Here is a 288,358-nt window from a genome sequence, read left to right on the forward strand (position 1 = left end):
CTAAGAAATGCTAGCTGGCAGACATAGCAGTAACATGTCTCCAGCAGCTGAAGACAGAAAATTGATAAAATCCCTTCTCAGAAAGGCCATATAAACTATCTTACAATCATAAGTAAACACTGATGAAACGTTGTCAAAAAGAACAAGTAATTTTAGACTAATGGCCAGAGGAAAGGAATGCACTGCAAATCTTGTGCAAATAGAAAGACTAGAATGAACAATAGATTACAATGACTTGTTTTGTAAAGTACTTCCAGTTCTTAAAGAGGGCCTACAGGACAGATGGGGAGGGACTCTATCAGGGAGCACAGCAAAAGGACAAGGGGTAATGGTTTTAAACTGGAAGAGGGGAGGTTTAGATCAGATATCAGGAAGAAATTCTTTACTGTCAGGGTGGTGAGACACTGGAACAGGTTGCCCAGAGAAGCTGTGGATGCTCCATCCATGGGGGTGTTCAAGGCCAGGTCAGATCGGGCTTTAAGCAATGTGGTTTAGTGGAAGGTATCCCTGCCCAGGGCAGGGGGCTTGGAACTAGATGGTCTTTAAGGTCCCTTCCAACCCCAAACCATTCTATGATTCTATATTATAGCTCTCCCCTTGTCTCACTGTGAGAAGTTGTTTTACCTTTGGAGTAGAGATAATCAAAGTAAAGCAGTTTGGTCTGCAATACAAGAAAGCTGAGCACAGTCCCCCTGCATAGTCTTGTGTGATATTAGTCAAATTAATTTCTTTTGTCACAGGTCTCTGTGCGTAAAATAAGAGTTCAAGAGCCTCCCTGATTTAAAAAAGACAGGAAAAAGTAAAGGATATATGAGACAGTCAAGACACAAGACAAAGAAATCTATGATTTTGTACCGCATCAAGACAGTAAACTGTCCCCACCGTATGTGCAAATACTCGGCATCTATAGCATGCAGTATAATGGCATCAATAAGAACTCAGAATGTTACTATGAAAATAATTTGTATGTTACTCTACTAGAGTATTTTAATTAGCATAAGAAATGAAAAGGGTTCATTTCGGACTCATAGTTGTCAGGCACTTGCGCATCACCCCACCTCAAAAGCAGTAATTATGGGTATGGAATGATGTATGCAAAGAAAAGCAGTATAGAGAATAACAAGAAAGCAATCTTCAATATATACAGTTGTTAAATATTACAGCTACAGATTAGCTGCAAGAAAACCTCAGTGGGCAAGGCAGACATTTCTTTATTACTAATGAGACAGTGCAATTCTTTATAGTGCTTTTGCTTCAAAGAAAATCTCTAGTTTGGTTTTAATTAGTCTCAAAAGGAGGTTTTCATTGAATAGAAAATTCTCAAATGACAACAGAAAATAGAACTCAGCATAAGTGAAGTGAACTAGAACCAGAGGAAGATGAGCTGAGTGTCTACTGGACAGGTTTGCCAATATCCCAGCAATTCAATGTCACTTAAAGCAGAAGCATGCAGCAAGTGTCTCATTATATTAAAGCACTTGCCATCTCTGAAAAAGTTGCTGACATTGGGTTTGTGTGTGAAGCAAAAGTTTTAGCAAATGCTGAAGGGTTTTTTTTGTTTGTTTTTAACAACCAAATTAGGATTCACACCATAACGGGTGAAGTTAAAAAATACCACAATCCATTAAGCAAAGAACGAGACCCACAGCAGCAGCAGCTCCTTGGGTTTTTGGCATTTTGAGGGAAAGGTAACTGTAAAGAGAAATTATTTTCCTACTGTTTAAGTTGAATTAACTACAGCAGTTCTGTCCCTTACAAATAAAATCCATGGCTCACCAAAAAAAACAGACAGTCAGCTAAGGGCTTTTACCAAGAGGAAAGAGTAAAAGCAATGCCTTCTATTTAGAGGACCTTCTGTAGCTTTGCTATTTCTGTGGTAACATGTTTCTCATGTTGGATGAGAATTTCTAATAATTTACACAATCATAACTTGAAGCGGACACACCACCATAGCCCGTTTTGCATCCACCATTGCCCATTTTCAGCAGATTAGCTATTGATTCTTAAGGTCGTTGTAGCCCAGGTGTCAGATCATCTCAACACAAAGGTGTTGGGCCAAAAGAAGGATATTCTAGCAGTCATTGTAATTCTGAAGTATGAATCCTACCATTCAAAAACCCCAACACAACTGTTTAGTCTTTCTGTCCAGAACCATGATATGTCACCTAAAGGAAACCACGAGTTCTAATGCTTTTCATGTTCTCTTGTCATAGGCTCCCATTGATAATCCGGGGGGTTAATCCAAGAGACCACACTGAAGAATTAAAGTCTGACTACATGTTGCTACCCTTGCATAATTAAAAGGTAATGAAGCTGTAGTCAGTAAATTCCATATATGTATACACACGAGTTTTTAATAACATATTAAGTTTTATTACTGATCTTACTCAGACAAGATTCCTACTATCTTAATGTAGGCTTGTGAAACAGATACTTCATCATTCTATGCGATTTTTAGTCTCTCATATATCAGCTAAAATTAAAAAAAATGATCAATTTAATTATCATATAGTCAAGTCCATGTAAGCAAAAAGACCACTATAATTGTTAACGTGCTCTATTGCATACAGTGCTGCTTGAAAAAAAATAAAATCCAAGTTACAGCTGGCAGACATTTGGGAGAAAAAACCCAACCTTTTTCTTCCAACTAACTGTATGATATATTATTTTAAGCAAACAATCCCTATTTCGAATGAGAAACAGAAATATAGACAAGATGAGAGCAAGAAGATTCACTAACTATCCAGCATTAAAACAGTTTTAAAACCACTTTAAATTTGTTTTTTTTTTTTTTTTAAAAGAGGTCTGACTCAGCGCAAGTACTTGACTTCTGTTGCTTATATCCTGACACATGAAGTTTGGCAAAACAATTTTGCCATTTCAACTGGATACATCACATCTAATACAGACATACTGCGAGAACTGATATGAGGCACTCTGTGAAAGGCTTTTCGTTTTGGAATCCCTTCCCCTCTTGTGTCCGAACAGAGCTCAACATTGTTAGTGTTGTAGTTGCACCACAAATCTTAATTATCTTTCTTTCCTGCTTTTAAAAACAATTGGGATGTACGGTTAAGACTCATGTATGCATTTTTGGGATAACCACTAACCATGCCTTAGTTAGATGGAATTCAGCAAATTATAGGAATAAATGGATTAGCAAAATAAGCTTTAAAGGTGTAGAAAAAGATATCCTAAAATTTATTTTCATAAGGAGGAGTGTTTTAGATTGACTCCGAATTCTAGAGCAGAAATTGGTAGTAATGCTGACTACTAATAACTGGTAAAATAAGCCTTGTTTAAACTTTAGGCTATTTTGTCAAATTTTGAATGAACTAAGGAAGTTAAATAGAAAACAGGTCAGACTAGGAAGAACAAGGTCTACCAAAAACTTAAACTAGAGCAAGAGATGCACAAGGACAGGATGGAAGATAACTGCATACAGTTATGGATTTTTCAGAGCCTTTTGCCCTCCTAATAAGGATAGCTGAGCTGTCAAGTTTACCTCCACAGAGAAAAGAAATTAATGACGCAGATTCAAACAACTAGCTATCACAGAACTATTGTTTGACACTGTCTGCAGGGCTCTTTGTAGCAATCAGCGAAGCTTATCTTTTCTATCTTCATTTTCAGAAGATTCAACCCTTTTCTGAAAACCTCAAGGTGTTAATGCCGCTAATGATAGCATAGCTCTTTTTACTTTACAACAAACATATTTTACTTGTCTTAAGAGTCTTCTGTTCTGCTCTTCCTCCTGGAATACCATGAGAAAGGTTTTGTGCAGTTAAGAGATTTTGGAAAACATCTAAAGAAGGAATACACAGTATGCAAATACAGATGCCAGCAATCAATATCTAGACCTCAAAGAAGCAATGATAAATACTGTCCTGAGTAAAACAGTTGTCACTAATAATACTCAAGACCAAAAATTCAATATCCTTTATATGTATGCTTGTATGTATCTTGCTATACACCAATATAAGCCAGTTAAATTTACAAACTCAGTATTTCAGAAAAAAATTTGGTTTCAGACATTAACTACTGTGAGCACCAGTTCTTTTCACTTTTTTGCTCCTTAGATCAAAGCCATTTCCACTACTTACAATTTGTACAATATATTAGAAAGAACGATACTTTCTAAGACTCAGCACATTTTCAGAAGAAAACATCCAGAATAGAAGAATAAGGTGACATGGGGATTTGAGAGGAGAGATCAACTGGTTTTAACATCCTTTTTTTGTTTCCAACAATGAAGAAAGAGGGAACATCCTACAATTCAACAACAACAATGCTTGCAGACAGATAACCACCACTAGCAAGTTATGTATGTATTTTCTTCACCCATTTCCTTTTACTTTCCAGAAGCAAAAAGGTCATTGTGGTATATTCCATTAAGTGATCTTGGACAGTTTGCTGCATTTAGTTATGTCTCATATGCTGTATCAATTGGGTTTGGATTTTGACACAAAGGGAACTTTTATGCCCAGTACAATAGAGAAAGTTAATGTCAGTTTCTTGTTTCAGTCAAGAAACTACTTACCACCTAGAAACGCTCTTAGCATTTGGACACTGCAAGGCACACTGTAGCAGGCAAAGATTTGTGATATATGTAATTTTTTTATAATCAGTGTAAATCTAAACACATGCAAATCTATATTTGCTTTGCCAATATTCAAACCTCTAAACTGAGAATGCTAGTATTCTTATAAACACTCACGTAAGTTACGAAAATAACTCAGATGATCTAGTGAATACTCAGGCTCTTCAAAATACTTATGAAGAGATAGACCAGTTCAAAACCAGATGTGCCTTGTACCACCTAAAGCATTAAAAGTCTCTTTTTTGTAAGTAACTTCTATTCTGGCTTTAAAAATCCATATTAGATTTCTATTCTAATCATTGTACCATTTGGTAGTTGAACTGATGTTTTGCTGTGGTATGTAGGTCACTTGCATTTGCTTTGAAGTACTTTATTAGCACAGTAACTAGCTAAAGCTTTTATAAATGTTCTCATTCATCTTTGCGGTATTACAGTCCATTTGAGGGGGCTTTACAACCAGTGTGCTCATAACATTTAAATTAAAAAAGAATGAAGTTTGATTTAGACTGATAAAATATTCATATTGGGTCATACCTTATAAATCTCCAGAAGCTAAAGACAGTGTGGTTGCCGAGATAACAGCTGTATCCACCTACGAAATATTAAAAATAAAAGATAGAAATGATACAATTTGAAACTAATTTATCAGTCAAACCTACTGTTCTATTTGCCCTACTAGGGAAAAAACCCATACACAGTCTAGTTCAATAGTAAACACTTAATTCATGAGTAAAATACCATTCATTTGTCTATTGATTTTATGATTGCTATTCCAAAAAACATTGATTATTTTGACACTAGAAATAACATCAGTTGTCTTCAATTATCTCACATAAAACAGTTTAACTTTCAGCAAAATTGGAATATTTTCCTACCATATACCCTTACTTAGTCTAAGGGCCCTAGAAGTTTTTGTAAAAAGATTCAGAGACATTAATACATTTTTTATTTCCAACAGCACTATTTATTTCTGAACACCAGCAGCATTCAGAATGCAAAAGCCATTAGATGCCTTCCCCACATACTTCTTATTAACAGTAACCTCTGAATCTTGAAAATCACAAGTCCATAGATCTTGGTCATAGTAAGAACGAACTCCAGTGTAAACAGGCTCTACTGATAAACAGGCTTCATTTCCCCCCCTTCCCCCAATCAAATGTACACTATTAGCAAATTGAGTTTAGTTTTCTGTTTTCAAACTTGGCATTTTGAAACCTAGCCATTTGGCAATACGCTCCATTTTTTAGAAAACTGTTGCTAACTTCTTTTTCCTTACTAATGAACTTACAAAATAGAAAAACATTTTTGCTTGAAAACAGATGAAACAGCTAGAAAGAAAATGCTGAAGTAACAATCACTAACCAGACTTTTTCATTTTCTTTCCTGTTCTGTTATAAAGAAAAAGTCCTTACCTGCTAAATTACTACCCTCCTACAAACTAACCCTTACTCTAAGGGTTGCCACTTAATTCTTTTCGTATAAATTAAAACAATTGCTGGACCAATTGCACTTTGAACATAATTAGTTTTCATTTATTATCTCTCACACTTTCAGCTGTGTCACTTACCAAACCCAGAACCTTCTACTTAGCTCAATTGCCATGTTCTCATTGGTCCTGACTCTTGCAGGGAGAGGAATCAGCCTGTATCTTAGAAACAGGATTTAAGACAGGACTTACGCAAAATATGGGCACTAAGTCCAACACTGCAATCCACAAGGGCCCATACAGCTGCTCCTCAACACTAGAGCTGTAACACGTCCCTTTATGACAGTAAAGCTTCTTATGAGCCTTTTATTGCACATTGAGCAAAGTATGGTTGCTGTTTATTGCAACTGTTTGACATCTAGCTCACACATGCCAGAGCAGGAGAGACTTACTTTTGGCAGTTTTCCTCCACCTCAGGTGCTTGTAGTTGCATTCAGTCCTAATTTAAATGCCGAATCTCCACGCTAAATACTGCCCCAAACTTAATCAAAACTTTTCCCATGATTTAGGAACTTTGTTGAGGTTGAGTCTAACCTTCAAAGCAGGCCTGTGGGGATAACTTTTTCTGCCATGCTCCTGATTTACCATAGCGTTAGAGAAAGAACATGGCAGAAGAGACTGAGAACGAACATACTCTGAAATGTCATGTTTTCATTTGATAAGAAAAAGCAACTAACAGCTGAAGATGACTTTAATTGCAATATCATGTAGCAGCCAAGATGATAATCTTTCATATTCACAATTTAACGCTGTAGCACTGGTTTGACACAGAGGTCCACAGCAAAGTTCATTTAATATAAATGACTGAACATCTCAGGGTCAGGAAGACAAACAAGGAAAGAGATTTTTTTTAAAGTATCTAGCTTGAATTAATTCTTCAATGAGAAACTAGTGAAGGTTTTTCTTCACACTTTAGACACAATGAGATTCTTCCAATGCTCATAAAAGGATTTAAATAGCCTTAGCTTTTACAAAGTGAAGTCTAATGTAAAGGTACACATTGGATTTCAAAACCATGCTCATGCTTTCCTTTGTAATTGTCACATAGCTATGAAAATTAGACAGATGTAATAAACAGCATAGGATACTAATGGGTTACCTGAGACTTTGATTGCACTCTCCCTCTGCTACAGGCAACATTGTAATATAACAATTTTTTAACTTTATAACATAATTCCTGTCAGTATGTACTGGGCGGCGTTCCCAGGTACTGGCAGTGGGGGCCGCAGGGGCCTGTGTGAGGAGAAGCCGGGGCGGCCTCGTGCCTCCCGCCGCCGGTTCCAGCCAGATCCGGCCGGTTCCAGCCGGTTCCACAACGGCCCCGCCGCAGGGCGCGGCTGGGCCAATCGGCCGAGCTGGTGGCGCGCTGTGAAGGCCTCTTCGGAAAGAGCGAAACGCCGCATGGCTGTGAAGAGTGAGGAAAAAAGTGTGAGAGTCGGCCCTGAGAGCACCGAGGTGAGGAGGAGGAGGGGCAGGAGGTGCTCCAGGCGCCGCAGCAGCGACTGCCCTGCGGCGTGTGGAGGGGCCGCGCTGGAGCGGGCGGGTTTGCCCTGAGGGAGCTGTGGAGAGCCCCGCCGGGAGCAGGGAGAAGCCTGAGGAGGAGGGAGCGGCAGCGAGGGGCCGTTATGGACTGACCCAGCCCCTTGTTCCCTTTCCCCGTGCCCTGCTCCGGGAGAGGGGTATAGGAGTTGGGAATGGATTGAAGTTGAACCTGGGAAAAAGGCAAGGGAAGGCTGTTGTTTTAATTTTACCTTTGTTTTTTGCTGTTCAACTGTATTACAGATTAAATTAATTTTCCCCAAATCAAGTCTGTTTTCCTGTGATGCCAATTGGCGAGTGATCTCCCTGTCTTTTGTCTTTGACCCACAAACTTTTTCATTTTGCTTTCTCCCCACGTCATATTGAGAAGGGGGAGCGAGAGAGTGGCTGGGTGAGCAGCTAGCAAAGGTCACCTCGCTACCGTCGTTTATTTGGCACCCGGTACCAGCCCCAACCCGCAACCCTGAAATTATCAAGAGTTTTATGCTCTACAACCAAACTAGCTGGCCATTCTCAGGGTGGAGAGCCCACAGGCCAAGCTTAACCCACCACACAGTAAAAACAAACTGTACTGAACCTGTTGTTTTACCAGTAAGGGAAAATACATCCATATTTTTAAATGAGGGTCCATTGGACTGAGTTCTGGCCATGTGTAAAGAGCTTTACAGGAGATGTGCCATGTTGTATGACTGTCTAGACCTGAACACTGAGAAGAAAAAGACAAACAACGAACTTCAGTATTTGCACGCCTTTACTAAATGTAGAGGACAACAACTTATTTATCAAGGTACTTAATATATATGGATCACATGGGAAAAAACATTCAGCCGCCACTGTACCTAGTGATATTAATCTAAACTGGTATGTATGTATAACATAGATTTTACGCAAATATGAGCAGAAGATCTGGCAAAATTGTAACATTTTCTTGGCAGCCAACTTGTAGGAGAAATACTGTAAAAGAAAAATTGTTAATTTCTGGCACAGTGATAACACTGATAGAGTACATTGCAGGTAAGATAGGCTTGCTTCTCCTGTGCTTGGCCTAGATACGAAAATAAATAAAAGTTTCACTTAGGCATATACATATAAAAATGCTCCAATTGCTCTTCTCCCATTTGGTGCTGCTCTGCAAAGCTGTACAGTTCCCAGCATTGAGATGGAGACTGCATTCTGCTAAATTGCTCACACATTAAGATTATTGTACGTGCCCAGGCACCTGCTACTTGTGAAGTTAGTTGAGGCTGTGAAAGTTTTCCTGCAGGAAAGTTTAGAGGAGAGGGCCAAGAAAATCATTGCATTTGCTTTGTAAGCTCTGAAATCTTCACATTTTTTTCTGATCAAACACATATCTTCAGTTCTTCTCAGTCCCATCATTTTCTCAGACTTTTGGCACTGAAAAATCTTCCTGAGTGATGAAGAGTACTGCAACCAAGATACCACGTATACATATGCTGCATCTGCAAAATGCAAAAAGTAAAATAATCATTTGCCTGGTTTTCCTCACAGATGTTGGTATTTTGGGATAAAATGTTCTGGAGTTGTTAATGATCTTTTCATACCTCAGCTCCATCTGGAGTGAATTAAAGGTAAGGACACTTCCTTAGCAGTGAACTGAAGCCATGACAGTGAGTACAGAATACTTGTAGGGTTGGTTTTTTTTTTCTTTTACTTGGAAATGGCGCTATTTAAATGTGATTACTCAATAATCATTGTGTTGTATATGTGGTTACATTAAGGGTAATGATCTAGAAAAGCAGTGTTCATAACTAGGTTTTCCCAACAAGGAGCTTTTGCTGCAAAATAGGCAATTAATCTTCAAATAGACCATGTAAAAAACAGGTGTTCAATGACATACAGATTGGTGGCATCAGTATTGAAACATCTTGTTTCATAGCATGTTAGTATTAGTATAGAGAAAAGATAATGCATTTGAAGTTTTCCATCCAAAGCAAACCAACATCTTTATAAATAACTTGCTTCTCAAGACAACTCTTTGTGTATCTTGAAGATTCTAACATTAGAATCTGTTAATCTGAATGGAAAATGCAGCCTAAAATTAGTTACAAACCATCTGCATCTGTCAGCTAAGTCATACACAACTTTGAAATCTGTATTCCTACTTTTTGTGTCTGAAATAGAACGAAATAAAGGAACAACATCTTTATGAAATCTGTGTTAAATGATTCAAGAAGGTAACTTGCTGTTTAAGCTGTGTTCTGCTCTCTAAAGACTATTATCTCTGGGTAGTTGTGTCCTCCACTTAATCAGTTATTTTCACATATTTGGATGAAAATCAAACATACCATACAAATACAAAAAAAAAATGTTTCAGCCTGAAGAATTAGATTATCACATTGGTAAATGCATAACTACTGCTCTCAGGCAGAGACAGTTGAGGTAGTTAGAAGTTTTGAAGTGGTCTTAGTCTAGTGGCTTAACAATTTAAGTGCAAAGCATGACAGTCGATTTCAACATCATTTAGCCTTACTCAGCATTCTCTCAGTCCAATCTGACTATGTCATGGATTCATGGATACAGAGATAAAGCCTATTACAATTCAAAGGAAAAATAACCCGGTTGCCCAAGAAGGGAGCCCTGAATGTGAACCTGAATACAAACTACTGTTTAGGTGTGTATAGTGAGGGAAATCTCTGTATATTTAGGCATTTTAAGGAATCTCCCTACGTTGATTGCAGAGCCTTGAATTGATTCATTGTATTCCATCGCCAAGCCAGCTTCTCAGATGGTAGAAAGCTGGCATTGCGCTATCCAAGTTGATAAAGCTTTGTCAGTACACAGCAACAAGGAGAAGGCTTGCTACCTTCTAGTAAGAAAATTATCTTAATTTTCCTTTACTATTACTTTCAGTTATGCTAAAAGATTTGCTTTGATTTCTTTTAGGGAGAAAGTGCAGAAGTTGGCTCTTTTTTAGAATAGTAAACTCGTCCACTTAAATTATTTAATGTTCTGTCTTCTTTTTTGTAACCAAAGTGCATTTTCCTCTGTCAGAAGGGGTCAGCAGAGGTCAACAGAGCAGGTGCAGGGTCTGATGGCCTTCTGCAAATTTCAGAATGTTATTAAAATTTATTTTTAAAAGGTTAAGATTTTTCTTCTTCCCCTGTCTAAATAATGGAATAAGCTGAAATGCCACTCTCTGCTAGAGATGTTGCCAGGCTCATAGCACTGGAGAAGAAACTGTCCAAGCTTTGACATCTAATCAACATCACTAATATACTTAAATACAAAGAAGAAACAAATGATTTTAAGAATTCAGCTCTTCTCTGTGTGTATGTGCAGATTACACTGTGTCAAATAAGGAATATCAATCTTGGAAGTTATCTTTGTGATAAAAAGGACTAGCTATAGTTCTTAATATATTTGACACTGGCTGGAGGCATTTAAAAAAATGCATATTCATCATCAGTCCTGCTTTCTAAAATCATTTCTGACCTGGTCACTATTTAACACAAGAACAGCTTCATAGAAATTAAATTTATGCTGATCCTTTACATGATGGATGTTGAAAGAGATTTGCACAGTGCAGTAACTGTTCACACAAACTCTCTATCAGTTCAAGACTCAGTCTGAGTGATTTCCAGTGCAGTCTGTTCCAGGCTAAGGAGTTCAAGAACACAAGCAAATGTCTCTTAAATTTCAGCTGATTAATGTTGTTTTCCAAAGTACTTGTCACCTGTACAGATATCCACATGCTTGACTTGTAGGCAGACTTTTTCTGCAGTGCATTTGAAATGGAGTTAGGCAAATAAAGCCTTTTTCAATGCATGCTGTTAGACGTTAATAACGCTGCTATTTAGTAAGTGTTTCTCTGAATTTAAATATCAAAATTCACAACTAGCCTTATGGTCCAAATTAAGATTCAAAACACTAGGATATATATATTAGGTAGAATTTCGCAGCCAAAATTTACATTTTTCATTGTAATGAGGTATCAGTAAGCTTTGCTTCCAATGTTTACTATATTTTTTCACAATCACTTTACAAAGCTTAGAAATAAATAAAAATTCTGCCCTTTATATTTATTGGGTTAACATTCAAAGATTGTAGTGCAGGAATTTTTGTAACAACCGAAAGCAAACTCATCCATCTACAGTTTGATTTCCCAAAAACCTGTGATAAAAAATAGTTTATGTCTCTAAAAGTATTTAATATTACAAAATAAAGTAACAATACTCCTCAATACCACAAGAAAACCCACTGTTCCAACAGGCATTCACAAGAACAGTTCATTTAGAAAGAACAACCAAACCTACTAATGCCAAAAAATCAAGGTTGTAATTAAGAGAAATAATTAGAGAAAGAGGGCGGGAATATTAATCTTATATGCATATTATATATATATAATTACATTGACCTACATAAAAATCAGTATGGAAACTACACACTATTTTTCTCAGTAATAAGTATTGTTCAATTATCATCTTGGATTCTGGATACTAAAACCCCACACTTTTAATTTCCTTATACAGGTATTTCTCTAACATTGCCCCACCTTAAAAATTGGAGAATACTTGTATGCATAAGAGACATCCCATAAGGAAAAACACTTTTAAAAGTCATCCATGTCACTATCCTATCAAGAGGTCAGACACTGACCAGAGAATATCCTGGAAAAAATAGTTCCCAACAGAATAATAACCAGGACAAGCAATCTGTTGTGAGCATCCACAGACTCAGGGCTAGGACTGAGTATTTCCCTTTACAAGGTAAATTCCAGGTCTCTGAAGCCTGACCATGCCCCTTTAAGAACCCAGACCTGCTCCAATGACCAAAATGTCGAGTAACTTAAATGGAAAGAGGATCAGGCTCTAAATGTTCATAGACTTATGATTCTTTCAAGTGATTAGCATTGCAGACTTCCATCTGGAAGGTTTACAGGTGATTTATACAATGTGACTGTTGTGAGACAGAATAGCTGGCATCATCCCTCTAGAGGGAAAGTATGGGATGGTGGTCTTGGAGTCCAGAGCTCTCAATGCTGGAGGGCATTCCAGGCAGGACTTTCAGAAAAGAAAAATCACTTTTCACTGCTCATGTAAATTGATTATACCTATTGGCCTCTGGAATTGGAGGATGAAGTTTTTTTCACTTTTTTAGCTCAAGAGCTGTTGATCATTGTAGGAGTCAGATTTTCTTGAGCCTGTTAGCCACTGTAACCTGCATCAATTGCAGAACCTAGCAATGCAGACTGCATGGCTGACCATATTGAAAATTAACAAAACTCAAAGCATATAGTTAACATTGCACAAATTCCCTTGCTCTTGTTGGCGTCTGGAGAAAATCAGTACATCTGCTATGTTTTTATGATATGTCAGGGTGTTTAGAGTTTAATCATTGGAATCTATCTCAGTACATGCCAAATCCAAGGGACTATTTTACATCAAAGCCTGGACTTCAGGCCCAGAAGAAGTTCTAAGATAAGTTTTATGTCACTGCAAACTCCATCTCCTCCTTTATTCCTCTCAAGAGCCAGTAAAATATTCAGCCTAACTTCAGCATGTGGCCCAGAGGGTCTACTTGAAGTGAAACTGTTGTCCCTACACCACTTAGGTTATAAGGGACCCCTGAAGGTCTCTAGTCCAATCTCCTGCCTGAGGCAGGCCCAGCTAGCTCAGGTTCCTCAGGGCCACGTCCAGTCGAGCTATGAATATATCCCAGGACGGAGATTCCACAATTTCTGTCAGCTCCTGTTCCAGTATTTGACCACCATTATAGTAAAGAAAGTATTTTCTCACATTTGTTTGCTGTTTACAATTTTTCAACATATGTCCATTATTCTTGTCCCGTCCCTGGATCCCCTTTAAGAAAAGTCTGTCTCCATCTTTTGTCTACCCTCCTATTAGGTAGTTGTGTATATCTCAATTGTCAGAAACATAACAATCCAAAGAAGGTTTCACAGTAAATCTTTTGGAGTGTCAGAGTTTTAATAAAGTCATAATCTTTATAACAGTGTCACAGAGAACTCATTTCTGAAGTTAGTGGGTGAGTGCAAAGTTTGAAAAGAACTGTAAATAAAAAAAGAACAGCATTGGTCTCCCTTCCCATAACATTTTGGATTTAGAGTGGGTGTCCTTCTGCCACCTGCTTATCACTCTGCCAAGGTCCAATGCGCTACTTGTTTCAAAAATACACAGAATTCTGTCTTGAGTGCCAGCCCCGTGCCTATTTCTGGAAAATTAAAATACAATCTCTCAGGCTGCCTTTGCAAGTGTCTCTTCCCCACTCACTGGAACTTAAAGAATTTAGAAACATTTATCTTTCCATTTGCTCAAAAGATAAAATTAAGCATAAGAAACAAGAATTAACCTGGATATTAAAATTTAAAAAAAAAAAAAAAGAAAGAGAGATGCACTTGACTTCTTTAGGGCTAGAAAATGTCTTATCCTGTAAGGTTACCCAGATATTTAGAGTCAGTCAAAGGGCATGCAATGGTGGACTTGCTCTAGAACAAATAAAATCACTGTGGTAGTTCTACTGTTTTACATAACCACTTGACCCACTTCAGGGGTTGTAATGGTCTGATAGGACAAGGCTCGGAAATAGTTTAGCAATCCCTTTATTTTGTCAAGTCACTCTGCAGCCAGCTGCTTGTATCGCTTCGAACATGCTCTATGGTATCTAATGAGAGAGAAGAATTGAAGACCCTTAAAAAAATGTCCTATTTCTTGAAACTGATTATCTCAGTATGGAGTAAAATCTTTCCTCTCTGCCTTTAATACTGAATTTAATAAAATCTATGTCCACATCTACACAAACGTGCTCATTCCAAGGAACACCATGATCATTTGTTAGTACAGCAACCGGTTATCTTTTAAATAATTAAAATAATTTCTATTTGAAGAGACACAGGTTAAAAGGGGGAACTACAGGGAAGAGACAGCAGAAATGATTGGGCCGGGTCCTCCCTTTTTTGCAGAAAGAGCATTTATTTTCTCCTAGAGATTTGCTAAGATCCCTGAAGTCATACATTAAAGACTACATTTTTTAAAGTACTGGGCATTTATATATGCAGATAAATGCTACATAAGCACATCTGAAAATCACACTGAAAGTCTATCTGCAAATTCAGGTGCTTAAGTTCTTTCACTATAATGAAAGAGGCCCTTATAATTTTTAAGCACATACATAGAAGTACATGATTTTCAAATATGTTGATCAATTACGAGTCCTGCTGATCATAGTTGAGTATTTAAAATAATGTGTTGATAATACAAATGCTGCTCTTTATTGGCCTGTATCGATCCCGTTTATATCTCTGCAGACTTGAGTGGAATTACACTTTTTGACTTGGTACTGAAAGTGTATAATACTCATACAAGTACTGTACTCTAGCACAACAAACTCATCTACTGACTCTGCTTTCATGTGTCTATGGAAAACAGACTGAAGGAAGGTACAGTGACTTGCAAAAAACAATTTTGTTTTATTTTCTGTTATGTTTTTAAACTGAAAGTAGAATTCTCAATGGGATTCTCAGTATCTTACCAGGATCTCATGGTGCTAAGATATATACAAGGAGAAGACTAGTGTTTTTTCTAATGAAACATAAGCATACCAGATTTTCAACAAGATAAGCTTTTATGAATAGGGCTTACGCTCTGGAAACCCCGCTCTTTCAAGATAAAAAAACTCAAGCACCCAACCAGTAAATTCCATTCTGAAATATCTAAAAGTTTTGAACTAAAAGCCAACACTTTTCAATTCAGCATTTCCATTCTGGCAGTCAGTTATGCTGTTCAATAAAACTGCAGTGACACAGCTCTTTGTGCCTCTTCTCTTCTGAGGCCAGAGTTTTGAGTTTAGAAGTCATAAGGAGGTGCTCTGCTTGCAAGGAGATTAAATTACATGGGTATTCTGGTACACTGGACATTTAACTACAATAACATCTATTTGCAATAAAATGATGGTAAAACAACAATTAGGTTTAAAGTATCTTAAAATAACTGGATGAAATGACTCGAAGATGTGTTTTTCTTGAGTCCTGTTTTTCTTTAAAAAAGGGAAATTTTAGTGTTGTCAATAATACATTTGATGGGGGAGGGGGAGAATCAATAGTAAAAAAAGGCTTTCAGGTGAAAAAAACCCCAAAACTGTATTCTTTTAGTGCTGTCCCTCTCTGTTTTAAACTTCTATTTTGCAATCACCAGCGTATGCTATAGGAATGTATGCATGTGTACATTCAAGGTTCCTATTACTTTTTGTATAGTAACTTTAAAGGACAACAAACTCCAGTATTTGATAATGAGAGGACTGTCTCAAAAGAGACACTCTCCCCAGAAAGCATTGCCCAGATCTTGCTCAGTGCTGCGTGAAGCAAAGCTGATACTGTAAGAAAGAGAACAATTTCAGTTGTTTTAATCTCGCAGAGTTCTATGCCTTTTGATCTTCTCTTTGTTCCTTCTTTGCAAGCATAACTTACACTGGCTGCAATTTATTTAGTTCACAGTTTACTTATCTCTGATGAACAGTAACATATCATAGTGTAAAGTTCCCCTGCAACTATGGGACTATGATTTTTCTTGTTTCTAAAGATGGCATCTGCATTTCTTTCTATTGTACGGTCTGAACGTCACATCACCTGTTTGGTGTCTTTTTTTTAAAAAGTCAACATCTAAACCTCTAATTGCAGAGTGTTTGTTTAGTGACTAGAACACACTTTCCACCTAACCTCCGATTCATTTCCCCTCAGACTTTGTTTAGAGGCTGCAAAAGACAGTTCCACAGCATATGCTATGGCTTTTAATGTGGATTATCATACAGTTTACACACTAATTAATTAAGAAATAGGCAATTCTTATAGAAACTGTTCATTACCAAAACTCCCAGTGGCATTTATTTTCTTATAAAAGCAGACGTATTCTTGCATTGAGCAATTTTCTCATCTTTGTAATTTAGTTTTCTGTTAAAAAGCTGCATATTTAAGAGAAAGACTGACACTGTGCTTGGTATCCAGCTACTTGCAAAGCAGACTCTTGTCTGTGAAGACACTTGTTATAGTATATTTGACTCCTGCCAGTGCCACACTGGAGTGAGAAAAAGGATTGTGATGCATTACAAACCTGGTATTTTCCACAGCTTTGAGAAATGGAGTAATTAATACCATCATTGGTTTATACTCTCAGAAAAGGAGCAGAAACGGACAGAGGCCCTGCTGCAAGCAATGAGCAAAGAACTGGCAGGACCAGAGTGTTTGAAAAGCAACTGGGACAGAGGCTTCTTTCTTCGGAGGGCAGACAAAGCAGTGGAAAACATTAGTGGCACCTGATGGGGTGGACCTGATGAGCTGAGCCGTTTTTCACAAAAAGGTAACTGACAATATTTAGCCAGCAGCCTAACATCTTAGAAACCTGCTTCAGGGTGGAGAAGGTCAGTACACTGACAATAAAGCCTGTTTGGTCAGATATGGCATGGAGAAAGGGGTGGACACAGCCAGCATCCACTTACAACACGGGAGGACGGCTAATAATGCTTTTGCTTTTCTAGGTCTATAGCCAGTCCTCCAGGAAGCTTGTCTAAAGGCTTCAAAAGCCTCATGTAATTCTTGAACCTGCCATTTTCTGGGGAAGCTGAGTACCCTTCAGTAACCTATCAAATCATGTATTGCCTAATTTGAGCTCACAAAAATACTGTCAGATGTGGCTAGCTGATAATTCCGTGGGTGGTCAAAATGCTCAGTTGATAGAGAATTGGCCTTAACAGGCTTCTACCAGCCTTGGCTCAGTATGTAAGTTGTTATGAAAAAAGTTTCAGAGACATTACTTCAGAACTGACTACAGAGAACATGCTACAAAGTGGTGCAAGTGAGACAGCAGGTTACGCTAACCTGCACTAGAGACAATACAGATGAGATCAGAGCATTCAGCTACCCCATACTACCTCAAATCCCCAGTTTCAGTGCCAAGCAAATCTCATGAGAAGCGCAATGCTGAGCGGGAATCTGTATATCATTTTAAATACAGCTATTCATTTTATAGCTTTATTTAAACATAATTAATCATAACTAAATCTCTTGAGATCATAATAATTAAGTCAAAATCCAAACTTTTGAACAGTAACTGATAGCTTTACGTGTAACATGCAAATAAAAAGATGGTTGGATATATTCAAATGCATCCATGCAAGTAGTATTGCCTAAAAATGGTCTCTCTGAAAGATATCCTCCATACACATTGCTTGCATGGCCAGTTTTTCGAAGTCAGGATAAAGCAGCCTCACAAAGACCAGGCTTATGGTATAAACCTTAAGACAACCCAATACATTTATCTTCATTTATGCATATACATGTTTAGAATTTTTGCTTTGAATTTTCTCGTTAAAATTCTAGTTGTACTTTTGATCCGAGAACACCTTTGCTATCTGACTAAATCTATTTTTGATCTTGTCACAGATTTGATGCTGGGAAAAGGTAGAATTATACAGGGGACACATGGAGGTTAAGCAAAAAGAGAATCAGAACAACAGTGTTAGCCTCTCACAATTCAGAGAATTCTCCATCTGGATTCTGGTGAGTACCAAAAGCGTTTGGAAATTCAACAGCAGTGATAGGGAAGGACACCAGTGAAATCAAAATACATTCCTGCTAGTTCATAAAGTCTTCTAGTCATGTATCAAGGGTGAAAAGACTAATCCATTTTGTTAGTCATTCATTTAGAGACGGGTAATAGGAAAACATCCTCAGGGACTAGCAGACATTTTCTAATAAGTGACTTGCTACTCTTTACTAAGTTCAGTCCTATAGGACACACGTTTCTGAAGTCTCAACACATTTTCCCAAGTGCCAAAAAATGCAATAACAAAAAAGTCCTATATCATTCCTGCCCCAAAGCTTAAAAAGAGCAATTTAAATCCTTGCAGCCATGAAAGAACAAAACATGTAAAAACGAAGTGTTTCTAACCAAGGTATAAAAGGTTAAATTGCAGGTTTTATTTAAAGATACATTACAATTTACAGGTCAGACTATAAAGAATTAAGTTTTTATTATGCCACAAGGCCAAAATTTGAGATCATATGACCTTCTTCAGATTTGGCATTCTGCCTCTTTGTGGAGAAGGCATAATGAGAACTAATAAATGAACACTTTGCAATTACATAGTAGTAATCACCCAAGAATGTACAATATTTAGTTGGTTTTCATTTGTAGTGATTTACAATTCTGTGGGAATTTTTAAATTGAAGAACTATTTGAATGTCATGTGGACAGCTATGAAAAGCTGAATTAGAAGTGATGATAGAAGAATATAACAGAAAGACAAAGATTTCAGATTAGTATTACTTCAAATCCTAGTATCAAATCCTAAATTTTAGGAACCTAAAGAAATGTTAGAGTCTATTCATATACTTTGTGGAATCAACTCTGCCTGACTTCTAGGTTTAGCCTGGAATCAGCTTGCTCTTTCAAAAATTTTTTGGCAATTTCAAAAAAAACAATGCAAGCAATTTTGCATAATGCAAAAATTAATGCAAAATAATTTGTAAAGGAGCAAAAATACTCTTTATATTTGTTTGTCCCACTGAAGTTCATAAAGATAATTTGACTTATGGGCTGAGTTGATTCAGCTGAAGATCTGGTTTCATATGAACGTGTTCTTTAATTATTAGTTTCTGTCAGAGCTAGCCTACTCTGAGGGCAATTTGTATAACTTCCTAGACTTTCTGTAAACTTATATAATTGCCAGGGCTAAATCTTTTTTTGAAAGGCATCTGTAACTATTCCAAATTATTTTCTTTCATTGAAGTTAGTGTGACTGAGTATGTTGTGCAAGGTTTAAGTTGTTTGAACTTAATCACATCATCTGCACTGCTACTCTGGTCTTCTCTACAGCCGTTTGTAAACTATACTTCCCAAAGGTTTTATACTGAAATCCACTGATTTGGACATTAACAAACCCTGCTCATTGCAGGGGAGATGGACTATATGACCTTTAAAGGTCCCTTACAACCCAAACTATTCTGTGATTCTATGATAAAAGATAATAGACCTCAGAATCTAGTCAAATTACATCCTTTTGAGCTACCTAACTAGGACAATTCCAGACTTAAAAATTTCAGCCAGCACATTCAGAAATAAAACATATGGAAAAAGCAAAATAAGATGAATCTTCATGAGAATTTTTGGTTTTCTAGTAAATTCTTAATGAACTTGTAAAATCATCATCAACCTCTCTAATTCAGAGGACCATTTCCAACAAGTGCAGCTTTTCTCTTTCTATATATCACATATTTACCATTCAACTTGAACCAGCTATTGGTACATTTATAGTGAATAACAGCTCTCTAGAACTACAGAGGATGCTTTCTGCATATAAGGGTTACATCTTTCTATTATTCCCAGCCCAGTGGTACCTCAGATTGCATCCAGCCTAATAAATCAATGTTTCCTTTACAGAATTGAATTCTGTCAACAAAAAAGGACAGGTTTGGTTAGTTGGTTGGTTGGTTGGTTGATTGGTTGGTTTTTAATCCCTTGTGGTACAAAGATATTTATTGGCTAGAATAAGTGAGTATCCTACTGTATTTTCATGTCAATGTTTTATGCATGGCCAGAAAGTGCTGATAAAGCGTTTCTATGCATAAAAACTGCCAAGCAAGCCAATGTGTATCATAGCTTTGTGAAGTACAAACTTTTGGACCCAACATTGTCTTATTCCTGAAGGACCCAGTTTTCCTTACCTGTGCCTTTTAACAAATTAGATCTCATAAAAGACAATGCAATAAATAGATTTTCAAGATGCCTTTTATGCATTATAACTTCGATGTTCTAATAAAATCAGATCCTTCCAAAGGACATAGCACTGTCAAATTCGTATTTTCAAGCATTTGTTAATTTATATCTTATACCTAAATGCTCGGTTTCTGGCTTATTTATTAATTTGTGTGTTTTGATTGCAACAAGAAGCATGATAAAGGAGGATAACGCTGCAAATGTGTAAATATGCTTGAATAACAATTTGATTTAGAGCCAGATCTGTCTTCTTCACACATAACAACTCTTAGGTAGTGGGTTGAAAGACAGTGGTGAGTAGTCTGCACTGGGTTGTGAAACTCAGTTTGAACTGATGGGTAAACAGAGAATACAGAAACCCATTTGAGAGGAAAATGGTAGCAAGTTAGACGTCTTCCTGTAGTTCCACGTGAGTAGCAGCTTAAGCCTTCAAAGCAGAACAGTTGTGTTGACTGATGTTATGAACAGCATCCATGCTAATTATAGCTATGAGATGTAGACTAGATCTGTGCTACTGATCTGAACCATTGTCTGTACACCTAGTTTGTGAAGCAAATTTAAAATAGGACTAAATTTAGCTAGGATGCATGCTAATTTCAGAGCCAAGTTATCGCAGACTCCCTCTGTTGTCACCGGAGACAACTAGTTCCCCAAGAGGAAAAGCCCATCTGAGACCTGAATGTGGAAGTGATTTTCACTTTTCAGTGATGACAGAGAAAACATGGAGAGTGGTTTCCTAAATTATAGACCTTCTAAGTATTAGTTACTAAGAATCCTAAACTGAAGAGGCTGGGGTTCAGAATCTAAACTCCCCCTCTATATCTTGAGTTGATTTTTAATGAAAAATAGAGGCTGTCTCCCGTGAATGCATGTACATTTGCAAACATCCCATGTTTTGTCTTTTGGACATTTTTTGCTCCCTGTTATAGGGAAGGCAGAAAGATGTTATGCACTCTCCTTACACTGATGAATTTTAGCACGGTGCATCTATTTGTGTTTTTCTACGTCAGATACAAGATACTTTCTGTCCTGCATGTCCATTCATCTGTATCTGGCTAGACCTACTGTAAATATAGTATTGTGCGTACATCATTTATGAGAAAGAATACTGAGTGCATAAAGGTCACAAGGCTATCATAGAAAAAAAATGTGTAAGAGGTGGGAAAAAAGGGGAGAAAAAATTAAACAAAAACTTGAGGTTATTCTTGGGAGTTAGAGTAGACTGTTCTCGGGAGAAACATTACAGCAAATAAATATTTCATGAAAGATGCTAAAAAGACAAAACATCGTACTGTGTTGAATGAATGCTATGAATAATGCTATTACCGTGCCTGCTCTGCCTGAACATCTCTCTATTGTCTGTTCAGTGGTTCAGCGTTGCCTTCTGCAGTGAACAGCTTTGTAGCACCACTTTTTCTACCTAAGGCAAAGATTCAGAGACACTTCCCAAATAAAAGATTAAGTATCAAAGTCTGCATTGACCAGTCAATATCTTTATACATATATAGGCAGCTATAATTAGCTTTATTAGATTTACCATGTCATTTAGAAACTGATCTTTTCATCACTCAATTATATTTCAGCTTACTTATCTTTTTTTTCCAGGCAGAAGACATCCATTAATGTTTCGAAGTTAATGAAAAAACAAATGTGCATGATCTCTCTGAAGCATGTATGAAGAAAACTAAATAGGACAATCATGATTAAATAGAAAAGAACTGGTTATATGAAGACTAGTACAGAAAGATTTAGTTTGATGAGGGCTAGAAGCATTGTATAAGATCTTTCTATAGGTAAGTCATTTGTATTCTTATTCTTGATATCTCTTTCTTTTTAAACTAAGTAATACAAAATTCTGGTACTCTTCAAACCACCCTTTCTTTGTATATATATCAAGGCAATTTACAACAGAGATCTTGGTCATTTTGGTTTTTTGACAAATGGGGGAACAGAGGCAGAAGGGGAAGATTATCTGCTATCATAAAAATACTGTATTGATTCTCTCCAAAATCCTATCCAACCCAGTATATCCTGTGTCTGCAAGAAGAGAATAGTCAATAGAAAGTGTATAAGTGCATGTTTCTCTGGCATTCAATAATTTCAATGAAACTTGAAGGCTGGTGAAAGAAACAGAAGTAGAAATTAGGTTTCCTTAATTCAGGTCCAGCCTATTAAGACAATATACAGTTTATAAAAGAAGGAGCTAAAACAAATTTGTTCCAGGTCGGGTAAGAAACCACTTTTAAAGAAGGCATACATAGATTCTCTCTGGAAGTAGGATACCCAGGCTGTAAGCTCTTACACTATCAATATGTTTTGAAAATTATTTATTTAAAAGAAATATGTAGAAAAGCTCTTACGTTTACTTTTGGTTTTAGTAGTCCTGTCAGATATTTGGATTTTAATGTTCACTTTTATTAAGCATTAGCAATCATTTAGAATTCTAATTGCCCAAGTTACTGCATCAAACAGAATTAATTATTGTTAACTTTGGAAAGCAACAAGGTTTTTGTCAATGTCTCAACAAAATCCAAGAGCAGTTGCCTGCTCTAAGTTCAGACTAAGTGATAAATATAAGAGGATATGGAAGAGCTCAGTCTTTAGAAATCTGACATCAAGAATAAGAAATAGACTGTACGTTTATCAGATTTTAAGCAAAGAATGTATAATTTCTTCTTATATATAGAAAAATGGGGGTTTTCTCTTAGGTAACTGAATGAACTGGACTAACGTTTCCTAAATGGATTCTATAGCTTTAAAAAAGTTGTAGTTGGACTCAGGGTTTGTTCTGACTCCTGATACTTTTGCAAATGATACCATGGACTTCTGATCAACATTTGGGAGAAAAAGTAAACAAAAGCAACACACTGTTTTCCTTTTTTGAGGAAACACACACACTAACCAAATTCAAGCAACAGGCCATGTATGAGAAATGGTCGCTAAGTTGCCACTGGAAAACACGTACAAGTCCCATTGCTTCTTGGGGGCCAGTGTGGTTCTGGCTGTAGCAGTGCTCCTGACGCCCTGTGTAACAGTTTGCTGTGAGGGGACGTGGTGATATGGGTCTGATTACTTTCAAGTCATTCATTGCTGGGCATCTCTCCACGGTGCTTTAGCTGAAGCATATGAACCAGATTTAGGCTTAAAACTGATTAGTGCATTTCTCTACCTGAACTGATAAATCTTGACTCCCTGATGGAGTCTCTGGCACAGGTACAGCCCCCAGCTAGTGCAGTTGGAGCAGCTGATTTTACTGAGTATGGATAATAGAATGAGTCCCCAAACCAAACTCATTTTTTGAAAAGCAACATATACAGTTTATGGCATCCAATCATAGAACTGAAACAACAGAAGTGGAACAATGTGACTCAGGTGACCCATTACAACAGCTTGAGTATAAGGTCACACATAATGAATATGCTGAATTTGTGAGTAACCCACTGGCTCAGTCTGTCTCATGCGGAATTTTTCATTGAAGAAATATAAACAGTGTGAGAGCAAATAAAGCAAGCCAAGCATTGCCTAATAAATTATTAATTTTGAATTATTTGGCTTCTCTAGCACTAAACATTTGTAAGCAAGAAAAGGACTCTGTCATAGCTTGACAGAAGAAAAAAATATATTCTGCACATGGTGGAAAAAAAAAATCAAACAATAAAAGCCCTGAGACAACATCCTCCTCCCCATTTCGATTCATAAGGAATCTTGAAAAGGCCTCTAAGAAAAAGCTTGAATTAAAACAGAGTACTATGGTTCTATAACACACAGTAAGAAATTAGCAGTTATGCAGCAACTGTCAAGTCCATGATGAGTTTTGTACCTCTGAGAGCACTGTGTTAAAACTGCAGAGAGGAAATACGTATCTGGCCCATTTCTTCCTGCTCAGACTTTGGTTCCAGAATCTTTCTGACTTCTCAAAACTGAAAATTTAAATCACTCCCCTGTCTTTGGGCTCCGCACACCCCCATAATATGAATAGTATCTATAGAGCATATTAGATTCAGAGCTGATATTCAAGATTTATGTTTCTGCCCCATAAATGCTGAGCTTTTGGTCTTCCAAAGATTTTTCACAAGAATTCTCATCTTTTATTCTTTGAGACACACATACATTGTAGATCCACAGATGTGGTCTCTGGAGTTGCTCTTAAAAGACCATTACTCTTTGCAGCATAAAAAATACTCATCTAGACAGAAGAATGATCCCAAATTTTGGATTTATTGCTTTACTTGCATATGGTAGTGGTACGTGGACAGCTGAGGCGTAGCATCTTTATCTATGTTAACTACTTTCCACAACAACCCATCTTTTAATATTTATTTTTTCATGATGTTATGTAACATTACAGAAAAAACATTTACAATAAGTATTTATTTAAACATTAATATTTTATGTGAGAATTTATGAGAGAATTTATGAGAAATACTGATATTTTCATATATTCTGACTTTCGGACCAAATATGAGCTTCAAAGAAGTTTAAACCTGCAGACCCTAATCTTTATGATCTTCAACAAAAGTTGCAGAAAACATTAAAAGAATCTCTTAGCTGAAATGCAGTCACATCCTAACCAGTTTTCTTTAATCTAAGTAGGTACTTCAATATTTCTTTAAAAGTCCGTACACTCTTGGCTATGTGAAGGAACTGACTTTGCCATTATTACTCTGTAGCTATTCTGCCGTTTTTCTGAAATTCCTGAATAGTTCCCTTGGAGGACAGATCAGACACACGACTAGAATAACATTTTAGGAAAATAATCAGGGATCTAGAACTACAGATAAGGGAAGACACAGTTTCCTTTGGATTGAATTTCTGTTGTGGAGAAAACCCACTGATAGAAAATTGGGTTTAAAAAAATGACACACTATTAACTTTTGTATCTCTACAGGGGAGGACAATGAAGGATTTACCTTTTACTTCTTTCCTACTTAAAGCGACTCCCAAAGGCCTCAAAGAAAATGTCCCCAACTCTAACTTGTGCTGAAAGGAAGTCATTCACCTACCAAAACAGCCAACTAAATATAATGCAGCTGCTCAGACTTATCTAGAATAGTTTATATTCAAAACCTAAAAAAATACTAACTTCACTGCAATTTTCCAATAAATTACGTTATTTGTGGTTTTTTTCACAGCTAGACTTTATACCATTGAGTTACAAAGAAATTGTTCCAAACATGGAGGTTACTTTGAGATTATAAGAATGGGACGGTTATTTCCATACTATTTTATAATTTGTCCTAGCAAAATCTTTATAGTACAGCTGGAATATTAATCTTAGAGCTTCACATTTTCTACTACAGGCAGTTCTCAGAAAAAGACATACAACTGTGCAATAAAAATAAACATGCTAGCTAAAGGGTTGTTTATCCTATTGATTTTCTATTTAATCCCATCAAATGTCTCCCTTCCGACACTAGCAGCCTCTCAAAAGAAAGCTCAAACTGATATTATCTAGTCTAAGGATACTTTGGCATAGGGCAGCAACAACTCCAAAGGTTAACATTTGAGGAAATGTTAGTAATCTTGCTGCCTGTCACAGCTGAAACATTTAAGAAGAAAAGATCAACAATGCAGGGATGTAGCAAATGGGCTGGGAGATGACATGAGGAAAAGAAGAAACACATGCAAGTTTTTAAATTAGCAGAACTGGTTGCAAAAGTTTAATTAAGTTACAGAGAAAATGCATCATGGGTATGTATTGATTTCAAATAAAGGTTTTCATGGGAAGAGATTATCTAACGTTCTCCAGCCTGACATTTAGGGTATTAGAAAAAAATTTCAAAGGTCTCCTCAGGACAGAACTAGCATCTGGTAATCATCTTCCCTATAATACTTGGAAGTCAACTCCTCTTCCAAGTTCTTCTCTTCATACTCCATCCAGCTTGTCAGTGATTCATACTTCAGGGGTCAAAATGAAAGGAAATCACTGAATACACAGGGTAAACCCCTTTTAGAAAAAAATTTTTTTTTTTTTAAAAGGGGCAATATGATAACAAAACGAAAAGGAGTTTTAAACAATTGCTTGGATCTCCCAGTTCACTGTTGTTTGGAGAACTGACTCTAGTATAATGGAACTGCCTTGAGGATGTAAGCTGTAATGCGTGGCCTTACGGAGCATACGGTTTCCTGTCCGAGCAGCTCGGGGAGAGCAAAAGCCTGCGTTGCCGTGTCAAGGCCGTATGCCTAACTGTACCAAGGTCTTGCTCTCTATACTGGACATTTATGGGTTATCAACACTTAAGTCAAATAGGATTCAAGTCAACACAGAGAAATATTTATTGTATAAGTATTTGGATTCTGGAAATAATAGTGAAATTAGTGTACTACCATTGAAGTAAGTATGAGGAAAAGGTAGTTGCTTTTGTAATGGCATGTGTGTGTGTTACATTTTAGATCCTAGAACTTTGTAATCCAGGCAAAAGGTTGTTTTTGCAACAATGTTTCTTTTATGTTTTCAGTGAAGTTAAGCAGTATTTTTAAGACCCTTCAAAGTCAAGAGTTTGAAGAAGTGTTAGGGGGGGTGACTACAGTCTGTGAGCAATGCATCTAATGGTAACCGATGGAGTAAGGTGTATCAAGTGTTTTGTAAGACACATAGTCAATGGATACAGGCTATAAATGTATTATGATTTCAGGATAGAAACAATAAGCCTAAGAGTTTAGTTACAGAATTTGTCTTTCTGAGAAGAGGTCTCTGGTTTGCATTGTATATGTGAGTATAACAAACTATTAGCTGTAAGAATTCTTGTACTGTATTTGAACTAAAGTGTGTTAAATTGATATCTTAACTCTCGCTGCACAGGTACTAACTTTTACAACTTATACCCGACAGATTAGAAAAAAAAATAAATCATTACAGAATAAGTATTCAGTTGGCGTGTCTTTATCTTCACCTAATAGTAGCGTAATTGCATGAAAATACACTCATGAGCTGCTGATATTACTAGCACACATCCATATGCTAGGTAAAATTGCCTTAGGAAAAATAAGGTTGGCTTTTTAGCCAGAAGAGAAGGACCAGATTCAGTGGTAATCAATATATTCAGGGATTTGATAGTGGGGAAATTGCAAATCTCTCCTGAGTGAAAATGTACTGAGAGCAACTTTCCTGCTCTGTGCAAATGAAATCTAAAATACATATGCTTTTGATGTATAAGCTTTTGAAGGTCGGATCCAAAATTAATCTCTAAACAGTGAGAAAGTAAAGAAAGGGAAAAATCACTTTCATTTCTCTTTCTTCATGTGCAGTCAAGTTGTTTTCACCAGCAGTTCTCAGTCATGTCAGCGGGCACTGAGCGCACCAGCTGGTGTAACACAGCTTCAGAGATCTTTGACTAGTGAGGGTGGGAAAGTATGTTCACACTGCAGCAGTGGTACTGAAATATAATACGCCAGAAAAGATGCATCTCATTCTGAGTTGTTCCTGCAAGTGGAATCTGAAAACAACATATTGGGCTGAAGATCTAAGACTGCCATGTAGTAGCTGCTACAGTACTGAGCGGTTCATGATGGATCTTCCTCTAATTTAACACAAGGTATATTTTCTTCAAGTGTGATGCAAACAAAAGCTTCTTATTTTAAGTAACGGATATATTAAAGATCCCTATGATTAGAGAACTGAATATTATGCTTTTCTTAGCGTTTCTTAGTATTTTTCTTGGCCTATATCAATTCCAAAAGATCTCTTTGTTATCTCATGAAATTTTGAATCTTCCAACCAGGCTATAAATGTTATATTCATGCATGTTAAAAATATTAAATTCCTGTAATTCCTGCATGTCTTTACCCCTTCCATCAGTTCTCTGGATTTGCTCAGTTCATAGGAAGTCTGGCAGTTTTTCTCACAATTGCTCATTATCATAAAAAAAAGGATTATCCCTCCTTGGGACTATGGAATAATCTTTTGCCATTCTGGCTTCTCTATGGGTAAAATATCAATTTATTTTTCTGACTGACAAACACCGATACTGTAGGTAATAGCGCTGAATCAACTGTGAAATACTTTTTAACTTTAGGAGACGTTCAAAAGACTTTGTTTTCTAAAAACTAAGATAATTTATTCTTTAGGCATAAATCAAATTTGAATTTGGAGGAAGTAAAGAAACAATACCTTCGTGGCATAGTAGATAATTAATATATAACTATCTACTCTAAATTGATATATGCCAAAATGTTTAATACAGACAGCAGCTGAGGCATGAGTCCCAAGATAAAAAAATAGGAGAGCATTGAGATCATTGAAAAGTACATGAAATGAAACAGAAAGACGAAGAATCCCAAGCCAACAAGCACATGGTTCGAACTAATTGTATTTAAAGGGACCATCAGCCAGATCTTGACAATTCTATTGATTGAAAATACTAAATTAAATGCTGCATGCAAATCTGCCTGGAAATGATTCGGATCTCTCTGCAAGTCTGTCAGACTACTGCCAGCAAAACAAATGGAAAACAACCTCATCCAATAGGGTTTTAAAAAGAAATGAAAAGACATCTATTTCAGAAGAAGAGAGGACTGAGTAATCTACAATTAGTCCACGTTTTGGTTTTTTTTTCCTCTTAGGGCACTTCTTGGTAAGTATGTGTTCAACAGTATTCCCAATAAAAACAGGTTTTATTTATATAGAGGGTTGAATGCAGATGAGCCTCTCAGGCTGCAGAGAATGCCGAGTTAACAGCAGCAGCAAGTTCTGATCAATCATTTTTCCAGCATCAGATGAAAACCGATGACTTTTTTAGAACAGTGTTATTTAAAGACTTTTATTTGCAGGAGAGTTTCTGTAACATGAAGATCTACAGCTGTAACTTTCATTTAGCTACCTGAAAATTTTGCATGATTTGGGTAGACAGGTTGTTCATTTTGCTTTCCCAGACCAGCTGTTTTCCCATGACGTGTGGGAGGTACACTGCATGTTGTTTCAGATGTGAACAGTAGAGTACTACCAGATTTTACTTTTAAAAAACCCACTTATTTATGAACCTTGATAGCAGACAATGTAGTTTTCAAGATTTTAATGATTTCAGTAAGAACTAACCATCAGCTCGCAAAACAGATGGCAGTATTACTGCCCACCAGATTTAAAAATATCCCAAGAGAATTTAAAACCCACAGCAAGTCCTCTGTAATTAATCCAGGAACTTCTGTAATTAATCCAGATTGTACTCTGGGTGTTAATTAACAGCCTCACTTTTAAATTAGCTGAGAGACAGAGAGAGGAGAAAATATAAGTTTGTTATTTCTTTTTTTTTCCCGTTGTTAATATGGAACTTAGCATGAAGAGTCCAAAAGAAACCTGTGGACTTCTTTTCATCTTCTTATCCTGCTAAGTATTTGTAATTATTAATGAGCTCTATAAATCCTCACCATTACTTTCTGTTGTGACTTTTGTGGGCATTAAGCAAAGGTTTAGCTCTAACATAGATACAGTAAGCCTATCAGAAACTACTTTACAAATTTAAAGGTATATTCCAACAAATGTTTCCCCCAAAATGCGTAAGGAACAATTTTTCCTGGATCATTATATTGACTTAAGTGTATCCACTCCTAATTTATATGCAGTAAATGAGATCAGTATTTGGTTCATTAGTTTTATTCAATTGTAAATTGATGATTAAATATAAATAGCATGTTATTCTTCTTTATACTAGTAAATTACTTCTATAATAGAGAATACTTTCTTCAAAATATTCTTAAAAACAAATAAAAATTGCTCTCCTCTTCTGCTTAATTAATATCTAAGCATGTGTTGGAAAAAATAGTACCAGCTCTACAGTGGTCCATCAATCTTTCAAAGACTTCAGTGAAGTCAAAGGAAAAATCCACCATTCTCGTGATCGGCTTAGAGTTTTGGATCAGGCTTATGAAGCAACTTGAAGGCTTAAACGTTATCATTATACTACATTAGTTTCACAATTTTTTAATCTAATGAAAAATGAATGGATCCAAAGGTAAAAGAGAAGTGGATTTGTTCAGAATGCTGTATTTATAATAATTAAGTATAGTGCTCTTCAATGAAAAACTCTGAAATCTTCCACAAATGCATTCAGTGTTCGTGGCTATTAGCAGTATGGGCAGATAGCATCCTGCTGAGTGCTCCCCACGCTACCAAATGGGCTAACAAGAATTGAGAGAGATAATGAAAGATACAGAGGCTTACAGGCACAGTCAGATCTGAAATGCTTTTGTAATTCTCTTTGGAATTTTGAATGCCTTTAACATGTTTGAAGAAATCTGTAGAAGCTGGTTCTTCATTTAGTTTTGTTATCTCAAGAAACTACAGGGTTCAGTTCAGCGTGTTATCTGCATCCTTTGTCGGACTTTAATACCAGGTTTATTTTACGAGATTCTAGATGGACAGTATGAACTGTCATTCTTAGCTGGATCAAATTCCATTAAATTTAATGTAAGATACATTTATCCTCACCTAAAAAGCCAGAAAAATCACAACTGTAAAATTAAGGGTGTAAAGTAAAAAGATTTTTGAACATCAGCAAGCTGAGCAGGAAAGAGAGCTCCATGTTATCATTTGATTTTGTGGTTTTTTGCCTTAGAATCATGCTAAGTATAAGTCAAATTGAAGCACTTCTAAGGTTTTTGCAATGAGAAGTTAACATCCAATGACTTTCAAGTACTGAACTTGAAAAAATCTTAATTTATACCTTACATGAACAGGCTACAAGTATTCTTAATAATGTACTTATTATTGTACATTATTGTACTTATGTCAGAGCACTTAAACATATGTTTAAGACATTGTATTAAAAAGAGCTGAGATTATAAGAAAACAGCACCAAGAAGTATCCAAGAAACATCTATAATGTACTGAGACTGCGTAAGAAGAACAGATGGAGCGGATGGAGATTTCCCGCTGTAGTACACTTTGGAATCTGAGACATATATTTGAAGCCTATCTGTGTAAGCGGATGCAATATTTAGTGTAGTTGTCATAGCCACAGTCAGTGCTATGAAATGATAAAACAAGCATGAGGTGACATTCTTTGATGCCATGAAGGATTCTATGAATGATATCGGGATAATTAATCTACTGCCTCAATATGAAGCGATACTGATCACACAAAGTCCTATTTTGTATTTACAAATCCCTTTTTTCCTTTAAAACCTCTCACAGTCTTGTATAGGTCCAGATTCTAAAATTGTGTTTTTCTAATTTCTAAAATTCATGTTTTTATTCTAACTATACATGCATTTGGGAAAAAAGCACCTAAGTTCAAACATTTCTCCAAATTCTGAAATATATGGCATAAATTAACTTTCTACCTGTTTTTACATCCTTCTAATCTTTCACAATTTATAGATCTGAAAGATTTGAGTAAATATATAAGCATGTGGGAGACTACCTGAAAAATGAATAGCTTTCTACAAAGCTTCATAAATCACAGTTTACTCAGTTTGAAGGCAATCATAAAAAAGGGACTGGAAGGTACCTCAGGAGGCTGTGTCACCCACCCTCCCACTGAAAAGCTTGCTAACTCTAATTTGTGCACCCCTCCAAGTTATTTCAACAGATGAATTAATTTCAACAGGTTTAGGTCTTTTAAATCTTGGCTCCTTTCCCCAAGTATTGAAACTGTTAAGGAAACAGTCAGACAGAATACATTTGCTGCTACACGGATAGCTTTGAAAGTCTGTCCAGATTCGGAAAACTTGTGACTCCTTCCCCCTAAGCAGCTGCAAGATGAGGCAGGTTATGACATATCAGTTTTATGTGGGACAAGCAGAGCGCAAATTTAGCAATTCAAGTTGATTTAAACCTTCCAAGAATAAATCAGCATTGTAACACAGGCAGTCACACCTTGAGAGATAAAGCATCAAATGCAACCTTGGCTATTCTCCTAAGATCTATGCAGGGAAAAAAAATTTTAAGGAAGGAAAGGTACATTGCCCTTATACAGAACTTCACAGATTTTTGCTTGGCTGTGAAAAATGCATCTCCCTGTTCGATATCTTTTAAAGCTCTTGGTAAGACTATAATATGCTTTTGTTCATCTCAACTAATTCCTAATCCGGTTCTTGAAAGCAAAGATAATCAATCTGCTTTTCTCAGCCACCAACAGGAGACAGCACTCTTTAGTCACAGCATGTGTCTTCTCCTCCAGAGACTTTGAGCTGACTGTCTTTAATTATTGGGGTCCAGTGAAGGCAATGACCTATGATAATTTACATCAACTGAATACTGTCCTTTTATTTTATATTATAATACAGCAGTGAACCAGAGAACAGTCTAGCTGTGCTGGGTGGATAAGTACCTAGAAGCAAACATGAGTTGAAAGACAAATGTCATAGCCTTGATGTACATGTTCTTGGTTAATGAAGAACCATTACGTATTTACCATGTAAACAGAGGAATATGAGAAAAGGATCGATATGACAGACAGAAGGGAGAGGATGGGAACTTTTTACTGACTACTGCACAGTGAAATTCAGCTATTTGCAAAACTTTTAGCTAAGGATGCCCATTTAGATATCTAACTCCAGGATACTAATCCCACAAAGTCCAGCAATATCATTATTGCAGTATATAGTCCAAGCGTGTGCTTCTAAGAATTGTAGAACTCCACTCCGTAGGCTTGAGAAAGTCACCAAAAATGGCAAGAGCGGATAATTATCCAAGACTGTGCAAGAACAGAGTTCCTTGTGATGATTAGCCAGTAGGAATGATAACCAGGGGCAATCATATGACAGAAAGTACTGATCAGATCATTGCAGGCCTGCACAAAAGAAAAAAAATCACTGCTGATTGAACATCAGAAGCAGCAGACAATAGAGATGATTAAACGGATGGTTGTAGACATGAGGCTGCAGGAATAGCAACTCGCACATCAGAATCTTTGACTAGCAGAAGCTGTGAAAGTAAAAATAGATGCTAAAGAGCAGCTGATAAGAAATCAGAAAGGAAAGAGGAATTAGTTGGATAAATGGAGTGTGATCAAGGCACACTGAAATTAAACATGAGAAAGGCAAGAAAGGAGAGAGAGGAAGATACTCAGTTATTTGGAACAACCTCAAAATAAAGTATTAACTAGATGATATATGAAATATATAATTACACAACCAGAAGATCTGTGCAAAAAGAACTGATCCTACAGCTACTGAGCCAGACAATAGGATTAGACCACGGAAAGGATAACTGCAAAAACAGCTGATCAGACAGCTGGAACTGAGAAACAGGAGGCCATGCAGCTGTTTGCTTAGACAGTAAGTCTCAGCAAGCATAACTACGGGACAGCTGCAGCATTAGACAACATCAAAATTAGGCAGCAAGAAATGATATGAGAGCCCCAGGACCAGGCAATACAAATAGCGTACCATAAACAGAATGGAGAAGTAAGCAATTGATTATAAAAACAACAGGATCTGACAGCAGCAGGGCTGGGCAGTGTGCGATCAGACAGCGAGAGCAGCTGACTGGACAGGGCTGGGATCAGACAGCATATGCAGCCCATCAGGCAGGAAAAGGATCCAAAACCAGGAACAATTCCTTGGCAGGAAGCACAGTAACCCAAGAGAAGCAATTCATCAGATTTGACAAGATGAGTGGAGTCTCCTGAACTAAAAATGGTCTGGAAATGCATGGCACGATGGAGCAGAGCAAGCATTTAGTGTTAAGCAACACTCGTACAGACCCCTATCTGGAACCTGTTGCACCTTCCTCTGTCGTGGTACAGGGTCCCCTCCTCCTGCAGGTTAACAGGAATGTGAAGGGAAGGGGCTGGATCTGTGGGTGCACACACTACAATGTGATGACTATAATCCTTTACCAAGGTAAGGTCTCTGTCATTTTCTTTCACTGCTGTTTTGAGCTCCACTGGTTTGAGGGGATTATGAGTAATGATTAAATCCAGCAGCCTCTTTTTCTCTGTACAAAGCATCAGAGATGGTCTTTTGTATCTTTTTCCTGCAGTCGGCAAAGTTCTGTTTTAAGCTGCAGCATAGTCAAACCTTCAGTAAAATATTAGCAAGACATTGAGGGAACAAGAGCAGATTATAGGTCATTGTCTTTAGATATCATCTGGCCTACTGCACTAGCGCAGCATGTGACATTGAAAAAGAAATAGCACCAATACATCATTGACCCCTTAAGCATATACGACTGCTATTAATTTCGTCTTTCATCAGCTTATTCTCCCTGTACTCTTGCCAATTTCTGATGACTGTTGCTGTTTCTATAAATCACTGGAATGCCAGGAAACATTACAAAAACCATAGAGAAGTGAAGTAACATTTTTCATTCTCTCCTCCACTCTCTTCTCTTCCCCCACAAAAACCACGGAGTTATGCCTGTATGGAGGTATTATTTAATCTTTCAAGGTCTTCGAAAACATAACTAGTTGAATCCTGCAAAATAATGGTTAGCAAAATTTATAGACCAGTTCTTTTACCAAAAGCTGGTGTAGCTAGCACTATTGCTGCAGCTCAGCACTGTTTATCTACTGCAGACAAGAACAGAAGGATGTCAAAACCAGCACTGATCTATATTGGTCTCTATAGCAGTAGCTATATTGATCTATGTCAGTGCTGGAGCTCCTGGTCACAATTTTCTTTACAGTGAATTTGATGCATTTCTTGATCATCCCTCAGTGACTTGAAATCACATTAACCCATCATATCTGCTCACTAACCCTTAACACTGATTTTCCCCCTCCTGCAGATCAGCAGGTGAAAGCCCATGGGATCAACTGCACTAAATTTTTCATGAGGTTTCTCAGCCCTCTGCCTCTTAGTCCTTTTGACAATTTAAAGCACTAATTTGCCTGGCAAACAGAGTTTTCCCTGGCCTCTCTTCTTGCCCCATGAATAAAGAAAGAAGTGAGTCTGCGAGATCTTCAGCTTCCTCCATCTATGGACACATCCTGAAGTCAGAGATAAGTCAGGATCTCATTCAGGTCTGACACTCTCTCATCAGCTGTTCTCACCTGATGCCTCTGATCTGAACATAATCCCGCCATTGACCTGGGTTGCTGGAGGGTGCTGGAGGTTATAGGCAAAAGCCCAGGAGCAGCTTTTAGTCACACTGATAACCTGCCCTCTTTGCCGTGTGACTGGAGAATAAATAACAGAGGCACTGCTGGTTCTCAGATATCTTCCCATATCTGCCGCTGTGGCATATGCATGTATGGTCTCCGCCGCCTTCTGTTCTGCACTGAAATAATTCAAGGCTTATCTGTGCTAATCAAGCGTACTTATGCCTTGATCACATTTCCCATCCTCCCTGAAATCACACAGCACGACCAGCTACCTGACTGCGTAACCTGTCAGATGGGTTTGAGTGGGGTACCTAGGCCAGCCCTCTGACAGAAGTAGCACTGTTTGGGTATGAATGCTCTCAGTACTGGTAGAAGACATATAATTACAGTCTGAGGTAGAGGAATGGCTTTTTGTCTTAATTATATGGTTCTATGCGCCATCTAGGTCCTAGGGCGCACAATGCAGATCTGTGAAGTTGCTTCTCTTTGTCTGAAAGAAACTTTACACCTTGGATCAGATGTGTGGGAGGAATGTAAATTTTCGTGATGTTCCTTTAGTTAGAATTATGTCTGCTAAGTGGCAAGTCACCAGCTGCAGCACGTTATCGCTTTTTCAACTTCATTCACAGACCAGCCTGACCACATGGTCTGCAATGTTTATTTGGAGCAGGAAAGAAGTCATGATACAGGTCTATAAACGTGAGAAAGCACTGCTGAGTGTGTGATGGAAGCCAGTGTATGGTGTCTGATTTGAGAGACTTGCTGTCACATTTTTAAGGCCAGCCCTGCAGTATACAGCTATACTATGAGTATGGAAGTACTGTGGGGAGAAAAGAAGCATATAAATGTACTGGAGATCTGTGGCACAAAAGCAATTTATTCTGCCATCATTACTGTAAAGAAAGTAGGTGCCTGAATCCATCAAGTCTGAGTTCTTCCTAACCTACGTGTCACTATACTCTGCTGCTTTAATAATGTCAAAAGTAAATTAAGGATAACTGTAACATCCTGGATATAGGATATTCTCTGAGAAAGATCTGAATCTACACTCAATATAGATACAGAGGAAGGACGTGATTCCCAATATTGCCTCCTGATAAATGCTATGGAGAGGAGGACTAGCTCCCCAAAGCTCCCTTTTCAAGCCTTATTTAAAAGACAACACTGGGCTTTGTTTTGTTTTGGAAAAAGGTGAAGTTAAATGAAAGACAATGGCCAACACTTGTCATTTGCAAGCTCGTTTCACAGCCTCTCCCCAGTCACACTCACCAGCCTCCAAAGTCCAGAATGACAGAGCAGCCCAAAACAAAAGGGTAATTTCCCCTTGCAGTAAGGTATTCATGACAGGGGGAGGATTGGATATGAGCTCTACCTTTGAACCCAGCCTTTTCCTCTGGCTGGCTGTGAGGGGAACTGAAGGAGCCAGAGCCTTGATGGGGAGCTTACAAGGCCTCCTCTTTGTAATTAGCTCCCCCAAACCCTTTAAACTTTTCTGCATGCTGGTTTTCAATCAATGTTGGGGTTTGAGTTTAGCAGTCAAGGGCACGTATCACGTTTCCCACCCACTGCGTAGGGCAACAGGAATGTGCGCACGTGAAGCCAGGATTTAGCCCTACTGCAAAACTCAGTCACAGTGTCCAGGGCCCCTTTTTCAGATTGTGCCTAAATTTCTCTTCCAACGTACGAAGAGAAATATAGAAAAGTCTTCTTTGAGCTTATTTATATCGCTAGTTTATCTGATTGCTCATAATTTCTAAATATGCAAACAATCCATATAGGAAAACAGTTGTCCATTTCCAGGTTTACAAAAACATTTGCCAGTTGTGCAGCAACCTCAGGGTCATGGCCCTCAACACTTGGCTTCCCAAACATTTAAAAGTACTTCTGGGAAAATAAGATGATTTGCTCCAAATGTGTCAGGTTCAGGGAGCTGAAGGGGGGGAGTTTTTCTGCATTTGAGCCAGAAGGACAGGGCTGCAGGCTCTGGTAGGTCTAGGCCGGGGGTCAGGGCTCAGCCCTGCCACCTCCCAGCAGCACCAGCAGCAGCAATGGCATCCACTGCACTGTCCCGGCTCATGGTCTGGCAGCTGAGCAGAAGCCCATCAGCAATGCATTGTATCAGCTGATCTGAGCACACAGGATTTTTTCTGTCATCTTTTTCTTCAGCATAATTTGGCTATATAAAAGCATCTTAAAAAAAATTTAAAAAAGAACAAAAAAGTGCGGTGGGGCTGGAGGGAATACACTAACTGCTGATACTGCAAAAAGTCTCTTCTAAAATACCAGCCGAATTAGGGAGCTGAGCAGCAATCCATTCCCATGACTTAAGATAAGGCAAAATCTTAAATCCTCTTTAATTTTACTGCCACTAATAATGCATCCTTCACATTGTGTTTAACAAATAAACTAATGTGTGTACATAAAGAAGAAAGCTATTTTCTGCTAAATAAGTAGATTTTGGTTTCCAAGCTAATAGGTAATTATAAACAGCAGCTGTCTAGATATCATCCTTTATAGCATGAATAGAACCATCAGCATAGTGAAACTAGTGGGAAAAAGAGTATTTGTTTCAACTGTGTACTGCCTTGTAGTTCTTTGCAGAAAAAAAAAATCCTTTTGCATTATGTAGCTACAAAGCAGCTATTTAACAAAAAAAGGTCTCATTTTCTACAGCTAAAGGAAAAAGGGGAGAGAGCTAACAGCTACAATAATAGGATGTGATGTATTATAAATTCCAGGAAGAATTAATCTCTCAAAGAAGGAGAGAATGGTTGTGTTATAAAAGGTCTTGGTTCCATAGAAAAAGTAAAGATTCCTTTGGATATACCTCCTAGACCATTATATTTTCTTTAAAATTAACTTTTCTGTGTCCTGAGTTTTATTTGTTTTGAGGGGATATTTTCATTGTTCACAACATTCTAATCTTCAACAAAAGCTTGCATTTTATTGATTGAGACCACAGGTCTTGTTTCTCATTCTGAATTTGTCAGAGTCAGGTATTGATGTAGCTACATTAGTGAAAACGCCAAGGAAAAGCCACCATTTATATTTCACAGAATCACAGAATGGCAGGGGTTGGAAGGGACCTCTGGAGATCACCTAGTCCAACCCCCCTGCCACAGCAGGGTCACCCAGAGCAGGTTGCACAGGAACGCGTCCAGGTGGGTTTGGAATGTCTCCAGAGACGGAGACTCCACCACCCCTCTGGGCAGCCTGTGCCAGGGCTCTGCCACCCTCAAAGTAAAGAACTTCCTTCTCATGTTTAGGTGGAACTTCCTATGCTCAAGTTTGTGCCCGTTACCTCTTGTCCTGTCGCCAGGCATATTTGTGGAGCACACACTCACTCAAACCTGAGGTCAGTTCTCTTGGTACGAACTCAAATCATCCCTCTCTACACTTGAATTTGTCCCGATATAACTGCCTTTTGATAGGTCATTGTTCCTCAAACTGGGACAAAGTCACAGTGTATGTCCTAGGTTACTGTAGGAAAAACATGTGAATATGGTTATCACCAAAGAGAAGAGTAAATGGGTTTTAATACCTGTAATATAAAACAGCTATGAAATGCTACTTTTTTTTTTCTTTTCTCTTTGTCTATCTCTCTTTCTGTTTGCCAACAAAGGTATGCAGGTAAAATAACTTCAGAAGGTTTATCCTTACTAAGAAACAAAAACTGCTGCATTGTTCTGTAGATAATCAGTTCTGAAGTTACGTAAAATTAATTTCAGCCTCAGTAACAGTAAAATAGCTATTCCTGATTTGCACTGGTGTAAATCAGAGAACAACCAGTTTTACAATTTTCCCAATTCCAAGGTTTTGCCAGTTTTAAGCTATTGATTTTGTCTTTGTTGGTATTGTAATTGTTGGGGAGAAGAGCAAATACTTTGAAAAGATGTCAGCAGTCATGCAATACAGAAATGGAAAAGACTGTTTCCCACAGTAGCCTTTTTCTTGGATAGAACTTTTTAGGACAATTTCAAAGGACTTTCTTATTAACTACCCATGTCATTGGTATTAATATATTGTTGGTTTATATGTCAGTAGTATTCCCGTGATAAACAGATGTGACTTCCATGAAGTTACCATTCACACCATTAGTGTGAATTTAGCATTTCTGTATCAGTGGTTGAAACTGTTTTAGAAATTCAGTTTGACCTCTGTGAGATTTTAAACTCACTGAACTTGCTGAAATGTATTTATGTCATTTTTAGGTATCTGTCTCCTATATATGAAGAAAATATATTGTGGAATACATTTAATATGGTTTACACCCCTGACATTCGAAGTGATTATAGTTCTTATCTTAGTACTTATAAACATCTGCTCCTTGACCCTAATAACTAAAACCACTTAGTGTAGGAAAGAAGTTATGCCTCGGAAAGAAGTTGTATTTGTCTCTAATGCAGACATTATTGCATTAGCTCTGCATGACATACAAGATCAGGGTATGTATATTTATCGGATACGTTAATAACTTGTACCTTAGCTGATGGAAAATTTGGAGTATTATAATATAAAGGAGGCTTGCCTACAACACTTACAGAAAGGGATAAAGAAACTCATCTTCAAGCTGCTGTGTGCCCTCATTATACTTGTTAAAATAATAACATTTATCATCTGAAAATTTTTCCCTCTAAAAGGAAAAAATTGTAATTAACTTACACGAAATAAAATCTCTATAAATTAATTAAATGAAAAGAGAAATTAATTTGAAGGGGAAAAGGAATCAGGAACAAACTTTATTAAACACAGTAGAACCATTAATATTCATTTCACTGAAATGAATCCAGTTAGAAATGGCTAACAAGCAAGATGGCAGAAATCTGTTCTCTCTACACAATGGAGGAATCGTCCCATGATACTCTCTGCAAAACATGGCTTCATACATTTCATTGCAAAGAGCTTTCTCATACCGACTGTATTATAGATTTTAGTTTCAAAATTGATGCTACTAGTTCTTCAGATAAGAGATTCCAATTCCAGCCTCAGTTTTATCTCAAGAAAATCGTTCCATACAAGATTTAAATAAAATATGATCAGCTATCATTAACAGCCCTGCACAAAGTGTTCTGCTTTATAGACTGCTCTGTGATAGCCAGTCCCCTGGAGTAAATGTTTTCTATTTTAAGTAAGGTGGGAGAAAGCAGAAACTGAGTTCTGTGATAATATTCAATCTTTACTCCCAAACGTAACATCTCTGGAATAAATCTGTATGAAATAACTCAGGTGGCTCTGCTGCCATAAAGACAGTGATCAGAAAATTTAGCAGTCATGGAAAACAAAGTAAGATGCAACCCACAGGTCTACGATTCCACTTAATGACAACATCACGTGACTGATTTTGACTGAAAGAGAGCACTAGAGACTTTCCTGAGGGTAGTTCACCTCCCTGGCTATGACTTCACATGCAATATACGGGCAGTTTGAACACACCCAGTCCTGCAAGGAGTGGGACATCAGGGCTTCACGGTGGCACTGCTCCCCCCAGCACGTGGAAGCAGGGGTATAACCAGTTGCCCTTCAGTATTAAGCACCTGTTCATGCACCAGTGCCTATGGGATTGAGCCAAGTCCCCTGCTTATGTTGTAGTGTGCATACTATAATTTGAATATACTTACTGTGATTTATTTGTTGGTATGCATTAGTTTGTATTTGCTTTCCTTTTTGGTCTATGAACACTGTCTTCAATAGACTAAAGCACATTAATAAACACTATGGATAGAAGTAGGAAACATTTCCTTACATGATGCCTTATGTAACATTCCAACCATCATTTGTCTTTATCTCCATCTCAGAAGATTTTATAGCTGTCAAGGCTGGCTCAATGAATAACATTCCCCAACTAAGATGAAGGGAGTCCCTTCTGCCGTCCCCTCTCCTCTGCTCACACTTTAGCAGACTAGTAGATCAAGCTGTAAGTGCAAATAACATGAACATAGCCTATAGTAAAGGCTGCCCATGTTAAACAGATCCCACAAGTTCTCAAAGCCTTGCACTGGCCCCAGTGTAAGCGACTCTATTGATTTCTGTCACATTCAGAGAAAACTATAAAAACACAACCAGTTATGCCCAGTTTTGCCAGTTTCAAAATGGCCTAAATTCTCTTTGGAAATATATTCACAAAAGACTTCGTCTAATTATAGTAAATTATATGTACTTAAATGAACTATTTGGTGAATCTATGCTTTCCTAAAACATAGGAAGAGATGGTAGTATTTAAAATCCTACTATGGATATGAGATCAATAAATTATGAGGTTTAACAGAATTCTCCCATATTTTTCCTGAATAAAGGAATTAATCAAATGATGCTATTAGATGCTATTTAATTTTGTATAGCATGACCGGTAGAGTATATCTCACATTACAGTGTCACAATTGACAAGAAAAGCAAGAAGAGACAAGAATATTCTGCAATATTGCCAGACTACCACAGCTACCGAAGCCTTGACTTGTTTACTTCCTGATTGGATTTGAGACATGCCAAGATTGTCATAATGTTGACAATTACAAGAAAAGTTATCTCTCGTTCACATTCTTCTGCTTTTAAAAAAGAACAGTTGGTTTTTTTTAAAGTAAAGTAAATAGAATTTTCTGAAGTGTGGAGCATATTAAAGCAAGAAGAAGTCGTGAACTTTCAAACCACTCTGTATATTCATGGTAAAAAAGTACTTACAGATAAACCACCTAAAATCCTTCACAGTATAAAGCTTCAAAGCAGTGTGAATTCTTCAGGCAGAATACGCATATATTTTTGTGTGACCTAGGGCCAAATCTTCAGCCAATCCCACTCACAGCAGATTCATTATCTTCAATGAAATGCTGCTGATGCACACTTAGAGTACCGACCCATAATCTTTTAAGACACTTTAGCTGATTAGTGCTGATTCTGCTTTCTATAACTATTTTCATGGTCTTATTCCATTTACTTTTCTGGAACACATTTGTTCAAATGTGAGAGAGATCCAAATCTGGGCCTTAATGCAGCCTAAGCACTTAAGCCACCCTAGAGTATATACCATGTAGTAGCTGTAAGATACATTAAAGAGTACATACTTGAAAGCAAAGGGGCAAAAACTCCAATCAAACAAAACAATGACAGCTGCACAAACGAATAAATCCTGGTACTGCACCTTGGTAAAGGACAATCTGCCGACACCACACATTTATTCCAGCAGACACAAGTCTTGTGTCTTGTAAATTCACAATTACCGTCACATTCTCAACAACAGCTGCCTGTTGCGGCTGTAAAAAAAAAGCCTGGTGTGTGTGTTCATATTGGCATCCTTTGTTCCATTGTGGTGCAGCCCATATAGAGCTCCCATCTCATTTATCAAAGAAAATTAAGATCTTCCTGTGGCCCTGACTAGCCTGTATTTCTCATCCAAGATCTCCCTCCATCACCTGCATGACCTATGAGCCCTAAGGGGATGGTAGAAATTCCCTATATTGTTCTTAAAACTGATTCTTGATCATGATACCTATATTGAAAAGTGCAGACTTAATATGTGCCCATGAAAAAAAGAAGTAGAGCCTCAACAAACTTGCATTTCAAAGGCACTGGATGTTCTCAGAGGCAAACTTGCTTTCTTGGAAACATCCAGAGCATGTGTAGAGTCAATTATAAGTACTCCCAGCCTTATCCAGTCAATGGTTGGACCAGCCATTCATGGAAATTGAAGCATTCAGGAGTCATCTAAGTAAAAGAGAAAAAAGTGTGAAAGCATCTTCTAAAGAAAGAAAATATCTTTTAACCTTCACGGAACTCAAAAATAGCTAAAGAAGTCTGATCAAAGTATTCCAAAAGACTCAACATCAAACAAAAACAAAAAAACAACCCAGAAAAAAACCCTTTAGGCCAGAATACATTTTGTGCTCACTAAAAATATGTGAAACCTGAATTCTAACAGTCTATGCCAAAATTTCTTAAAATATTAGACCAGAAAATAGTTGTAAAAAAATCTCTCTAATCTACAAATTCTAAATTAGTGTTCTAGGTAAACAAAACAAAACAGCAATGATGAATGATGTTCTAGGTTCACTTATTCTCTTTATGACACTGATGACATTTGTGTTCAACTAATATGTGGAAAGACCCATTTTCTTCTCTTTTTGGCATTGTTGAGACAGTAAAATTCATAGAAAATAATCTGTCTTCCTAAACACTTCATACATCAACACCAAAATAGACTGCATTGCAGAAAACAAATCTGTAGAAAAAATATGCCTGCTAAATGTCTGTTACGCTAAGGAGTCAGCGTTCAGAGTTTTTTATGTCTTGGAAAATGCATAAATTGTCAGAAAATGTATGCAAAATGCCTTGAGAAATCTCAAGACATAGCTACTGTGAATAGCATACAAACTCCTAATTGTAGGAGACAGCTCTTGGAGATATATAAATGGTACTTTTTTCCTTTTAATTGCACATCATCAATATAACCTCTTCCCTCTGCCTTTTTGAGTTGTTCACCAGCAATAGTTTGTAACAGAAGTTGTCAACTGTAAGTCACACACAAAGAGGGCAGGAAAAGCAGTAGTATATGCATATGAACGTCACCATGCCAAGACATAACAATTGCTGCTCTCTAAATAACAGATCATTTAAAATTCACCAAATGTTTAACTAAACTAAAATTTTAAGTACAAAGGATCATGTAAATCACAGAACCTAGGCCTAGAAACTTTGTATCAACTAGAGAACACAGACCCCTCAGTAATACTCGAATGTTTTCATACCTTAAACTTTATCTGTCAGTGCAGTGTAGCACATAAAGGGCACCTACATGGTGTTCACTGATCTGAGATGTGAAAGTGATTTTAGAATCATAGAATCATGGAATTGTCTAGGTTGGAAGGGACCTTTCAGATCATCAAGTCCAACCATCAACCTCACTCTGACAAAAAATGTCATTAAACCGTATCTCTAAGCGCTATGTCTACCCATCTTTTAAATACCTCCAGGGATGACGATTCCACCACTTCCCTGGGCAGCCTGTTCCAATGCTTGATAACCCTTTCAGTGTAAAAATTTTTCCTAATACCTGGTCTAAACCTCCCCTGGCGCAACTTGAGGCCGTTTCCTCTTGTCCTATTGCCTGTCACTTGGGAGAAGAGACCGACCCCCACATCTCTGACCATTACTCATCATGCGGAAATCTTTTGTCAATTAGTTCTTCTAATACAATTTTTGTCAAACTGGTTAGGTCTGAATATTTATGGAACAAGGTCTTATACGCCAAACTTTGACTGCTGCAGATGAAGACACACATGCCAATGTGCATTAATCCATTTTGTAATAGAGTATGTTTTTATTTATTTTACACACTTTATGCACAGATATAAAGCATTTTATATCTTGTGTGCACTTCTAAAAAATAAGGGTGGGTTTTTATCTACCAGCCCACTAATTCATAACATAAAAGATGTTTCATTTCTCTGTTCACGCAGTTAACTTGTAGTTGAAGAGACCAAGGTAACTTGAGTTTTAAGAGAAGAAACAGAGGAATTTTTCAGCAATATGGAACATGCAGGCACTGGTTATTCTTCTACTGTTCTGAGGACCTCAAAACACTTACCAGAAATGGAAAAGAAAACATTTTGAGCAACCTAGTCTTGTGGGAGGTGTCCCTTGCCCATGGCAGGGGGTTTGGAACCAGATGATCTTTAAGGTCCCTTCCAACCCAAACCATTCTATGATTCTATTATTCTATGATTCTTACTGCTTTTTTTCTGCCTATTTGTTGGAGGAACTGACAAGGTAGGGTAGAGAAAGGACCCTGAACACAGACACCTCTACCAATGTCCGAGTTTTGACTTGCTAGAAACAGTTTGGATGAAGGAGCAATGACCAAGAGAATGATCTTGAGTCAGAGTTGTACCGTCAGGAACACACTAATGACGAATTTAACAGGCTGGCCAGGCAGCCCTGGGTGCCTCTTGATGAGTTGAAAAACGCAAAGGAAAAGTACAAAAATGGAAAGCAAACTCACAATTAAAGACAAATGTAAGAAACCAGCACCCAGATGTATGCCAGCATCAGTCACTTTAAGATGCAAAATGAGTACCAATTACCCAGGGACAGAAAGTAGCAAGGCTAAGCCCTACAATGCATTTTAAGGAAAGGTCAAAAAAAAAGTGTAGACGTTATCCAATAGAGAAGCAGAGGAAATCATGGATCACATAGGAAAAGCTGATATAATCTATGCCTTATTGACTTCAGTTTTCCCAAAAACCTAATTAGTGATCATAAATACAACCCAATTTAACAAGACATTAGCTAAAACAGGGGAAGAACCTGTTATTTATAAAATGTAGAAATATTCACCTCAGCAGCATGGCGCAATTTCAGTATAGACGACGTCAGGTATTAGCAAAACAATCTCTGTACCATCCAAGAGGATATATATGGAATGTGGGATGGCCCAGGAGGCCACAGGATGTCAGATATAATGTTTATCCTGAAAAGAAAAATAGAGGCCCCTGGAAATTAGTGATTGGTTCCTCCAGCTGCAATGTATGACATGTACTAACAAATATAGTGATCATTTCTGAGGCAAAGAGAAATCATGAAGGAATAAAAAATGCAGCTGACATGAATTTGACAAGGACAAACTATATCAAATAGATTTAGTTGTCTTTGGGGTAAGTTGTCTACTGGAAGAGGGAAATGTTAGAAGTTTTATATGTTGATGTGATAATAAGCGCAGTCTAATACATCTAATAAGCACAGTAGTTAAATAAGGCTAGAAGAACTCACTACAATACAGATGCTCAACTGGACGCAAAGCAGCACTTCAAGAACAGAGTTAGCAATGATTTGCTAACAAACTGGACATTTCAGGTAGAGTCCCACAGTGTCTGTCCCAAGACCAATTCTGTTGAACACTCCCTCTCAAATTTTGATGCAGATACATTTATAAAAGAGCACGCATAAAAAATGTGCAGGTTATATATACCAATATGAGAGGGATTGAAAGTACTTTGGAAGACAGGATGAGATTTCAAAATGATATTAATATGTAGTTCTGAATTAGCAACATGAAATTCAATAGCAAAAGGTACGAAGTACATTTAGAGTGAAGACTTAGAACATACTCATTAAGGATCACGAAAGGTTCATTATATATTTTAGCCTAGATTGTGGAGATTTTTAAACCGGATTACAAGTTATGATCTAGGTATTTTCACTCAGAGCCTGGCTCAGGACTGGGTGTTCTTTTTGAGACGGCTACTAGACCTATATTGTTCTAGTATTTTGTACAGAGGCCATAATTTAATACAAACAATGCAATCACTTTAGATTTTATGGCAACGAATTAAACATCGCAAAATGTAGTTTTAAGACCACACCACTACTATGCCCAGAACTAGCAGCAAAGGGATTAAATGCATGTGTAACACATTTTCAAAATGCAGGCCAAAGCACAACCTCTTCCTTCAGGAATTGTTTACGCCCTCATTGCAAAGCAGCAGCTTTGGGACTGAGACTCAGAGCTGCCTCTGCAGGGAGGTGCTGTCTGTGCCTCCCTCCCAATAGCCTGTCGCTTTGTACAGGAGTGAAAGGGCAAAGGAAAGGGCCTATGTCTATTACTGACACTGTTCTACCCGCTGCTAGAGTATTTTGAAAACCAGGAACATTCTATAAATAATATTTGTGTCTAATTCTTGTGCTCACAAAGGTCTTTAAATGGGCAGAAGTCTAGAGCCCTGACTTCCACAGGGGCTGGGATGCAAGGTTCTGGCTGTTAGTCGCAACAAGCTTTAAAAAGTCACCGACCTTCTACAAAACTAAAATTCAGGGTCTAAACATGGGGGGAAAGAGAAATAATGGGTCGTTTTATAAGTCAATTTTAATGGAACATTTTCCACTAATCAATTTGCAGATGCTGCAATAGACAGGAATACAAAGTGATTTTTTGAAACAGTTAAAGAAACCCATGGGGGTTTGTTCTCCGCTCAGCCAACACTACGAGTCTCCAAAGCAGCAGGTTACATTGCCAGTTAATATCTAAGTCTAAAATTGTCCACTAAGCTTCCACACCCAGGGGGAAAAAATTAATAACACAAGTTAGTGAATGATTACTTCTGCAAATGAAGGTCATCCAGAATCTGAACACACACATATTGTGAGCTCATTTTGTACTGTCAGGCTCCATGTTATCTCCCATAAATTAATGTCACCAGGAAGAGCAATGCGTACTCAGTTTTCTAAGGATTTCCTTGAACTAAATAAAACTTTGCCTACAGTGGAGTAAGTGTGTATCATCATTGTAGAAATATGGTGCATAATGCCAGTGCTATGCTCCACTTTAGAAAATTTTAGTGACATAGTAGCATGGCGAAAAATGACCTGATGTTCCTACTTGAGTCACCAGAATTCTGCTATCAATAATTCTGCCACCAGAATTCCTGCTATTAATGTTTCTGTAGTTCTTCTCCAGCACAAGCCCTTTTGCTAATTTAACTTAGTCAGCTTGAACAGTTACTGTCAGTTTTCTTATCAAAAGAACGTTCTGCCAACAGAGAACTGTAATTTTGCTAAGACAGTTTTTCAATATAATATGGATATAGTGGTAAACTCATCTAAGTACTGGCAAGACTGTGATACTAAGTGCAAAACTTTACTACACCATTTTTAATAATCTCCCAGGACTGGTCATCTCTTATAGTGGAAGGTGCAATTAGCAGACATTAAACAGTGTAGTTGACAAAAGGCAAATAGGAGTGCTGTTGAAGTGCAGGGTGAATCCCACTCTCTCAGATTCAGGTGACGGATTAAGTGAAATTGTTTATGGAGCCATGAGAGCAGTGCACAAGAAAGCAGCTGCTCAAGGCAAACAGGAAATTAACATTGAGAGATGGCCTACGAGCTTTCCACACTGCAAAAGTATGCTGGAAGCAGGAAGCAAACAGGAAACAGAAATATTTGTAACCAAATGCTGTATTATTGAAAAATGCCTGCCACTGCTTTCAGCTGTTTGCTGAGCACTGCTTTACTCCAAAGGTTGCCAGTGCAGGGGCATTTTGCTGAGCCTGACAGGGAGTCCTGCATTGCTGGGACTTTGTTGGAGGCCACTGGAGCTAAGCTGAGAAGGATATTGCAACAACAGGCTGAGAGAGGTTGCCATTTTTTTTAGGCTAAAACCAAATTTAGCATATATATCACTAATGAATTAAAACCTCTGGTATTTTTGGCAAGCACTAGTTGCTTTGTAGCTATATAGCTCTTTTTGTTTTGCAGGACTTGGCTTTATACATGATTAAGTAAAGACAGTAAAAGAAATTATGTCTAATACATGTAGCCTACATTATCCCACTGTTGTCAAGTTGCAGAAATTCATAAATTAATTCATAAACTCAAGAGGAGTTTATAATGAAATTAATACTGACACTAGTAAGCTGTTTATCAAACAGTGCAACTCAAAGTTCTGCCAGACTACAAAATAATTCTGAGTCCTCTAACAGCTGAGAAGCAGCTCTTAAATGAAATAACAGGTGAACGGTCATCTTCTGTCCTTGATTACTAGGAGAATAATAAACTTCAGACTTCACAGAGCCTGCTTCACTCATTGCAGGATCACTACCAACAAAACTCTCATATTTTGAGAGCTGACAAAGGACTTATAAAACATTTTCTTTCATTTTATGTCTGTCAAATTCTTAAGAGATCATTCCCCCAGGTGGTCAAACTTCCAGTGCAATGAGAATTAAATGCTGGTTAATGCTTTCTAGCATTTTTCTCCCTAAATGTCATATCCTACTACATATTTCTTTTATCTTAAAAGAAGACTTAAAGTCCCCTCAAAACTTTTTTGTTACTTAACACATTTTGAGAATAGCGAGTATCTTACGTATAGCTTTTCTTTAAATAAAACCCTCCCAAAGCTAAACAGATGAATCTTTTTGTTAAATTTCTCACCTTTATTAAAAAATTAAACATCTGCATCAAACATCTCCTAGTTTAGAAAATTTCTCCTTGGGAGGGAAACCATCTTCCAGTTACATTTGACTGATGTTACTTATTCTAGTCTATCTGCATCTCGTAGTTAATGACCCCATACCTTCAGACATGGATGAAAAATGCATGTGCAAAAGAGTAAAGCTGAGAAAAAGTGCAAAACCCAGCGTAGCCACTATCCACAAGAGTAATCTCTACAAAAGACTACATGTTCTGTTGAAGTGAAGTTCCTTTCAAGGATGAGGCTGCCATTTTCTGAACAACTCTTTTTTCCCCCCTGGAGTCATTCCTCTTTCTCATCGCTTTCTTTTTACAGTTTAAAGCTGCTTTCAAAAACACATCTTAATGTTCTGGGTGACCTTTGCTGCCATCTCTTTATCTAGCTGCACAAATCCACTTTCATGCGTGAGCTCCAAGATGTCCAAAAAACCAAACTGATGAATTCTTAAAAGCATACCCAGACTAACAGCCCTCAGCAATGCTTTTTTAGCCCCTAAACAGGATTACTATACGCTTTGGTTTCCCTAACAGCCATGTTCAACAGGCAAAGAAGCCACATCTGCCTCTGAGCATGCCAACATACACACTTATATTTAAATCCAGGGTTTCTCAGTGACATCAGCTAGACGTTTGTGGAGTTTTAAAATACAAACAAAGTTGTTCTATGGCTTAAAGACTAATGTTACAATACCTGGAAATCAACCTTAAAAGTAAGTACTATTAAATTTTCAGAACGTGTTAGAAGTCTCCAGATCTTTCGTTAGGAAAGTACATTAATCCTTTTCAAGAGTAAATGCTAAACATTGATTTCCAATATTAAGAGTATGATGACCTGAATTCACTGTATGGTTAAAACCCCATAATCTGTGTATTTTAACCTTTTATTCTAGTCTACTTCTATATGTGCTGTTCTCAAGTAAGAACTGCAAAGCTCTGAAATCATCTGCAAAGTTTGCTAATGAATAAATGGTTTCTAAATTTCAAAATATATACCAGACAAAAATCAAGCCAACCTCATCAGACCCAAAATGGTATAGCAAATGAATATAAATAACCTCAACAGATACAACAAGATATGTCAGACTGGCATTTTGATGTAAAAAAACAGCATTAGTGAGTACAAGCACATACAGAAAGCATTACTGCTGGAAATCGAACTGAAGTCTGATAAGATTAGCTAAAATATGTGAGGTGAAGATAGAGGAATAACTATGAACTTGCTTCTCAGTTTTCAGCTCAATGGGCTACGTTTTACATAGGATGCTGCACAGGATAGGCTCTGTATTCTAAACCCCTTAGTTAAGTTACATATTAAAATTGAACATACAGCCTCAGAACTTCAACATGGGAAATATATCTGAGTTTTCTATGTTTGAACGGAATGACAGGTGGATCTGCCCCAGGTGGTATAAATTAGAGAAGAATGAACTGGGAGAGGAAAAAGAAAAAAGTGTCTGGTGCTAGAAAATTCAAGAAATCAGAAATTAACTAGGAGCTCCTAGGAGATTAATTGACTTCACCAATACCCTTATGGCATTAATTTACTTCAGACATGAACATGTAATTATTTTATTCATACACACATTGGTGTGGAACCAGAATAAAGCCCCAATTCTAAAACAGCATCACTAAGGGCTTTAAAACACAGAAAGGAAAATCTTACCTGGTTACTATATGCCATCTGATTATGCACGCGGTGCAGTTGTAGTTCTTATTTCAATTACTTCTGTTTAACTTAACCAGTCTCTTTCACTTATTCTCCTCCTCATTCTTTGTCTCCTCCTCTCTTTTGTTCTGGTTGATATCAAACTCAGCACTAAGCAACACTAAATTACTCTCTTGTATATGTTGACTTAAAGCAAAACCAGAAAGCTGATAAATTTGCCTATGCATCAAAACACATGGGACAGAGAGGATGAATGAAAATCTGCTCTGAAACCAGAGACGTTTTTGAGTCGAATGGATTTTTATATTCATATTTAGATTGTTAACAACATATTTTTTCTGTCATAGAGTAATACTCATCTATTCTGGCTGATAAAGTTTTCCAGGATAAGTAACATACAAATATGGACATCTAACATTTTACAGTCATCTCTAACTTTTCTAATTACTCCTGCCTGATTGTTTAAAAGTACTGGAGTATCCGGTAGTTACATCTCTTTGTTTAATTTATTACAGGACTAAACAAAACCCCATTTAGTATGAAATTGTTCAAAGCAATCAAGTGTCTATTGCGTTCACAGATGGTGAAATGAAATAACATGTTTCAACCTTGTATCTAGTAGAGTAGGTAAAAGTCAGGTCGTGCTTGCTGTGTGTGAAATTCCAGGCAGGCATCTTATGGGCTGGCAACGCCTGATATGCATGAACCATCACCAAACTTCAGGACACCACTCCTCCTTGTTCTAGCTCAATTACAAACAGAAACATTACAGTTCCCACACTGATACCCGAAGAACTCCAGGAGCTCAGCCTTGGGTTTTCCTTTTGACACAGCGTTTGGTCAAGCTAGCACTGTATCCGTTCCACAAATCCTGCTGTTAATCCCCACAGTCTCTGGTTCATCTAATGCAGATGCCCAGCTAAATCTGATCTATCTTATTGTCTAGATAATTAATTCTATGAAGAGACAAGTGTATGAGATTAGTCTAGAATTATCTGTCAGGGTAGACTCTCCAAACATGGTATAGAGAAACAGTGGCTGAATTAAACGGCACACTGATTGCAGCTAACAAGAAGAATTGTTAATGAATGGTTTGCTGTTAACATTTATTTGGGTTCCTAGTATCTTTGTCTTGCTATTTCAGTGTTATGCTTGATCCTGCCTGTCACATATTATCATTCCGGTGAAGTGTGAAGGAGCTTATAATTTAGTTCTATTTTCTTTGGAAATATACTTTAGCGTTAATGTTAGATTGTTTTACCCTTCCCCAGGAGCTAGAACCATATCCCATTCCTATGTGAGAGGGGGATCCACTCTATGACTGCATGATTTGAAATTATCAGGAAACTGCCTAATTTTCTACAAAAAAATATTCGAGAATAGAAATATGTTTTCTTCAGTGAACTAGCATACAATATTTTCAAAGGTAAGGCACCTAACAGTCACAAACGTATAAATCAACAGCAGAAGGAAAAGGGCTGGTTATTCTGTTTTGCAAGGATCTTCTTCCAGATAGCATAAAGGTCTAAAGGCAGGACACCGTCATGTCTCTATGTAAGTCACGTAGGCATTCATCACTCTCAGTAATGCAGGATCCTTATCAAGCGTTTATCTTTCAATTGTTAATAACTGTTAACACTCAGTACACTACCCTGACCCACTGGCTGTAATTAATTCCTATAATGGTGTAAAGAGAGGTCCAGCGGAGTAATGAGTATCTTTATGTGTGGAAGGGAAGGGGAGCTGATGGGATGGACAGAGCAGCGTAAAGCTGCCTGGAGGTGAAATTTCCGTCATAGCACTGAGCTGCTGGACTGTCTCCTAATATGCACAAAAAACCATGAAAGTTGCTCAGGAGTACATAACTTCATTACAAATTAACACAGGACAACTGACATAAAATAAAAGTTGCTCTTGGATAGCTTTTCAGGGATTTTGATTAACTTAGACATGAAAATGGAGAATTCGAAGGTGGGTGGGTGAGGTCACTTGACAAATAGAAATCACCATAGCGTATATACATTCTCTGTATTTTCATATTATTTTATCATTGTACAGTAAAGGCAGTTCCTCTCAGGATTCACACTCCTGGCTTTGAGACACTTCCTTTGTTTCCCCTACTGTTTATATTACTCACTGTTCAAGTTGCATCTGATTTTAGGACAAGATCCCTCAGCAGCAGTAGCTTCTTGTATTTGCCTGGGAAGTTTTACATTTATTTCTGGTGCGGATACAGTAGCTGCTGATACAGTAGCCTTGAACAGCACAAAACGCTGGGGTGGAAAGGCCCTCAGGCCTTACTGACACCGAGTTAAAAAGAACATATGGTTCCCTCCTTACTGGAATAATGTAGCTAAGTTTGAAATGCTTTGTAAGCGGATGGGTTAGACATCTGCTGGGTTTAGTTGGATAGAAGGAAGTCTTGAGACATTGCATCCTTGAGCAGAATAGATAGGGAGAGATGTTAGAATAAGCTAGTTTTGTGAGAACAGGAGTTGCAAACTAAGCCAAAAGACGAACTGAGTATGCGTGAAGATCGAGTTCAACCAGCAGACACGGTGAGGAAGACTATCAACGACCACCAGAGGACCCTGAAAGACCACCAATGGAGATGCATGGGCATGTGTCAAGGGCATTTGCATATATTAATGAGTTCTAGGTAATAATATGAATACGTTAATCATTTCTGGGAAATGTAATGAATGTGTATATTCTAACTGCTTATAACCTTTGTAGTTGAGCAACTCGGCACGCACACTAGGTGGAGTGATCCCCTGCGCACCCAGTGCTGCAATAAAGAGTGCCTGCTTTCTAACACTCCAAAATTGAGTCTTAGAGAGTCCTTAATCGCTGGCTTACGGTATCAGTGCCATAGGTATAAATTAATAATGAACAACAATGAAAGCCATGAGAAGTAACAGCAAAAATGATCAAGGCTTTACAGAGAATAGAAATGGCCTCAGAGCAGGACCTGGAGGAACAACAGCAACTGGCTGACCACATAGTGTTGAGAATGACATGGCACATAAAGGGCTGCAGATTATGTCTTGGAAGTATATAATGAAACAAAGAGAAAGTGCAGGCAGAATTTGTTCATTCAGAACCAAAATAGCTAGTTAAATCTATCTATCTATGTTCGCCACATAAACACGAAAACAAAACATCTTGTATTTACTTCATATGCTTCTTCTTTCTTAGTGTGAATCCAAGAAGATTCCAGTAGTTAAATGTTTTTTTTTAAAAAAAAGCCTATATTCTATCTCACACAAACAAATCTTTCCTTTTAAGGTGTTTTCTATATCAAACACTTTCAGCAATAGCTAGCAATGACTGGTGAATCATCCTTCTAGTACCTTTATTTTTAGCTGCTAATAAGCCTATCCCCAGCTATCTGATTTCACCTTGTGACTAAAGAAGCTCAGCTCTGCAGAGGTGGTTCAGAGGTGCCACATGCAACAGAGACTTTTCATGCCAGAACTGGCAGAAAGGACGTGTCTCCTGGGAGGGAGTCTCACAGGGGTCAGGAGCCGTTTTCAGTGCCAGCAGTGCCTGCCACAAACACCGTTTCAGGTGCACTGTCTCTGGGACAGTGACACTTGATTCTGGGCTATTATGGGGCCACATTGTTGTTTCACATTATTTTGTATTATTTGCTTTTCCACTGAGAATTTTTTAATAGGCTGAAAATAGAAGCCAACTTGCTCCCTTTGGGAACATTAAAATTTGAAAGGAAATACATCTTATCAAAAGGTTAAAACAATGGTAGAATTAGGATACTCAAATATGGAGAAAAAAACGGAGAGAAACAATGCAAACTGGTCTGTTTTACAATTTTAAAATGTTTATGCCTATATACAGAAGGCAACTAATGGAAGTCTTGAAAAAGACCATATTGCTAAATGCCACGTGATAGAGGAGGTCTATGACAGAAGAAAGTGCTACCTTCCTTTAACACTAGCAACTAAATACAACCATGGCATCTTGCTTTTCAAAAAATTCTTTCTGCTCCCAGAGAGTGAGATTCCAGATGCAAATTGTGGCCCTGTAGCATCTAGGACTATGATTACATATAACTCTGCACACCCTCTAACATAAACCAAAAGGTACTCCCAAGCACCTCCAAAGCATGGGTGATGCTGTGACTATTTCCATTCATATCATGGAGTGAATCAAGCAAGCTGCCAAGTGCAATAGGTTTCTCGTGAAGAGACTGCTAAAAACTGAGCACACGCTTAATGGTAAACGTGGAAGATTTATGTCTGTTTTTCCTCATGCTGACCCCTGCAATATGTCACCAGGCTGCAAAACAACAGACTACTAGAAACACAACTAAAATATGCCTACTGGCCAAATGGGAAGAGTTATTTCACTTGGCTGCAGTGGTGTCTAACAGACAGTGCAAGTGTTCTTAGCTAGAATTATTGGAGAAAAAGACTATCAGCAGTGGAGATGCTGGCTAGAAAAGGTTACATCTCTGCCAGAGATCCTTGGAGGGATTTTGTGAAAAGTACAGTCATTCAGCTACATTTGAAAGCAAAGGAGGAAAACCTACTAAATTATTCTCATTTTTGAATATTCAACTGTGCACTATATGTATTACAGAGTTAATGCATTACTGAGGGCGTGAAAGGCAGCTATCAAACCAGGCAGAGGGAAGCTCTTCTACCTCAGGTCAATGGGAGGCTCTGCGAGGAGTAACCACAAAATTCCAGCAAGCTTGATGCTGCTTTACTTTAAGCTACAATTCCTATTAGCCATAAGGACCTGAGCCCATTTCCCATGTGTTTCACATCTTCCTTCGTCTTCCACTCTCTGCCCATCATTGCCTCTGTCTGGCCCTTTTGTGGTGGATTTTCCCAGGGCTACTGAGGTCTCTAAACAATGTAAAGCAGCCATTAACACAACCAAATAAACTCTCCACTTTTACATTGGTTTTTAGGAAGATGGCTCTTTGAACCTTGTTGGGAGGCAGTGGTGTTTTCACTGACCACACTAGCAATTCAAAGTTTTCATTCTTAAAACGTCCTGGGTGCACGTTATCTTCCATTTTACTGACTGATGCAGTTTAGTAAATTCTGCCTCGGTGCCTGCAAAGGTTGGCTATAGATGACTAAAAGAATGTGAGTTTACCTTAATTTGAGCAAGCTCTGGAGTTAACAAAGGTCACGGACACAAGTCTGGGGAATTGCTAGAGGTTCACTCCGGGTTAGCAAGATGCAATGTTGGGACAGGTTATAAGGGTATTTTTGGATTCAGCAGCTTTTCCGTCCCACGCAAAGAACCTCCTCCATCTCCAATAGTCAACAGTTCGTTCAGTTTAAGCTTTATAAAAAACAGTTCTAAATAGCCAACATCCCCCACATTTAACAGAAAACAACTGCATACTGAGTGTAAGCAGCCTGGGTTTGTCGGTGGTTTTCTGAATGTTGGTACAATTCATTATATTTTATCTGTTTTTCATGAATGCTATCTTCTGTTTTCTCCAAAATAATCTGAGGCAGAATAGTGGTTACTGGGTATGACAACAGCTGTGTAAACAGAAATTGTTTTCATGTGGGTCTGGAATGTACACAGCATAAAACTCAAGAACACTAATGGTTACTAGAACTACAAACTCATTCACCTGCTATCCCTTATTTTTAAAAATTAAAACACAGTACTCCAAGGATTGAGTTATCTACTAACTAATTTTGAGTATTTCCTCTTCCACTTACAACTGGATCAATTAACAACATTTTATAACTACTCATGAATTATTTAAGGATTGAAAAGTCCCTCATGAATGCTTAGCTGAATTAAATCCGAAATACTTAAAAACCAAGTAAACTTGGAATTGTTCTAGAGCCTCAAAGGTATTAGCAAAGGATTACTTAGGCTTTTTATTTAAAAAAACCACAGACCAGAAAATGTTCTGTAGTTGTGATTATTTGGTTCGCAGAGCTGATACCATGGAATAGCAGGCCGTCTCCTGCTTTCATGCTGTTACCATAATTGTTTTTTTGTTGTTCCCTCTGTAAAGTCCCTAACTTTCTAGTAATATGTCTTTTGCCTGTTCCTTAGGACGTTATGACTAATTCATTCCTTGAGTATTTTTAATGGTCTTAAAGGCCGCTTCTGGAACTCAATAGTACTAGTGCGAAAAAGTTTTAAATATAATTTTAGTAGCATTAATTGGAGACAGTGAAAAGTGACAATGAGAAAACAGACTGAGGAACAAAAGAGTAAATAGGCAGTGCTTGCTCTAAAACTGTAATGATTGTTTTATCATGACATTTGCATTCTTGATAGAGGGAGGCAATACATGACGGAAGTCGTTCTTAGGACAGAAAGGGAACTTGATGCACATGAAAAGCAGCTACTCTAGAGAAGCATGGTAGTATTCTCACTTAGAACATTTAGGATTTTATTGAGAAAAAAGTGTCTGGGTTCTCTTACTGTCAAATATCTGTCTTTGATTTCAGACTAATCCCTTCTAAAAGTCTTCAAATTACAGCTAAATTTAAAACATGTGCCTCTCTTCATCATTTGTCTTCCTACATATGGTAGTCAGATACTGTGTGGATAAAAATAGCTACTGGATAGGCCATTAGATAAGAAATCAGATCTTTGTTTTATCCCCAGCTCTGTTGTTTTACTCTAGAACACAGTTTTTCTGTCTTAAAATGCAAATAACAATATTTATTCCACCTGAGAAAACTACTTGAAAGGCAGACATGCAAGAGAAGTCTAGGTTTTTAGAGACAAACTTCTGTGCAGTATTCCCTTGCTTTTTTCCCTTTTTTGCTTTCTTTCTGTGGAAAGGAAAGGCTACTTCTCGGAGATCCCCAAAGCTTCCTAAGGATTTAAACCAGCCTTCAGACCTTTTCAGAACCAAAACTAAGTCCAGAAGCACTCCAGATGCACCCATTTCTATGTACAAACATTTATATAGAGCTCATATACATTTCTCTCTTCAAAGCAATTCCTTTTTCCTATAAAGCACTTTCAGAAGTACTGATCTGTAAAAATCACTGCACTATGAGACTCCTAAAAACTTGATCTCCTAGGATTCCTGCTCACAGACTTCTCTAGGTCCACCCACACAACACATACGGCTCCAAAGAACTTCAATATGTAAAATCGTAGTTTTAAAGATTTGCTGCCACTTCTCAACTAAATATTTTATTATAATTCTTCTCTTTTCCCCTTTAGCTGGTATTAACAGTAGTACATGGATAAATTCTCTGTTGATGGCCGAGAGACCAGGCATTACAAATTTTTCTCCCTCTGAAAAAACATTTCTTACCTACTTTTCTAAGACAACAAGGCTTCTGTCATCATATTGTCTCTATTTGTCTCTATTAGATGCCCCCTTATGATCCTGCTAGCTGTTTTCGATTGAATTTAATATAGCAATATAAGTCCTAAAGCTAGTAACTTCCTTATGATTTATTAAAAGTGGTAGCCAGGCAGAGGAGAGGAAATGCTAGAACTCTCTTTTCAAAGGCTGAAACTCAAGAACACTCTTTCCTAAGCACAAAAGGATCTGCACTGAAAATAGACATTAGGATTGCCTGATGCAGAGAAAAGTTTCAATAGAAGCTTTGATTTTATTAGACATTAGAGAATGTGGCTGTAAGATACAAAGGCTGGGTCACAAAGGCATTGAAAAACAGATTTCAATTCACAGAACAACTTGTTTTTGAAAAAGAATGTGAAAAATCAAAGATTTTCCTTAAACAAGGTTGAAACAAAGTGTTTGTGCTTCCCCAAGGAAGTGTGTCATTCAATCAACCTGTGTTGTACAATACACTGAAGGGAAACAGAGCTTCCATCATTCGAGTGAATCAAGAATGGGATAAATTCATTGCTTCAGCAAAAACTCAGCTTAGCATGGAAATAAGGCAGAAATGAAGCAACAGAGCCACAAAGAAAAGTGAAAATGAGGAAGCCACCGGGAACTGATACCAATAAAGTTCTGACACTTTACAGACATTAAAAACAGCGGTAGGTAAGCTGTCCCTGAAATTAAAAAGAAATTGAGCAATACCAAATACCTCCAGGACCTCCTGGAGATGCCTTTGTATTTTCAACATTTCCATCCTGTGTTTTAAGTGAATGATTGCTAAACATTTTCACATTCTTCCATGAAAGGGATAGGCTGCAGGTTTTCTACTGAGATAGGTCCAATTCTTAAGCAATGTGCAAAAAATCTCAACAAAATTTTGACAAATTCTTTGGTTTTAAATGTGTCATTTTAGGGCAGGCGGACAGACTGAAAATGACAATCCTACAAAAGAGAGCAGCTGCAGCCCTGCTCTCTCCTTTCCAAAATCATCAGCGCTGGAGCAACATGTCACTTTCAGCATCTCAGGCTGCGTTTTTTGTTAACTGCCTTCTAAAACATAACCCTTACTGAGAAAGAAAGGGTTCAGAAAAGTATACCAAAGCCTGCGAGGCCAGAGAGGAGCACGTGGAGAATCTTTGATTATTTGTGTTAGAAATGAAACCCGTTTAAAGGATTAGATACAGTAACGCTTCTAATTGCTTATTGTACAAGAATGAGTAAAAAAGAAAATTATTGGAATAACTAAAGCACCTGACTTTGCAGTAATGAGAGGTACAGTAGCAATCTTTTGGAAATCTACTTTTCGAAATAAAAACATCGCTATAATTTTCTTATTGATGCATTCCAATATTGACAGTGACAAGGACTCCAGTATGCCACTGGCATTGTTATGCCAAAGAGCACTGTTTCAATGTCCGTTTTTGATTTTTGAGGCCTTTGTCATCTATCTGAAAATCCATACAAGTCCAGTTAATTAGAAGACAACAGAATTTGTACAGTTTCCTACTGACCACAACTTTTGCTTCAGAACATGGGCTAAGTGCTGGGCTACTGCAACGAGAAGTTACCCAGGCGTAACTCATTAGCATGATTTCTGGCATTATGCAAGTTAGAAAAGGTATGAAATTGAGATGAAGAGATTGATCATTTTTCACTTATTTTAATCTCCCATTTTCTATACGAAGTTTGTGAACATGAAGCTCTTACAGTGAGCTATACGAAGCGGAAGCATGGGAAGAAAGAAAGCAGAGAAGAAATTAAAGGCCCCATGCTCTTGTCATGTCTGACCTGACGCACTGGGATGCCACCGGAGTGAAATGAGCAGGAAGAACACTGCAAAGAAGCATTTTCTACAAATAAGCACTCTTGATACCAGTGTAAGACTGCAGTCATCTGAGCACTTGGTTAAGGTTCATGTTTACAAAATATATATTTAGAAATAGGCAGAAAAAATATAAGTATCTAGATTGAGGTACAAATTGCTCTTTTGTAGTACTGAAGCCCACAGTATATTCCAGTATATTTTATCCTGAAACTTCAAACATACTTACGACTGACTATTATTCTTAGTTTCTATCAGTTGAATAATTTCCTTGACTTCAAAAAGATGACTCAAGTAAGAACTGAGAAGTATGGGATTTTTAAATCAATAGGTCTTAATTTTCTATTTATGCTTTAAAGAGACATACAAGCAATAATGCTGTAAAAAATCTAAATACACATTATAAATAAAATCATAACATTTTCTTCTCTATGACCTTTTTTAACAACAAAGCTTGAAACATTTTCCAGGAAATTCCTGACATAGGAAAATTATCTTTTATAAGAATGTTGGGTTTTGAGATTAAGGTAACAAAATAACTTCCAGTAAATCTAAGATTTTACAAGAATTCTCTGATTCAAATCATCAACTTAAGTTCCAACAACATTTTATAAGGTGTAAGCGCACTCTCCATCAAAACTGCTATGCGTATCTGGGAGATGCACCATGTTTTCCTTGTTTGAATGCTGATATTGTCAAGATGGGGCTCACAACAAAATCTGAGTTCTGCAGTGATTACCTTTGTTATGCAATGAGGAATATCCTGCCCTCGCACTACACAGGGAGTGAACGCGCTCGGTGGGACAGGGGGTGAAGGGAACAGCTGAACGCAAGCCAGAGGTTCAAACACAGGTACTCTGCTGCTGATGACGACGCATGTCTGGATGAGATGAGCCTTAAATCAAGGGAGCTGGAAACAGCTTGTCATGTATGACAGGAGAATAACTCTACAGGAGAAACCGAGAGAGAGGACCTACTTTAGAAAGAAAAGAGGTGTTTCACTATCCAGAAATATTGCAGCAAAAGGACAGAAAAGACAGATGTATACATCATGCTTCAAGAAGGGTGTTATTTGTCTAGATCCCACGTTTGCCTGTAAGGAAGCTGGATCCTGTTTATACATAGAAACCTCTGGTTTTACACAAATGACACTCTGCAATGTGATCCCATTTTCCCTTCCTCTCCACCGATGATAATAAAAATGAGAATGACAGAAATATGAGGAAAGGTTTGTGTGCTAAGAAGCTCGAGCTGATCTAATGAAAACTTTACAAGACTGACATAAGCAATAAATCTGTTATTAGAACAGCACAAACAACAAAACAGCCAGCGGAACAATCATACTAAATTATTAGGTTTCTTTGGGCAGTGTATAAAAAAGAAAGACTCAGACTGACTTCTGCTAGTAGCACAGAATATGGGAAAGGGAAATATTTTGATGACTCTAAAGAGAGCATACTTGTAGCATCTATAAAAGAAGGAGCTTCTAATTGTATCTAGGGAGCTGAATCCACATCTCTAAAACATTACTGGAAATATGCTTGATGAGCAGTGAAATCTGGTAGTGACCCATTTATCTAGATAGTTTAGTCTTCACTGAAGCCATTCAGTAGGACAGAAGATGGTGCAGTCGTCTACTGCCAAACCTGAACAAGCAATAACTTCCAATACTTGTCAGCAAGTCTGGATTTTTGTCATCTGTTTTACTTCTGTCACTTGCACGTACAGTCTTTCGTGCCTGCCTTCGCTGATACTTACAACCCTGCCCGCTGTTCCCAATGACCCCTACCCCTGCTGCTTTTTGGCTGCTGTGGCCAAATTTCCTCAAATTCTCTTTGCAACAGGGGGATTCCTAGGTTTAGTAGGCTTTTAAGGACTAGAAGTTGCTTTGCTCAGGGACTCCATTAGTGTCACATTCCCCAGTGAGAACTGCATGCATTTAAAAAGTGGGTTCAAGATGTAAACAGGGAGAGAATGACAATGTAAAGTTTGGAATTCCTGCACATTGTTTTTTCAACTGAAAAGCAAAAAAAAAAAATCTGTCTGGAAGAGATCACTTGAGAGTTTGCATATTTTTTTGTTTTTCTTAAATGACTCTCATTCACCATACTTTTTTATGTGGACTACACTGCCCCCTATACAAATAAGCTTATTATCTTTGCTTCAACATTGTAAGATTATAGTATGCTTTAGAAGATGCAGTAAGAAAATATTTTCATAATGTGTTCCGTCACTTACCTAAGAAGGATCTTGACAGATATTTATTGATTCTCGCTTCAGTTTTATGCTTATTATTCTGTCCTGCTACCTTTCATTGGAAACATCTTATGTCCCGTTCCCATATCCATATTCATCTATATTCCCTGTCCCATTATATTAGAATATGTGCGTGCATCAGTTAAACTTGTAAATGGTTTATGTGCTTATGCCTGAAGAAATTCTAGGATGTTGCTCATATATACAATATTGAAAGCGGTTCACAAACAGTGGTAATAGCACACACAGAGGTATACATTTCAATGGGAATGCAGGCAAGCAAAGACCCATATACACATATAGCAGAGACAAAATCAAGAAATTAAACATTATCTCTTTTTAAGAAAGAACAACAGCTGCAAAGACTTCTCTGCTGCAAGGAGGGGAAAGAAGGGCTGAGCTGAGGTTCCCCTGCTGCCTCCCTGTGCTTGCTGAGCTGCTCTGGGGCTGCTGCTGGGGCAGCCTCTCTCCTCCTCTGCAGCCCTGCTCTTCTGAACGCCCCTGGTTGTGAAAACTGTCTGCAGAGCACATGCCTATGTACGAACATCAGTTACCACTGCAGAATTCCAGCTGGGAAGGCACTTTGGGAAACTCTGAAGAGAAATTATTTTCTGGGTGTGCTAGCAATCCACAGCTTAAAAAAAAAAAAAAAAGACAATACCGTCACTAAACTAGAAGATGAAAACAGAAGTATTTTCTTGGATTCCTCCCCCTCCATGTCTGAGCCTACAGGAGTGGTGTAATGTCCTTTCATTAGTTAATCTGCAGCAGTATGTCCTGCACTTTAAAGATGACTCATTTTCCCTAGGTCACAAGAAGTCTGGAATTTCTCTGTTTATTACAATGTGGCAACTAGAAAAGAAACACAATAATGTATTATGTTCAGAAGGCTTTAAATAGATAGAAGGGTACTCGATGATTTTTTAGAAAAAGTACCATAAATCCTTATTCCATAAAAGTATATTTAGCAGATTCATAAATAGTGCTTGAAAAATCTCAGCCTTTCTCAGTAATAATTATTCATTCCTTTACACAACAACAATTACCACAAATAAGCAAATAAATGAGTGATATGACCTTCAAGTGAATGGCAAGTTCTCAATTGCCAGAGATTTTCTAGGAAATACCGCACCTGTCTTACACACCAAGATATAACACTGCTTCTATTAGTACTAATACTGATATATCCTGAACAATTTACTATCTATATTAAATAAAGATGCTAACATTTGTGCTCATATTAACACTAATATGCTGCTTCTTCAAAGCAAGTATGGACTTTGCTAACTGTTAACTGATAGCAAAGTGCACTGGATTGGTTCAGTGGTCATAAACTTCCAAGGTCCACATTTAAATGTCAGATGATCACAGGTTCACAGCCTACAGTCTGAAAATCACTGGGCTACTTAGCTTAATGATATTTTCTCTCACAAAAGTGTTCTAAACCACGGATGATTTCTACAGTTGGGTGGTGCTGAATATGAAGATTTATGGTTCGCTGCGGTTGGGATTAAATAGCTCCAAGGAGGCCCCATCAAGATTTGGAGAAACCGTGAACTTGTTAGTTCTTCTTACTTGGAAATGTTGGGGATAGTTGATGCATAAACCCACATGCTATGTGGCTCGATATGCCAGTTGTCCAGTATCTAAAATGTCACTTTCGTAATGGTCTTGGCCAGGTGGTAATATTGCTTCCTGGGAAGTAATCTCTCAACAAACACAGGTATGCTTAAAAGGGAACACTGCCAAAACATCTGCTATTCACATTATTCAAATACTCTTTATCCCAAGTACATTATCTTTCATTAGAAAAATCATCCCCTTTGCACTCACACGGTTAGTGCATCTGTCTCTCTATATTTCTGGCTCATTGAGAAAAAACATCCTGGTGCCTTGCCAAATAAAGGAAAAAAAAAAGGAAAAAAAATTAGGCAAAAGGATTAATGAAACCAAGAAAATAAATCCCTGTTGGCATTAGAAGTGCAAGGACATTAACTTTTGTAAGAGTTCACCGTGTTTCATAGTATGTGGTATGAGGTTTGAAATGGAAGGAATGGCTTTTTCAAGAGATGAACATTATTTGTGTAATTATTATTTTTTTCAAAACTGAGAGACCAGAAAGCAGAGACACAACATGGGGGTATAATCATCTGCAATACTGAATCTTACAACGTGTAGGCTTTTAATTTACACTGAATTTCACTTTGTTCAATGGATCCACCTGCAGGCCATATTCAATATATGCAAACATTCACCAGCATTGAGGCTTTAGATCATGACACTAAAGCAGAACTGAACTCAAATCCTGCCTTTCAGATAGATTTCCTAAATACTATGAGAAAAATAACCACTCAATTGCAAATGCTGGAAAGTACATACGTAATAACATGTCCTTTTTAATAGATTGAGACTGGAACCTCTTCACAGCAGGGTCTTCTTGCAAGTCTGTGTTTGTATGATGTTTAATGTAATGCCTGCCCTGACTCAGGGAAACCCCCTGGGCTGTAATGTAAGTAATAGCAGCAACACTTAGAATTCTCCTCTTTTTCAGTTTGGAAAGTACTATTATGGAACCACAGATGAGAAAATTTGGAAAAGGTATTGACTGCAGTTGTCATGTCTTCTCTAAACCATTTGGATGTGCTCAGCAGCATTCCCAAGGCATATGCCAAGTTAAATATATAGAAGCACATTATGAAATCCACATGACGGTGCTTGAACGGACTCATTGGCAATTAACTTAGAGCTGCACTTGCTTTTCATGGAATCTACAACATGAGCTCCCGAAACCAGTGAACACTTTGCAAACCAGACTGAAGGGCATTATGGGGTCACATTTTAATAACTGACTAATCTTCAGTGGGAAAAATTTCCTTCCACTCATTTTGCAGCACCCTGGTATTGGCACTAAAGCGTCCTTGGCCTCACACATGAGCTGAAGCTTGATGCTGCACGAGCTTTGTGCATTCAGTTGTTATTTCGGCAGATCACAATACATGAATGAGAGGACACCAGTGGCCATCAGTTCACAGCTTAGCAAAATCTGACTGACATTTCATTCGCTATCATCAAAAAAATTTTTAGCCTAAAGATGACAGCTATCCCTGGTCCCAGCGGCCCTCTCTCTTCAAATATGGGTGGCCAAGGCTTACCCAGGAAAGGCCACAAATTACAGTGACACATTCGGTGCCAGCTCCCCTGAAAGGGGACGTGGTTTTACCCTTCTTAGCCTATTCTAAATACAGAGTCTAAGGAGGGATCTTTTCAGTTTCCAAGTTCTTGAAAGCAAATCAAAGCTGCATGTTTTTACACCTATTTCACCTTTTTCTAGCATCTCTGATTTATTACATTTTTGCTTACTTTTCACGAGGGAAACATCCTAATCTTTCCCTTGCCTCTTTTCCTCAAGGAAAAGGCTCCACTTCCTCATTAATTTGATAAATAAATTAATTTCCTGTGCCAAGAAGTTAGTCTTGCAAACATACTACAGACATTTCTGTACAATCACAAGGCTGAAAAACCAACCTACTTGAGAAACATCATTTTGCATCATCAAATATTAAGTTAATGAAAATTTTGACAAACAGCCATATGACGGCATGAGATTAACTGCCATGTGTGTTTTTACCAGATATTTTTCCTTTGTAATTAAAAATGAGTTTATATGTCACAGAAAATTATATGAAGAAATGAAGTGGAATTAAGTTAATTTTATATTACAGTTGTAAATGCAAATGATACTCTTTCAATATAAATTATAGTATTTTTCCAGGACCACCCTTGGTAATTCAGAAGCAAAATTAAGTTGGAATTTTACAGGGAATTCTAATAGACGAATTATTATTATTATTTATTAAGACAGTAGCTGTAGTGCTACACAAAAATTGAGTCTCTTCTGTGCTTCAGAAAATCTTTCTAATATTGTCTATATGTGCTCAGATCAAGAAGATTTTAGAAACATCCAAAACAAACGGTCATGAAACTGCACAGACAGTATTCATAAAAACAATACTGTAACAACGAGAAATGTGCTTAAACTAAATTTCTTTTTCCCCTTTTCTCAAAAGTTGCAACTCTTACAAGAAACTATGAGGAGTTACATGCTGAATAAAAACATAAATTCACTGTAAAATTCCAGCAAAGAAAAGACTAGGTCCTAACAGTTTGTAGGCAATAATCTACCAGGTACGTCTGCAAATCAAGGGGCTGAGAGCAGCTAAGGGAAAGGGGAGAAATGCACTTTTGCATGGTCTAGTTTCAGGCATATTGCCATGGGAAGTCATGGCCTTCTAAAACATTTTCTAATACTTGTTCTGCAACATACGGTTTGTGAGCATTCAGAAGAAAACAGTATGACCTGTAATAAACGTCATTTTTAAGGACCACGTGTGCAAGTAGGAGATTCCCAAAAGAGCCAAGTGGGGTTTAAAAGCTACTCCAGTGCCTTTGCGCTAGGAATCTTGGCACAGATTGAACCAGAAAAAGACAATCTTGATTAACAGTGCCTCAGAGGCAGAGATAGAGAGAAAGCGCTGGTGATGCTCGGGAGCACTGCTGCGAGGCATACTGGACAAAGCCGAACAGGAGGGTAAGCTACACTCGCTTTTTAGGTGTGACGGGTATTTCTCCCTAAAACACTCTTTTGGGATTATTATAAAGACTTCAGTCCTGACTGCCCTCAGTAAGGCTCCTAGTGCCATTGGCAGAATACTCTGGGGACAGCACGGTATATAAAAGACACCATAACGACTACAGGAATTTAGGAAACTTCTACCTGTGCAGCGTCCCCCATCATTTCCACCTCCAAAGCACAATATCATTACTTGGACTACTGGACAATTAAAAACAGCGGAGGAGAAAAAACACATACAGTCATTCTCAATAGAAATAGGATGATACTATCTAGAGAACAATAAAACCCTTTATAACTTCTTCTAATCCAATGTAAAATTGATGTTATTCATTGATTTAGTCTTATTACAAGACAGAAAATAGTCCAAACATGGTAACTACTTGTTTCTATTCAACATAGGCTCTTACTTCTTTGCTGTAAGATTCAAATACCTCCCAGGAGTGCTTACCCACCTACGACTAGCTTTTTTTCATCTTACTCCCAAAGAGAGAGGAAAAAAACCTGGATTCAGTCCGGAGCTGAGTTTCACTGGTTTACACGGTATCTCTGCCTCCTCCAATGGGTGGCTCCTCAAGGAGACATATCAACCTCAGCCTTCATCAGCTTAGGTCATGTGGTGCTGTTTGCTGTGTACTGTGCCCCCTTTCCTCATGTAACTCATCTAATCTGTTTTTCAGAGTGTATTTACAGCCAATGGGAACAACTCTGCAAACTGTTTATCCTGAGACTGGTTTCAGCATACCTGAAGTATAACCTGTAACTAACACCTTTTCAGATGAAAGAACATTTCATTCTGCATTTCTATTCATTTTTTTTCCCTGTGCAGTGAAACTGTCATATGACTAGCAATTACTCGTTAGTGCCGATAATTGCCGTGGTGGCTATTTGTCCACTGAAACTAGATTAAATCACTTATTTACAAAGTGTATCAAAGAGGCATCAATATTCTGAAGAATCCTAGTCAACACTGACTTGGGCTGGCACTGAATCAGTGGCCAGACGTGACAGCTCCATATTCACTGCAATGAACTTATTTTTGAGTAGTATTATATCCCTCTTTTTGAATGTCTTCATGTATCTCAGTGAATACTTATATCCAGGGAAATGACATTCAAGCTTTCAAAAAGGCTTATTTTACTCTGAAATAGACTTTGTGAACACGTCACTGGAGATACGCATTTCTTCTCATTCCCTGATTCAGTTATCGAATTTACCCAATGAGAGCTGAAATAAATGCTTTTGCCTTTTCCTCTAAATGCCGGTCAGGAGATGACAGATTGTACTCACAATTTGAATTATTTGTGAGTGCGATTTTGTAAAGACTGCTGGTGTATGGGCAGTTTATAGGCCTGATTTTGAAAAGAACCTTCTTTTTTGAAAAGAATCAGAGTAGCACTTCAGCATATGTCTAATTTGAAAGCTATTCTCCTCTCTCCTTAATTCAGTCAGGTTTAAGCACGTGACTCAGGTTAGCTCTTGCTGAAGTGTTTTCTTGATCTTCTTTAAAGAAATATTTACAAATCCAAAACCTACTATTTGTTGTTCTAGGCTATGTTGAAATCTTATTTCCTATTACCACTTCATTATTAAATTAATCAAATATTGCCATGGTGTTATACTGGAAATATTAGGGACCCTTCTCAACTTTAGATAAAGGTAAAGAAGCCATCACCACATAGGCTTTCATATAAATCAAATTTAAAACAAAATCCCAAAATTCTCAGTGAATTTTCCAAAAGTGGTTTTCTTCATTTCTCCAATAATACTGTGTTGAGTTTTTTTATAATCCAGACAGGAACACCGCTCTAGATGAATGTGGCCAGTCTGTATTAAATAAACTTTTTTATACTTTCTACAGCACTTCATTGTCAGCATTATCTAGGCAAAGAACTACCACTTCTGTTTCATCTTGCAGCTTCAGTGCATAAAGCCATTCCCCTAACACCGTCTCACACACCCACATAGTACTCCCTGAAAGCTCACCTCCTACCTTCTTGCAGCTGCTGCCCTTATCACTGAGTCACTGACAAGTTGTATCACGGTAAATTGAGTTTTTATCATATTTAATTTAATTCTGGAGTAATTTCTTTTGAGGCAAACGTTTCTCACGTCTTGATAAAGCATACCTTCTGCTGAGCAGAACTTCTGTATTGAAGCACAAATTGAATGTATCTGAGAGCAATGGACTTGTTCAGAATATCACATTTAAAGCACATAGCATTATTTCACTCTCACCCTAGCAAAATTTCATACTCTGCATTATAATAATTGCCACTTTTATACAAAGTAAACTATTAGCCACATACAGATTAAAGTAATCTTAAGCCTTCCACAGGAAAAAAAAATATTTTGGTGTACAGGTGGTGACAGTATTTTTTCTAAACTGGACTATTATGATGGTCTTGTACATGCTGCACAGCTTTCCTTCTGATTTGCTCTACTACCATCACCAGGTGAAGAACAAATGTGTCAGCTCTATCTGTCTCAATTACTGCCTTTTTGAGGGTAGCAGGTAAGATTTATTAAGCCCATGACATTACTAGAAGTAGACAAGAAGAAAGAAACAGAATTTTCTCTCATTATGGTATATCAGGAATACGTCCACACTTTAGTCAGGTGCAAAATAGCAGGAAATATGCATTGCTCTGAACAGAAACCTGTTCTTCAGCAAAATGTGATAAAACCGATCAATGCCTTTATTTTCCTTTGGTAATTACAAAGTCCTAACCCTTAAGCAGACCCCCACCCCTTTTCAGTGCATGAAAATGGTTTTTGGAGAATAGCTACAGTTGAGTGGTTCTTAGCATGGAAAAATGGCAGCGATCATCTCGAGTCAAATGGAAATGCAGGAAGATGGGTATATGCACGCAAGGCACTCATCTGCTTGAATGGCAAGGTGAAAGAGCACCTTCTTATGCTTTAGGTGAGGCATAATGGCTTAGAAAATGGGTAAGGGTTTACAAAGTACCCATAACTGATAGGATTTGCCCGGAAACTAGAATCCTGGTTTGCAAAATTCAGGATTACTCCAAACAAACTTCTAACACTGGAGGAAGGTGGAGAGAACTGCGTATGTGAAAAAAGGAGATGCTACCACACAGTTAGGAGCCTTCCTGAACGTAGCTTACCAGTTTTCAAACCCTCAACACAAAATAGTCCAAGTATCCGGAATCTGCTGATTAACAATTTTTTGCAGGTATCTTTGTCCATGCAGACAAGGATCACAGAAGCTTTTTCTCAGAACTAAAATTTCACTTCTGAAGGAAAAGACAACTTCCATGGAAAAAGCATGCAAAAAAATTTCAGTGAGGTCTCACAACTACAGCTGGATCTTACATCTTGATCTAAAGTTAAAGTCCTCTGAGAGGAACCCAAGCTGACAAAAACATGATTTAAAAACAGAATCAAAAAACAGCTGAGGTTGGCAGTGGCTCTAGAGATCCCCTACAGCAGCTGCTCAAGCAGGAACAGACCAGACACCAGGGGGATGTCCAGTTGGGTTCTGAATATCTCCACTGATCGAGGCACTGCAACCTCTCCAGGCCAACCCACTCCCAAATTGCTCAGAGCTCCCACTGTCCTCAGTTATATGATGCATTAGAAAACAGAATTACAGAAACAAAGAGAGCATTTATAGCATGAAGAAGACTAATTGAACTTATTATGATTAGCAAACTGAGAGAACTTGGTATGGAAATGATAGAGGGAGAGTACACACACACCATCAAGTTATTGTTTTGACAAAGTGACTTTTCTCTCCATGGGAACGTTTTATATATTCATGCAATCAGAGAAGAGTCTGCCTGGGACTTGTTGTAGAAACAGAGACTTTCGTACACGGGGAAGGAAATCAGACTTTTCTCTCACTGAAATGCAATTACACAGCAATGAAATAAACATGACCATTTTTAAAGAAAGTGACGTGACATAACATAAAATGTGTAGTCTGTACCTTTGCCTATTCTCTAACACACAATCCCCACACAAGTCAGATCATTCCCATTATCTCAGCGCCCTGGATGCAGGGCTGTGAAGACAGGGACAGGTGACTGGGCTTTATTTCTGATACTAGCTCCTAAATTACTGTCAGTGTGCTACGGAAAATTATATATGTGACATTACTGAGTTTAGTGACAGGTCACTACAGAATTTATTCCCCACACATTCAGTATTTGCCCATGAAGGCACCTTTACTTCTCTTTGCCAAGTCCATTAACGTGAAGGGTTAGTGTCCTGATACATTGCAATGATACGGCATGAGTTTTAAGTTAAATTAAATGTTACGGTGCATTACATCAGCTGAAATGACATGTCCTGCTTATGTCTTAAAAAGTGACTTATTTTGTAAAGTATGGCTCTGCTGAGAAGTTACTTTATAAAACTAATACCAGGTTTCTACATGACATTGTGATGACTGACTTGCATCATATTTGCTCAAGTTACAGATAATTTCTTTTCCCTCAACTTCCACCTTCATTTTAACTGACAGTCAAGGAAATTTTTCTTGAAAGCCGAGATTCATGCAGGGATCCGCCCAGGCCGCACCCCACCATCCCCACCATCCCCACCGCCCCGCAGCTCATCTGCGTTTCCACAGCTGCAGCTGGGAATAACATGGGGCTGAACAAGAGCAATTTTACGGGAGTTCAGAAACAGATCTGTAAACATTAACTGTAGCCTAGTGAGGCTCTATCTATAGTCTTGCCTTGTAATCAACCAAGTGCCCTAATAACCCTCACACCATGACTCAGTAAAGGCTTCTGCTCTCACTCACAGCCCCACAGAAGACAATTCCTCCTCTTTGGTCAATGAGGAAGCTGGAGGCAATTTGACAAAGCTGCTTTCGTAACTGCTACACCGCTGCTGTTGGGAATGCCCTAGTCAGGAAACAGCATCCCTTTGAAGCTTGCACGCATTCAGAGCTTTTCAATATGTACGTGAGAATCTTTCATTAAATGTTGTTAATTAGAATATTTCTACAGATTAAGGTGAAACGCTAGTTCAGCTAGTGAGTGTAGCAGTACATCAACAGCAGCATTACATTCAGATTCTGTTCTCATCACATAAATAAATTGGATCAGTATTTTCACCAGTAAAACGATAGCTCTGCTGCAGTTTCCTCTCTGCCCTGACTCAAAAATGGATCACAGCCTGACAATGCAATTCTCTAAAAAGATACAGGTTAGCATTTGTATGCCATTTTAAAATTTTTGGAAATCCACTTTATTAATGATGTCTTCCTCAGAACTCACTAATATCTGTGTAAATCAATGCAACTCACAACCACCACAACTCCACTTCCGTTTTGCTAGTCTACCATAAATACATTCCCATGTTAATACTGTAAATAACTATTTGACCTTGTCAAGTCCCACAACTAAATAAGTCTAGGCTATACATTAATTGATGTATACAACTGATTTTCTACACAAGCTTCTGCGTTTCTTTTGCACAGAGGAGGGGAGATTATCACTGATTAAACAGTAACACCAGAAAAGGCTTGACAGGACCAACAGAATTTAGACAATCCAATAGGCTGTGGATGGATTTCTAAAAAAGCCTACTGAAAACCATGAGCTGAATGTCAAATTAACACACCTTTAATTTAATTTCTCACCTGAAAAAATCAAAGAAAGAAGGACAGCACCAGTAAATTAATATTGTTGTTGTTGCTGGGGTTTTATACTTCTGGGTTTTTTAATAAGGTTGGTAATTTAGTACTTTGGGGTTTTATATGGTTGGCTTTTTAATGGTTCAATTTAGGTACAGTTGGGGTTTATATGTTTTTAAAATACTGTTTTATATGGTTGGCTTTTATATGTTGGGGTTTTTATATGTTTGGGGTTTTATACTTTGGATTTTTTCCTACAGTTGCTATTTTATACTCTGGTTTTGTATATGGCTTTTTAAACTTTTTTATATAGCTGGTTTTTATGTGGTTGGTTCTTTACATGGTGGGGTTGAATCTTGTTTGGCTTTTATACTTTTTTACGTGGCTTATTTTTAAACTTTTGTTTATGAATATAATTGTTTTTAATTTGGTGGGGTTTTTATATGGTTGGTTTTTCTATAAATTCTTTTTTTACATTGGTTTTTATTACAGTTGGTATGGTTGGGTTTAATGTGGTTGGGTTTTTAAACATTTTGTTTATTATACTTTAGCTCTCGAATATGGTTGGGCCTTTATACCTTGATTGTTTAATACAGTTAGTGTTTACACTGTTTGGTTTTATACATTTGCTTTTTAATATGGTAGGCTTTTTGGACAGTTTTTCAGATTTTTATTTTGTTAATACGGTTCTTTTTTTCTATATTTTTTTGTATTATTGTGTTCTTCTATGGTTGGGTTGCATGTGGTTGATTTTGATTTTTTTTTTATTTTGTTTTTTTTATATCTTCGGGTTTTTCTATTATTCTTTTTAATATGGTTGGGTTTTTACACTTTGGTTGTTTAATATAATTAATATTTATATTGGGGTTTTTTATTTTTTTTTAAATCCAACTGGATTTTAATGCACTTGATTGTTTTTATACAGTCATTTGTTTATTTGGTTGGGGTTTGATGCAGTCAGTTTTCAATATAGTTAGGTTTTTTTATAAGATTTCTTTTGGTATCCAGTTTGTATTTCATTGGTTGGTGTTCTGTACTTTTGGGCTTTAAGCGATTGGTCTTTAATATAATTGGGCTGCTTTATACAGTTAGACTCATAGAATCATAGAAATAATAATAAATCAGTTGGTTTATTATACTTCCGTTGTTCAATATAGTAGGTTATTTATACCTTCATTTCATAATACAGTTAGTTTTTATACTGTTAGTTTTTCATACAGTTGCTTTTTCATATGGTTGGGGTTTTGTGTGGTTAGGTTTTTATATGTTTGTGTTCTACACAATTGTTTTTTACACATTTGGTTTTAATACAGTTGGTTTTCTACACAGTTGATTTTTGCAGATTAGGTTTAAAGAAGGCTGGGTTTTACAAGCTTTTTACACGGCTGATTTGAATACGGTTGGGGTTTGGTATAGTTGTTTTTTTATACAGTTGGTTTATTATACTTTGGTTGTTTAATACGGTTGTTTTTTTATGCCTTGCTTTTGTAATATGGGCAGTTTTTATACTTTTTCATACTGATGGGTTTTTATACGGTTGGGTTTTAGACAATTGTTTTTTTCCATGGTTATTTTTTGCACATTTGGTTTTTGAAACTATTGGCTTTTGCATGGTTGGTTAAAATATGGTTGGTTCTAAAACAGTTGGGTTTTGTGGGGTTGTTTTTACTACGGTTAGGTCTATATGGTTGGGTTTTATATAGCTTTTTTTTACATAATTGGGTTTTATAAGGTTGTTTTTCACTGGATTGGGTTTTGGTATGGTTGGTTTGAATATGTTTTTTTTAATATGAGTTGTTTTAATTGCAGATGTTAATGTACGTTTTTCCCCCCAAGGTTGGTTTTTAATATGGTGGGGGTTTTATACAGTTGTTTTATATAGTTGTTTTTTATATGGTTTTAATACAGTTGCTATTTGCTATGGTTAGTTTTCTAGATAGTTGATTTGTTATACTTTGGTTGTTTAATACAGTTGGACTTTTATGCCTTGGTTTTGTAATACCGTTAGTTTTTATACTGCTGGATGTTCATACCATTTGGTTTTACAGGGTTGGGGTTTTATACGGTTGGTCTTTACACAATGTGGTTTTTATATGGTTGGGTTTATATAACTTTTTTTTAAAACTCTGGTTTACATTACAGTTGGTGGTTTTTTATGGTTAGTTTTTATATGGTTGATTCTCAGTGCCATGAGTTTTTAATGTGGTTGTTTTAAGTGTGGTTAATTTTGATAACGGTTGGTTGTTTATACAGTTGGGTTTTTTTACTTTTTTAAAATATTTTTGCTTTTTGGGTTTTTATATATGTATCTATTTCAGATGGTTTATGTTCGGTATTTATACTGTTGGCTTTAATACATTTTTTCAAAATAAAGTTGGTCTTTATACAGTTTGTTTCTAATGAGGTTTGGGTTTTAGATGGTTGGGTTAATTTTTATTTTTTTTTAGAAGGTTAGAAGGTCAGGTTTGTTAGGCTATTGTGGGTTTATGCTGTGCTTTTTAATGTGGTTGCTTTTTAAACAGCTTTTTTTTTTAACAAGGTTGGGATTTTAAATGGTTGGGTTTTTAGACAGTTTGTTGTTTTCATACTGGTGGGGTTATTTCCTTTTTTATATATATATACTGCTGGGATTTTTTCTGTTCTGTTTTTTAACACAATTGGGTTTTTACCATTTTGGTCTTAATACGGTTGGTTTTTCATAACTTTTTGTTTTAAATGTCGTTGAAGCTTCAATTACAGCAACAAAAGCTGAAAGAGTTCATTTCTATACACTGTGCATTTTGACAGCAAATGCCATAAGCTCCTCTAAAAACTTTTCCCCTTATTATTTAGAAACATAAAAATGAGTTAATTACGTAACAGAACTTAACAGCTATGTTTATCTACTGGAACAAAGTAATTTCCATAAAATAGGCATTTCATACATTAAACAAATTATACGCACATACAGAGACACATCCAATACAACAGACACATTACAGAAGACTGTGCTGTCATTAAGAATACAGCGACTGCAAAAACATCAATGCTATTGACGGTTACATTATTCCATTATTTCAACGTTAGCGTTGCGGAGAGACACCAGGCCTGTGCAACCCTAGTAGAGTAGGCTCCTGTTTCCCTTTGGAGAGGGACTGAAGGGTACCTGGTACTAACCCACTACTCATGCTCAGAAATGTGTAGTCTCCTCTCATCTTGAAAGTACATTTTGACCCACCTAGTAGGGATGGGTATTTTACGGCCAAACTCAGGCAGCTTAAACCTAATCAGTGTTTCAGCCTTCAAGACATAATGAGAAACTTAATGAGAATACTCTGACCTTTCCATTTACTCTTTTCTTCTTCTTCAGGCTCACACGCATACTCAAATTTTCTTGTCAAAATCACGGAGTACCTTCTAATTAAAAGTTGGGATAATATAGGGATCAATTCATTAGGAATCAAAGAGCAGCATTACATTTGCAGTACAGCTTATTAAATAATTTAAATGGAAAAAAAATTCATGCATTCTGCTCATAGGAAGTGAGAAGAGCAACAATTTTTAAAATGTAGATTTTTGATTACTGAATTAAATGATCTAGAACAGAAAATTGTCATGTTTAAAGAACAGGGAACTTTGTTTTAAAATACAGTCTTCATTTTAAATTGTTATTTGCACATCTGAGACCCACTGAAAACTGTTGCTATACACCTAATTAATGATCCATATGTATTTGAACATCTGTATTTCACTCTTCATTTATTTTCTTGCTCATCCACTTGGAGAAAAAACACTCAAAATATTTAAATGAATATGCAGTCTGTAGATAAAACAGCAGTTGTCTGGTAAAGGATCACTTATTGTATGTATAGTTTGCAGCTGAATGACCTTCTGACAACACCTACTTTCTGTCTTCCACACCACCAGCTCATAAATACGGTATGTTGTATATCCGAAGGTATGTAAAATTCAATTCAACTGCCTCCGAGTGGAACGCCATTGACTTTGTTCAAATGCTACACTAGGAGATGCTCTGGATAAACTGATAAACTAAATATTGGTGAAACTATACATTGTGTGAAACAGTTATCACTTACTGCTATTAAATAGGAGATATCAGTAAGCTTCCTTACCATTATAGACCACAGACTCTTTTAAGAAAGAGATGTAGGTTTTAACTATAATGCACACAGTGGCATTCAAGTTGGGGTTTTTTGTTGTGTTTTTTCTTTTTTCTATTTTCCCCTTTAAGCACAATTACTGCACCCTTTTTACATAGTTACTGAGTATAGACAACAGTTTGCAATCTTGATGGAAACAAATCCTGACACTGGCAACTTAACAGTCACATTGCCATCCTCAGCAGGAGCCTCTTACTGACCTGCCTCATTGATACTTATAATGCTATAATCAAGGGATAAATGTTTGGCAAGTATCTCCCCAAAATATTAGAAACGTTAACAGATAATGAAATAATATTAGCCATCATGATAGTATCGAACAGGAGAAGATCAAAGTGGTTTTACTGATATTAAACAGAACTGTAATGCTCGTGGTGCCCAAAACAAAAGTGCATTAAGAGAGAAGAAATTTAACAAACAAAATGAGTCACATTTTACAAGTATATATTCCCAAAGTCTATGTTTAACAGTGTGTATGACAGTCTATCATAAACTCAATGACATACATGAATGTACTTAAGGACCATTGAAACAAACATCAAAACATGCTATTTCAGTTTGACTTGGTTAAATTTGCATTCTTACTAAATTCAGTAGGCACATGCATATTTCACATGTTCCAATGAAAGCCTGACATCTCTCATTTAATTTCTTCTGAGCCTACAGTAATGAAATGAGTCCACTGCCAGAATTTTTCAGTCACTGAGTGACTGAATTGTAATACCACAAAAGTTTGGAAAATATCTACCAAGGGAATTTACTCAGTTACCTAACAGCTAACAGGAAACAAACACACTAATCAAATGGCTTCCTGCAAGCAGCAATCCAAGAGAGATTATTTTTTCTTTCTGCACTGGAAAATAAAATGTTACCGAGCACTAGAGAGAGGGTTGAATGTTCTGGGCACCAACTCCAACCATTTTGTAACACCGCATCCCAGGGTGTCAGCTGTTTGTTCTAGTTTCCCTGCTAGAGGCATTACAGGCATGTCAACTTAAAGGAGCCATTTCAATCCTTCTCTACAATCCAAAGTACATTTTGAAATATTTACTCATGCAAATTTATATTTAAAGTTTTAATTTGCTCAATGAACAGAGAAAAGTTAAAGAAGAATCATGTAATTTTCAACCCAGAAGATGACTCCAAAGAATTACTTAGTACTAAACATAATGTTATAGTCCTCTTCCAGCCTTATTACTTCTAAATGTTTTTGTTGTTCAATGAACACCAGTCAAAAATATGAAAAATAATCATATTTTAAAAATCTCACTATGGAGGCTTTCCTAAGCATATGTTCAAGAGACACTAAGGCTTTCATTAAAACACAAGCATCAAGAAATTAAGATTAGGGACATAATTTAACAGTTTGACCTAAGCAGACTTAATCCATCTCATTATATCTGCGCTGCAGTGACGTATTAAATACCTGAGCAATGTACCATTGTGGCTACACTTTTGCCAGTATTGAGTTAAACAGTTTGAAATTAATTGAAAAATGTTATCACATTCTAGTCCCCTTACGGGGTAATTTAGCTACCCGTCTAAAATGCTTACATGTTTTGAGGTTAAGAGGCCAAAGACTGGGCACGCAGCAATATGACAGGCCTACTGCTGCATGTCTGATCTGAGCATCTTCTGTGATATGTGTGGAAAAGCATAATTGTTTGACATGCTATAAAATAACTTTTATGGAAGAAATGCTGACCTTATTAAAATTAATGTTTCACAGGAATGTATTAAATCTATTGATATTTTTACAGTAAAAAAAAACAACACAAAAATCATTCTGTTATGGTTGAAATGTTTTGTTCCAGCTTTACAATTTTGATTATAAATTACAGGAACAATTATATTGCAATAAAGAGTTGCAACAATAAAATTCAAGACAACCATACAATAAGAATTCCTCTAATGGCTATATTCACATTTCTGAAGGTTGGGGTTTTTTTTTCATTCTCATTTAACGCGAAACAAATTTTTGCTCTCTGTCATCCATCAAGTGAAAAGAGAGAGCAAAATGTACAGAGTCTAAGTTATGATCAGGTCATGAAAGAGTAAGCTTTTACACACAGACCATCTGTTCATTCCCTATTTGTACATAATTTAGTTCCATTACAGCCAGTTTGTTTATATGTTATTAGGCAGTATAGAAGCAAGTCCAGTCAGAAATTTACTGTGATACACTAACTGGTGAAATTCTTAAGTAACATATTCAAATAAACTTGTCCAAAGCTGTAGGATATACAGACATGTATTGAGAAATAGCTTCTCCTTTTAATTAAGTCACTTGATCTATTTGGGTCCAAACCTCTGTCCAGCCCCTCAACAGTTTCACATGTTTTCACTAAAATAGGCATTTTGTTTAACTTATTTACCTAATACTTGGGTGTTTATTTTAAAGCTTTTTTGTTTGTTTGTTTGTTTCCAGGATAATGTTTTTGCTGGAATACATTTTCTTTCAATTAACAAATAACACTAATATGCAGAAAAGCCACTATTACTGAGTCCTAGTATCTCATATAGGAAAAATTAAAGAGTAGTGCCATCAGTAAATAATATATGTTTTCTTCAGATACCTCTAAATTTCTTACCAAGTTAGGGAAAATATAGTTTGAGAATAACATAAGCATCTGCAAAAACAGTAGCTGATTTATATAAAAATACACGTATGTACTCAGAAAATGACTCATTTATTTCTCTGCCATATCTTATTTCATAAACTTACAGCAACCAAATTCTCAGTGCAGAGGCTTACAATATGTAATATTTTAAAGAATATTATATATAGCCATTCATCATCAAAATGCTATCCTAATTCTGCAAAAAGCAGTCATTACTATTAATTGTCAGTCACAAAAGTAGTTAATACAGTCGTTAGAGGCAACATAGCAGAACTGTAACTGGTGCTTAATCAGTTCCTCCACACCCCAATAAAGATTTTCCATATTGACCTTCTGTGAAGGATTCAGCAGTCATGAAACCACCACATAAACTACGTCAATTCCTGCAGACCCTTTGGTAAGACACCATATGAACATTGCTTTGGAAGGAGAATGCCCTGAATTTTCAGTCTCCGACCCAGCAAAAGAACACCAATTTCTTTGTCCTCCTTGGACTTTATAATCATCTGGGGACTTCCGGCAGACAAAGCGATGGAACAAAAAATGAACCGATTCACTGTAATACGACACAACTCAAAGCTTTTTCACACAAAAATAGACCTGAACTATAACTTCCCCTTCCTTTCATCATACGCTACAACGCTGTCTTTGCTACTTGACAGCTAAAGTGCAGGGAAGCAGCTTCCTTCTACCATTGCTTTACATTAAAAAGATAGGCAGGCATCTAAATTACTGTCTTTGTCCCTTAGCCTTTGGCATCAATCTGTTTGTGCACACTGAGATTGATTTTCCCCATAATTTTAGAATGGACACTTGGGTACATTAACAAAATGAAAATGATCGTGAGCATGAAATATTACCCTAGTAACCATTTGCATTCCTGGAGTAAATATTATCTTGCCACAAGATACACTCCATTTTTCAGGGTTTCATAATTCAACTGTAATATTCATGGTAGGTTGAACTTGACATACAGATCTCTGCAGGAAAATGTTTTATACATTTTTATAACCTATAGGAGTTTAAGAAACAAAAGAGCAGGTGTGTTCTTTGCAGTAGTTTATTTATCACTTAGAAATACTTGTTGATTGAAATCTCTTGTATTTAGGGGCTTGAGAAAAAAGCTAGCAAAAGATCAGCAGAGTTTATTCCACTGCCTTTGCAAAGCTCAAGTACAGCTGTTGAATTACAAAGCAAGACAGAAATCCTGTCCCATTAAGTAAGTGCCAAAACTCTCACAAGAACTGCTTGTTTGCAAGTGGTCTGAGTTATTATCAAGTACTGTAGCCTTGTCTGTTCATTTGCGTAGCTCTTGCCTAGTAGCTCTATGCCACAGCAAGTCAACTTTTGTATTATGCACCATTTTCCACAAAAATACCAAAAAGTAAAAACTATTCTATTTTCCTGAAGTTCTTATTGGAGCTTTTCAGGACAACAACAAAAAGCAACAAAACTTTGTCTTATAATATTAATTTTAAATGCAAGTGAATACTCTCAAAAGAAATTTTATCCTCCAAGCTCTGTTCTTTATGAAATAAAACAGTCCGCAAATTGTTCATCTGCCTTGATTTTTAATCACCTATCTTAGTCACGTTTGTCTTTAAAAGGATAGCTGGGTGTCTAATTCATTCCATCCATAGCAATCCATCTCAAACAGTTGTTTGCAGTTTGGAGAGTTGTGAAAGTACGGATAAGAAAACCACAAACGTAACATGAAAACCCCCATGTGAGGCTGAAGAAACAAAGAAGATTTAAGTATCAATATACACCGCTTCCTTTCAGTCCCATTCTGTCATATCAGTTATTTCCATAAATATAGGAAAATCACCCAGCTGTAAGCTAGCGTAGCAAATTGACTTTCTAGGCATTGCTTGGCTGCACACATAGCTGCAGATGATCACCTATGGCAGTGCACATCAAATTTCACCATTGCTCAACAGCAAACAAGCAACTCCAACGTATTGTTACAGGAAATGTTTTTCTGCCACATGCTGGGGGAGCAAGAATGATACACACAGGCAATAAAGATTTTGAAAAAAAAACCCACTTTGTAGAGGTTCTTTAAAAATTCTTACAATCTTTAAAGTTCTCACTGGGTTTATTTTATCACAAAGCAATTCTGAAATAAAACAATCATCTCAGCTATCAGGTAAGGAAATAGAAGGAAAGAATGATCAATCACACAGTCTATGGAATGCTCCTCATAGCTGTCAAAAATGTAAACCTAATACAGTTTTTCCAGCAGATCAAGTCACTCTCGAAGTTAACTATTTCAGACTGCAGACTCTCTAAAAGCCTTTCATATTACTGCTGCAAGTGGTTAATAAACTGCTTTTTCACAGTGACTATGTAGCAGTAGAAAAGTAACTATTTTATAAATCCACCTTACCTATCCTTTTTTGTCTGCAGGGAATAGCCAAGACTGACTAGTTTGAATGAAACACAAGAGGCCTTGTGAGATGCAATTTCTAGAAATAGGAATCAAAGCCAACTTTTGACACAGGCAAAAGTTGTTACTGAACTTTTGCTCAGTTCATAGACATAATTTCAAGCCAGAAATAAACAATACATGTGAGTCTGCTGGGAGTCTCCAACTCTAACTCTTCAAGTATTCCAGATATTTGGCAATATGGCAGCAGGGCTCACCAGCCGAAGACACAGTTTCAATTACATCCTCAGAATTAATCAGTATAGCCCCACATTCTACCCAAGTCACACCACAATGTGATGTAAAATCAACATGTCAGGGATTCAGAAGTGCCATAATAAAATAAAATAAAAATACAACAAAAAAAATACGAACCAACCCCCCCCCCAAACAATCAAAAAAGCTAGAAAATAATGTGCTACCTTGAAAGACAGGATTGTGCTAATAGCAAGGTGCCTGCATTTCAAAAGCTCTCATTTACAAATAAATAAATTTAAAAAAAAAAAAAAATTTCCTTGCTACTTCACTGTTCTCTTCTGTCTGAAACTATTCAGGACCTTCTGCATCAGAAAGCCCAGCACATTAAGTGACTAACATTTATGTTGTTTGTTTTCTTGACTTCTCTACAGGAGCTAAAGGATATGCATTAGGAAAGAATTCTTTTCTTTTGTTAGGATCTTTGGTTTGGATTGCCTTTTGGCTACCTTTTGCTTTAGTTTTTCTTCCTCTTATGGTGCATTTACCTATGGCCTTTGCTGAAGGCTGGATACTAGTGTTAACAGAGCGCAGTTCCAGTATTATAAGGTAACTTCAATACTATTTGAGACGTTAAAATTTTTCCATTTTTTTTCTTCGTTTTCTTTCTCTTTCTAAAAATAAATGACAGCTCATATTGTGCGTAGGTTCCTGCTGATGACAGTCCATGCTGCTAACAGATTGCTAATCTGATCACTGCTCTATTAAAAGATCTTGAGGAGACAATTTCCTCTTGCTTTCCAACCACAATTTGGGAAACTTATTTCCCTTTATTAAATCATTAATAGTATAAGTTACTGCCACAGTACCTAAAAAGATAATGTTCCTTAAATCAGTTCCACGGTTAAAAGTACTCGATCTGAGCACTCCTCATAAGCACTGCCATGGATCAGAACATACTGTGTTAGGACACAGGGACAATATTCTAGAATAGGGAAGTTTTCTATGTGAGAGGAGAACAAAACACACCAACTTATGGTCAAAAAAAGTAAATATGAGCTAGGAAGCTGACAGATGAAATGGCACTGGCAAATGTTCCCGTCTACCAGACATATATTTAACACCACATTTGCGAGGCTGACAGATACAGACAGAGGAGCCTATACAGAGACAGCAGCTGCAGATAGAAAAAAAAACCACTAAGAAACTAATTGTTCTCTACTGATTTAATACTACAGGGATATTATTCTTGAATTCAGTTTGTATTCAGTGTATCATCAGTCTTAACGAGGCAAAGAACTTCTAATAAGCCTTTCCATCAGAGTTATCTTATGTAAATGTAGCGAGAAGTTACTTCCCACAACAACATGAAGTAATTATTCCTCAGTGTCAAAAGAAGCTACCACCCACTTTCTTCTCATGCGGCCCAGATGAGTTTGGTGATTAAGCCATCTCAGCAAGCCTGGATAACAGATGTATTATTATATTCTTACTTGTAAGATGATTCTTCGGGTCCCAGAAACTGGGTAGGATCCTGCTGTACTAGGTATTGTAGAAAAGGCAGAACCAGAAGACACTTACTTTCCTGGAGCTGTACAGAATTGCCAGCCTATAGGATGAATATAGGATGACATGACATCTCTTGGACAAAGACATTAAAGTATCTCTGTGTCTACCAGCTATCAGTAGACTGTTAGGGTCCCACAGATGGAGTTGGCAGCACCAAGTTCCTGAGCTGTTACTGTCCCCCTGCTCATCTGCTAATGTCCTCAGCAGGGAAACAGGCATGGACTGGCTGAGCCGCTCAGTGGCAACAACAGCTAAAGGTCTCTTCCCTCACCTAGCTTCTGCACCAGCCTGAAAATGACATTTTTTCTGCCCCTCCAAAAAGCATGGTACCCCATAACACAACTGCAGACCTATGCAACAGATGCTGTTGAGAGACGCGACCTCTCCTCCAAAATCCCTGTTGCAGCACAGGCCGAAGGTACAAGCAATCAGCCAGAGTGGGTGTAGAAGCTTCTTCACCGAAAGTTTACATTTAAACTAAAAAATAGCCCCCCAAATGAGAACAATAATGATCTCAAATACCACTCGCTTTGTACAGCCCCCTCCTAAAATAAAACCAGTGAATCAAGAACTCCTAGCTTTCTGTTTAAATGTATTTTGAGAAAGGTAAGCTTACAGAGTGTTTAGAAATTTAATTAATGTAATTAATAAGGATAACACATGCAGCTTAAATAATAAACACTTGTGAGGGAAGTGCTTCAATTAAGCAAAGGTACAGACTCACACGTTAGTAACTAACTGACTCACCCAGTGTCAAAACAATATAATATTACATGACAGATAGTGCTAAATCCAAATTCTTCATTACTCCAGTTTTTGTATTGCTCCAGTTGGTTGACACAGCACTTCAGGCTTCAAGGGCTGTGGCCAAATCTGGTTTTTGAGCACTCAGGTAATTTTTAACATGCACTAAGGTAGAAAGAATTAGGTTTACTCTAGCCGATATTACTTCTGTAAGATTTTTTTTCTATATAAAATAAATTAATTGCTGAAATGTCTATATGCTTTTGGTATTCTAAACCAAACTATACTGCAGCAAGGAAGAGAAATAACATTTTTTATTAACTGCTTCTCTAAAGATGATAAAATAGCAAGTAAACAAAAGAAGTGAGCTAGTAGTCCATCAAATGATTTCATGGATAACAAACAGAGACAAGACAACTAGAAACTGAGTTACTCAATGGCAACACTTGGCCGATAAAAGGTGAATTGGACAGGAGCAAGCAACAATATTTGTGCTGGGGTTCTATGTGAGGGATCGTTAATCTAAGAATAAAAACTGTCTAATTCCATATCAAAGCATTTACAGACTGGAAAGATATCTTGTGAACTGCATGACACTTTGTTCCTGTGGTTTCTGAAATTAAAAGAAATTCAGAATAGTTACTTTTCAGACGGATGTCTAGAGATGGCAATACGAAATGCTACAAAAACAGATAAGAAACAAGAAAAAAGGTGCTGTACAAGAAAAGCAACCAATTGTCATCAGGTCAGTTCGCTATCTCTAGTACTGTTAACTGATAGTTAAACTAGACTGAATGTGATAGTATTAATGGCTAAGAAAACATATATAGCAAGGTTATCAAAACACAGATAAGGTTGCATACACTGAATATGTAACTTTTCTCAGAAACAGCAAAACTGTGGGTGAGATGCAGAAGTTAAGAGTCTGAGATTCTGACCAAATCCCACCAAAATCAATTAAAAGCCTCACACTGATTTTAATGAACTCCGTTAAAAGTAACTCTGATCTAATTAAAGGAGCATCTTTTTAGGTACATACTTATGTTTGAGTTAAGCTGGCATATGAGAATAAAATTCAAGAGCACAACGGAAAATGAAGCCTGCCTAAAGCATGCAGCATCTCACATCTGGTTGGGTTACCATCCTGTGACTGATGACACACATTGGACTGCAGGCAATGAACTGAGTTTTGTCAAACAAAATGAGCCAACAGGAGAATTTGAGCCAAGACCTTTAGAACTAAGAGCATGAAGTATTATCTTCTCAGATAAAGCTGGACTGTTATGCAAGCAACATAAAGATAGTACAACTGTTAGCAGAAAGGTTAATCTTACTGAAGCAAAACAAACAACCTCAGAGCACAAACACCACCATGTATACACCAAATCCATTGCTGCTACTATTTTAGTTTGGCTCAGGAATGTAGTTCTAAAGCAAAAACTCCTGGTTATTGCATCCTAGCATGCTTCAGTGTATGTTGCAGAGCGCTCTTAAGAGTCTACAAACTGGAATTCTTTTGCAGAAAAAATGTATAATGTTACATGGGACCGCAACATCAACTGTTTTGCTTTCTAGATCCAGTGCTATCAAACCATGCTACGTGTTATGTTAACCATAGCGTACTTGTATCATCAGTATGAATACTAATTGTGTCTGGAGAATCTTCCCAACACGTCTTAGAGCACATCAGGTTTGGACTTAGCAGGATGAAGGAGAAGTGAGATATCTGTTGAACCAGTAGTAATGTTGTTGTTTAGCCTCAGCTGGCAACAAAGAACCATGTGGCCGCTCTCTCAATCCCTGCTGGAACTAGGACAAGTAAAAAATCCAAACCTTCAACCTGGGTTTAGTTTGAGTTTGTAGAAATGTAGAAACGTAACAAAAAAACCTGGGAAGAGCTTCAAAGAAAATCTGAAAAGTGCACGTCTCTCCCTCGCGTTTCTTCCTTTGATGGAGTTCAGTCATGGAAAACATCTGTACTGCAGCAGCTCAGAGCTGTTTAGAGATAGAAATTTGGAGCAGTAACAGCAAGTTACAATACCCAGGCTTCATTTTTGCCTGAAAGCTGGAACGGGTATTATTTGAAGAAATTTGCTTGCCATTGGCTATCGATTCAAAACAATTCAGGTCCCTACCCCACAGGAGGGACTAGAACTGTTTTAAAACTCCTTAGGCTTTCATATGAGATTCAAAACAAAGTAAAACAAAACAAAAACAAACCCTCAAGCTAAACCTAACACGAACTGTAATATTAATAAATAAACTCTCAATCTGAAACAATCGAAAGAGTTTAACCGCGTGTAATATCTGAAAAGATTCAACGCATATGCAAGATAGTCTTTTCTTTCATTCTGTTTCTCAGTTAGGAACCAGGCAGTTAATTCTTAACACCAGGATGGCTGGTTTATAGCTAAAAGTTATTTCCCTTGGCCTATATTAAATGGTGTTTACCTGAGAATGTCAATAATGTATACCCAGGGAAAACAGAAGTATGAAAGAGATTTCTTATAGTGGAAAACAACCAGGTATCATTGACAGTAATTTGCCTCCTTATTGACTGTTTCAACCTAAAGGTCAAGGGATGAATGAACCATGAAACACTTAAGGATGGTGCTTTTTTGAAACTCAGATACTTCACAGATTTAGTCCTGTATTAGCCTATCGAAGTCAACAGTTCAACCATTTGGGAAAGAGAAAATGGCTTAGTCACTCTAAGAAAGCAAGGGGAAAGATTTCAGTTTTGCCTTTCATTTGCTACTCAATTCCTATGGTAAACAAAAGCACACAGGTTAACACTATTTTAAGCCACACTTGTTTATAACACTAGGAAATAACTCTGGTACATAGAGAATATAGAAAAAACATCACTGATTTCCAATAAATTTTCTTCCAGAAAGACCAACTTATTTTTCCATTTCATTGTAGTTAGACACACTCAGTAAGTTTAGAGACTGCAGACACCTTTTATACCGTATTAGAAAACTACAAATTAGATGAAACTCTAAGCAATGTCATATTACTTCAATTCATTCCTTAATAAAGTTGCCATTTTATGTATTGTAGTCTCAGTAGTTCTGATCCTTGGAAATAAAGTTCATTGTTGTTCAGCCCTCCTGCTACATTTTGTACATTCTTCTTGCCCTGACTAGGAACTGCAGCAACAGACTTTAAAATAAAATTAGAAGAGGTGGAGGAGGTGGTGTAAATTATTTCTAGATGAATAGCTGGCAGCTAACCACGGGCATTTCAAAGGGCATCCAATGAGAAGGGTGTCGAAATACAGCAAATCCCTAGTACACTGCACACCTTTGAGAAAAAAAAAGTAGCTGAAATACGAATAGCTGAAGTCTCTTATAGGTTACCTGATGGTAAGGGGATGCCCTTGGACATTTTTTTATACCTCAAATTCACCACTCTTTAAAGAGAGAGATAAAGTAGCTCATGTTTCGGAATACCACATCATGTCTTCTCTTTGAGACAGCTGGCTATTGCATACCAGTGTTTAGAAACAATAAGATACCATCTGTAAGTTTTGCTCTGCGGCAGCTTGCCTAACAAGGAGTTTGTGAGATGGGTTCCCAACTCTGTGGCAGTCCCTCAGGCTCACTGCTGCAACCCCCAGCAGCCCGAGAGCTTGCAGTGGAAGTTTTCTTGGACTTCTTTGAGAAGAAATATTTTGAAAATGTACATTTTCTGAATAATTTATCAATCACGGCTCTTTATTTTCATTTTGGGAGAGAGAGGGCTTCACCTTTTTTGAAGTACTGCTATCAATCTTCTCCCATATAAAACATACATTTATATTTAACTGATTATTTTAACTATTCTCCAAAAATTATGAAGCCACAGAAGAAAGAGAGAAACCTACAGTACAACTTAAATTAGCAAAATAGCACAGCTATCTAGAATTTACATTGTTGGACAATGCAGCAGATACATTTTTGTGAGTATTTAAAATACTCTCTGTACTTGTGGAAAATCAGGATGAATTCCCAAGGAAATTTTGAATAGAAAAATGGTAACATGTAACACAATATTGTTCACACTAGGTCAGTTGCTCAGATATATTAACCTAGAGGTGATAGGAGTCACCTTGCTGCATATTGCAGGCATTTTGCAACAGTGACTCTATTGTCTAATCACTGGTATGATAAATTTCTGAAGGGTGCTTGAGTTGCTCCTCTCCTTCAAAACATTTATTGGGAAATACTGTAAAGATCTGCAGTTAATCTATGCCAAAGGCATTATGAGACCTGTATGTAACTCTTTAGGGATGAGTGTTTAGATAACACACTTAAGCTGGTTTGTATTTCTAGTCTATTCTATGGCCTGATGCTCTCTATAGAAACAATTTAGATGATAGAATCAATGAAAAGAGGTACAAAATTGCTGATGACACAACGCTAAGCAGCAGTTCAAATAATTTAAGATGACACAGGAAGGATTATGAGGGACTTAGCCATTGAAAATTACCAAGTGTTTGTTGGCATTCAGTGTAGATGGCTACAAAATTAGCTGAGCCATTTGAAATAGCAGTTGAAGGACACAGAGACTTTGGACGATGTCCAGTTAAAAAGAAAGCTAACTTTTAAAAATAATTGACTGTTACTGAGGAGCCATGTAGGCTAGTTCTCTTTTTCAGTATGAAAAAAATTAAAAATTGAATGAGGTATGTGATTTTTAGACGGTCTATGACTTTATTCAAAGGCATGGATAAAATATTAAGGATGATAAAATACTTTAACTAGGAAAAAGTAAAAGAAAGAAACAAATCAATGATTGGAAATATATTAATGATTTGAGGGTTTGGTTTCTGTGTTGTTTTGGTTTTGTTTTTTTTTAATTAGAGCTGTGAGAAATGGTAAATCTAATGCATAGCGACATTTCAAGGAGCACAGCCTCACTTCAAGCCCAGTAAAATCTTTTCCTAGTGCTGTGATCACTTTAGAAAACATTAACTGTAGAAATTAGAATCTCTTCTATAGACAAAAGGGCAATGAGTACCACAGGACTAATCTTTGCCTCTGTTTCCTCACTGGTATCTAGATTAGAACTGAGATAATGACAAAATAAACTAAAATTCCTGATATAGTTTTGATCTGTTGATTAGTAGAATTTACTTCTCTAGAAATACTTTTCTCTAGAAAGTCAGAATTCATGGGCTGGTTCGAACTGTAGGAAAAATTGAAAAAAGCAAAATTTTAGCAACAGAAATCAAAAGCAGCCCTGAGGATTTCTGCCCAAGTATTTGCTTTCTTGGGAAATAAAGCTTTTCCATTTATATACAGACTGACTTGGTCACCATTCTGGAGAGGCTTGTCCCAACTGGCAAGTAATCACTAACAAGTTGTGTCCAAACACTACTAGTCTCTGCAACATAAACCTCCAGTACAGCTATTCCTCAAGAATATCCTAAATCCTGAACTTTCAGTCGAACACACAATAGTACTTTCAACACCTATGATGACCTGTAAGAGACAGCAATTAACACAGAATTTGGGAAGCTGCTAAATATGCCACCTTTTCTGCACCAAGAAGACAAAAAAATACTACCATTTGAGATGCTAATAAGTTACATTATGAATTCGGATTATTTCTTCAAAGAAATTGCTATAATGGATTATTTGTCATTTTTAGCTGGATGGTTTCTGAGGAGCATATGCTCTAGGGAAAGTCAAACACCAAAATTCCCATGAAATTCTCTGTCTTGTCCAATAGCTATGGTGAAGTTAAAATCAACATTAGAGCCAAGAATATTTTGACAGTTGATGAATATGGGCATCCATCAGATGTCCAAGTGACTGTTTTTTTAGCTAAGGGACTCATCTTGACAAGTCTACACACACTCTTAACCTGCTTGTAACCCTGTAGCTTGAATTAGCTAGTAAAAGCTCCCTGAGGAGCACATCACCTACCCTCACAAAACCCATCCTTTCTGAGGGGAGCCCATAGAGGTGCTGGTGAGCTCTTCGAAGTGCCCGGTTTTCTGTTCCTGCCCAGGGGTTAAGCTTACCCCTTCTATGTGGCTGATATAGGATTTTCTTTCCTCAAAATTTCCATAAAAGGCCATCAAGTTATCTGCGGGCAGTGAGTGCATATGGAAAATTCAGTGCTTTTAAAGGCCCAAAACATTATATGGAAAGGAGCACTTCATTCACTTATGGCTCTCTTCATGAAACAACATAATGCATTGTGGTTTAATTGGGTAACAGTATCAGTTTGGGAACACATAAGTTTATTCGAAATTCAAACAAACTCAGATTTCCTTAGGGTTAATCAAGCCAAGCCATATGCATTTCCAGTGGGGCAAGCATCTCTGAAAGAGAGATGGGGCGAGGGGGAAAGACAGTGAAGGAAGCCCTTTCCAATTCCTTTCCTTTATAAGTTGGCCTAAGTTCTGTTGATACAAACACTGAAAGGGGCATCATCTCAGAAAACATCTGCAAGGTTAGATCCCTCAATACTAGCAAGTTTAATGCAACCTGAAACATGATATTACAGCCAGAAGTCATCAAAACTTAGAATCAAATAGACTGGTACAAACTGCATTTTAAAATTAAGAACAGTTCCTGAGGACAAAAACAAAATTATAGCGAAGTTTTCAATTTGTATAAGAAGCTAAAACTCTAAGTAGATAACAAAAGAGCAATAATAACATGAGATTGCCATCTGGCCTCCTTATTTATAAATTAAGAGACATAACAGGATGGACAGCCAAAAAGGAGCAATAGGTGATAGACTGCTGCCTTCAATAGCTCTTCAGCCTCCCTGATAACTATGGTGACCAAGTGAGCCTAGGGGGATCCAAACTCTAGGCTCTTACTGATATTATTTTACTAGTGTGATTCTTCTTAATTTTTTCATTTGTTCCTTTTTTCTTTTTGCCTTTTTTCTAGTAGACCTGCCTACCACAATACCAGTTTTGAAAAACAGTTAGGAACCTTCACCAGCTAAAAACCAACTCCTCAACTACCTAGGAAGTTTTAGAAATTTTCCTGTTCTCAGGTTTGCTGATTAACGTATATTCTGTATCTCTGTTTCTCTAGTAGAGAGACCACAAGCAAACATTAGCATCAGACAGAAGCTGCATTTCCATTTCTAATTCTTTTTCTCAGAGGTGCACATGCTGATCAGAAGATAAAAATTAGAAGCATTGCCATAGAAGCTTATATAAGCTGTATAAGTTCAATTTATTCCTTTTTTAAGCATGTATCTGCAGCATGCTTTGAATGAAACATTCCTCTGAATACAGGCATCAGAACAATACTACTACAGGCAACTGTGTGTTCACTTCCTCCCCAGTAACACTCCCTGGGAAGTTTAATCAAAGTTCTTTGAGATTGAAAGCACTGGAACAATACAGGACTACACTCACAGGCATACTGTTGGGTAAACAGCTGAAGTATCCCGCTTCTACCTACTGCAAGCTGCTGAGGAAAGACCATAGGGCTGCAGTAGCAGACATCCACAAAGACTTCGTCAAGTTAGCATTGAAATAATCACTTCACAGAAACTAAGAAATGGGGAAAATAATATTTTTTCTGTCTTTTAAAGATTCAAAATGAAAACCATCCTTCCTGTGGATTTCTAATACAATACAACCATATTCTACATATACAGTTATATTCTAATAGCTTGGAATAGGTTCACCTCCTCTAGGCTTACACAACAGAAAACAGCCTTATCTCAACTTGGGGGGGGGACATTTGGCATGAGGATGCACTGAAGCATTCTGTAGTAACACCTGTCAAAATTATTCTGAATTTCTTGCAGGAAAATAAATTAACATCCCAGAAGCCCCTCACCTACACCAGAGGCAGTACAGTCTCTTTAGCCCTCTGCTTACACCCCTTCCCCAGCTTCAGGCCCCTTTTATCTGCATGAAAGCAATTATTCAGTTTCATCCAAATCTCCCTCCCGCCCTTTGCTCCTTTCTTTTCTGGTTTAAGTCTGATGGGATTCAGGGGAAACGTTTCTTTCATCCTCCCATCTGACTAGGTTACTTGAATGACAGACTTCTTATATAGCCATTCTCACAGCACCTGGACAGATATCACTACCTCTTCTCAGCCTTTACTTGTCACAATCTATCTATCACAAGTGTTTAAGCATCTTCTGGTGCTCATATGACTCACAAGCCTTGCCAAAGCAGATGTAATTATTAATACATATTCTTTCATCAGTAGCAATAGCCATTAAAGCAAATTTTCACAATCTAAATGATTTTATTTGTCATCCTTTTGTGAAATTATTATGGTTTCCAAAAGTACTGGATGTTAATGTAGCCAGTTTTGAACTATCTTTGGGAATCCTTATACTGCAACCACATATGTGGATGTCTCTGTTTTGGCACTCATCTGCCATGTTTTCAAGGGGATGATGCAGGATGGGATTTATTCTTTCTGTTTCTCAAAGTCTGCACTACCTTAACATGTTCATTAACATCAATAGCCTTATAACATAAAAATTCCATTAAAGGGAGGTTTTACATAATAAGTTTTAAAAATGAAATTTTTTAGTTGCATATGAACTTAGATAAAAATAAAAGAATATCAAACAGGACAAATTATGTTCAGTCTACTTATAAAATATTCTGTTTTTTTCATTCTTGTAATAGAAGACGAAGAAATACAGGAAAATGAAAATGCCAATACTGTCCATCTTAAAGTTCAGATAGTCTCAAACAAAAGCACTGTTTATCATCAAAGAAGACAGCTTTGGATACAAGCAGTTTGAAACAGAAATGACCTAGAAGTATGTGTGCTTCTTAGCATGCAAATTGCTCCAATTCTGACTAGTGATACAGTTCTGCTTAACTGTTCTGCTTGCACACTGCATACATTCCATAGTTAAAACCCAAAAAAACATCAGAAAGAGAATTCTAATTATATGTTTCATTAACTTTCAGAAAAATAGTATGCACTACTGACTTTCAGGTGCCATAATAAATGCTGCTGGGTGCTTTCTTTTCCCCCTGAACTAATCTATTCTCTTTCAGTAAGTCCTCCTCCAGCTGGAGAAAAAAAATGTTTAGGAAAGAGTGGAAGGCAGGTATATCTTAGACAATTGCTGGAGAATGGCAAAAGGATGGTTATATATATTATAGTGAAATAACTCTACTCACTTATATGAACAAACTTTATCTGAATGTCAGAACATCTGCTAAAGGAGACGTTGTTCAAAACATCTTTTGAAAGTCCACGGAAAAATACAGGATGGTTTGTGGGGGTTTTTTTTAATGCTTATTAAAAACTCCTCACAGTTGGCAGTTTGTCCCTTAATATCTACCCATTGATAATGCATTGACTCCATTTTAATTCACTTTTAAAATGCTTTCAAGGAGTTATATGTATATATTTTTGGAACATATTACATAAATTTAGTATATAAACAACTAGAAAATTAGACTTACTTTTTTCGGCCACTTAATGATAGTCCAAGCCAGATAATTTTGCTCCCTACTGCCTCTACCTGAGAAATCTAAGGCATCAGGAAAACTGAGCTCTTTTTGCAAGCATCCATTAAAGACAGTCTCAGGTTCTCCTCTCACTTCCACACTCGAACACCCTACACCTTTTCCCTTCCCCTAAATAAATTAACTTTATGATAATTTTGTTCCTGGCTCCTATTTTTGACTTGATGAAGCTGGCTTTCTAATCAGGAAAGGTAAACTTAAAAGTCAAGAGCAATCAGGGATTATTAAGCAAGAAGTGATTATGATAACTATTTAAAGATAACAACTAATGCCATACAAGTATAAAAAGAAAATATCCTTTAAACTTAAACCAAATTACTTTCACTGTCTGTCTTTGCTTTGATTTACCACACAAATAACTTAAAAAATGGGTTGATATGCTCCTATCTTGTCCTAATCTTAGGAGAGGAAACATTTTCAAGAGGGAGATTTAACCACAGAAAATCTTCATGAAATCTGATATTGTAATTTATTTTGACAGCCTGCATGGAAAGGAAAGACTGGGACAGAACTAGAAACTTAACTACTCCATAATTTGCCATGTTTCAGATCAAGTGTGTAAGTACTTTGGTTGATGCAAAGTGAAGAAAGAGCTCTAGATGTTGTACATGCACACTGTCTCTGTTCTGTCAATACTGGTTGTCAGCTCTACAACAGAACATACGCAGGAGAAGATGACAGTAAATGATGTTCTGAACATCAGAGAGAAGGGCTTTGGTTTTTTACTTGTAAGAAATTCAGATAAAGACTTATTCAGACAAGTTCATAAAATATTGCGTGTATAATATGTCCTGAAGCCTCTTGATTACATGTGGGAATGGAACAACAAGGACAGACATAATTTCTTCTTCTGCACCCAAATCTTCAAATTTCATTCAAATCCATTTACTTTTCATTGCTTTCCTAAATATCATCAGGAAGTTATGGGAAATGAATTTGTAGGAATTGTGTTTTCAGTATCTTCAGCCATCTCTCACCCTAGAGCCCGGATGCTGTAATCATAGCTCACTCCCCATGACATACTACAGGATTTTAACCATAAGGGAATATAAATGCATCATGGGTATGTACTCTAGATGCACAGGTGGCTCCTCAAGGAAAACCTGGACCTCACAATACCTGGCAGTACAAATTTTGTCAAGTGCTTCCAGGAAGCTTACAGAATTCAATTATTAAATTATTATGAAAATATAATTATGCTCTCCAGTGAAATAGAGAATTCCACTGAAATGGAACCCTTCCACAGAAATTCACCTGCAAAACAAACCCCAAACCTCATATAAAACCATTTCAGTGGAGGAACAGGCTTCACTGAAAAATTCTCACATTATTGTTACTTAGAAATTGCTTAAAGCCTTGGTTTAAAAATTCACAAAGAACGAGCTCCACCACTAGGACATCAATAAAAGTCAAAGATGAGAAAGGTTTGCCTGTTTCAGGGCTTTGTGAAGTCACATTGCTTTCAGACAAATTGTGTTAAACTGTGCGACAGAGTTCAATTCCCATCTTCTCCATAGGTGCTGACTGCATATGAACTTGTGACAAACAAGTTGACAAAATGACAGCATTTCAGAGTATTTAAAGAATGGTTTGTGTGTCCTTCCAGCTCTTCCAGTATTCAATTTAGAAGCTCTAAGTCCCTGGACAAAGCACCTAGATTGCCCAGACATTGTACTACGACAGGTGACAGAAGTGGATTGTATACGTGCCGCATGAACTACCTATATGATCTTAAAATGCAGAAAGAATGATCTGTTTAGGTATATCTTTATAGTATGCAAATGCGAATTTCTAGTTTTCTTGATCTTCCCCTACTCTTCTAGGAAAAGCCTAGCAGCAAGGTCACATGCGCTGTGATGCCATCCATTATGTATACTTTTCATAAAACCCCCACCAAGATATAGTTAATTAGAAATTGCCTTTAGAATGAGTTATTATTCTAAGTGGTGATGTATAGTAAAAAATACAAAGATACCGAAGATTCATCACTACATTAACAGAGTTTCTCATTATTTTCTATCTTAGCAGCAATATCTATTTGCAACTTAAGTGATATAGACTCTGTAAAAAAGTGCACAAATACAAATTTTCTACTTGGAACAAAGAAAATAAAAAGAAACAATTTGTTAAATGTCTTCTTTGCATACATAATAATAAAATTTAAAGTTTAAAGAACTTTCCTGTTCTATTTCTGAATCAGTTTGCATGAATTAGGATGATAAGTATTTGTCATGAGTTTCCAAAATTTCAGGCTAAATCTAGGATCTTTGAAAATGATTCTTTAATTGTCCTTTAAAATTTCAGATGCTCATGTTAAAATATTTTATCTAGAGAAATTATATAAAAAAAGAATGGAAGAATACTGATCATTATTTCCATTAGGGTTATGCTTTACACCTGTATTATACTAGACAGATAATTAACAACCAATGTCACCTGAAGACACTGCTACAAAACTTACATTAATGTATAATTTTGAAACTTAGTAACTGCATTTGTTATGGGCCCTTCGGGGAATTACCATGTGAAGTTCATCCTCCCCATTTCAGTTACAGATATAACACAAATAAATTAAGTCAATATCTCAGACGTCAATTTCATATATGCCAATGTCTGCTCGGATTTTTCAAATAATAATCTATGCATAGCAAAGAACACTCGCGTTTTGGTTTGGGTTTATTTTTAAATCTAGTCATTTGCCACACGAATTTACATGGATTAACATTTATTTAAAATAATCCTATACCCATGTTTGCCTCATTTTTTCAAACCTCTCTCTTTCCAATAATTTCAGTACTTCTGCAACATATCCATTTCCTTCAAACACTGAGGCATCTTGCAAACTAAGGAATACAAATCACCTTGGTGCCATTCATATTTTATGCCATTGCTATATACTGGTGATACTGGACTCTCCCACGCTACCTTATACTCAAGGATTTCTTTTACATGTGGTCATAAGGTAATATAAACTAAAGGCGGTTGCCATGGCTCCATGGCAAAAACAGAGACTCAAGGCTTGAAATATAACAAAAATCTGGATATAAGCAGAAAAGATGAAGCATTCATCTTCATGGTTTGCATCAATTTTAGCAGCACACAAGGGTAAGAGTGAGATTCACAGGTGGTCTAATATCTTGCAAGGACCTCAGGGATTTCATTTGGATGCCTGCTGAAGTCTAATACAAAGAACATAAAAAACTTTCCTCTTATCCGGTTTCGCTTCCTTATTTTTGGATTTTGGGATTTTTGATGATTTTACAAAGCTGTTACTATTGGGTAGGGGGTAGGAATGAAACAAAAGGACAACAGCTTGAGTTACCAAGCTAGGCTGCTGCACAGTCCAGCTCTTTCAGTTATGATTTGCTGAACATTTCTTTTTAAACTTTCTTGCATATACCTGCAGCTGCTTATCCTCAGTCCAGGACAACGGTTTTTGATCTGGTCCACTGTAACACAATTTAAATTAATAATCTCCCTTTCCAGGCCTTTCCTTCTATCTGTCCTACCCTCAAAGTAGTTGCTATCCATGATTTTAACTGGGTCTGAGATGTAGCCTTTCACTGTCATTGGAGAAGCAAGATGCTGGCATTGCTGCCATTTCCTTTATGCAAGAAGAATTAGTGTATAAATATCTTGCAATGTCACCTCTCCTTTGATTTGGTAGGTGTATACATAATCACAACAGATACTAATTCTTCTCTTCAGTACACTGTCACTATCAGCAGCATCACCTACAGTAAACTAATTCATTTTTTATATTCCTAGACAAAATCTAATAGATTGCAACCTAGAAAGAGTTTAAGATGAAATAATAGTTTTCACATCTTCCCAGAAGGAAAAAATGAACTACTTGTAAATTATTAATTTGCAGACCCCCAATGATCAAGGTTGTCAGACTAATGTGATTTTAATCCAATTAGGATTTGTTCATTTGTTCATTCACACCAATGACAACAATAATCTGAGCATAGTAAAAACACGTATTAAAATATCAGCTTTCAATTGACAGAGAAGAATTACAGATTTCTATGCTTCATGTACCATTTCCAAGCAGCTGCAGCATACGGATCAAGTTAAGTTAAAAGAGTTAATTTTAAACTCAACTGGCAAGCTGTGACTGATGCAACTGACTGGCAGTGAACTGTACCTATAGTTACACCCTATTATTTTTACCCTGTCCTCCACTCAGTCTTTCTCTGTTGGCTTGTTTCATTTATCTGGTGATGTCTTGTTTTCTGTCTTTCAGTCCAAAGTTGTCATTATATACGTCCTACATTCTAGGCCAACCAAACACCTACAGAAACGTAATACAGTAATGTAACAGATGAATTATAGCCATGTATTTATATTCACATTCAATTCTTCTGGATCAGTTTGTGATTCCTTAAAGAGACATAGATGAAGTGCTTGTGATTTCCACAGCAGTTTCCAATATTCACCTCCTTGTGCAATTTTGTACAGACATTGCTTCAAGACCAAGTAGGCCTAGTGATCTCTACAAGGGATGAATGCGTTTTACATCCAGAAAAATGGCAAATTCTGCTGCTTTTGTCATTACATTTCAGTACTGGTGCTTGCTTAGTTGATGTATCTAAAATACAACATCAACAAGCCCAAAGCTACTGAGAATTCTGTCTTTCCTGCATGTTTTAAATAACAGTGGCGTAGGCTGTATCTTTAAGCACAATCTATAGTGAATCCTGGGTAAATGATGTACCTACCATTCAGGAGTAGAGATGAGTGATACTGTGACACTGTCTGTGCACTAATTCTTTTTCTGGGTATTGTAAGGAAAGCAAAATAAATTACATCCCATGCAAAGTGCACACTAAGCATTTCCATGAAGCAGGGAATTCGTACAACTGCGTACCATGATCCCTCTAACACTGCAAGTAATATGCAGTACAGCCTCTCAATTACTACATGCTAACTTCACCAGCTAGACTGATGAACCTGATAAAATAAGTGAATTTTTATTCACTTCCCTCCTCTATTCAGTTTTAGAGCCTGTAGCAACCTTGAATGGGCTTGAAAATTCACCTAACTTCTTCCTCTGCTTCTCCCCACAAACTATTGCAGCCAAGCATAATACTTCAGTTGTAGTCAAAACTTCATCAGAACAATTACTTAAAAAGTAGATGTGACATTTCTTTTAAACACTACCGTAACAAGCCAGATGATACATTCACCTGCTCCTCATGCATGGCAACAGCGAATTAGGAGCAGATACAGATTTGTTAATGAACATTTAATTGCCATAGGACTGAAGGTGTCTTGGGTTTTATGCCGTAATATTTCTAAGGCTGTACCCATTAAATGCAAATAAGTAAGAAAGAAGTCTTGATAGATAGAGCAGGAAAAATGATCCATGTTTTATGTTCTTATTGAATTTCAATATTATCTGAGGTCTGACTCTGTCTGGCTCCATGGTTGAGATGTTGCTTTGTGGCTTAATTTTCAGCCTAATTGTTTCCTGAGAACTTGTGTTCAGCAGCTTCTCCCACTTTCTGAGTAGTCATGCAGAGCCATCCCCAGGCTCTCCACTCCACACAGTCTTTGAGCCATTTTCTATGCATGTGATTTTTCTAACAGAGAAAGATACATAATGTCACACTGGGGGAGGGCGGGGGGAGACACCTTCTTGAATACTCAGGGCAAACCTATGCCCACTGAGAACATTTATGGCAATTTAATGACATAATGACAATGTCTAATGAAGAAGAATAATTTCCTGCCCCTTATCCTACTGTTTTAGAGGGCGACTAACTGAGATTAAAAGGAGTTAAATAGCTTGACAAAGGCACCTAGCAAGTCCTGCCTTCCAGCCGCCTGCTCCAGGGCTCTCTAAGTAAACAGTCCTGCCCATTAATCAAAGCTAGTTTTCACCTTGGGTTCTGAAGGAAGAGAAAGAAAACAAAAGCAGTTTTAATCTAACCTTTTTTCATCCTGTCTTTCTGAGGAAGGGAGATACGACTAAAAAGAGAGCACTTCCCTGACCAGCTGAGCTGACACAATGAAGAAGGCACTCTCAAAATCATTCTTAATTAATAAGCACATGAATTGAGGGATTCCTTCAAGACTGAGAGTCACCACTGAAACACTGGCTGACCATAAACCAACAGGAATAGTTCCTCGGATGCTATAAAATCACAGTAGCACCATCTGGCACTCAGTGAGTCCTTGTGGAATTGAATCGCCTGGCTGAAAAAGTGAAAACTGCACTCTCCTGTCCACTACTCAATTGCTAAAAACTCAGGTTTCTCGTAACAACCTTAAAAAGAATGCATTACATTTTTAACTTCCCATTCCTCAGTTGTCTTGAGAACATTTCTCTAAACTATAAACATAGTGACACTTCCTAGTTGGCTTACCCTTAAAAGTATTTTATTCTTCTCAAAAACACACTGAGATGAATACACTGGAGAAAACTACCAAATCATGACAGCTGGAGTCATTTTCACCTCAGAGCATGAGGTATTAATTAAAAAGTACTGATTTTTCTTTTCATAATAGACAAACCCCCTTCAATGGTATCGAACAGGAATAAAATCTTAGAACACCTCATTGTCAGGCAGGAAGGATAACCAGCATCACAAGGTGTTAGAGTTCATTGCAGTGGATTCTGACTGCAACAGCCAAATCTTTTGTAAAGACAACCTGTTCATATCTTAGACTTTTGACAGTGACAGACTAAAATCATGGTCATGTAAAGATCTGGTCACAGAATCAAACATTTTATCCGGTTAGAAACAACTATCATGACAGTTTCCTCTTAATCCTCTCTCTGCAGAAGAAACACAAGCATATTTGAGCCCACATTTTGAACAAAACCATAATTCCTTTCTTAGAAAAGCCCTTTAGGAACCTCTTTCACTTGGTTATTTTCAAACTTATTTAGCCATTATCAATGCATAGTTACTAGAATCTACTTAGCATTTCTGAAAGGTGGATTTTTTTCTCAAAATTAATACCAGAATGTAGGTGGATACCACTCCTTCTTACACACACTTTGAGATACGAGGCTCTGGAATATAAGAAATAAAACTGACTGTGCTATTAAGTAAGTTAATAAATAATACATTATGTCTGGAGTCACATGACTTGGTCCATGAGTTGCTTCTTACCATAGTCAAAATAAAATATATAATATTTTATGATTCTGTGCAAATGGAAAAGGTAATATGGTTTTATTTATCAGCAATAAATTCACTAACGCTGTTATCTTCAGGCAAAGGAATGTTCATGCTCTAGATCATAATCCCTGTTCTTAGGAAAGGTTGCATCTACTCTACAAAGAGAAATGTATTGAAACGTAACAGCCATACTTGTAGTATAGTGTCCGTATATATATACTTATATACAAGATATATATTATCTTATATATTATATCTTTTATATATATGTATAGACAGAATGCATACATGGATCTTAAAATGTTCTCCAGTGAGTTCACTGTCCTGGTTTGAGGACAGTGAACAGAGGCCAAAACCACGACATTCACCCTTTCTCATTACTGCAGCCGGTTCAGTGCTAGATGAAGTATAACTAGACTTTTCTTCCAATCATATGCCTTAACATTTCATGCTTTTCCACCATGGCTTCATCGCTCTTTAGTGGTTCTTCAGGTGACAAAATGCCTCCAGATCAGATAATGTCTGAATGCAGACTTCACTGAATTAAAGTGTTATCTTTTGTTGCTCCAAGTGTTGCATTTTTCTAGTCTTTCATGGCGCTAGATCCTCAGCTAATATTAACTCTCAGCTGGAAACGCTCAGTCTTCAGTTTACCTACTTGCCATTCCTAAACTGTTCTTTCCTTTAACTCAGCAACACAGATTGCTTCTGTCAAATACATTCTGACAAATATTCTCAGTGCTTTACAGTGCAAATAAGTCTGTCTTCTCTCTCAAATAAAGTCAATGTTAGCTAGCATCATATCTTAGAAGCACAGAGGACAGACTCCCCCAGAACATCATTATTGTTACCAGCAAAGTTCATTTTAATCTTGACCCCCCAAAACTTAGCACTTTTGCTCCTTAGGCCTGCACAGCCCGGCTAGTGGAGGTACAGAAATCAAGCTGTCAGCTTCGCATACTGAGACCAGGCTTTCAAAAGCACTCAGAGGAACAATAAAAGCCTGAGAGACGCTGAGCGCTTTTGAGAATCTGGACCCTAATCACTCTTATTGAAGCTTCAAATGGTGCCAATCTGGAAGAAACATCAGGCTAGCCAGCATACTGTAATGGTGCAGTATGTAAGGTGTCATCTTCAACTGGTACAGGTATTAAACAAAAAGCAATCCCTTAATTTGCAACAGAGACATAACCAACTAAAATTAAAAAGTATTTAAACCACACAGACTTTTCTTCCCATTTTAAAGGGCTTTTTTTTTTTTAATTAATTTGCTGTAAGGAAGAAATGGCGTTTAATACCCTATCATTGTCATAGGCTTCAGGCACAAAATTAAACACATTTATGAGGAGCCTCTGTTTTTATCCCTGAGCATTACTTGTTAGTTGTTTCTATGGACACAGTAAGAAGTTTCAGCTCAAAACAGTATGTCAGCACTGCCTGCCTAAGTGTAGGGATATACCATTTGAGAGCCTCGTAAGCAACCAACCATCATTTGTCCTTGCAGGTCAGGACCTGTACACTTTATAGCCTATATGCATAAAAACACCTCAGCTCTTCCTGCTGTAAGATGCTGGTCAAGAACAAAAGTCAGTTGGGGCTGAAGAGCCAGGAAGGAAAGCGGATAAATCTCAAGAATATCCATCCTTTTACTTGAGAGAAATCTATTTTGATCTATTTTCACTTTTTGCTTTGCTCAGAGTACAAGAGCTTTGTCTATACATGACTTTTTTGCTCCTAATACATTTATGTTTCTTAATAAGATGAGGGAGGTCTTAAAATCATTCTGAAGGGCAACAGTTAAAGCAGAGCATCACAATTCTGTGTAATGAACAAATGCAATAAACAAAATTAGAATATGTTTTAGACTTTAAAATACCAAGAGCAAAAGATGATACAACAAGAAATTTTTTACTTTCGCTCATTAAAAAAGGTAAATTAGTCATGCTCCCTTGTCACACTTCTGCAAAGCATCCTTAACAGCTAAATTGGATGACTGGGTTTTCTCTGCCTTGTAGAGTGAATGCCCAAGTGACACAGAACTATGCTTGAATTGTACATTTCATGCTTGAACTCTCACAGATAGTGGAGAAACAGCAAAAGGAAAAGTTACTTGGTGTGCAAGGGCTTGCACAGCTCAGAAGATTTAAGAGCAGCTTCAAGCTGAGGGAGCACACTTACATAATGCAGCCAGGGTAATGAAGGGCAAGTGCCCCTGCCTTCCCTTCTGCTCACTACGGCTTTGCTGAGAATGTAGCTGTGCTGTGATCCACTCAGTGATCTTACCCACTAAAGGCAAGGAGTCACACTATGTGTGTATGAGTGTCTGTGTTTAAGTATGTCCACACACAGCATCTCGTGGACACAAAAAGACTTTACCTCTTTAATTAGCACACCAATAAGCAGTTGAACTGAAAAAACTGTAAGGGAAAATCTAAAAATCAAAGTGTGCTTCCTTTGAGATCAAACATCAGCTTTATGGTTCATTCCAAACTAAGAACAATCTTATTGCTATAGCCTAAATTCCTACTTAAGAGTCAGCAGCTACTCTGGAAACTATTCAAGAGCCTACAAAGGAAGTTGAGGGAACAGTGATTTAGTTCAAATAAATCACAGATTGGCTTTGGTTCAGAAACTAGCACATGAAATTCAAATATGTCATATAGAAAGGCAGACTAATTGATTCAAATCGCTTTTGGTAGCTTACCAGCTGTGTGTAAAAGAACCACTACCCCAATTACAGAAGACCAGAAATCTTGTTTAGACAAGCACAGCATTTTTGAATGAATGAGGTTTGCAGTCTGTTACCTGTAGGAAAGAAGTGTGCTTTCAGATGCTCCTTTTTCAATTATTAGCTTTTGAACTGTTACAGGACCATTGCCTTTATATAATAATATAAATTCTAGATTAAATCTTCAAAGAACTGGGGCCATCTTCTTTTGTAAAGAAACCCATCATTTCTGAAATTTGCTTTATACAGTGCCTGACAGAGCACAGCATCTGTTTCAGATAGGCCTTCTAGGCATTAATGCCATACAAGTACTTTAAGCTACCATACACGTCTGCATCTTTGCAGGCTCTGGTGTTCTCTTTGGTTAACGTTACTCTATAAAACAGAGTATTATTTTATGTCAAAAATTTGGAGTTGATGGCACAAAATCATTATCTTATGGTTTCATTTTATTCCTGTTCACTTTCATAGTGGCTCAATTACCACATTATTTATAGCCTTTTCAGACTCTTATTATATTACATTAGATATCCCGAGATATTTGTGAACGAGTATTTTCTACACAAAAACTTTGAGCTTATTCTTATCATTACCCTAGCAGCTATGCAGTTCCAGAACACCAACCAAGATTAATTAAGTAGCAACAGTACCAATGAAATCTCTGGTTTGCTCTGTCTATTGTCGCTGACATTTCTACAACCAGGAAAAGACCTGCTAAAGAAATATGACTAATGCTGAAAATATCCATTCTAATGAGACCTCCTGGGAAACCATCTCTCCTTACATGACCAAAGGAGGAACTTTAGTTTCTCTTTGTTCAGATGGGAAGGATAACAGGCTGCATAAATGTATACACTATCTATCTATGCTAATCTGATAAACAGCCCAATAGCTTTACATTACTTCATTTGACTTCGCAGTGAAATGTTAAGTCTAGTCCATAAGGCTTACAGTAGGCTCTGCATCTATAGAGCACAATTCTGCTGTCAACTATCTAGAAGAATTTACTTCCTAATTGCTTGACTAGTAATTCACTTTTACTCTCTATGACCTGTTAAATCCTGTTAAGCTCAACAAACTATATGTGACTTGGTAACTGCAGTCTGTGTTTACCAATCTGATGATCACCTGTATGTTCAGCAAAATTCATAGACATGGCTCAGAAAAGCAAAGTGTCAACAACTACACTGAGATTATATGAACTCTCCATCCTACCTAATTTCAGGCTCTGAGAGTCTTTAAGGATTCCTTATATATAAGACAGAAAGAAACAGAGAAAAATAAAGTTTCTGCTTTGGAATGTCCTCTAGAAAAGTGTCTCTATTCATTGAATACCAAAGATGTGTAGGCAACTATGCTTCCAAATTACATACCCAAATTGGCTGCCCATGATGCCCTATAAGGTTCCTTGTTATACATCCTAGCTTTTCCTGTCTTGAGGGATGAGAAGGATCAAATCAGTTCTTGCCCTAAGAAGTTAAGAGAAAAGCCCAAGTTCCAGAAAAATCCACTATCTACTTTCCTTTACGTCCTGATCTGCTTAACGCATACCATTAATATGCCCTCCAGCTGCCCTCATTGGTTGGAGCCCAGAGTAGCTGCTACAGTATTTGAACGGCCCTTGACGAACGGGTGTAGACATCTGCCTAAACTATAACACAAAAGCGTTTAACCTCCAAAGGATAAGGAAAAGAGGCCTCCAATGGAAATCCAGAGAGTTTTTTATGCAAGTCAATCCTTGCATCAAAAGTCAGAAATGGAAATGTTGTCAAAGAATACAAAGAGCAGCACACACTCTATTTTCTTCTCCTCTCCTTCTTACTGTACTTGCCTTTCTCTTTTTTCCCCTGTAGGACTAAACATCTTCCAGTTTTGCATCTTTCATATCTCCCTACTCTTAATTTGTTTTTTAATTAAGTTATTGCTGGGCAAATAGTCTTCAACTTCAGGCAGTTTTGACCAAGCTCCAATTACATTTTAATTTAAAATGTAAAAGAAAACAAGCTACTTCATACAGGAAGCTTCAGCCCAATAATTTGGAAAATGTATATTTCACTCGAGAATTCATCTTCATTATCATATTCTAAATAAAGCTGTGCAATAAGAATTCCCATTTAATATGGCATTGCAGGGAAAATTGAAAGAATCCTACTGGTTTTTATAACATGTTTCAAGACTTTTAGTATTATTTTTAAATGTTAAAATCCTCCAAGGTGAAAATAATGCTTCATCACAGAGGAAAAAATGCAGCAAATTTCACAGAAAAACAGAGCTTTAAATGGCTTAAGTTGAATATAGGTAGGAAAAGAATGAGTTCCTCAGGGCCATATATCATTGTGAAGGAAAGAAAGCTGAACAAGTCAAACGGAGTGGGAGACGTCAAGAGGCAAGCTAGAAGCTTTCAAATGCCAGGCTACAGCACAGAGTGAGTGACAGCCCTTGCAACTCTAAAAGGGACCTGATGTGACTGGAATCGACAAGGATTCTTAGTACAGGAATGAATCTCTTGGGTGCATTTTTTTATCTTTCTTTTTCCTGAATGTTAAAGATATGTTTCTCTCTAGAGTCTCAAGGTCTCTAGAATACACGCAGTACAAAAACTACACCAAAGACAAGAACAAAATAGAAAATATAGTCATGGAACAGACAGGAAGACTACATCGGGTATTTGTTTTCTCTGAACTAATATCAATTTTGGATTTGCTGGTCATAATACATGCTGGAAAGAGGTAAAAAGCACCGAAGTATTCTAAACTCAGCCACCTTCAGAAGTAGGACCATTTGAGAGTGTGCTATTTTATTTCTTTCCCCTTTTCTTTAAAATACACACAAAGGAAAAAAAAAAAAAGAGGCATAATCTGTTTTGCTGCTGCTGCTATTACTATTTTCATCTAGTGGTGACTTGAACTACCATCATTCTATTCACGCCAATGAATCTTGACAGCTCTAATATAAAAAGCTGCTCCAAGGAAATTACCGTATATTCTTCCTTCTCTGTTGATTGACTGCACCCTTTTATGGTGATATTTTCATAAGAACTTTCTGAAATCAAGTACTAACCTGGTAAAGCTGCTAGGAAGCAGAGTGGAATGCATGCTTAACCACCCCCCACCCCCCCAGGGATTTACTGCTGGCTCAAATATTGAGTAATCACAGAATAGCAAGGAGAAGGGGAGATGGTGGGAAGTTGGACACCTCCTCAAAAAACCTGAGAGTGGATGTAAGGTGATCGGCTACAGCTCCTAGGTGAGGAACTGAGCTCGCTGCTTCTCAGCCAGTAGAGGACAAGCTTGTTCCGCATCAAGGCAGATGCCACCTGCTTCCCTCAGTCTCCTTCTCTACCTAAAAGTCAGTGATTCTTACTTCTGGAGCATCTTTGTAGTGTCTTAGGATTCCCTGTTCCCCGTTTTAAAATCTGTCTATGCTACTGAATAGTCACAAGCACTTGAGCTTTAGCAACCTCAGAAGCACATTTGGATGTTTCCATGTGTAAGCAATCACTGACAATTTTAGCAAACAACAGCCTCTGCTTTCCTGTCCCCCTGTCTCCCTCTTCACGCCATTCTGGTTTCACTCTTGAGACCTTTCTGAGTAAGGACTGCCAGCTGCTGGAGTGAGAATAGCAGGTTTAGAGAGAAGGGTATACTGATAGGCCTGTGCAGCTACTGTGGTAGCCCTCATCACTACATATAAATTAACTAAGCAAATCCCAGACTCTGAAGTCTTCAACCATCTCATTCATCACAGAATCGTTTAAGTTGGACAGGACCCTCTTGAAATGATCTAGACCAATCCCAAACCATTTTTTATCATTTCTTGCTTAGTGCCCTAGCTCACTGACTTTAGGCGTTCTCACATAAAGGGAGGCCCTGCCACCTCCAGCCCATGTAAGCGGCCAGTAAACTCTGACCTCTGACAAGATTTGGCCTGCTCTTTACCGGCGCCACATGGCTGGAGAATGTTCCTTTCACTGATCACTCCACTGTACTCAACATTACTGCCAATTTGTTATTTACAATCATATTTTAGGTTTGACTATTTTAATATTCAATGCTATAAAATTTCTTTTTTTTTCTTTTAGCCTTAAAAAAAGATTTTAACTTCAGACTTCTAGGCTGATGTTTCTTCTAAGTGGCAGTTACTGTAGGATTATTATGCATTTACCAAAATGGTCTTCTGCAGTGTTTTCCCAAAATTTAGTATTATATCTCCTCAACCTTAATTCATCTTAACAAAATTTCTTTTCTTCAGGATCACTGTATAATTTAAATGAGCTCATGGTATCATTTTCTATTGCAGTAAGTGAGGAAAGTCACTCTATGGAAATGTACTATTTATTTGGCAATCTACTCAGGAAATGTAGTTGCTTTTTTCCATTTTCTCAACAAACAATTCATAGAAAGCTGAATGAAAATTTTATTGCTTACTTCAACATGAATTATTTTTAAAGGGTATAATAAAAACTAATTATTCTCATTAGTTGGGAAATCGTAACTTGCAACCTTTTGTCTTCTGTCTGACTTCTTGAAAAGATAATAAAGCACTGAGGATTAATATTAATGCATATTTATACGGTCTCTGATATTAGAAAATTACCTTTTATGATATTTAAGATAGTTTGAATAAGGCTATACCGTAAGACATGTTACTAGACCAGACTATATTTGTACTGCTTCCAAACTTCATTAAAAATACTTATTGGTAAACAGATCTCTAACAAGAAGCTATACAACAATTCTTACTAACTTAATGCGCAGATATGAAGAGATACCACTGTGGCACCATGACATATCCTTCAGGATCAGAAAAGTAATACACAAAACATGAAGAGTATTTTCATGTAGATAAAAAAGTCACTATAAAAAAAAAGGTATAGTTGTGGTGAAAGTACTTCATAAACAAACTTCATCAAGTCAAGATGTATTTAAACTCCAATATAAGTCCAATATAGCCAAATCTGTCTTCTGTTACAGAGACTGTAGGATGAAATTCTACCAAACACCAGATCTGAAGGAAAACAGGAAGATATTCGCTCACACTGAGTTATTACTGTCTTGATAAATAAGAGAGCCACAGCACGTTCAGCACACTGAAAGTCATCAGGTACGAGACCCAACTTGGTAGAAATGACGCTGTATCTTAAGTCTCCCTTAAAATTACAAACTCAGAATTCCACTCTTTTTCCTTACCCATCAAAATGCCACTTGATTTTTGCTACTGGACATCAGCACAGACCACATCTAGCATCAGGGAGATGGTTCAGTGTAAATTTGCTTCCTATTTCTAACAGTTTGCAAATTACCGTAGTATGCAATATGTTCATAAATGTTTGCAAAAAATTCACACAAAATCAGATTTGTGTGAAAAATTCACATTCAGATTCCAATTTAGATTAATTATCCTCCATGGATTGGAAGGCTGATTGTTGATCAGGAAACTACTTCATGCATGCACTGGAGATAGAACCAGTCAAAATAAGAGGCAGTCAGTGCAGCAAGGCAGGCTGGGTTCTGAAAGGATCTGAGGAAACTTTCAGGTCACAGAATGACCCACCTGCAATTTCCAAAAATGAGAATACAAGTTGTTTGGACTCTATTTTCATAGAAGGCCATTTTGTTGGTATCAGTAGCCTGTCAGTGTTCTGTTTCACTGCAGTGACAGTTAACTTTGACTCTTAACACAGATACTTCGTGTCTAATTTTCCACTAACAGCCACAACTTCTACAAACTTACACTATGTAGTACCTGAGAGAAAGTCAGTGTTTGTTCACATTATCTGCAGAAAAAAAGCCAGAACTTTAAATTTCCTATTAGTTCTATCACCCTTGTTGATCTTATCTATTGAGTGTTTAATGCAGCATCAGTGACAAATAAATAGATTACCTGAGATGATGCAGTTAAATATGGCTTTCGATTTTACATGTATAATGTGTTACTGAATAACAAAGTTTTGTCTAGCAAAGTTTTGGGATTCATTTTGAATCAAGAGGGGAATCAAAATTGGATGTGAATATGTCAGTGTATCGTTTATGTGCACTCCAGAGTAAGACGAAAAAGCGACTAACAGTCCTGTATACCTCACCCTGTTATACAGCCTAGTACCTGTTTGCACTGAGTTTCTTTCCATCCTGGAAAAGTATAAAATGGGTTTTTGTTTTAAACAATAATAACTGATGTCCCTACGCCATCTTAATGATGCTTTTGTGTCTGTGCTACCCAGGAACACTGGGGCCCCTTTCTGAAGGTCTCAGGGCCTTGAAGCCATGCTACACTCCACATGTAGGGCTCAGAGTAGGATTAAAGCTAGGAGATGTAGGAAGTGTCACGACCCAAGTATTGCTTCTGTTTTGAAGATGGTGCTCAGCTGTGCTGTCTGAGAGTTGTTTCAACAATCTTCCCCAAGGAACTGAGCAAAATCGAATAGGTTCCTCACTACCATTGTTTATTTTGCCTTTATACCTAAACAGCTCTGCTAATTCTTGAGGAATTGTGCCACAATTGGAATTAATGAGATACATTAGCGCTGCACCTCGCCAGCCAAGATAACTTAAAACGCACTAGCTCAGGTTCCAGAAGCAGTCAAACTGTGATAGCACTAAACTCCACAGGGACTAATTTATCACACTTCTTAACAGATTATTAACCCAAACAAACCACCATGCTTCCAGAACCGCACTGGCTTCCAATACCTATTTCAAGCTGTTCAGGTAGCACTGCCTCTGCAGCTGCAATGCAGACATAACCTGAAAGTGCCGATTCTTAAAATTTAATGTATCATAAATAGTCAGAAGATCTAAATATTAGCTGAATTACAGATAAAAGTAGTACCTAATCTAAGGTTATCATGAAGCCAACTTTTAAAAGGAGAGTCAAATCCCTGGAAGTCTTTGACTTAGTTGGGTTTAAAAACTTTACTCCTAACTGAAAAGACAGTATGTACAGAAGATTAATGCATATACATGAATTGACTGGTCATTAAATCATCAACAATAGGTCGAAACACTGAATTGATTTATAAAGCTAGAGGATTTAAAGCTGAAGATGTAACCAGTAAATATAAAGATGCTTCTGAAATTTCATGAGGTATACTGCTGATTTAAAAGAGAAAATTAGAATGTACTTTTCAGTAAGTATAGTAATCAAGGTTGATATTAATGATATATCTAAGTATGTGTGAGAAAAGGACCGACAATGATAATTATTACCACTGAAGATTATTTTGATTAAATAATGCTTAAGTAATTGAACATAATTATTTGAAACCTTTCCATTTCCAACTCTAGCATGTTTGATTAAAATGTCACATAGAAATAACAAGGTCCAGTATTAAATAGACCATGATTTCAGTATTACAACCAAATCTTGTCTCCAGAACAAAGACTAAACATAAGATTATTTCATTATTTTCTGTTCTTGTGGGTTGAATTAATTAAAGCTGATTGTTTTCTTTGAGCAAACTTTGAACATTCCATGTTATTCAATGTATGAGTAGTACAAGAGAAGTGGCCTGTTCATGGTCACAGCTCTGCGGGAAGCCCAGGCTGAGGCTGATGAGGAGGAGAGCCCAAGCCCTGCCCTTGCCTCCACCTCTCCTCTCTACTCCACTTACCCCTTCCCGCTGGGGCTCCTTGCTTCCCGCCAGGCAGCTGCGTGGGTACTTTGCTCTCACTCACCACCCTCTCTCAAGTCCAGCACCTTCTGCTTCGTGGTGGACACAATGCAGGTCAACGGTAAGCGCTCCCAGAAACCATGGCTCCAGTAGCACTGGGGGTCTCCTGCAGATGCCTCTGGGGAAGCAGGATGAGGTGAGTCTGAAGGCGCAGGCAAAGGCTGTTGATCCCCACAGCTCCCTCATGGCTAGGAGACACTGGGCCAGCAGCCCTGCAGCCCAGCCCTGAAGTGAGAGGGCACCCCTTTCCCTCCCGTCCATCTCCCCTCCCATCCTCTGCACTCACCTCACCTGTCTACCCCCAACCTAAGGCCTGCTCCTGCCTCGCAGCCCTTTTTATACCCTGTGATACACTGTGATGTCATCACCGCCCACCTGCTGCTCATTGTGACACCACCACCACTGTCTTTCCAGCTGACCTTCAGTACCCGCACAGGGAGTAAAAGGTGCGTGCTGTGGGATAGCACATGCTGCGTGCACCTGCGCAGGGCGCTGCCCCGTGAGCCAGAGCAGTGCATGTGTGGAGGGTGCTGTGGGGCCCTCAGCCTTTGGTGCTCACAGCGCTGAGGCGGCACTGGGGGCAGTGGGGATAGAAAATGCTGTTTGTACGGTCCAGTAGCAGATTGCTGCCTCTCTGGAGAGAAGGAGAGGTAGGCTGTAGACACGGCAAGGCATTTGAATTGCTTTCCTACATTTACGGATCTAAATTTAGTTGTATGCAATGTGGTAATGAAAGATACCGTGAGGGATCCATGTGCTCTAGTGGTCATGATTCATCCGAATTATTTTAGAGTTCTGTGTCAGGACAGATTGAATCTGGGCCTAGAAATGCTGGTTTTCTTTTGTACTTTAGTACTAAAGATGAGCCTTTATTTTGACAAACACAGCGTTTCATTTTGCAACTTATAAGAATGGATGTTGAATTGGTTATTACATTATATATATTCTGTAGAAACTCCTGAAGACATAAAGACTGACAAACTGTAGACACTTGCCATTTATAGGAGACAGAAAGAAATCTCTTTGATATTTTTGGTCTAAATGTATCAAAATTGAAACAAAACAAAACAAACGACAACACCTTATTGTTTAGATTAATACCTTAGAATATTAAAAGCTCTACAGCTCTTGAGCAAAAGACTAAGATTCCAATTGCAAAAGAACAAATTTATGGCCATATGGAAGGGCAAGCTGAAGTCTTAGCAGCACATCCTAGAGAGCTTCAGCTAGAGGAGTTACATAAATCTATTACCTATTATAAAGGAAAATAACTATAAATGAATGCAGAGAATTATAAGTAAGCGGCCTGATGCTTGCAAATGGGGAAAAATGTAGAACTGATAATTCAGGGTTATTTTTAGCTAAAAATAATCTTTAAATCTTAAAAATTACATTAAAACTATAGAGAGAGTACAGACACACGTAGAGCAAGTTAGAGGTAACACTGAAATAACAGACTTGGAGCAAAGACAACAATGCAGAGATTCTGTGGTGACACAACATTCGGGCTACAATGGTGCCATTGGAAAAGTGAGTTCCCCCATTTCCAGTTCATGACTATCATGGCCACAGTATTGAAAATTAAGAGGAGGTTGTGGTCACAATGTCTGGAGTCCTTCCAGAGTAACCTTCCAGAGTTTCTGAAATGGGAACGATCATTTTTGAAAGTGCTCATTCATTTTTCATATGCCCAGTCTGTCTTCCATTCTGCATTTAAACGTATTACGCTTGCACTTTTAAGGGATATCTAAGATGTTAATGGAATTTCAGTCAACCGCACTGTATTTCCCCGAAAAGGATTGATTCGTTAAGACCTGAACCCAGTCTCCTTTTTTTGTTCTGGCAAAACAGCGAAAAGACAGCCTGGAGGTATATTCTATTAATTCCTAATATAAATTAAGTTAGATGACTGTAAGCAAAATGATTATGATGAATAAGAAAACAGGCACATTAGAGAAAACGTGAAATGGAAGGGGAGAGAACAGAAAATATATTTCTGCAAACTAGGAAATGAGATAGGAAGGTAGAAAGTTGTAGAAAGATACATAAATGTAATTGAACTATAAGTACTATTTTCTTTCAGATACCATAAGCAGAATGGGATTTGATACCACATTAATCACAGCTTTATAAATGCAACAGAAAAAAACCAAGCACACAGGTGAATGATCACTTCATCAGACTGACAAATGAAACAATTAAAACATTTTTGGTACATTCTTTAATTTGCTGACTCCAGTCACAGTCACTGCAGGGGCTGTCTGAGTGCTGATATCCCTACTTGGAAGAAATATTTATTTTTTCTTCCTTCATTTATTTTTTTCAAATACATTTCACAGTGTGTTTCTTCAGCTTTTTGGTAGAGCAGACTTAATAACAAAGATGTGTGCATGCCATGGTAGATCAGCATGCAGAACTTTAATTACAGTTATGTCAATTTTAGACCTTCAACTCTTGTTAAAAACACCACTATATTGGAAAAGCGTGATTGCATCTCTGTGTAGCTATTCCTTTACGTTTTGGAATGCATTTGTTAAAGGTGACATCATTTATCCCCATTTGCTAGTTTGTCAACATGTCCCAGAATTTTTTTTAATAATCTCAAATGTGTAGCATTATATCTTCTTAAAATCCTAATTAAAGAGGTGTTTTGTGCCAGCAAAGAAATTAAAAAACATGAGCTTTCATATGTAATCATCAGGAAAGTGGGTAAAAATTTCCATTAAATACTTGCATAGGTTTACGCTTCTGATGCAAAAAACCACTTGTTGTGTTAACTTTGTTTCATTTCCTAAACACTTATAATCCAGTAATTTTCATTTTAAAGGCTGCAACTTTTTGAAAAGAGAGAGAAAGAGAGAGAAAGAGAAAGAGAGAGAAAGAGAGAGAAAGAGAGAGAAAGAGAGAGAAAGAGAGAGAAAGAGAGAGAAAGAGAGAGAAAGAGAGAGAGGTCTAACTTGCTTTTTGACATCATTTGGAACTCTACAAGATAAAGGGAATACACGTGGCAAGGGGAGGATGTTTCTTTGCAGTTTCCCTGAGCTTTTTAACCCAACATGAACAAAGCACAGAATACTTTGATTTTGGGTGGAAATTTGCATACAGAAAAGTAAAGACGCCTGGGACACTGCATGTTACCAGAAAGATTCCTGGTTTTCCCATGTAATTTGGAAGGAAAGAAGCTAAAGGAGAGACAAAGAAGTGTATTTTCTCACCTGAGAAGCATGAATAGTAAGCACACCTTTTCAGATCAAAAAGTTTTTAGAACACTATTTCAGAAGCTGCCAATGGTCCACTAATCTGGTGGTTCAAGAGGCAACCCATTCCGCTGCTGCACAAATGGGAAACATTCTCATCGACCACTGAATTAATACATTCATACCTGGAATTATCCATCATATCCCAGGAAAATAGCTCTCCCTGAAGGAGCCATCTGCATGGGACATAATAATGCCTGCCTGTTTGCCTGTATTTGTTTTCCAGATCTCATGCTGCAAAACATCTGCCTCACCGTTTCTTCTTAGCAATACTCCACGACAGCTTTTATTTTTTGGTAAACAGATTACTCAAAGAATGTCCTTGAGGGGATTGATGCAACAAAAGAATAATCCCCAAAACAGCCAAATATGGAACTGTAGGGAGAAAACAGGCCTTTGCAGAGCAAGTCTTATAGCTTTTTCAGGTAATTTGATATTCATTGATGAATAAATAAACAACTGGAAATTGGTCCAGGCGGACACAGAGTAATAGACCTGTTTGCTGAGACCTGCAAAACTCGCAGAACTTTAAAAGCTCTTACCACGCCAAGAACTTCTCATCCCTAGCTCTACGTGCTAATTAATCTCTCAGTAAATTACTTTCTTTTTATTTGTTCCAAAATATATAAATAATAGTAGCTTAAATATAACACAGAAAGATACTACTACAAAAAGAATGCCATAATGAAAAGAAAGCAACCTGGGATCCTGAACTCTCTTTGCATTTGTCTTGTCATTCACTTCCACAAAATGAGTCATTCCAAATTTGCTAATTCAGCCAGGCACCTATGCCAATTTCCAAGAATTAATCCTAAAATACCTCCCATCATGAGGTATTAATCTCATCATAGATTACTGCTCGACAATACTTTATCTTGCACTTCATTTATATTGCACTCCAGAATATAGGGACTTAAGGAAAAACTTCTAATAAAACAGCCTCAGGTTTGGGGGTTTTACTTTCCTTTTTTTTGCTTTTTCTTTAGATATTGCTTCAACATAGAAATTATTCCTTATACACCACCATCTAATATATCTAGTGAGTATGTCTTTCCATTTCCAGATGCTCCAGAGACAGATCCCTGTTCTGTACTTGTGTCTATGGGGTTACCTGCCTTTTGGAAAGATCACCTCCCTGATCCACATGCCCCCTTTTTTTTTTCCCTCAGTGGTTTGTGTCCTTGAATCATCTCTTGTCTTCTTCCTTCAAGCCACAGTAGCGATCTAATGTTAGGTAAAAATTGTTGCTACACTTACATAAAAGTAAAATGCACATTGTGTTGTATTTGAGGAACTGCTGGAGCTCCAGACCCCCAGTCACAAAGAGCACTGAGACCAGCATCACTGTGTCACCCCGGGGAGCCCTGCCGGGCTTTCAGCCAGGCCATATCCTGCACTAGAGGGCTGGGGAGCAACAGTTCTCTCTCCTGTGAACCATTCCCAGAAATACTTATTTTGGTATGCAGCTCCTATGGTCAGGAAAACTGCTCTCACCAGGTTGCAGCCTATCTTTCATCCCATTAAGTCAATTTCATTCATTTCGACGCATATTCTTTATAAATGGGGTAGATACTGTGCTGGTTTTATTGGCAAAGTCAAAAGTATAAACTAATTATTTTGGTTATTCATTATTCTGCTGAGACAAATGTTATGAAGAACAAAAGGCAGAACTTAATAAATTAGCTAGCAATGCTAATCTGGTGTGAGTTTTGAGCATTACTCAGGAAATATAAGCACTATGAAAAGATCTAGTGAAATCAGAAATGCTGTCTGGTAATAATAATGGAAGGACGGTCTTGTTCTCTAATTACCAGACATGAATTTGGGAAATTCGGCTTCCAAGGCACCATGACTTTGCAGTTCATTACATTCTCAATGACTCATATTATCAATACGTCCTTTTAATCACTCTTTGTTGTCTTGACCCTTGTTATACAATGATTGTTCATTCTTTCAAGATAGGGGTTACCCTTGTGTTCACAGAGAACTGCCTTAATCTAAACAAACTTGTTGCATCCTAAATTCTAGCAGATAATGAGAATCCAAGTGAAGAACACAGCTATGGAGACTAATAATCCAGAGTGGGAAAAAGAATCCACTCAGCTGACAGAAAGAACAAATTAAAGGAAGATTTACTTTGATCAATGTAGGGTTAGACCTTTCAATTTCTTCATTACATTGATATCACAGGTTTGCTGCCATACTGTGAGATCCTCATAAGCACACACCTGAAATAAAACTGCCCCTTCTGTGCTTCACATGGGGAAGTATTAGTTTATAAACTGGACAGTCCTTTCCACATCCCACCAGGGCCATGTATAGGACATGTACAAGTCAACGCGATGTATCTTCTAGAGGCACTAAATCTTAGGAGAGTTTTCAGCACATTTGGAATATGTGCTGTGACTGACAGAGCACATTCAAAATACTACGCACTAAGCACTCACGTTAGACATTCAATTTTCATGTTCCTTGAGACTTCAAAAGTCCAACAGATTTCTGTACTCTTATCAATATCAGTATGAGTTGAATCGGTCCCATTCTCTGTTTAAAAGCAGCTACAAAACACAGATTTATACAGGTACTGTGAATTCTCAGTATAATGGGAAGTTATTTATGTACATAAAGAATAGATCAAATTTTACTGACTTAAAAGTATTAATAGTTTATATTGACTTAACACAGTCAATCAAAATTGCACATAAAGCATACATTACAATGTTAGCTTATTGCTTCGTTCTGGTTTCCTTTAGCATTGACTAGTCTTAGAAACGGTTAAAAGGTCAAAAAGTATTGAACACTAAAGAACTTTGAGAAAGCTCACCTCGTTAGTCAAAAAGATGTTAAAAGTTCAAAGGAAAAGAGAACATGAACTTATGGAGGAGAAGGCGCCAGCAAGCTTAAAAAGTATGAGTTAATCATAAAAGCAGAGAAAAGGAAGACTTACTTTTTGGATCTCTTATAGACATGTACTAAATCTTACCTATCCGACATTATCCAATAATAAGAAAACAAGAATACCTAGTCTTTTTGCCTAGCATCACTTTCCCTAAGAAAGAGTCCTTTTCACATAGCCCTTAGAGAAGTCATAGCGTGTGCATTTATCCCTACAGGGTTTTTTAAATCAAAAAGGAAAAGTAGACAGAAACCTTGCTAATATTTCATATCTTTATCTTCTGATAACCATCTAACTTATTAACACTAAAATAATAAAGTCCAGCTAAAGTTTGGGTTGTCTGAACACAGTTTTCCGTAGCACAGAGGACATGACACAGAGGAGTTTCACATGTTCCACTGTAAACTCTATCCATTGTATGGAGACAAAAATAGCAAATTATGAAATATATTGTCTTATATTATGAAAGCTCAAGAGCACTACACTTCAGAACTGAATTTTCTAATGTTTTCACAAGCATGACTATCTAAACGTATATATTATGTAGACTAATTGGAACACCATGACAATGAAGTAAACACAAAGATCACCAAGCATCAAAACAATTAATTTTTATGCAAAACATGCTCACATACAGTTCTTACTTTCATGAATTAAAATTATGCAAGCATATCAATTAACGCTAACACAGATTCATCAACATTGCAGTAAGAGGGTATGCAAAGATTTATTTATGATCTTCTAACATATTAGCCAGCAAAGTGTTTTTTTCCAAAATGCAGTCTTGCACAACTTGGCAAACAAACAGAAGGGTCATTTTGCTTGTGATTATATTGGATTTTTTTTACTGAATGTTAATGAATTTTAAATTGCCTCTGTTAATTTTACTTTTTAATTACAACACAATATGAATTTACTGGAGCTGATTAAAAATTGATTTACCTATTCTTTAACAAAAGGTACAGTCCTAAATTAGAATGGGCGTATTTAAAGTGCAATCTAAACTTTAAAAAGTATAGAGTTTCATTTTAAATAGTTTTCAATTCTTAAGTAGCTCTTCTTACTATTTTTCATATGATGTATGGATACAGGTAAAAGAGAATGTCCTTTCACTAAAAATCCCAATAATATAGTGTTTTCATTTTTGTGTACGTGGCTACATATTTGATAAACAAATTAGCATGGTACTGCCAATACAATCTTTCTTCAAGTATTAATGGTTTCAAGCTGGGCTTCCAAGAAAAAGAGAAATTATCTATATGGAGTTTATTTCTGGTTATATATGTCAGCATATATATACATTTGACCACTAAAACAGAGTGGTCAAATGGCACATATAGGAAATCATTATTACAGGAAGTACAGATGAACAATCTTGCAAAGTCTAACTCTACCAGGAGAACCCAAAGCATAGTGTAGCAACCACTGCTGTGAATGTATTTTCATATATATATATATTTAATGTTCTACTGACATAGATTTACAAACCATGGAAGCAAGGAACAGGAACGATAGTTCGTATCTGCAACTAGTCCAACACAGTTGGAGTAATTTGGTAAAAATATTACCATCATGCTATGTACAAAATGTAAGTCAAAAAAAGGTGTTTAACTTGGTTTCAAGAGAAACTTGTATTTCAGCCTCTCTGAAGAGAAGTACTATCAGTAACACATAAAAACTTAATCATGAATCCACAAAAATAACTCAAAAATTCTTCACAGTGGGAAACACTACACCCTTTTATTAGGTAAGCAGTGCAATAAAATAGAAGGAGCAGGGTAGAAACCTTGAAGACAGCTTACACCAGAGACTCCTGCAAAATTCAGTGTCAGAATTTCCCCCCGGATTGGGGTTCCATTTGAAAATAAAGAGGTTACAACTGAAACATAAGATATAAATGACCTAAGCAGTCCTCAGTTCTCTGCTTTTCCTCAGAGGTTTGCACCAGAGAGAACTGTGTAGGGGTTATTCCCTCTTCAAAGGCAACTTCATTCCAAATCATACTTTGTACACATTTCTTTGTATAGTATTGTAACACTAGTGTCACAGCATAGTACTGCTGCACATCTCTTTCCACAATATTTATTCTTCATTTGTGGCCAAATATTCAGCTGTGCAATTACTACTGCGCATCGTTCTTCTATACAGCTTAATGAAGAATCTCTCCTTGGGAGCCCATCATTCCTATGAGGCTGAGGTTTCCAACAAAAATACCCTGGGTATTTTTGAGGGTCCTCTCCCAAGAGATATTAAGTACTTTATACTTGAAATACAGAGAGATTGCATGTCACTGCCTTCCTGTCCATGTAGAAGCCAGCCATCAGAATATCAGACACATGCTATCCCTTGGCAAAGAGCTGACACTGGCATCAGAACAAGACATTCGTGCAAAAAAACTCAGGGGAAAGAGTGTAACGCTATGTGTTTGAACAGTAATGCTGTATATGACTTCTCCTCCTTCCAAGTGCCGGATTCTGTTTACCTTCATTAAATAAATTTTACTATTCATGAAAGCACAGAAAAACACGTATGTGTAATGAGCTAAGACCAATTTTGCCTGTAGATGGTATGCTATGAGCTTAAATCTAATTTAGTAGATGTAAAATACATTTTGAATTTATATGCATTTTATTTCAATATCCACAATACCGACTGTTTAAGAAATTGTCATAAATCTCTACATTTAAAATTTTGGATAACGAATTATAGTTTTTGTTTATAATTCAGAGTTCCTTCTGTTCTGTGCAGTACATTTAACAAGAAGCCAATCTGGGGTTTTTATGATTGCGTGGGCACATAATGCACGAGACACATGTTTTGGAGAAACTAGGTCTATTCATAACCACTATTCCACATACATTTTGTTTACTTTCTTATATATACACTCTCATAAGTGGGATATAAACACATGGTTAGTCACTAGGATGCCTCCTGTTGTGGTGCATTTTGTCTGGTTGCATTGAATGGTATGTTTATATCAGGTCTATTAAGTACCCAAAACTTGTACAGCTACAAGCATTTATTTTTTTAATTTAGACTTTTGGAGGAACTGACCATTCAAGATTCCCTAGAGCTGTCCAAAAATACTTTTTAAAAAATGTTGCATAATTTATATTGACTTCAGAGCATCTGTAAGTCACTACATTACTCTATTTGCATGTCTGATAAATTTTCCTGACAATGCTATTTACAAATGGTCCATTTAGAAAGGAGCCTTCTACTAAAACGTCTGGAAGAAATGTCTGTTTGGTGACTATGAAGCAGTGAGGTGGGAGTCAACTATGTAGTCAGGGGTGTGTGCGTGCACATATATATTTGTATGCATATACATACATAGATTCACACACATACATATATTTTTATATATATACACACACATATATATATACACATGTACTTTATATACGACTGTCTGGCAGAGTGGAATTGAAAATGGGAAGGAATCAATGTGAATTGGGATCTATGGATCCACTACAGGTTTTTTATTACTATTCTCAGATTTTTAGAATCTATTCAGGAAACTTTCCAAAAACATATAAAGAATTTATGCATACATTGCACTCACTGATATTCATTGGGGGTTAGAGGATTAAATCCATCAAGCTCCATGGAAAATTCCTTCTGCTAGGATTCACAGAAGGCTGTTCTTCTAAAGAAATCCCAGTGGTGAGCTTAATAATGTCTTGGCCAAGGGGTAAATCTCTTCAAAGCTCCACGACAACTCACGCATGCCAATAGAGACTGAAGCATGATCTACAGTCTGTTTTTCACTGATCAGTAGAGAAAGCTCCACAAATTTAAAAATATATTGGACTGAATTCCACATATACCTTCGTATAATTTTTTTGTACAGTTAGTTAATGGGAAACAATCATGATAAAGACCTACACATTTATGAATTATACATTCCAGAGAAACAATTTATTTTAATACTATACTCATTTAAACCCATTTGGATTTGCAGTCTTAAGAGATATAATGATATACTGGAACAATCTTGATTATAGAGTTAATTAGAAAGTAGTTTATTTTTTATTAAAAATTAATAATTCATGCACCTTAATTGCTGGATAATGATGGTTTTGTTTGGTATATGTAGTTAAAAATTACAAAACAGTGCTTTACAGCTATGATTTAAAGTATTCATTTTCACAGAATACATGTCCAGGGGTTGCTGTTAAAGCAGTTACCAAAAATCTAATGCAAACAAAAATACAGCTCATTTAAAATAAAAAAAACCCCAATCTTAGTAAGTCTGAGGTGCCAGGGCTCCTACTTTTGCTTTATCAGGGAAAGCCACGAATAGTTCTCGAGCTAATAACCGGAATGAACTAGGACCATAAGCAACCCAGGCATTCTGAGGGGCCAATCCTCTTATTAAAGTTAAAGGATCCAGACAGGACCTCATGAGTTTTCCTTCAGCTTTAATTCTGGATGTCCTTTTCTTCGCGCACACATGAATAAATGGTAAAATTATTTCTGGGAGCTAGATCTCCCATTTAAGCAGAAATGCAATCATCATGGTACCCAAGTATTGTGCGTACACTCTCTAACTCAATTTTCTCAGCATTTTTTAGATGTGCTCAGTGCTTAAACCTGATAGAAAGGCTTCCCATCCACACCAGTTAACCTTACCTCGCAGTTTTGTTCTACCTAGTTGTTCTTGAATATTGTCTTGTTCTCTTCTGTGCTGTTCATTTGAATCAGTTTGAATTTCTTCCCAGAAACTGTTATTAATCTAAAAACAGTATCATCTGTTTGCCCCTATTTTTCCATTTTTAGTTTCCCAAGAGATACAAATGGATTTCCCAATTAAAACATACGGCAAAGAGCACTCCCTTTCAGAGCATCCTTTCCCTTTTTCTCTCTTATTTCACTTATACCAGTCACAGCAGTTGATACCTGGGAAGACAATGTTTGATGAATAAGGTCTTCTCTACACTTGGGTGAAAATCCACATAGGACAGACTCTAACACTAGCTGCTGAGTTTACAGTACATATCAAGTCAAAAACTGTGCTATGAAATTACCAGGTTATGTCATATTGTCTCCTGAGTGAGAATTAAGTAGCAGTAAAGAAGATATGGTGACAATCTACACCCAGTACCATCATAACTAGGATTATTTTTAACTATAGTGTCATGTTGGATGTATTATATCCCATGCTGTCTAAATATGATCCGCATGAGAACCAATGCAAATTTATATATATATCTACTGAGAAGCATTTAATGGAATTTCCCACAGGAATCATAGAATGGTTTGGGTTGGAAAGGACCTTTATTAAAGACCATCTAGTCCAATTCCCCTACTATAGGCAGGAAAAAAAAGAGTGTTCTTCCTGAAGGCAACCAGATCTAGCAGCCACAGCAGTAGAGCACGGGGCATTCTGTTCTCGAGCTCTTAGATACTGGGACTGTTCCCCTGGGGAGTTTGTGAGTTCATTGCCTTCTCCATGTCACAAAATCCAGAACCCTGTCAAAACAGCAGAGTATCTGTGCAGTTGGATTTTCCTTGGTACACATAGTATGAAAACACAGGTGTATGAATCTCACTGTGCTTATGTGGCTCCCGTTCTGTTTATTGGATGACACAGAACTAGGAGAAATGGTTGATAAACCAGATGGGTGCAGAGACATTCAGAGGGACCTCTATAGGCTAGAGAAATGGGCCGACAGGAACCTCATGGATTTCAAGAAAGAGAAGAGCCAAGACCTGTCCCTGGAGAGGAATAACCCCATGCATGAGCACAGCCTGGGAGCCAACCACATGGAAAGCAACTGTGTGGAGAACAACATGGGGTCCTGGTGGACAAGTTGACTAAAAACTAGCCACACGCCCTTGGAGCAAAGCAGGCCAACAGCATCCTGGGCTGCATTAGAGGTGCGAGCAGGTTGAAGGAGGTGATCCTCCTCCTCTGCTCACCACTTGAGACACATTTGGAGTGCCGGATCCAGTGCTGGGCTCCCTGGTACAAGAGGGAGGTGGATTTACTGAAGAAAATCCAGTGAAGGACCACTAAGGTGCTGAACAGCTTTTGAAGCATCTTGCATCCAGGGAGAGGCTGAGAGGGACTGTTCAGCCTGGGGAAGAGAAGTCTCAAGAGGATCTTATCAGTGTGTGTGAATACCTGATGGGAGAGTGTATAGAAAGCAGAAACAGACACTTCTCAGTAGTATGCACTGATAGAACATGAAGAAATGGGCACAAATGACAATACAAGAAATTATGTTTAAACATAGAAGAGTGTTTTACTGCAAGGTTGATCAAACACTAGAATAGGTTGCCCAGAGAGGCTGTGGCTTCTCTGTTCTTGGAGATATTCACAACCCATGTGGACACAGTTGTGGGCAACCTGCTTAATTGGTCCTGCTTTGCGCAGGGTTTTTTGACTAGATGATCTCCAGGAGTCACTGCCAAACTTTGCCTCTCTTTGATTCTATGGTTCTAAATGCTTTTCTCATTTCTGTAACTCCAGCCAGCCCTTTGACTCTCATACCTCCTTGGAATGTAAATACGTAGGGACAAAGTTTGCGCCATGTCCTCAAAATTACAGAATTAGCCCTGCTGTTCATACCATATATTAAGTCACTTGATGTATTTGTTAAAACCAAGCAATACTGCATTTGTCACACTGTGATGCCCTAATTAACTATTTTAAAGTGGTGACGTTCACTGAAGAAAGTGCTAAGTCGACTGCTTTTTCTAGACTGGAACAGTAGAGAAAAGCACATATTTGCAAAAAGAAAAGCATGTTAATAGAGGCCTGTTTATGACAACATATAATATAAACTGATGATTAACCAGGCTTGCACATATGGCAAATGAAAATGATACACAAAATCAAAATTCATGCATATAGCCATAAAGATAAATTGAGCACTGTGTAATTTCAGGGACATGTTTTTTCTTTCTTTTGGAAAATGTCTACTTCACTTTGAATGATAACATAATGTTAACTACAAAGCGGCACTAAAAGTAGTGCTGTTCTGAAATTCCAAGGAGGCAGGCACGAATTTCAAGTAGTAGTCTAAAAACCATGACTAAAAGTTCCCTCTTCTCTCCCACCACCACCATTTAAATTCAGTCAGTACAAGGTGTAGTCTCACATCGTGTAATACTGTTATGCATGAAGAGTCTCTCCCTCTTTTATGTTTCAACGAGGACTGAACCTGCTTCTGAACTTCAGACATTGCTCTTTGTTAGCAAAGTCCTGAAGTCAAGACAGCAAGCAGGAGATTTATGGCAGTATCTTCTTATGCTAGAATCAAAAACTACTTCTAGAGATTTTAATCAGAAGTTTTTTTCAAATTCAGCTCTGGTTACCATAGCCCTGCACTGCAATAATGCAGACAAAAACAGGCATAAGCATAAAACCCAGCAGCCTGGACATGCTGTATGAAGGAAATGAGACAAATGATAGCTCAATCTGCCCAACGCTTTGGAAACCTGTACATTAATGCAAGAAGTGTGCGGAAGAAACAAGAGAAGCTGCATAGGAACTCTAAATAATAAGCACTTACTGACTAGCACTACAGAAGCTTAGTAAATTAGGCACTTTACTGCAATGGAAAAAGCTAGCACGTTCACATACGACACTTGTCTTAGGATCCAAATTGGGGAAGTTATCCATGCTGAAAATCTGGGAACTTGAACTCGGGTGTTAAAACATTTTAGATGACTGAACCATGAAAATGCAGTGGAAAGAACTTTTGTGAAAAAATACTACAATTATCCAAGACACAATACAAGGTAATAATGGAGGTTTACACTACCCAGACAATGCTTAAAAAGAGAATTAATACAGTACAACATGGGTTAATCTGGAAGTTATGGTGACAATAAATATTACAAATGCACATCCACACAGAGGAGGCAGAAAAAAAACAATCAGTGCAAAGACTGTTGTATATTTAATGAATAGAGAGGAATTGACTGAGATCATGATTAAATGCAGCTTGGATGACAATGACTATGGTATAAGAGCTAACGAAACTCAGGAAAGCAAGGAGGCTAGATAGCTGAATAGAAACAGAAAGACTTCAAGAAAACAGAGGTCAACAGAATCAACAAATCCCTAGGTAAGAGCTCATATGACAGGAAAAAAGAATTACAAAGAGTGGCAGTTCCACTAAAAATATTAATGGTGCAAGAAGAAACTATCCCAATACAGAAGCTGAAAATAACTAAACCAGAAGCTTCTCACCAGTGTCAAGCAAAAGAAAGAAGCACAGAGAAAGTGGAAACAGGTCAATTAGACTAAAAATACAGGAAGAGTATGTAGAAAGAAAATTAGAAAGGTCAAAGCGTAAGATGGAAAGAAGTCAGTAAAGAAATCAAAGAAAACAAGAAATCATTGCAGATGTTAGCAGTAAGAGAAGTTAAGTGTCAGCCTAGTACTGATTGGAGTGGGAAGCTATCAGAATGCCAGGACTGCTCGCATGCTACATGATATTTCTGCTTTAAAATGTTAACTGCAAGCAGGTGGTTAGAACAATTAACACTGTAAAAAAGAGTAAAATCTCAGCTTGCAATCAAGAAAAACAGGTTAACACAATTCTGCTGCTCATACTGACTGATGAATTTACTGAACTAGCTGCAACAATTCAGATATATTAAAGCTCATTAAATACCTGTGAGGAACTGAAAAGCCAAAAAGGTAAAATGCAATGTCTATCATTAAAAGGGAATACTGGAAACATAAGGCAGTCAGATATGGAAGTATAATTGAAATCACTGAATTTCCCCCCCCCCGCAAATTGATCACAAATAACTAGGCATCTGATAGGCATCTGAAAAATCATATGGCTATTCCCAAGAGCTGACATGGATTGGTCCAGGACAAATCACGTCAAACTAATTTTCTAATTGTCTTCTCTGATAGGCCAACAGATCACATGGATGATGAAGAAATCTTGAGTATTTCAATTTTAGTAGATCTTTTGACGTAATATATTCTAACAGGTGAACCAGGAAAGTTGTCACGAAAGTAATGAAGAATAGGTACAAAAATGTTTGGGATTACATACTCACTGGAGATACAGAGGTCCACGTGTAGGTCTGGTTTTATTCAATTTTTCATTATTATCCTAGATAAAGGAACAGAAAGTATATTTATTAAATACGCATCAAAGGAAGAAAGACCCCACATAGGGGGAGGAGAGGTCTAGAATTCACAGTGATCTTGACAAAATGAAAAACAATCTGAAACCACATAGATAAAGTTTAAAAACAGAATTAAATTTGTTCACAAGTGAAGCATGAGACAGTAACGTCACACCATTACAAATACATAACAAAATAAATGTTACAAATGTTTGTGCCTGTTTTAATAAACATATTCAACCTAAAAACGTAACCATAAAACATATAACCATATAAACCACAGCGTGTAAGCATACACATATAGATACACACAATAAATAACGTGAAAAATCCTTGTCATAATGGTTCTCCTCTAGCCACTGTTTGCAAGGCTTCAGCAAGACTACTGGTGCCTCAGTGAAGCAAATGAAGTTGTCAACTGTGTCAACTGTACTTTAGCAAAGACATGGACAAACTGAGATAGATAACAAGAGATTTAGGAAACATACAAAGGAAAGACTGAAAGAACAGGGAATGCTTCAACTTGATAGTTACAGTAGATAAGCAGAAGAGTAACGGGCTTAAATTGCACTAACAAATCACTTTAAAGATCGAGAGAAAATGCTGGTAATAATGAAGGAACAGTGAAATTAATTGCCTGGGGTAGTCACGGTATAGCTATCGCTGGAGGATTTTAAAAACAGGTTATACAAACATTTATCAGGAACTACACAGCTATAATGTATTCTGCCTTCAGGCTCTCCCAGATTTCTTTTTCCAAGATTCTGCCATCCAGAATAGTCATTAACTTAACAGATAAGGTACTCGCACAAAATAAAGGGGTTCTGGTGTCAAGTTTCTGCTCTTACCTAGACAAATATTTAACAAGCACTCAGGCCCCCAGACCTGCATGCTGATCCTCTGCATCTTACACAGATACCCTAGCTCCTGAACTGTCATCTCACTGGGAAGCTGGGGTGTTCTCTCATTTGTTTACCTACAAGAGATTTCTGCACCTGAAAGACTTCAAAACAGACTTTTCATTTGAACTGATAGGAATTTTGTGCACGTTCTTGTAGTTAATGAACTGACCCACAGTAAAAAGTATTTAGGCCGTGATTCCTCCCCACCTGACTTTATTCATCAAGCTTGCAGCTTCCTGGACTCATCTGAATCTCTTGGGATTGGACAAACAGCTCAGCTGGTATGTACGGAGTCCAACCAATTTTCTTGGACTAAACAGACTAATTTTCATATAGCTACACATAGGTGGATCGAAACCCAAAATTCAGAAACCACTTACCTACATTACTTTGCAAAATTAGGAAGGGCATCATAGTCTGGCCTTTAATGTTTTTAGCTTACGTTTCAATTCTCATACAACAGAGATGATAGCTTGACACCTTAAAGTTATTTTATGCATATTCAATTTATATTAACTATTTTTAGCTGTCTTTTTTAACTGAAGTGTGTGAGTAAGCATATTTTGCCAAACTGCAAAGTTCAGCAATGTGTTTAAAGGCAGAAGCTCCTTTGAGGTTTAATGCAGTCTTTTTCCAAGTAGCATGATTTCAATCCAAACTCCAAAACACTACCATCTCACTTTGTGTTCTGAAGGCAGCAAAAAGGAGAAAAAAAATCCAAACCCCAAACCTAAACCCCTTCATTACTTCAAGTTTGACAAGACTCCTCTATTATTAATGTGATGTAGAATTTCCCCCTGATCACCATATTCTGAGCATACTTAGCAATGACATTCCACCCTTTAGCTAGGAGTGAGTACGTGGCTTTGAATGGAAGTAGCTTAGAGGCTTCCGTTATTTCAAATTCTCTGGGAATGACAGCATTGCAACCTATGTAATGTTTGCAGTATTCAGGCAAGGACAGAACAGGCCTTGTTCTTCAGAAATAGCTTACAAAGTCTGGGGTAGATCCTGAAGATGAATTTCTGAGTCCAAATGCTTCTCTTCCCTGCCGCAAAGCGAATATCATGAACACACTTGTTGAGGAACAGCGTATGCAGACTGACAGAGGGAGGAGAATGAGATTATACTGAAGTGATGAGGAAAAGCAAACCCAGCGTATAAATTGAGTGAAGCTAATGAAATCACTAAATGTAATCGCTGCCTAGGGAGGTTTTAGTAAGAAATGAGGGGAGTAACAGCTTGTGGCCTCGCGAGATCAGTGGTAATATGGGAACCACAAACACGTCATCCACCAAAAAGCCTCCGAATCCTATGCTATGGAAGTTTTCTATAGGAATTCTACATGAGAAAATCACCAAGTAAACACAGAGAAAAATGGTCTAATTTTTTAAAGCAGATATTTTTGAAGAAGAACTTGGACAGATTCAAATAAGAAAACAAAGATCTGATTTTATCTTGAGATTCTCTGCTTGTCAGTCTAATCCATAACATCAATAGGAATGTTTCAAGAATGGTGCTGCAGTTCAATCAGCCCTGGGATGATCCTTTAATTATAACTGAGACATAGAACCATCTTCCTTGAAAATAATGACCAAAGTAAAACATTTTTCTTCTGTAGAACTATAAACATTGCTAAAGTACTGCAAGATCATATTTTCGTATTTTAATGGAAAAGATCATAAAAAAATTAGGTAGTTTTAATTATACAGTTCTAATACTATTTTTATACCACCTTGTTTCTTAAAGTACTATTTCAAAGTAACTCCTTACTGATTTATTTTACAAATGATACATCTATATACGATGTAAATAATTACAGCTAGTAGAAAGAATGTTTTTTTACAATATATGTAACTCAAAATACCACCTTAATCAATATGGCATCTCTTTCTACCATGTACACGATCAGAATTTTAGATTATATGCTTTCTGCTTTTATCTATATTTTTGACAATGGTAAATCATATAATATAGAAAATACATAATTTATGCAGACACACAACACAAAGACAATTAGAAACACCCTAGTTTGATTTTGCACAGCATACGTTTGCCTCTCTAGGCAGTGATTACATTTTAGTGGTTTCATTAACTTCAGTCATAAGAGTTTAGTATGATTTTTTAAGATTACTATTTTTAAAATAATTTTTCCTTAAGCAAAAATACTTTTTGTCACTCTTTCACATTTCTGGGTTCTTAAACATCTTCTTTGTCCTTATTTATACTATCTTTTTACCTCCAAAAAGATCTTCACAGTGACATAATTCACTGTTTTGCCCTATCAGTGGCATGAACTGTGATATGACCTATAAACAGGACAAAGACAGTGGAAACAGCCATGTGTAACTTTGTAAGGAACCCTGTGACTCATCACGTAGCTGACATTTGTCAGCTTACTCCACTGAAATCAATTGCTGCATAAGATGAACAAACCCTGAGTACTGCTAAACTCTGGCTGCTCCTGATGGTGGACACTTACGCAATTAATATTGGGCTAAAGCAGCACTGTAATGGCTAAAATTTTCTCCAGGCTCTGGCCCTATGTCTATACACATCTTGCCTGTGGAAATGTGCTAAAATGTCATAATCCCAGCTTGCCTCTGCTCAGGCATCTTCTATTCCTATACACAGAACAACGGGGGAGAAGCAAAGAAGCTAAGCAAGGCTTGCAGGACTGGGACTGCAGGACTGTGTCTTTGCTCTTTGGCCTTCAAAGGGAGGTAGCACTAGAGACTGAAATTACTAATGATGTTTTCTGTCTGAGACAAGTAGTATTACGTTTCCAATAGAAATGGTATCCAAATAGTATTTAATGTTTTAAATAAAAGAATCTGAATACATCTGAAAACATTAACACAAAGAAGGTTTCATTTGCTATAACGATACACCTATGATCAGCATTTTAACATCTCATGGCTGTGAATTCCTTTACATACAAGTAAAAGTACATCTTTTCAAAGAAATGTGGGCAGAAAACTGTTCATTTTATGTTACTGTCTGCAAAAATACTGCTTTAGAGAACCCTTCATCTTCATGGATATTTCTTTGTGGCATTATTCTTTAATTATCTCAGATGTAAACATTAGAGAAAGGACTAATTAATTAGAAAATCTTTTGCACTAGACACCTGATGTCTAGAAAAATTAATATTTGTTCTTCAGAGAGTCTGGGATCTGATGAAAGGAGGTAATTTGAATTAGCTGCAGATAGTTCATGTTAGTGGATAATTAATTTTCTTCATATTTTGTCCTAGATTTCATTAGACAACAGTTGTAGAATAAACATTTGTCTGTTAGTGAAAGGATGTCAGAATTCAGGTTAGATTATGACTCCTCAGAAACAAAAAATAAAATATGCAACAGCAAACATAATCATAAAGGAAAATCAGAAAGAAGAAACTTACTGAGAATTCAAACCATTATTTTGTAGCGGTTTTAATGATTTCGATTGGAAATTAAGGGAAAATGACCCTCATCTATTCTAAGACCAACAGGACTTCCAAATAGCAGAAGCGATAGTCTGGTTTTTTAACATGATAGCTATGATAAGGAAATAACAAGTGTAATATTCTTAAAACACAGGACAGCACACTACATTTTCTTTATTTATATGCTTATACTTTCAGTGTTTCATGTAACAGTTTATAAGACTGGGGAGACATTTCTGTGCTCAATTTTTTTTACATTTGCTTATTTATGTGCAGATAATAAGAAATATTTGTCTAATAAAAATTAAATTATATTACACAGAATATATGTAATAAACATATTTAATTTATCTTGGAGACAGGCACTATGAGAGATAAGTCCTGATTAAGACAAATACTTCAAATGGGGTTGCCAGGACATATCTTGTGGGAAAAGTGTGATTAGCATGTGAGCACGTGTCCCACTCAAGCATGTTAATGGGAGTTTCAGTGAGTGATAGCTGGGATGTAGCAATACTGATAATTCAGACGTAATTCCGAGGTGTCTGGCTGATGGCAAACCTATCAGCAGTGTCTGCCCTCATTTAGTTTCTATCTATCCTCAAGAAAAAATCTTAATTCATAAATTAGACAGATGAAACTCACACAATGCAAGTTTGTTTAACTAATCATCTATTGTGGAGATAAGCGTAAAGGATGAAGGAGCAGTCATGTTGTTGCTTACAACAACAGGGAAGCGGAATGCGAAGTGGAAAAGCATATACCAATCAAGCATTGTACAAAACCAAGCACTGTAAAACTTTTCTTAGCATATATGCAGAGGATTTGCTTCACTTGAGTCTGGAGGAAGCAACTAAAGTCACTGGGGTATGCTTAAGCATATATTCAAAGCTCTACTGACTCAAGGCCCCCAGATTGTTTTTATGCCTCGGGCCGTCACATTCTCAATAAGTTGTTTTACCTTTTCACATGCTAACCATACAAACAAACATGATTACCAGTGGTTTTAAGTGCCTGGTAAGCCTCAGTACAGTATTTACTAGATTCAATTTCAGATCTGGAATTCTACTCCTTGATGGTTTGAAAGCAACTGTGTTCAAAAGTCTCAGACGTCTACTACATATGAAACCCCCAAAAAGTTGTAAGACAGAACTTACTTAAAAGCAGCTCTTTCATTACAGATTACATTAGAAAGGGAGACGACTTCTGTGTAAAAATTAGAAAGACTACTTATCCAAAAAAAGATAAGCAAGAATATTTACTTTGAAGGACGACTGATCTCATGAACGTGAAGGACAGGGCAAGTTCTGCAGATTCCTGCAGGTATACGAAAGTAATTTTAAAAGAACTATAATGTATTCTTGAAGAATAATTACGCAGCTAGTGTAGTTTTCTGTGCCTACACAACATCTGCCTCATGCACTGAAATAACCAAACTGAAAACAACATAATGCATCTGCCTTCAGAAACAAAACTCCAACCCAAAATATTTACAATATTCTCTCCTTTGTCTAATCAAACTCAAATAAAAATGTGATTTCAACTTAATTTACTTGCATTTTAGAGTGTTTTCACTAAAAATGTGGCTGCCTTAGAGGTTAATGAAATAAATCACTTACCAGCCTTCGGTAATGACACTTCAGGTTTCTCAGCACCCTATTACAAAAAAAAAAAGAGAGAGAGAGACAGAGAGAAAAAGATAATTAGCGTAACTTATTAGAAAACCAATTTCATTTTGCTTTATTGAAAACAATGATTCTTTTAAATGCCAATATAATTTACTATGGCAAGTAAGGTTTGGAATTAGTAACATGATACTACTCCAAATGAAATCTTGGGTAAGACTTCCACAGCCTTCACTAAGTCAGCTTTAAACCATAGACAAAAGAAAGACAGAAGCTGAGCTAAATCAAAAGGCTAAATCAGAAATAAGTGCAGCCCCTGCCTCGCCTGCAAGGAGGCATTGGGAGAAACTGAGCTGCAAAACTGCACAGTTGTTCTGAGTCGTTTTGAGCTGGTCTGGGGGAGACTATGGCCCATTTGAGTGGCCTTGCTAAATCTTTCCCTCAGGGAAAAACTTGTTTGACACGTGTTTTGGAACTTGCACAAATGTCCCCAAACATCAGGCAGTCATAGTACGTCAACAAGAAGGAGAAAGTTCTCAGATTCTTCAGCTTGCTTTAATTATGCTTCTCTGCTTTAAATCTGATATAAATTTGGTTTCCTTTTTATTCAGCAGAACCTTAAGAAGGTCAGTACAAATTCTTTTGTGTGGAAGGTGAACTTCTTCAGAAGTACATTAATTCTTTTATTTAAATATCTTGCAAATATTTAAGGAAAATACATTTCCTGTGTTTTGGGGGAGGGGCTATAAAGTAGTAATTGCAGTTCATATTTCAATCCTTTCTGCAGACTATAGTTTCTGTATAATTGGGTTCAAGAAAATTGACAATAGCTCTACTAGATTTAAATAGTAAACCTTTATCACATGCAGAGCCACAACTACTATACATACACATTAACGACATACCTATAATTCTATCTGTGTCTATATATAACTTTTTAAGTGATTTGGATAACAAACTGGACATTTGGCCTTGAAAAACAAAATATTCAACTTGTGAATGTTCTTGCTCACATTCTTCAGAATATGTAAAATTTTCATATAAAAATAAATATTCTTGAATTTAATACATTTTGCATATTTTCCTTTAATTCTTAACCAATTGTGCATTTATCACAGCTGACTTGGCTAATAGTTATCCTTCCTGTTTTAATCATACTTTCTCTATTGACATATTTGTCATTATTACTTGGGACATTTTCCAGCATCCAGAATATTTTGTTCACATCATTTCTTGCATCACCAATGATTTTTAGTGCTTTGTCTTCTAAATCAGTAGAGATTTCTGCTACATACTAACTCCCATTGATATTATAATCTCTTTGTCACTGGAGGGTGACAAAGATTTTTCATGATTCTCTCAATTCTTTATCCATGAGTCTTTGGTAGGCCAGAACCATTTTGTCTTCTCATGACGCCTACTTCATTTTTCGCTCTTGCTAAGCATTTGTGTTGAGATCCAATTCAGAGTCCATCCAATCCAAACTCCATAAATTTAATTCCAGTGATTTATTTATGATTTAATTTTGGACTTCATCATAAACAACGTTTGAGAAAATGAACTGCATTTCAGCTGGGACTTCCAGATAAATTCAAAGGAATGAGGTACTCAAATCTTACTGAATATTATAAGGACATCTCTTTCCTGTCTTCACTGTACCTCTTCACTCCTCTGTACTAAGCCTAACCCAGATCACATTCAGATGACTTTTTAAGTTTTGCAGTGATTTCAATGAGCTTACAGTCAACCACCAGAGGCTTGAGAGACTGTCATGCCTAATAGTGCAGCGCTCTATCTCTCATTTACAGTGTTCTCACGACTTAGTGGAGCTATTGGTGATTCTACGCATAGCTGTAGCTACCCAACACTGAATTCAATTTGGTAAGCGTTAACAGGAAGCAAGACTTATAACTCTTAAAAACTACCAGCAATTTGCCAGTCATGCAAAACTGACTAAGAAATCATTATAGAATTTTCTTAAGTCTATTTACTGAGTTAATTTTACTGTTGGTTTTTAAGATACACATTGCCTACTTAGTAAGCCAACTGTTTACTGAGCACCTTGTGCTTCAGATATGCCAGACTTCTACTACACAGTTATTTGAAACTGCAATGCAGTTGCTATGACTACAGCAAGCTCCCATAGGATGGCTGGATTTAGCTGGCACATCCCAACCACCCAGAATACTAATGAAATGGAAGAGTCCACCTACATGCACTGCAATTCAAAGATGCATTTTACAAAACTAAAATATTTGCAGTAAGTCAACTTCAAATACAATTATCTTGTTTCTCAATAAAAAAATAAAACCCATTCTCTCTGCAGAAACTTTTTCTCTTTCTCTGCCCTATAGGTGGATTTAAATTTTTATGTATCACTTAAAATAACAGGTTTAAATGATGTTGCTTAACAGATATATCTATCTATTTTCCTAAAACACAATTAAACAAATCAAGGTAATAAGGATTTCACACCAGTTATATTCAATTGTACTAAAGAGAAAAATGAAATACGACAGCTTTTACTTGGGTTTGGCTTTATAAAGCGAAATCCGTGAAAGGTACTCTATTGTGTGCTTGTTTACCACGTAACTTTAACCACAGAATAACACTGACCAATTCAGCCTATGTTGGTGATGGCAAAGTTTGTTGAGAAATGACAAATATGAAGTTATTTCTGTTTGCATATCAGTTCTGCTTGGTGCTGTTGGGCTGCTCTGGGATATGTTGAAACCTCTGATGTAGGTCCACTTGGGTGCTGACAATCTTGCAGGAGATTTTGGGCCATTACAGCTAAAGATGACTGTTACCTTTTATCAGGGAGTATTTAAAATATATCTTATTAGGAACATGCTCCAGAAACTATGGCTGTCGGACATTACCATCTCCATTCATGTCTGTTACCTAATGTCCTCTACTCTATGCGAACTCATATAGAAAATTCCAGTTTGGATGTTTAGTAATTCCTGACATTGTCATTCATGTGTATATACACACACATATACACACACACACACACACCCCCCCATACACACACACACGATTCATACGGATTTCTCAAGAGGTATCTGTTGCCTTAGAAATGGTTGACTACAGCTATTATCACTGAGGCATCTGTGGATATTACTAAGATTTGGCAGGCTTTTTGAAAGGGATTACATACCAGGGATAGCGAGGATCATAAAAATAAATATAAAATTTATGTTTACGGAATCTTACATTTATGGAATTTTATAAGCGAAAGAAATACTTGGGTTCCACAGTACAGTTAGTTTGTATGTAAGCACTAGGAGAAAATATTTCTACTATTATCCTGTAACTGCCTTTTACAGAATCTCTGCATTGTGTTATAAATAAAAAAGGATGTGCTGAACATCCTGAAAAAGGAAGTATTGTTGTATACAAATCTATAAAAGATTTATAAAAAATTGGATAAAAAAATAGAAGCAACCAAAGTACTTCACTATTCACATGCAAGCATCATTAATCCTTTCCTGACTTAGACACATCTCATGTAAGAAAGGCCATTACGTCACATCTCCACTTGGAATCCTAGATTTTTGTGAACATTCTACATCAGAGGTCTAGAGAAAGCATATAATTCTCTTAAATTGAATGCGTAAAATCAATATGCCTGCTGAGTGATGTAAGGGGATACAGACTGGTGCAGGGACATGTGTCAGGACATGTCAAAATAAAAAGATATCTGAAAAGACCAACAGAAACCATTCACTGTGTAATGAGAGGTATCTGGAGACAGAAGAAGTTGTGTTTTTAAGTATTTTCTATTGCTGTCTGTTTCCATGAACGGTTGAATCAATCGATTATACTGAATTGTTGAAGCGAGCAGACAAATATAGAACAAGAAAAAAGGTGACCTTAAATCATCTATTACATAGGTAGTTTCCGAAGAAAGAGGCTTCAGAGTTGGATAATTTGTCAAAATCCACCATGAAAAGATTATTAAAGTGCATAATCCTAAGGCCCTTTGGTGACTAACAAAGTGGAGTGTCCATTAATGTTAGTATTTCCCCCAAATCCTACCAACACTGTACTGAGTGTATATTTTAAATCATAAATAATGCTTAAACTTGGCAGAAGACACTAACAAAGGCGTACGGCAACAGAAGTGGTGGTCAGTAGACTCTGCTTGTTTTGATCTGTAAGACGGGTGTGGTCAGCTGGGGGAACGGACTTGTAGAAGGTGAAGAAAACTCCTTATAGATATGCAAGATCTTCTGAAGTGATTATGTTTAAATAATTATTCAGATCCAGGCTTCACAGAGCTCAGCAAAGGAATATCTCGGTTTGCTGATAAACAAAAGCTTCTTTGGTTTTTCTCACCAAAATGCATAAATCACGAAACTAATGAAAGCCTTTCTCTAAATTCAGTGAAGAACAGAGAGCTGTTTTAACGCTAACGATTTAAATAGTCCTGTCCATTTGTAACCAAACCTGGACATTCTTTTGTACTTTACCCAAACTGATGAGAGTCATAAAACAATCATACCAACACTCTGGTGCAGTACTCACTGCTATGGTATTTTCCCCAACAGCACTGCAGTTGCCCCTACATTTTCACTTTTCTTGAGGAGCCTGGAGACAAATTTCAAGACCACAGCAATGGGTAGAAGTGATATTCCTACCAGCTATAGCTACCCAAGAAGGATGGTCTTTCTGCAACTTTCTGTAAGTTTTTCTCAAAGGTAGTCTGTGATACTAACCTGCCTCAGGCCAAATTAAATGGATAAAACAGTTTAAGTAGGTATTTTGAGTTAATTCAGGTGGATGCAAGAAAGAGTGTAATAACAACCAGAACTAGCGTGAGGGTAAAAAGGCCACGGAGCATTAACTCTGTGTTCACTCTATTATGGAGCAAATTTCCTCAAGTTGCTCCAAAACGTGAGGGGATCTACAGAGTTTCAGCCACCTTCTGATAACACAGGCCTGTGGTACCTGGAATGTGTATGTGTGCACATTGTAGTACTGCAAATACCTATAGATACTGAGACATATGCCATACTGCGTATCTACATCAATAGATACAAGCAAAATTCTTACTACAGATTAAGGAAAAAAAAGTTAACCATTAGAGTGTTCAAACACTGGAACAGAAGTCCAGTCAGGCTGGAGACACTCCATCTCAAATAGATACATGAATAGATACTCAAACGAATAGTCAAAACTCCAGCAAACAAGAGCTTGAGGAACCTGATCTAGTCTGACCTGCTTTGAGCAAGGGCTGGACTAGAGACCTCCAGATGTCCTTTCCAACTTAAATTATTCTATTATTTTATTTTACAGATGGACCTAACTAAGGTTCCCTTCTTAAACCAAAAATCTCAGCCCACTCCTTAGGACAGTATCATTCCAAATAACTTATCAGGAATCAGAACCATGAGACCTCACCTCTAGGGAGTAAACTACTGGGATCAGTGAGCAGTAAGAAATAATTCTACAACAACTACTGTAGTTTACTCTTCAAGAGGTTGCACATTTGCCTGTAAGCACACATTACTTCTTATTTCTCTCTCTCTACTCTTCTCTACAAAACAATCAACAAGCAAAAAAGTCTGTTTCCATACCAGCATTTCATGTTACATTCTTATATAATAAAATTTCTTCTTTATTGACACTGAAGCAAAACTCGCAGCTAAAATAAAGAGATCACAACAGAAATCTTATAGCCCCTAATACATTATAAGCACTTGAAAGATTTACATAAACTATGCAACATTTTTATCTTCTTCACTATTTCAGTGTCATATACAGTAATGTGAAGTTGGTGATTTAGAGAGCAAAAAATATTCATAGTAGCTGTGTGGTACTGAACAGTATTATTTCCCTATAAATAATAATTTTTCATCTGTTTCGTGTAGAGCATGACACAGTGCACCAAAGCAGTGGCATACTTCCACCATGGTTTATTCCCAAAAAGTAAATCAAAATTCTTTGGATGATGTTCCCTAGAACCAGACAGACTGTACTTGACTGTACTTGAATTACAAGTATATTTGCAGCAACTTTTCAAGGAATGGGGAAACTGGTGTTAGACATTACCAGAATGTACATATCCAAATGTTAACACTCGCATTTTAAAAAAAACAAGACCAAGAAAAATAGCAATAGAACAGGCATGTGTAACACTAAAAATCAATTGTAAAAGAAAATACAGGAGACTGTTCAGCTGCTACTAGACAGACAACGACTACAAGAAAGTAGCATTAAAATACCAAAGCCCAGTCTTAGCAACAGAATCAACAAATGCCTTAACAAATATAGAAGTGCCTTCTAGTCAGAGACACCAAGATAAAGAAAGATATATGGAAGTACATGGCAAAGAAACAAGCAGTAAAAAAATGAGCTTTCCCAAAACATTTCAAAAAATCCATTAATAAAGGAAAGGTAACACAAGTGAAGAGGCACAAAGAAACCTAGTAGATAGGATCTGGAGGAACTTAAAGCAAAATCTTAAATTATCAGTACAAGTTTGACAATGTGTTATGCTGTAACTATCAGTAAGATCAACAAATATTCCAGCAAAGTATTGAAGTAAGAAAAGCAGTGGAAAATGGCATGATCATTAAAACATGAGATAAAAAAATCTTTGAGAACTGTTTTTGTGTTACAGGTCTTCTGCATTCATATTTTAAGAAAGAAAAGTTCTTGAAAAGGAGAGAGCAGACTGACTGAGTAGGCCATCTCCCCAGTGTGATCCCAGATACACTGCAGACAGGCCTGAGTTTTGAGGAAGACATTATTGCTGAGAGAAAAGAGGCAAAGAAAAATGAAGGTCAAAGAGTTAGAGAGGACTTCTCAGCACATAGAAAAAACTGTAAAGTATCTTTTATCTGAAAAAATCAATTCTTTGTTTTTTAAAATCACGTAGATAAACCTAGTGATATGGCCTTCGTGCAAGTAAGAATTAGGCCCTGGAGATTTGACTCAGCTCTTCCTGAACACTGTGGGGAGATAAAATCACCTGCTGCATGCCTGGGCTAATCAGACTAATTTTACTAACGGCTTTAACCTAATACTTAGGCTGCTGCAACTTCTCATCTGGTAAGCCCATACGCAATGATGGCAGAGCCTAGAGTGCACCTTGAGGTTTTGATGAAGATGAGAATATGACCCAAGTCATTTGAAGTATCTACTGTTTTTCTATGCTCTTATGAACTGAAAGCAGAGGAAGGGAAAACAAAGCATTCATCAGGTGAATATTTTTATTATAAGCTTCTGCACGTGCTATAATTAAAATCAGAAAGGAAAATAAATTAATACTTATCATTATTCCTAAGTAATACATGTATTTGAGTTAATTAAACACGGAAAAATTATCCTTTCAGTTAATAACCAAAAGAACATTTTGTATGAAGGATTTTCTTAAGCAACTCTTCAAGCATTAATTGATATATGGTGGCTTACTGCTGTAATTGTCAGTTTCAAGAATTACTAACGTTGATTCCAGAGACTGGTCCATTGGAGGTCATCCAAAACTAGCATCTGTCCCACAGCACTCAAAATATTGGACTTCCCCAACTACTTGTGTTAGATATTTCACCATCTTTCACACAGAGGAGGGAAAAAACCACTGATATTGCCAAGAACTTCTCCAAGGTATTGTTCTGAACTCAGCAAAGGAATAAACAGTTCTCTTGTTTGAGTGCTCCCAAAGCCCACACTCCAATCCCTGTTGTTCAATTTCAAAATAACCATATAAAATAGAAAGAGTTCAGTGGTTCAGCTGAACCAATCTGAGTTACCGTTTTAAATGTAAAATGCTGAAGGCTAACAAAAGAGAGCTGGAGAAAGCTTTTGTTGTGTTTTGTTGAAACCAGCACTTAATTGTGCTAAACTTGAGCAAGTAAATTACTTGATAGAAAGATTATTCTTAAACCTTATACTTTTAACGGCAACTTCATTTGCTTGAGGGATGGCTACATTGCAGAAACAAGGGAAGATGTTTCCAGAACGTGTGTAAAAAGTTGTAAGCAAAGTAGCCCTCTGCCAGATACAAGGTACCATGCCAGTTAGAAGTTTGCCAGGGTGTCCATAGATCTAGTGACACTGGAGACTGCATTAGGACAAGAACAAGTTAATTTTGCTTAAGCAAAGTTCTTTTTCCTTGATGTTTTCTGGAAGAGCAACGTCAGTTACCTGTATAACCTGTGTATCAGGACGCTAACTCATAACAGAAGAGATTTAAGTCTAAAAGGGAGATCTACTCAGCTTGATTTGGGACAAGCTTAGGAACCCTTGCTTTAAGTCAGGCAAAAAACATACCTTGAAGTTCAAGACAACAGACATTTCTAAGCCTCAAGGGACACCACAGGAAAAAAAATAAAATCATTCTGATGAGAGGACAATTACTATATGCCAGAAATAATTTGTTCCCATTTTCATATCTATCACTCTGAGTATCAGCTATCAGCACTTAATAAGTAAACTTTCATCCCCCCAAAATCACCTGTTGTAACTCTCTCCACTTCAGATCTTTATTCTGCTGTCTATAATCTCCTAAGTAGCACGTAAGATTTCATCCTATTCTCTTAAAAGTACACTAAAAAATATCCTCTCTAGTGACTATTAAAATGTAGAGATTGCCTTTTAGAATTTTATTTTATACAATTAGCATTGATCGTATTGAACGGACTCAAACTGCAAATTTACCTGTTATTAATAGCCTTAATAATTTCTAAAATATCATATATTTTAAATAAAAATTCCTATTACATTATATTTACACTTCTAAAGGTACCTCTACTCAAACAAGTGGCTGCTTTAGGAAACTTGTAATGAAGGATTTAGAGAACCCCTTCCAGCTTCATGTCAGAAGTTTGAATTAGGTTGCAACTGGGAGAGTGAAACAACCTCATAGTAACATCTACTTTGTAACGTGAGGAAGAGTAATTGCTACTAACTATATTCCTATTGGAAGCTTCTGGAGAATCCAGCAAGTGGGTTTGTATCAAGAAATATCACTTAGAAAAATTATGATAGTGAATCCAGAAAAACCTAGGAAGAAATCAAAATAATTTTTATATGTATATGAATATGTAACAGATAAATGTATTAAATAATCTAGAGTAAGAACCAAATTATTTTATTAGGCCAGTGAGTAGCTTTTGAATAATCAGAGAATTTATTAGGCACACAGTTCTTTTTTGGGTTTGAAAAGGGGAGCAGAAGCTGTTCAAGCTAAATACAGGTCAAATTCTGCATTTTATTTATACATACAGTATACAGTAATACACGCATTCAGTAAGAAATACTACTATCTCCAAAAAATGGACTCCACAAACAAATGACGAAAGTGTATGACAAAAACATTAAATTGTTTTTATCCCTGTTTTCTATCTTGATCTACAAGTGTACATATGTTCCCCTCCTTGTTTTACAAACTGTTCAGCTGGAACTTCCCTGTGGCTGTTTTTCAAGTGTCATATGCACACATGGATTTCAAAGGCATTCTGCATTTCCACACCTCACTGCATTAGGTATCGGTGACCCTTAGCATCCATGAGGAATCAAGCCATAAGGTCTACTTTTTCCACAGTATATTGATTACTAATACATCTTTCCTGTTTAGAAACATATATTCCCTCAAAAATACTTATCTAATCAATATCTAATCAATATTAAAGTAATTAAACCCCACTGTAATCTGTCCTTCCTACAGACTTCCTTATGTATTATTTGCTCCCTGTGGCTTACATGTCCTGACCTTTTCACTAACTGCCTGGATTGTATATTCCACACATTAATGAATTACTTTTGTTCCATTAACTTATCTCACTTTTATTTTCCTGTTGCAATCATCTAAATTAAGCGTCCTCCTCTTCTATCCTCTCAATTATTTTTTTAAAGTATGATCTTTTTCCTTCTGTTTATTCTTTTTTTTTATTTGAAGGAGCTACCTAGTAATCAGCTTTTACGTATTTGGGATTTGTATTTACATTCACTTTAATATAAATACTTTGTCTTCTTTTGTTCCTCTTGCTTTGCCTTCTGTGTCTTAACAGTGTCTTTGGCTCCTATAACATTTCAGCATTTTAGTGTGGAACTATACGTCAACATTTATTTCGTATGGTGTTTTCACTCTGCTCCATCATTTTTACTACACCCTCGAGGTTTCTCAGAGGTGGATCCTGGGACGACCCAATTGCACATAAGGAAATAGGGATGGGAAAGAGAAGTCTGCCTCCATGTACTCTTTGCTCGAGTTCCCCTAGTAAACTTTTGAAGTTTATATTTAATATAGTCTTTCACACGGAAATTCTAGAGCTTGTCCGCTGTGCAATGTTGCTGAAAGACACAAGGTCTATTAATGTAGAGTGCTTTGATTCCCAGTAGCTATTTTCTATTTAACAAAAATAACTGTCCTGGAGTTCTACATGCAGGTGCATTGCTCATTCCTTTGATTTTACACGTTCCTTCATTTTTCTAGGTATCAGTGAGTTCACAAACAGTGAAAGGCAAAAAAAAAAAAGAGGAAGAATGAGAAAAAAATCAGATTGTCTAAAGTGATTGTTATTCCAATGTGCAATGTTTGTGAGGCACGTCTCGGTGAGTTCTCGGTGAAAAACCTTTGAGAACACAAAACCAAAATTTGGGGCAATTGTCTGTCTCACAAATTTATGAACCAAAATTTTAAATTGGCTGTAAAAACAATGGAAGGAATAGTTATGACAGTAATTAATGATAACATGAAGAAGAAGTGACAGTAGACTAAAGACAAAAAACACAATCACAATTTTATGGCAGATAAACCCTTTTGAGATATGTACCCAGTCAAACTTTAATGGCATTTTAATATTATATTGCTAGAATTCCTTAGTCACAAAAATTTTGCCTACTCCTCTTCATATTCTTAAGAAAAATTAGTAGACTGTTTATTTCTGCATAGACAGGAGATGTCAACAAAAGCATAGTTACCTCGTTTCATCACTGGAAAGCTACGTACAACATTTCAGATTTGCAGAAAAAGTACATACACCCTGTTCAAGAAAATTCTTTGTATCTTAGTTTTTAAAAAGTGATGAGCTTGAGAATTAAAATCAATAACTCTTCAAAATGTTTCCACTTCCTAACACTTACATCATAAATTACAGTATCATTTGCAACAGGCTTGCCAGCTTCAGTGTTTGAAATTACCTGCCCTTCATCTTCTACATCTTCTTCCCTATAGAACTTAGAGGCTTCACACACTCTTATTCTTTGAAAAAATAAAATGGTTCTGAGCTTGAATGTTTTAATAAAAAACAAACACACACTTGAATCTTACTCTGGTTGCCAATCATTCTCCCCCCAACCCCCAGCTTTGCACCTTGTTGTTGAAATCATAACCTGAAGGTCTTTTCAACATACAGCGCTGTACAAACGCCTGCTAAGGAACTGGATATAATGTTCTGGGGAATTAATGTAGCTAGCAATATTAAGTTAAATGAACAGTGTTCAATCATTGTTGTCCCTTGTGTTCATAAGTTATAGGGCAGATACAGTCATTAGTGTAGCACAGCAAAGGGAATTCTCAGCTAATAAAAAGTTCGCAAAGGCCCTAGGTGAAGTTTGTAGAAACATGAATGAATTTGCACTGATGCCCCAGCTGAAGGTGATGTTGGCAGGTCAAGCACCTGCTGATACATCCCTGAAAACCTAACTTAAAATAGAAGGGCTCTCTCATAGATCTCACTTTTTCATTGCATCTATCATTTTTCCTGCCACCAGCTACCTCTTTTTTTCTCCTCCAGTGGCTGTGTCTCCCAGTATTCAAGAGAAGCACAGGCCAAACTCATTAATATTCATCAGTTCAGCTTTTCTTCCTTTCTGCTCAAGTTCAAAGGGTACTGTAATAAACAACTGAGGGCTGTACCCAGAGGCTAATATCTCTATTTATCTTCGTATGTTTCATTGGAAGATAGACACAAAATGAAAAAGATTTTTTTTCCTTGATCACAAACCTTCATAAACTGTGGTAATTAAAACTCAGAAATTTTCTTGAAGCTTAGAAGATGCTCAGACGCTTGTCTGTTAAAGGTAGTCAAAGCGGCCACCTCTGTGGGAGGCCTCATACGCCTTCAATTCTTCCTTTCTAGCACTCTAAGTCTTTTTAAGAGCCGTGCACCTCATACAAATTACCATGCATATGGGAGTGCAACACTTCTTTCCCTCAGGAATTCTCTTTAACTATGCTGCAGCTCCTGAGTTCTTGGTTTACTCCTTTACAATGCAATTTACTAACTTCATCTCTAGCTAAGAAAGCAGACCACTATAATCCCTCTCTTTCCCCAGATTTGCAAATAAAGTAACTAAGAAGTTCTACAAAGTTGCTACAAGCAAAATTAGGAACATTATCTAGGTCACTAACATGACAGAGCCAACTCTTACACATTCTGCTCTCGATACCTTTCAGCTCACTAGAGGACTAATAACAGGAAATCTTGCTAGAAGCTATGAGCTCATCAATTGCAGATGTCACAGAGAAAAGAAACCCGGGCACATTAGTCACCAGTCACAGGATGAGCAACAATGTGATGCAAGTAAAAAAAAACTAAATGAGAAGCTAGAAAGAATGAAGCCAGGCATTTCCAGGAGAGACTAGAAAATATTAATCTCTGTCAAAATACCTGGAGTGCTCGGTACAGCTCTGGTTATTCATATTTTTAAAAGTTAAGTGAGACTGGAATATGCACAGAAAAAAGTTACTGTCAGAGGAACAAAAAGACTATTATATCAGAAGAAACTTAGAAAAGCTCAGAGGATATGAGTGTTCTCTATAAATACACTTCAGGGTAAACACCAGGAATTTAAAAGAATAATTTAAGTGAAAGGTTAAAGTAGGTAGATGAAGAAATCATAAAAACTGAATTCTCTGAGACTGGAAACTAGGAGGAGGTTTCTAGTCAACAGGACAATGACATTCCTGAATAGTTTTCCAAGTAAAGCAGTCAAGAGAGAAATCCTAACTATTGTAAAGTCTGATCTGAAGTTTATGAAATTGCAATGGCAATGTGACTTAACCAATCCACGAAGCTTTTTCCAGTCCTTGTTTCCTAACATGCTTCTTCCAGAGGCACAAATAGAGAGCTAGGAGTCTTAATGTCTAACATGCATCTGCTACATCACAAACACAGCACCGCATGAAAACCAGTCCTAAAGAAGATAGCAACATCTTTCATGCAAAATACAATGCAGTTAATACAAGTGAAACATTACTGTGGTGGCTGGGTTCAGACCTTTATCACCTAATTAAAGAAGGAAAAAAATACAGAAAAAAGACTGATAGTCCAGTTTTCCCCAACATATTCAGATTACAGTTGATATTTTGTTTAATGTATCTTTTATTGAGTTCGGACAGTCCAAAGTGGCCCTTTTAGAGGGGGTAATGACTAGATTGTAGTGGATATTTACAGAAAGTTATATAGAGAGTTATTTTCTGAACACAGAGTAAGATGCTGTTTCTGTACACTCAAAAAAGGTCCTGAGTTAGCAAACTGGTATTTCCAGAGATTAGTCTTATTCTTATCTTCAGACATAGCTAAAGGACTAGCCAAACTTTGATTCAATTCTTGGTCTTAACACAAACCCCCTGTGTTTTTCTTTTTGTATTCAGCTTTGTGCTTCTAACTATTCAGAACAGAGGTGAGGTACAGAAAGTGTGTGTGTGAGGAGAGGCTTACCATACCGCAGGTTTATATGCAAAAATTTAAACCCCTTCACACACTTTGTATAATTTATACTCTTTCAAAATTTATGAAGTGCGTATATATTCTACCTTCATGCATCTGGCAGATCACAGCACAGGGTTTGCATTAGCATTCACTCAGAAAAGAAAGCTTAGGGTAGAATTTAATCCTGAATCACCCGAGTTGAAAAGTCTTTTGATTTGCACGAGTATTTATTTACTGCCTTGCACCTATGCACATTTTAGGAAGTATAGGCTACTCCAGTAACCCCAATATAACTAAAAATGAACATACTTAACAGCTCTAAAACACAGTAGTACTATGCAGCCAGGAAAAATGCCCTGAAGGCTTTTTCTAATAAGGTTTGAAAGTTGATAGATTGTGCTTAGCCAACAGAAAGCATCTTGAAAAGCTGAGAACTCAATACAGATAAGAACTTAATACAAATAAGGGAGATCATTATCCTTTCCTGCCACATTCCTCATTATTTCTTCTAACCACCATGGACCCATTCTGCTCCCATACCTTATCTTGCAACTCAGCCACCAGATAGTCTCATTTCCAGGAAGACTGCAGTGTCTCAAGCTTTCTAAGTTCACGTTAAATCACACCTACTTACAAGGCTAGCAACAAGGAGAAAAAATTCAGGGAGCTCCCAACGCAATGACCTAAACTGGAATTCCACTCCCCTGTCTCTGAAATCCCCTAACTCCCTCTGTTGCTTCTTTTTTCTCCTCTTGTAAGGAATACTTGTTATTTGCTTTGCTGCGAATGTCTCCTCCCCCTAGGGAAAAGATCCGGGTTAAGAGTCTGCACATGCTTTAATAATGGTGCTGGGGTAACTTCTTATCAGTATGAGAAGGCTTTATGATCAGCATTTCAAATGTGCTACCAGTGCCCCATACTGTCCCCACGTTAGGAGGCCTTCAGCTCAGAAACTTCCCGTCACTATAACAGTTTGAAGAGCACAAGTAAGTTTGACACGTTAAGTAGAATATTCGTGTTCTGTCCTCACCCTAAATATTCTTTTACTGGGTGCTAAAAGACTGCAACTTAAAAAATACAAAACCAACCAAACAAACAAAAAACCCCACGTGAATGTTTGCAAACTCCAGTACACAGGGATAACAAGCATCTACACAAGAGTATTATATACAAAGAGATAGAGGTCAGTATCTAGTTCACATAGGCAGAAACACAGGCTTGCATAAAAAGTCTTATGTTTTGTAAGTCAAGGAGTGAACACAATCACTACTGTACATTTCTGTACACAGCACTGCGAGTATTGTATCCAATTCTCCAAGTAAATAGCTAATACTTCCATATAATTTTCTATACAACAAGACCCTATTCTTGACTGGTTGGTCAGCTTTCTACACTGGCGAATCAGCCTGTGATAATTTGCAACTCGGATGAAACCAGTGTTTATCTGTCAACCCTGTCTTCTTTTCTTACACAAAAAAACTCCACGCAGAACTGTAAGGGTGGTGATTGTGAGCTAATCACATCTCCAGGGAATTGCAATTCTTGAATGTACTCCGCACTTCCTGAGCTTCAACTTCAACAGCTGTATTTTGCAATAATTAGACCTTGGCAGTGTTTATTTCTTAAATGTCTACCGTATCTAAACATGCCAAAAACATAGCCCACTTAGCATTCCAGTCACAGGATATTAGTATCTGCCACAATATTGTTTACCTCTTCTGCATTAAAAGCACTGGGTTTTGACTTCACAACAGCTCAGAGTTCAAAACCCCAAGAACTGTTTTTAGAACCTTTACGTGAAATAGAAGGAGTCTTCTTTCTCATGTGTCCCTCGAAGATAGGATGGTAATTCACAGGTTTGGGGGACTTTTTTCTTCTTTTTAACTTCTGAACTACAGCCGTTTTAATGGCTACGCACAGTAAAAACTACCTGCATGATGAAAAGCAATATGTTCCCCACTACTTCTTCCACCACAACACCTCACTGCAGAAAGTTCTCATTGGCACAGCACCATTATCAGAAAGCAGAAGCTGTAACTGTATTCAACAAAACACAGATCTATTTAAATAGACATTCATAAAGACTGGGTAACTGAACACCTACAAGAGAATATTCTTTAATTATTCCTGGTACTAGCTGGTGTCCCGAGTCTGAGCTAAACAACCCTCTCCAGATCATGGTAAATAATCATCCTCTCCCAAAACGTAAGCCTCAAACCCATCCCAGGAAAATTAAGATGCTTTTGCCATTATTTTTCTCCAGATTTTTTCTCCTAGCAAGATCTTTCATTCAAAAACCACTTTAGACATGTATGTTCAGTGTTCAAGTCTTCAAGAAAGTGATACAATCACAAGTGAGAAATCAGTTAAATTAATCTGCAAAAGAGGAAGAAGAAAGCAAGGAAAGAGAGTGTCATTCGGCTGCTGGGAGTAGGAGATAACATTAATAATGCTCAAAGTGTCCATTAACAAAAATTCTGTTCGCTTCTTCTGAATGCTCCAATGGCTAGACTTGATTGCCTGGGCAGGGTGTCTACATATTCCTAGATATAGCCAGGCAAGAAAGTGAAGGCATGTCAGAGAGATTTTGCTGACAAAATCCCTCAGGAATCAGGTAAATGATATTCCCGTCCTGTGTTCAGTGAATCCATGAGATCTTTGAATTCCTCTTATGAAAGTTTCTCCTTGCATTTATTACAAAATAAAATTACTGGCCACATGAATTTGGCTTTGAATGACAGCTATCTGATTGACAAATAAAAAATTCAGAGAAGTGTTTTTGGAGAGACAGGACATATCATCTTATTTTTCTAATCTAGGCAAAAGTTTTAGACTGACTAGAGAATGGCACAGGTGCTAACAGTGCCTAGCACAGTTGCTAGTGACTAGAAAGGACAAACTCAGAATCTGAAAATAACAAGGTGTCTTTAAAAATCTTCTCATTTGAACATATGGGAAACACAAATTATTTTTCTTATAGCAGATTTAAAATATTTTTTCGTCTTTATAAATCTGTTTGCATTCTCAATGTTCTCTTCTGGAAGCAGACAGTGCATTAAAAATGGGAGATGGTCATTATTTAACTCCTTTCGAAAGAGATGTCCATAAAGATATGTCCACAAATTAGTAATTTACATACTCTGAAATAGTGCTGAAAGATTTCATTATTCACGGGCAAGGAACCTCTTCTTTCCATTTGACATCATCTTACTGTGTCCAACTCCACTGTCCTTTCTTAACAACTCAAATTCATGTTTACTTATGCACTCCTTTCACCCAACTATGTCAATTTTAAACTACTGGTCTATATAGAGACATCGTGAGACCTTGGCAGAAAATTGATATGAGTTAGATACAGCTGGCCAATTTGCAAACTAGCACAGAGAATATAGCTTCAGAAAAGCCCAACGGATGATCAACAGCTTTTAAAACTAGCCGCTTTTTTTAGATGTTGGATTACAGGCCCAAACTCCACATTCTCAGTTGTCCAGTTAGAGACCCAAACCTTGAGATACCATAAAAACAGGTAGGATGAAGAACTTGAGATCTTAATCACGCCATATTTTCAGTTCTTAAATACACGTACTTTCATCCAACTTTGCAAAGACATTTATTACATACCTGTTGCAGAGATGGAAATGCCCTATATATTAATTTTTTATGATCTATTCATCATCATCTAGCTAAACTTTATGGTATTCTCACTGCACAGATCCTGCTGGGTTTTCTAATTCCATATAGTATTGTAAAGGTTGCCATATAGGAAACATTTCCAAACACTCAGTCTTATCCTTTTCTCTATTAACTCAATTCCATAGGCACCAAATACCATTAAGTAACAACTGATGATTAGGTTTCCATCCTAAAATTAAATTCCCTGCCTGAGAACCTCAGTTTCCTTATTTTCAAGATGATCTAAAAATTAATAATTACATATATAATTGCAATGAAAATACAAATTTAGTTAAAACAAGCTAAAATATAACAAAACTAGCCGATCAGGTCATCCAAAAAAGACAGAAAAAACAGAGTAAACACCCTGATAAACTCTTTCTTAGGAGGTTGAATTTGATCTCCTTAACATCAGCCTTTCTAGGCCCCTGGAAGAACAACCCTTGTTGCAGTTATTGAGGATGAGACAGGGGGATTCTAATGGCTTTTTGATGAAATCTTATTGAAAATTCCGCATGAGAACAATACAGAAAGACATATTTTCTTAGTATGTCCTGTGCTCTGTTAGTCTTTCTTAGCCAAGCAGGAGTAAGCAGTCTTTGAATTAAATATGCATACTGATGTATTGCATGGTTTCTCATTCTGATTTACTTTCAAGAAAATAAACAAGCACTAGGTGAGAAGAAATAATCACTGGAGATTTTAAATTCATTCACACTTCCGAGAGCAGAAAACATTGAAAGAAACTATAATATGATTCTAATTGGAAATAAACACAGTTATAGATGGAAATTTCTCTATAAAAATAGCTCAAGATTTCATCCAAGTCAACAGTCTCTCACCTTGAAGCAGAAACTAGAATTTCTTCATATTCCCACATTGTAGAACAAGATGAAATTGAAAGGTATTATTGCCTCTAGATAGGTGAATATAAAAATTTCTCTCTCATTTAACATTTTTCATTGTCTCTGATGAGAAACTTTTTAAATTGAGCTTATTCTTGTCCAATATACCAAAACATAATTTTTTTCATGACCTTTATAAATGCTGTATGTGCTAAAGGCGAACACAACCAGTCACGTATCTTCTCTCTTCAGATCTTTCAGAGGTAACCCATTTGATCCCCCCCCCCCGGCTCCCTGCGACGATAGCAAGTGTGCCTGAGCAGGCATGGGTGCTTAGTCATTGCTTGCTCTGTCCAAAAATTCCTTTGCAATTCTGTTACCAATTCCTTCACTTTTCTACTTGGACCACAGCCCTCATCCTCTTGTGCGTTGTGGGCAAAGTGTCAGATCTCAGCCATGATGTGTTTGAAACACAATATATAAACTTCCTTCGTGCCCTCCTGATTCTGGTGGTTTTTTTATCTGTTAGAGCACTGCAAACAGCCTTTGACTGCCACAGTTAGGCTGCTTCCAGGTGACAGGACAACACGTGCAGTATGTGTGGAGCAGTACTGAGGGTCTGATTCCTTCTGCCCTTAGCCTGATTCCTGACTGCAGACAGGTAACTAACATACCTCATATGCAGCTTCTTGTAACGCAACATTACTGTCTAGAAAACAGGTACCAAGAGAGAAAATAAAATCCAGGTCCCAGATTCTCAGGTGTTCTTTTGCACATTGGTGCAGAGTTTAACACAGCCATGACATAAGTAATAATAACTCCTGCAGTAATGTTCACTTGCAGCAGAATGCCTTGGATAGAACACTCCTCTCTTCATCCCAAGAAGGAGCAGCTGTATATTTATGCAAAGTATTTCATTTTTGCTGTATTTTTAGGCATGTTTGAACATGTCTACCAGATCTCCTTGCTCAGGATTTTTTCTTCTATGAAATACTCGCAATTTTGCATTGGAAGCTGATAAGCAAATTAGTTGTTTTAGGCAAAACTTCCTGTCACTCTAAGTGCTGAACATCAGGCTTTTCCACAGACAACACAAACGTACGGAGAGCCCCACGGGACTGTCCATCTCCCTACATGGTATCTTGCCTGCAGAGCTAAGCTTGCAGTTAAACTACTGTAATGCAGTATAAGATAAATGAATACACGTGGTGAATGATAATGTTGTATTTGTAATCTATACATTAGAAACCAGCATGACTACAAATCAGGTATCTTTTGGGCAGATGTTGCGGTGCACTGTTACACACGACAAAATGGTTTAGGACTAAAGATGAAGATGAGTGCTGAATCCTGCTGAAATTTCAGAAGGAATTTAAGAAGCAGAAAGTAATAATTTAAAATGGAACTCGGGTAAACTATTAGGACTGATGCCTTAACCTTTCTGCAAAAGGAACAAAGGTGAGGAATACAGGTAGCATCACCGTGTGCACAGGGAAAAGTCATGACTAATTTATCTGACTTGTTTCTATAATGAAAACTGTAAAAGCAGATTAGTGCTCTATTGTATTGTGCCACGTACAATGTCTTTTTTAATACCAAAAGAATGTAAAAAGCTGCTGAATGGGAGCAACTTTACCCATGCTTTCCCAAGGAGTACTGCACTATACAAAAGACAAGAGAAAAGCAAGCGTTTAGCAAACAGATTTAAATGATCCCAACAGTCTGAACAGCCACTCTTATCAACTACCATGGGGTATTCAAAGAACACATTCCACTTGGCAATATTCTGTGTCTCTCATTCATCACTGAATTTGATGAAAACACTGCAATCACTTATGGTGATTGGTGCTATTGTATTCTGCATAGCTGTATGTAACCTAATTACATGAATATTTATTATCTCAAGTGTGACCTTTCTGTTGCTTATTCCAAGCAGAGTCATTTTGAATAGCTACTGGTCCTTTACAGGTATTTTATTACACACAGAATGTTCGTATATCCACAACTAGCCTGTGACCAAGACTAGAAGACAGCTACTACAAAATGCTTTGTTTTCTTTTTTTTTTTTTTTTAACTGAGCACATAAATGGTGTCATTTCTTCAGGTTACTTACACGTAGCAAAAAACACAGCTAAAAAATGAAAGAACGTCAGAAGGCTACCGTATTTCTCCTCATAAAAGAAATGGGCAAAACAAAACCTATTTAATGCAATTGACATTTTATGTATAAATCCTGCACAATGTAACTAATAGATTACCAGTCAGCTTTAAAATTATTTAAGAAACAAACAAAACCAGAGCCTCAAGTGCTTATTTTTTATATTTTCCCAATAAATGAAGTACGACAATTTTAGAACTATTCCAAAACTATTTCACAACATTTAAACTCTACTTAAAGTAATGGTAAGTTATTTACCCTCAAAATCATATACTTTTTGCCTACTGAAATTATAATTCTAGTGCATCATAAAAAGCTAAAAAACAAAAGAGAAACATACAAAATTTCCTTGACTGCTAAGAAATAATAATAAAGTAAATAGTAAAGCATTAAAATGTGAGGAGACCTGTTTTTTGGTTATGTGCTTTTGATAAAGAGTTATATAAGACAAAGCTAGGCAGCATGGCAAGTACTGTTTTCAGAAAACAACACCTATTCCAAATAGATCATCTTTGAATGGAAAAACAAAACAAATAAACAAAACCAGTGGTAGTTAACATGCAGTGCCTGGTTTTGACTTTCAGAGAGTAAACTGGAATGAGGAATCTGTCCCTTGTAGCAATCTACTGTGTCACTACTAGACACATACAATAGTGACTCAGGCTGATACGAAGATGAAATTTCCATATGATGAGGTCAACATACCACATTTATGTTGAACTGAAAACAAACACTTTAGAAAGGTCAAGATCTTCATCTGATGTAATGACTTTTCAGCTGATCACTTTAATTTTTGCTCTAACGGAAGTCCAATCACATCAATTGTATTAAAAATAGGGAAGTGGAAAGGGGGAGGTAGAGGTGAGTGGAAAGCTTGCTTTGATTTTGAGATATACATAAAATAATGAAATTCCCATGTCTAGGCATTTTACATAAAGATTACAACCAGCCTACACTACCGCCAGAAAGAGAGGAAGAGAGATGAGTGAAGGTTAATTCTCTGTGCTTGCAGAAAGTACCAGCTTTGGACATGTAGGACCTACAAACCACAAAGCATCTGTAACTTTAAGATACCTATGCACCACACTGCACAGTAAAACAGAGTCATCTATTTGTAAAGCTGTATCCACAGATGATGACATGTATTTCCTGACTAAATACGCAGAAAGATAAAGCAAAGAAAGAATCACAAAACATCATCATTTCAAATTTGCAAACGGTCTATGTGAACTAATTATTGCACTAAGAGCCCCAGAGACAGAGAAAAGATGGATCACATTCACAGCACAAATGAAGGCGCTAACTCAATTTTTCCCTTTAGCAGAATCATTGTACACAACTACTGAAGTACATAGTGGGATGCGTTAATAGGTTGTTATCATCTAGAAATATTGCATACTGTCCCACACGTACAGAAGAGAAAAAACTGGGCATATCTGAAAACCTGTGAAGTCCACTTCAGTGTAAGTTCAATGAAAACTCAAAGAGAGAAAGGGGTAAGAGGAGCAGCAGCCCCTCTAGCCAGCCTCTTTCTATCCCTGCGGCCCCTCCCCAGAAACAAAAGAAACCCCTGTGCAGCAGATTCTGCAGAAACACAGCTTTCTGAGCAAGTCTACTGCAGGTCTTTTTTTCTTCCCTTATAAGTTGTTCCAGACTGAGCTGACCCACAGGTATGTGGAGCAGACACATCTTTAACACTGATGTCCAGATGGCCCTTACAGGAACCAGGGAATGCAGGAGGTGCAATGTGAAGAGGATGGGGCCTGCTGTGCTGCCAGGTTCACAATTTTGTGAAAACGCAGCTGAAAAGTCATCTTCTCTCTAAGCACCTAGTTTTTATATTTTCCACTAAAGACTGCTCTGATACCATCAGAGTCAGACTGTGCCAATTTCTGGGCATCCAATTTATCCTGCCTTTTTAATGGGGTTAGGTGACAGATTAAAGCAAAAATACCTGCATATCTTCCCTCCCCTTACCTCGAGTCTGCACACAAACTCAGTGTTGCATGGCATGATTCATGTGGGTGAAAAGAGGAGGAATTAGGAAATTACTAGCGACTCCCCTTCTTTGCTTTGCACCTTGCATACCTTTCCTTGCTCTTCTCAACCTTTTCCTCTTTCAGCCTTTTTCTAAATCCATGCAGCAGTGGAATACAGTATACTCCAGCTGATGAGCAGACATACTCAGTCAGTCACAAAGCACATGCTAATATGAATTTTGAATAATGTTCTTTTGGCGCAGATTGAAAGGATCTCTATATTAGCATCCCCCCGAGAAGCTGAGATCTTTATATTTTCTTTTGTCACGACACAGACATGATGTAAATTTATATTCCCTTTTGGTATTCTCTGTCTGCTGGGCACATTCAGACTGTCTGGGCAATGACCCTTTAGTGAAGTGAGTCACAGCTTAAAAGGTAAAATGCAATTTCATTTTTTTTGGTGCTGTGAGTAAAAACGTGCAGAATTCAGCAAAAGGTATACAGATGCATACTGCAAAACAACAAAAGCCTTGCCCTCTGTCCAACCAACTAAGCTTTAAAATCTTTGGCACTTTAGACCCTTTGCCACAACCCCAATTTCTAAGCCTTTTTCGCATTTCCCTGTCAGGTCCTGAGTTACTTGTTTCCATGATTTTCCTTGTAGCTGTACTAGCTACTAACTGACTAGCACTCAATTCCTTCTACTCATACTGTCTTTACTTCCTTCAGTTCATTTTAACTTCCCCACCACACTTAGCTCCTTTATTTGTTTGTTCCTCTTTACACAGACAGAAGTGAGTAGTTGTTATTTTGCTTGCTTACATAACTGATTTTCTCAGCTATGCAAACAGTACCAAGATTGTGCTATTCTTCAGTAGACAGACATTTTGCTGGTCAGTTACCTGTAAAAACATGATCTGTTACTTTTTTCCTTGTTTTTGTATCGCTTGCTGATCACAGATTTGTTACTCCTTTTCCTTCTGCAACTGCAGTAGCACTTTACTGTGATTTTTTTGGCGTCAATATAATTAGTATGCTAATAAGACACACCGTAGCATGAACACTCGTCATTTACTGCACCCTGTATCCCTACTGCTATTAGCTCTAGTTCCTGATGTGCTTGAGATGGTAGTTCACAATGATGAAAAATTATCTAAGATGACAACTCTAAGATGCAGAGAAAATGCAACTTTGCTGCATTCTTTCCAGTAAGGGCGTGGTACTGGTGTGCTATTAGTGTGGTATTAATGTATGTGGGAAACTAGCATGGTTGCCACAGTGCCCCAAGTGCAATACGAACAGCCAGACCCAGAAAAGTAGTTTGTAACTGCTAATATTACCCAGAAGACACACAGAGCATTGGATTCCTTCTGAGCCCCAGAAGATTAATTTGTGCCACCATCACCTACCTGATTACAACTCAATGACTGCCAGGAGAGAAAGTGCAACAGCACTGATAAGACCCATGCCAAGATACCAAGACTGCCATTTAGCCTAACATTTTGGGTTCAAAGGTAATGTATATTGTAAGCCCTTTGAGAAGAGGTGAGGCAGAAAGGCTTTAAATAATGGATCTTTGTGAGGATTTCATAGTTCCTGTATTCTTCCACGCTCATTTAAAACTTCACTTTTGTAAAGCCAATTAAGATTCTACCATCTTAAAGTTCAGCTGTTAGCCCCATCTTTTATCTGTTCATATGTTTGTTACTGATTCTGCAGAAAATAAGGTATTTTTGCTCTGATGCAGCAAGGGCTAGACTCACTGCTCCTCTTAGGACCATGGATTGTGATGTCTGTGCTGAAGCATAGTTAATACACTTTGGAGAGCATTTGCCTCAGCTCAACGGCTAACAAAACACATGGAGTACTTATGTGACAGGACAGGATCAGGTGAAACAATGCCTGCCAAAGAGCAAAAATAATAGTTCAGTATTTTTAAAACTGTCAGCTTGACAGTCCTGACACCTGAACTACTCCAGCTATAGAATGAATGAATAGCTTGTCTGGTTTCCTCCTACTTTCATTAGAACATGTTCTTGTGAGCATTAAAAAGTTAGTGCAATTCAGTCTCGTCATAGTCTCAATATTTTGCCCCTCTGCCCACACTATCCTCAAGACAATCACTGTGTATTTGTGCAGAGAAATGGAATGACAAATTTCAAATTACTTAGCTTAGCAAGACTGCAAAATCTTTTACTATAGATTAAATTCTTTCTATTTTGCTACATTTGTCAGCAGGGCTCTGTGTTTGAGTTCCAGTTATAGTTATTCAGAAAACAAGTATCAAACCTCTCTTTCCATGTGGTGTCAGATTGTTCTCTTGTGTGACTCTGGGCAGCAGTCCATGTGTCTCCCCAGGGTTACAATCCCCTACTTATATGTGGTCTTGACATCTTGAGAAGTGATAGAAACGAACTACAGGAACAGCATCAAGCAAACCCGCTCAGAAATAAAAAGGAAATTGTAAAGAAGAAAGAAAGGAAAGAAAAGGAAAAGCATGCACAGTGCAAAGCTTACAAATACCTTGTACAAACAAACAAATAAATAAAATAGTACTAATGGATGAGTGACTGAAAGACAATAGCTTATCAGCCTCAGTTGCATCAAAAAGTTCCAATTTCACACTCTGACACCTTACATTGCTGAAAAGAAAAGACAAAAACTTGTGCATTAATCAGAAGAAAGTGAAACATAAATGTTTCCCATCTGCAGTTTGTGATTTGGATAAATATCATAAGAACAGTAGGAAACGGCATTAAGATAGAGAGAGAATGACATCTACTGGCTGTCACGAACTGGCTTGTTTCACTGCTGAAAGTGTTTTGGTTTTTTTCTCTCTCTCCTCAAAATATTTTATCTGAAATTCCTATCATTAGTCGTAGGGTTTAGCTATTGGACAGGGAATGAAGAACAGATCAATAAGCTCCCCAAATAAAAGCCTTCTCTGGTCAATTTTTGAACAATTAGCTACCTAATTAAAAATACCTACATAAACAGCTTAATCTGCTTCAAAACTGTAATAATAATGCTAGTGAGTAAATAGATGCCCTGCCTAAGAGCTACCATAAACTGCAAAAAAAACATTGCAATTCTGCACTAGATGCAGGTTTCTCTAGTCCAGTTTACCTGAATAAATAATACTGATAAACGGAAGTATGTCTCTTGTCGAAAAAAATATTTAAGCAGGTAAATTTTACAGTGCTGCATCACTTTGTGAAGGGATAATCATTACCTTTGTTCCTCGATTAATTTAGTGCATTATTGTTCATTTTATTTATTTGAACTTCCCAACTTCTCCTTTTTTAATGATTCTATATATTTTCATATGAACAAGGTATTAGATTCCCAGAGGGTTTTTTCTCCTACTGCTTTTTTAAACAACCTAAAATCATCATCAGTGATATAAAAAAATCTCAGAAAGTCTTGAGATTTTGTTAAAGGTCACAGAAATATCTCAGTCTTAAAGTGAACATTCTCCTTGGTACTATACATGTATTCTTGATCTCTTCACTTATGGATCTTCTCAGTATGAGTATGGCCCTTTTCCCTGTTAGCAGCGATATTCTGTGGGTGATATCGCGAGTACAAACAAATTGATCTTGCTCACTTTCTATCTGCCACAAGATATATTTTCTCCTCCTGCAGTTTCTCCATGCTGGTTAATTAAACTCCTCTCAATTCTCATGTCTGCTCACCAGGAAACATCTCTCTAGCTCTCACGCCTCTGGTAATAATCAGAAATTAGTGTGATATAGATACGAGCATTTGGTCATTCTTTCCTAATATATTCTGCTCAGAAATAGAAAAATTCTAAGGAGATTACACGGTTCTTCTAGTTAGAAAAAGGAAATGATGAACATACTTGAGTTGGTATATATATTCATCTATACAGAATATATTTATATGACATATTGCAGAGAAGCAAAAGACTCAATTCTGGCCTTGAGCCATGGCCAAAATAGACAAATATATAAAATGATATAGCACATAAACAAACATGGGGAAAATAGTTAAGGATGAACAAAAATAAGGATAAGAGCTGATATTTGCAATAGCAGACTATGGGATTTAGATATGTCTTTTTTAAAATTTCAGTAGCCTCTCCACTGCAGGAATGGATACTGACTTAATAGGAATAACACAGCTGCATAGAGTAGTGCTCCCTCTTGCCCAGCCCAATGGGCTTAGATTCAGAGAAGGGGATGCTGTGCCAAGCTGCAGCTGTGAAAAGCCACACAGGCATCCCCTGGTGCTCTTTACTTCAACTTCCCTTTGGTCTACGTATCTGGCATAGAGAACCATGAACCTGGAGAGAAGCTGCACTAGTGTGCACGAGTTCCCAGTGCCACAACACGACAGAACAAAATGGATGAACTTTCAGCACTCACATGCCTTTGTATTTCATTTAATGTAATGTATTTAAGTTCATAAAATGTTCCCAGGTATTTCTTTAGGGACAGTGTGGATATATTCATACAATTTTTTTTGTCCTAGTCTATTACCTTAAAAAACAGCTAACAATGCATTAAACTGAAATTGATACGTTGTTTTTGATAACTTCTTACTGAATAAGCTATCAGAGGAAAACAAAGTTCACTGAAGTCCATAAGAAACATCCAGAAGTTAGTAGGAATCATAACGTAAATTAATTTAGATTTGGGCATCAGTACACTGGTTATATATTGAAGTCACATCCAAATACACTGAATAAATACATGAAGATATGACATGTTCCAGTGTATCCATAGGAAGAAATATGGTATACACCTAGCTTTAAGGAATTCAAAATGCAAAATTCTGATTGTCCAATGATCAGTAAAATAAAACATAATCTGAACATCATTTAGCATTCTATTACAATTTTGAGTCCTTTAATAATTGTATCTCATACATATGTGTGCACACATGTACAGAAATGACAACTTTCTTTCTAAACAGCTGAAAAATGAAATTTTGTCAAAATACAAACTTTGAGAGTGAAGCAGTCCTCAGCACTTAAAGGAATTCCTGCCAGAAATTAAGATGTGTTAGATAATTATGATAATGATGAAAAAGGTGAAAAATTACTTTGCATGATGTGGGTTAACCCTAGTAGGCAGCCAAGCACCACAACAGTCACACACTTGCCCCCCTACCCTCCCCGCCAGAGTAGGACAGGAGAAGAGGGAAGGAAGAGTAAATGCAAGAAAACTTGTGGGTCAGGATAAAAAATGTGTACTAAGCGAAGGAGAAGTGCAAGAAGAGAGAAAGAAAACAAAACAAAACAAGTGATGCAAAGGGAATGACTCAATCACCTCCCATGGACATCCTGTCATTTCCCAAGCAAAAGATGGCTAACCTCCCTAAATTCCCTCCTCTGTTTTTCATTTCCTGAGCATGTCATACGGTATGGAATATCCCTTTGGTCAGTTGAGGTCAGCTGTCCCAACCATGTCCCCTCCCAACTTCTTGAGCACCCCCAGCCTACTCACTGGCAGGGCAGTATGACAAACAGAAAAGGCCGTGACGTTGTGTAAGCACTGCTCAACAACAGTGAAAACATCCCTGTGTTATCTTCTGGTCATAAATCCAAAATATAGTGCTATAGGAGCCACTATGAAGAAAACTAACTCTACCCCAGCCAAAGCCAGTACACATGCCAATTCTTTGGACATCAAGTCTATTTACAGGAAAGCTTGAGATAATTTAATAACTCTTGTATAACCAGCATTGAGGAAAAAGAGAAATAGTATAAGATGTGAGGTACCACTTTGGTATTATAATAACAGATCTCTGATCAACAAATTTCAGGAAATCAAAAAACTGAGTAAGATTTTATTCTAATCAATAATAAGTAATTATCTTTTCGCATAAACTTCAACACAATTTCTGTTCTTACTCTTTCATCAGGTCTCCTATTTTCTTATCAAAGGAGAGAAGTTTGAATGTGACAGCAAGCTATAGCATTTCATGTTCGCAGATTTTAACCACAGAATTCCCAAATATGGGTTATTCACAAAACCTCCCATTACAGATTGAAATGGCTAGCCCACTATGTAAATTCTAGTTCAAACAGGAAGAGAGCAGTAGGTTGCCGAAAATCTATTCATCAAAAAATTGCCACAGAACACAGCCTGAAATACCTTTACTTCCTGGGTGGCAAAATCTGTCATTTCACCCAGCTCAGTATACTACAATAGAGTCACCTGATCTTTTCCAAAAAAAACCCAAAACAAACAAACCAAAATAGGAGGTCTGATCAATCACACCCTAGAAGTGCCTATTTCTCTTCAGCAAGACCAAAAGAAATCTAGCTGAGATACAGATATCTGTATTGCGAAAGTCTGAAGTTAGATGAGATTGATTACCGGCCTATAGATAAGAAACAATATTCTCCTTGTAATTTTGTCCAACTGTTTCACTGCACTGAGAGGCCGCAGCATCCTACCATACTCTGTCCAATCTGTGCTAAGGTGTGCCTTCTGCAGCCACTGGGCATTTAATCTTCATAATTTTGCATGCAACTGGGATTTCAGGTCTACACTGCCTATACACATGCCACGTAACATGAGCAGACCTCCAAGACCAGTAAAAGGAGTAGTCATTCAGTTTATATCAGAGTTGAGTATTTTTTATTGGAGAGTACAATATCATGGGTTCTTTATTAGTGTCTTTCCTACATTTAAATGCATTTTTTTCTAATTCAATGTATACCTATGTCATGGTCCTGATTTGGCACCTGCATTTACAGACAACTCTCCAAACTGTTGTGTGTTAAAGTTGAAAATTAAATACTTTTGTCCTGTAATATTGTTTGAGATCTTGATAATATTCATATTGTGCAACTGTCTTTTTTTCAACATCTCTATTCACAGGTCTATGTAAAAACTTAGATCTTTTGTTATGTGAATAAAGTTTACAATAAGAAAATGAGGAGGGTTGAAACTATGTCTGACTTCATACATCACAATGATTAATTTTTGTTATCATTAAATAACCCTTTCTAACTAACATTTTGAAATGGGAAATGAAATATAAAGGTATAATACAACAGGTTTACAGCAACCTAATGTGACGTAATATGGTGCTCATTTCATTTTTAATGAATTAAAGTAATTACAACTTAATTTCTAGTTCCAAATAGGTATTTCTGATGCTGTTATGGAAACACACTAACAACCGTAAACGGCTTTATTGAAAAGTTACCTTATGCTTATGATATTTCATAAAACCATCTCTTCCAGAAGCCTGCCTACCATTTTATCTCTAAATTGTTTTCTACATTCCAAAAAAAGCGATGTGTTAGGATAACTGCAATGTGGTCATTCAGTGACTTACAATAAATTTGTCAGGAAAAGTTTAATCTGGATAAGGGTAGGAGCATTTTAATGGTTTGCCTATTTAATGGGCTCCAGGCAGGCATACTGATTTTAAATAAAACAATACTGTATATTATATGACCCGCACAAAAGTTTAAAAAAAAAAGCTAGCTATTTCAGTGAATGAATTCTGCCCTCTATAAAACTGCACTGATGTAGGTTCAAGTCCCATTTTAGCCCCAAGGAAAAAAAGAGGTTTTTCCCCTCAGCTTAAGTGGCTTTCTGTGTCTATCTAGAGTTTAAAGTATGAACTACTGCTGGTCGAACGAGCATGCTTCATAGGTTTTGGTTATATCAATTCACAGTCTCTGTAAATCAACACTGAGTGAGATTACAACACACTTCTTCTATGGAGTGTTTATGGCCTTTATCCCATCACGCTTTTATAATTCAGCATGAGCAAAACATTTAAAAAAAAAAAAAAATCACTTCAGTTCTTACCTTCTCCAGCCAAGACATTCTAAATGGGCCTCAAAAGTTAATTTTAATCCTTAAGGTAAGAACCTGCTGCCAGCACCATGAGCTTAGTTCTCAACTTAGTTTCCAGAAAAATCTACAAAATAATGCAGAATAAAATAAGTTCATTTTTTATGATACAGGTATCAAAATATCGAAGTAAAGTAATTATAATGCTTCTTGGTTTAGAAATATATCATTCAAGCAGCATTTTCTGCATGATTTAATATCTTTGCTTAGTCTCTTCTGGTTGAGAGATGACCTTTAAGGGTCCCTTCCAACCCAAACTACTCTATGATTCTATGACAACTGCTTTGAATGGTTTGTAAAGATCAACTGTTTTATAGAGATAGCATCTTAAAATAAGAAATTAAATCATACTAGAAAGCTCAGGATATTATAAAGAAAAAATACAGGCTTTCTCAGTGGACTATTCATTAGTAATTCTTCATTACAGAGTTTTCAATAATGAAACAATATCGAGTCAATTCCCAACACATGCCCTTTTTCATAGTTACAGTAGCAACAGCTACGTTATTATGGCTTTAACAGCCAATGTCAGACTAACAGTGTCATATTAACCATTGCAATTTAGAGCACCATACAGATTCCTGGGGTTTAAAAAAAAAAATAAATCATACAATTTTAATTAACTTATTTTGATTTCCAGTACGTAAAATGTATGCAAGTCTTCAGAATGAACTAAAGCAATGACCACTAAAACCCATAAGGTTTTGGGGGGAGTTTTTTGAGATCCTTTTCTGCAGAACAGCACAAAGCTTTTTGCAGAATTCTTCAGTCTCTCCACAGATGTGAATACATTGCCACTGGATTCACCTCACAGCACTTCTTAAAACCCTCAGTCCTTTTTGAAGCTGATTGGTGTTCTCTACATTTCAACGACCTCTTTTATGATTTATTCCACAATTAGCATGTATCTCAAATCTCACAGCGTACCTCGGAGAAACAAAGTTTCTCAAGCACAGTGAATGCTTGATGTTAGCCTTCTAACAGGTAAAAAAAAAAACAACTAAAAATTTAAAAATACCTGTGACATTATTTTTTGCTTACAGCAAAATTCACAACATATATTTCTGCACTGAGTCTTATCAGTTGGAAAAAATGCATTATATCTTTCTACTTTAAATTAAAAAATGCTTTCAACATTATCATTTTAGATTGAAACAGAATAAAACCTTCTGTTTGGTAACCACAGCTACCCAACCCTGTAGCAGCCAAAGGAAGATTTATCAGTAATGTTCGTAAGCAGTGATACAGACAGAATGAAATTATTATCATTGTAGTCTTTATTGATTATTACATCACACAACACGACTTCAAATGTGACACAAAATAGCTTGAAAAATATTTCACCTCCAAGTGTTTATGTCAATAGCTAGGAGAAAAATTCTTTTTCTTGACCTTTTACCACAAGCAAATCTTTCACATATTACATATTGATTTTGTGTATTTCAGAATATGGGTGATCTATCTAAAAGGATGAAAGCCTAAATGAGTTGTGATCAAAGATGCTTTCTTTTGATAAACAAAGATTAGCTATAAAACCTTTGATAAAAAAAATAAATCAGCTAAAGGAAGGAGGCAATCTGCAATAGCATACACAATTCAAGTTAAAATGCATATGAAGATAGGAGAAAATGTATCAGATTCATATTGCATACATAGAACTGTTCATTTTGCTGCTTCTGCTTCATTAATGCAGGAGTGAAAATAAGGGGGAAAACCTTTTTACAGCATGCAAAGGGCATACAGTCTTTCATGCTGGATGTCCGGTTTTTGTCTCACTGCATCAGTGGGTCAAACATGTTCCGAAAGGAAGTTTAATTTTAGTGACATCACTTGATTTTATGTAACTAGAATAAAGTTTAATTTGTTCTACTACTCTAGAAGTCTTTTGTAGCTATACTATTGAACTCCTCATTTGTCCAGGTTGTACATGTCAAATAAATTATTACATATCACCAGAAACACTACTTTATACTCTGAAAACTAATAAAAAAGGACAACCACATAACAAATATAATGTAAAATCAGGAAACTCATTTCCTATAAGACCTCCATAAGAGAGAAATACAATTTCATTATGTGTTCTAGTTTCACCCAGGCTGGACAATCTTCTCTTCCCCTAGTTTCCAAGTCTATTTTTCTTATTTTACCCATATTGACAAAACCTTGACACCTTCTCCTGCAGAAATCCAACTTCTTGTTTTTCTGCAGACTAAATTATCATCTGCAATGAGTTTTGTAAAAAGTGGTTCTTGAAAAACTATAGAGAAAACATTGGTCTCATGTTCTCTTGCGCTACAGACTTAGTTATATCTGTGCCATTTCCTTCCTTCTGTTTTTTTAGAATTTTGAAAGTTCTTCTGAAGAAGCTGTTACCTACTTTCTACATATAGTTGGAATAATGCATCGTTTTTTAATGCCTGACACTCAGAGGGATATACTGAAAGCATATCCCCTAGTCATATTGCTCAAACAGAATATACTAACATAGCTGGTGATCTGCCGGTGATCTCTCTTACCAGTTATACTGGTTACTGATTTTGCGGCACCTGAAATGTAACAGATTACCTATTGCTTCCCCTCTTAGTAAAAATTGTTGCTGTGATAGAAAAAAACCTGGGCTTTTCCTATGAAACAGTGTTTTGCCTGACCTCTAGCCAAAAGAAAAACATTTCTGGGGACCATTTCTGTTTAACATCTTTATTGATGACCTTGATAAGGATACAGAGTGTATCATCAGCAAGTTTGCAGATGACACCAAGTTAGGCGGGAGTGTTGATCTGCATGAGGATAGGGAGGGTCTACAGAGAGACTTGGATAGATTAGATCCACGGACCAACACTAATGGTATGAGCTTCAACAAGGCCAAGTGCCAGGTCCTGCACGTGGGCCACAACAACCCCATGCATCGCTACAGGCTTGGGGAAGTGTGGCTGGAGAGCTGCCTGGCAGAAAAGGACCTGGGGGTTCTAATTGACAAGCGGCTGAACATGAGCCAGCAGTGTGCCCAGGTGGCCAAGAAAGCCAATGCCATCCTGGCTGGTATTAGAAATAGTGTGACCAGCAGAAGGAGGGAGGCGACTGCCCCCCTGTACTCAGCACGGGTGAGGCCACACCTTGAGTATTGTGTCCAGTTTTGGGCACCTCAATACAAGAGAGATATCGAGGTGCTGGAGCGAGCGCAGAGGAGGGCAACGAAGCTGGTGAAGGGCCTGGAGAAGAAATCTTATGAGGAGCGATTGAAGGAGCTGGGGCGGTTTAGTTTGAGGAAGAGGAGGCTGAGGGGAGACCTCATCGCTCTCTACAACTACTTGAAAGGACATTGTAGAGAGGCTGGTGCTGGTCTCTTCTCATAGGTAATTAGCGATAGAACAAGATGGAATGGGTTCAAGCTGCAGCAGGGTAGGTTTGGGCTGGACATGAGGAAAAAATTCTTCACAGGAAGAGTGGTCAGACACTGGAACAGGCTGCCCAGGGAGGTGGTGGAGTCACCATCCCTGTTATGTGTTTAGGAGTAGTTTAGATGTGGTGTTAGGGGATATGGTGTAGGGGAGAACTTTGTAGAGTGGGGTTGATGTTTGGACTCAATGTTCCCAAGGGTCTTTTCCAACCTAAATGATTCTATGAATAGTGAAACAGAGGGAAGTAACTAAGACTTTCTTTAGTAATACGTTGCACAAGTGCCTCAGGAATTTATATTTCCACCTAACACCAGTGCAAATTCCAAAATAAATCAAAGTGTACTGCTGGGCAGGGGGGTGAGGGGGTGGAAATAGTTAAAAGGTCTGAATTTTTACAAGCTGGGACATTTTGCTCTTTCTTAGACAGTAAACTCACAACTGGCAATTTCAATGAGGATCTCAAGAAAACACTTGCCAGACTTTTCTTTTCTTTGTGGACAATAAAAATGCATTGTGTCTGGTAACTCCATTCCTGGAAATAATTTCTTCCCAGCTCCTGCTGAAAAGTGTTTCAATGATGAGCTGTTGCCATTGGAAGCAAAGTCTAGACAAAGATAAAATTAGAAGCAAGCATTGTCCTTTTTGGAAATCACAAAGCAGTATCTAATCTAATCTAGTCTTCTCATCTCAGCAAAGACTTTGCCTGTCTTGTCTACATTATCTAGTGACATTATAAAATGGTAAAGAGGATCCTCTTTTCTTGAATTGAGTAGGAATCTGGCAAATGTGGCCCCAAAAGCAGATATGATGAAATATAAACACCTACCACCTCTCAGAGAAAAAAAAAAAATATCTTGACAACTACAGTATTCATCACTGTCATACAAAATCTTTCCATTTTCCATAGCAATGTAGAAAACATGTCAGATTTAGCAACAATAATGATTAACTGAGGTGACTCCAGGGGAAAATATAAAACATGCAATACCACTGTATTTCAGAAACAAGCAATAACCAGTGTATATCATGTGACTATCTGTTGTCATGTTATGACTGCCAGAACATTTTATGCCTGCTTTTTCTACTGGATTGAAAAGCCATCAACTATGAGAATATTATTCCCCTTATATGTGTTATCATTAAATAAAATGTATTTTCACTTGGATATGCAAATAAACTCAATTCATTACATCTTTCACTACAAGTCAATTATTCTGACTTCCAATTGCTTCTTCTGAATCCCTCCTAATAACTTTCTGTGATATTAGTGGGAAAGCAAAAGTGTGAGCAGCATTACCCTGTCAGGACAGAGGCTGTGACTGCCGGAGCTATACATGTAGCAAACCTTCCACAGCTTATACCCTATACCTTATAACATATGACTGTGATAACTCAAGTCTAGCAATAGCATACAATTTTGTCAGTTATGTTTGTCTAAACTCAGTTGTGGATCATTAAGATAAACTTAGCAGCATACAGGTACAATGACTATTACTGGCGTAGTGTTATAATAATGAGAAGTGCTCCCAAATCCTAGACTTATCCCAACGCACAAAGGTTTGAGACCCCTCAGCTGATCCATGCAACCCACGCTCAGAGCACAGGGGTTTGGCAGTGTTTTGCCTGGCATGTCTAGGTGGCCCACAGAATGATGTTCACCTCCACAGCAGTCGATTCTCAGGTGCTAGGATCATCAATGCTGCAGCAGCTTTTGCAAATCACGCTTCTTAATGTTAAAATTACCTTTATATCTCTTCCGGTTTCTATCAGCTGTGCTCTTTTATACTTCTCACTTTGTGCAGACAGATTGATCTTCACCCCTACTGAGATCAGTTCCAAAACCAACCCAAAGATAACCAGTCACTCTGTCCTTGCCCTACAGCTATCCTACTGGGAAGTTGCCTCCTAAAACTGGCCCAGTAAGAATCAGACACTTCACCCTCACTCTGCCTTAACTGCAATATTATTGCGCTGCTTATCCTACGGCCTTCTAAACATTAAATCATCAATTTACTAAATATGTTAATGATACATCAGCAATTCTGTTATTACTTAACAGTTAAATACTAAGTCAGCAATTCAGCTGGTATCTGTCTTGCCACAGAAATGCAAAATGATATTTATAATAGGTTGACAACTGATTATGAACCCCAGCCCAATGGCCCCCTTTCCCATATCATGGGTCCATGAATCCTGCTGTGTTGTCTTCTTAGAAGGCCAACCTAATTTTAGTACTCGTACAGTTTAAAAGTCCCCAAAGTCACTTCCACATGTCCTTACACCAACATTCCCCAGTAATGTATTCACCTGCCTCCTTCCAGCATTGCATCTGGAGTTCAAGTTCACCTGCCTTTTATCACTAACAGCTATTTGAAAATGTCTAAAAAATCATTTTCTGTAGTCTTCGGCCTTCCTAACTTTTATACTCCCAAACTAGAAAATGTGTATGTTCTTCTTTAGGTACTTTATAAAATACTCTATACGCAGAGGATATAAATCAAGTGCTTTGGTGTTTGGCAGAATGAATATTCAAGTAAACATTCTTCAGTACTCCAATTATCATCACTTCAGTTTTACTGACAGTATTAATCTGTGCTCACTGCAGTAATTTAACCAACGGTATGTGCCTTCCTTTTTGCAGATATTTGACCTTTGAAATTTTCATGCTTTGAAAGTGTAATGCCTTTGGCATTTGTGACCAAAAGCCAGGAGAACTGGTTCTCTTAAGCCCTCACACTGCATCACTCAACAACGTGTGACTGTCACACTTCCACTACACTGGCTTATTCTGACCTACAATAGTCCATGGTCATAAAGGAAAATTTCTGTGTGCAGAACTGTCTACATTTTACAATATTACAAGAATCACTTTAGCCACTACAATGTTCTTTGCAGCTAATGCCAGGTCATCAAGTTTTTATGCTTTCTCTCAGGCAGTCTCAACTGCCTTGATCATGACTTTTACTAATGACTTCCAAAGTTTAGGATACTTTCAGATATCCTTCTTTTCATCATTTCAAGTGCCACTATCCTATCCAATGTAGAGCACTTTCGCTTCTATTAATAAACTTAGATATTAACAGAGAGTAGGTTTCATTACATTTTAAAATCAGAATCACAGGATAATTTAGATTTGACTGAACTATTGGAGGTCATGTGGCTCTAGCCCCTGCTCAACTTCCTCAGCAAAGGAAGGAATTCAACTTAGCTATATTTATTGTCTGAATACCTAGGATCTTGCATATTGCATGCCATGTTCGGGCTTTGATAGTTTGAAAACTCTTTGAGGCTCTTAAGTGACAATATTCACACTGTATGCTCCTACTTATCTAAATATCTTTTTTTTTTTATCTGTAGGACATATTAAAATAACATGATGTTCCATAAAGTTTCCATAATGCCTAGCTGCACTTCAACCAGGGACAGTGTCTGCTAATTAACATCTGTGGAACAATTTAAGCACAGAATAAAATGAACCCAATTCAATTCCACATGCTCCTGGTGTACGTCCATTGAGTTCAGTAGAGTCTATCCTTAATTGTATTACAGAAATGTCAGAAACAACAGACCTACCAAATGTTTGTCCCAGAATTCCCCATATTTACCCATTTGGAAATCTGTGGGAGACTGTAAGTTCCAGCTGTACAGTTCAACCACCAGGCCCATGCTATTTCTTCCAAGCGTTAGTGATACACAATTTTAGCATCCACTTGTCCCCAAAGTTAACATTCATTATTTTAAAACTAACTTTCAGGTTAAGGCCTCATAAATTAGGAGTACTGAATACCATTCTCATGCACTAGATTTTGATGATATTTTACAGTTGTGTGAAAAGAGTTTGTTGGTCAGATATGATTCCTCTGAACTCTCAAGACCCCAGATTAGATACCTTTCAAATACCCAGATCATGTTCTAAGCAATGTGTATGCTTTTACATGTTTACATGTACATAGATATTATATTTGGATGTAACATTCAAGAATTGTTTATCTCCAAGGTTTTCTAAGCAACTTCCATACAGCTTCAATATACTCAGCAGGAGATATGCAGACAGACTGTATTCCTAAAACAATTATTTAAGGCACAGAAATATAGCAGTAAGAAAAATCTTAACTTTTTGAGGTCTATGCTGCTCAAAAACATTGTTCTAAATTAAATGTCTAGTTTAATGAGGACTCAAAGTGGCTCACAAGAAGAAACTGTACAGTTACAGAGATATCAAGGATTTGAGTACGTCAAACCAACATCCAATTTTAAGATAATTATTTCCATTATGGTAATACTATTTCACAGATTACATAACAGACTACAACGTACTTATGTTTGATCTTTGCTTTCTCCTGCTTTTCTAAAACAGCAAAACACGATATATCACACACCCTGTTTATCCATCATCATTTGTCAGTCCTTCATTCTCCCTGTAATAGCTTTTCAAAGCAATGGACCATTTCAACCAAATTTGATGAGGTTAAGGTTTCACAAATTTAACTTTCAACTTTGTGAACTCTAATGACTGAATAGAGAACTGCGACCAATTAGTGCCCTGACAGAAGGGAGCAGGGAGAATTCAAATTTTAGCTGTTCTGCTCATTTCACTCGTCAGCTAAAGGGCAGTCATCAGATGATCAGTCAACCATGAGTAGGTCCAAAGCTACAATGGCATGTGCTGCTCTTTGCCAGCCAAAGGCACAAAGAAAAGCAGTTACGGGACCACTGGGAAACCAGACAGCTTTTTGAGGGAGGCTGCAAGACATATAACTGCAGGCAACCAGTCACTAAGACCTATAGAAGGATTTATTTCTTTTTTTTTAGTTTGTTTTTAAAAAATAAATATCAGAAATCTGCAATGTCTTTTTAGTATGTGAAAAACCAAAACATATCTCATTCACGTATACACTTTCTTTCTGTTTCCCTCCCACACTTAAGGAAATCTACGGGTTCAGTCGCTATTTTTAGGAAGATTAAACGCTGTGATTTTTAACTGTCTTGAGCTCATTTGGCTGAGCATACTAGTAAAGTTCATCAGGCAATATATGCAAAATAATAATTACATACTTTCACATGTAACTCTCAATTAACAGCAATCAACTTCCTACAAGACTGCCTTTTTCATATGTTCTGGTTGGGTTTTTTTGTCTTGACCTTTTAGTAAAAGGTACCGCTACCCTGTTTGTGACCCTTTTCCGTACCATCTTTCAACTATGTGTGATATACAGTTCCTCCAACCATAGCTATATTTGTCTCCATCCCCTGCTGTACTGCCATAACATTCTTGTGATCTTATTAGGTTCCCAGAAGAGGCTATTTTTCATATGGCATTTGTAGAACACATACTTAAAGCTGTTCTGCATGTAATCTGCAACCAGTACTATAGGTATGATGACTGGAATCCCATAGAGAAAAGTCAATGAAACTGGTCCTTCAATGTAACATCCCCAGAAAGATCTTGATTCTGATCCTACCTGCACAGTAGATTTGATACGTGCTGACAGGTATACCAGTGTGGTGGCAAAATCACAGCAAGACTGAAGGCAAGCCAGTAGGTCTTGGATGACCAACTCAGTTTTAATACAGATTATTCTTGGATTCATTGATCATCTGATACCTCTTAATTCAGAAAAGATGTCTCTCTATAAAACATTAAAGGAGAGGACTATGTTTCAAATCTCTGTGTCTCATAATTAGAATCATCTGGCCCAAACTTCACACCTCTGCTTTTCACTTGTTGCAGTGAAAGAAAATCGAACATGTTACATTGTTACATGTTTTATTTTAAAATCAAGACTACATTTTTAAATTTACAATGCTGTAGATTAAAAATCTTCCGCAAAATTTTCCACCAAGTTATGAAAAATTATGATACTCAGAAAGTATTCATATTTCTGATAAATTATCAAAGTCTTTACTACAGCTGTTCTTTCTTAAAACTATTGCCTTCATAAAACTGTAATTTCAATAAACACAGAAAACTGCTACAGAGTCAGTTGCTTAAATCTGACAGAATATTCATAATAAGATCAGTACTTACTCTAGAAAAAGAAAATTCATTGGCAAACTTCATTTATTTGAAAGAGCCCAAAACCATCAAAGATTATTAGTTTCCTCTGATAATCATTGGCTGGGAAGAGAAGAGAATGCAGAAGTATTACTCTCAAGGAAGGAAGGTAGGGAAAACTCATCAACCACACATAGTTTGACAGAATCCAAATAACTTTCATGAGGGACATATATACAGAGCAGGCAGTATACTGAAGACATATCCACGTGGCTTTGTGCAATGAGAAGGAAAAATCCCATCTCACAAAACTTCTTTAAAAGAATCAACAAACAGGAATGAATAAATAGGGGAGATGCAAGTTTCTGCATCGTAACTCTTCACGATATTAAGTAGCCCTGAGATAAGAAGAAAGGTATTTATCTTGCAATATGTATACAAAGATGGGTAACAAACCAGGAGTAAATAGTTTTCACAGTACAAGAAGATCACCAGTGAAGTTTCACAATCTACATTAATACTCACACTGGGTATTAATGTAAGGGCTGATCTTGGCCGGCTGCCAGATGCCCACCCAGCCTGTTGGAAGGGGGACGGGGGAAAGGGAACAAGGGGCTGGGTCAGTCCCTAACGGCCCCTCGCTGCCGCTCCCTCCTCCTCAGGCTTCTCCCTGCTCCCGGCGGGGCTCTCCACAGCTCCCTCAGGGCAAACCCGCCCGCTCCAGCGCGGCCCCTCCACACGCCGCAGGGCAGTCGCTGCTGCGGCGCCTGGAGCACCTCCTGCCCCTCCTCCTCCCCACCTCGGTGCTCTCAGGGCCGACTCTCACACTTTTTTCCTCACTCTTCACAGCCATGCGGCGTTTCGCTCTTTCCGAAGAGGCCTTCACAGCGCGCCACCAGCTCGGCCGATTGGCCCAGCCGCGCCCTGCGGCGGGGCCGTTGTGGAACCGGCCGGAACCGGCCGGATCTGGCTGGAACCGGCGGCGGGAGGCACGAGGCCGCCCCGGCTTCTCCTCACACAGGCATCTGCTTGGGGGCAGGCAATGCATCAAGCTATCTAAAAAACTGTGTAAATAATTTGGTGAGGGTATCAAATTATTCAGGGGGGAAAAATGAAGAACCGTGAAGAATAGCTGAAGTGATTTAAGTGCCTTATCAACAAATGGGGAGATTACATCCACTGTAGAGAAATGTAAAGTGATGCATCTGAGGAGGAAAAAAAAAAATTAAAATCCTAATTTTACATGCACAATGATCCAAACTGCCCATACTCTTTCACAAATGAGCTTTGACCTTTGATCACAAAAACATCAGCTGATAAAAGCATTATCTGACTTCTCAGACAAACCGTTTGTTAGGGAACGATTAGAAAAGGATGACGAAAGGAAGAAGACATCTTGCACCACCGTATAACTCCATGGTGCAACTTGGAGAAGGGCGGGAAGGACAGTTAGCTCAAACAAAACAGGGAGAACCACGGAGAGATTTGTAAGGTATGATTACCATGAGTAAGAACCATTCCCATACGGCACCGGGTGCCACAAAGCGAGGTCAGCAGAAGGTAAGCTGAATGAAACACAAGCTGGTGCTTTGTACGCATGCAATTAGTGTGTGAAACTTCCTGCCACAGTACTCTCAAAGTTTACATAGGCTTAAGAGGAGACAGCAAATTAATGAAAGAAAGATCATCAAACGTCAAACTACACAGACATCCCACCTCCCTCTGAGCTACAGAGTGCCTGTGGGTGCAAGAATAGTCTAAGGATGCACCAGTCTGTGCCTGCTCTGCTCCCGTCCACTTCCACAGACATCTGCTTTTTGGTCACTGTCAGACACAGGATACCGGACCAGATAAACCTAGGGCTGGACCACACATGACCAATTTTGTATATTTTATGTAAAGCTTTATGATAGCCACGTTCTGGTTCTGGTTTCTCTTCAGACTTAGGTGATCTGGAACAAATCAGTCCCATCCAGTGATAGTAACAGTACCTTGCTTGTTAGTTTCCTGTTTGCTCTACTAACAGCAGGGGAAAAAAATACACTTTTACAGTTCATAGCTAAAAACTTTGATAAGTTATTCTATGCAGCTCTGCAAAGAAATGCAGAAAATACAGCAAAACAGAGTTTACCTGGCCACACTTACCATCTAGACTGTGCGTACACAGCTTGCAAAATGCAACTTCGCCCAAGAGATTATGCAGAAAATTAAGTGTCTCTACTGTGGAAGTGTTGTGGAACCCTGAAGCAATTTCAGACTCTATGCAAACATCAGTGTACAGCATCAGGTTCATATTGTACCTCAAAGAATAAGGAAGCTTTTGGAAAAGGTTTGTGTATTTTCCTTTGCAACTGTTTTGTTAGCAAGGTGTGTTATTTCAAAGCATTTGAATGCTGCGTCATGGAAAAAAGTTTTGAGGCAATAAGAATACATATTAAAATCTCCTATTGTGTATAGGACATGCTACATTTAAGGATACACTGCCTCTATCAATTATCCTTATTCCTTTGTTTTGTCTGTTCAGTCTTACACACATAATCACGCCTGAATTTTCTTATTTCACAGGGAGTTATCCCCTACCTTATTATCTTCTACAGAACTGGATTAAGTTAACATGGAAAGCACAGAAAGCAACATCTGAGCTCTCGCCGTTGAGTATGCTAGCTATAGCTGTCATTTATTTCACTTATTTTCAAAGGGTATATTTGTTCTTTGTAAATTTCTGTTAAGTAATGAGAAAAAATTCAATTATTGTTCTATCCAGATGGTGATGACAGTAGAAAAATTTAGCAGCATATCTTTCTCTTTCATTAGGAGATGGTGTGATTTCTATAAAACGTTTTGGAAGAAGCTTAACCACAGGTAATTCTTAACTGAAACATATAATAAAAATACATGTGCTTTCAGGCAAGTTCTTAGAAACACCATGCAGGTTTTTTTGACATCTTATAAGTTTACCAATAGTCTTACTAAAGAAAATGTCATTCAGGAAGGAGTTACAGTTTATATATATCCAAAGAAGGGCTACAGAAATGTACTGGAAATGACGAGGTAATAAACAGGCAAGTTTTCCATAAAAGTAAATAATACAGAGAAATACTCTAATTTCCTGGAAACTAATTGCCTTATTATTCCTAATTGCCTTAACAGTAGTTCTGCATATTGCTTTACACACATCTTTCATTCAGTATAAGAATCCCTTTAAAACCTACATAGTAATACTTATGTAATGATGTAGACTGTACTGTGAATTTTGATTAATTCCTTTAGACATCTCATATACACATGACATTTCCAGTGATTTCATCAGTATTTTGACTGCAGCCAGGTGAATTGTTAATGCCCATATTGATATGAAGGGGAAAAAGGGAAGGGAAAAAATTTGCCTCAAAACTGCGTTGCTCCTGTTAGTCTCCTTTTTCAGTTTCTAGTACATGAATACAAGGATTATATCATTAAAAAAAACAATTGAAAATATCTTGCAAATAAAAGGTATATTACCATCTTCAACAATTCCCATAGTGTTGGGAAGATTCAATAGAATATTGTTTTTATTCGGTTCCTGCAGTTAGGGGTAGAAAACTACATAGCTGTGTTCAAGGAAGATCCTGCAAATTCATATACCGTTTTAATGAAATATTCCACAGCATATATTTCAGCAACATGCTTCAGCAGACACTACTAACCACTGTAAGCACCTAAAAACATTATCCAAGAAGAACAGTTGAGTTCTGCACAATATAATGCAGTTTATTGTAGCGGGAGCAATACCTGTTTCTAGGACAGCTATGTATCCTCTTTTTTTTTCCTCATTAAGGTAGCTCTGAACAGCTGAGGATCCAACTTGGGCTGTGAGCATGCTAATAAATATTTGAAGCCTTATGCACTTCAGATATAAAGCCAGGAATTAACACTGCAAACACTTTAAAGTAGCTAAGTCTTAAAAAAAAAAAATCTCATTTTCCTTTCCATTAAGTCTTCTATTTCACTATTACTAACAAACCCACAGATGTCCAATTAGTAGCAAAAAATAAATACGAGAAATTAAAAGATTCTATTTCCATCAGAATATTGAATAAGTGGTATCCACATTTACAATTGCCTATTTAAGCTTTCAGGACTACTCATCATGGCTCCATTTTGTCATGAGTGGGCTTTTTTCCATCACAAAAGTATCCCACATTCATCACCTTCCCTAGTTACCTGCCTTGCTATAAAGAATTGCTGAACTAAGCTATTTACATATAAAAAAGCCAATCAACAAAAGCAAACCACAAAAGAGAAGTGTGAGGAAAGAGGAGATCATAACTTAAATAATGAAGTAGATTTCTTTACTTAAGAAGTCATTCTCCTTCATAATACTCCACTCATAAAAACAGGATTTGAAACACTACTACTGAAACTATTAATGGATAAGGACAAAAATGTTATATCCAAAGCATTCCTTTTACTGTGACTCAGGTTTATGGAGAAATAAAAAGTCTAATAATCTCTTCCATTAACTCTTTTCTGTATCCTTTTTAAAACACTGTTGAAAATGAAAACTGCAACTCTAGTGACCAAAGTCACATTGTGCTACAGTTCAGCAACTGAAGACAGACATGGTACAAGTTTTTGAAGACTGCAGAATAACATGGCAAAAAGAAGAATAAGCTTGCTATGTGCATAGCTTGGGGTAACTGCCTGAAAACAACAGATATGTGGTTATCTGAGCATCAGGACAGCGGGCATCAGTAATAAGGTACAAAATGTTATCCTGAAGGGAGTGATCAAAACATCACTGTTTGGGAATGGTGTAATTCCTTGTGACATGTGCTGAAATTCCCTTACCATGGTACCATATACACTAGATTTGATTTAAAGCCTTCAAATGCATTTCACATAAGAGAAGTTCAAAGTCTCAGAGAGGCAATTTTGCCTTGTGCTGTCAAGGTTCTTTTCTTTTTGAGGAACCGGAGTAGTTATGAGAATGTTCCCCTTCATTAAGTTCTGCTGCATTTTCTCAGAAAAGCTAAGTGCCAACAACAAAAATAGTGGCATATGGTAACAATGTTTTTATCTGCATATTCTTGTTTTCTGCTCTTGGCCTCTTGCTTTCCGTTTTATTATCCACATGCTCGCAGTGAACGAAGTGATCCGTCAGCACTGTTTTGAACTGGTGAAATGACACTCAAGAGTTACCTGAGATTAAACCAGAATAACTCTTCATCCATTTGTTTGTTACCTCCTTGTCCTGCCAGTAGTGCAGTTAGACAGACATAAAGATTTATACTGAAATCAAAATAAAAATCACTTTTCAAGATGTTAAATTATGGGATGGCAGCTGACGAGAAATCATTAAATGCTCCCCGTGCTGTATTATTCATCAATTTCCAAATGCGTGTACCCAGTCATCATTCAAATACTTCTACAGTGAAACTTACAATTCTTTCTTCATCACAAATCCTGGTGACATTCATGGGATAAGATCACTGTCTTTGTCTTACTGGGAACAGAATGGAAACACTGACTCCCTTCGCCTGTTGCTAGCTTCTGCTTCGCTCTGCACTGTGACCTGCTGCCTAATCTCCGAGAGCACAAGGCTGTTGTCTATGCACTAGAAAAAAGTTGTTAGCAATGACTCTTGGATTTAAGAATGCTGTAAATACCATTCACACTTAAACAGTGAAGAAAGAAATGCTGTACAACCAGGCAGCTCTCCAGCTTAGCCATAGGCTATATCAAGGCCGATTCGCCACCCTTCCTGTTGAGAGCACAAAAATACATTCATCATGAGTTTTCTAAAACTTTATCTAAATTTTAACAAACTACAAAGTTGTCCATAAACGTAGTATTTTTCAAAAAGAGAGTCATGTCCCACTAAACAGGTGTTTTGGTTTTTTTAAGTCTATTTCAACAACAGATAAATCAGCTGACTATGAAATTACAAAGATGATTCCTGTTTTGTCACGTACTAAAGGTATCACGTGCTGGCAGAATATATCAGGAAAGCAGAATCACTTAGCCAATACATTCTCAAGCAATACACAGAATGCAGCAGAATATTGCCAACTACTCTAACTGGAGTCAACCCAGCAGTTGCCTTTGTGCTAACCTTTAAACACACACCTCCGAGGAATTCCTGGTATTGAGCAGTTTCTATGCCCTTATTAGTGCAGAAACAGCTACAGTAGCCACAATTAGAGGAGCTAAACAAGCAGTTTTACGCAGTTCTCCTGTTAATCTTTGTAAACTGTTAAAACTGAGCAATAAATGTGCTTATAAAATATTCATATGACATGAAGTCAAGCACATGAAAAGTACATGCATGAAGAAGAAAATTATTGATACCAAGAATATGAAAAAATGTAACCTCAAGTTAATATATTGTCAATAAGCCTGCCTGGTATTGTATTGCAGTTCCCTTCTTGGTAATTAGTGTCCTATAGGCATCTGTTTCACTGACAAAAAAAAAATGCATAAACCATGAAAAGATTAAATGTAATTATCGTTATTTCCATTTCTGGGGCAAGGCCTTTTCATAAATAATTATGTCGCAGTGTAAAACTGGAGGCTTTAAACAGTTGCCCTATCATTCATAATAATGAGTAGGATAATAATCCACAAGCCAAACCATCACATGCTCATTAGATAGAGAAGGCTAATTAGGGCTTTAACCAGAAATGCCACTAAGCATCGTGCTTACTGAGGTAATTAAAGCACTGATGATACTGAGACATACATTGTCTTCCAAATACACAAATGGCACGATACTGACAAATTTACTTCATATAAAACTCCATGGTCTTCAAATGAAGTTAGAAGAATTTACTTATATGTGTCAGGCCTTCACACTAAAGTAACTTCCATCTACATACTAAGTGTCAAGAAACAGCCTGATTCTCTTCTCGTCCTGTTCTAAACTAGATTCACGTTGTACAATTCAAGGGAGTACCTTCAGTGTAAAACTACTGTAACCAAAACCTCTGCCAGTGTGACAAAGAGACATCTCTACGCGAGAGTCAGAAAGACCTTTCCCCTCAACTGGAAGAGGTTAATGAATTGACTCACTGACAAGATGCTAGCTCAGAGCAGCCAGTGGCATCAACTCCCATCTGCTCATTAAACTTTCAGAAGGAATAATTTCAGATGGAATGGCCTTTTCCTGTACTTTATGCTTGAAGGAGCTGCCTGCAAATACCTGAAAGCCTATCTTTTCATATGTCCTTTTGAAAAGCTACTTTTTGTTCTAGCATCTTCAAAAAAAAACCATAAACCAGCTGACCAGGTGGTGTGTTGAGAACACGGTTTACCATATTGACAAAATTATACCAGTCTCCCATTTCTTCATCTTCCTTTGTCCACCTGCTGACTCTCATCATCTTCTTCCACATAAAAGCTATATAATATGTCTCCTTTTCTATTTCTAATTCTGTATAAAATGTAGGCCATGCCTGTAGCTCATGGGTACTGCTCGCGTGCAAACAATGCGTGTTAATAATAGTCAAGTCATGGCTGAGGTTAAATCTCTTTGTATATTTTAAGAATATTTCATTGGTTTGTGAAGATAAACGTTTATACCCATGTTGAAGAACAAAGAGTAAGAATTGTTCTAGCATCTAACAGTTGTCAAGGACAAGCAATAGTTTAGTTCTATAGTGGTTCTATTTAGAACCACAAGTAAAATATTCCTAGCTTCAGTTTAACGTTAAAGACGGAGAAAATTTTACTCTTTGTTGTTTTAAGAACTGAAATGCTTATCAAGAAAAAGTCTACCCAAAAGGTCCTTTTTTTTTTTTTTTTTTTTTGAAGGACTGTTTATTCTCCAGACTTTTTCATTCTCCAAACCATGGCCTGTATTCAGTTAATGACTGCAAGCTTAAGTCATTCTTAGAAGCAGAAAAAACTTACTGAAAAACAGAATAGAAAAAATATTAAACATCTCTTTTGGGGAGGCGTATTCCCCATTATAGCAACATTCTCAATAGATATTAGATTGTGAGTCCTGTAGAAAAGAAAGTTTGACATGACAAAAGGATATCTTTGAAGCTTTTCAAAGCATTTTAAATTTCAGCTTTACTTTTCATTCTGGATGATTTGGCAGATTCTGTTGACAAAGTACTAAAACAACCAAAACACATACTGACCAAAAATTAAAAAAACCCAACCAAACAACAACAAAAAAACAAAACAAGAAAACCCCACCCACCAAAAGAGAACCTGAATGTCTGCCTGGTTGAGAACATGGGATTTTCTCAACCATGAGACACAGAACTGGAAGAGACAGTAAGCTGTAACTGTCTGCTTCTAAACATCCCACAAAATTATGTTTTCCATGAAGTGTAATAAAAGCTGTTAGAATTATTTCTCCTTCATGTCCTGAGAGTGATTCACCAATGGTGAAAACCACCTTGTGTGGTTTATTCTAGCAGAGGAAAATATTGGCATACATACTTTGCTTGTCAGGCTTCTTCTGGCACCTTCTAAGAGAATTTCTTTTATAGAGAACAGCATGTTCTGCAAGAACAATTCAGGTGAAGTGGCTCTGTCTCTCCTTAGAGAGCAACTCCCAAGAAATTCTGTTCTTCCTCCCACAACTGAACAAAGGTTTCCAAGAAAGATGATATTTTAAATCAACCGATTTCTTGGTATACAAATTCCATGCAGTCTGAAGCAATGTTTTCTGCAGCTCAGCAATTTGGCCACATGTAGGTCCAGCATAAGTGCCAGGGCAAAGAAGGATCATAAGTAAACATGAGCTAACAGAGAAAGAAGAAACACCAGACAAAGACCAGAGCAGGTTGATACCCTGTTTCTCACAACTATGACTGATGAAGGACATTCTCTTCCTGTGCTATTTCCTAATAATCTGAAATTGACTGGGATTTCAACAGGAGTGCTGAACAGATTAGAAGCCCAGTTTTTCAAAGACTGGGAATCCCTTTCTAGGATCCGACTGGAATTCTCACCATGGATCACTTTTGTTACTGATTGATCACTTTTTAAGAACACCTAATCCCTTCACACTTACATTAATCTCTAGTCCTTGTTTGAAGAGAATTCTCTAGGTAGGCTCTCATTCCTCTTTATATTGCCAAAAGCCTTATTAACGCTTTAAGCAGGATGTAATTTCCTGCTTAAAGTGTTAAAACAGGGGGCATTCCAGACAGACACAGGAAACCAGTAAACTCAATTGTCAGGCATGGAGGGTTAAGGAAAAGAAAATTTAAGATCAGTTACTCCCTTGCAGATTTTTCTTTTCCTGCACTGGATAAGAATTAACAGGAAATGGATATTCTTGTGACTTTCATACCACCTTCACAGTAGTGCCCTAGAGTTCACAGGGAGCAATTGTTCTGGCTTTGTCACTGTGCTGTGGACACAGCTGAAGTAAGGAGCAACTCAACACACCCTCTGATGAATGAGAAAAACAATGTAAAAATGATGAAATCTGCAGTCACAATTGCCACAAGCTAACAAATGTAGGTATTTTTTTTTTTTTAGAGAGATTCTTAGATTAAATAATGTTGTCCACTAATGTCATCTTGTTCACTCTGCTATGCTTTATAATTTAGTAAACTAGCACCAATGTCGTATCTGAAATGCATTTCACGTGCTGTTAGGCACAATAATGCATATGGTATGCTTCATTTAAACAATCAGATACACCTATTACTAGTCATTTATTTTACCTTTTGTTATTGATTGCTTTTTATTTCACTGTCTGAGACAAATTAATTCAGCTGACAACTTTCTTGCAAGATGATCAATTAGAAATTCTCAGTCAAGCAGCACGTATTAGATGCTTTTTATTAGAACAACACTTTCAGTAAAAGGATTTTATATTTTCAAAAAAAACCATCCAGTATCACAGATTCACAGATATAGAGTTGTGCTAAGCTCAGAGAAGTTAGAGCTGAACGCCATAGAGTACTAAGTGAACCGAATGCTGCAAAGATCATGTTGAGCTGAACATTTTCCTTTTTCTCTTGTATTTGCCTGATCGCACTTTATATCCAAACATACTTTGCCCTTGATTCATCCTACCCCTGCAATCTGTAGTTATTTGCTTGAAAGCTGTCAAGACAACTAGAATCTTACTGACGTACAGGAAAAAAACGCTAAGCAAGTAAATTCCTGATCCCCAATCTGGAGTCCCAAATGCAGAATAAAAACGGAAAACTAGGGATTACATTTTACTAAAGGCTGTTCAGAGACTTAGCAAAAGTTCATACCGGTTCCTAGACACATTCAATTCTGTTATCTTTGGTCAAAGCCTCTTAAAATCAGTTTCTCTAGTGTAAATGTCTCAAGAATTTCTCACACAAAATTCCTATATCTACCTGAAATAGAAACAATCCAATCTAAACAACTTCACTCCATCTCATCGAATGTGGACAGAATGTAGGTAACTGCAGACACCACTGAGCACAAATAACTCCTAGTACAATTTCTTCAAGTATTGAAAAATCCCCACAGCAGCAAATCAACCTTCCCATGACACATATCAAATCTTATTTCTCTCTTCCTGTTCACCCAGTTCCATTTTCCATGCTTCCTTCACATTTACATCCTCTCTTGGCTCTATTAATTTCCTATTTTCTTGCCTTTCTTCTTACTCCAGTCATGATTATGGTATCAGTTAGGAGAGGATTGGATATTAGGATATTAAGACTTCTGTCTCTCAAGCGTCCTCACCCATAAGGAACATTGGTTCCTTCCTGGGTTCAGGCTGGGTATTAATTAGTCTCACACTAAAAAATACTAACTGCAATCAAATTCCTAAAAACCTGAATTTAAAAGGTAAGCAGAAAATAACGTTTGTCTGTAGTTCCATAAAGTATGTACAACTTTTAAATTTCTCTTACATTAAAAACAGACCTTGGTTTCAATCACTACATTGGAGAGAGACTGTTTTAATGTAACTGAACATTTGATTCATATTAGAACTGTACTTGCTGTCTACTTCCCATGGACTAATAACTCCACCAGATAGCCTAAAACAAAGAGCTTTAAGACAAAACCCGAGCGGTAATGGCAAACTTCAGATCTAATGCTGAACTATGTCATACTACTAGCAGTCGAGTACTAAAGTCAGTATGCTGGTTAACTGATATTCCTGGTTAAAAGGAGAAGTAAAACATGCATGCATTCTTAAATATGTGCGTGTATATGCTAACCTGCAAGTACGTGACTATGGAAGATCAGCCATCTGGCCACAACAGAAGTTGTTCTTTCTACCTCTCAGTAAGTAACAGAGATACATTATTTCAGAATAAAGTTTGGCTCTGTCATTAATCCATATCATAAGTCTATAAAATCTTTCATCTATTAAAAACTTGTTTATTAATCTTGTCATCTACTTCAGTGCTTATTAATTGAATGGAAAAGCCTCTGAGCCACGGGGCACGCAAGGTATCTGATTTCCTTCTACATTATACATATACAGAAGCAGCTGAGAGCTGCAAATTTTCCTATTAGGGTACTCTAATGGGCTATTTAAAGAGACCCAGTTAGGGCTGACACTTGTAAAGTGGAACTACAGCTACCTTAAAAACTGTCCCACATGTTAAAATATGCCAGCACAACTTCCAAAGTGCTATAGACATGCTTTGAATCTGTGTTACCAGTATTCCTGATTTGGAGTGAGATGAAAGCTAATTCCTTTTATACATAGGCCCACACATTTATTTAGTTTTCAAGGTGTTGGAAAAACAGAATAGAGCGCAACAAAATGTTTTGGGTTTGCATTTCCTTTTTAGTTCAGATCAACTTTAAAATGTCACAAAGGAGTGAAAAGAGATTAAAGAATAAAAGTAGAATGAGCAAGAGGAATCAGTTGAAAAATCCCTGAAAAGATGAGTAAAGCTTTTCATTTTGAAAGTGAGTCAAACCCATATATTTATAGTGGCCCTATTGATACAATATTACATTGGGGAGAACAATAATATGAGACAACATCAATGAAACTGTAGTAGTGGTTCATGTCCGATGGATCTCATTCAATTATCCCTTAATCACTGAAGGTAGTAGGAATCTTCCCTTGATAGAACTCAGTACAGCCAAGATGTCATCTTTGCTATCACGCCAAGTAGATAATACTTTCACAAAGGCATTTTCTGTTTTGTAGTAGAAACAACATCAAAAATCCTACCTACAATCAAATGAGGAAGTACAAAATTAAGACAAAATATAATGAAATAGCAAGAGTTTCGGGGAAAACTAAAAACTGGTACAGGAGATAAAATATAAAGTATGCAGAAGTAACCATTTTTGTTTAGTAAAATGTTGCCAAATTGTTACCTAACATTTATTAATAATAGAGATAACCATAAGGAACTTAATTACAGCATCAGAGATTAAGATGATGAGTGTAATATGTTGGCAGAGGAAAATTAGCACAATTTAGCACCAGTAAACCTCTCTGCCAAAATGCAAAGACTGAACCATTTAAGCTAAGTATGGATGAAAGCTAAAATCCAATATTGCTTGTAATAAAAATTTATACAGTATTTTTTGCCCTGAGATAGACACAGTCTGTTGCGTAATCAGCATATCTTTTCAGGCTATCATAACCTCTTAAAAGGAAAAAAAAAAAAGCTGTGTAGTTTATCACATGGTCAATTTGTTCTAGTTAATTTGTAAAGAAACTTACAGCTTTGTATTCAGCATTTTTTCATTCAATTTGAACTAGCTGTCTCTATATCTTAAAAAAAAAATTTAAAAAAAAATCACTGCTAGTTTATACCTCAGTCTCAAGAACCATTTTCTCAGAATAAAGGAACCAACACAGATAAACTTACACCCTTTTATAAGCCAGACTACATCGTGTATCTTTAAAAGATTAATCAGGGTGAGGTTTTTGTTACAGCCTTGACGTAAACATTTCCTATAAAAGGTATGAAAATCCTGATTTGGCTGTTCTCATTTAGCCATATTCACTTAGATTATCTTTCATCATTTGGTAGATAAGGGTTTATCTTCAGAATGAGAGAGGAGCATGTTCTGTTAAGTATAATTGCAATCAATTGGGAATCAGAGTTATCAGAAATTCTCTTAGCTTGAGCCACGTTAAAAAAAGTTTCCATTTCATCATAAGAGTTGCTTAACTTTACTTCACCCTTTAAAATCTTTTCAGCTTTCTTTTAAAACTGCTCCAAAAGCTTTTTCTGAGTTTTTTAGTTTCAGTAGAACCATTTTCCTCATTGCATAGTATCAAAATAAGGAACGCTTTCAGTTGTGTAACAGTGCTTTAAAACTGATGCAGTTTATGGTAAGACAGTTACTAAATTTCTCAGAGTTCCCAAATCACCACCTTTTCAGAGCAATGTATCTATTAAGAAAGTAGAAAATTAAAAACACATGCCCAAACTTCCTGATTTCAATCTAATTAAAGTAAGCTTTATAATGAATAAACCAGTCTCTTCACAGAGTCCTTTTGAATATACATTTCTTCCCAGTTCTTCCAGTTTGGTTCCACTTTCTTGAGGGCTAAAGGATCTGTCCACCTTAGAGGTGATTCTCAGCACAAATTCTAATATAGGGAATGTCAATGTAGCCCTCCTAGGAAAAGGAGGAACCGGGGATAAAATATTTCCTTCATTTGTGGACATGATCCAGACCCTTTCCTGCCCCTTGGGACTGACAAATTTTGTTTTAGGAAGGCCTGCACAATAGAAAAGCCCTGGTTGAATGGTAAGATGAATCACGAGAACAGATATGCCACAGAAGCAGGCATATCAGTATTTGTAGAAGAGGTAGGAGGGGAATAAGTGCTGCTGCAGTAGTTCAATATTTTTTTTCTGGGCAGGATATTTTTTCCCTGTGAGAAATATAGCACTGGGGAAAGACCATTCAAGTTTCTTGTGTAAATGTAGTATAGCTGCAAAACAAAACTGTTCTACCTCTACAGAGCAGAAATAAAAAATGATGACCCAGTGATGACACAGCAATTATTGAGTTTGATTTCTTTATTAATCTCTTCCCCAAGTAAATATTTTCTTTTTAAATCTGAAGTATATAAGGTCCTTATGTAAATACTTTCTTGGGTGACTGGGTGAGTGAACCCATAAATTCCTACTAAAAACAATTCTAGAGAATGCTTAGAGATGACATTCAAACCAAACACATCATGCTAAAACAGTACGGATAGAGATAAAACTCATACAGTGTCTTTGCTTACTAAAGATTTGGAGAAACTGGGGCACACAAAGGATCTTGGGGATATGGAGAAAGAGAATAGTTTCAATTAACTGGAGAATGGGTGTTTCTGATGACTGAGACCCCTTTACTCTCTGGATCAGGATGTTTATAATTACGAGAATTTTGAATCTTGATCTTCTGCAATCTTAAATTCTTAGAAGAATTATCTACATCAGGTAGGTATTCATAGCTTTTCTAAACCTTTTTCCATTATGATCGCCTCCTTTGATCATGCCCAGTGTCTTGTACATTTGATTGGTACAGTGTGTGTAACCTCATCTGAATTAATGCCTGAGCTTGAGAAGATGGGATGGTAGCTCACACCACGTAACTTTAGGTATCTGAGAGGCCCAGACCCAAAGCTTGGGTCCCTACATAGTTAGTGAACGTTCAGGTAGTAATTAGGTGTTCTTAAAAGGCCTTGAATCTGCATGGAGAAGTTAAAATTATTTTAAGAGTACTCTGAATCACTCTCTGAAGGATCCAATGAAAACCTCGTCTCCAAATGCATGCACCAAGCTGATACTCAGTAGTATGAACACCTCTTGTACAGCCAGCTCACTGAGAAGCCACTACAAACTGTGTAATCTCCCTTCTAGAAGCCACTATTATTGGTACACCTCAAAAACACTAAAGCATCTCATGTTTGATCTTATTTCAAAGCTTATAAAGCATCAAGGCAAAAAGGCAAGTGCCTTTGCTATCTGGAAGCTTCTAATTATCCCTTTAATCTCTATCAGAAATATTTCATTTGGTTCCTCCTGTCCCAGCTTCCCTACCGTTGATGTGGAAAGACAAACATAACAATAAGGCAAAAGTTGGCACTTACTTTCAGCTTTCGAGATCTGTACTTCAGTTTCCTCTGGAATTCTGCAGTTGACTGAATTCTTTCAGAGACCCATAGCCACACGACTAGTCATCTGAGAAGGAAGTTAGGATGCAATTTATCAATTCCTGTGACAAATTCTGCAAAGCAAACACTTTCCTTTCATTTATTATGAGCCTAGGTGTTTAAACAATTTGTACAGCAGTTAAAAATCCTCCTGCCATGTCTGTACTATGACCCTGAAGTAATGTGTGAATTTTTTGTCTGTGTATGAAATAACCAACTAGCCACATTAAACATAGATATTTGAAAGGAATATGTAATAAAAGCACGTAAGAATTTAATTTCAACCTGTTTATACAAACGCATTTTCCAAAAGCCTTGTAAGATAAAATTTGTTTCTAGTTATTACCTATGCCAACATGCTACTTCTGGTGCTTACTTTAGATCTCTCTAGAGTACCATGACGTGTTTATCCTCGTTAAGAAAAACCAAAAAGGGGGAAACACAGATATATCACTCATTTTAATTGATTCTTTCAATGCCAAATTATTCCATAACATTAAATAGTACAGTATTGGACAATGTGTCTAATAAGCTGGTGAAGGATAAGGTCGTATTTGGGAAACAGAAAATCAAGATAGATCAGTTTACAAAAGAAAATATTGCATCATACATCTAAAATGCACACGTATGCCTCTATGGTGGGTAGGTCACATTTTCAGTTTTTTTTCAGTACTTTCTTTACACTGTAAACCCCTTTACAAAAAGTAGGCAGGAATATCTGTCTCCGTACTCAGTAATGTTTCTTGATTGCCTGTGCTACTTTCAAGCTTTCCTTCATTACCAGACATGAGCCACAAACAGCATAAGACTCATACCTCTCTCATCCCAATGGTGTCTGAATACACGAACTTGTCTGGTTTTACAGGTGACTTTTTTTCTTACTGTGGCTCCTTGTGGAGGAGGAATGGTAATTTCATTAGTGTGGCTCCTATTTATCTGACCTTTCAAAAGTTTAAGAGAACTTGAGAGAAATTAAGTTTAAGGGATATTAAGTTCAGGACATGAAGCACTATTTTCTTGGTGATGCTCAACATTTTGAACGAGTTATCTTCCAGCACAGTGTATGGACAGCAGGAACATTCAGTTTTGCTTACCTGTTCCAACTACTGCATGATAATAACCCAATTATCTGATCTGGATCCTGTAAAAAAATTTTCTCCTCAGACTACTTCTCTAATTCTCTGGCTGACTCATCATATAATGTTTCTCAGAGGCCTGTCTGTCTTCTCAAATTAACTTGAACAGGCTATTGAAGAGATGAATGTCAAAACTGATATTTTTCACTTGCAAAATAATTCAGATTATGTTATAAATTTACCATCCAAGCCTTTCATTTCACTTTTTGCCACATAGTCACTTTTCGCCACATAGTCACTTTTCTAAAGAACCGATGTAACACCTTCTGTAACTTTCTTTACATATATACAACCTTTAAATGAGTATCTAAGAAACAGACCCTGTTAATCCTTCAGATCTGACATTATTATTTGGTTGTAGATCCTCACCTAGGCTAGAGCCCAAAAGGAGCAATGATTCCACAAAAATACATAAGATAGCCTTTGCCCTAACAAAAAGGCAGGAAAATGGATGAAAAACAAAAGCACCACAAGCAACTGGAGCCCTGGAAGTAATTTACTTGAGAATGCAAGACCACAAACAGCCACATTTAAAACCTTAATCGCTTGAATTTCTGGACCATCTGACTCCTCCTACTCCCCTTTTTGTCAGAGTTGGGTATTAGTTTACATGAAAGCACTAAGTGCTTAAACAGAAAGGATTGATGGCCCTAAAAACATGGATCAATATCAAGAGTTTCAGGGAACATAGGCATGTATTTTATGTATTTTTAGGGAAGGGAACCAAACCTCTCAGACACTGCTGCTCTTTCCTACGTGGGGGTTCCATGGATGGAGTCTAATACTATATTCCCCTAACTCCTCCAATGAAGACGAGCAGTTTAGAGCAAAAGAGCATCAGAGTAATCTACATTATAGTATATAGTAAGTAACCTAGAAATTTCACTCTACCTTAACCACCAAATTTTACAGTGAAAGTAAAGCAAGAGCTGCAACCCTGTATTGACTGTTGAAGTGCTTGTAGTTTCACTGACAACAACCTGAATTTTTACTAAGTTCGGCACTTGATTAAAAAAAAAACTTTATTACAGAATCTGTGCTTATATTTAAAAAATTTTGCACCCATTCTTTCCCATGACTAGCTTGAAAGTCTAACTTCTTAAGCTGATCTAAAACCCCTTTGTGTCCTGAGGACAGGAAGGAAGTGAGGATTGCTTTGGATTTTTTTGTAGGTGCACCTGCAGAGGAATGATTACAACAGAACAGCCTCAGAAAAGTGAGTCCGGTGTTTTGCTGTTGTCTCCATGCTTATTTCCCATCTGTAGGTTGCCCTCTGAACAATTAAGAGGCTAAGCAATGCCATTAAGGCAACTGCCCTTGCCAGAAAAGTAATAGACAGTGAACGCTACAAGCAATTTCTAAGCAGAGTTCCAGCTATTTTGTGTCCTTTTTCCACATGCTTTAACTCTCCCCTACAAAATAGTTACACCTATATTTGTATCTATATACATACCCATCTCCGTCTATCCTCAGGCATCAGTAATACTCTGCATTTCTAGTCCTAATGACAAGAGATTGCTTGTGCCAGTTTTGACCTCCCAGTCTCCTCCAGTTTAACACTGTTTAACTATGGCTCTGCTTGGCATGCAGAAACCTTTTCCCAGCAAATTAATACCCCACTTCCCAGGGCAAGAATAACAACATGGATCTCACTGGGTTTTCTGCCATTGAATAAATCAAACCACAGGTCACTTTTGCCGTTTGTGACTCCTCTACCAGCTGTGGCAGCAGATACTCCCAGTACAGTACAGCCTTCATCCCCTCTTCTCAGAAAAGATACTTTCAGTACAAATCAGAGTCTTCAGAGCTGCAGCTCCACCTCCAGGTTATCTGAGACATGCTCATCTTGGAGACTCTCCTGCAGAAGGACAGAGGTGCACAGCGCTGCCCTGAGCTATTGGGAATAGACCCTTTAACACAGTGTTGTTACCGAAAGTATGTTACATTTCAGCAATTAATTGTCTCATCCAAATGATGAGCTTCTACTAGAACCCACATACATTAATCTTATTCTAACTGATTAGGTTAAAACAAATCCTTCCTCCTAACTGAAAACATTTAATAATCCATTTCAAATCATACCCTTTAATTGTAATCTTAAGTGTATTTTGGTCTCTATGATCAAAAGAATATAAAAAATGAAAAAAAAAATCTTGCAACAAAAAAAGTAGATTTTTTTTTTTTTCAAGTGGTCTATTGTTTATTTTCTACTATGTTTATTCTTGCAGAGCTCTAGTCACTGGCTAGTGGTAGTTAGGCACCTAAGTAGGAGTTGACCATCTGAGCATTTTTAAGGAGTCAAGTAAAACTCCACTAGTTTTTGAGTATAGCAAGTGTATGAGTTCACTACACTATTAGCTTTTTGTTGCTGCTCTTTGGTAGGTTTAGGGTGTTGAGTTATTTTATGGGGGTTTTTTTGCTTCCACTTTTAACCATATATTAATGAGGCCCAGGTTCAAAAGCCACGTTTTAAATTAAAAAAAAAGAAGCTTTTCTATAAATCAGAGCAATTATCATCTCTAGAGAAGTCTAGGATTAGTATCGCATGTAATTAACGATGATACTTTCTAAACAATATGGATTTATTGTTTTTCTTGGTAAAGTGAATTATGTGACAAAAGCATGCTGTTAATAAAAAGACTGAGTACGCTTACACATGAAACTAATTAATTATAAATACTGCTTCAGTTTCATGTTCTGATGCCAGCAGTGAGAGCTGGAATTCCAACTGTGTGTCTTGAACTCTGTATTTCAAGGTACTTTAGCTGATGCCACTTCTCATTGTACTTTTACTTTCCTTTCCATAGGATAGACTTAACTTTCAGAGATTTACTAACCTAATTTTGCACAAGCATTCCTGTAAGTATTTACAATTTACATAAATAACAAAGGAAAAAAAAAAGGTATTTACATCATATTTTTTCTTAAAGTATAGTCCAAGAGAGAATTATGGGTACTTTGTGATTTGAAATATCTTGTAAAGGTTCACTAAGTGGATTAATCTCTTATTATGAATCTGCAGCTAAGACTACAATTAGAAACAGAAATATTTTCTTGAAGTATGAAGAGGAAAAAAATATGCATTTGATACTTATGCCTCAAACTCAGATGTCACATGGGAAACTGTAAAAGTGTGCGATCCAAAAAGCAGCAAGCACAGAAGCGAGAGTAAGACCACCACATTTGAAAAGCCACCCCTGCGTCAGCCTTGGCTACTCACTCACATGGTAGTAGCTGCTGCTTCTCTGTAAAGGGCAAGTCTAGTTGGTCCCCAAGAAGGACCCGTGGTTTGAATGCAACACCAGTCAGGTGTTTGACACATAAAAGTTTAAAAAATTACCAGATTTCACTGGAGTTATTAAAGAAATTAAGACACAGTTTGCTTTCAGTTGCAGCTTACTGGAGAGATAATTTTTTTAGCCTACGGAAACTCAATTTCAGCGCACCAATATACAATATCTCCCTGCAATGCCATGCAGCAGGCTCCAGTGAGAGAACACATTCAGAAATCTTCCCTTTGCTGCAATATGCTTGCTTACCCATGTTGAAAGGGAATAAAATAATCCTTGGTAGATATGAAACTGTTCGTTTTTCCATTTAAAGCAATATTTTGGAAACCATCAGGAGGTCATGTATTCCATTCGTCATATATAGTGTTTTGCATCTTCCTAAAGGCACTGGAGTGCATGCATAATTCACATGGAAGAAACATTCAATAAAATGTTCAAAACATTTTGCAAACAACACACAGCAAATAAGCCTTTATGTGCTCCTTTTGTGTTATGCTCTCTTTCCCCTTGAAAATACTCTTCTCTGTATAATTTTTGATCCAATATTTCTGTGGCGTTATTGTTGTTCTGCTACCTTCCCTAAGTAAATTACATATGAAGAATATCAGAGGATGCTTACTTGCAGCTACATTCTCAGCAAGAAATACATCCAATGAATTCACTGCTGAGAGATTTATGCGATTCTAATCAAAAAGTGTCATAATAAAATGTTTACATTGTAAAATGAAAAATCTTAGGCTTTTCAGGGTAGCAGGATGGGAAGTTTGCCACTTGGCATAGCTAAACTTTTATGAATGTTTATGAATTATTCTACTGGAAAATGAATGATGGACTATAATAGTTTTTGTGTATATGTCACTATTCCCTATTGCACTGTGATGGGACTATTCATGTATAACGGTTAATACAGCAGAGTTGGAGCTTTTCCTGCCTCAGTTGATGCTGGAGTTTTCAGAGCCAGACACTTGTTAATGCCTATTTGTATGCATCTGATTTCAGACAGAAGTGGCAGAAAATGGAGTTTAAAAAGAAATACATTAGATATCTGAAACAAATCAACATCAAAAAAAAAGCAGGAATGCTAAAATCCATTTTAGGACATCTCCATATAGCTGCATCATTCATCCATTGCAAATCATAAGTGTAGACTAGACATTAAATGCCATTCTGTCTTTACCACAAAAGTCAGGGCACTTTCAAAACACAGAGGGTGGCAAATCAAAAAGGTTTAAAAAAAAAACCAAAACCACATAAAAAACCCAACAACAAAACAACAACGCAGAAGATGACAAGAAGTCAGTTCTGTGCTGTCCCCCACTCCAGACCCTACCAGAGCAGGAGGCATGGGGCATGCAAGGGGAGGGTAACTGACCTGAGCACTCACTGCCCAGAAGCGAGGGACTGTGTACAGCATCATTTCAAATGTCGGTGGAGTTTCTACTTAGGAGTGTGCTTTGGCTGAGTTGAGTCAGGAGTTCCTCCAGAGCCCCTGGCTGTCATGGCCCTTTCTAATCTCTGTTCTGACGGATCATTAAGCCACAGATCAGCCTGCTGTTTCATAAGATAAAGGCAAATATTCCCCCCCCACCTCCGCCCCAGCTTCAGACTACCACTACAACATAAGTAAGGCTCATTAGCAGGAACTTCTAAAAAGAAAAAATGAACAAATAAAATGAATAAAACCATTTACTTGTACAGCAAACTGTATTTGCTGGTACAAGAAATGGTCTCTGTATTCAGCTTTCCAAGCTAGAGATGGAAGATGGCATTATGGATGGCAGCCCATTAAGTAGTTGCATGAATTACAGACTTACTTCGTGTTGTTCCTTTGAAAAGGCAAGTTGTTGCCAGTAAGTTGTTCCTGTTGTTTCAAAGCAGCTCATCAGGCCTTCTTCGAGCTGCACCAAGTCCAAACTAACTTATGCTATTCCATTGCTGTCATTTTCCTTCCATATTTGCAAAGTTAGTATCTGGCAGTGTTTAAGAAATATTGCAAGTAGGACTGTCTGAAGCTCTCCCATTCCCTTTTTGCCTTACTAAAAATAGTAATCTTGGTGGTAAATTAGAAAACAAAATAATAGATAAAGAACAGTATCTTACATGGCAGACAGACCCTGAGACGCAACTGCTTGTGTCATATTCAAAATTTCCCTTTCCTCATTACCAAGCAAGCCAGACAGAACATTTTCCTTTCCCAAACACAGGTAACAGCTGGCTTTGTCATGCCTTCAGCCTGGGAGTTCTCGTGCCATTTATCATAAGAGCTTCTTCAGTGATCCCAACTGGTTGGTTCTTCTTAATGTTTAAATACCTAAACTTCATTAGAGAGCTCAAAAAGACGTAAAAGCCTGAAAAACTCAGGGCATGGCATGGGTGCAGTTTCAAAGGAAAGTCTGCATGTTTGTTTATTTGAAGAAATATTTATGTAAACAAGGTTCTTCAATCATACACACGTGATAACACTCTGAATCAACAACACTGGTACACCTTTGACACTAGTTGTTTTTATATGCTTTAATATGACAGTAATTAAAATTAATTCATGCAGATTTTCCTTTAAATATACTCCATTAGCAAAGAGCATTTGTCAAATCTACCTCCAGCATACAATGCCTAATGATATCCTTAAACATTAAAAGCCCTAATCTTGTAATTTATTGCTCAAAGCAGTTTACACGTATTAGTCTAATAAACTGCAAGCAGTGAATTAACAGATGTCTTCTTGTACGTGGAATAATTTACTATAAATTCATGCATATTTAGTAACAGTATGATACAATTAACTACAGTGGACCTGCTGAAATGAGAAGCAGCTCCGATGTCATGCTGAAGACGAAAGGTGTTTTGAATACTCTCAGTCTCAATAGTTTTGTTAGGAAAAATTCCCATTTATAGTTTATGACATGCATCTGATTAGAAATCCTATTAGGATAGGATTTCTGCCTCCATAGCAGAGTGGAACAACTGCAGACATGCAAAGTTGCCATTTCCACTACTATTCAATATATTTATTCAATAAAACCCAGCACTACCATATTAGGCACATTGCCATTTAGATTGTAAACGAATCACTGAGGCTATAAACAAATCCCAATTCTCACATCAAGTCAACTGTTAAGAAATATAGCTACACATATTAATAAATCCAGCCTTATGCAGAAAATTATCAGGCCAATATTTATGTTAAATATGATATCTTGATCAGTGGCCATTAACTACCAGTTTTGATTTACATCCTTGGTATGCTCAAGGTTCCTACTGCGTAGTTCCAAACTTGGTTCTCGAGGATTAAGGAATAAGCAGTACTGAGAATGCAGAAAATTCGTAGCCCTTGATAGATAAAAGACTAGAAGACTGTAATATAGAATTGCAAACACTTAACATACAACTGCTAGTGCTGTCATCAAGACAAAGAATGCATGCACACATACAGTGAATCAGCTGTAATCACAATCCAGAAATCAGCAGCTCTTAAATTTTCAAGGTGACTGAAGAGCCCCAGCAAACATTCTGGTTGGCATTATGTCATTGGATCTTATTATTAAAAGGTTGTCTATTTATATTCTTTACGTCCACACACCTCATGGTGATGAGGGAAAATATATAACTGCATTGACTGACTTGGTAATTAAGGAAAAAGTGACAGATACAGTTCCTTTATCAAGAACTTAAGGTATCTGAAGAAGTCTTGAATTGAGAATCTGTGGCAACCAGCCAGATCTCAGGAAATCTGCACTACGAATGGCTTTTAAGCGCAGATAGGTCAAGCAAGGGAAAAACTGATTAGCCCAATCAATAAAAACCCAGTGCTATCTTCTGTAGCATCGCTGGACTTGGTTTGCTCCTGGACAACAAAAACGGATGAGAGGATTGGTTCGGTAGCATTCCTGTTATTGAGGTCGTCACTTATATGCAGTGATCATATCATTGACGATTGGATAAACGGATAATGGTTAATACTTGATAGTACATAAATAATATCACAGATACAACCGCTGCTTCTTCATTAAAAATGTTTTACATCAGTAAAAGATTTTCCTCTAATTTTACCAATGGGAATTGGCAACTAAATTATGTGAAGAAGGATGTAAGCCAACTATATTTCCATCTCCTCCTGTCGTGTGACTGTTTTATAAGAGTCTTGATTACTGTAGTGTTCAGCACTTCTCACTTCTAAATGGTTCTGATAGTTCAATATAGGAAGTTATAACAAGTTATATTAAATGTGGGTGCAGAGTAAGGAGCAGTCTCTTCAGGTTAATTGCTCTTGCTTTTAGGTGGCTGATGAGACAAAATAATCTATAACCTCTTCCAACCTGTCAGCGTAGGAAAAGAGAAGGGCTACTGTCACAAATCTGTAAGGTTCTTTCTCCCCTTAGGATTTTAAGCCTGATAAACATTTTGAGCTGTTGTATTTCTCATGTGGTTATTTTGCATGAATCACCCTGTCAAATATACAAAACGGTAGACAGCATGATGAAAAATACTTGAAAACGGGCCTTTACAGCACTGGAATTTTTATCATGAACTGATTATATAATGATTAGATTTACCATGTTATTTTTGGAAATAACTCTAAAGTGTTGTAAATATTATATCATTTTTTAAATCACAAACACTTAAGAATTGCAGAAGGCTATTAGCTTCATTGCAGCCCCTTAAACTGCTGTGAAATGAGCTCTAAATGTGCTATAAAGTGATTTCAACAATTTATAAACCTCCCCTGATTAGCCTTGAGCAAGATATAAATGTTACAGAAAACTATTGTTGCAGAACAGAGTTATTCACTTCAGGAATATAGGTTTGTTCCTTTGGTGTTCATTTCTAGCTAATTTCTACAGTCTCCAGAATTTGCAGTTTACCTTGTAGTTTCGGAAAACAGGGTGGGTTTTTTTACCTTTATTCTGCCTCTCCTTTCCCTGAGCTCTAGTGACGTCTCACAGCCGTCGCTGAGCACCACCATCTCCCTTATTTCCACAGGCATTAATTTTTTCTTTAGGTACTTAAATGAAACAGCTATCACATTTGAACATCTTGTAATAGCTACAAGAAAAACAACTACACCTTTTCAAGGTACAATATCCCAAAATGTGATAAATACACTCAAGTTGTCTGATATACTACATAAGTGTTTTGAAATAGCTCCTGACAGACAGAATGAAAGCTCTGAGCACTGAAGCATCCTTACTGCAAGTAGCTTAAGGGGGAAACACAGGAAAAGCACATAAAGATGATCTACTTTTTCTTAGCAAATGTATACATCATGGCCAAGAGTAGCATGGAGTTTTAATCTGCTTTTTTTGATACCCTTAGCTTTTATGTATTTAAAACACATCTGAGAATGTAAAAGTATATTTTCCTGATAGTCTGGATATGAAAGGAATCATCTACAGATATTCAAAGTCATTTATCCAGCACTATTTATGGAAGCTATTTATTAGAGGGCTGGCTGACTGCCTTGATCTACCGTCCCCAGTTCAAACCACGCACTCCTATCGCAGTATAACAAGCCACTGATCAATACAGATAATCTTCTCCAAATGCAAGTTAACTTTTTCCCCCGTCAGCAAGCAATCTTCCCCCTCCCTCCCCTGAAGCACACCAAAGCCAATCAATTTACAGTGTCTACTTCATCTCTTTGCATCTTATAAGGTGCTGCAGCCTGATGCTTTAGAGGAGTCAGGATTTCTGCACAATAGGCTGTTACCTGTATTTGCATCTTTCCAGCAAGAAGCCAGAATATAAATGTTTTGCCTGGAACTACATCTTACGTGCACTTAGGACTATGGCTGCATGGGAGGTAAATCACAGAAGAGTATAAACCACTCTACATTGTTAAAGCACTGGACACAGAAAGCTGTAGAATTAGATTTTATATCTATGCACAAATGCTGCATATCCATGAAAATAAAGGAGAGCTCTCTGTGCATGATAATGGAGAAATTCCTTTTACAGACAAATCTGAATTATTTAGAATTATGATTTTTTTTTCATGTATTCTGAATGTTAGGTTTCAGTGTGGGTTTTGGTTTGGATTTTTTGTCTAAATGTACTTTCCTTTGTAATTTAAAACCCCAAGCAGGAGCCAGGGAGGGTGGGATGTGGGTGAGGTGTAAGACGGGAATATTGACCCAAGCTAGAAATCTCTAGGTTCCTTTAAATTCTAAGTCCAAATCTGCCATTTTAGAAGATGTGTATGCCCTGGAAAAGCTTGTGAACTTTTGGATACCCACACAAACTAAATCAAACCCTGAACCTTTTGTGATACGTCTGTGGTAATTACAATGGGAATTGTTACAAGAATTGAAGAGAGTACGGTTCATAAATCCTATTAACCTCTTAATCATCATTTTGAAAATTCCGCGCCATTGGATGCTACAGATTTTGTCATGACCCCTTCCTGCCACTGCCAAAATTTCTATTTTCTGCTCAGTTAATAGTGCTTGGAAGATCTGTTCACAAGATTCCCAAAGAATACGCATGTCTGAGAGTGTGAAATGTTGTGCTCTCCTAAAAACGAAAAGGGAATTTTGAGTACTGACTTCTGTTTACATTTCTTTTTAAAATAAGTGGATTAAAAAGTAGATGAAAAGTGAAATTATTAAAATTAAATGAATGAGACCAACAATTAGTATCTGCAAGTAACAAGAGTAAACATAAAACATCCAGACTGAATGAAATTTGATATTTGAACTTCACTAGAGTCACATGTAACTTCTGATATTAGGTGACCCATTCTTGCTTGTGAAGTACATTAAGACTAGAGCTTGCTGGGGCAGGGCCATCTTTATGGTTTATATTGAATACTTAAATATTACGATAAATGGTCAACAGATAAATACTAACAGTTATAATTCATTTCAGATTTTAGCTTTTTCCAAGAACACACATGCTTAGATGTAACGTGCTGTTTGAGAGTCACAGTATCATTCACCTTTGACCACTTCATCTGCTCTCTAACCATTCTCCATAATATCACAAGATTTTTGTGTGAGAGCTATTACACTGCTGCTTCAAAAACAATGAAGCACCCTGAACAGGGGAGTGCTATCTCCTGTTTCTTCACTACAAAAATTAAAATTAAAAGAAGAAAGAAAAACACCCCTTAAGTTTTGCATGAATAGTATTCGGTACAGAAATCTGAGTTCTGATTTCCTCTCACACACCAGTTCAGAAGTAAACATTCCCACCTCTCCATTTTAACTTCTTTTCTACATTTACTAGATTCCAAGATATTTCTAGGGCTGATTCTTCTTTTTTGGACGAACACGTAGAACAGACACTGAATACCCCAGGCTACGGTGGCTGTGCTATGCCAAGCTAGACAGCAGACGAAAGACAAGTAAGAGAATTAAGAACAGAAAGTACGTGCCATAAACTCCGCTCAAGACTTCTATGAACCTCAGGTTGTTTTCATACATAAAATCTACTTCAGGCACTTTTGTATATAACCAAAACATCACCGTTTCAGCATTTTCTTCTAATCTCTGCAAAACTATGGCTGTAAAGTCTCCAATAGGTTAAAAAAAAAAAGTTAATTTTTATTTCACAGATAGCTTTCTGTATTATTTTATGGTACAGTGGAAGGGTTTTATTGTCACTTCCGCTGGATGACATACCAAATTTTCTGTTATGACACTTCTTGTAAATTTTCTGGCAATCTCAGACTCATGCTGGTAAAAGTTTATATGGCATAACATCATGAATTACCAGTTTTCATACACAGCTATAGTCAATCAGCATCTAAATAGCCTGAAAGCCTATTATCATTCCAGAAACTAGACACTTTTTTCAATAATTATAATATGAAGTACCCATCTCTAAGAAAACTATGAAGTCTAACTATGTATCACACAGAACATTGCTCTACAAGAATGCAAAATGCCAACACTGCCTCATCTTAACACTCTCATCTTAAATGCATGTATTATAGTAGTATTGCCTTATCTTCAGAGCCTCTCAGGCCAGAAGCTCAGAGCCAGTTACTATAGATCAAGCTTTCAGAATTACCATTTACAGCATAAACTATCCACAAAGCAAAGAGTAAACCTAAAATGGGTTTTGAATGATAATTTTTTATCACTGCAATAAAAGGACATAGTCAAGCATTCAAAGGGCTGGACTTATCAGCAGGAACTTAAAAAAAAAAAAATCTTAAAAAATTTAGGAAAGAGTTTCAATCATTGCTCATGGAATTATCCCAGAACAGACCTCACAAGATCTCAGTTTCCCAGAACTGAAAATCCAGATATAAACCTGGTATATGCAAACCGTAATGCAGCTCCACAGGCATACCGTTTCCGAGTGTAATTTTCTGAGAAGAAACAAAAGGGTTGCCCAGCTTAATATCATTTACCAATTTTTATGTCATGACTAAAAAGCTAGATTCATTATATAAATTTAAGGAAAAAAAGACAGTGTGGTTGGCCCATCACATAATTTTTATTCTTTGCTGAACAATTTTTGAGGACAGAACATGAAAGGAGAGTTTAGATCAATATAAACAACGTGAAAGACAAACAAGATACGTGGAATGAAGCGCTGACATTATTGGAAGAGTAAAACAGTAAGTTTTAAATTAAAATTAATCCAGCTTGAAATCTCGTATTAGATGAAGCAGATAAATGCACCATGCCAGAAGTACTAATGACCCTGGTAGCCGAAGAACAGTGGTGGGATGAATGCTATGCTGCAAAGCACTGATTTAAAGATCAACAACACAATTTTCTACTTTTCATTAGATGCTCATTGCTGGGAAGCAGTGAAGGAGGATTCTTCAATAGGAAGGAGGAATGTCTGCAATACAATTATGAGCTCCCATATATAAAGCTGTAAGAAAGTAAGACTGCTGTGAAGCCGGGGTATCACCTGAGGTGCTGGACTTACTTGTTCCTGACTCTGTTGTTTCTGATCACATCCTTAGTTGTAAGCAAAGTTAGGCAGAGATGCTTATTCTGCGTTCACGAGATTCCTCACTCAAGACCCAACTTTTTCTTGATTTCAGACTTTGCAGCTGTACACTACTTCCCTGTACAAGAGACTAAAAGTAGTAGGTCCTTAACCCTACCCCTTAAGGTCCCCAACCTTAACCCCTTGAGGGTTGCGGATACTAAACTTCTGGGTGAAATGCAATCTCTTGAAGCATATAACTGTGCAAACTTAGCATTATATTTATCCCAGACATCTCATTTATATCATTAGCTAAAGTAAAAAGGCTCAGCAAATGGAACCAAAAAGCACTGACAGCCAAAGCTGTTTCTCTCGTGTCACACATTTTCTGCCCAAATGCACACTTAGTATTTGGAAAGTAATATATTTATGCAAATATTTTTATTAAAAGCAGCCCTATGGACTTATGGTCTTATGCAGTCATGGAGAAAAAGTTAGTGGTTAAGCAAGTTTTTTATTTCAGTTTGCTTAATACAAAAAGTTGGAAAATTGTAAATGAGAGAACAAATATTACTTAAGAGCTTATTTGTCAAATGGCTGGACAGAATAGCTATGCCATACACCGATTAAAGGTGTCTGTTCACAAACATAGTGTTAACCAGTGGTCTAGTGCATGACTAATAAGACTTATTCTAGACTTTGTTTTACACTTTAGCCTGCATTATTGCAAGTTGCAGAATTTGAACTTGTGCAAATAAAAAATTTAAATGTCCCTGTGATATAATAATTGCTGATTTTCTGATCTCCTCTTTCCTTGGGATCATTCTGGTTTAGACTAAAGTATACCACCGATAGTGATACAGTACAATCACTGCAGCTATTCATTTCTTCATCTACGATTTCTCTTCTGATACTCAGTTCTATTTATCACTTCTCAAAGATAAGCATCCTAAGATTTCCCAGTGGTAGCTAGAAAAGGTATGTTTAGAAGTCACTGTGTTACAATGGAATAAATAATTTTACACCACCGCCCAAAAAAAGTAATAATCAGTTATAACATTAATCTGTAAAAGTTGCAAACCGTAATGCTCTTTTCTCTCTTTTTTTTTTTTTGGTTGCTTTTGTTTGTCTTCAATCACATTAACAACAACATTAATTTCTTCCTTTAGAAAGCTCTAAATTATTTTTCAGGCACTAATGTAATCGCTTTAACCACAAAGATACAAAAAGGTGTTTGGGAGTTTTATTTTTGTGGTGTGAATTTTGCAGTGAGTATGTGATAAATTATACTGCAGAAAAATATGAGTGCAATAACGTAGTGGCCCATTACTAAAGGCAGACAAAAAGTAATAATCAATGCTTGTACCCAAAGGCAAAAAAGGAAACTTCAATCATTCAATAAAAAAAAGACATGTCTTTCGGCAACATGTGCAAGTCTTATGACACTTGCTGTTCTTTATAGCTATTTGGATTAACCCAGTATTTTTACAGGTCATTTCAGAGGTCATGATACTAATAATGACTACGCTAACAATATTGCACATCTTCATTAGTATTTAACTAGTGGTTCCAGCATAACCTTCCTTGGCCAGTGCAATACAAACTGCCCAAAAAAATCTACTTTCAAATTTGGTTTTGGTGTTAGAAGTGCTGAATTGAAAATCCTTTTTATGTTCATATAATATTAAGGTTTAATCAAACACTACTAATAGTTTGCCAATTCTGTTCCAGAGTAATTTACTGTTACCTCTCACAAGAAGTTTCTCTTGTGCTCTTACAAGCTGGATTGCAAAGATAGGAGTATCTACCTGTTACAGATGGCACTGCGAAGCTCAATGAACCAGTATTCCTAACAGTCCTCTGTTTGGCCTATGAAAAATTAATAAATAAAAATGACAATCTAGTTTTAAAATCAGCTACAAACAGAGCTACTACTCCCTCAAATCTAAAGAGAGTTCTAATGCGTCCACAGCTGGAACGAATGATGTACAATGGAGACACAAGCTAGACAGATTTGTGATGATCTGTCAGAGCCCTCATTTGAGTCCTGTCTTTTCTGTAACCTCACACAAATTGCAGAGCTTTCCTGAGCCTCAATTCGCTACCTGTATAATAGGAATATCAAAATACTCATTAACATATATTGGGAAGGGAAACATCTAAATGTTGGTTGAAAAATCTATAACAATCAATATAAGCAGGGAGAAATATTTTATGAGGCTTTTGTTATATGAGCAATTTTTACTTCATAAAAAAAAAAAAGCTTTGAAAAACCTCAGTGCAATCCCAAAGTAATCGTTAAAAATAAGGTTTGAGTTATTAGGTCATTAATGCCTCAACAAGATGAATCAGAAGTCTCTGTGTTTGCAGTACATCACCGTGAAAGTGAAAAGCAGGAGATGCAGGAAAAGGCCCCATCCAAGACTGGCTGAGCAAGGTGAAGATGTTTGTTTTATAGAAACACTTCCACTAATCAAGTCTATTCAAGCAACATGGGGCTTCAGTCAGGCCCAACGGGGCATATGGACAGTAATTAAATTACTCTCTTTGGCAATAAAAGACACCACTGAGTCTTTCCAGCCAATCTGAGCCTCTAATTATGTACGAAGGTTTTCCTAGCGCGGTTTGACATTCTGTGTCTTTCAAGTCAACTAGGAATTAAAAATGACCTTGCACAGTACAAGCTTACATTTAAAACTTTCCTGTTTGGAGAGTTTTCTCTGTGGGTTTTCTGATAAATCCCTTTAGCTGACAGTTTTTTAAAGAAACAAGGGGATCTTTACTTGTTTTTAAATAAACCAAATACACAGAATTCAGGCTACATTGTGTTAGTCTTCACATCTGTCTGAATCTTTGGAAGTTTATTGAAATTGCTCTGAATTTACATGTTTTTAATATTAAATTTAATCCTTACATCTTATCCCTATATTTGGTCTGAATATTATGGTTGTCATTGAAATAGCTTCAGTATCCAGACATATCTCCCAACTAGATTACTTTTCACTTCATCTGGTATCAATAAATTCTTTGAGAAGTATACAGTGTATACCATTACATCCAATTTCAATGTAGCTACCATGTTTAATAACTAGCTCATTCTCCCTACCTTATACCGTCTGCAATTCCTTAAATGTTACTATGCACCATTTAATATCCTGATTTATACTGTGAGTACACAGACTCTGACTCTTGGGGGTTTGTGGTGGATTTTAGGTGAGCTACGCTTCTGTCCAAAACTCTGCTGCTAACTTCCTGCTATGGACAATTAACCATGATGGAAGTTTCAGAAGCATACAGCAGCTGGTTGTCGACTCTTAACTTTTCTTGAATGAAGTTCGCCTGCTGACTAAACAAAATTGTTCTACCTTTATGGGCAGGCCTTAAGGGAATTGACTCATATGGCTGGAGGGTAAAAGACGCCAAATTATAGTCTCTTTCAGCCCCATTCAAAGTAAATATGCAGAGAGGGAACGGATAGCATGCATCTGTACAAGTTACTCATCGTAGATTTTAATGCTTTCTGCTTAGCCATTTCCATTCTTGTCATGCCTATGTTTCAGCCTTACATGTATTTCTTATCAGCAGAGCTGCTGCTTGTGCGTAAACTGAAGCTGTGCCCTCCATTACTGTAATAGCTGTGAAAGACAAACGTCTCAATACAATCTATTCTCAAGTTAGTCTCCATCTTTTGGATCTAGAAAAAGCTAGGTCAAATAAAGCTCTGTTGAAAAAATACAGACAAATCCCTGCTTGCATAGGAAAAATAAAAAAGCTAATACTTGAGAAGAACTAACCTGGAATTACTGTTAAGGAAGGAGATAAACCCAAGTAAAAAATAATAAAAAAATAATTCCTCTGAGACAACATGAGTTGGCAATGCAACATAATCTTTTCATGCTGCAGTATTGCTTGGTAGATTTGACAGTCAAAACATGATTTGGTTCTGTGCTAGTCAAAACAACCTGAAAACAATTTTATTCAAAACCTAATTGGGTCTAACATGCTTTACCTCAGGTTTCCAGGACTAAACTCAATAGCACAATACTATAAAAATTCATTGTAATTCACTATTGAGACAAACTTCTTATAGAAATATAAGTTTAGATTCATTGCTGGATTGAAACCTTGAAAAGGCTGTTCAGCTTGTGAAGTTGAAATTCAGGAATTCATAGGACAAAAGGGAAGAAAAAGCATACTGAAACAGGAAAGGGGAGATTAGGAAACGATTGCTTCTGGATCTATCCTGATTTTTTTCAAATTCTTCCTCTATATGACTAAGAACATGGAGGGGCAGGGTGTGAGGGTGTGTATATATATATATTATATATCTATATTTTGGATATATATATAAAAAATACAAAATCTCTTCATGAAAATTTGTCCAAAATAAGTAATCTTACTTAGTGAATTTCTGTGGTCTAATACAAAAATAATGTTAAAGTCAAATTCCTTAAAAATACCTGCAAGGTGATCTCATTTGCAGGTGCTCCTCAGGAATTTCAGTTCTGATCTGGAGTATTCAGCATAGTTTAATTGTTGGCATATATAAAATCAGAAAATAAATCCATTTATATCCTTTAACAAGTTCGGTAACATACCATGCATGACCCCAATATGTCACAGTTGACAGTCTTCAGCCAAACCGTTTTAGACTGAATCGCTTTCTCACATAGACACATTTTTCTGTCATTTAAATATTTATCTATTCCATTGACAGAAACTACCGTAACATTCAACTATCTATTTGTTATCAACATAGTAGGGTTTTTAGAGATATAAAAAGAAAATTACTAAATTAAGATGAGAACAATATGGCCAGGTAACTGTGGATAAGCCTTGCCTCTATTTGTGCTGTATAAAACTTCCCTTTAGTTCAGAAATTCCAGTCAAATTATAAAGATACTTTCTAGAAAAAAAGTCCTGTTTACTTTAAAATAGTTAGTGATAGCATACACATATCAACTCGCATATATTTGTGTGTCTACATTTTTATATGCTTATTTTAAAGGACCTACCTAAACAGGAAGAATATGCAATGACTTCACCTGCCTGTGCTATTTCTGTGCCAAAAGCACAATTTACCAAGGATTAGTTTGTTTTATAAACAGCTTTTTGTGTATCAATCTCCAGCTCTCTTCAGGGAAGCAGTGACATATGGTAGGGAAGATCCCGGTCCTGGGAATTTCATTCATAAGCTCTCATTGCTTCAGGCTCTAGATTAAATGAACAGTTTGATGAATGCTCGTGAAGATGTGTTAAATAGAAAATGATTCAGCATTCTTTTTCTGTGTGGGCAGAAGTCTTTATCTTTCAGAGTTCTTCAGAAAGAGAGAGCTCATACTATTGCGTTTGCTCTTCACGTGACTAAAATCATCCCCCATAAATCAGATCCAGCCTCGAAAGGCATATAGAGTAAGGGGTAGGGAGGAGTGATAAACACAAGGACAGAAAGATTAAGTTAAAGGTTCGATATAAAGCTGCAAGATTTGCCACTGAAATAATTAAGTTTATTTTGGCAGATTAAGTATTCCTTTTTGCTGTTCTTTGCACATGTTTTAAATGGTCTTTGTAAATTATTTTGCACTCTGTCAGATTCCCAGGATTTCCGCAGCCCTGCTCCCTTCCTCCCGTATGAAAACCTAACCCAGAGATGACCGGAGAGCCAGCAACAAAGCACTGGCTGAGGCAAGGCAGCGTGACAGGGAGAATGTATGCGCAACAAGGGAACATCGTACTCAAAATTCCCATTATTGACTGACTAAAGCCTTACAGCAGCTCCCAGTTCAATCTCTCAAAAAACACCTTTAAATGAGCCAGTTTAAATGAGCCACCCTGGAGTGGCTTCTAACATGATTTTAGAGAAAAATAGCCTCTTCACGTTACAGCTGCTGACATGAGGCTGCAGAAACCTTAATACACCTTGATGGAAAAAAACTCACACTTAGGCTAATGCTCGTTTCGTTTTTTTTTTTTTTTTTTCTCCTTCTGTGTCTCTGAGGCTGGAAATGTTTTAAAAACCTACATAAAAGGAGTTCCAGTCCCAAATATAAAGAAGCCCAACAGAAGTAAGAGAAAGCAAAGCAGCACATGGTTGCAGGAATTCACCAAGAGAGAATGCAAAGAGAAGATCCAATATGTTGGCTAAAATCAAAGGTCTTGTTTCTTTGGCATGGATACATCACTATAGCGACAACCTAACCTGGCATATGCAGACATAACACTATGACAGACAGTCCAAGAAAGTTTCTCTCAAAATACTGTTCCTTTGAGACAAAGGGTGTGGTTGGAAGGTTTTTTTGGTTGGAAGGGGAGGATATTAGAAAAGTGTGACAATAACAGGACTGCGCATCTTTTAGCGCCTAATTAAAATGTACTTTAACAGCAGGTCGATGTCAGGGGTTGTTAAATACAAAATACCAGCTGATTTGCTATTAAATTTTAGTGCTGTTGACAGCTACTTATGCAGCTGAGGGCTGGAAAAGAAGGGTGTTAAGTTTTCAAAGGAAGGGGATGAGAGAACCTACAAAGTAAAATGCAAATTTTTCCTGACATTAATCATAAAGTGTCTTCTGATGGAGAAGCCTTAGAGTGGATTTGAGTGCTGCCTCGATTTACTGAAAGAACTGGTTTAAGTAATCTAAGACTCATAGGAAGCATAGACTGTGTATCACCCAGACATCAGGAAAACTTGAAAGTTGCTGGGCTGCTTTCTCCAGTGCTGACTCTACAATTTCTAATTAGGAGGAAAAGAAATAGCATTCTGCAAATATTGGTTGTTAGACCAATATTTGACCAAATATAGGTTGGGATCCTACATGTAACTAAAAGTTCTCATTCTCTTCCATTTGAACCTTCCGAGGGCACACTAAGCTCCTGAATTCAGAGGAGCAGGTTTCCAGCTAACATTATGGACTCTTTCCTTTGGCAAATTAACAACACAATTTTCACAAGCTGAGCCAAAGTGCTGCAGGAGTTCCATGGCACCATGGATCATCGCCACTTCAACAGAAACCTTCAGCAACCCAAGAGAGCATTTCTCTGTTACAGCAAATGAATCACTCCTATTAGACATACAATTTTAAAGCCCATTTTACAAAATAAGTTGACATTTCTTGATTTTTTTTTAATTTAAGGGAAAGACCATCACATTCTGTGACAACAAGTTTGTCATTTTGATATTCTAAACAAGAAGTTTTATATTACTTGTATTAAAGTATTTCTACTTTTGCCTTTACAAATTTTAATTGAAATCATTTTTTAGGCATTTGAGATAGACAGACATTAGGAATTATAAAGAAAGTCATGTTCACTTAATACATATTCAGACTTAGTGACTTTGATAGCACAAACCTTTTGAAGCCTTCGGTACAGTTAATGCTACTTTTCAGTCATACATAGAATACGTTTGATCATATACCAGCAAGCCAGAATCTTTAATAAGCAAACGCTGGAGTTACAGTTTAGAGCAGCAGTTGCAGAAGTTTTTTTTTCCAGTAGTTATTCAGCTGTGAAGAGCTTTATTTGCTTGATTCTCTTCATTTCTACAATACCCAATATTACAGACCAAGGGCAGTTCAGAAGTACTGTGCCTGCTGCAGTATTTGCTCTTGGGAGCAAATTTCTCCATGTGACTCTCCTTAATGAGAATTTCCTTTGGGTTATTGTTGTTTTCTTGCCCCAGTTTATGATTATCAAACATATTTGAATTTCTCTCTCTTTTTTCTAGTGATACGTAGGTATTTATTGAACAAGACTATTTGTATTTAAAAAAAAATATCCACTGGGCCTGTTCCAAACATACCCTACCATTTCTTAGCAGAACTAAAACTAATATTTCATATTAAACTGAGTTTCAAGTTTTCAGCTTTAGTGCCCATTAAAAAGAGGGAAATGGTTTTATGATCCTAGTAAATAAACTCGTGGAGGACCAACATGAAGCAACATCCTAGCATTAAAGCACAATTATTTCAGAGAAACTTCGCTGAAAACTGGTTTGCATTTCATCTAAATATATAGCTTTCTTCTAGAGTGGCAAAGAATTTTTGTATTGTGCTGTGATACACTGCAGAAGCTGCTCATGTAGCGTTCCATATCTCTGAGCAGCTGAACAGTTAAGTTTAAGAGAGCTTAGTGATATCTTTTTCCAGCAAGCCATTTTATTGCCTTTTTACTAAATTATGTACTGTGAAAGAGTGAAAATGATTAAACTTAAATGTCAGATAAAGATTAATTCAATACTATAGGACACACTGTAAGGATTTGTAGACTATTTATTTTAGGAAAGAAAACCGAATTTCTTCATTGTATGTTCACATTGCACGTAGTGAAGGACTTAAAATATTTTGTGTTTTATATGGTAAGAAACAATAGACTTCCTAGATCTCTTCTGCCTTGGCTAAGAAGAGACACCATTAAACATGTTTCCAAAGACGATGAAGAGTTAAAACAGGTTAAAGTGAGCATCAGTTCTGGACAGAAACCTGAGCCAAATCTTGGTGAGCTGGAATCGATGCAGCACTTAAGGGGTTTGTGACAAGGTGAGCTTTCACTAGGCCGCAAATGAAAACATAACTCTTTTGGTACTAGAGAGAACCCAATGGCACCATCTTACAAATGAGACACTGAAAAAAGACCATTTACCATTAAAAAATAAAATATAAGGCCTATAAAACTTCTCAGAAGTATTATCTTGTATTTATAAGTATTTAGTAGTATCCTTTGGTATCATCTGAGATAATCTGTGGCCTAGTGGACAAATTGCTCAGGGATACTGAGGAACTTTTCTCCTTTCATTAATTGTTAACCTCCAACCTAGATGTATTCACAGACAATTCATAGCCATTTGTGCTGTTGTAATTTTACCTTAAACTGCTCTCCCTGCGTTCAGGGTTCATTCCCTTCATACATCTATAGAGGTCAGGTCATAAGATTTTCCTCTGGTCAGAAACATTATCCTACCCCTCCTTAACACCAAAATAGTAAAAATTACATTTAGAAGCAGTCTATACTGGAATACCTTATCATAAAAATAATGATGAACAATAATTTTATGAGGTAATGTTGCCCTCTTTATCTGATCCGATGCATTTTCATTAACACAATTGAAAAGACATGCCCAACACAAGGTAAGCTTAAAGACAAAAGAAATAGCTTTGTGCAAACATACTATTTCATATCTTGTAGTTTGAAGTACCACAAAATTCTCAGGTTGAACGTCTTTTCTTTTGGCAAGCACAAACACCTATCAAAATAGCCACTTTCCTTTTTCTAGCACTTGGAAACTATTACTTTTCACAGCAATTTTTCCTTCAATTCCGAAGTGTTAAACAGTGTTCATGACATGCAAGTAAATTTCCTTTAAATCCAGCACAAGTAAGATTTTAGTTACTGTCCCCAGAGAAAAGTTACATTAAGTGAGAGGAAGATGAAACTTGCTGCACTGCTCCTCTAGAGGCTCTGCCAGGCAAAGAAACATGGAAAGCAAGAGCGAAAGCTGCCTGCACATCAAGAAGGAAGTTTGGCTGAGGACACTGCTCCTTAGAGGCTCAGCGTCATGGCACTCAATTAACCTGTGATGAATATTTTGAAGCATTCTCCTTGTGACAACAGTTACATAGTTACATGGCCTCACGTCAAACATGCTCATCAATATACATACTACAAACAAGTAGCCGAGTGTTTTGAATAAAATCATAATCATCTTGCTTGCAGATGCATAATGACAGAGACCTTCAAGAGAGAACTTTTAAAGCTGTGCAAAAAAAAGGGAATTTCTTTAAGTCATTTGAGCAGAATTCCCAGTAACTCCTTAAGCATTTCTAAATTCAATCCAACTTTCATGTACTTTGGCTTAAGCCAACAGGAAGTCATAAAAGAAAAATATTCAAAAAGAAAACAAGTCTAAACATACATGCCACAAATCTCCTGAGCACAGTACTGTTTAAAGTACCCAAACTTGTGTTCTTACCACCTGGCCTATCCCACCATAAACCCATCCACACAACTGGAAGTTTTCTACTATAACATTTTTGTAGCGCAGCGCAGTGCTATACTACGCCTAAACTGCATTGCCTCCCATTCAAGCAAGAGAAAGAAAATATCTTCCTAACAAATCAGCTTTTATAACGCCTTTAGAGTATCAGTTCTGATGACTATATTTGCATGAAACTTCCTCTCCTTTCCTATTATTTCTAATAGTTTTTTGTTATTTCTGTGCTGTGTTCTTTGAGCTTCCTAACTCCCTAGGCTCTGGGAGGCCTACGGGGTTGCAAACCCAGACTTACAGAATTGCCTAACAAGAATTAATAACAAGCTGCTATGACCAGAGCCCTTATGTGTCTGAACACTTAAAGGGGTTTCTCGACATGGCTTACATTAACATGTTCACGTTCCTCACTGAATAGGAGGTAAAGAAAAAGAATTATTACAAGATCTACGGGCAGAGTTGGGTCTATTAAAAAGAATAATGTCTTAAAAACTCCCTAGTGCTACACAGATTGTGTGTGGAGGGTTGTAGGGTGCAGGAAGAAAGAGAATATTTCATTACATTTGACTCCCAGAATTAACTTTCAATATGATACAATTAAAAGAGCCACACATGTTCCACACCTGAGTCCAAGAAGTCTGTAGAGTCACACAACACAAGATGGAGTGAGCCTGCCTCTACAACTGAGAAGTCTTCCACACTGACACATTTTCATCAAAGGATCAAGTCTCAGAGTTCAGTGAGCAAGCTTTAAACAAAGAAACTCTTACTTGTGGATAAAGCATATTGGTGCGAGTTGAACTGCACGGACAGTGAAACATTTCTGGTTTTCATGGAAGAAAATGCTGGAAATAGCCGGGTCTTTCTTCACAAGATATCTAGGTAGTTCCTACCAGAGTTATATGGACATGTCCCGGATTTCAAGAAGAGTGACCTATGAGAAGCCCTCAGAAACGTGGCGTATTCCAACTGCATGGGAACTGGTAAATTAAACTGAAGATTTTAAATAGAATGAAATATTATAGAAGCAAGCAATCATCATCGTCTATTTACTACCCAAACATCAACTTGTGATCAAATTCATCAGGCAATTACTATTATTTTGAAGGGATAGTTTTCTTTATATTTTAGTTTTACAAATTCTACCAATTTTTTTAAAAATCACATTTTAAAATAAAATTAACAAGGAGCATATTACTTTCCATTCCTTCAGAAAGTGAAACTCATAAAACAGTACTAGATTTCCGTCTATGCATCTTAGGATGATCATTTCACGAATACCACCAGATTTTGCCCTTTTTTGTATGCCCTTGTTTTGACATCTAAATTAGAACCCAGTAAATGTCACGTTTTTCATATTTAATCTTAATACAGTCAACAAATCTGCATCTTAATAGTTCTCTTTGCAATTCTAACATATGAAATAAAACCAATAAACTCCTAATTACCAAAATGTATGATGGAAACATACCTACCAGAGAATTAACTCCCAACAAGCTGAATTTGATGAAACAATACCATGGATTATTGCAAAAGCTATAAATTAATAACAACTTTCAAAACATCGGGGTTTGTTTTAGTTTTTTAAAGTCAAGAGAGTCAGAATATGCCCTCTAATAAACCAAGCAATGTTTAATGAAAACCCAAAGTTTCTTGATATTTTCCATTTCAGCAGAAATGTGGTAAAGATGAGTGTGAAAAAACTTTCTTTTCTTTCTCATATCTATATAAGCACCTTTGAAGGTCAAGGGAGCTCTCAGCAATGCATTAGCAAGCCTTAAATTACCATCTTACATGTGGTAAAAAAAAAAAAGTACTTACATGTCAATACTTGCCATGCAGGAGGGAGACAGAATCAGCTCTATATGATCCAGATAGTATAAGTTTAGTCAAACCCATTGAAGGTGTGACAGTTTACAACACCAAAGAATCTGCCCCAAGCTGTTGCTCTGCTTTAAATGTATTAGTCTTGATCTATTATTTCACAAATATGTTAGTGGAAATTTTACATATATGTTTGTACATATCTGAACATACATATACACACAAAACCATTAGATCTTAAATTTATTTATAACTGCAAATTTGTAAAGTATCGGTATTCTAATGCTAAAAATACCAGGAAAAAAACCCATACCTGCTTAAATATTACTTCAACAAGAAACTTGTGTGATTCCTCAGTAACTGTCTTCCATAAATCACAGCAGTTTAAATAAAGCTATGGCGTATAATTGTATTGGTCTTATCTAGCATTTTTACAGCTAAGCAGTAAGAGGAAATGTTACAGACACAAATAGCATGCCCTGTAGATAGAAATGCTATAATGAAAGTAAAGTACTAAAATGCTGCCATTTTCACATATTCTCCATTTCTCCAAAAGAGAAAGAATTCATGATCTGATATTCTCCATGGGATGCCAATGGTAATAATATATTTTTTTTTTTATCTATCACCCATCTGTCATTGGAGGAGAAATGCTAAACGCTAAGGCTGAGGTGGGGCTTTACATGAGAAGGTTTAAGAGAAGTGTATATGAAAGCAAACTCTTGCACATAAACAGAAACAAGTTCTTTGAAAACATTCCAGTCCTGACAATGCAGCTTGAAAGACCATTTTTCCTATTCTTTCACAAGGCAGTTCCCTATCTTCTGTACCTGCTAGTGATATAACCTCAAAGCCTAGGAGACCTTCTTCACTTCAATTCCACTACCTATTATGCTTTGAGATCTGCACAAAATTAAGTTGTTATTAATTTCAGGAAGTTGTAGAGCCCTTTTTAATTATGTGCACAGATATAAGCAGTTGCTGTTCCCTCAACAGAAATGCTTATTTAACTCCATGACTCTCCAAACAAAAGGTGGAAACTCCCTCAGTCTTACACTAAAGTTTCTGACATAATCCAGGCTTTGTTGTGTCTCAGTTGCTTATGTATGTTCTCATTAATTCTTATTTTCCAAATCCATAACTCTGACTATGTGGCAGCCATGCATAGCTGTCCTCTAACACACAAGCTGCCTGACTTCAGTTGCACAGCACTTCATGATTCATATTCGTTCCCGTTATAATTTTTCATTTATTGCTCAAAAATAAAACCTCACTTCCAATTTGCCCTAATATCAGCACTTTAGCCCACTTGTTACATTGTTCAACAAGTATCTCCATACTTTCTCCAAATCTTGCTCTCCCTCTGGAGGAACCCCTCCAAAAGCTATGTCATTGTCTTCTCTTATGTCCTACTTATAACCCCCCTTTTGCTGTGATTCTTATAAAAAGATTTCAGCAGCTTTGTCTGCTCCTTGCCTCCCATTCGGGTGCACTTTACTGACGCTTCTCTCAGCCTCTCTCTTTGTCATCAGCACTTTCATACAAGTGAGTACACCACAGAGTACTACAGAAAAAACCCTTACTAGTTTTCAATTACCTCATTTAAATATTGGAAATAGATAAAAGCTGCGACTTTTACCAACCTCAGCAGAAGAAAGTAGCAGGTTAAGTGCAGGCAAGATGTACCCTTTTACTTGGATTGTAAGCCTTTTGGGACATGCAGCAAATTTGCATTGTCTTTCTCTGTCATACATCTGAATCTTGATCTTTGACTTAACATTATGATAATAAAAATAAACAGTAATTGTACACTAAATATTCAAGCAGCACCATCTAGCTGCTCAAAAATTAAAGATGAGACTGTGAGTATACAGTAAGCACTTGTTCTCTCTGGGTTGGAATATAAACATGTATTTCTGGTGGAGAACATGCACCTTCATGGTTCTTTGATGAGGAGGGTGCAGCATATTGTTTAATAGAGCCATTAAAAATCACAAGGAGCTGAAAGTATGCCGCACACCTTCGCATTGCCTGTAACTAGAACTGCACAGAGTAGTTGATCTTCAGCTATTTTCTCTCTAAAGACCACATTGCCAATTGTCTCCTGTAAGGCGTCTTATCATAGAGTCTGTGATTAGCATCCACATTATCTTAGGAACCAATACAGAAACATAAATCTTTGATTATCAATAATCAAAGCACACGCCTTTCCATATCTTCTGGAAAACATCACAGTGTGTCAGTCATCTCTTGTTAGCACATAAGCAATCCTACCAGTTTCAGTTCCTGATTAATATATAGCTGTACATCTCTAGCCACTACCATTATTATTATTATTTCTAGTGTCTATCAATATATCTGTCTCAAAATAACACACACTGTAAGACATTTTACTAATCTTCAAAGTTACTGATTTTGGAGGCATATTAACACAACAGAAAGCACAGACTTCATCGTTCACAAGGGTGACGGGTTTTTCAGAAAATACTACACTGAACTTGTTTGTCAAACTATAATACAGGCCTAGCCTGAAATAAATGACCTCAATAAATATACCTACAGCTAAGAAAATGAAGGATCCTACAGAGTTTTGTGACTTTGCTCTTTTCAGCACTGCAGTCATGAGACAGTATGAGTTCCGTCCCCTTTCCAGACAAAAAAAAAAAAAAAAAAAAAGAAAATGTGTTGGTAGTCAGAACGAGAATAGGATGAGCATTTCATTTATATGCTGCATTGAGCAGGCTTAGCCAAGGTGACATTTGGTTTCACTTGAATTTATTTATTTTTTTTTTTAAATGCATCACTTTTTCAAATGAGATTTACAAAAATAATATCACAATTACTGTGTCATAAGGATATGGCACAAATAATGCATTTAAATCACCCTTAACCATCTTGAAACAAAGAATACTGACTTGTTCACTTCAGGCTCTGCTTTACTTTGTAATTGTTTTAGATTACTATTTCTTAAGCTTGCCTGGTTATATATTCATTTGTTCTAATAGAAGTTTTCTTCTATAAGTAGCCCATACTACCTATGTGATAACAAAAGAAAAGGAATAGCTAATATCTCACTGTGACCTTGAAACCTGGAGAGCGGAATACATTTTAAATAATTTAATTATGCATAACTTCTGAAGTGATTATTACGTGTCTTGCGTTTTGAAAATGCTGAAATCGGGTAAAAACTGATTAGATTTTTGGTAAGTAAATCCTATCTACTTCCACATAATAGTCCATTGACTGCTGTTGCACAGGTCTTTTCAATTACACCAGATTATGCCAGAAATGTAGATGTATGCACATAGTATGCATACAGTGCCATAGTAATATGCATGTTTCTATATTCAAAAGCAAAAAGTTATTTCAAAAGCCAAATTACTGAATTATAGTAACACACTTGCCCTGCTCTATCATTTTCAAACTCAAAGGACTAAAAAGTCCCTAAAAAGATATGCCAGCTAAAGCTGTCATGAAGTTTATGCTCACCACAGAAGGAAAGAGACATCTCTCTAAAGGAAAAGGATTGTACACCACTTTACCAATAAAATACAAGAAATGTGCATTTTTATATTAAATAGCCTCTTGTACGAGATCATTCATAGGAGGCTTGTGACTGCAAGCTGAACTATGACGACAACCAGCTCTTCCCATGAAGGTCCTGGCACTGCTGAGGGAAGGTGCCACCTCACCACTGCAGCCCGGTTCGGCTGCAGGACCCAGGGATTCCCCAGCAGCAGCCACCTGCATTGCAGCACTTCTGTTTGCTTCCCAGCTGCCAAGAAAGGAGACACACACACACCCCCACACACACACCCCCACACACCTTCTTATTTCACAAGTTCTAGCAAGGCTTTTCTTAAATACCAATTGAACATTATTGAAAAATGTGAAGTCAAACCCTTTGTCTCAAAAATTGAGCTATAGTCAACACTTCAGAAAAAACCTTACTGGTTGGCAAGTACAAGTCTTTGAGTAAGCTGAAGGAAGAGGCAATCTTTATACCCTGTAAGCAATTAGTGTCTGCTGTTAGTTTTTTCCAGGAGCATCTTCTGCTTACACGTTTCCTTGGAAGGCTAATAGATGTGTAAATTTTCCTCAACTAGCCCCTTCCTAAGATCCCTCAAATAACAGCTTATGCCCCAGAACATGTGTCCTGATCACCCCCACCTTCTTAAAGCACCTAATATCCCGCCTGCTTGCAGCTCTAATAATCATAGAGAAGCCCAGGCTGGAAGGGATCTCTGGGAGCCATCTAGTCCAACGGCAGGCCCAATGAGATCTGACTGTCCAGGCAAGTTTGAAGTATCTCCCAGCATCTGAAAGTGAAATTGGCTTTTTTTTTTCCTAATGCTTTAGATTTGTACAAGATACAGGACTGAATGGCAAATAATATTGTAACAACATGAATAATACAGGCAAAAAGCTTTTTAGGAATATAAAAAGCCCTTGGTAGCATGTTGTTTGGTTTCTTTTTCCTTCTCTATGAAGTGAAAAGCACCACTTCAGTTGTGTTGACAAAAAATAAATTATTTTGTTGATCGTCATTATCAGAAGCTGTTGAAGGATGATGTTTTCTAGTGGCTAGGAGAAGAGTACGGAAGAGTGCAATACAGTGATATCATGGCCAATTATTTACAAAAAGTTGGCAAAACTTTCTTCTCTTTAAGTTTCATGTAGAGCAGAGAATATCAGTTAGAAAGACTAAGAAACTACAGAATGGTAACTGCACAGCACGTTTCTCCTGCCTAATTAACATTACAACTGAATTTTCACATCAGTGTAATAACTTTCCATGTAGAAAGTTCTCTTGCTGCCAGAGAAGAGTAATGTGTTCATTGTCAGATCTGAAAGTGAGGGTTAAATTCTTGAGCAAGTTGCAATGGGAGCACTGCTCATGTGCGTATCTATGTTGATGTGTAGATACATCATAGGTGCAGATGGTCTGAAGGGTACCTAATGTCATGGGGCACGTGGGAATTTACGGCATCGCAGAGAATTAATAGTTTCAAATGCAAATTAAAACATTCTTTTATCTGTCCCTGAAATGATGCAAAACTGTGATGTATCCTCCAATCTGAAAGTTTGTTTCACAACAGTTTGTGGGCACATTTCTTTTACATATGTAGGTACATTCTTAGCTTTTGAATCTCTCTCTTATCTTGACAACATCATTTGTTTCTCCAGCTTGCCAGAAATTAAGTACTTGCCCCTTTTCTTTTTTTTTTTTTTTAAAATAAGTCCCAATAGTCATTTCTCTTAGCAATGTTTTGTTTCTTATGTTATGAGTTCATACAGATACTTTTTACAGATACCACCTCAAAATTTCACAATCACCAAAATCACCAATTCATTAACAGGTACAATATCTTTCTCAAATGTCACAAACTGAGAAATTGCAAGTAGCAGAAACAACCCTATTGCCTTCTAGAAGATTGCTCTTGTAACCTAAATAATTACCCTTTCCTTCACTCCCCCATCACTTAAGTGTTAGTTCAAGGAGAGAAGCATTGGTGTAATAATTTCAATTTTCAAAGATGACCTACGAAATAATCAGTCACTGACTTAAGTATGTCCACTGGAAAAGGTTCCAAAGATAACAGTAACTAATAGAGTATGTAAATCTCAACGTTACCTCCTATACGGCATTTTGTGAGCCAGATGCTCAATGCATTATCCCACACAGTCAACCAAGCAGTGAGCAGGGTAATGTGACTGAGCCTGGAGGCCAGAGCAGATTCAACAACCCAAGCATTTTTGCATTGATCCAGCAGACTAAATTTACTACTGATCTATGCCAATTTTTATCTAATTTAGGGTGAATCATTCTGCTTTGAACAGCTTACACTTACTCAGAGTATTACAATTGGCACATACGGGCACACCTTTGTGTCCGTGGGGATGATTTGAGCATATTAATTAACACAGAATACAATCTTATCCCCCAAAAATCAATTCTCAGTAAGGTGACATAACCTTATTGACCTCAATACTAGTTTGCTGGGACTATAACCAATTTCGGATGAGCAAACGCTCCAAGAAATCTCTTGGTCCTGGCAAATCAAAATGTCTGAGTTTACACATAGCCAAAAAAAGGTCAGGCCTGTTTTGTTCCTGCTGGCACAAATGTATGTTCAGCCTTTCCAAAGGTGGCTTTTCTTATAATAGGGGATCCTCAACACTCTCAGGGCTGTCTTTATGCTTCCAACGCTAGTTCCTGGCTGCAGCCAGGGAATGGGCTTAGGAGCATAAGGCACACGTGCATCATCCAAGTTCAGCCACGGCAACACACCTCCTTTAATTTACTTGTCCTTATCCAGCTTTTGATGTGATTTTTTTCATTTATTTAATACTTCTTCTGAAATTTATCTTGTTTACTGATACATAGTGATATTGTCCAAGGATAATTCAAGATATATCATAATAACTTCTTGCCAGCAGGCCACATAGACATTTTGCAAGGCAAAATGTCCAGTAACCACTTTTGAGTAACTTCCCTTTTCCTTCCCAGTATTTCACAGCACTGTTGGGAACATATCTGTGACTGGATGAAGGAGGTACATTAAAAGTCACCGTGTTCTCCAGCTGAAAGCAGTCAGAATGGCTTTAATGGAAAACAAATCCATTCTAGCTAAAGCAAAAGTACACAGATTACGCCACTATATTTTACCTTTCACCTTGCAGACTATTTCAATAAAGAAAAACCTAGTAAATAAACAAGGCCCCTGAAAAATATTCCCATTTAAAAAAAAAATTAACATTGCAGCGATCTAACTTTTATTTTCTTCAACAAAAGAAACAAAATAAATCAAAACCAGCTGGTGCCTTTGTTCTTACATTCGAAAAATCATAGGTTTTCACCTCTGTGGAATATTCCACAGCAAGGTAAATTGTCCTTCCCACTCATTTACTTAGGCGCTCAGCCAGTTCTAGGCTATCAGGCACACAGCCTACACAGATTATGAATTTACAGAATAAACGCTATCTCCTTTCACTCTGTGTAAATACAGATTTATTGCTTTTATGTGTTGGCTGCAAGTTTTTAAGCTACTGTCAGTTTTAATTTACGAAAAGACAAACAAACACGATCTCTGAGTTCATTTGTTCGTGTCACTGCCTATTGTTTACTCTCGAGGACACTTCTGCGGGCCTCACCTTCGCCATTCATAGCAGAAAATCTGTAGATGTAGAGTCTTGAAATGATGCTTGGAAATATTGTTCCTTTTTAACAGTAATATAAATAAGGCAAATAGTACTTAAGGACATTGATTGATAGAAGTTCTCATTTCAAGCTGAAACAGTGCATAATAAGAACTTGACATATACCACTTTTTAGCAATTTCAGTAGAAGACAGCCTTTGTTGCCAGAGTTCAAGACTTCTGAGATGCAAAAAAGCAAAGCAAATCCTATTCTAAGTTGCAGAACACAAAATTAATTTTCAAATGAGATGAAAATACAAAAATTTGTAGCATAATACGATAAAAATGCTTTAATTTTTTCAGAATTATGCCCACATTTGCAGGTAGGAAGGAAACAAGATGTAGGTGATCATATACCTGACAATCAGTGTAGTGAATCACAAGGAAGCAATTTAGTTATGCTGTTGCAGTGAGAAAAAGTCACTGTAACTTAATTTAACATACTGCATATTTTCTATTAGCAAATAACATTTCATGTGTATTTAAAGATTTTTTTTTTTCTTTTTTCAGATGATAAATCTTGATTTATACAGATTACCAATGCCTTTCATTTCTCTAGATGCCAATTGTCTACAACATATCAATATGAATTATATGTTTCTGTGTAATTAGTCTGTTAAATAAAAAACCATGTTTGGCCAAATGGCCTAATGTCTTGCAGCTACATCAGGACAGATATTATCACTAGCACTCAATGGTTGTTGATTAACATAATGCAAGTATGACATTAAATTGAAACAATATGCCAGGTTCCAGGAGGTCACGCAAAACAGCTGGTGAGGTTATGGTTTGGTTCCTTTGCAATACGATCACTAGTTTGCTGATGAAATCAACATAACACATTAACATATGCATTTCTTTGTGATATCTTAAGTATCTATATATCCTTTAAGCATATTTCAGAATGGAAGCCCCCCTTCCTTCCCTTGTCCTAATTATACAGGCATCACACTGCCCCAGTATGCATTATTTTTAGACTAGTGGTGTCTAAGGAGCTAATGATACCAACATCTGTAAGAGGACATTTGTCCCCATAGCATCAAGACTCAAATAAACCTTTATGAAGCTAGTGCCTCAATCTCTAGAAATCCCAAATCGCTCCCCTCCTTTAGTTTGTGCCCTGAAAGCCACCATAAGCACATGTAGATTACACCAATTCCTCCTCTTCTCAAACACACACAGGCTCCTCAGGGACACCATGACCACAGGTTGCAATTGCAGGTATTCCTGCAGAGAACTTGCTTGCTCAAAACTCATCAGCATTTTGATTGTACTTCTGTCAGGTGCCAGAAAGTCCCAGCTCAAGGAGAGGTGGCCTTCCTAGTGAAGGCCCCAGCACCAATTTGTTTCCCATGTCATTCCACAACACTCTGTGGTCACCCTGGCCTGTTCTTTGTCAAAGCCTCCTTTTTACTAGATGTGAGTTCAAGCTGCTAACAGAGCAGCAGAACTGATGGAAAACATCCTTTGAAGGATGCCTTCAATCCCCAGCAGACTTCGGAAAACAGGCTACTTTATTAGGAGAGCCAGATCCAAACCTCCTCTCAGGAACATGGCCTGTGACAGTCCCACTTTCCTCCTCTTAAGCAGAGGCAGCAGCAGCAGCATGCTTTTCCATTTCACCATTAAACACTGAGTAGGAAACTTCACAGAGTGCACTGCTGCTTTTATGTAGCATACTGCCCTGGTTGTGTGGTGGGTGAGGGAGATTAAAGGTTGTTGATGTTTGCCAGAAAGGCCTCCACAAAGGTTGCACAATACCTATTGCCAAGGTAGGCTTCATCCAGAGTGCAGTATGAATGCAGCCAACTCTCTACAGTGAGCACAAAACTTGAAAATAGATGCAAAGTAAAGGAAATAAAGCTCACTCCATGGCACAGATAATTAAGAGAAATAACCAGTCAGGCATTCTGTGTTGTTTTTATTATCATGTACACTGTGACTTCAGAATAATCGTGAAATAAACCCAGCTTTCCAGCCCTGCAACTCCAGACTTTAGCCCTGAACCAATCCTAGTCGGTCAGTTTACTCACTTCAGATCTCATTATAAGTAATTCCTGCTTGTTAGTTCCTGTTCCCAACTTTACAGGGCTTGCAGAGGCCAGCGAAGAAACCTGATTTATGAAGGTGGCCCCAGCCCTTAACAGGAACACAAATTTTGCCAACCAGTTACCCCAAAGTGATTTTACCTGTCTCATAATTTGCCATAAACCCCGTCTTCAGCTAATCTCAGCCTAGCTCTGCAATCTTAGAAGAATTCAGGAATCAAAAAACTTTAACAAGGTCCTTTGTAGGCATGAGCCTGCAATTGTACTTTTCTAAATTTTAACCCTAACTCCAGACTTTCTCCTTAGTTTTTGTCATAACCAACTGCCAGCATATACCAAATGCCAAACTAACATTAGCCCATTGTACTCTGATGGCACCACTCCTCATCCTTGCTTTACAGACTTGCAGGATCCAGTAATGAATCAAGTCATTAATTCCATAGTCCTCTTCCCCTTTACGGTCTTAATTGTCTTCTGACATACAATACACAAACAACACTACTTACAGAAGAAAAACCCAATACCCGCTTTCTGTCTAAGCCCCACCATAACATTTTTATTCCTGCGAAGCCTGGATAGACTAGTTGAGAGGCAAATAGTTCACAAAGAATCCTGAGACCAAGAGGAAAAGGCAAACAAAGCACTATTTGGGTCACTTAAGCAAGCTTCAGGTCAACAGAACCTGGTTCTTACGGGTGGCTCCAACTACCCAGACATTTGTTGGGAGAACAATACAGCAGCTCACATGTCATCCATTGAGGTCCTGGAGTGCATAGAGGACCGATTCCTTGTACAAATGGTAGATGGGCCAACCAGGAACAAGGCACTGCTGGACTTGCCACTCTCAAACCAAGAAAACCGGCTTTGTAATATCTCACTTAGTGACAGCCTTGGCTGCAGTGATCACAATATTGTGGAGTTTGGGATCCTGCCGAGCACACTGAAAGTTAGTACTAAGACAACGGTTTTAGATTTCAGAAAAGCAACGTTCAGCTTGCTCAGAGGTCAGCTGGAAGGGATTTCATGGGGATCTTCCGTGGACGATAAAGGAGTTAGCAAGTGCTGGAAGTTTTTCAAGAACTCTCTCCTGGAAGCACAAGAACAGTTCATCCCTTTTAAAGGTAAGGGAAGTAGGCAGAGCAAGAGACCCCCTTGGCTTAACTGCAAGCTTCTGAGTCTACTGAAAACCAAGAGAAGTGTACCAGAGGTGGAAAAGTGGGTGAATACCTATTGAGAACTACAAAGCCACTGCCAGGGCATGCAGAGATGCAGTTCAAAAAGCAAAAGCTCAGCTTAAATTGAAATTGGCCAGACATGCCAAAAACTACAAGAAAGGGTTCTTCAGGTATGTGAATAACAAGCAGAAACAGAAGGGGATTATTGGCCCAGTGTTAAACAGGAGAGGTGAACTAGTCACCAACAATGCTGTAGAGGCAGACATTCTCAACACTTTCTTCACCTCTGTCTTTACCAGTACTGTTGGGCTCCAGGCCTTAGGAACAGCAATCCAGGTTGATGCAAACACAGACCCACCACCAGTGAAGGAAGAGTGGGTGTATGAACTACTACAGGAGCTTGACCCCTACAAATGGATGGACCCTGACACTATCCACCCAAGGGTGTTAAGAGAGATGGCTGACATCATTGCAAGGCCCCTCTCCATAAGCTTTGAGAAGTTGTGAAGGTCAGGGTACATCCTGGACGACTGGAAGAAGGCTAATGTCATCCCCATCTACAATAATATGTTAAAGAAGGATACAGAAAATTATAGGCCCAGTCTTACTTTAGTCCCTGGAAAAATTATGGAATGAATCCTCCTGAGGGCTATCACAAGTCAAATAGGAAAAGCCAGCACACATCCCCCAAGGGCAAATCATACTTGACAAACCTGGTCGACTTCTACAACAAAGTAACCTGCTTGGTTGATGGGGGTGTGAGTGGTGGACATTGTCTACCTGGATTTCTCCAAGGCTTTTGACACAGGTCCCTACTGATGCATTACGGTCTAGACAAGTGGTCAGTATGGTGGGTGGCCTGACAGGCCGCACTTAGAGGGCGGTGGTAAATTGCTCCTTCTTGAACTGGCAACCTGTCACAAGTGGGGTCCCCCGGGAATCAATACGGGGCCCAATGCTGTCTAATATCTTCACAAGTGATCTGGATGATGGGATCAAGTGTACCCTGATGAATTTTGCTGATGACACCAAACCGAGTGTGGAAATGGACACTTCGGAAGGGAGAGCCACCCTGCAGGAAGACCTGAATCAGCTGGAAGAGTGGGCTAACAAGAACCTTAAGAAGTTCAACAAGGACAAGCGTAAGGTCTTACGCCTGGGAAAACATAATCCAGGAGTGCAGCACAGGCTGGGGTCTACCCAGCTGGGGAGCAGCTCTGCAGAAAAGGGCCTGGGGGTTCTGGTGGACAACAAGGTCAGTATGAGTGAACAGTGTGCTGCTGCAGCAAAGAAAGCCAACAGGATGCTGGGTTACATCAACAAGGGCATCACCAGCAGAGATAAAGAAGTCATTATCCCACTCCACTCGGTGCTTGTCAGGCCGCACCTGGAGCACTGTGTTCAGTTTTGGTCCCTGCTATGAGACTACAGACTGGAGAGGGTCCAGAGAAGGGCCACCAAGATGCTCAAAGGACTGGGAAGCCTGCCATATGAGGAAAGGCTGAGAGAATTGGCTTTGTTCAGCCTTGAGAAAAGGTGTCTTAGGGGAGACACCTTATCACCGTGTTCCGGTATTTAAAGGGTGGCTACAAAGAAGGTGGAGACTCCCTTTTTACAAGGGGAAATAAAGTAGAACAAGTACAGTAAGCAAATAGCAGTGGAAAGTTACCAGCTAAAAAAGTGAGAATATAAATGGGCCTAAGATGACAGAGGGGGGGGCGAATCAAGACTTGACAGACTGCAGCCAGAGTCCTCACAGTCAGTGTTTATCCTTGGAAGCTGTTCCCAAGCTACATCACCTGTCTGTTGCCTTAATAAAAAGAGAAAGAGAAGCTCCCTGTACTCTTGACAACATCTTATTGCTTAAACATAAACTCAGTTTTACTTGTGTGGGAAGTAAGAACGCAAAAAATAAAGATCCTGGCAGCACTGCTGATGGACTCCACATGGAACTTGGAGGAGGTACACAGATTTCCACATGGAGGTGTTTGGCATCAGAAGCCAGTCTGCATATCCATGGCCAAAAATCAGTGCTTCGGTTGCAACCAGTAGCTGCATATCTGTGACAAGTTCTTTTAACAAGCAGATATTGTAGTTGTCTAATCACAGAATTCTCCATATTATGACTCAGTATGTTGTATATGAAACAGCTGCATCTTTTGTCTCTCAATAGGCAGGGGTATACCACAAAAGAGATAGAGAACAATTTCTACTTCACAGAATAGCAAGTATGTTGTGAGCTACATTTCTCATTTTAAGGAGACTTCTATGGGCAGAGCTCCAGGATATTTTTTGGATTATTCTCAAGCCATCCTCAGACAGACCACCCGGAACCCAACCACGTTATGCCAAGTAGTTCTGTTGGACAGTAATGTTATCTGACATATCCAAATTGTGTGCAGGTGGTATTTGAAAGCTGAACTCAAGTAACATATAGTATTGCTTACGTTTTTTTAGCATGCCCACAAAAACACAGACTTGAAAACAAACAGCACTACACCTGCAGGAACAAATTAAAAAAATCACAAGTGCCTACATAAGGCAATATAGATGCACGTTCCAAGCAATAATGATACATTTCTATTTTCTACTTAAAATTATTCTTTATTTTTTCCTTTTTACAGTAAAGAAATAAGTATATGTATACTTGTAAGTAAATTTATCTATTTTGTAAAAATCTGTTAGCCATAATGATGCACATACAATTCTCAGTCAGTGAAGAATACTCCAAATCACTTATCCAAAAGGGTAAGAAAAGCACAGTCTATGCAGAAATTATCCCATCATGTCAGAAACCACTAGGAAACACATGAAAATATTGTATCTTCACCAGACCTCTAAGAGATTATTTATAGCATCTTCACCTAGATAAAAGCACACAAAGCCAGATCTCCAGCCAGTATAAATAAGCATTGCTCCCTTGAACCTGATAAAGTTAAACTGGCTTATCAATGAGGGGATTCCACACCATTCAGCAAACGGGTTTTATATATATTTTATATACATATATAAAATACATAAACTCCTGACTCCATCTTTATACAGCATCTAACATTCTGCCTAATGATGCTTGGGACTAGCATAGAACTAAAATACTATAATAAAGTAGTCTAAATCCTCTGCTGCATTTTGTGAAGAAAGAAACAGGTTTTATTTAACTTCTCTGAATATTGAAATTGCACGCAGTACTTCACATTGTCCAGCTAAAAGTGATTGAACGAGTTTGCACCTATTTTTTTTTACTCCTTCCTTTTACCACAGATCACTCATTCCTCACACATTTCAAATCATCACTCAGTATTGTAGCAAGCTTTCAGAGAAATCAAGGAACTAATCAATGCAAATTAGATAGTGGTGTTTAAAATTGCTCTATATTTTAAATTAGGCAACAGCTATGCTGTAGTTTTTAAAGATGGCTAAAACTCAGTGAAAAAAAGAGGGCACAACCACCCTCATTTAATTCCTCTTATTTCAGAAGGTTATTTTCTAGGCATGTTTTCCCCTCGCCCCTCAATAATTAACTCACATTCTTTTGTTGGAGCTGTCATTAAAAAATGGTTTAAACAAGCTATTAGAACAGTTTTAGTGCAGCCAGAAGAGCTTGTGCCCAACTTGTACAGAATGCCACCTATTGTTAACCAGTCTTATCAAAATTAGTGGGTCACAGGGCTGACCACTTCATCCAGGCAGGCTGGCCTCCTGCGGGTGTGAGCCACGTGGCCAAACAGGCTTCACTCTGGACTCGGGTTTGCTGACGTTTTCGCTCTTGCTACGATACTGAATCATGACCCAGAGTACAAACTGCATACATTTAGAGCGATGTGCTCTCAGGTTCTAACAGATAGTTAATAGTCCCTCTCTGCCCTGTTCCCTGGATAGAAAAGAAATGTAAGTTTACAAAATTTGTTTCTTTATGGCAATTATCACTTCAGCACAGCTATGTCAAAGTATACTAGAAGGAGTGGATCCTCTCAGGCTAGTGAAACACTTCATGAGACCTGCAGAAGTCAGCAGCTACAAGGAAAGTCATCTTTCTCAAGGTTATCCGTTGCAGGATATTCTGTAGCAAAACGGAGAGAACATACTTTTTTTTTCTTCCAAGTGTTCAACGTTTCTCTCATCAAGAAGAGCAGAGACATAAGCCCAAGTCTTGCACATCCTTACTTGGCAACACAGCAAAGGAAAGGCAATTACCATTCACACCTCTCCACCTTTCAAATTACAGTTGAAGTTGTTCATTTATATTTATCCAGATCTGCTAATATTTTCTGTTAACCAAAACTGCACTTTAGCAAGTTAAAAATTAATAAAAAATAAAAACCAGTGTGGTGTCTACCTGAGAGTCAAACTGTTGCTGGTGGAACAGAACAAGGACATCTTTGATTCCACAAAACTCAGTATGCTTGTAAACTTTATAAGAAAAACACCTGTGCAATCTCCAGAATAAGCACCAAAGAAATAATAAAATGTGCTTTGACTCAGGAAACAATTGGATTTCTAAACAATAGGAGGTTTAATTGAAGGAAACATTTCATTTCCAAAACAAAGGAAGGAATTCATGGTAGATGTCTAAGCAAGACCTCCGCAGCTGAGTCAGAAAAGGCTTCATTATCTGTATTTTTCATCTTGTTAGACTGGTATTTTATGTAATTAAAGTCTGCACCTGCAACAATCTTACAATCACTGCAGTGATTAGTCCAGCTGTATTTATATTTTGTGTAAAGTTGATTTTACTTCTGATTTCTTCTTTACATTCCAGGCTTGACAGTAAGTTTACTCTGTGGAATATGATTTGGATTGGATTTGAGGGCTTCTGTTAAAATTAAACTACTAACAAACCATATTCAGAGAAAGATGAGTTAGAAAGAGAGACATGCTAAGAACTTGGAAATCCTCATCTTGCAAGGATGACTATGAAATATATAACTGTAACCGGTAAATCTGTGAAGAAAGATGGAGTGCAGGAGAAAGAAGAGAGCACAGTCTGGGAAATCATTTAGCCATTAAGGTTTTCAAAGGCCTTTTTGAAATGATCTTTAACATTTTCTTATATAAGACCGATAAAAGAAATTACGAAGTCTATATGAGGAACAATTCCCATGTGCTTCTAAAATGCTTAGCAGAGAAGAATTCACATTGGAATTCTTAGCCACTATAATAATATACAAGAATAATAATTTTAAACTATGCAGGTCTGGTCTTTTCTAAGGTACCCAACTGTTACAAAGAAAAATATTTTTCTAATAGCAACCACTTGCTAGGTCCTCCAAGACAGATAGAAATCTCTCAACAGACTGCAATTCCCTGCAGGTTCACTTGTGTCTCCAGATCATCTCCACATTCTGCGGTAATTCTCCTGTTTTTCTGCTCGATGAAAATAGAGACTCTTTGGCCTGACAACTGCACAATATTTTTGCATATTTGAACTGAAAACGCACATGATTAATTCTTTCAGTACATAAAGTCTTCATCCTCACAAGTCATTAGGATCAGCAGCAATGATATGGACCAGGCTTTTGCCTTCAGCTCTATGCTCTGCTTAAATTAGTTGTGCCTGGTGATTTTGATAAGCAAGTTAACATTACGATCATTTTTAACTGGCTAGCATTGTTCATGAAGAAAGAGTAAATGTCAGGAACTGGAAGGGCTAACTGATCTCTTCAAAAGCCCATAAAAGCAAATACTGAGGCCAATGTTTAAGAGAAAAAAAGAACAGAAGCTTTTCCAGTATCAGAGGTGCACTCAACCTATTTTTCCACTTTCTTTCCTGCCCTTCTTTTGCCTTCTCAACACACCTCTCCTGTAATATGCCTCATAATTACTTGTTACAATTGTTGGTGATATTACAAATGAAAAACAGCACAATAATTATATTTTGGCACATCATGATTTTCCTTCTCCTTTACTGAGAAGACAAACACACTTAATATCAATACAAGCTGATTTCAGACTAAATAAAAAGCAGCATAATACCCAATTCTTTATCACCTAAAGCAGAATCTGTCACAACATGAAAGTGATAAACCTGGGAATCAAAGTTGTCCTGATACAACTTTAATTCTAGTTCTCGCTATAGAAGACATAGACCAAAAACTTGGTGTCCTGGTTTCAGCTGGGATAGAGGTAATTTTCTTCCTACTAACTGCAGTGTTTTGAATTTAGTATGAGAATAATATTGATAACACATATTGCTTTACTTGTTGCTAAGTAATGCTTATATTAAATCAAGGAGTTTTTCAGCTTGCCATAGAAGCTGAGAGGGAGCATAGACAGGACAAACTGGCCAAAGGAATATTCCATACCATAGACGTCATGCCCAGTATAGAAAGAGGGGTTGGCCACGGGGAAGGGATCCACAATCTCTGCTTGGGACAGGATGGGCAACTGATCGTTGGGTGGTGGGCAACTGTATTGCATTAGTTTTGTATATTCTTTTACCGTTATTTTCTCTTCTGTTACTGTTCTATTAAAACCACAAGTTCTTTTCCCCTTTTTCTCCCTGTTCTCCCTACCCTACTTTGGGGGAAGGAAGAGGGGGGAGCTAAAGCACTTGGGCAATTTTCCCAAGTGTCTTTGGGGATACACAACATCCTTATCTAACTGCTTGAATACCTCCAGCTCCTAAGCTTTCTCTAGAGTCATTTACATGCAAATACAACTGTGACATGACCATCTGGATCTGTGCGGACCTTTCTGCATCAGGCAAGACATCAACCACTGCACATTTCTCTGCTGGTGAAACCCTCCCATATTCTCTCAGTCTCCTCATTTCTTCGGGCAATATAAAATGGAGCTAATAATCTTTACCATATAGAGCAGCTGTAAGGACAGACAGGCTGTGGAGGAGGGTATCCTTTACTGTAACAGAACAATACAAGTAGCAAGAAAGAAGCAAAATATTTGCAAGTCAAGCCTAAACCACATTTCATTCAAATGCACTGATCTGTCAGAGCCACTTTTCCCATTCATTCTCATGGGAAATGCTACTGTTCAGGACAGATTTTCCTGGAAAGCCAAGTTACAGAGCTTTTAAAGTCAAGCCAATTATACAGCATATACCTCAATTGCCCCCCTCTCTCTGGCAAATCTTCAAACATAGAACTGGGCTTTTAAAAGTCCCACTCGGACAGCTTGCTCTCCCATTGCTCCTCCAACAATTTCAATTTAATTATTTCAGAAAAAGGGCAGAACGTGCCCACCAGTGTCCCTATCCAACCACATTCACGAGGTACGAGACAGCATTTAAACAGCTTGAAAATGTATTATACATGGGAGATTTCATACAAAATATACACCTTAATGCAAATAAATGCATTTCTAAAGTTGCAGCTTTTGATGCAGTTATGTGCATATAGTGAAGTTTATACCAAGTCCTTATTTTCTCCCTTTGTAATTAAGTGGTAAAAAATATATAAAATTGTTCAGGAATGCCTATTTCAGGCAAAGTCACTATACAAACCCAAAGATCCATGAAGACTAAATATATATTTATTTATTAACAAAATTATTCTAAATCCAAAATTAAACATTAATCAAGAACAGCTCAAGCAAGATACTTTGGTATTGCCTCTTCTGAAGCGAGGCATCTGGATCTCAGACCAGTAGCGTTAACTGAGTGCTCTTCAGAGACTTACACTTCCTACTTTCTCTAAATAACTCATTGTCTTGTTCAAAGCTGCTGAAACAAGGGACGAACCTTCAGGTTCTTGCCCAGGGAGGTTTTCAATCAAGATCTACTTGAGGAAATTTACCCTGTTCTGCTCATTCCACATGCAATGCAAAGCCTATCTGCTCCTCTCCAAGGGATCTCAATAAGAACAAAATCCTCATTAACTGCATGTGACAATGCTAGCAGGTACTAAAATTCACTCAGTAGTTCTCTGCTCCTAGTAGCTACAGTCTGCATAAGCCAATCTGCAGTTTTAATTTTAAATGATACTTAGGTAAGTGCACAGTTCTCATCATTTATGCATTTTTGTCCCTCACTGTCCTTAAGATCACTATCCTTAGCACACACTTTTGCGAGTTGAGTTAGTTTTCCCACCTTTTAGAAGACAAGAGAAACTAAATGCTTTCATACAAAAATCTTTCCAGCAGAAATCTTGCATGAGGCTGATCCTAACCCATGTTGCAGTCTGTCTGTGGGCTGCAACAGGGGAAGAGCCCTGGCCCACCAGCAATGATGGCGTTGCCCTCGGTTGGCACCCTCCCCATGAGCACCTGTGGCCATGTGCGTTACGCACAGCAAGTCGTCTTGATTTCATCCAGGCTCCATGTGAGGACTGTAACCCAGGGACATTTCCCTGAAAGTTTTTTTTCAGGTCAATAGATCTAAGATACTGAAATGGCTAGTTGGTCAAGCTTGCCAGAAAGGTGTGTTCATGGTGTGACAACAATGGGTGTGCTGTGTGCCTGGCACAGCACAGCATAAGGGGTTTGGAGTATGAAGACTTCAGCTGGAATAAAATGCTATTCTGTGCAGAGGAAGCCAAACTTTGTAAGTCAATGTTTTTGCTACCTGACTGGAGCAGACTGTCCCATCAGCTGTGTTTGTCTTGCCTCAAGGGCAACTCAGGAGTGAAGTACCAATTGGGGGGGTGGGGGGAGGAGAAACACTTAAGGAAAAGCAAGTGAGCCAAACTGATGACCGAGCTTCCCAGGCAGGCCTATATACTACAGGCCTCTGGTCTAGGCAACTAAAATTCTGCATGAGAGGACAGTCTATAGCTTTACGCTTTCTACGTGCTTTGGGCACTAAGACTCTGCAGACAGATATTTTATACCACAGGTACTCCTGGCCCAACTGGTAGGAGACCAGTTAACACAGCAAGAAAAGAGATGCCGGACTCTGCAGCTGCTTGAAGTCATATCAGAATAAAACATTTACCAGCTGCTAAACATCTACACATCTACAGCAGTTCCAAAGGCTTACATTTGTGTGAGGGAAGACACCTGTCTGGATGATCCATCAAAAACCAAAGAAAATTTTCAAAATAATCCGTATGTTTTAGACACAAGCTACCTGCAGATAGCAAAGAAAAGGGTTTTGTTTCTTTTTTTAAACACAATCCTACAAGGCTTTCTGGAATAAGGTTTGTGTCTTGTGTTCATGTACACAAAAAAGATAATCTAAAACCTACCTAACACTGATATTTTTTTTATAAAGACATTATCAATAATTGTAAAACATTGTTTCCTGGATTATGTATTAAATGATCACACCTAGTACTCCTTGTGAGGTTTTTTCAATATTTAAATTTAAGTACATTTAAGTTTAAAAATATTTAAAGCAATGTTTAATTTGTTTTGGCTTCCCAGTGTTTACATTGAGCTACTACAAGCGAACAAGATCACTGAACAGTCAGAGAAACCTACGTGACCTTCATACCTTAACTGTGGATTTTCCCCTTCCCAAACAGAAGTCCTGCAGCCTGGCTCATGCTTCTGCATTCAATTGACATCTCGCCAGCAGCACACTTGTGTGTGATGCACAAGCACACAGCATTGTGATGCACAATGGTCGTTTTATGACCAGACCAGTGAAGTCAGATTGAGAAGCACGCAGGCTGGAATTGTCCTACAAAATACTTCTATGTGTCCTTCTGTTTCCCCCGACAAGAGACAAGGAACAGCTACTGAAGCAGCCAACTCCAGCAGAAGGCTTTTGCCAGCTCTGGCGTGCCCCAGCAGACACTCCTGCTGAGGGAACCAGCAAGACTGACTGTGCAGAGGAGTTATTTTTACAGCACAGCCCCAGGATAGTTGTATTGGCACAACTACCAGTCAGCAGACTGCAGCATCCGAATGAGGACAAGTGGTCTAGACAAGGAAACAATTTCTTCAGTGAGCGTCATACCCAAGCTAAATTTCCTCAAATGACACCCACAAGATGCAATAACATTGTCAGTTCAAGGTCTGTGCTGAATTGAAAGGGACAGTCCTGTAATCTCCCAGTCCTCAGCCAGTCTGTCTCCCCTGCCTTGGGCCAGCCCTCACATTCATGAGGCCAGGGAGCTTAAGCAGCCAAAATAAGCCAAGCCAAAACACAGAAGAAAAAACCTACTCATTTTCAAAATCTCATTCTATGTCCCACAAGCTCTTGTTTCAATACAATAGGAGGGATAGGAACAAACATCCAAGGCTGCATGTGGTAGAGTTACCTTCTTCAACAATCTACAGACTTATCAGCACTGCCTCCATCCTCACAGTCTGCATTCATCTTCATGCTTTCACCATAGGTGGAGGTGAGAGGGGAAGGTGCGTCTTTTTGTTCCTCTCCATGACAGAATAGCCGGTGAGACAAATCTTCCCCTTTAAACTTTGAATATTCAACACACCACACCAGCTCAGTCAGAAGGCATTTTGTCACAGCTCTGTTCAATAGGCATCCCTGCCCAGCTCTGTCCACAGTAGAGTCACGTAACTTGAAGTACTAATGGCTAAAAAAAATAGGGCCCCAATTTACTTCAGCACTTAAGCATAGGCCTAAGCTTACATCCATTTCTCTGTCACCAGGTTTCAGTTATTCCTGAGATATCATGCCTTCTGACTGGGCACAGAGCTCCAGTTCCTCCTGTTTGTTTCCTAGGCTGGATGCATTGGTATATATACATTTGAGGTGGTTAGTCGTCTTGAGGGACATTTATCACTGCTCTGGTTGGCCTGGCTTATTTGCCAGTTGGTTGCAGTCACATGAGCATTATCACTTTGGACCCTGCCCCCGAGTCCTTCAGTTTAAAGCCCACCTCACCAAATTGGCCAGACTGCTGCCAAAGATTCCCTTGACAGAAGGACTCAATTCCACCCTAGCAGGCTATTGGCATCAAAGAATGTGCCATTGTCATAAAAGCCAAAACCCTCACACAGCACCAGGCACAAAGCCAGAGGTTCTTTTGCATTATAGTTCTATTCCTGGCTGCCTCCTTTCCATTATCTCACTATCATAGACCCCCCCCACCAATATGTCATATTTTCCCATAATTCAGTTGTTACGCTCCTAACAGAAAAAAAAAATCCCTCTTTGCTATTAGAAACACACTGTCTCATAACGTGACTCCCTCCTTGATGACTATCTGCAAATTCCTGTTGTTCTGGTGATAAAATGGATGATTTTTGGTTTGGCTTGATTATCCCATGCCCCAGGTCTCCCTCCAACTCACACCTGGAGTGAATCCTGCAATTCACCTGACAACCACGTTCCCCCTCCAGGACACTATCCAGCTATCAGCAGCAGGTGATATGATTTGAGATTTTTCTTGTATTCTATTGTCTTGTGACCTACTGTCACAACTGACCTCTTCAGAATTATTTTTATACTTCATGATAAGCACATGCTTGATCAGTACTTAAAAAAAGAGGCTTACGTATGTGAAAGTATACACTGCTGTGGCTGACCTCAAACCAAAGAAAGTTTCTTAGATAAGTTGAACAAAGATAAACCTTGGAAACTCTTTTCTTCCCTTGTAAGTGTTAGTTACAGGAATTTAGGTCTACTGAAACAGACTATTATGCAATTCTCTTAATCCTGCGGTATCTTAAAATATCTTACTGTACTATCACACCAAGTGCAGGCACACAGTGGGCATCAGATGTTTTTCTTGTAAAAACACAAGGAATGGAAAAATATTTTTCTTTTATTATAAACTTAAATATTTTACAATGTCTCTTCTCTTGAAAGAAGCTGGGGATTTTCTCTGCAATGTAGAAAAACAAGTGGCATTGTGATTCATTTGAAATTTCTTTTTTTTTTTTGTAAAGATGACAAGCTAGAAAAGTTGTGTTTTTCCAAAGAACTATATCCTATACTTACATGAGATACATATACACATGTATGCATGAGTATTTATAAAGCTCAGGCAAGGACTCCTGGGAGAAAGATACTGTAAGGTTTGGTCACTTCCTATTTAATTACCGCAGGCTGCCCTGCAGCTTCAGAGGCTTCTACATTTAATAAAAAGAACATTGGTGATTTTTATCAGATGTAGCCATATGGGAAGGCTGTTCTCAAACAGTAATTTTTTCAAAGGAGCAAGTAAGCTTTGTTGAGCTTATTTGAATATGCATCCCATCACATTTCCTCGCATTGCTGCAATAGCACATTAAGATTACCTTGCAGCTCTTTTTAAGAATTGTTGCCTAGATCACAAATACATAATATGCATATAGAAGAGTATTTCAAATAACAGCAGCTATTTTATAAACAAAGTAACTACAGGGTTTAATTAGGAAGACAATGGGTTTTTTAGTCAGGTAATTTTTTAACTCCATCTCTGATTCTGTAATCTGTGCTGGTGATTCCTCCAGCTTCAGAGAGGCTTCAGATCAGAGTAATCTTAACAGTGGCTAAAGAGCTCCTGACTCCCAGTCAGGAACTCATAATACTAATGAATCTTTAACAGAGCAGGAATTGCAATGCCAGAGGGAGACAGGAGTAGGCTCTGAGCGCAGGGGCACACCCCAAGCATTTTTCAGGCTGCTCGTGAGCTAGCACAGATCTGTACAGATATGCTCGAGTGCCCGTGGTTACATCCTAGCAGGTTATGTCTCTCAACCTCCATGCTTCACGCAGCTTTTACTGGCTTCTGTTATTTAGAAAATTAAGAAGCTTCTTAATGGGAAAACCTCAGCCCAGGCTGCAGAGAAGCAGAAATATAATCCTTGCTTCTATATTAATATCCTATATCGACACGAATAAAGATAAGTCTACTGTCACTTTGCAATTAGGGGTCACTCTCTGCAAGACACAGATATAACCACAGACAAGCCAGAGTCTCTTCTAGACCATTCTGGGGTCATCATGTTCCACAGACCTTTGAAGAACTGAATCCTACAGCAAAGGTTAAAAGATCTGCTTCTAGTCATCTAGTTTAGCTTCTGAAAAAGCAATCAGAAAGTCTGGCTAATATTAGTTATGATTTTCAGTAATGTATTCTTTGGGTTTCACATCTTGAAGAGATGTTATAACTTAAATTTTATAACAGTTAATCTGCACACAAGTTCAAGCACAAAACAAGAACAGGCCCCTCAAGGTGAGGTCTGCTGCATCAGGCAAACCCAAAGGTTCTACCACCTGTCGAAGGTGTGGCCATGGAATTTTATACCCAGTGAATCATTCCATTCCTTCATTTTAGGTTGTTTCCACACATCTATTAAGATTTCATCTATTTAGAAGTACATATTTCTATTATGTTTTAGATTGTAGAGTTGTTACATGTTTTGGATTTCAAGTTTATAGGAAGTAGTTTGCTGTTTACAAAGTGAACAGGCATTATATTTAATGAAGCCTCAAATTGAGGCTTCCTTGATCACACCTGAGCCGAGGGGAAACTTTCCTAATGATCAGAACACTGAACAGATACTGAACAGATGCATGTCTCCCTCCAAAATACTTCACAAGACATATTACAGTGTAAACAATTTTTGTTTCTTAGCAAGAAAAACAAACAAACCACACCATCTAAAGGCCAGTTAAGCATACCACAAAGCTTCTCTCAGGTCAGGCCAAGGTAGGCAAGTAAATCATTCTATAGGCATGTCCTGTATTCTTCTGGATGGACAATTCAGATTCTTAGTCCATGACTGAAAGTTACCAGATTATTTTTTTGTGTGTCTCAATTTACACAGTGTTCTTTACATTCCAGTTAAAGCGTGGTAATCTACTTCACATTTATTGTGAGTCAGCAGCTTCATATTACTTCGCATTTGCAGTTAGCTATAAGTAATCAGTTGTTGCTTCAGAAAAATATGTTGTACTGTAAATCCACACTGAACTTTGGTGCATGGAAGATTCAACAGATAACTATGCTGCTATGACACCTAAATAAGGAACTTTCCTTCAGTTTTACCTGTGTAAAGCATCAGGCCAGCTATTACAGTGTTGAATACAGCCTCAGATACACACTCATCAGTACACTCCCTGTCTCTTGTTAACTAACTTGACTTCAGCAGCCATTACCACAATAAAACATTGAAGAAGTAAATCCACAGGGTTTGGAGCTCTCCTTCCTCCCTTGAAAAGCGTTCATAAATCCTGTGCCAGTCGGCCTATTTACAAAAAAGTATTACCACTTAACCTTTATTATCTATATTATATTAACTATATTATCTATATCTATATTAGCTATAAGTTATGAATGAAAATACAGAGAAAGGTAGCTTAAAAAATAGAAAAGTAATCTGAAAAACAGAGCAAAGATTATTTACTTTCATCCACCTCTGTCTCAGACTGAAAACTCCTCAGAAAACACCACTGTAGACCACACCTATTCTTTCCATCCATAATTACAATTTAAAACAAACTTCTATTTATTTTTTTTTTTTTTAGCTAAAATGTTGTGACTTAAGTTTTTGTGGCATGCTGAAACTCCTCAAATATTAACCATCAAAATTTCTCATTCGTTTTTTAGGGATGATCTCACAACAGATTATATGTAGCAGCAGTATTAAGAACAAGTTTCCAACATCTGTAGATAATACCAAAATTTAAGAAAGATAAAATAATGAATGGCAACACAAGCAGCTTTAAAAGAACTTCAATCATTTAAGCAATTGATACAACAGATGGCAAAAGCACTTTGGTGCGCCCAATTGCAAAATAATTTGCCTGGAAGCAAGCAAGCCAGCCAAGGAAAGTGTACTAAATGGGACAATTATTCAGCACAGTGATTAGAAAAAGGATTTAGGGGCTTAGCGTGGAAAAAGAAAACATTGAAGCTATTGGCACAAAGGAAAGTAGTAAGACAAAAGCATTCATTAGTAGGATCGGATACCAGGCAGGTTATCCTACTAGTATGCAAAACATGAGGTGCTATCCAGCTGGCACCCACCATTCCCTGGTCCATAAGAAGGAAAACAGATGTTTGTGTAACTGGAGTTACTCTTTCTTTCTTCTCTCTTTCCTGAAAGAAGCAGTCCCAATCACTCCCACCCCAGCTCTCACCAGCACATTATTTTTTTGTGAGCGTGCAAAGCATGAGCTAATATATGCATTAAACCTTTTTCCTTCAGGTCAGTTTGCAGCCACACAAGTGCCAGGGCTACCACAAACACTGTTGCAGGGTTTAAAAAAAAAAAGTGACCTTGCACAAGGAGGAGGGTTAACATCACTCAGCACCATTTCATCTTGTGATAACTCACCTGTACACAGGATCTCGGCACACCATCCACCCTTGCTCTCAGTAGTTTAAAGTCAGGTCACAAAAACACGATGCTTTCTAGCCCATAAGCATTACATTTTACTAAAGCTGCATCATGAGAGTCAGTCGGACACCACATAAGGAAAAATTATTCATCCCGAAACAGACTGTACCAATAGTCTCCATACCAATATGCCAGTGTATTTCCTTACAGTGCTGTCTTTGAGACAGGTATCATACCCAGAATTTCTTCTGTATTGATTTTAATTGACTTCAATGCCATTCATTCTGATTTGGACTTCTAGGGCCAATGATCTTCCTGTACCACATTTGTTTCATACTGTTGTACTTTTCTTAAGACAGAGTTATTTTTAATTTATAGCACAAACTTGTATCTCATGAAATCAGTGCCACAATTCCAGAGTTAGTTAACACACTGCAGTCCTTAGAGGAGCGTAAATTAGACCAATTCTTTTTAAAGACAAAGTTCCTTCAACATAGGAGGTCAAAGTAAGTTGCAAAATCCAATGAGCAGGCACCCAAATTACTGCTTGAGACTTCAGAGAAAGCAGACCTTAAGACCAACACGAATTGAAATACTAGCAATCCTCTGAACAACATAACCCGACTATATCAGAAGAGAGTTTGAAAGAGGAAATCCAGACTGTATTTTCCTATCTGTTCAATGAAGCTTTAACAGGTAAACATGAAATTTTAAAATACGTTCAATTTCATTTTTACTGCTGCATGTAACCTTAACAAGACAGACAGAAATACTACCTGTCTGCATTAATTCATTGATTTCTCTTGAGGAGAGCATTAAGTTTATTTTTCAATAAAAATCTTCTAAGTATTTGCACATTTATAAAGTGTGTATCAGAAATAAGAAGTAATTTAATTTTGAATGCATTTACCCCCACCCCATTTCCATTGCTTTTCTTCAACGTGGATTTCACTTTCACAGCACTTCTTAATAGGGGCTTTCTATTACATTTCCCATTAAATACCCCAGCACTTTTCTCTCCTAAATGTGATTTAAAGCCACAATACAAAATAAATACAGATATAGAGGCACAGCATTAGAAAATGACAATTTGAATTACTACTGATCTGAAACATTTCTCAGGCCTACCATCAGCTAGTTAGCCTAAGAGGCACAGCAGCTTAGTAATGCATCCAAGAAAAACACGGCAGTCAGCCAGTGCTCGTCTTATCTGGCAGAGGAGAAAACCTCGTGTAAGCCTGCCTGGTGGATAACGGCTGGGAAAGCCAAAGAGGTTTTACAATAATACATATTTTCATGTTTACTTGGAAATGTTGATCTTATGGCTTTGCCATGATAGTAATTACCAGCTGAAACGCAGAGTACACATTTTTTTTATTTTCCCTTACAGACAAGAGGTACTTTACCTTTCTTTTTTATATATATACTGAAGACCATAAAAATATTACTCATGTTTTAGTCTGGTTTACAAAACTAGGTTCCAACATTCCAAAACATTTCACTACTTTATCTTGATATACAGAGTCTACCTGGCGTCAAAGAGGTATTAGCTATGTAACAATATGATAGTCATCCTAAATCTGAAAAACATAATCTGTCTGCTAATAACTATTTAAATAATAATTTAAAATTAAACATGGTGATGTATTTTTTAAGTCAGAAAAATTATTTACAGTATATTCTCTAATGGTAGATTATTCTTACAATATTTGCTTTATTTTTAGCTCAACATATTATTTAATTAGCTTCTCAGGTTTCAAAAGACCTAACTTTTTGAGACACATCACAGAAGGCAAGCTTCTCACAGACCAATACATATTCAAATATCACTGCCATTGCATAGCAATGCATTGAAAACTTGCTAATGTTTCTTCAAACCTTAATAGCAAATATCATGCCCAGTCTCCCAGAACATGATATACTTCGCTCAGAACACCTACTAGTCACATCAATATTTTGTGAACAAGCAGTCACCAGAATGAGCTCAGAAACTCCATAGCAATCCAATAAAAATGAGAAACTTCAAGACAATAGTGGAAGAACACACAAACTCACAGAAATTGAACACAAAATACTCCTCCCTCCAAAAATATCCCGCAACAGCAAATTTGACCTTTTCTCCACATCCTTAAGGAAGACCTGTAAGTCTACTTCAAAAGATAAGCCTGACCAATAAACTGTGTAGCTCTGCTAGATATTAATAGATAGTAATAATCACAATTTTTCCCAAAAAAGATGTCCAGACAATTATCACCTACAGAGCAATGAGAGTTTATCAGTCTCTCTCATAGTCATTTAAATCCATAAAAATAATCTATCTATCACGTCTTCTCCTACCAGCATCCCCTCTTAATCTGTATGAATGACCCTTCCCCCCCCACCCTCCCCTTCTTATCACCTACATAACTGAAATAAATCCGGAGCAATTGTTCTCAAGCTCATTTGTGGATTCCGTTACAAAGAGCTGTGCATCTGAAAGCTTGTCTGGTTTTCTTCATGAAAAATAAGAATTTTTTTTTTCTTTCTATAGGCCTTGGCAATTTTATGTTCTTGATCAAAAAAGCTATAAATCAGTTTCAACTAGAAAAATATCTGAAGATTATATGTACTGTTCATTACGCTTTCCCTTTAGTGGGTTCTTACATTCATATTCAGTACTGAAAACATTTAATGGTATTTTAGAGGCAGTTCTATTTCACCTCAAACGTTAACCACATTTATTTCAATTATAATACTGATATTAAAAACTATACTAACTATTAAGTTAAATGAAAATTTGCATCCAGGAAGTTCACATGCAACTTCTCAAGCCAACCAAGAAAGAAGGTTGACATTCATATTTTCACAAACTCATATTAAAAAGATATGAATTTATTGCAAAATACATGCAAACTAGATCAGATAACTAAAAGCTGAAAGAAATGCAACAGAATAAATCCTATTTTGAAGCCTGCTTGAAGCTTCATAAATTGCAAAAGAAATTTGCAGTAACTGTTTAGTTTCCAGACTTTACACGAGCTACAGAGAAACATATTAGTTGAATGATTTGCCCCGCCATCGTTCATAGAAGATATCCTTGGTATGAACCATGGTAACACTTAATATCTATTTCACAGCTAACTCCAAATTTTGTTTGATGAAATGAAAGACTGTCAGACATTTTGCTGAAAATTCTATATTCCTCAAGTTCTTGGAGAAATATTCTTTCTCCGCTATTTTGTCCAACAATCAAGTATGAGGAAATTTAAGTAGTCCACAGAATGAATTATCTGTCCATAAAGAAATCCCATTTTGCAGGTTCATTCCATATTATAACAAAGATCAAATTTTGGATTCTTTTGCAAAGCAACATTCAAAACCTACGCTTCTGGACGCTTCTCCAAAGCACTTACATTTTAGGCTTCTTGCAGAATCTTTACAGAATTTATGCATAAACTAGGTCCCAGAAGAATGTGCTTGCTTTATGCATTACTGTGCTGCAATTTCCATTCAAACATCCGGTAAGCAAAATAAGAAAGAGAAGATAACAGCATCTTTTGGGCTTCCAGGTTTGATTCCAACTGTGGCAACCTTCAGGGAGCTCTTAAACAGTGACAGGAAAAGCTGACAGCAGCCTCCAGCAAAATTTGGCATGCCCAGTTTAGGGAATATAAGTCTTCAGAAAAAATACTTTGTTGCTGAAGTCATTGAAATACTACTCAGACTTCAGTAATTCGATTATTTTGGCCACATTGCTATGAGATACCCTGAAGTAAAAGATGAATGCTATTGACATGCAGTATTTGTTAAAAGCAGTTCTCTTCAAAGCTGATGTAAATTGTCAGCAACTCTTCTGAACAAGAGTGTGCATAATTGCAATTTCAGCAATCTACCTACGTACAGCAGTACAAATACCTGATACATATGCAGGCAGAGCCATAGGCTGGTATCCTCCTCTTCCTCCCTCCACCAAGTATTTTACTCTCAACCGGAAATGTAGTGCTTACCCCAGGATACATGGTGCAACAGCTACCGCTCATCCTCACCGTAAAACACATGACATTTAGTAACCAAGGGCACCCTTTGTGACGCCTTGGCATTGCATTAAAGTCACCCTGGTATCCCTCCTACGCAGAATGGCCTCTGCCATCTACACTAGGCCTGTCTCTGGGGTAGTTGCTCGCTCATCCAAAGAACATATACTGTTTCTCCCCTAAAGCGCAGAAATCATGATGGTGAACAAACTGAGAGATACAGTGATCTGGGCTCGAGCTGGATCCAAGAGGCAGAGTGTCAGCAGGACCGGGACTATAGCCTTGCACTGACAGAACAGTGCATCTGCCACGAGAGGAAACAGCAACAAGAAAGAAGCTTGGTAATGGGGTTTCAGAACTACTTCTCTTCCACACAGTCCTGGACACTGAACTGGTTTAACAGAAGGCAAAATATCATATCCAAAATGGCCATGGATTTTCCACTACTGTGAATTAGTGAAAGCAGAACACCTGTCAGAAGCAAGCTTACAACCAGGACCCGAAGCCCATACTCCACAAGCCATAAAACAAGTGTTTGCTGCTTCTGACTTCATTTTTAGATGGTGACTTCCATACGTCTTATTTGAACACCAAATGTAAGTGATTTGCATTTGGGAGAAAGTATACTGAATAGTATAGTAGGTATCTAGAGACATCTCCTGTTAATACCTGAATACAAATTAGATCTAAATACAAGACCAATATAAGCAAAGATACATTTTTCTTATCTTCTTCCTGGCAGTTAAAGGGAGTAGAAAAATCAGTCTTTAGAGATGCAGAGAGATCAGATTTTTCTGACCACAAAGCCAGCCAAGTCTGGCTCACACAAAATAATCTTACTTGTTTTCATTTAGTTTCTGTAGTTCAGGCTGAAAATACCAACTCACATTCTAGATAAGAAATTCATAATAAGAATTTATATCATTATCACAGAGAAATGCATACAGTGTGAATTATTTTAATTTAAGACCCTAACGTAATTGAACTACAGTAACTGTCTGAATATATCACTGACCTATGTACAGACGCTATCAGTAGGTTGGATTAAAGACAGCATCCTGTGACTACCTCAAGTACCCTATACATATATACTTCTTAAATAACTATAACTTGTTGTCCTGATTCCTGTGGGGAAAGGGTTAATTCTCCCCAGGCTCCAGCAGGGACACAGGTATTCCATCCCATGTGAGCCATGCCCACCCTGAGCTGCCAGGGAAGGGGCAGGAAGTCAACGCTTGGAGTGGGCTGGGGCATCCGTGAGCGGCGGTTCTGTAATCATGTTTGTATACTCCTCTATCTGCGTTACTGTTGTTTTCTTGTTACCTTTGCTGTTCTGTTAAATTGCCTTTGTCTCAACCCAAGAGTTTTGTCTTTTTCTTCCGCTTCTTCCCATATTGGGGAGGCCTGAGAGCGCGTCAAGTGGTTCTTTGTTGCCGTCTGAGGCCAAACCACGACACTTGTATAACTTCTACACCAGCACCTTAACAGAAGAAGAAAAAAAGAATACAAAAAAAAAAAAAACAACCACAAAACCAAACCAGTACAGTGAGAGCAACTGAACTATAGTCTGTAGGATGATGATTACACTTAGCTGTAAAACACTGAGAAGAGACACGTATCTTTGCCTGAGAACAGAGCTCAACAATGGTCTTGCTCCACATCTGGATGCGAACGAGATCTTTCAGTAGTTTTGGGAGGAAAACTGTGGGACCGAAAGCCCCACCCCAAGCACAGATTGGCAACTGCTAATCCAGAATAGCCTTTAAATCTCTACTAACCCCAGGTGAAACACTTTTCCACAACACAAATACATTCAGTATGACAATGTTCATTCACTTTCTCTTGTTGAAGAAAAAAAATAAAAATCACCCTGGACTGGAACTACCTTAGGGGAAAAGTTTTTGAGTAATGTTTTCACAAATGATCTTAGTTTTACCAAAACTGCAGGAGGGAAAAAGGCATAAAAAAAAAAGAATCAGCCAGTTGAAGCTATGAAATTAGTGTAAACAGTGCCCATTTTCCTTTCAGTCCCTGCTTAACATCAAAATAGTTTTCATGCAAGAATTGCAATAAGAAATGTCAAAAAAAAATCAGAAACCATTAAAGCACTAATTTTAAAAATTGCTATAAACTTATTTAATTTTGTGTGTAATTTTTTGAAAATGAACAAGAGGGAAAAAAATTTTGCAAAACTAGAAGAAAACAAGCCACTGATTAAAATACCATCATTTAAAAGAAACCATCTTAAAAACAGGAAAATACTAAGGCTTGCCACCCACAGAAGTGGAGGAGAAAGAAGGATTCGATGGCAACGAAAATGAATTTACAGCATCTTCATCCATCTTGCACAAAGCTTGACTAATCTTGAAGGACCAGTTACCAGGCCTTGCTACACAGCCCTAGTGAAGCACTGCAGTCACAGCATTATAAACAGCGTATTAGATTTGAGAAAATGAAAAATCTGCGAAACAGAATGACCGTTACATTCCTCTATGCTACAGCATATTATATTTTTCTCAGTATTAAGTGACTTGAGTACAATATTCCACTGTTGGTTTAAGTGATTCAAGGTCAATTACAAACCGCATTGTATCTTAGCGGGGCCTAAGGTACTAAACAAGCAACGAAAGCTTAATCATAGTCTCCTTTTATCGCTTCCAAATTGCAGGGAATTACTAGGACCTGCTTAGCAGTGTATCAAGGCAGAATAGAAAGCGCTCCAGAATGCTGCTAGTTTATCAACTGTTACTTGGTCCATAGAAAAGAAATTAAGTATTTCTTCTTAAAGTGATTAAAGATCCATTGTTCATATTAGAACTTATTTGTTAATAATTATTCTCAAGGTTTGATTGGGAAAGTTGATTAGGAATGTTTCTTCACTATTTTTCAATTATTGACAGATAGTCAATGATGGGGGGGAGGTGGGAGGTGCTTGCTTGGTTGGGGTTTGTTTGAACTTGAATAGTACCTGTACTCATGGAATCTTTAGAGTGCTTTACAGTTTTCCGTACAAGCCTCCATATTTGAAATTCCATCCTTTCACAAATGGTAATTCTGTATAATGAAACTGTGCTTTTTCAATTAAAACTTTCAATGAGCATTTGATAGAAAGAAAAAATCATTTTAATTACAGAACTGAAGTTTCAAGAGACTATAACACAAAATTATGTTGATTAATACTTATTAATAATTATCATAAGAGAAATCAACCTACACATTTTTTTAATGACTATACTGCAATTTAAGGACACAATATCAGTAGAGTTAAGAGTGAAGAATTACAAGATGAAAGTGAATGCTGGAATCTAATTTATTTTTATTAAGTTGTAGCCCATAACCTCAGTATACATTTTGTTGTTCTTTCTGTTAAAAACTATTTAAAGCATTAGCTGCAGTTCTCTTCTTTGAAACAGGAGCTTGAGCACAAAGGCAGCTCTCTGTCCCTCTTCCCTTCAGCCAAATCTTCTCACTTACATGCTTACCAATGTGTTTTGTCATTTTTGTGCCCATTTGAATACTTTGCCATAGTGTTTCACAGTTAGACGTACATTATATGTCTAGTTTACTCTTTCTAACTTGAGTATAGCCTTAAAAATAAAGTATGAACTGAGAAACCAGTTTTTTTTATTTTTATGTATGTCCGGTATTGTAGTCACAATACTTTGCAGTCTGACAATGCAGCTGTCGAATTAAAATCAAGGGTGGTTCCGTGCATACCCATGCCCAAAAAACCAAGTTTTTAAAGCTGACACTGTCCTTGAATATCTACTGCACACTTACAGAAGCACCTGCAGCTTGTATATCTACTTATAAATTACTTTTTAATGAATGATGATACGAATATAGCTACAGTTTTATGGCAGGTTTGAACGTTTGGGCCGGGGGGGGGGGAAGACCATTACACTGATTTAACTGAGAGCAGGGTCAAATAAACATACAGTTTGTTACTACTGAGAGGCTGTAAAGTGCAGCCGAGATGGGGTCAGCACTCCGGGCAATGACAGGAACCTGCAGCTCCATCTCACCACCAGACAAGGTGTAACACAAATCAGCTTTTCGATGGATTCACCCACTTTGAAACTAAAAGCTCCCTCTTTTCTTTCTACCCCCTCAGGCCATTCTTAGCTCTTCGCATATTATCTGGAATTTATCAAGATCCTGATGTCACAAGGACTGAATTATATCAAGGTTGGCTTTTCCAAAACCCCCTACTACTTTTTATAACGAACAGAAGTTTGTCATTTACCTTTGAAGAGTTAGGTCAAACATCGAGTATTTTTAAGCTTGTTTTACATCTAAAAAACACTTTCCAAGACCATTATATAATCTGATGGTAGCTCTTTCAATGTCACTCAAAATCAACAGCAGAAAAAAAATTTTATAAATAAAGCACAGAGTGGTTCAGCACTCAGTGCTGCATTTTTTAATTAATATAGTTTTCAGCAACTCTGCTGTAAAATTCAGTGATCAGCAGAATGCTTTTATGCGTTCCACCTCCAAGGTGTGTGTTGCTCACAATGCTAAAGCAGACAGTTTAATGAGAAGCTTCTGGATTTGGATGGTGTACTGCGGCCTTTTTCACCGTCTGGCAGTTATTGCTCAATAATTAAAAGGCAGGAATTGATCTCTCTCTATGCCACATTTTATCTGAAGAAACTTGCTGATGTGGTTCCTCTACATTCTGCTCCATATCATTGGCTCACTTTTGAAGTCACAAATTTTAAGACTCCCCATGATGTTGAAATAATAAAATCTGAGGAGGTTTGTCTTTGGCTTTTTTTATTTTTAACTTTCCCATATGTTTCTTTTCTCCCAGGAAAGGAATTCTATCATTTCCACCTTTCCCTTGAAGTGTACTGGGGGATGATAGAAGAAGACAACTACAGGGACTCATCCCTATCAGAGTAGCTTACTGTGTCAGAGTGCTTTCAAGCATGATGGAAAATTATCTTCACAACTTAATTTCCTCTGTTTTATGGTAAATTCTCCTGTACCACATGATAGTTGGGAGTCCTTTGTAGGAAAAGTTACAGGAAAAAATGGCTGAACGTCACTTATAATACTTCATCATGTTATTATATTTAGCAATTATAACTTACCTTACAGAGAAATAAAAGCCAGATCTGAGACGCAACACTAAACAGTGCTGATATCCCACAAGGATAATATTCCCTAAAGCCCTGGACACTCCTGATTCCAGATGATTTTTGTGTGCCATCAGCACTTGTGTCCTTGCAAAAAAAAAAATAAATAAATCAAGACGTTGACACTTGTCAAACCTCAGCTTAACTGACCTATTTTAATTTAAATTAGGAAAAGGATGCCTCAGAGGGGAAAGACATCAATAATCTATGTAGGCATGTGGCCACAAAGCCTTCCTGGAATAAATACAGTCAGAGAACTGAAGCAGAGTGGTTTGCTCCTCAGTGACTTCTAGTTAGAATTAAAAACTCAATATTAAACTCGCTAATGTCAAAGCATTTTTAGGCTCCTCCTTTTAATCAGTCTCTTTCCAAAGCAGAAACAGAGCCTTAGGAAAAGTTAACACTTCATATCCGTTTCTCCCTCCTGTATGCTTCCCCTGTGTAAGAAATCTTCCATTAAATTTCCGAGCTGTTACCACTGCCACTTTCACTTGGACACCAAAAGCTGTCTGTGCACCTTTTCTCTGACAGCGCAGCTCACAGCCAAAGGTCAAACCCAGACTGAAAGCTCTGACACATAAATTTAGAATTATTTTTAATTCAGTTACAGTGACTATTAAAAATACGTTTAAATATTAATACATTTCTGCAACACTCCACTAACACATCAGATACAGTTGAGTATATAGATCAATATATAGAAAAAAGTTAAACTGCCATAAAAAAAAAAATGCCACTTTTTCTTCAAAATATTATCACCAACTACAAACATAGGTAAAGGACAGGTTTGCACCAATTTGCTCTGCTTGGAAGACTCCTGGATTTCCAACTTATACTGTCAATGCAACACAGATGATTTATTTAAAATAAAAATCATTAGGAAAATGTGTAGGTTTTGCCTGGATAGTTCAGATATCTATGATTCTATGATTAAAATGAAAGTAAAAACAAACAAACCCACACATTCCCCAAAGGTAGAAAATACTTTGAAAGATTTGTAAGTGAAACACACTGCCCGGTTCAAACTTTTTTCCCCTCCCCCCCGAGATGGCTTAAACTTCTCTTAACGATGTGGGATGGAAATTATTTGCTCACTAAAACAGAATCATAGAATCATTTACGTTGGAAAAGACCCTTGGGATCATCGAGTCCAACCATTGTCTCCACTCTACAAAGTTCTCCCCTACACCATATCCCCTAACACCACATCTAAACTACTCTTAAACACATAACAGGGATGGTGACTCCACCACCTCCCTGGGCAGCCTGTTCCAGTGTCTGACCACTCTTCCTGTGAAGAATTTTTTCCTCATGTCCAGCCTAAACCTACCCTGCTGCAGCTTGAACCCATTCCCTCTTGTTCTATCGCTAATTACCTATGAGAAGAGACCAGCACCAGCCTCTCTACAATGTCCTTTCAAGTAGTTGTAGAGAGCGGTGAGGTCTCCCCTCAGCCTCCTCTTCCTCAAACTAAACCGCCCCAGCTCCTTCAATCGCTCCTCATAAGATTTCTTCTCCAGGCCCTTCACCAGCTTCGTTGCCCTCCTCTGCACTCGCTCCAGCACCTCGATATCTCTCTCATTATGTTCCTCAAATAAGAAAATAACATCTTTCCCAGGTATAAGAAAAATGACCAGATGTGAAGTACTGCACTCACTTTTAGTGAAAAGATCTGCTTTAGGGTAAATGATCACAAAACTTCTTAACAAGGGTATCATTTTTATGGCATAATAGTAGAAACGCATGTTACATAGAAACATATGGGACTAATCTAATTCCCTGTTACATTTACTGTATTAAGTTCTAAATTTGCAAACAAATTTAGTTGTAGCTTCAACCACGTCTTTCTTTTAAACTCTTACATTTTTTGAGGTCAAACTAAATGAATTAAGAATTGATTTCTTTTTCATCTTATATATAGAGGGCACTATTTCACTGACATTATATTTTATTAATACTTAAAATTAAGTATAAAAATAAGTCTCTCTCATACAACAAAAAAAAAATTTAAATCCAGTTTTAAAGAGTACTCTGTGCTAACCCAGCTCCTCTGAAATTCAACAATGGATCTCCAAAAGATTTGATAGCAGCTAAACCAAAAGCAAGGAGAGGAGAAGTAATTTCAGTACAGTGTGAACAATAATTGTATCTTGAAAAAGAAACCAGCTATAACATCTGACAAGTCTAAAAAAAAAAAAATAACCAAACTAATGAAAAATGGGTTGTATAGAGATCTGGAAAGACTGAGGCTAGGCATTACTGAAGATTTGCTGATGTGCTATGTAAAGACCTAATCCAAACTTCATCAAAGTTGGAGGAGAGGAAACAAGCTGGACCAGACCAAGTTTTTCTCCCCTTCAGTCAAATTTAAACGCATTACTGAGGAATGCCCAGATGGACATATCATTGCTAGAGGATTTGACTCTTAGTTGGGTACTTGCACAATGAATCAGACTTGCCTTTGTACCACCTGTTCAGCATTAGACTTTGTCTCATGGCAACAAGAGTCAAGTATGCTGCTGTGCTATTAAAAACCTCCAAAAACTTCCTAAAAAAATCATAATGAAGCTTGGTGTCTTATTGCAATTAATCAATAAATGGACAAGAGTTGCTCAGTCATTGAATAAAAATCAACTAATATGCTGCTTAAGTTTTTACCTCTCTCTGTCTCTGAAGAAACTCTCTATCCAGGATAGCGTGGGCAATTTAAAAGTTTTCAGAGCAAGGAGTTACATTTCAGTTGGGTGGTTATTTAAAAAAAATATATATATATTTCCATTTGGTGTTAATATTTATGTAACTTAAAAATATGTAAACTTGCCGTCTTTAATCACTGTAAATAAAAACTTGTTTTCAAAATAAACGAATGTTTCTCTCACAAAACGTCAAAAATCGGTGTTTCAGGGTTGCCAAATTTGATCTTGAGTTAGCATTTCAGATGATATCTAGAATGTATTTTAGCCATGAATAAATTCAGAACTTGTGTAGGGAAAAACCATGAAATCTTCCTTTCTCCCCAAAATATAAGCCTTCTAATTTTTAATGGAAAAACATCGTCCTGATTTGGACAAAAAATTTACATGCAGACTACTACCGCTCTTCTCTATGGACTCCGCTTGTCCTTAAATCTGCCACAATCATCTTTGGAGAATAAATGTAATTGGATATTCTGCTGCCTTGTAGACCTAGAATATGCCTGGCACGACTGTGCATAAAAGCTTCAGGGCTTTGTTTTAAGAGATGAAGCAAACTCATCTGTATGGCATTGTACTTACCCGTAAGAGCATGTTTAAATAATACTTTCAAAAAACAGAAGAACTCAGAAGCTTAGTTAACTAACAATTATAAAATGCTCACTGGTATGTTTGTTGATAGGATTGTCATAAGAGGTTAAATACTGTCAGTATTCAGAAATTAATAGAGTATTTTCATATCATTAAGTGGAAGAACACAAATAATCTGTCACGCCACACAGCAAACGTTGCTTTCAGAAAAAATGTTTAACAAAATGTGTAATAAGGAGAATAAATCACAAAAAACTTGAATTGTTTGTTTGGTTTGTGACCTTTCAAGCATCACTTGTTCATTAACATGCTACGCTCCAAACTGAGACTAAGCAAATACCAACTGCTCCAAAATATTTGAAAACATTAAATGTATTATTAAACATTCCAGTGTTAGGGAATTGACAAAACCAAATGGGTTTATTTGGAGGGCAGTTTATAGCAATAAGAAGTGCTATAAAAGTCAGGCTTTGAAAAAAGTTGTTGGATGCATGAGTAGTTTAGCAAACTTGTTTATAGAAATTACTATATATTCACATTCTCAAAAGGTCTGGACCCAATACTGGACCCTAATGGCACATTACTCACTTTTATGTTTCCACCTGACACCGTTCCGATGCTTTGGTGTCTTCTCAGACTTTTTCAGGCTATCATTGTATTTGACATAACAGTTAAGATTCCAGAGAAAGTTGCCAGAAACATGGAAAGACTTTTAGGAACTCCCTGCAGCCTCCCTTACGTAGGTTCTCAAATGAAACCTTAGTGCCTCTGTTTAGTTTAACAGTCCTGAAACCAAAGGGCTCAATTCAGGTCTTAAAAAACAAGGGCTACTGACTACAATATCGCTACTAATTTAAACTAAGACAAACAACGCAGACTGGGATCAGGCTACAGAAGAGGACAATCTTTATTATAATATAACTCTTGCCCACCAACTAGCTACCATTCGTATGCCATTTCCTCTGGCTGGTAAGGAGTCCCTAGAAGGGAGCCCCACTGCACTTCATTGTGGTATAGACAGGTATTTAGACAGCCTGCTTCCCTCAGGTCAAGATTCTTTAATACGCTTATGTAGGAGTCATTACTCACACACCTTGCTACAAGAACAAAAAGATAATTGTCAGCACAAAAGGGTTAGATCTACAGTGAAGAAGCCACAAAGCCCTCTTCCGAAGAGTTTTAAATTACCATGTAGCATTTGAGACTCAAAAAACATTGAACAGTTTTATTCATAAAATTTTATTACACAGGTACCATGGGTTTTATGTGCTATTCCCCAGTCTTGAATCCTCTGAAGAACATTCCTTCGGCTTAAATACAAGCTTCAAATCATACAGCCGTAAAAACAGGCAATATTTGTAATAAGAGATAAAAGCAAATGGCCTTTTAAAATCCTACACCATTTTCCACAGAAATTGAACTGTTAGCTCTAATGTCCTGGCCAAAATCCAGTTTGGGTAATTATATTCTCTTACCTGAATTGCCTTTACAGTTACTCATTTTCACCACCTGTCCTAAAATGCCATGTGAGCAGTTAACTAAACTCTGATCCTGATCGTAGACAGCTGATGCAAGGTTTTCTGCTTTGGACAAGTTTTATGGGAAGAAAAAAAAATTAAAAAAATACATAGGTGTTTTGCTGATCTCAAAGCAGTCATCTAACATTTTTTCCTCAGGTTCCACAGGCTTCCTTAAAATCTCTGCCTGTTACCTTGCCACTCAAGACAAAGAGGACTTCATGTGAGATCCCTCAGCCAAATTGCCTGGCAGCTAGGAAATCCTTAATGTCAATCTCAGGCCTCTGAGGCAAACAGATGTCATACAGTGTCCAGCAGTCTGCTTTGGAGAAGGAGTCTGATCCCCAGTTTTTGCAACAATTGGAGGACTTGAGATCTAAGAACCATCTTCAGTAAAGCTGAAGGGTCATTGCTTGCACAAGATTGTTTCCTTCACTAAGCAACTCAAAAGTTTAGGAAACATTCTCCATGCAAAATGCCTCTGTGTACAAAGCATATTTGGAGCTTGCAGGGCAGGAATCTACACTTCCTACTCCACAAGGCATCTAAAAAAAAAAAATAAATATTGGGTTTTCTTTTCCTCTCCTCTCTCTACATGCATACACATGCATTTGTGCATGCAAACAGACACTCTCTGATTCAACCCCGCTGATCAGATATCCTAGGTTTTGACCAATTCTAGTTACTAATCAGCACAATTAGGATTTGGCCTCATTAAGCTGCTGCATTTCATCCCAGAGCTGTCTGCTGATTAATTGTTTATGTCAAACAAGGTAAGGTTTCTAAGGAAACACTGTAATTTCTATTAAATCAGTTGATGCAAGTAAAAAATATTCATGCTTCTGAGAATAAAAACCCATCAAGTTCTTTCATTCTTTAGCACAGATTGTAACGTTTTCACATCCAATCTTACCCTGGGATCACTAAGGAAAAGAAAGCGGTGTAGGAGCTGGGTTTTGTTATTCCATTGAGGCTCTCATCCAAATTGTTCATTCAAAAATAACGTCAAATCCCTGGAGGGTATCCTTATTGCCTACAGGCATTCTAGGCTTTTGAGATGGTATTAACTCTCCTAAGCAAAGATAGTGGTACCCGAGAGCCTAGCTGCATCTAGGAAGTAAAATCTGTGTAGGTTTGCTTCAACCGTACTTAGGCTGGAGAAACAGCTATTATATTTGTAGAGAAAATCCAGACTAGAGTTCAGATTTCCATTCTGATGGTGGAGAGTTGATCAACTTATTTTAGGTTCCAGCCTGAAGTTGTGCTTGTGGCTAAAAACTTGTCTGTAGCTCAAATCAGTAATAAAAGATACTTCTCCCCTATCTGAAGTTTGTCGTCTGTATTATTTCACTAAAGTGTTTACAAGTCCATGACTACCACAACCACAAAATCCATGTCTACAATACTTCAGAAAAAAATAAAATCAATATAGCTTGCCCATTCTTTCTGCCACTGCAAACTACATTTGCCTTGTCTGATAAATTCTCCTCAATATTTAGTCAGTTAATAATCCAGAACAACTTCCTCTCTTGCTTCACCACTTAGTTCTTTACCAGCCTTCTGGACCCTTCCAAAAATATTTTGGAAATCTTCATTAACTGTTGCTGCGCCTCTTTACAGTAAGCCAGTAAACCAGCCAGGGGCACAGAACAGCCGTAAGCACTGCCCACACCAGTAAATCCTTAGTGCAGCCTGCGACAGACAGAGTTTTGCCCCAGCATGGCTAGCAGTTTCACAGACAATGCCCACACACAACAAAAAGATGGTTTTGTAACATATTTGTAGGCAGAGAGCCTTCTCTACAAGCTAAGAAGGTTTAGCTCCAAGGAAACAAACTGAGCTGCCAACTGAGTCCCTTGAACTGGCAATTATTCCTGGTCATTTCATTTAGTAACTGAATTGTTATCCACATCAACCAGATCACTTTCATCCACTTGCTTATTAATTTCAAATTATTAATGTTGACTTAACACACCATATCATTTTACCCATGTATCTACTAAATCTACTCTTTACTGTAGTTCTTGTCATTATAATTCATATGCCGTAACAATAAATACACTACAAAACAGATGTGTTCTACCTTTTGGAAAGTTATTCATAAACAATCTGATATTCATTGTGTATGCACACAGAGACACCTTGTTTTAACCTAGCAGCATCTGGTCTATGAACGTGCATATATCACATATATACATTTTACTGTTTCCTTTAAAGCCCTCCCCCTAAATTCCATGAAGAACTGAATTACACCTTGATAAATCCCAGCTTTTTTAGCAATGCTACAGCAAAAAAGAATTTAGTCTTTTACAGTATATAAGACAGTAGGATTTGACAATAGTTGGAAGCATTTTAAGATTAAAATAAACTACAGTGAAGAGTATAAATAGCGTGGCTTGATCAGCTCTGAAGGTTATCATTGTATATCCACTTAATTAGGTACAGATAGAATTATATTATTCATTGATTACTGTAGCACTAGCTGATATACCTCTGACTTGCCTAACTCCTAATGATGTAAGACTTCCGTTCATAATGAGGTACACTTTTTTCTGCAAAATTGCAAGTCTTCAATCAAAGCACTTGAAGAGGTGAAGAAAACTCATCATAGACAGCTTTGAAATAATCTGTGCAAAGACAATCTGCTATAAATGATTCTGCTTTGAACCTAGGTAATTTGAAAACTTGCTTAAGGTTGGTAAGTCCTGATGGACTCATGAAAGAATGTAAAAACAACAACAGGAAATCAAAAACATGACAAGTAGCAAGGAACAGGCTGACCTAGAATAAAATGATTAATTGGCCTCTAAAGCATCTTAAGAGCCAAATATAATAACAAGGTTTGAGTTTCTTTCCCCCCACCCCTCAAGGCCTGTAATACTTCTTGATTAAGTAGTGCAGCAGAGGAACAGACTCTGTTCTCTCTTTCTTGAGATACTTTTTTTTCTAGTTACTCCCAGGCAGAACTGCATGTAACATACGAAATCGATACATGCACCAGAACCACTTTCTCCAAACTAGTCATGGAAAAAAAATAAAAATGGTTTAAGCAAGTGTACTGCAATTCATACATAAAACTTCCAAATGAAGAAGCCGTAGCTTCAATCTTCAATAAATCACTACAGAATACTGTTTAGTGTACGTATCTGTGGAGCTTCACCTTCATCTTATTTAAAAAAAAAAAAAAGAAAAGAAAAGAAAAATCCCTACCTTAAAACCTTTAAACATTAACAGCCTGTTTTGACCAGGGCAGGAAGTAAAACAAAATAGATAACTTGGTTGCAAGAACATAAAATAGTGTCCTAGTGATATATAAAGGCCAATTGTCTGAAACATGTCTCATAATACACACAAGCCACTTTCCGTCCTGAGATTGGCAAATAGCTCTTCTCTGTTTTGCCAGAGTTTATGCTGCAGGTGTTTAAGTGGATTTTTTTTCCCCCCTTTTCTTTTTAAACCTCTAATATAAAGCAGAAATTTTATTTCAGCTGTGTTTGCATCATTAGCTTTCTGGCAATCATATAAGCCTAAATTATCCAGGCAAGCAGTTTCATTTATCAAGACCTCTTGCCGGAAAAGAGCAGCAATCAAATCAGTCAGCCCAAATTATCCCTGACATTAACAAAGGGCTCTAGGATCATTGTAAGAAATGACTTTCTTCTGTTACCAAGCTGATTACGTTGTAGATGCCTCTGCAGCATCACAGCACAAAACCCAGTTCAGAATAAAAGTGTTTATAAGAGTCCGTAATTTTCATTGCCACTGTTTGTTACAGTCAATGTTTTATTAAAGCATGCTAAATATACATGTGTGAGTATGTGTGCATGCATGTGTATAAAAGCAGTAATAGCTTGTGCTTACTTTGGCTAAGGAGCCACGTGCAAGAGTGAAAGCAAACAGCCAGGCCCCCGTCATGCAGTCTCATTGGTGGTGAAACCAAGAAAGCTCTACAGACTGCTGCCTCTGCGTCACTGCAGGATCGGGGTCTCATCCTCTCAGAGACCAGAAATACAAATAAAATTGAGTTTTAGGTGGTTCCCGGGCAGTAGTGGTTTCTTACTCCTCTCTATTTCCTTGTGCTCAACTTCTCCGATAGCTTTATCCAAGACAAATCTAACTCAGGACCTCATAGTTTAAAAGCATACAGGGCTCACATTGGGGGCAGAAGAGATATTGGAGTTATCTGTTTATTGAGGGGTTAAAAAATAAAAGTGCGTTTTCACACAGAAATCAGCAAAAGTTTTTTCTGAAAGTAACAGGAAAGCCTCTAGCCATTAAATTTTACAACTATTACTTTTGTAATCTAGGGCCCAATGGACACTGCTATTTCTGAAGTAGTTAGGTAACGAGTCCTGCCTTCATATCTCATCTAACAGCATTGACTTAGCATACAAAAATAAAACAATAAAATATCACCAAAAATTTATAAGAAAACTCTTCATAATTATTTCAGCTGCAGAAAAAAGATGCACAAAAAGCCAGAGCTGTCAGATAGATAAGGGAAAAGTTAGAAAGGAAGATACATTCAAGCTTCAAAAAGAAAATTTAAAAAAATCCTACCAGGAGTAAAAATGTATTTAAAACTAGAAAATTCACTTCTACTGAAAGCAACCCATGAAGTACAGGATGTGGGATTTCCCCCCGCCCAGGTAAATATAATGAGCTAGGAAAACAGCAGCTTTGTGGCTAAAGAGAAAGACATTTCTGGTTCAGGGCTCAGCTATGCCACAGGCACAATATCTTCTCTAAAATTATAGGCTTATAGTTCAAACAACTTTTTACCAGACACAGAAATCTAGACTGTACAAGATTATCCACGGTATAGACTGATCAACCTAAAATGCACCAAATTTGAGTGAGAATTCATAATTAGTTCTCAAGCTCAAAATTCATAAGTATTTAAGAGTACAAAATGGTTGGCTAAGTCATAACATCAAAGGCTGACATTGGTTTTAGAGAGCCCGGACCTGCATTAGCTCCACAAGTTTTCCTTATACCCAATGGTATGAAATCAATTATTACACATTCTCCTCTTCGGTTGCATGATATTAAATTCGTTTTCCTGTGTAAATAGTCAGACATATCCTGCCAACAGTTTTCAGGTATTTGTTTGCAGTTCCTTTTCCCAAAGCACATGTGCTACTTCTAGACCGACTAGAACTACAACTTCTAGAATAAGTTGTAGCCAAATATGGCTCATGTACACTTCAAATACAAAATTGTGTATAGCTTGATTTGATGAATTATACCAGTTCCTGGACCCAACTGTACCTCTCATGCCTACCACCATACATCCATCATTGTCTTCCTGACTGTAAATCTTGCCATGACACAGCTCATTTCCTAGTACAGTTTATCCAATATCTATCCAAATCATTGTGGGGCTCAATTGAAATTAGTGGTTCATTGTGCCACATATTTTACAGATAAAGCAATCATCAGCCTCTGTCCCCAGAATTCCGTTTCGGTGAAAAACAGACCATGAGACCAGAAAGCTCTGGCAGTTTGCCCAAGCACACACAGCTTATCTGTGGCAGAAATATTAATATCAGTCTCCTGCACCCTAGCCAGAGATGTAGCCACGAAAGCACATACTAACAGATCTCTAGGACCATCCCATTTAAGCTTCTGATCCCCTGCTTCTGAATTGGTTAAAAGACAGACTATTCCTCTTGCCAGCTCTGCTACAGCATAAATGAAATCTAAAAAGATGAGATGAGGTTTTTTCGTCTGACCCCATGTCTAAGCTAATGCACCAGCTGCATTAGTACACCATTTTGACATTTAAAGTTCCTGTATAAACTGAGCTGACACACTGGAATTGCACTGGAAACATTCATCAAATTCTTTAGTACATCGTTATCTTACTACCACAAAGAGTTAATTTGCCTCAGCTGGCTCAGCAGCAGCATCTTCTTCACTTTCCCACTAAATGTCTACATTCAGGAAGATTCCTGAAGGTGCAAGGTACATTAGATACCAGCAATGGCAACCATCCTTCATCGTGGTATTACTTTGACTTGTTTGCCTGTGATGCTACACAGGCAAAACCGTTAAAAGTAATACCATCAGTCTTAGAAGCAAGGCAAGTTTCACTTTCATAAAGGCAATTTACTTTTCCTTTTCTCATTGAATTCTGATGCCATGTTAGTCATTAAGAGTCACTATGTTGAAATTTCCGCATTAAATTTTGATTACTCTTTCAGATTAAAAAAATTTTTCCCTTGAAAAGAAATATTAATCCTTGATGAATTCAATAAAATTCTCTATTCAATAGATATTCTTAATGGACATTAAAGATATCAGTGATTTGGACACAGGTCAATGCTGGGCAGAATTAGAAACCAGAAAAAAAACCCTGAAACTTTCAAACAGCTTGTTACAGTTAAGCACTGTGTTTTAACACATATCCTGCGTTCAGATTATATAAATGTTAGCAAAACTATACAATTTTTTTTCTTTTTATTTTACATTCTTTGCAACGTGAACATCCTCAAAGGATCTGTAGGGATTGGAATAGACTGCGTCTGGCTGACAACGGTGTTTTAACACTATAGCATAAAGTAATTGCTTAGTTATAAGAATAGAGAAATAACTTGATAATAAGCAACCTGTTACCCACTGTGCAAGTTATGAAGGTATTGAGATTCTTGTAACAACAAGTTCTTAGGTGCCAAGTGAATTTGAGGAAGATGAATCTGAATTGGCTATCTTCTACCCAGTACTGTGTCTGGTGCTCTCCAGGGCCATGTGTGGAGAGACTGAACCCAAGAGATGCCAGGGCAGGAAAGCAAGAGAAACACCCCAGGTCCCACGAGCCCAGCTGCAAGCACTAAACTGTCCCACTTGGCTTTCCTCTGGACCACATTCTCTCTGCCATGCAACAGGGAGGTCACACAATTCATAAAACTTCATATATCCATGATTGAAGAGTTCTGATATCCAAGTCCACTTATTTTCCATACTGCAACAAGATCCAAACAAAAGTACAAATTTCTTGCTTTTTCACCGCCCTAGGAGGGTCAATATGCTCTAGGGGTGCTCACTTTTCAATCAGAAGATTTTCTTCCTTTCATAATTTCAACCACATTTTCCTTGCCTTAACTACCATACAGACAAGCAAATGAGAGCACCTCTTCTCAAGGAGCCTCACTAATGCCTCTTCTCGAGAAAAAAATACAATCCCAAGTCTTTTCAACAATAGTATATTATCAGCAAAATCACTGAAAATTACACATGGGAAGACATAACGCTTTAAAGGTTTAGATCTGGCCAGCTATGTCAAAGACCAAAAGATGATGTTAAATAACAATGATAGTAAAAGTCTTAGTGGTTTCATGAGAACACAGAGGTGTCACACGTATTAGAAGAGCAGAGCTGTCGTCTTGTTGTCTGGAGCAAGTGCTGCACAGCAGAAGCCCACACTTCTTAATACAAGAAAACATCTACTGTAGGTACCACAACAGATTAATTTGTAGGGACACTGTAGCACTGACAGATATTTTCTTTTATTCAGTATAAATAGGTTCATCTAACTACTTCAGTTCGCTCCCTGAACCCAGACAGTAGGTAAAAGCTGATTTGTGACCAACACATCCTTTTTGGTTTTTTTTCCTCTCCCCTTCACAGGCTTTTGGCTAGTGTACAAGTGAGATCACTTGCTGCACATTAGTCTCCACAGAAAATGCAGTCTATGACAGTCTAAAAGATCCCCATCAAATCAAGAAGGCTACGGTACCAGGCTACTTTGCCTTTCCCAGCAGCTGCTTTCACTCTTTGTCCCCACAAATCCTAAACTGACTAAAAGAAAACAGAAGGAATATTTTGAAGAGGAGAAAAATGTTGTCAGACTGTAACTACAAATTTTTTTTCCTGACCTTCCATCTTGAGGGAGAGATTTAGTCGGCTAATATTTCCCCCCCGCGCCCTTAAAGTTAAACCTGGTGCAATTCTTAAAGACATTTTGCAATGAATCTGCTGGGGTCTTTAGTCTCTGAGAGAACATGTTGCACATAAACATTCTCCTGCTTACTCTTTCCTTGCTAAAGGGCCTACAATTGTGCCTTCAAACTGAAAATGTAATTTCTATTAGTGTCACTGGGACACACACCTCAAAATGGAATTCAGATATGTTGTAGGTATAGATATAGCTATATCTAAATGCTTTCTTGTTTTTTGGGTTTTTTTTTTTTTTTTTTTTTTTTTTACAGCGAAATTGGTAACTGGATTTCCCTGAAACTCGTATTAAAGCTGTTTTTCTGTTTTCTCTGTAACTTAATAAAAATTTAATTTTGACATTGAAAAATCTTTAGCTGGACAGAGGGAAGACAGCATTTACGAGCACCCTCACAGGCATTCTTGTAAGGAAATTTTTATTCAGACTGCCACAGAAAGCAGAGAAAATTCATCTAAGTCTCAGTCTTTTGTACCAGGACTAACACTCATAAAAACTTATCATCTTTTAGTTACAGGGGGCAGGAGGGTGATAAGATGAAACAAAAACTCTTCACCCTCCTATTACATAAACCCTTATACTATCCATTCTAAAAAGTAAAAATGATGTTATTTGGAAATAGCGTTTGACATTTATATTTTTTTCCTTTATCAAAACCGCAGGGAAAAGATATTTTTATTAGAAAGTTTCAATTGAGAGAAAGTTCTTGATATGTTTTAAATTTCATAGTCACTCTTACAAATAAATTCAAGAAAATACTTCAAAGCTATGCTATTATTCATTTTTTTATATGAAAGGAAGTTGAAAATAAAAATGCAACACCAAATCATCTCTTCTAAATCCTACCGAGAGATCTGAGGAGGCTGTGTGTCGGCCTAAGAAACTTAGCAGAGTCACTCAGTTCCACCCTCCTGCTAAAACACATTACAAAATACAAATCTGAAATGATTGAAGCACAGTCATCTCAGAGTGAATTGTAAAAGCTTCCTTTTTTAATTTCATTTTTTTTAACAGTCTAATCCTTTGCTCCCTATCTCTCCTCTTCTGCCTTCAGTAAAAATATATTACTGACTAACAAAAACTCTCACCAGGAAAAGTTTCACAACTTGTGTAGCAAGTCTGCATGAAAAAAAAAAGATTAAGAAAAGGACATAAACTTATTAAAGATGTGGGACTTCCTTCCCAGTACAATTTTCATACAGATACTAAAGATGATCACATGTACAAGACAAACTTTTATATACTGAAATTTACTGAATTAACAAGGTTGGAACTTTCACTCATATTTAAGTAGAAATAAAAATTTAAAGTAAAACATAATTGAAATTACTGGAAAGATTTCTATTATTTTCCCAAAGGCATGGAAGAGGGTACTGCAAACAGAGAACCTGACAGTGATTTTCCTGAAACCATACTTCGGAGCAGACTATCTGCTTACGAGAAAAGGCTGAGGGAGACAAAGTCATCACCACACACATGTACACTTTTTGATTTATTAAGTGAAGAAACAGGCTTCAGTATTTGATTCTTATCCTTTGTATGGTTAGTTCAGGCTGAACTCTCCTGTCTTAAGTGTTTATTTTACTGCAGAGTATCTTGGTTCAATTAGTCTTCGGTCATGAAATGTACCACTTCAAAAACTGATCCAAAGAGCAGGCAGTAATGGTGAAATAAAGTTGAACACGACTGCTTTTAAAGAAAACAACATGACCTTGTGCATACAAATATGCAGAAAGTTTGTGGCTCCTACTAGCAGAAAATGGCACTAAATTCTCAAAAAATTATTCATGGTACATAGCAACAACCGTCTGCTCAAAGTTTTAGTCACAAAGTTCAAAATAAGCTTGGATGTTTTATGACAAACATCATCTTCTCTCAAGATCATTTACATGAAGCTTTTTATCTGGTGAGGCAGTTACAAGTAAACTTTGCTCTTGCATTTTTTTCTTCTTGTTAGGAAAGAGTTACTTTTAGATATATCAAAACAAATATAATTCTAAAATTATGCTATTTCTTTCTGAATACTTTCACTCAATGAGCAGTAGTAGATTAGGCTGTACTGCAAATCAGTTCCAAGTTGACTCAGTTTTTAAGCCTTTGGAAAAGCCTAACACAGATTATCTGTTTCTAACCAAAACCCCAAAATTCCCCTGGTTAAAAATCAAGGAAGCTCCTATCTTAATGGCAGGTATTATTCCCATGCTATTCATCATAGTGCTATTCATATCAGCACTAGCATCCTTTCTGTTCTCACCACCAATCCAAATTTCTCTGCAAGAAAAAACAACTTCTACCTTTTTTCCTAAAATTTCAAGCCGCTGCACATAACAGTCATGCATTGTAGACACATGGTTCGTATTTGTATCGCAGAGAAGAGCAGAAACAGGTACAGCTGCTAAGGAATGCGTCGGGAAGAACTGGACACCTGAGCAGTAGCTAGAGACCATTCCAAGGGCAGTGCCAGAAAAAAAGTGAAATGGCTAAAAACCAACAAAGTAGTGAGTCAAGTGCTCCGAGTGCACTAATGAAGGTCCTTCCTGCCCTGCAACTTCTTTCAAAGGCACCCCCTTTTATCATTAACTTCTTATTTCAAAGGCATCCACCTCTGTTATCTCATATCATATTTACCATTCTCTGTGTTTGGCCAAACAAAAAGGACATAAAGATGACATGAGCCACCAGGACTTCAGCATTTACCTTAAAGTGGAGACAGTGGTGACAAGTTAAAGAAATTGGAGGAATTCAGAGTTTTAAAAAGTGACTAACTATCAAGGCTCAGAGAAACATTGTCAGGGCAGATGTTGGAAGGGAGTTGGAGCTTTGTCTTAATTTCACAACAGTTTTTATTAGGCATCTGGTCAAAGAGTAGAAAACAGGACAAAACAGGAGTAGAAAAGAGGATGAAAGAGAAGGATCAAGTCAAATAACGCCTATAATGTTAAAATTGAAGCATTACATTCCATACTATATTTGCAGATAGTAATTAAGGTATTTTCTTCGCAATGGAAGATTAATGCCTTTTTCACAGGTTAACTCCAGCATCTTGTTTCTTTCCCTATTCTCCCCTGTGGCACCACATACTTTGCATGATGGACCAAAATGACTTGTTGATTTTCTTTAAATGACAGGCTGATATGAACTCATCAAAAGCAATGCTGTAACTTGTGTTTTGATGCTTCCAAACTAGTTTCTAATAATAATTTCATATAAATTAATATTTTCTTTTACAGATTTCCTAGCAGTCCAATTGCCTCCTTGAAATAGAACTGTCTGAAGTTCTGTTTCTTAATCTTCCCCCCTTTATCTTCTCCACTGTAGTTGTACTTACAACATGAACTCAGATTTTCATTAAAAGTTATACAAATAAGCATTCAGCTTTCCTTTTGCAACTAAGATATCTTAGATAAGACAGTTTTCATTTTTGATTAGGCTAATAATAATTTCTGAAATAGAAAAAAGCAGGAATATAAATAAAAAATAGAAATACAAAGCTGATGCCTATAAAGGTAGTCAGAAAAGTTGCAAGCCCCCACCCCGACTTTGCAATACTTCGAGCATTTAAACACATTCTGGCCTTTCAGAGATCAACTTCTATGTGTATGCCTGAATTCAACTGGGCAACAAATAAAAAGAAAAAGCATTTCAGCAGATAAGAGCACAAGCAACCATTGAGTGAGGGTCTGTGTCCTAGAAGAAGAAAAGCAAGCAGTAAAGGTAAAGCCCTTAACTTCTGAAAAAAAAAAAATACCATATTCCTCCTTCCCTTTTAGCTTTTAAGACTCCACGTGCCAAGTCCTACTTTAGATTCTTAACTGATTTTACTAGATTTTACTATTAGTAGACCTAACACAATAAGAAAATAATGACTTGGAAAAATAAATTTACTGATACAAAGAACCTTCCTGAACTGCATGTGTTTTCCCTCCGCGCCATGAACTCCCAGAAATTACTATTCATTATCAACCTTTTCTGAAAAAACAAGGTTCTCTTCCTGAAGTGGAAGATGTTCATCATTGATTACTGGTCTGAAAATACTGCCAAGAATACGTTATTCCACTGAGCTCTTAGGACAGGTGAAATCTATCCAGAGAACATCACCAAGGACTCCACCAGCACATTACCACTGAAAGCACCTTTAATTTGACTGTTCGGGGGGGCCGTCAGGACACACAGATGGACACAGGACTAAAAATTGAAACAATCCATTATGCTGACTGATTTTTATTTTATTTGCAGAATACAAACTTCAGCTCTTCCTCATTTCAAGCATGTTCACCTTCTCACTTTGTAGTGTTTAACTTGCATAATTAATCAGCTTCAACTATGAGAAAGAACTACACAAAATACTTTAAAAGCGGGATAACAAGAAAAAGGCTGGATACACAGTTTTCAGGACTTCAAAGCAATAATATTTCCTTACAGATGCACAGCAGGGATTGCTTGAGGTAAGATATCTTTACTTGTGCAACAGAGACTCATCCTAAGTATTAATAAAAGGGCTGACTTGCAAAATAAAAGAAAGATTTTATTTTAGTCTAAGAAGTAATTATAGCCAATAAGAGAAGCATTAAGGCTAACATGTTCAGCTTTAAGGTGAAACTCCTTTAAGATAAGACTGCTACCAAAAAACCAGTGACCTGAAGAAAAACGTATGACAAAAGCTAGCTTTCTTTTCTGTGATCAGCAGTAAAGTTACAAGTTTTAAGAATGATCTCCATCACTTTGTACTTTATATAGGACACACGCAACAGCACTACAAGGTATTAAATGCCTTTTCACTGAATCCTTAAGAAATGCAGCTGATGACAGCACAACAACTGATGGTATAGAACAGCCTATCATTATTTTATAGTACTTTAAAGCCAGTAAAAAGTGTATGTTCAATGGGATCGCAGCTCAGAAACTTGCATTGTGCTAAAATTTTGCAGTCTCTTACAAATATTCTACATAAACATAAGGCAGTACAGAGAAAAACAAAAACCTTTCAAAATTCCACCTGAGTATTTTCTGAACAAAGGAATAACAGCCTGTACATAACACTAACCATCTCTCTCAACATTAATAAAATGTAAATTATTTACTCACCTTTCTGTATAGCAGTGAATAAAAATATGTCATTAGTGTTAATGAAACATCTTTAAAAAGCATCACATGACATTATGAAACCATGAGCTAGTATTTATCAGATGGCTCATCTTTTAGGAGATACTAAAAAGACCCAAATGTCTGCTAGGTATCGACTAAAGTCTAAAATATTACTAGTCAGCCACAACTTCTGTAAAAAAATATCCAGTATCTTTTAGGACTTGGTATCATTGCACCCTCCAAAGCTCTAAGAAGTGATGGGAAATACAATTCTTCATGGAGAAAACAGAAAAAAACAGCAATTAAATCTATTTAAGACCATGTAAGCATACAAAATATGGCAAGATCACCACAAAAACTGGCTCTGAGAAAATCCAGTCTGGAAATTAAACTAAGTCTAAGCTACAAGCAGAATGAGGTTATAGAAATATTTCCCATCAAGAGCAGTGGCCAAAGAAACCTGAAATAAAAAACTAAATAGTGAACTGCCATTTTTCAGCTGTGTTTCTCACAACATGAAACTAGTTGGTTGTTCATTTCGGTTATGTGCACAGTAGTCAACTGTGTATCACTGAAATGATTATATTATTATTACAGTTAAACTCAAACTGTCAAAAAAATCTCCGATTTTTCTTCCAGTGAGATAGGACAGTACATTAAAGTAAATCCAACTAGAGTACCTTGAAGCAAGTGTGAATTTTTACTGAGTTATTTAATAATTGATCTTAAATATCCCAGCAGGGAAAAAGTAATTCTTATTTCCTGACATTTTTTCCACTTTTCTGAAACTTCAGCATCACAGTTTTGTGTCAAACAATAAAGTTCTAAAGCCTTAATGCAAGCCTGCAGGCAAAATTCTTGCACTCGGTATAACTTCAGTACATTGCGTATTTATGGTATTAACTGCATTTCTGTGTATTTCTACAAAAGCCCAAAGACGACAAGACTGCCTTTTCCACCTCATTGCAAGATCAAGCTTGAGACAATAAGACGATACAACCCTCTTCCTCCCCCCCTCCCCTTTTTATTTTTTACTTAACACTTTGCCTTTTCTTTTCCTCAGTGAGGTATCAGGGAGACCAAAAAGGAATTTCCCCCAGATAAAGTACATTTAATTTAAAGTTACACTACAATATCAAATCTGAATTTAAACTTTGCTTCAATTCTATCTAGTGTTTCAGCTTTGTTATAAAAAGTAACAATTTTTTCATTAAAATCTTGAACCTTCTGCATAACCAAAGAAGACACAGTGAACTTCCCCAATAAACTTCAGAAAGCGCGAGAACTCAAAACTGATACCTGAAATACATTCAGGTTTTCAATGCGAACATGAGTTACTGATCTGACTCGTTTATGGAAGTCTCAAAGAGGGCCATGCTGCAGTTGAACGACTGACTCTCTACCTTACCTAGCAGAATACATTAATTCCCAATAACGTACCAATGTTAGCTACCTAACGTCCATCCAGAGAGTGCAGTGCCTGCGGCGAGCCCAACTCATGCATAGCACACCACAGCTGCATCCTTTGTAAGATATGACAGCTCACACATGTGCAATTTAACATTAAACCAGCCTGTAACAAAATACTTAAATTCTTTTGACAACTGAAAACCACTTGCATTTAGATCAACACAATGTAAAACAATATATTTAACTTCCGCAAAGGAAAATAATTTCATAAAATGAAATGTCCTAGAGATTTTTCTGTCCAAACAATCAGACACAAAGCCCTTGAACAGCTTTAGCAGGTTCATAAGCATAACGAAAGAGGAAGCCCTTTTTAATCTAAGAACAAGTCAGTAACAATAAGTCTGAAGAACAGAAGCCCAGCTTTGTTCTTTGGACTCCCAGAGAGCGCGTAGCTAGTCCTAGAAACAGATACCAGACACAGAATTTAATTCTGAAATCACCTAAATAATTATCTAGAGAAGAAGGAAGAGCTCTCAAAGCTGGACTCCCGGCCTTTGGGAAACTGTAGCAGGGATTATCTAAAAGATGGTCAAACTGACAGGACATTTGTATATTTTAACTCTGCAGTTTCAGCCATCAAAATGTCTTTCCAAATACAAGAAATGTATAGTTCCTACACATGAAGCTGTTAGTTCTTTCTGTAGATTTTGCAAGTGTTTTTTCCACACAAGCTTTTCATAACCTACAATAAAATTACTTCAGATTTCATAAAACCTAGCTAGAAGATGTTCTAGAAGGGATAGGAAGAAAGGAATAGCGATCCTTAACAGTAATAAGACATGCACGTCTGCCTGTGTCTCCCACGTTCCCCTGCACTCAGCATCCAGCATACATACATAGAGTACGCAGAGGACGCATTTCTGTAGCAAACATTCTCCAAAACCATGCCAGGTTTTGGTCCAGTCCCTCTCTTTTTTTTTCCCCCACACTGTCACCAAAGATACTTTTAGCTCAAGAGTTTAGGAGGAATATACTTTTAACCAAGTAAAACACAGCAGTTTACAACATGTTAGAAAAAGCACAACAATTCTAAATAAGAATTACGCAACAGTGTTTCAATAAAACTCATTCTTTTCTTGGAAATCCCTATGGCTCTATGATAAAACAAAGAGATTGTTTCTTTCCTTTTTTAACTTTGAATGCTCTTTCATCCAAACCAGATGGACCTTACTGCAAAAGAGAACCTGACTATTTCTCTCCTACCCACAGACCCCTAATGTATATGAGTATTCTTTTCCTAGGAAGACTTCTGTTAATGTTTGTTTGTCAAATTTGATTCTTTGTCTGGCTCTTGATAACATCCCAATGCCTCAAACTCTTTTCTCTGGCAGATGAACTTGATTAAAATGCTATAGCTCAGTTAAAACCTTTTAACCTTAAACCCCATACATTAACAGTGGACCTTTAGCCCTCAAGTAGTATTGGCGGTATTAATAGATAATTCATGATACACATATTTTCATAAATAGCTTCACAATATCAGGTGGAATGTTTAAATTGCACCGACACATACAACAAGACATAGCATAAGTCCAAAAAGCCCTCAAGGTCACATTAGGTTTATCAGATCTACAGAATATATAAATATAACAACTTGTGGTGTTATCCCTTCAAATAATGTATAACTTCTTAGCAAAGTGAAATGAAGTTGAGGGACAAGCGGTGTAATATCCTGTCCCTGCGTATTTTTTTTCCCCCCATTTATCCATGAAAACAAAAAAAAAAAAAATCTGCTGATGTTACACTTTTACCTAGGTCAGTCATCTAACTTACTCTCAATTGTAAATCAACCTACAAAATGCCACCAAGCCATAAGACAACACCCTCTCACTGTTCACATTTGTTACATTTTCACTCTATGTCAACAAATCTAGCAAAATTTTCTTATTTCTTTACATGGCAGTGTAGCAGGAAACTGAGTCACGGTGTCATGAGGCGAATTAGCTCATGCCTCAGGAGAAACTCTAAAATACCACACCCCCTGCTTGGTTCTGTATGTAGACAGCAGTGGTAATTGGTTATTAAATAATTCTAATTAAAACCAAGCAGGTTCATCCTAGATTCCCTCAAGTTAACTCTGATTAGTGGCTTTACGCAGACTGTACATCTTTGCTGAAATGATCAAAAGTGAAAATCCCATTTAAGCATCAGTGAAGTACATTCTGCACTCAGAAGCATAAGAGTCACTTATATTTCACTTAAATTCTACCTCTAACATCTGAATTCTGCTTTGTCGTTTCTTCTGGCTCTTGCATGTAGTGCTTCAATGCACCTGTTGCTACCAACACCTACAAGTATGAAACAAGAGGAACTATAACAAAAATAATCTCATTCTGCAACAATTTAGCATGTGAAGAAACCTATACAACACGCATATTACTAAGAACCTGGTACACATCTTAGAGGCATTCAGCTCTTCCTTTAAAAAGCTGGCTTCTCTCTCCAAACTGGAAGAGAGAATACCTCAAGATTTACACAGACTAACATATTCTAGATACAAGCAAACAAATAATCTTTCAACTCTCTAAATATTGTGTAATTATACACAATTTGTTCAAGCCTTGTTATACAAAAAAAATTTTTTTTAAAATAGACTACAGCATTTCCAATACTCTCTTGTGCCTTTTTGTCTCAGATTAATCCCTCACATTTATCCCTTTCAAACACTTCGCTACAGATCTTGAAAAAAAAAAAAAAAAGCTTTTGGCCTTTACAGTGCCTTGTGAGACATATCACACTCACTCCAATGCTTTCATTCATTTGACAAGTTGCTAAAATTCCAGGGGAAAAAAAGCAAATCAGAGCTGCAAAAAAAATGCAACAGCTGGTCTAAACACAACACACTAAAGGCACCCCATCACATTCTAAAAATAGAAGCACTTGAACATAATTACTGCACATGTTCTCCAGGGGAAATATAGTTAATGTGCCATTAGTTACAACCCACTGAGTCAGACTGGAAATTCTGAATGCTAGTATAGACCTGTCTGTCAGTGAAGCTAACCTATCTCGATTTTACATTGTAAATCATCTTTAAGCAACAAAAGCAAGGAAGGGAGAGGTTTTTCTCCATTTTTAAAAATACTATCATACCTATTTTGCGCATATAGTCTAGAATAACAGACCATTAAACAACCTGCACCACTCACCTGCTCTTCTACTGCAAGAACTGCTTCACAGTAGAATCTAGATAGAGTCCAAAGCAGAGCTGGTCAAATTTCGTTTTCTTTAGATAGGTATTCTTCTCCTCTAAATCAATATTTTCTAGCAGGATAATACTGAAAGAGAAAGCATTCAAATGAAGATCGTCAGCCTGAGTGATTTATGAAATCTTTGCTAATACTACTTTTTTATTTGCATTAAAACGGTTAAGGAAGCAGAAGCTTCTGGAATGTGTGTCTTTCAAAAATCTTTTATGGCAGACAGCTTCAAGAAATGTGGGACAAGACAAACTAGAAGAAAGCATAACTTCCTCTCAGAACAAGAGTTTCAGCAGAGCTGTTACTCAGCGGTACTCTCTTATCACTTATCTTCTCTATTACTTTGTCACAGACTAGCTCATTGCAAGAAACCAGAAGGCAGAATCGGTTAAAACCATCCAAACAACCAACCTATAAACAACCAAAAAAATTAAATGCAAACAACTTTTTTGTTAGATTTTCCACCAAAGTGTCTCCATATCAGTAAGTCACTTTATATAGGTGCTTAATACCTGCCATAAGTGTTAAAATACAATTAAATCATAAAGACTCCAACATATAAAAGCATAAGTAACATTGCATTTTACAATGAAGAGCTTCTCTTTGTAAAATGGGGATCTCTCGTCTCCACATACAGACTTGCATAACATGGGCCAAAGTTCAGTTAAAGAAAGCTTAAGATCTCAATGAGATATTGAAACTCTTAAGATCTCACGAAGCTTAGAATTTGCTTCTTCGGTGTTTAGAAATAAAGTTCCCGGGATCAGCTCCCCGTGTCCTCAAATATTAGGGCCTTGTTTCCCCATCAATTTATAACTAATGTTTTACAGAAAAAGCACTAAGGAGGATTTTCTACTATGAAGGGATGAAGGAGAGAACTCAGAGAAGGTATAAAAGTACAAATTATGTAAAGTCAGTAAAGGAGGCCTTGTAACAAAGCATGGCATCCTCAGGATCTTCAGAACAGTACTCTCATACCCCTGTCACTTTACAGAAATCTCATTCAAATAGCTTATACTGTGCAGTAGCATCCAGAGGTCTTAGGTGCCAGACACCACACATATACACACACACGACAGAGATAATTACTACCATAAAAAATAAAAAAGAAAAACAAACTCAAATGATTCTGGAACATATGAAAAACAAAATTTTCGTGTGTTTGCAACAGCACATCCTCATACATACTCAAGAGCTGGCATTGGTTATGCAAGAGACCCCGCATGGACAGAAGAACATGAGAACATTCTCCCTCAGACTAACCACAGAGATGAAATATGTCCAAAATGACAGAGAAAAATACTAACTTATGCCAAATATATTTGATCCATTTTAATTATTCTAAAAGTCAGCAAGCAGAACATAGAAACTGCATAGACCTCTTTCAAAAAATTTGTAATATATTCAAGATTTTAAAAAAGCTTAAAACAGATGGGACACAGTCAAAACAAAAATAAACCTATTAATCCCAGTGGGTATGTTGTTCTAACAGTTAATATATAACAAGTTCTTCTCAGCATGTGAAACGTTGAGAAGACTGATATGAAAAAAGTGTGATGTTTTTAAATAGAAAAAATAAACTGTTTCACTTGTTTCATCTTTTGATTGAGTTGCAAAAACCAGTACTACACGGATGTTATTCATATGAACATCTGAAGTTTTTTCATTTAAATGCTGAAAATTCACAATACCAAATAATCTGAAAGATTGTGTTTAATGGCTTCTTTGAAGCTCACAGTGGCTGCTTTTCATGAATTGTTGATTCCTTACATTATTTAGAATACTCTCTCCATATATTGGAAAGAACCACTAGATGTGTAAAAACTGTTTATATTGATTATAACATCTACATTACCATTCTTATAATTTATTCCACAATATATGTTCTACGTATTTCTAGCTACTATAGAGATTCTATAAAAATTCTGTACACATACTTTCCTTCAAATGATCAAATCAGTATCCTGTTGTCATAGCAGCGAGTTGACTTTTGAAGCCCAGACCAGCGAGGTGGCTGCTATTGGAGTCCAGCTAGGTAAATTACCTCATCCCTCCATCTGCTTCTGTAATGGGACAGAAGGGAGAGACCTGCACAGTTTCTGTTCCACCCACATCTCTCGCATCTCAGCCTGATGCTTTGCATGTGTACAGACTAGAGCTTCAAAAAAGTAACAGTGGTAAAATAGGTTCGAAGCTATCTTCCTTCACTTTCAGTTCTTAGAGCTCCCAATCAGTGCAAAAAAAAAAAAAAACAACAACAAAAACAAACAAAAAACCCAACCACCCCACCACATATGTTTTTAAGCAAGATCATATATGGCTTTCAAGACAATATTCAATTAATTTGTCAATCAAAACCATACAGCAATAGCTAATATCCTGCCATTGATGTTCCAACTCCAAACTCGTTAAACATGTCTTAGGCATCCTGGAAGGCCAGGGGAACAGGTAAGCTTTTCAATGTACCTTAAATAACTGTAATAGCAGCCTTTAATAACCTTTACAATCTGCCTTAAATCAATGTATTTGACCAAATCAGTAAAATTGCAAAGCCATTCATTACTTGCATAAAAATGACCTATCAGGCCTACATTCAACACTGACCCTGTTTCGACAGAAGGTCTCTTTCAACAGAAAGGAGTCTGATTCTGCGACTGCAGCCTTGCTGTAACAAGCATACCTGAACACTGAAATAGATGGTGCTTGCTGTAAACAATGTCAGCAATAACTTACCAGAAATGCTTTAACACCTTTGCCCAAGAATCAACAACGCTCATCACCGTTATCAAATGCATACAGCATACAAATTTCTTCTTACTATTGTAAGCCACATATGCTTTGCTGATCATTTTTACTCATAGTCTCTGAAGTCAATGAGGTCCAAAATTGATAACTGTTTCACAAACTAAGAAAATGCGATGTCCCTGCAGACTACAACAAAAGCTTTTAAACAAGAGGCCCATCACGGCTCTCACAGCAAAAGCAATAAAAGTGAGAGGTGTGACACACTTGCACAAAGCCTGACTCTTAGTGCTGTGCACCTCCTCTCACCTTGGGTTGGAAATATCAAGCCTATGTGTCCCAAATATATAACTCCGATTTCAAAACCTTGATCATCATTTTCTGATGTGTTGTCATATCATCATTTTCTGATGATATGAAAGAACATCATGAACAGACCCAACTTAGCACGATGTTACAATATAAGTTAGTATCTTCAGGAGTTTCACACCTATTTTTTGCCCAGTTACAAGTGAGCAGGCAAATGTTCTCTTGGTAGCCTTTTTAGACAGTTGTTCTCTCCACACCTTTCTTCTCCAAACACATGAATTGTGAGTCACAAAGCTAAATGCGTGAGAAAGCAAAAGAACAAGCGTGTGTTGAAGCAGACCATATGAATAATTCAGTCTTTGCTTTCACCTGTTCTTGCTGCCCACATTAATTGTCATTGTTCCTCTCTCCTGATTATAAGCATTTATCTAATCCATCAGAAAGTTTTTCCTTAGCCTTCAGAACATTAGCTTGACACCTTTTTCTTTAGCAACTAGAAAATGTTGCCACTACTGAGGTGTTATTACTAAGTAAAATTAATTATGCAAGTCAATAAAAATATTTTAAAAGAGGATGCAAGTTTCAAGCATTTATAGAACTTCTTCCACAGTTTCCCCAGTGATCTTCCCGTAATGTGGATTGAAAACAGAGCAAGTTTTTTTTAATCAACTGGAATAAATAAGCCACTAAATGAGCTTAAAGTTAAACAATGCTCATACATGGCATATGAAATATTTGGCATCAAGTAAATAAACGGGTGCGGGGGAAGGAGAAGTACAGAAGCTTGCAATGGGAAATGGCTTGCTACAAGAGCACATTGCAGGTCTTTTGCATTTTTTGAGATGCAAATATCCGCCACATGAGGAACCTCAGCACACTGCATTGATGGAATTATCTTCACCAGTACCAAAAGCTGACTTCTAGAGCACAGCCTTCATAACTACTAATTTCAAAGATGACAGCGCCTTCCCATCCTAGTAAACATAAGAGACACCTCAAAGAAATGGACAACAGCAGCTTGCTGTTGACAACCAGATTTCATTCTTTTGATTACGTTTGCACAAATATAGAAGAAATGCAAATGTCAAGTCTCATTCACACTTAGTAAGAAACAAAAGACCAAATCTTCTTATAAAGTGAAATTAAAGGTGTACCTTCTAGCCATTAAGGAATACTTCATTGCCAAAAAGAGGCTAGGTTGGCAAAAAAACAAAGTGAAAAACTTAATGAGAATTTGCAAGTAAATCAACCAGCAGTGCCAGAGGTTCAGCATCTCCACTAGTTCAAATAAATTCACCCTGATGGACTAAATCAACTGAATGAACAAGAAACAAAATACTAGGCTAGTTGGAAATCAGCTACTTCTTTCATTGCATGGGGACAGGAAAGAAAAAGGGGTCAGATTTTTCTACTAGAGAAGAAAAGATTACGCAAAGGAAAGAGAATCAACATTCAAGCCTCCATACCAGGTAAGTTCTCAAGGCAGAACACACTTTAAAGAAAACATTTGCCTCCCTATAGTTTTCCATTTGTTCTGTTTTTGCTGAATCAGCTCACCTGCTTTCCACGTGTATAACAGATTTTAGTAAGAGGCATATTTGTATTAAGAAATAATATCTATACTCACTCTATATGAGAGCTCACAAATTCCAATAAACGCATTGTAAGCTCTTCATTGAGCTAATCCCTCCCAAAAAAAAACTCCTAAACCACACATTTCCAATATTGTTTTTGATTAAAAAAAAATTGATTCAGTCCCCCATCTCATAAGGTCATATACAGCTATGAAAATTTTCCTCCACTTGCACAGAGGACTTGAACATTATATTAGCTAAAACTCCACTATAATACTCAGATCCCATTTGTGGGGAAAGCCTAATTCATAGAAACCAGCAATATATGCATGTCTGTATTTAAAAAAAAAAAAAGTATTTAGAACTCTTTCTGCATCCACCACTTTTCCATCCCCTTGTTCACCTTTCAGTGGGCTTTTTTTTTCTTTTTCCTCTGGGGCCCGTATACACAGAAAGAAAAGTATAACCCAAACAGACTGTAGCCTCAATTTCAGGAAGAGCGGTGTTGGAGAGTGATTTACCTACCGTGATGATGCTTATCCCATTAGGGTGACCATAAGTACACAAGGAATTTGTGCTGCTAACACAGACATGGAATTTCATCAACTCTCATCAGTTAAGATCTCACCTTAAACTTACATTTCCTTCTACCCTGTTATCATTACCAAACATTTTGTTCTACAGGGGGTCTAAACCATTCATGCAGATTTAATTTATGGCAATTTAAACTGTGTCAGAAAGTTAATAACTCAGGAATAATGCATGTGTCTCTTACTGAGTTTAATCAGTGCCCATTAATGTGCCTGTTATTTTTGCCTTTTTGTTATTCATGCGTTCTAATTCAAAATTACATTTACATTGAGTGGAAACAAACTTACCCAACTCAGACCTCAGAATAGACACCTAGGTTGCCCAAATACTTTCCTCGGTTTTAGAGGTGAAGAAATTCCACTTCTCTTTTGTGGAAGTACAAGTCAATACTTCCACCAAAATAAGAAAACAGTAAAAGGAGATCTAAGCTCTTTCACGTAAATCAATAGTGTTTAAGAATCTTTGTCCTCATCTACCACTATAAATCAAGAAAAAACTCAATGGAAGTTTTACGTCGGTGTAAGAGTGGGCACATCATGGCATAAAACTGGTGCAAGTGAAAAAAGGTTCAGGCCATAAGTTACACATACTTACAAATTCTTTTGTTTGAATAAGGAATACATTAATTAAAAAGTTTTGACTACTTAGCTGTCGAATGATGTCACATGAACACATTTAATAATGCAACCTCTAGTACCAGCAGATGAAATGTTCATTTCTAGTGTACCGACAGGTGAGAGGAAAAGTCTACCTTTGAGAAAACATGAGGTGTTAGCAAAAAAATTTTCAAGCAAGACAGGCAACGAGTTGAAGCCGCGTGAAGCAATGGTGATAGTCTAGTTTATTTTAACAATTCAACCCCCATGGAATGGAACAACCTTCTTGTTTCAAGGCTGCTGACCTCTGATGTTTTCAGGTTATAACCTTAACAACTTAAGTATAGAAATCATAAATGTTCCATTTACTGTGTTCAATGTGGATTTTAGTCACTTTCAATTGATAAATCTCTAGTACATATACTAAGCACATCTCATCTCAAATCGTAGCCATCTCTCATTCGTACCAGACAACAGGCAATACAAGTCCAACCATTATAAGAGGAGGTTTATAGTCTGTGTTATACACTGCAACTGGTTTTGGTTTCACAGGGACACACTGAACATGTTATCAAAAGCTAATGACAAAGCAACGATCAAAAGATTTTTCCATTTCAATTCAGCTGCATATTTGTTTGCAATCTACATTTAAAAAAAATGCTAGAGATCTTTGCCTAGAAGTCTGGATTGCCCAGCAGTTGTGCTAGCCTTTTACAAATACTAATAAAGGAAACAAAAGAATCAAAAATGAAATCATTAAAAGGCTGATTTTATTGATATGGTTGTGTTTTTCTCAACAGAAATAAATTATAAAAGTTCCCACATAGATCTAATGATTACAAATACTTGCAAAAGTACTTTGATTCCATTTGCCGAGAAAACCCACTTACTCAAACATAAATAATTATTTCAGCAAACTCAGGTTTTGAAGAGCACTGCAAAAATAAAGGTAAGTATTAGCATTAATTATTGCTAAGAAAGGAGAAGAAAAATCTCACTAAATGTATTTTAACAGTGGGAAGTGAAACAGTATTCCACTGCACAGTTGCATTTTCGTAGAGTTTCTCGCAACCCACGGTGCCAGAAGCGGTGGATTAACCTAGTTTCTGTGGGCACAAGACTAGAATCTATTGCTGAGTGCAGCTGTCAGAGCCACCTGCATATCTTTGGCTCCAATCAAGTCTCAGAAGTAAGCCAAAGGGTGATTTCAGGATGCCGCAGTGTCCGTTTTAATTTATGTTTGTGAAAAAACAAAACAAAAGAGTGACCAATATAAACTAGGAAGGTTGGAAGCTGCTAACCATGTCTGCCTAGAAGCTTTGATTATACGAAGTTGGTATAATTTGTGCTTGTCATATTTTTCCAGCACATACAGTACTGTCAGTATGACCTTTGTTTTTACTTGTATGCCTTAAATGGCCTTCCCTGTGTTTGGATTAGCCAATAAGCAAGTTGCTACTGCCAGGATTGAATGGTGAGCAAAGCCAATCGCATGGAAAAAATTTGAGTCTCAAAGATAAAGAAAAAAATAAGATAGGGACTTCCAGGTACCAGCAAGCTAACTTCAGACAGTTCAAATTGGCACTGTAAAGTTCAGATGCTTCTCCAGACTCTCCCAGATATCCTCAAATTTAAATCTGGAACGCTAATCAGGCTGACTTTTTTGAAGCTTATCTATCCCAGCTCCCCATTCTCTACCTCCCTGTTCACTAAATCAGGAGAAAAGCCACTGGATTTAGCTGTGGACTCCACAGACACTATCCACACAACGTGAGAAACACAGGTTGCTGTTAAATATTTCCTTTACAGCATTTGTGCTTGTAAAGATACATTTATTCAAAAGACCCCAGAGACTATTCTGTTTTTACTGGCTTGCCCACTAACAAAGCAATACGGTAGCCACCAGGCTGATTTGATGTGTCCCACAAAACCTTCCTCAGCAGATATGACCTGTTTCAGGGAGCACACTTTTGGGCATTCTAGACACATGCACACAGAAAAATTCATTTTCCATTTTCTGAATCTAGAGTTCATGAAACCTGAGCAAAGCAAAGGTTCACAAACACAGGCTGAATAATAATATAACATTCTGATAAGCAGTAGTCAAATATTGAAAGCTAGTGAGAGGAACAAATAAGCTATCTTTTAGTTCACTTAAAGTGAAAATACTGGAAAAAATAACCAGGATAATAAGTTTATAAGTACAAATAAGTATTAGAACAGCTCAGGAGATAATACTAGAAATACTTCCAATAGTTGTTTTTAAAAACCCATATTACTGAAGAAATGAAGACTGTTTTAATGGATACCTCTGGCCTATTTAAAAGTCATGCTGAACCCTCCACCTCTTTCTTGCACTGAGGAGTTGTATGTACATAAGGACTCAGTTGAAGATACTTAAGCCAACTCTAAATGATTTTGCATCTCTAATATATTAATTATGCTATGACAGCACCCCACTTGGATTAGGTAAACTCTGCTGAAAAGTAAACTTTCTCTCTTTGCAGCAGCACGCTGTGTGGTATATACTTGAACACAGGCTTTTGATCAGGCTTGCATTGCAAGACACTGTGCCAGTTTTAGGTAACAGCTGTGAGAGCGCTATAATGCCTATCATGCTCCTGAAACAGATAAAGAGCTAGCGGAACAGATTATGTAGACGCTCCTCAGTACATATCAAAGTGAGTCATCTTTTTAAAAATTACTTAGTTACTTCCCACTAAGAAAATGAGGACTTTTTGTGCAGACGAGATGAAAAGCGCTCACACAATCCATTCTGCCTGCTCTAGTTTGTGAGCAAGCTTTAAACAGACAATAGCATCTAAAACCCACAAGCCTATTTCTATAATGACAATCCATTTTTAATATTACCTACCCTTATAGCTCAGCAACCAAAGATGATCTTTGGTATCTTCATGAGAGAACCACAGAAGTGAAGGGGAACACACAGACAGCTGATCCCAGCTCTGAACCAAGACACACTGGGTCCAGAGCATCACTGCGCCTCAGACCCAGCATCCGTCCCACAGAGGCACTCATTCGGCGCACTGCTCTGTAGTACGCACCATTTGTGTGCGCGCTGCACCACGCAGCAGGCTTTCTCCCAACAGTTTGAGGACTTTGAGCCTTCAGTTTCATATCATAAATGTTGCCTGTGTTCAACTTATCTCTGGACAAGAATGGAGTAGGAATGCAGATTCAGGAGTAAAGAAACCCCTAACTGGATACTACTCAGAACCAAAATCCAAAACAAATAACCTAGATATGTTTCTACTCAAATCCAGAAAAGTATCATGTTGCAGTCTTCTACTGTTGCTATGAATAAAGGTCAGCATTAAAGCAACAGAAACAAACCATTCAGCTTTTGCTTATCTCTGTTGGTCATCCGCAACTTTTTAAAACAACAGGTTTATGTGTAATGGAATTCAAGATATAGCTCCTACTCAGGACTCATACATCTTGTCCAACATGGCAATAATTAGTATTTTTAAAGCTAATTCATCTTGCTTCTGCAGCATTTATTTTCATTTACTGTAACTGGATGCAGAAGCTGTTTATCTGATGCATCTTAGTTTTACAGATAAATTTGTAGCATAGATGCAATTTATAAACTGAAATATGTTAGGAGATTTCTTATTTGTAACATAAATGCAAAATGCTACCTAAGATTTATGTGCTTTCACTATGCACACCTCTAAAATCTCTTTGATTTTTTTTTTAATTTTCTACAATTTAAAAAAAAAAACAAAACCAAAACACATTTACTTTGTGTTTTGCTTACTTGTAAAGTGATTGTTAGTTTAGGCACAGAAAAATATTATGTTATTAGAACTACTGAGTGCTGTCTTGGGTGAATAACTCATCTATTAGCCTGGGATCAATGCAAATTAATCCGCTCAGCACCATGAAAAGGCTGCTTCTGCTCCTTATGTTCCATCAGAGTAAGAAAAGGTCTGATAAAGAATGGATGAATAGGCAGAACAAATAATTTGTCATACAACTTCCTTTTAGCAGCAGAGAGTAATTAATTTAGATAAATTATATGAAGTGTCCTGCATTTTATATGAGAATTTCATTAAAGTAATGATGCTTTGATTAAGTTCCCCTCTAACATGGATTATCTGCAGGAGGAAATTAGCACTTTCATTCCCCTTTTCTCTTCAACATTCTCTCAACAATTCTTGGCTATCAACAACTCATAGTCGTTGACCAAAACAAACAAACAACTCTTTCTTTTGACTCCAAGCCTATGTATTATCTGTATCACTATTTACATAGTATCACACGGCAGCGTTACTCCATTGAAATCTTCCTAACATTCCTGCCTAAAGAACGTAGAAATTAAGACCCTTAACAATGCCCATAGTCACACAAGCATCCTATTCATAGTGGTCAGTTTCAATATGACAGTTTTCCTACTTTGAATGCTTATCTAAAATTAAACTATTGCTGAATCAAGACCTACATCCTATTTCTGGAGCTATACCTGTAGAGCAGATGGACTTACAATTATAACAGTCCGTTTATTTTCTGATTATTGCTCCATTTGATTTCTGTGGTCAATGACAGATTCTCTTGGTATGCAGATGGAAACCTTGAGGTCAGCCGATCTCTCTCTGCTTGCTGTGAAAGTATTTTCACAACCAGGTTACAAATATATAAAGAGTGAAAAACATTTCAGTCACGTACTGCAAACCGAGTCAGAAGAAAGCCATTCAGTATATGCCACCCAAAATCATAAAGTCAGATCATCAGATTGCTATCTCAAATCCCAGAATGATATAGCAGCCAGCGTTATCTACAGCAAAAAGCTTACCTGAAAGGTGAAATCATACATTTTCAGGTGTGACACCTAACTGGGAGAGCTACTAGACTCTCAAATTAAGCATACTGTCTGGGGAATAAGGAAAGCAGATATGGAATCTTATTTTAAAGTGTGATACTTTATGAATAGTTCAAGGAAGTTTTCCAGAGATCTACCTGAGTTTGTTTTTCACAGAGTACCACAGAATCTAAACCCTGAAATTTTACATTGGTATTTTCTATCGTGATTCATTGCCACAAGGCAAGAGTTGACTTTTACATTTATTTTGCTTGCTTCCTGAAAGCAAAATTTATCTCCAGTCAGTGATGTCTGAAAATTATTTTCTTCATAATTCATTTTGTCTTTGTATATTTTTACTAGACCCTCTTCTGACAAGAAGAAAGGATGCTTCAGCAACAGTCAATCAGTGAGCAGCTAAATTGCCAATGTCATTTCCACATTGTAGAAATTAACATTTTTCAACATGATAGGTAGAGCATAGATAATGCTAAATAATTCAATAAAGGAGTAAAAAGCAATGTTTTCAAATTGTTTGGATCTTCAGTTGTTTTTTTCCCCCCAGAAAAGTGAGAAAAGCCACATTTAAAAATAAAATAAAATCAAAGCTACAGCCTCATTAAGGAAGATTTTAATCTCTCAGAATGATAAAGTAAAGGGTTATCCTTGTTCCCTAAGTTTTAAAAGAAAAATGCATTTCAAATGATCATGAATTGATCTATCAATCTCAATCATTCCAATTTATTGTAGCTCACGTTAGAGGAAAAAAATAACATAGCATCCAAATTTAGCTGTTCCACCCACTTCTACTCTGCTTTATAAGATAATATAATTTGCAAACTCAGACATCCATCAGCTAAAAGAAAGACCAGAAGGACACTTGGCCTTGAAGAACACCCTGCCTTCACAACAACAACAAAAAAAACCACAAACCAAAGCCAGAAAAAATAATCAAACAGAACAATAATCTATGTCAATCAGATGAGTTAAGAAACAACCTACTCCAGTGCAAAAAAAAACCCAATAATACAGATTTAATATTTAATTTACTTACAGAATCACAAGAAATAGGGTTTGAAATGGTCAGTCTTTTCTTGCAATAAAGATCAAGGACCTTGATCATCTGTATGTACCACTTGCAATTCACAGCAAATGCTTGTTTTCCCGAGAAGGGAGAGAAGTTAGTTAATTATAAGTAATAAGTAAGTAACATTGGAATTTAAAAAAAAAAAACAAAATACACACACAAAACAAAAAACAAACAAAAAACCCCCCAACAACCCACATATTTGATGCTTCCTAGAACTTTCTGCACCCTCTCTTCAGAATGGGGAGATTTCCAAAGAAGATCAGGTATATCAGTAGGAAGGAAGCAGTGATACCTATAAAGTTCTATCTACTTTTAACTGAGCTAGTTGTTGCATTTGAGTCTTACACAAGTCACTCAACTTACACTACTAATTTACAATTTGATCAAATACTAGATTATTTTGGAGTTGTAACTTTGTCTCTCATTAGCTCTATACAAATACTGTGTGTTACACAAATAACTTCCACATAGCTTAAAATTAATCAATTCAAGTTGAGAACAATTCTGCTAGATCATCACAAGACAGATTATGACCAATATATTTCTCCCTCCCTCACTGATCTCAAATACAACTCACATAACTGTTTTTTTCTGTTAGAGCTCCTTCAAAGACTTCAATTTCAAAGGCATTTGTGGGAATAAAATTCTGCAGCATGTCCTGAAGCTTCTCAGACAGACTACTATGGGCTGATTCAGATGGGTACACATGATTATGCGCACACATAAAGATTTCACTTACATTAAAAGAATATATTAATTGATAGAAACTCCAATATAAGCATCACATTAATGGAGATTCTTGGAGATCTGGGAGGTTATGACCAGAATTTGGACACCAAAGAATATTCCCCCACATAGCTAACAGAATTGATTTACACACTTTGCCACTGTTTAATAGATCAATGGTTTCATGTCTAGCTAACCTTAATTACAACTATATTAAAACAGAATGAAGTATTTTCCCCTGACAGAATTTTCCAGAGAAGCTTCACTATGGTAGCTATACCACTGAAAACATGTAAACTTAACAAAGGTATTGCACTGTCCTACTGTATCGATGCTGCACATGCTCTCTTGGGTTTTTTCAATGCAACAAAAATACTGTAACTCCAAGGAGACCTTATAGCAGCGTTCCAGTACCTAAAGGAGGCCTACAGGAAGGATGGGGAGGGACTCTTTACCAGGGAGTGTAACGATAGGACACAGGGTAATGGTTTCAAGCTGAAAGAGGGTAGATTTAGATTGGATATCAGGAAGAAATCCTTTACTGTGAGGGTGATGAGGCACTGGAACAGGTTGCCCAGGGAAATTGTCGATGCCCCATCCCCGGAGGTGTTCAAGGCCAGGCTGGATGGGGCTTTGAGCAGCCTGGTCTAGTAGGAGGTGTCCCTGACCAGGGCAGGGGGGGTTGGAACTAGGTGATCTTGAAGGTCCCTTCCAACCTGAACCATTCTATGATTCTATATACAGCTTTTTTCTATTCTTTTTCATACGCCAGTGTCACCATACATACTCAACTATTCCCATGTGTACATTGTCCCTCATATAATAGTATTTCATTTTGCAACACGAAACAATTTCTTAGAAAGAAGAGGTCTGTAATCCATGCCTAGTCCACACATACAACTCCTGATGATGCCGCCAATGGATGACCAGCATAACAGATAAGGATATTGTGCAGTGCTACAAAGTGCAAGAGACTTGGACCTAAATCAACATACACGTGCCTCAATGCATGAGGTGAATGATTACTGTTGTCAAAAGTACACACATTGCTTTAAATAAGCAAGCATAAGGACAAATACAAGCCATTTTGAGTCCTAACCCCAGTTTTGACCAGAGTTTGTCAGGAATTTTCTTATAGAAAATAAGCTGAAACTCAAATGAACACCTTATAAGTTATGTTTTGGTTGGGGAAGGAAGAAGAAAAAAAAGCCTGAAACAAAAAAGAAACATTTGAAGAGCTGGAATTTAAGTAACATTACTGTGGCCCATCCATCCCAGAAGAACCTGCAACTGAATTCAAAACTGCCACATCCCGGTTGAGCCCTTATCACTGAACACATGCACATAGACACCAAGAGTCTGTCTCTCCTCATGTTTTCACTGAACTTCTTTTATTTGTTGTAAATGATACTCAGAGAGAAGAGCAGAGAGAGAAAGAAAGAAGAAACACATTTTATCTTGGAACAGTTGGAAATCTTAACTATGGAAGGAAGTGGAAACAATAAAAGGATTAATTCCTCTTCCCAAGCACAAAAACCATAGGGGTTTCAAGCTTAAACAGAATGAAACCAAAAACTCAGTTTGATATTTTTCAAATTTTTTCATTTTCTATCTAATCTTAATCCCATTATTATTTTTAGCTACTTCAAAACTGTGTACCTTCTCTGTGCCAACTTCAATTCCCTACCTTCCCCATCTACTTCTTGTTAGAGACAATGAGATGAAATTTCTATTAGCATGAAACAAAGATGCTTCCTGTACTGTAATAATATATTTTTTTGAAATCACAACAAGACCCCACTTTTATTTTTGTGGTGGATATGCACTAATACTTGGAGCAGTACTAGTACTTTTAAAAATCACACTCCTTTGGGCAATAAGAAGTGGAGAAGTACCACCTTACCCTTAGACCAGTCTCAGAACAGGATTTCACATAATGTTAATATCTGTATTATTCAGGGTTCATAGTCAGTTTAGTAGCCCTGAAACTGATAACTTCATATCAACTGCCGCAACACCCTTCCTACTAAAAGCATAAGGGGACACAATGTCTTCAAACGCCCATCTTCCCTATTTATAGAGTGAATACAGTTCATCTTTGAAGGTTGACCTCTGGATGCATTCCAGGGTAAAGTGAAGACTTCATCAGAGTACTCTGCTAAATTGCCAAGGAAAAAAAAAACCAACCATCTACCAGTTTCTTACATAGATCATTTATAGTACAACTTGTCTCTGACACCTTATCAGCAACGTTGTCAATGATAAATTTTTAAATAAATTTTTTAAATAATTTAAGCCATTGATTTATCTGTCATCACATTCTAAGAATAGAGGTTTGGGAAAAAGTTGCTAGTTAATATCAAAGACTGAGTCACATCAGTTAATACACTTGCTGTCTTCTCTAGAGATTGCCAGTGATTGACCAGACTGGTCCTATGCTGATCCAAAATAAGAATTGACGCTATTCTTCCTTTATGCATAAAAAAACCTACTAGAGCCTAAAATCAATATGCTTAGCTTCCATTCATTAAGGTCAAAATAAAACCTTAACTTGGGCATATCAGGTTCCTTCAGCCATTCGTATTCGTCAAGAAGAAAAAGGTCTAACATATTCAAGATAAGAGTAACTTCATTCATCATTAGTTTTCAGTCCACGTAGTCAAGCAGACAATGTTATATCATCCAATTGTTCCCACTGACATCCCTCATGCTCTGCATTGTTCTGCACTGCTCTCCTGGAGGAGCGACTGCTTCACCCTGGGAAGCGCATGCACCAGGTACATCCGATTCTTGAAGCGGGACTGTGACTATAACTGCCTTGAGCACAGACTATGCCAAGGAAATAGGGCAGGAGCCTCTCCTGCTCCAACAGGTCAGGTTGCAGTTTTTCCCCCCTAACCTGGCAGAGCACTAACAGCTGCATTTTGAAACCTACAAAAATTGAGCGTGACCACTAACTGAAGTTCTCTGGGTACCAGCTGGTCACAGCAGATCTCTTAGATTTACCCACACAAGCTGATTCCATCTAATAGTTTGCATATCAAGTGCTAGATATTGCAGTGTCCTAATACAACAAGCTTTTGCCAAACCTAGTGCTGCTATGCAACGTAACATTACTGCAGTAGTAGCAATACAGGCTTTTATATTTAACTGCAAATGATGAAGCACAAAAATATTGTTACCTTGCTCTTACCGTACCCCTACTCTGCTCCCCAAGAATTGGTAATAAAAGGTACATCACTGTGCGCTAGGTCTGTTCCAGGAAAAAACACTGGGGCTTTAAAGAGTAACATTAAAACAAGTTGGACTATTGGAAAACCTATTTTAAGTTTACATTCCTGTTAATCTGAACTTAGACAGAAACAGTAGACTTCAAAGATGAAAAAGTCATTAAAAACTCAATTAGCATTTCTCTACCACCTACAAATATATAAATAGGTTAAAAAAAATAAATCAATTGTTGGCCTTCAGTAATCTTCCCATCATCAAAGTACTCTCAAAAACAATTACAAAGTGCATTACAGGACAATCACCCTTTAATTATCTCTCCAAATTCACATAGATCCTTCATCAAATACTAGGCTGTAACCTTTCCAAAGGTGAGACCGAATTCATAAAATAGCCAATTTAAAAAGAAGTAGTTATTAAAGAAGACAGGCACAAGTCGTTCCACACATGAATTATTGTCCTCTCTTAGCTGTCACAGAAATAAGTACAAACAAACTCAAAGTTTATTCTCTTTGTGCCAGTAGTCAGCAAGTAACTTTGCATTGGCTGCTTTTAGACAATTGGAAAATTGCACATATTCAAGTATTCAGTTACTCAGGCCCAAACCTGATGCAGCTCTAGTGATTTTAAATAGATGCTCCCTACTGAAAACATAGAATCACTCAGAACCATGTTTTGTTTCACAACTTTATATTAGGCTTCCTTTTTCTTCTGAATTTTCTGAGTTTCTCTGTCTGCATAGCTGTACCAAAACTCTTTAACCAGAACCTGCAGCATCTCAGCTTTCTTCTACCAATGACCTCCAGGCAAGAGACCAGCTATTTACTCAATCATCTTAAACACCACAGTATGTTTGCATTTTGGTCAGAGGACTGCTGGGCCTTTCATTGCTAGCTGTTCTCAAATCATTTTGAGAAATTATGAAGACCTAATAACTTACAAAAAACCACTAAGGAAAACACCAAATACTATTTCCTGTACATTATCAAGAGAAAGAAAATCCTAAGGGAGGGGGGGGAACCCCTAGAAGATAAGTCTTTAGCTTACGTCAAACTTATTACAAAATTAATAGACCTGAAATTTATTAAAGAGAGTCTAATCATCTTCACCTACATTGTTTTGGACTTGAAAAAGACGTTGATAATCTTCAGCAATTGGCAATGCTTTTCACTTGCCCTGTCTTTTTCCAATGCTTCCCAAAAGATGCAAGATTTCACATTTTATTTCCCCAAAAATACCACTCTTTGGGTCATATGTTTCATGACTTCATTTTGTTGGCTGTACGCAAGAGGTATGTTTAAGAAAGACCATGCAAGGGAGACAATACTCTAGTCCTTTGGAAATAAAAGGTAGGGGATATGGCTTGCCTTCTCTCAATGGACAAATAGCAACAATTTGAACCTTCTAATAATCTGCTGTTAAAAATGCTGTTTTTCACAAAATCTGTAACAACATGGGAATAAGATTTACGTACAAGGACTTGCCAGATCATCCACCCCACATACATTCTATTTATAAAAAGCCTCAGTGTGCCTTCCAGCACCTTACAATAAACACGAGGCATCTGACAAGAAGTGCAACTGTAACCCCCCTCTGGCAGAGCACTTAAAGGAAGGTCATTGCCAAGGTCAAGGACCCTGAGAGAACAAAACTTCCTTAGGCGAACTCTAAAAATGGCCCACCTCCCATGCCACAGAGAATGATAAAAAGCATCCACAATTATATAAAGATGGAAAAGAAATGCAGTTTGTTAACCTCAGCATATACTTTGGAGTGAACTTACAACTTGAGCCCAGAAACTTGCTCAGAGTCACACAGAGCGCATGAGGTAAAAGTTCTTTAAGTCCTATAAATAGCCTTGCCGCAAGCCTAACCTTCTTCAGTCTCCTGTTTTTTCCTCCTTTTAGTCACTGAGAAATGATCTGAACTTCAATTCTAACTTTATCACTTTCTTGCCTTAAGTACTTTGAAGCTTGCAGTTAAGGCTTCATTCAGATGGTTATACTTCGCTTAAAACGTTTTTAGTAGATCTGGCCAAAACCTAGGTAGGGGAAGTAGAGGGACAGAGTAAGAAGGTACAGGCGTTATAAACAGTTTCATAGAGCCATCTAAAAGAAGAGTGAAGATATAGGAGCTGGAACACAGATAGAAAACTATAGCACCTGAGGTTTTCATTGCAATGCAAAATTACAATAAGTTTCTGAAACAAAGCCTCCCACAAAGTTTATTAGTTGTTTAACATTTGCACAGTGTCTAACTTCAACCCATTTTACTTGATGCTGTATGAATACATAGCAATACAGAAGAACTGAAATAGGGTGATATGATTTACAGAATTCTGCAGGAGCTGTTTGTCAAGAATGATCTAGAAGAAACTTGTATGGCAAAGGACGTTGAAAAGCTGGTTAACAACTCACAAAACAGTCACCATCTTCACAAGACAGAAGCGATAACACAATGGGGATATGTCAGCTGGGTCCACATGGTAAAACCCAATAGTCTTACTGGATTTGTTGTGCAAGCAAGTGTTGATCACTTCCATCAAGTGACCAATTCAAAGATCAACGATACATGTCAAAAAACGCAGATAGTGCTATGCAGCTTAAATTCAGACTAAACAGAAGATGCAACTAGACAGTCCTTAACTAGTAATAGCTGAAGCATTTAGAAATACATCAAAAAAGCAAAGGCAAATTATTCCAGAAGTTCAGCTGTAGGAACATCATCTGTATAGATAATTAATGAAGTAAATCACCTCAGTAAATTGTTTATTGCTTACCAGCTCCAGTTGAAACAATTTTCTGCATCTAAGAAAACACAGTCTCAGAAGATAAAATGCAAAACATGTGGCAAGAAGTTGAGAGGCGGTTTGGTTTTTTTAATAGACATATTTAAGTCCTATTCTTTACAGCAGCTCTGAAAAATCTGGAGCAGTTTTTAGTAAAAGCACTGTATTCCCAAAAATGATAATTTAAAAAAAAAAATCTCTTCTACTATACTTGTATTTTTGTGACCCAAAGTGCCCAGACACTTAGGAAGTATTTTATAAGAACTAATAGATTGCGTAAGTGAGCCATAATAGTTTTCATTAACTGGTCATTACAGGCACATTCCACCACTTACTAGAC

Source organism: Rissa tridactyla, chromosome 11, assembly GCF_028500815.1.
Source record: "Rissa tridactyla isolate bRisTri1 chromosome 11, bRisTri1.patW.cur.20221130, whole genome shotgun sequence".
Taxonomy (NCBI): Eukaryota; Metazoa; Chordata; class Aves; order Charadriiformes; family Laridae; genus Rissa; species Rissa tridactyla.